At 43.1% G+C, this 239,157-nt stretch overlaps 15 protein-coding genes across 29 annotated transcripts; 6 read left to right on the forward strand and 9 right to left on the reverse strand.

Moving 5' to 3' along the window:
• Positions 1–1,796: 1,796 nt before the first annotated feature.
• Positions 1,797–15,000, reverse strand: fignl2 (fidgetin like 2; the record flags this gene model as incomplete). Its single annotated transcript, XM_083675678.1, has 2 exons — positions 1,797–3,823; positions 14,976–15,000. The coding sequence occupies 2 exons, from the start codon at positions 14,998–15,000 to the stop codon at positions 1,797–1,799; spliced, it is 2,052 nt and encodes a 683-aa protein (XP_083531804.1).
• Positions 15,001–56,071: 41,071 nt separating this feature from the next.
• Positions 56,072–93,160, reverse strand: scn8aa (sodium channel, voltage gated, type VIII, alpha subunit a; the record flags this gene model as incomplete). Of its 5 annotated transcripts, none has more annotated exons than XM_083675700.1 (26): positions 56,072–57,225; positions 57,528–57,798; positions 57,952–58,056; positions 58,242–58,379; positions 58,599–58,652; positions 58,988–59,272; positions 63,863–63,985; positions 68,929–69,102; positions 69,920–70,074; positions 70,231–70,348; positions 71,285–71,755; positions 71,949–72,305; positions 72,597–72,770; positions 74,480–74,718; positions 74,944–75,076; positions 76,781–77,062; positions 78,436–78,723; positions 79,176–79,382; positions 81,441–81,582; positions 81,731–81,794; positions 81,965–82,186; positions 85,328–85,419; positions 86,101–86,229; positions 86,633–86,713; positions 87,808–87,941; positions 92,885–93,160. In XM_083675700.1, 26 exons carry the CDS (start codon positions 93,158–93,160, stop codon positions 56,072–56,074), a joined length of 5,868 nt encoding a protein of 1,955 aa, XP_083531826.1. The 5 variants fall into 5 exon arrangements, with proteins under 5 accessions (XP_083531826.1, XP_083531825.1, XP_083531824.1 ...); XM_083675699.1 differs by having other exon boundaries at positions 74,944–75,079; XM_083675698.1 differs by having other exon boundaries at positions 76,748–77,062.
• A 4,650-nt stretch (positions 93,161–97,810) lies between these two features.
• LOC310808853 (acrosin) lies at positions 97,811–99,369 on the forward strand (the record flags this gene model as incomplete). Its single annotated transcript, XM_083675953.1, is given in 5 exon segments — positions 97,811–97,820; positions 98,042–98,225; positions 98,491–98,767; positions 98,852–98,992; positions 99,133–99,369. Coding segments are annotated over 5 exon segments (849 nt in total).
• A 5,338-nt stretch (positions 99,370–104,707) lies between these two features.
• On the reverse strand, positions 104,708–143,994 carry dip2ba (disco-interacting protein 2 homolog Ba). Of its 2 annotated transcripts, none has more exons than XM_083674606.1 (38): positions 143,789–143,994; positions 124,736–124,807; positions 123,083–123,235; positions 122,675–122,800; positions 122,124–122,369; positions 121,647–121,784; positions 120,770–120,889; positions 120,402–120,599; positions 120,020–120,111; positions 119,168–119,278; positions 118,807–118,930; positions 118,455–118,564; positions 118,249–118,351; positions 117,546–117,610; positions 117,296–117,389; positions 117,072–117,191; positions 116,792–116,906; positions 116,478–116,617; positions 116,131–116,267; positions 115,733–115,813; positions 115,344–115,471; positions 115,146–115,260; positions 114,649–114,850; positions 114,399–114,511; positions 112,716–112,796; positions 112,512–112,632; positions 112,171–112,292; positions 111,395–111,506; positions 111,164–111,273; positions 110,772–110,902; positions 110,107–110,275; positions 109,842–110,012; positions 109,583–109,644; positions 109,431–109,488; positions 109,167–109,241; positions 108,722–108,896; positions 108,307–108,430; positions 104,708–108,007 (listed from the first exon to the last, which is right to left on the reverse strand). In XM_083674606.1, exons 1-38 carry the CDS (start codon positions 143,871–143,873, stop codon positions 107,755–107,757), a joined length of 4,752 nt encoding a protein of 1,583 aa, XP_083530732.1. In that variant the 5' UTR covers positions 143,874–143,994; the 3' UTR covers positions 104,708–107,754. The 2 variants fall into 2 exon arrangements, with proteins under 2 accessions (XP_083530732.1, XP_083530731.1); XM_083674605.1 differs by having other exon boundaries at positions 123,083–123,238.
• A 3,174-nt stretch (positions 143,995–147,168) lies between these two features.
• On the reverse strand, positions 147,169–160,034 carry atf7a (activating transcription factor 7a). Of its 2 annotated transcripts, XM_083674607.1 has the most exons (12): positions 160,002–160,034; positions 153,491–153,562; positions 150,764–150,875; positions 150,408–150,538; positions 150,134–150,286; positions 149,818–149,975; positions 149,604–149,700; positions 148,966–149,085; positions 148,506–148,658; positions 148,090–148,278; positions 147,825–147,930; positions 147,169–147,663 (listed from the first exon to the last, which is right to left on the reverse strand). In XM_083674607.1, exons 2-12 carry the CDS (start codon positions 153,536–153,538, stop codon positions 147,431–147,433), a joined length of 1,500 nt encoding a protein of 499 aa, XP_083530733.1. In that variant the 5' UTR covers positions 153,539–153,562; positions 160,002–160,034; the 3' UTR covers positions 147,169–147,430. The 2 variants fall into 2 exon arrangements, with proteins under 2 accessions (XP_083530733.1, XP_083530734.1); XM_083674608.1 differs by lacking the exon at positions 160,002–160,034 and having other exon boundaries at positions 150,779–150,875.
• A 1,915-nt stretch (positions 160,035–161,949) lies between these two features.
• Positions 161,950–165,150, reverse strand: asb8 (ankyrin repeat and SOCS box containing 8). Of its 2 annotated transcripts, none has more exons than XM_083674610.1 (4): positions 165,086–165,136; positions 164,160–164,336; positions 163,970–164,074; positions 161,950–163,856 (listed from the first exon to the last, which is right to left on the reverse strand). In XM_083674610.1, exons 2-4 carry the CDS (start codon positions 164,286–164,288, stop codon positions 163,221–163,223), a joined length of 870 nt encoding a protein of 289 aa, XP_083530736.1. In that variant the 5' UTR covers positions 164,289–164,336; positions 165,086–165,136; the 3' UTR covers positions 161,950–163,220. The 2 variants fall into 2 exon arrangements, with proteins under 2 accessions (XP_083530736.1, XP_083530735.1); XM_083674609.1 differs by having other exon boundaries at positions 161,951–163,856; positions 164,160–164,368; positions 165,086–165,150.
• Positions 165,151–167,788: 2,638 nt separating this feature from the next.
• Positions 167,789–181,242, reverse strand: larp4aa (La ribonucleoprotein 4Aa). Of its 2 annotated transcripts, XM_083675048.1 has the most exons (17): positions 180,704–181,242; positions 176,799–176,925; positions 176,507–176,662; positions 176,279–176,366; positions 175,698–175,834; positions 175,419–175,522; positions 174,889–174,999; positions 174,616–174,669; positions 174,271–174,480; positions 174,042–174,145; positions 173,716–173,757; positions 170,495–170,698; positions 170,077–170,128; positions 169,831–169,989; positions 169,569–169,699; positions 168,515–168,710; positions 167,789–168,317 (listed from the first exon to the last, which is right to left on the reverse strand). In XM_083675048.1, the coding sequence occupies exons 1-17, from the start codon at positions 180,818–180,820 to the stop codon at positions 167,922–167,924; spliced, it is 2,388 nt and encodes a 795-aa protein (XP_083531174.1). In that variant the 5' UTR covers positions 180,821–181,242; the 3' UTR covers positions 167,789–167,921. The 2 variants fall into 2 exon arrangements, with proteins under 2 accessions (XP_083531174.1, XP_083531175.1); XM_083675049.1 differs by lacking the exon at positions 173,716–173,757.
• A 330-nt stretch (positions 181,243–181,572) lies between these two features.
• Positions 181,573–186,801, reverse strand: LOC310808854 (integrin beta-7-like; the record flags this gene model as incomplete). The annotated part of the gene is made up of 14 exons (XM_083675954.1): positions 181,573–181,736; positions 181,957–182,144; positions 182,294–182,504; positions 183,352–183,578; positions 183,715–183,905; positions 184,045–184,191; positions 184,380–184,469; positions 184,562–184,657; positions 184,814–184,972; positions 185,204–185,448; positions 185,638–185,808; positions 185,931–186,114; positions 186,224–186,303; positions 186,738–186,801. 14 exons carry the CDS (start codon positions 186,799–186,801, stop codon positions 181,573–181,575), a joined length of 2,217 nt encoding a protein of 738 aa, XP_083532080.1.
• Positions 186,802–187,809: 1,008 nt separating this feature from the next.
• On the reverse strand, positions 187,810–197,754 carry pfkma (phosphofructokinase, muscle a). The gene is made up of 22 exons (XM_083674974.1): positions 197,578–197,754; positions 196,029–196,102; positions 195,629–195,706; positions 193,141–193,330; positions 192,725–192,890; positions 192,521–192,565; positions 191,971–192,079; positions 191,654–191,749; positions 191,450–191,542; positions 191,132–191,257; positions 190,959–191,023; positions 190,760–190,823; positions 190,441–190,587; positions 190,165–190,235; positions 189,979–190,066; positions 189,687–189,839; positions 189,413–189,577; positions 189,211–189,272; positions 188,891–189,002; positions 188,675–188,774; positions 188,372–188,477; positions 187,810–188,259 (listed from the first exon to the last, which is right to left on the reverse strand). Exons 1-22 carry the CDS (start codon positions 197,666–197,668, stop codon positions 188,094–188,096), a joined length of 2,367 nt encoding a protein of 788 aa, XP_083531100.1. The 5' UTR covers positions 197,669–197,754; the 3' UTR covers positions 187,810–188,093.
• Positions 197,755–199,016: 1,262 nt separating this feature from the next.
• Positions 199,017–206,688, reverse strand: troap (trophinin associated protein). Of its 3 annotated transcripts, XM_083674858.1 has the most exons (16): positions 206,614–206,657; positions 206,277–206,368; positions 205,887–206,127; positions 203,596–204,265; positions 203,260–203,360; positions 202,892–202,937; positions 202,636–202,781; positions 202,432–202,486; positions 202,102–202,247; positions 201,943–202,012; positions 201,610–201,689; positions 201,426–201,521; positions 201,094–201,198; positions 200,656–200,977; positions 200,258–200,451; positions 199,017–199,870 (listed from the first exon to the last, which is right to left on the reverse strand). In XM_083674858.1, exons 2-16 carry the CDS (start codon positions 206,339–206,341, stop codon positions 199,799–199,801), a joined length of 2,409 nt encoding a protein of 802 aa, XP_083530984.1. In that variant the 5' UTR covers positions 206,342–206,368; positions 206,614–206,657; the 3' UTR covers positions 199,017–199,798. The 3 variants fall into 3 exon arrangements, with proteins under 3 accessions (XP_083530984.1, XP_083530985.1, XP_083530983.1); XM_083674859.1 differs by having other exon boundaries at positions 201,943–201,997; positions 206,277–206,688; XM_083674857.1 differs by having other exon boundaries at positions 206,277–206,688.
• An 895-nt stretch (positions 206,689–207,583) lies between these two features.
• On the forward strand, positions 207,584–215,707 carry LOC310808222 (differentially expressed in FDCP 6 homolog). Of its 2 annotated transcripts, none has more exons than XR_014554349.1 (11): positions 207,584–207,720; positions 209,332–209,472; positions 209,615–209,800; positions 210,564–210,791; positions 210,900–211,046; positions 211,288–211,396; positions 211,608–211,906; positions 212,251–212,417; positions 213,004–213,202; positions 213,508–213,634; positions 214,212–214,270. XR_014554349.1 is itself a non-coding variant. In XM_083675003.1 (11 exons), exons 1-11 carry the CDS (start codon positions 207,625–207,627, stop codon positions 214,400–214,402), a joined length of 1,854 nt encoding a protein of 617 aa, XP_083531129.1. In that variant the 5' UTR covers positions 207,584–207,624; the 3' UTR covers positions 214,403–215,707. The 2 variants fall into 2 exon arrangements, 1 of the variants encoding a protein (XP_083531129.1); XM_083675003.1 differs by having other exon boundaries at positions 213,544–213,634; positions 214,212–215,707.
• A 108-nt stretch (positions 215,708–215,815) lies between these two features.
• ppardb (peroxisome proliferator-activated receptor delta b) lies at positions 215,816–221,661 on the forward strand. Of its 2 annotated transcripts, none has more exons than XM_083674823.1 (8): positions 215,816–216,036; positions 218,098–218,515; positions 218,658–218,809; positions 218,943–219,081; positions 219,236–219,438; positions 219,582–219,788; positions 219,992–220,235; positions 220,386–221,661. In XM_083674823.1, exons 2-8 carry the CDS (start codon positions 218,161–218,163, stop codon positions 220,631–220,633), a joined length of 1,548 nt encoding a protein of 515 aa, XP_083530949.1. In that variant the 5' UTR covers positions 215,816–216,036; positions 218,098–218,160; the 3' UTR covers positions 220,634–221,661. The 2 variants fall into 2 exon arrangements, with proteins under 2 accessions (XP_083530949.1, XP_083530950.1); XM_083674824.1 differs by lacking the exon at positions 215,816–216,036 and adding an exon at positions 217,615–217,685.
• Positions 221,662–223,626: 1,965 nt separating this feature from the next.
• On the forward strand, positions 223,627–227,053 carry mkrn4 (makorin, ring finger protein, 4). Of its 2 annotated transcripts, none has more exons than XM_083674601.1 (8): positions 223,627–223,742; positions 224,400–224,528; positions 224,636–224,913; positions 225,018–225,148; positions 225,336–225,580; positions 225,735–225,842; positions 225,931–226,051; positions 226,217–227,053. In XM_083674601.1, exons 1-8 carry the CDS (start codon positions 223,678–223,680, stop codon positions 226,349–226,351), a joined length of 1,212 nt encoding a protein of 403 aa, XP_083530727.1. In that variant the 5' UTR covers positions 223,627–223,677; the 3' UTR covers positions 226,352–227,053. The 2 variants fall into 2 exon arrangements, with proteins under 2 accessions (XP_083530727.1, XP_083530728.1); XM_083674602.1 differs by lacking the exon at positions 223,627–223,742 and adding an exon at positions 223,871–223,931.
• Positions 227,054–227,427: 374 nt separating this feature from the next.
• On the forward strand, positions 227,428–230,330 carry fance (FA complementation group E). The gene is made up of 10 exons (XM_083674850.1): positions 227,428–227,712; positions 227,901–228,510; positions 228,608–228,652; positions 228,732–228,788; positions 228,921–229,064; positions 229,144–229,267; positions 229,401–229,476; positions 229,644–229,710; positions 229,849–229,974; positions 230,076–230,330. Exons 1-10 carry the CDS (start codon positions 227,507–227,509, stop codon positions 230,178–230,180), a joined length of 1,560 nt encoding a protein of 519 aa, XP_083530976.1. The 5' UTR covers positions 227,428–227,506; the 3' UTR covers positions 230,181–230,330.
• Positions 230,331–230,648: 318 nt separating this feature from the next.
• On the forward strand, positions 230,649–232,801 carry rpl10a (ribosomal protein L10a; the record flags this gene model as incomplete). Of its 2 annotated transcripts, XM_083674709.1 has the most annotated exons (6): positions 230,649–230,688; positions 231,193–231,264; positions 231,451–231,531; positions 231,939–232,087; positions 232,281–232,453; positions 232,594–232,801. In XM_083674709.1, the coding sequence occupies 6 exons, from the start codon at positions 230,684–230,686 to the stop codon at positions 232,762–232,764; spliced, it is 651 nt and encodes a 216-aa protein (XP_083530835.1). In that variant the 3' UTR covers positions 232,765–232,801. The 2 variants fall into 2 exon arrangements, with proteins under 2 accessions (XP_083530835.1, XP_083530834.1); XM_083674708.1 differs by lacking the exon at positions 230,649–230,688 and having other exon boundaries at positions 231,185–231,264.
• Positions 232,802–239,157: the final 6,356 nt, after the last annotated feature.

Below are 239,157 nucleotides of genomic sequence, written 5' to 3' on the forward strand. Positions count from 1 at the left end.
CTCTCTTGTAGAACCAGATACTGAAAATATAATTGTTTTAATGGTCATTTTTTCTGTGTTTGGCTGTAAGATGTACAGTAAGTGCACATAAATGATTGTGCATGTTTTATTTATATATTTTTATGTCCATTTAAAATATATCTATTACATTCATGCATGAATAGGACATGTAAACACACAATGTTTTGGGGTATTTGTAAACAGTTTGTCCAACAAAAAAGGGATATTTTCTGTGTTCTACATAACACTTATTGAAGACCAACCATCACTCCACCAAAATGTACATTGAAAATAAAGGATAAGGATAAGAAAAAAAAGTATTTATATATTCATATATAATCAAAACATGGATTTATGGCATCAAATATCCTTTGAAATACCTGAATTACATTCAATGTTACTCTTTGTAGCATTTTCAAGTTTCTCTCCCGAGGTAAATGCACAGCTGCAGGGGGTATACAGGTCTGTGTCAGGTCTCTCCTCCTCCTCCTCATCCCTGCTCCGCAACACTCTCTACTAAGATCCTAAGATTACATACATTCTTTATTTCTTATTTCTGAGGTAAAGAATTTCTTCCTGAGCATTTCAAACAAGACTACATATACTAAGAAATAAAAGGAGTAAGTGAAGCAGAAAGCAGACATCCAAGGAGCTGTGTGTGTGTGTGTGTGTGTGTGTGTGTGTGTGTGTGTGTGTGTGTGTGTGTGTGTGTGTGTGTGTGTGTGTGTGTGTGTGTGTGTGTGTGTGTGTGTGTGTGTGTGTGTGTGTGTTTTTTCAGGGCTGTAAGCAACGTTCTCAGGAAAACTGCATTGAATGAGGAATGTGTGATGAACCACAGCTACTACAGTATATGTGTGGACTGGAGGCTATGTTTGTGTGTTGTATGTACAGTATCATTCAGGATGTACAGTGGATGTGTTGACCTACTGGTGGACATTAAAGAGGGAGTTTCTTTACTCCAACTGATAAACTACTATACTGTCTTTGTCTCCAGAACAGCTATAGATTTGTCATAAAATAATAATGTATTTCTAGGGAAAGATGAAATACTGATTCAAACAACCGTGCTTTGACAAAGTGCTCTCTATAAGACTAGATCAAATGATGAAGAAATGCTGTTTGTTTGATTATTTCAGCACAATGATAATAGATTGCATTTATAGTGATGTCATGATTTTGGTGAGGAGTCAAAAGATGCTTTTCATAGCCCATAATGATAAGGGAGGATGGGCAGTCAGCATTGGTTATCATTTTTGGTCAAAAACAATAGACGTGTTCACATTGATCCTAAGCCCTTTTCATACCAAATGATCAGTAACAAATTAGAAGAACTAAATTAAAACTATGATACCACGGGAGGTGGACTGGCAATAAATAGGATCCTGAGAGTAGCAGTTCATGGGGGGATTTCCCAAACCCTGATTATCCATAATCTTGGACCACATCACCCCACAACTAATAACTGTTTTTGTCCTGGATCAAGGCTAATCGGGATCTTTGAGAACATCCAACATATACTGCCCTACCCACCAAGGACTACTAATCTTCTTTTCTTTGGGAAAAATAAAGTATAGGTATATCTATAGCAAAAACAGCACACCATGGCATGCTAACCCGGTTAAAACTAATTTATATATCAGCTCGCCAGCTCTCACAAACCTTTGATCTCTTGTCTAAACCTAAAACTCTTTTGGCATAATAAGTAATTACAAAAGAAAAAACATTCCCAAGGCTTGTCATATCAAAGCAAAGACAGGGTCAAATGACAGTCCCCATACAGCGGCTGGCTGCCTTTCTCAGTGGCTGTACACCTTGCTCCACTCCATACAAGTGTCCAGTTCTTTTGGGGTGGCGTGCGGGCGTACCTGGCAGAAGGCATTCTCAAAGTCTTTGAAGGCTGGGGGTGAGGCAGGAGTGGGCAGGCCGTGGTGGGGGCCCGGGGAGGAGGAGGCCGTGGACAGGGCCTGCTGGCACAGCTGCAGCAATTCCCACACGGAGAAGCCCTCGGAGCGCTGCAGCACGGCGCTCAGCTCCCTCTCGCTCAGGCTGCAGCCCTGGGGCACCAGAGCCTGTAGCAGTACCTGTCTGCGCATGCCGGCTTCCGGCAGGCCCACGTGGTAGCGTTTGGCGAAGCTCCGATGGACAGCATCCTGCAGCAGATCTGGCCTGCCGGTGGAACACACCATGATTAGCAGCCCTGCCGCCCCAAGCTGGGCCTTCTCCAGGGTGGACAGCAGCGTCTGCCTCAGCCCCTCCTCCTCCATGGCCTCCACCTCGCTCAGCAGCACCACTGATGGCTGCCGTGCCCCCGCCACCTGCAGCACAGTGCCCAGGATCTGCTCTGCCTCTGCCTTCCACTTGGAGGCCAACATGGCTCCGCTCAGCCTGTAGAAGGAGGCCCCCAGCTGGGAGGCCATGGAGCGGGCCAGTGTTGTCTTCCCCCCACCCCGGGGGCCAAAGAGCAGGACGGTTCTGGGCGGGCGCACAGCAGGGCTGGGCCGTAGCACGGGCCACAGAAGCTCCTCCTCCAGGGCAGCCTTGACGTGAGTCAGGCCAGCCAGCTCACCCCACAGCAGGGCAGGGCTGCAGTCCAGCAGCTCCCCATTCACCAGGTCCAACACGCAGGGGTCCGGGCCCTTCAGAGCCTCCCCAGACTGGGCAGAGAGCGAGGGGCGTTTGTGGGCCTGGGAGCGGTGTTGGGAGAAGCCTTGCTCTGAGCCTACATTCTCCCCTGTCATCCCTGCAGGGGGGCTGTACTCCCCCGCAACGGCATATGAAGGGGATACTAGGGGCTGAGTGGAGGGTTTACTGGACTTGAAGGCCTGAGAATCTGTGGTGCCTGTGCTGAAGCCATTCCCCCGGCACTCCCGTTTGTCAGCCACACCGTAGGGCGAGTCCCCTCCCGACTTCATGTGGTCATAGCTGTACTTCCTGTAGCGAGAGCCTTCCCCATCGTCCTCCTCCAGGCTCATCTCAAACGCCTTCCTCTTTAGCGTCCCTCCAGACTCGCTTCCTCCCAGGTTTGTGTTCTGGTAGCCATAGCTGCCCCCGACCACCGTAGGCCGCGAGGGCAAAGGAGTGGGGGCGGCCAGGCCTGAGGGCAGGTAGGCTGCAGAGGGGTGGCTGTAGCTGGGAGCCAGGCTGGTCTGGTGAGGGTAGCTGCTGGGGGAGTAGTTGTATACAGGGGTGGAGGGGGTGTAGCTGGGCACCATGGTGGGGTTGGGCTGGAGAGTGTGGAGGGAGGCTGGGGGAAGTGCTGAGCTGGGTTGGGGACAGTACCCAGAGGAGAGGTAGGTGCCATTGTAGGTAGGGGGGTAGTCGCTGGAGTGGGAGCCACTGCAAGAGCTGCTGCCACTGTAGCCAGAGTCTGAGAGGTTACTGTTAACCACAGACACACTGCTGGCCCCAGGAGGGCCTGCCGTCGTGGCCACAGCCTTGGGGTCATGGCCTGCAGGGGATACCAGGGGATAGTGCCCCTCAGTGCTGTGTGTCAGGGGCCAGGGCTCCAGCTCACCCTTCTGGCTGTTCAGGCCCCCGAAGGCCCCAGGCTCTGGGTAGGCGCCCATGGTGGGCGGGCGGTCGTAGGGTCCAGAATCCAGCACGCCAGAGTACTTCTCTGCATAGCGCTTCAGCAGGTTGGAGGCGGTCAGGGCGGAGATGTCATCATTGGCCCAGGCGTAGCCATTGGAGCCGCGGCCCCGGTTGGCGTAGAGCTCGGACTTGTGGGCCGGTGAGGAAGTGGTGGACGACACATCCAGGTGCTGCTCAGGCCACTGGCTGAGGGGCTGGGCATGCTCCGGGTTCCAGTGCATCTTCAAAAAGCCTGCGGGAGACACACACACACACACACACACACACACACACACACAAAGAGAGAAAAGCCAGGTTAGATTTGATATTGATAAAGGATGATTAAATGTAAATATAAAGATAAAAGATATTCAGAATCAGAGATTATGCAAGTGCTAATGCCAATCATATATTGCATGGTGGACCTTAAGGTTAGATTTGAGACTGGTTAGAAAGCATCTAACCATTCTCCTTCTCCTCTGCATGGTTTTTCTCTGCCACTACTGCCATGTCTACAGAGAGCCAGTGAGTGGGAATGAGTTTCTCCTGTTTGTAGTGGACTCTGTTTTAGTGTTACCATCATGCATGGAAGCAGTAGGAGCTCATATTACCCAGAGAGAAGAGAAAAGGGGGGCAGGGATTGGATGTGCTGTTTCCCAGCCTCAGTTGGTGTGATGATAAAGCCATACTATTCCCTGCACTAGCATCTGCAGGTCTCCCAGAGGACCCATTGTTATCTCCCTGCGCATGCTGCACTGAATGCCTGCCCCCCAACAACCCCTCTCCCACCCCCCACCACCCACCGCACACCAATGCTCAAAAAAAAAACTGTGGTCGGCTGGACAGAGGGAGGGGGCGAGGAGGGATGGGGGGAGTGAGGGTGGAGGGAGAGGGAGAATGGACAGTGGTGTGAAGAGAGGGGGGTTGGGTTTGGAATCACAGAATGGTGTCCTATTCATCTGCAGCCTCCCATGGAACATTGGGAGGGTGGAATGTGTTCTCCTCTGGCTGACTCTAGTGTTGGCTGGGCTCTGATTAATCAGGTCTGCTCCATACACACAACAAGACCAGAACAGGAGAGAGAGGGGAGCTAATGGAAGAATGCACAAGAAAAAGGAAAGGAAAAAAACAAGTCTTTCCATTACCTTCTTTTCTCCACCTTTTTTCAATCTCGATAATTGCCTATTTAGAACTGCCTATAACTGAGTGAATTATTCATCAGGCCTTGTTGGATGAAATAGCTCCATGTGTCCTGCAGCACAATGTATTCTGACTGCATGAAAATTACATTTAGTAGTTACTGATCAAAACCATTTTTTTTTCATTTCTCCTCCAACACATTTTTATATACACACACTTAGTTTTCATGTTCAAGTGGATCCAGAGTACATATAGACTGGTGTCTTTAAACAAATATTTGAGTGTGCTTTATTGCATGTGTGTTTACAGTTTATGTAAGCCTATGTGGGTGCCATTCCATCAAAACCTCCCTTACATAACACTAGTACTGATGGCTATAGAATCAGCCATTTCATGAAGACTCAGGCTACTTCTTGCTGAGGCATTAGCTTGACATTCCATGCATAGCTTGGCATTATTGAACTGTCACGATTTAGCCTGCGGTGAGGGTTACTCCAGGCAGAAATAGAGAGGTAAAAGGAATCAAGCACAATCCGTCATTACTAGTCTCTTCCAGTCTCCCCTTCAGCAGAGGCCTGATGATTTATTATTCATAGCTCTGTCTATGTGTGTGGAGCCTCTTATTGCTATTTAAATCAAACCTCAATATCCACCCAGTGCTGCTTTCTCACTCTGTGCTTTTCTCCTAAACTTTGGCCTCTTTCTCTTGCCCTCCCTAGAAACCTCCCCATGTGTGTCTTCAGATTACGTCCTCTATTTATTCAGTCAGATCAGACCACCAGACCAGATGGCCATTGGATTATCATGTCCTTCATATTCAAATCCACAGCCTTAAGTTCCCTATGCCCAAACCAGTTAAAGTAGTCCCCTAAGCCACACAACAGCATTCCCAACTCAGGAACAGAACAGTGTGCAGAACACTCTAGGTTGAAATTCTCTTCTCTTCTTTCCAAACATGCTGAAGACATTCACCTTTTCCACACCCAGCTGACCACATATTTTTGTGGTTTGACTCGGAGGTCATTGTCCAGGCTGCAGAAACCGTATATGTCCTGCAGGCCGTTCCCATCTGCAGGGCCAGTTTGTGAGCAGCCCAATAATGGGGCCTGTGTGTGACAGAGATGGATGAGAGCCCAGGGGAGCTCATAAAACCTGCAGTGGGGAGGGAGGGAGAGAGTAAGGGAGAGAAGGGAGGGGAGAGGAGGGGAGAGGAGGGTAGGGGAGGGAGTGGACAGCAGGCGCTCCGTCCTCTGGGTGACAGGGGCGGGGACATTAGGGGGCTCAGGTGGGCTAACTGCTGTCCACTTCATCATCATGGAGAGCACGGCACACTACGGACCCTGGCCCTGCAACCCCCCCCTTGGTCAATGCAGAAACTAACTAGGGGAACCTGGAGGAGAGAGACAAGGCTGGATATGGGTTCTCCTTCTTCCATACTCATATGTGAAAACTGAGGACACCTCAGAAGCTCACTTCAACACTTGATATTAATTCTCTATCTGCAGCAGTAGCACAGTGGTGGGCTGTGGGCACTCACCCATAATGAACCTGGTTAGGGCTGCAGTGCTGCTGAGCCAGTCCCTGTAATTAGATTTTGCCCTCTGTAGGATTGTGTTTTTTAGAGCAGCATCTCCCTCAGTAATCTGAACAAATTCTAATCTACACTTCTGCTTAAACCGGTTCTCACAGATTAATTTACAGTACTCTAGGCACAGGAAGGATACTAAGATTAGAATGAGGAAACCAGGACAATGTGGACGTAGGCCTACTTCCTGGCTTTATTTCAGACCTTTGATTCAACGATAATATTATTCATAATCACAAAGGATTATGGTTAAAAGCCCATATTTAGGAAGGCCAGGCGGCAATAACAACATGTCTTATGAAAGAGATCTTCTCTGTTTATAGCCTACTGGATGCTTTTACTGTAGTCAATTGCAGTGCTATGGGACACTCTAGGTGACTGAGATAATAATGAATGATATTTCATATTTTAACTGTCCTGTTCCACTCTTCCCCATATAAAGTAGTGAGCATGTATTTGTGCAAGGAAAAGGTATTGTGCAGGGTGTGTGTGTGTGTGTGTGTGTGTGTGTGTGTGTGTGTGTGTGTGTGTGTGTGTGTGTGTGTGTGTGTGTGTGTGTGTGTGTGTGTGTGTGTGTGCGTGCATGTGTCTTCTCAGCCCCGAGAGAGACAGATGTTCCCCACTGACCGCCTTACTGTCTCTGCAGCAGACGTGTGCGGCTCGGACAATCCTGTTGGCCCTGAGACAAAGCCTGAAGGATCCTATTGTCAGGAGCCTGCCTAATTATGGAAATCTTATTAATCTATTCAGCAGCAGTCCACTGACAGCTTTTGTGCTGGCCTGGGATTTATCGAGGGACCTGTGTGCTGCATGCTGTGTAGGAGTGTGTGATGAAGACAGTGGCAGGGCTCTCCTCGACAGAAGTTAGTTATATTTGGCGAGGCCAGAATTAAGGTGGGCTTTAACATATCTAGAGTGTTAGTCTGTTCGTTCATTTCATTTCACTGCTATTCCTTACTTCCAGAGTCACAATGGCTTTTCAGGTTGACTAAGAGAAACTGAAGCAGCTTTAGGCCCCTAATGATGGACTGGAGTTGTGTTATGGTTTTTCCTCTGAGTTCCAGCAGGACGGTGTGTTGAAACATGAGCCTGGCAGAAAGCCCAGTGCTGGAGGGCCCCGGTGCTGTTTCACAGCTCCCCTGGGGTTCCTCCTCTCCCCTTCTACAATCCACACACTTTTGTCTCCCAGCTCAGAGGAACAAAACGGATATGGATGCAACAAGCCTTCTGGGACAGTGCAATATTAAACCAGGCAGATTGTAGAGAGGCAGCTTGTAAACAAGAGCTCTCTGGATGAATCCAATCGGGGCTTTATTCAGATAGAGCCTCCACCGCCACCCTCCAACCCCTGAAAAATACCTCCACCTCCTTCTCCACCCCCTCCACCCAGAGCCACAGACAAGGCCATACATTTTACATACTAAAACCTCAGGATTAAGGATATAAAAACATTCTCACTTCTGAGAGAGGCTTGATGTAGTCTGTAGTTAGGGGTTGATAAGCTGTGTCAGTGGACAGTATCTCTCCTTAATGTAGTTACCCATTTCTCCAGATTCCTCAGTACACCATCCAGAGGGCAGTAGTGGTATCGAATCGCCTATGTTCACAGGAATCATTGCATATAGTGTAATATTGCTGAAAAGATAACTTGGATAAAACTGTCCCTCTGAATTTGTTTCAGCGCATTACAAATCCTGCAAGCACTTACATGGTTGACAAATAACTGAAACCAACATAGTCTACATGGTACTCCTCATTAGTAATAACATACATTTCAGGCTACCTAAGGGCTTTGGTCCCATTGACCTCCCATTGCAAAAAGTCAACAAATGACATGTTTGAGATCAGTCACAGCTCAAACAGGTTTGGAGAATGTCTGCTTGTTTCAAAAAGGCTTGAAAGCTACAGTCTGTCTCCTATCACCATAAACAACGCTGCTGAGGGGGGAAGAGTCCAGTTCAAGAATGTTGCTCAGGGTGGGGGTATCACTGGAATTCAAAATCTCATAAAGACTTATGTTGAAAAAGCTTGAAGCATGGGGCTGTAGTCGAGGGCAGATTCAAATCTCTTTGAGAGAGACATATGCAGAGAGAGAGAGAGTAAGAGAGATAGAGAGAGAGTGTGTGACAGAGGCTGTATTTGCAGTGATAAATCACAAACGTGGCGCTCAGATAAAGCAGCATGCGTTGATCAGCTGTTATGTATTCAGTAAAGAGCAGGTAATCAATGTGTTGCAGGATGAAGCTCTTGCATGCTAGAGAGTTATCTGGGCGAGTCCCTCTTTTTATTTTCTCCCTCAGTCCCTTGAATGTTAAACAATGTTCTATTCATTTGGCCTGTACACTAGCATTCTAAATAGTGTCACACTTACACAGTTACTAAATTACTCATGAATTGAGCTTTCTGAGCTTAGTGCATTTCGACTGAAATATAAGTTGGTTAGTGGTTTCTCTTGTTATGGGAATCCTTAAAGTCCTGGTTCTCCTCCCCTCTCCTGTAAATTATTCATGACACTAATATCAAACAGGACATTTTTCACAGGATGATACTTGCTCAGAGAGAAAGATATATATATATATATATATATATATATATATATATATATATATATATATATATATACATAGAGAGAGAGAGAGAGAGAGGGAGAGAGAGAGAGAGAGAGAGGGAGAGAGAGAGAGAGAGAGAGAGATGTTATGTTGCCTGTTTTCAGCTTATCTTGCTCTTCTGTAGTTTTACAGACTGTAGTGGAACTTGTTGGTAACGTGTAGCAAAGCCCTGAAATTGTGCTAATTTGTGAGTGTTTGCAGAAACAAAATGGTGCTGAATCTTATCAGTTATGTTGTGTAATCACAGCGCAATGACACCTTTACAGTAAATCATGCTTGTAGCTGATGTCCTGGGGAGATGTATGTTCTTGGCACACACGTGTACAGAGCCTGTGTTAAGGCTTCGTAATGAGCAGCAGAGGGGCAGTGAAACCTCCTCAGGCAAGTGTGAGGTCATTTCATGGGACCCTCCCAAAACATCCATTAGCTGGAGATAAAGCCCCACATCATAATTTATCTCCCATACATAATTGGGCATTGCTAGGAAAATTATTATAAATCTATGGCATTAGTCACAGGGCTGCTATCAATCAAAGGAAACACAATCTCTCTCTCTCTCTCTCTCTCTCTCTCTCTCTCTCTCTCTCTCTCTCTCTCTCTCTCTCTCTCTCTCTCTCTCTCTCTCTCTCTCTCTCTCTCTCTCTCTCTCTCATCTGCACCCTCTTTCATGGCCCTAAAAAGATGTAATAACAGAGGAGTCCGGGAGCTCTTAGGGAGTTTTCACACCTGCTGCCCAGGGCACTAGCAGACGCTGCAGCTCTTTTCAAACTGGGCTGGCTGGCTCCCTGGAGGAGGGTGCCCATGCAGTGGCAGTGAGGAATGTCCTGCACCCTGCAGTCTCTCATTCTGGACAGACACAGCAGCACTACTCACACGGTTCCTCCACAGATCTGGTGTTATGGGATGGCAGTGCTCTCTGCTCCTCTGTGATTCACACTGACAGTGTGACTCATTCTGTGTTCTGTTTTAGCCCCCTGCGACCAGCTTAGAGTAATAATCTGTATTGCTGTATTTAATCTTAGAACATTATCAATCAAGATGTCAGTGAAGTGTTCATTATTCAGTGCAGCGGAAATGCTGATTGAACATCCAATATATCTGTATGAGTATGAGTAAGCCAATATTTCAAAAAATACAAAACAACATTTAAAACTATGCTCTAATAATTAAATTGAAACATTTCAAACACATTTCTAATTAGAAAATTACTGTGCAGTCATCAGAAACGGAAAAAAAACGAAATATGTTGCTAACTACTCAATATAAAACGAATAAACAGAATAAAAAGATAATCTAAATTAATGTATTGAAACTCTGAGTATTCTACATACTATTTTCTGTGTAATGTTTTCTTTTTTCAACCAGAGTGGTAACTACTTGATGGCATTTGTCTAACATTGATTAATTGACAAACACTCCCAGAATTACTAATGATACTGTGCAGCAAAAGCAAATCCAATTTAAGTGTGCTTACTTTACGGTCTCCTTTAAAGCACTCTCTAAAATTCAAAACCCTCTGGAATAAATGGCTAGATGCGTCACTTCATGCTCGTAATTTTAGCAACAACTAGGCTACCCATCCCCCGTGCCTGCTAACGCACGTCCACAAATGGCTGACACACGGCCGCCCCCTCCCCTTTAAGAAAAACAGGGTCCCTATTTTCTGTGGCTGCAGGCTGGCTTTAGGTCATTGTGTCCACTAATATATCAAAGAACAGCTGTCCTAAGGCTCTGTGATGACCAATCACCCCCTCCATCTGTCTCCCTCGCCCAATCTCTCCTCCATCTCCCCCTCTTCAGCTCCATCTTTTCCCTCCAATCTCTCTCTCTCTCTCTCTCTCTCCCCCTCCCCCCCCCCCTCTCTCTCTCTGCCTCTCTTCCTCCGGTCCCATAGAGTATGTTGCATTCCCCTCTCTGAATCCTCTGTCCCCTCTCTGAATCCTCTGTCCCCTCTCTGAATCCTCTGTCCCCTCTCTGAATCCTCTGTCTCCTCTCAGAATCCTCTGTCCCCTCTCAGAATCCTCTGTCCCCTCTCTGAATCCTCTGTCTCCTCTCTGAATCCTCTGTCCCCTCTCTGAATCCTCTGTCTCCTCTCAGAATCCTCTGTCCCCTCTCAGAATCCTCTGTCCCCTCTCTGAATCCTCTGTCTCCTCTCTGAATCCTCTGTCCCCTCTCTGAATCCTCTGTCCCCTCTCTGAATCCTCTGTCCCCTCTCTGAATCCTCTGTCCCCTCTCTGAATCCTCTGTCTCCTCTCTGAATCCTCTGTCTCCTCTCTGAATCCTCTGTCTCCTCTCTGAATCCTCTGTCTCCTCTCTGAATCCTCTGTCCCCTCTCTGAATCCTCTGTCCCCTCTCTGAATCCTCTGTCTCCTCTCTGAATCCTCTGTCCTCTCTCTGAATCCTCTGTCCCCTCTCTGAATCCTCTGTCCCCTCTCTGAATCCTCTGTCCCCTCCCTGAATCCTCTGTCTCCTCTCTGAATCCTCTGTCCCCTCTCTGAATCCTCTGTCTCCTCTCTGAATCCTCTGTCTCCTCTCTGAATCCTCTGTCTCCTCTCTGAATCCTCTGTCTCCTCTCTGAATCCTCTGTCCCCTCTCTGAATCCTCTGTCCCCTCTCTGAATCCTCTGTCTCCTCTCTGAATCCTCTGTCCTCTCTCTGAATCCTCTGTCCCCTCTCTGAATCCTCTGTCCCCTCTCTGAATCCTCTGTCCCCTCCCTGAATCCTCTGTCTCCTCTCTGAATCCTCTGTCCCCTCTCTGAATCCTCTGTCTCCTCTCTGAATCCTCTGTCCCCTCTCTGAATCCTCTGTCTCCTCTCTGAATCCTCTGTCTCCTCTCTGAATCCTCTGTCTCCTCTCTTGGACCCTCTGTCCCCTCTCTTGGACCCTCTCAGTCTTGGCTGACACTCCAGCCCTCGGACCGCATGGACTGACCTTAGAGATGATGTATTCTGTCACTAACACTACAGTACTTCCAAAAGCCCACAGTAAACCATTTTGTCACGTGATACATTTTATGATGACAAATGTGATATATAGGTAACGGCATAACGATGAAGGTGTGTGTTTGCTCATGAGTTGTAATTTACTAAGCAGCCGACCTTTGTGTGAAAATCAAGGGAGTCTCATTGTTTGTTTTGAATTCTGCTGCCTCAGGACCCTTGTGAAGTCATCCAAATGAGCCTCACCACCCCGCTCTTTAATTGGGCTCTTAATGGGGGCTGAGTTCTCCTTAATGAGCTGATGAACCCTGGGGTGTGTGTCCCAAACCTCCTGCTCTCTGGACACACACACATATTCACACACACACGGGCACGTGTGCACACACATGCGTGCACGCAAACACACACACACACACTCACACTCACACTCACACTCTCATACACACACAGACACGCACACACACCGCACCAGGGGCTAATTAGAGCCCATTCACACCCCTCACTAATGGTTCCCTGCTCTTATTCACACAGACACTTCAGCAGACTCTGTGTTTACTCAAGGGCCTCCCAGCTCCTTCACTGCACCACTCATACCACTCCTCTCACTAGAATAGAGATATATGCTGGAGCAACGCTCAAACCTGCGTTTTTCAAAGGGGCCAGAATGTGCCCCTCTCCTTATTTTATTCAAACAGCCTTATGATTTAGCCCGGCCCTCACTAAGAGAGGAAGAGAGAGGGGTCACAGAAAGGAGAGCTATAAAAGCTGCCGGATCTGGGCTTTGCGTGGAGGAGCTGCTCTGGGCATATGTGTGTCGATTTAAAAGAAAAAGGTATCGCTCCAACAGCGGGGGCCCCAAGCAACAAGAGTTAGGGCACTCCTGGGTTACCGGCCTGGGACTGATTTAGGAGTGTGTTTGAAGTGCAGATTACAGATTCTTTGCACCAAATCCCTCCAGGAGTATCCATGGCCCCTGGAATCTCTCTCAGGTTTCCTTAAGGTCCGGCTCTGGCTGCTCACCCCAGCTTGTGGTCCTCTAGACCTGGGAGAGCCAGGGACCAGGGCCGGACACACAGAGGTAACATGCACAATGAATGTCAATGGAAGATCTAAGACAGCTCTGTGTGTGTGTGTGTGTGTGTGTGTGTGTGTGTGTGTGTGTGTGTGTGTGTGTGTGTGTGTGTGTGTGTGTGTGTGTGTGTGTGTGTGTGTGTGTGCATGTCTGCATGTGAGTGTGTGTTATGCAGACAGAGCTGAAATGCCAGAGCGAGGAGTCAGAAGTAACGTTAGAAAGTAGGAATGCTCTCTCTTCCCACAAAGAAAATTCCAACATGGAGGTGACATTATTCACATGTACGCCTCATACGTTAAGCCTCTCTTCACTTGATTTGTGCCCAGCAGAATCATGAAAAAGCGTAAAAAAAAAATGAATATAACCAGGGGTGTCGCCAGAGAAGAGACTGTTGGGTCTGTGTGTGTTTCAGCGGGCTGAGAGTAAACATAGTAACTAACTAACACTGTTGTGTGTGCGCTCCTACGATCCCACTGTCCATATAGAGACACACTGGCAGCCTGTTCCAGTCAGCTCTTATTGCTCTTAAACAGCATAGAACAGAGCTGCTCTTCAAATTACAACATATAAAGAACTCCAGGATTGATTTCAGAGCCCTGTAAAGAACAGTTCAGACAAAGCCAATTATTTGGCAATATGAATGAATCCAGCAAAGGGAAGCAGTGTCCCGGGGATAAAGGCATTCTAAATATTCCACCAATAGTTTGTGACATTCTTGGATGTGCATGTCCTCTTCAGTAAAGACGAGAAGGGAGAGTGGGCTGTCAGGGTACAAGGAACGGATGGATCTCATCTCACAGTTAGGCTTTGTCATCACAACAACTAGTAAGATAGGCATGGTTTGCATATCCATGACAACAATATCACCAATATACCATTATTTTTTACTCTGTCAATGACATTGTTTTACACAGAGTTATGTAAATCAGTGTTAATCTAGTGTCCAATCAATTAACAAGAACAGGATCTTGACAAACACTAATACTGTTGCAGATGGAACGACCATACATTCACAAAGAATATGTGTTAATAAATAACTCATGAGCCACTTCTGAGAAAACATGTTTCATAACAATACATTTAAGTCAACCCACTGCTCAACCATATATTAGTGAGCTGGCAACATTTCTAAATTCCAGTCTTCTGATGAAGAAATATATAGAATTTCTGGTAACATCTACAGAGCTTGACGCAGAGAGCAACAAACTGTCATGGCTTCAGAATTTCTCAAATCTAGAAACAGTGTTTCTAAATTCTTATCCAAATACTAATACAAGAAATACTACCTCTACAATTCATTTAACTAAAAAAATGATTTATTCCATTCATTATAAAGTAATACTTTTTGAATTGGCCATCCTGTTAGATTTTCCCTCTTTTCTTGGAACTGTCAAGCCAATAAACATCCATTGAGGCAAAAAAGGGGAAAAGGGGGACTTGAGACAGGGGGCAGAAGAAGCAGCCCCATGCTGGCAGCCAAACAATGCTGTTTTGAAGAGGCAGAGCGCTGGACTCAAATGAAGCCTGGTAGGGGGGGCCGAGGGGGGCCTAAAACTGGACACGTCAGTTATTAGGTCAGCGTTGAGGGGAGATCAGGGGGAGGGGGTGGAGAGAGGGGGAGGCAGCAACCACGGTGGTAAAGCCTAAACCAGTTGAGTACTGAGGATGGTTTGTGAAATCACACTGTTAGAACCCTAGAGATTCTACTGCTAAAGCCATCCGACCTCCCCTGTCTCCATCCCTCCCTCCTTGCATCTCTTTCTCCATGTGATGAAATGAAATTTCAAGACAAGGCCAACATCCATGTGTAGGGTTAGCATTTCCACAGAGCTTTAGAAGGTTAAATGCAGGGTCTCTCTGCTAGAGCTAATGGACTCAAATCTTTCACAACTGTGGATTTTTCTTCTGTTTGCAAAAAAAGAGAGTGTACACTTACATCAAGCTTTGGGGAAGCCATTGATTTTTTTTTTTTACCTCTGAATTCAAAGTCCAGTCTGCTCAAGTGGTGCTGTTCTTTAGTCCAGGGAGTATGACATGTACTAGAAAGTGTGGTGTACTTACTATAGGGGACAATGGGACTCAGCATTCTGTGGAGCTGGTCTCAATTAGGAGGAGAGTTTTTCAGTGAAACCCAGGTTAGCGTCTGTCCGGCTGTAGTCCATCACTAGCATGTGCTCGCAGTGACACTCTACAATACCCAGCCCTGACAGAAGAAGAGAAAAAAACTGTTACAGGCTGGCAAATGTCTGCACAGAAACACATGCCAACTAACCCTTTCACACATACTCACACACCAATACAAATCCAAACATAAATAGAAGAATTCATTCCAAGATGGCATGATGGAATTACTGACAAACCCAGGCAGCCTATAGGCTAAGTGTAACAAACAAACAAACACACACACACACACACACACACACACACACACACACACACACACACACAGTATCCCAAATTGACGCACACAGAGGTATTCATTAAAGGCAGGCCAGGCATTAAGCTGATTGTGAGGTTGTGTCCAGGCTCTAAAGAGGGCTTTCTAAATCTGCCTCACAAAAAGACCCATGCCACTGCTCTGTGCGTTAGGGCTATAAAGACTGCATTCTGTCATGAGACCAAACACATTTAGGGCCCTAAAAGCACCATTATGAACTAAGTATTCCATTACAATCATTGAATTATAGAAAATATATTTTTTATTTATCTATAAATTCAAGGGAATTCACGGTACTGTGTTGTTTTACTGGTGAAAATACTCACAAGCTAATCCCACAAATTCATCAAACAAATGAAAAACAAAACAAGGAAATATTTCTCTACTTTACAAGGCAAAATATTTGTAGCAGAAACATTCTGCTGACAGATAAATTGTATTTGAATACTGCAAGTTATACTTTATCTGATATTGTAGCCTTTCCAGTGATCCCAGGGTAATGAGAGCTCATACAATTCTGACAATATATTACATAATCCTGCCATTCATATGATGTAATGACTCAAGCCATGCAAATATTCAAAGATAACATGATTATAAATAAGTATGACTTTCACATGCAGTTAAAATACATTTATTATTTTGACTGTAAAAATCAAATATTGGATTGATAATTGTACTTTAAATATAGACATGCCTCTAATGGCATTAAATGATAAGAGGGTGTTATTATTTTTTAAATAAAAAAACAATGACACTAAAAACTCTAAACTAAAACAATATGAATACATATAAAAACAAATGTGGACAGCGTATTGTAGCATTTTTCATAAAACTTTCTACAGCAATTTACAGTAGTCTATCCATTTCATCCATTCATATGGAACTGAAATTATGCAATGACCACACGGCTATCCCTAGAAACCAACAGGCTGTACAAGACTTCAGACTAGAGAGGGTTGAGCTGGTTCTACTTCTAACTGACACTCACACTCAATATGACACTCAGACTTTCATACCAGTCACTGAAATTACAAAAAAATAGGCAATTGCTTTGCATTGATTAAAAAATTAAAAAGTAAATGTCTTTTTTCAGGTATTGAAAAAGATTTACAGAGAGAGAAAGAGAGAGGTGGTAAAGAGAGGGCACTGCAACAACACAGAGAGCCTAAGAGCGGTGTTGAGAGCGGTGTTGAGAGCGGGGAATGTAGTGGCCAGTGGCCAGAGAGAAGCAGCACTGTGCTGTTCTCCAGTCATTTACAACTTTAGAGAGGAGCCAAGTCAAACAGCAGCCTACCGCCACCTATGATCGAACATAAACATAAACATAAACACAGGGATGCAGAGAAGAGGAACTGCCTTACCTACTCATGCCTGCATGTCCTCAAACAAATCTGAACGCAGTAAGATAATCCCTGGAGCAGACAGGACTGTGTGTGCAGTGCTATGCTTTCTTTCCACATATGGGACAAAACTCAACTCTCTCTCTCTCTCTCTCTCTCTCTCTCTCTCCCTCCCTCTCTCTCTCCCCCTCCCTGCCAGTGACAACAGAGCGCACACATTTCCCCTCCCCCACCGCTCCCATCCCCCTCTCCCTCCCCTCCCTCTCTCTCTTTATGTTAAAAGTATTTAAGGAGGGAGAATGAGACGGCAGTGGGGTGGGGGGAGCTGACCAATCATGTTTTGAGAGAGGCTTGCATTCTATAGCCTGGTCCCATATAGAGAAGGGGAGAGAGGGAAGGTGAGAATAGAGTAGAGGAGGGATAGGGAAGCTGTTGATTGGAGAACTTGGCCCCAGGAGAATTTAAAAAGAGTGGTTAAAGACTGAGGTGATTACACATATTTCGTTACTCCCCACAGTTCATGTCTCTTTTTATTTTAAATTAAATCTCACCTCAAATAATTGTATTATCTCACCTCAAAAAATGTTCTGCTTTATTCCACAGGTATGACGCAGTACATGTAATCAACTCACAAATATCCCATTAGTCATGAAAGCCATCTGACATGAAACATCACAGTTTTAATGGAATGTCAATCTCTTTAAACCAATCTCTTATTGAGTACAGTAGTCCAATTGCTACAGTAAATTCAAAAGATCAATTTAAACGCTGTAATGTTCTCAAGGCATTTCTATTTCTAGTTGGAACATTACAGTAAGAAAGGGGAGGACAAAATGTTAGATGGATGATATGTTCATGACGTGGGTTCTCTGTCAGACAGAAGTTGTTCCAGCACTACATCCCTTGGTCAGGTGCTGGGCCAGTTTCATGGTGGCCTTCTTGGCAGTGGCTCCTCTCCTTCTGGGCAGATTTCTAAGGCTGGTGCAGCCCCTATCCCTGTCCCCTCTCACAGCTGTGACGCTGTTTTTAGCCCCACAACGAGGGCCACATGGCCCGGCCAACTCCTCCTGTTACACGGATACTAAACTCTTCTCACACATCCACACCCGTGTTACCACACAATTTATCTCCCGCTTACACACTAACACACATACCTATACAAACAAGCACGTAGTGTGAGTGGCCCGGCTCAAAATAGACTGCGCTATCGTATGTTTGGTGTCCGGAGCATCTCAGCATTACACACTCGGTCATGTGGTTTCATGTGGAAATGGTTTGTTCTCAGCACAGGGACTCTATGTTCCTGTGAAGTGGCTTTCTTATCATATTCAAATGCAAATTTCTAATCAGAATTTCACACAAATATATATTCTCCAAGTTAAGCACATTTTTTGTTCACTTCACAAGTTATTTTTGGAGATGCACCAGTGGTCGGCAGCTCAAATTGGGATGTAGGACAAAAAATGAATGATGATTCTTTAGCCATTAGAATCTAACTTATCTTCCTCTTCACTAAAGCCCATTACAGTCATTACCAGCCAAACAGGACGCTTGTGTACTGAGAATGTCAAAAAAAAAAAAAAAAGCACTATTTAACTCCTCTCCAGTACGCCGGCTATGTTTTCTCTGCTAGCTGACTCTTAATTGAACGCCTTTCGTGTCTCTACGGGGGGGATAGGTGTGGTTTTGTGAGGATGTTGAAAACAGAGAGCTCTGCCGCTCTATCACTCTATTGCCTTATTAGTGCTGAGGCAGCAGTCTGGACAGGCAGCATGCTGAGCCCAGCACTACTGGAGCACAAAGGAGGCCTAGGCTACTTCACAGCCCAGGGACAAGAGACGGACTAAAGACAGACAGACAGACAGAGAGGGAGAGAGAGAGAGAGAGAGAGAGATTCCTGCAGAGACCAGCCCCACTGTCATGTGAGTGAGTTTGACAGGTGTCAGTCTAAAAAATCACTCCAGAGACCCTGCATGTGCAAGAGTATGTCCAATAGTGAGAGCTGAAACTCACATGAGTCATTCTCAAGACATGAGAGGGACAGGTTATCGCTACCACAACTGGTTTGGATGGTTTCAGTTAATGGAGAGATATGACACGCCAACAAAAGGCTGTGGCCGGCTGACAATTGCCCTTGTATAGATACGGGCTACAGGTCAACACACTATGGTTTGACCTCCTCCTCCAGGGCATGTCAACACCTCTGTTCAGCAGGTTGGCTGGTCCTCCGTGTATAAGCGGGTCAGCTGTTTTAATCACGCTGATTTGATGAATCAGGGAAATATGTAATTTGGTTAAATGAAAACTTGCTTGCACCGTAGTTATGGATCATGAAGGGTGATTAGGTAAGCAAAACAATATGTGTAGTGCGAGGTTATGGTTTTGTCATATCAGATGGAATGGAAAAGCTGTGGTTGGCCAATAATGTACAGGTAGGTCTGGTATGAATGGCCTTTTTGCCTACAGACACAATAGCTGAGCAGAAAAGAGAACAGGAAGGGGGGTGGTAGGTAGCTAGAATAATGCACTGCTTACTTCCACTACTGTCCCTGCATAAGAGACACCTATTATTAAAGTGCGTTCGGTAACTGAGAGAGAATGACACCTAACCAACTACCACAGCTCACAATTAACCATGCTAAAGCCAGAGGCTATCCACTGTGTAATCAGTGTGTAATTATAATATGACAAAACAAACTAAGTATCATACTAATCAGCTCTAATCATGACTTATTACTTACCTGGTTTTACATTAGTATATCTGACAATAAATATACGGTCGAAACAATCATACTAAAACATATTATCTGAACACTTGGAAATCAGCAAGACTTGAAAATCATCTCAGTGATCAGTGATACTTTATTGATATTTAACCATAGAGGTGTCAGGGAGTTAGGGGTATGAAACTAATTTAGCAAAATGTAGTTTTTTCAAATATCAACACCAATATCATTGGTTTGACTGTTTGACTCCCATTTGGCCACATTCCAATCTTCAGGCTATCATTGTATGGAAACAATAGTATCTCGCAAACTGCTCCACCAAAACGGTGTGTGTGTGTCTGTGTGTGTGTGTGTGTGTGTGTGTGTGTGTGTGTGTGTGTGTGTGTGTGTGTGTGTGTGTGTGTGTGTGTGTGTGTGTGTGTGTGTGTGTGCGTGCATGCGCATGGGCGTGCATGTGCATGTGTGTGCATGTGTGTGAATGTGAATGCTTGTGCGCATGAATGTGTGTGTGAGTGTGTATGTGTGTGGTGGGTGGGTGTGTGTGTGTGTGTGAGTGTGTATGTGTGTGGTGGGTGATAATCAGTTCCAGGCTTGTAAGATTGAGTGATATGATTTCATTAGAGTGGTGGGGCGAGTGCTAGTGCTTTGGTAGAGATTAGGGAAGAGAGAAACCCTACCCCAGCCCCAGTTGCCCTGAAGAGGGCTGGGTGGTGGAGGAGGGGACGGGGGACGGGTGGGGGGGGGGCTAGGTGTCAGTGGGATTATTGCTGGGGGGTTCAGCTGTTTATTATTCCAATTCTATCTCTAACAGCTGAAAATTGGAGAATTAAGCGGTAGCCCCAAGCAGGCTGGGGATCAATGTGGAGAGGTTAAACCCTGTGGCGGGGTTCCATACTCACAGTCACTGACGCAGCACTACAGCTCACAACAGCCTCACATCAGGGATCACTCACACAACTTAGATTTACTCATGACACATTAGATTTACTGCTCTAAAGTGGTAAGAGTAATTCTAAGGCGGCTTCACAGGTTGGTCCACAGCTTTACACTTCCAAAATAAAAAGCATGAGAAAGGAGTTGGATAGTTAGTTGCAATTTACATTGGGTTTTGTGAGTTTCTCTCAGGGGGTAAAGGATAAGGGGCAGGGGAACCGTTTTGTTGTGTTTCAATATGATGTTTGTTTTGTATATCTTGTAGTCTTTTTTTATTAATAAAAATAACATTTTGTCCTCCAATGCAGGGATACAAAAAAAATAAAACATTCAGACTCATAATAATATTTCATGATTATTATTTTTTTCATTTAGACAGGGAGAAGGCAAATACTTTCTTTCACAAAATGTCTCTCTATTTTTTGTATTCTCACTTGCAGCCAAAATAATACTTGTAGCTGAGAGGGAAGGAAAACAAGTATCTATTGTCGAGAGGGTTGACCGACATTGCCTTGCTTCATCCACATATTGGGTTGTATAGTCATTTGTTTCTGTGTATGTGGAACTGACACAGGAGCCAATGACACTCCTGCATTTGGAGTGCCTCAGGTCACGTCCATGCATGTTGTTAATCTAGAGAGGGACATGTGACACAGGGGACTAAGAAACCTGAACTTTCCATGTCATGCAGGCATGCAGTTTGGTGGCACGGAAACAGGTCCTCATGCACACAAAAGTCACCAATGTTGAATTTAGATTTGAGTGGCATTCCATTTCAAATATCAACTTACATGAGAATTTTGCCACTACACTAAAGTTAATAACAAATAGTTGATGGGTAGAGTGGTGATTTTTTAAATCACAAATGACTCTATAAATCCTTTAGAGCAGACTAACCTCTGAAATAATGACTAAGATCACTGTAGGATAAAGATGGTAGCAGCTTAAACTTCAATACACACACAGAAGAGCCCAAACATAGCCTAATATTATATTTGAGCACATCATAAAAATACAATTTGCCTTGAGAAGATATTTCTTAATGTTCACATATTAAAACCAGTAAAGTGTGTGTGTGTGTGTGTGTGTGTGTGTGTGTGTGTGTGTGTGTGTGTGTGTGCCTGCCTCCTTAGCTGTAATTAAAGACAGGGGTGGGCTAATCCACTAGCTGCAGGGCCTAACACTGGTCACTGAGAACAAGCCCCTCACTCTGTTTCAACCTTAGAGTGACTCTACTTGGCCTCTACACTCAATTGATTTGTGTGTGTGTGTGTGTGTGTGACAAAAATGTACTAGTATAAGTCATTCACTTATCTAATGACACATTGCGTAAATTGTATCGAATGAACACCTTTCGAAACATTAACTGTGTCCTACAAATTATGAGAAGAACTAATGCAAAATAGGACCTTGCTTACTGAGAGGGTTCATAACTTGACATTCATTTACAAAAATGCTTACTTAATTAACATTATTTCCTTAAATAATAGCATGGATTTATTCACTGGGGAGAGGTCAGCTGCAAATTGCATGAATTTATTCCAGATTTTGACAGACATCTTTCTATGGATTGTCTCTTATAACCAAAGGCTGACCAATGACTTTTGTAGCACAACTCTCCCCTGTATAATTCTAGCCACTTCACCTCATTAAAAACTTCTGCCTGCTATTCCTTGCATTCCTAATATTCCATTGCATTATGATACTGTAGGGAACTATACAAATAGCATACTGGTCTCCTACTCAAATCATGTACTGTACCTATACATGACAGTACGTGCTCCCCATTGCGTGTCCTGGTTGATGCTTTCAGCTGTACTGGCAGGTGAAAAAGGAAGTAAGATGTGCAAGACCGACAGTTATATAGTAGGTTGTATAGTGCAATAGTACCAATAAACTGTGTAATTGATATGATTCTGACAATAGTGTGTTTCATATACATTTTGTACACAGAATGAGGGTTGAATGAGGTTTTGTAGAATAGGTGGCATAACTGTAGGGACTATTTTCAACCATTTTAAGGGGAAATCAATCAAATTGACTACAGCTAATCTTCTCTACCATCCAAAGGTGGTAGCAATTCAGCATTGCAGAATCAAAAACAACTTTAACAGCGGTTCACTCCACCTCATGTTGATTGATGGGTTAGGGCAAAGAGGACTTCTGGGAAATTGATTAGAAATTGATTTAATTCTTAAAGACAATTCATATGCAATCCAACAGTCCTTAGTCCTTGGCAAGGGAAAATCGATGTTGGTCATATGAAGAAATTGTCACGGTGAGGAATATCCAGGGATCTGCCAGAGCATCCTGTGACACTATATGACTCCATTGGGAAGCAATATGAGTTTTCTTATAAACAAGAAGGCAATAATAATTGTGTCTGGCTGTATGAGAGATCAGGAGGGAGCCTGCAGCGGTAATAAAGGGAGGAGGGCAGACCACACATCGCCCAGCGGAGCCATGCTTTGAGAGACAACACGGCGTCAGGCACACATACAGACATCACTCAGAATGATGGAGATACTGTATGTGGAGGGTTATACAATACTTGATGGACTTCACTAGGGAGAGGAGAGTAGGAGAGTGATTCTGCTGGTGCCTACTGTCCCACGCTGGGCTTTTAGCTAATTCTAGCCACTTTAGCTACAGTATGTAACTACTTTAGCTACAGTATGACTAGTATGATTTAATAGTGCATAACCTTCTTAAAGATACTGTATGCAACAGCACACAACCTCCCAGTCTGATGAGTGGTGCCAATAGAGCGTCAAATAGTTTGATATAGCTACCTGATTAAACTTCCTGATTTACCCAATATAAATTTTTTATTGGACGAACAACCGGTTGCCTGGCAACATGGTCCATTGTTATAATGTAAAGGAACTATTTGGCGTTGACGGCCGCTGTGGTGTCTAGTGTTAAAAAAAAAAAAAAAAGATTAAAAAAAATCAAAAGATATCAAAATAAATATTCAGCAAAAACTAAATCTTTAATTTATATCTTATATCTGTAGTTATATCTGTAACAGCCCTAAAATAAGTATTTAGGAACAAATTATATATTTAATTTAAATATATATTAAATCTTAACTCTGAGATTAACACTTTGCCATATGTATTGTACATATGTATATGTACTGTATATGAATAAAATATTATTGTTTGGTTAAATATTTATTTTGGAATCAAAGATTTAAATAATAATTAATAATAGTTAATTTAAATATATATGTTTTTGTTAAATATTTATTTCAAAACACAGATTTACGATTTAAAGTTAATATTTACACAATTAACTCAAGGCTCAGATTTATAAATTATCTACCAGAAAAAGACATTTATTTTGAACAGATTTATAAATCTAGTCATATTTATCTAAACTTGGGGTAAAAAAGGATGAATCAACTTTAAAAACAGCACCCCACACTTAACGGATACAATGGACAAGTGCGGGTGGAGCATTACAGGAGGCAGCAGAGCAGAGCGGCCTTCCAGGGAGTCCAAACCATTCTAGAACCCCTGGACAATGTCGCGATCGCAGTGAAAACTGCCTCTTGTCCAACTAATCAAAGCTATAGTATGTCTCCGCCTCCATTGACAACGCTAGCACAAACAATGGTCTCTTTCAAGAGCTGTTCTCCTCACCCAACAAAACCTTATCCATGATGATATACGTACAGTATATTACCTTTTTTTGTGCATTATGTCCATCAACATGTAAATGTGTAAATGTTAGCAAATTTAGTGGGAAAAAATAGATTGCTGTTTCAGGATAAACCGGCCGTAAAATTTCAGAAAATCCATACCTCATCCATAGTTATGGATAGATACATGTACCAATCGTGTGAAATGGCCATCCAAGACAGAGTAGAAAGGAATTCTGTTCTTCTTGATCAGCCGATTCTCTCTTTTCTTTTTTCTACAGTTAGAGCACATTTGCTGACCAACTGAAAAGGAAGATGAATGCTTCCATTTCGAATGCCGAGCTCCCTCTCTCTCCTCTCCTTAAATCTAAGCCTCACATTAAACTTGTAATAGCTTACTGCCCTGGAAGGCATGATTTCAATTCAGGGCGCCGTGTTATATGAATGAGATTTGGTGAAATGCCAATATTTATGCACATACATTCCCATTCTGTAACTCTCTCATCATCACATCTATTTCAGTTCTGGAGGAAGAGCAGCTGCCTCTGATACATCAAATTACACTGATACTACAGAAGTGAACACACACACATGCACTCACGCACGCACGCACGCACGCACGCACGCACGCACGCACGCACGCACGCACGCACGCAGACAGACAGACAGACAGACAGACTGTTTTTACTGTTTTTGTAAACCAAAAAATAGCCTAAATCTTGCCACATTGTCTAGACACTGTGGAGCATGGTCAAGAACATTTTCAATAAAGCAGCACAGTTCTAGAGAAGGTCATATATATATATATATATATATAAAGGATGAACTAGGCTGTGGCCGGTTGGGATCCCCAGGAGGTCCTGGAGAGGAGTCTCTGAAGGACACTTTCCCTCCTCTGCTCTACTTTAATTCAATCGCTCTGACAGTTTCCCAGTGTCCCAGTGTCTGCAGGCCCAGTAATCTCCCTGTAATTGAGTTCCCAATCAGCCATCCATCAATAATTCATCTAGTTCCACCAGTGCAAAGACAGGACAGGCAGCCATGCTGGACAGCATGGAGGAGCCGACACTGGCGATGGAGGAGGAGATCTATTACTTCCTGGATCTGAAAAGCACTTTCACTGCGGTCGGTTTCAATGTGCTCGCTTTCACTGCGATCTCTCTCTCTCTCTCTCTCTCTCCCTCTCTCTCCCTCTCTCTCTCTCCTGCTGTGGGTCTGATATGAAATGATGCATATTACATGATGATTGTGGAATGCTGTACTCAATTTGCTGTTATTCTATAGAAAGATGACTGCATCTGCCCTCTGGAAGTCAAGATCAAACAGTAGACTTGGTCAGAGGTATCAGTTTACTGATGCTACAGTACAGTAAATGATCAAGGAAATCAAGGAAAATTAAGCATGGAACAGAAAATCAGCAATACTGTATGTTTGTTCTCTGTCTCTCTTCTACTATTGGTATTGCAAAGCTGCCAACAGCCCAGCTCAAAAGAAATCCAGCACACACACACACACACACACACACACACACACACACACACACACACACACACACACACACACACACACACACACACTCACACACACACACACACACACACCTTTTCTTTTCATTCGCCAGTGCATGCCAAGCCATCAATTAGTGACTAAGACCATGGTCCTCCAAGGTTAAAATGTACAGCTGTCTGAATGATTTTCAATTATACACCCAGGAAGCTCCCTGACAGATCGCTGGCTCTCACCTACCTCGCTGGCCGCACAGGGTCATTTATAATACCTAACACCTCCTGAGGATAATTGTATTTCACCTCCTTCATTCCACAGCTCTGCTTTACAAAGTGTTATCTCCATTTTCAATTTCCGATCTCAGTGCACCTGGAATCTCCTTCCTATTGCCTCAGTTTGCCCTTGCTTTTTAGCTGAATTCACTGCATTTCGAGGGAAAACCTAAAAAACTTTCAAATGGTTCAAATGCTTCTGCAATAAGTATTTTGATGACACTGACAAAGATGTATAATGTCTTAGAGTGATCATGTGAAATTTCCTTCCCTATCGCCATGTAGCATATTTTGTGATTTGAATCTTATTATTTGTAGCTGAAGAAGATTTTAATGGCAAGTTTTGGAATTTGTATAGTCTGAGATACAGTACAAAACTCTCACTAAAATCCTCTCCTAAAACCTCTTAGACATGACTTTATTGTCACATTGCCTGTCCCTTTACCCTTGAGCCTGCTTGAATTAATGGCTCATTTAAGTCTCCATTACATTACATTACCAGGCTCATTCACAGCCCATACTGTACATTCCCTAGAACATAAATCCCCTCATGAAAATATCAATCAATCTAAATAAGTGACTTCACCTATTCTGTTCAATATTAAAGAGTGTGACACTGGTTTACATTGAAAGCAGTAAATTACCATCACTCAGAGGAGGGACAATACTAATAGCCCAATTCCACTGTGGCTATTATGTCTTGTAATATGAGGTTACAGTGTCTGAGGAACATGCAACTGAGTATTCTTACCCCACTCCACCCCTGTGTAGAAATACAGCAAGTAAGGCCATTTGAAGTTGTGGTGTGACATTACTAGACATGTGTGTCATGCAGCCAATGTTCTAAGCCACTTCAAGTGGCTGAATCTTGCTTGCTTGCATTGTATTACCCAGCCAAGTGTCACATAATGGGACAAAACAATGCCATGCAATGACAGAACAGCCAGTTGTACCTACAGCTCCTAATGCACTGCATACATTGTACCCCCCCTGCCCCAACACACACAAAACACACAGCAGACAGAAGCAGGTTTCCATCTGGAGGTTAATTAAATCTCAAACCTGCCCATTCTGAGGCTGCTGTCAGCCCTATGGTCTGCTGTGACATTGTGTGGTGGAGATAATTACATTTTGGGCCAGTCTTGCGACTCAGCATCTATTCAATAGATTCTACTACCTACACTGCAGTCACCAGAGGAATGTCCAGCTCTGGACAAACTGGTCTGTGGACAGCTAGGCTCCACTGTGGCCAGCCATACGCTACAAGAGTGATCAGGCCAGTTTCACCTAAATAGTAGCTACAATCAGTGTTCAGACTATGCTGTGAGCCATTCCTACAGTAATCTTAAAATAAACTAAGGTGGTTGTTGATTGATGTTTTACTCATTATCGTTCCCCACGATGAAATCGGGGAGGGGACTGGGAATCTGTCTCCATCTGTTCATATGTCACAGGCGCTATCTCAGACACCACTGGGACAATTTTTATGAAGCTTGAATAATGCATCTTACCATAGAGATCCGTTTCCAAAATGACACTCTTTGGCACAAGTGGAGTGCTATCGTAAACAACTGAAATTCCGAAATTACACTGATTGGCCCAAGGGGGATGCTATAGTAACAACAGAAATTGTTTTTATTCTCTCTCTCATTAATCCACTAAATCGTGACTTTGAACATGGCATGGTTGTTGGTGCCAGACAGGCTGGTCTGAGTATTTCAGAAACTGCTGATCTACTGGGATTTTCACGCACAACCATCTCTAGGGTTTACAGAGAATGGTCCGAAAAAGAGAAAATATCCAGTGAGCGGCAATTCTCTGGGCGAAAATGCCTTGTTGATGCCAGAGGTCAGAGGAGAATGGCCAGACTGGTTCGAGATGATAGAAAGGCAACAGTAACTCACAGTAACTAATCTCTGAGGAATGTTTCCAGCACCTTGTTGAATCTATGCCACAAAGAATTAAGGCAGTTCTGAAGGCAAAAGTGTGTACACACACACAAATTCACACACACACAAGTCACAAGTTGTGTTACGAATCTGTTTCGTGCCAGAGAGTGACTTTGGTAAGGTTGATTTTGTTGGAAGAGAGCCACCATGGAAAGATAATACAATTATGAGGATATCCGCATACTTACACCCATGGGTATTTTACACACAGGAATACACACACACACACACACACACACACACACACACACACACACACACACACACACACACACACACACACACTTATTTTGCACTGCATAGGTTTGAATTACTGTGAAATGGACTATTTAAGTAATTTGAATTCTTGCAAAAGTTAAACATTTCAGTGACACATCTACTGACCCACTCCACAACAGTTTTCACAGTTTCCATGTGTAGGCCATGAGCCTGACCAAACATGACTTTAGGATGAATTTACAGCTTTGCTAATGCCCACAGTTCATGTGTGGTCATGTTTTACTTGTCCATTGTGTACTATTGATCACGCTATGGTGAAACTTGTGACTAAAGCTTAGTCCGTCCCTGCAGAATAAATCACAGTATTGACCCTGCAGTTATCAATAAAGGTAGTGACAAACATCTGGCCTCACCTTTAATGGAATCGACAGAGTCTTACTGGCAGTGCTCCAGCAATGGCCACTCATAGATTGACTTGATCTTTCTGGTGGGAACCCACTCTTACTATGTAAATGAGACAAGAGAAATGCATTCACAACCTGGACTAATATATTTAATATATTCAAGATTCAAAGATTCAAGATTCAAGATTCAAAGTGTTTATTATCATATGCACAGCAGAAAACATGTTTCACTGTACAACGAAATTCTTGCTTTGCTGTCCGCAGAATGCCAACCAATGTAAAATATACAATACTAAAGAATATACAATATATACTAAACAAATGTACAAGACAGCAAAATTTAAGGCATAAAATAAAATAGCAGCAATAATAATAATAAAACAGTGCAAATGTAGCAGTGCAATTATGCAAACTGGAAAGTTCAGTTATTGAGGTAGTACGGTTATATTAATCTCCTATGGGTTGTTTAGGAGTCTGATGGCAGTGGGAAAGAAGGAGTTCTTCAGTCGGGTGGTCCTGCATTTAACACTTCTGTACCTCCGGCCTGAGGGTAGAAGTGTGAACAGTCCGAGCTGGGGGTGGGTGGGGTCCTTGAGGATGGAGGCGGCTCTCCTGTGGACTCTGATATCTAAATATCTAATTGTATAATATATCTAAATATCTAACTAAATATTTAATTGTGTCACAGAAACCCCCCCAAAACATCTATGAAAACCATGAATATCTGTTCACAACAAGCCTGAGAAACATTGTGTATCTGAGTCAATCAAGGAATACGTGACGAGATCAAATCAATGTGGGTCCACAGAGATTCAGAGCCGCTGAGCTGGGTGTTTTAAAACAGCCTGCAGAGGCAGCACTCTGTCCTGTTTGTCCTGGTCTGGGCTCTGTAGCATTGACCAAATGATGATGATGATGATGATGATGATGATGGTGTCATTATAGAGACTCCATAGTAGTGGACCCTAAGAAAGAGACCATCCATCACCTCCTAGTAGACAAGGAGAGGGCTACGCAAAGTGAGACCACAGGGCACCTCTGCTCCTGCCTTAACAGACGTGGCAAAGATTGCCCCTCAAGAATTGGATTACTCAACCACACCAGACACTGCACAACCAGCAGTTGACCTTGAAAAGGCACTCTTCCAAGACACACAGGCCAATGATATGAAAAATAAATTGAATAAACTGTGAAAAAATGGGGCCAGTCCAGTTAGCATTCTTGGTAGATGACAATCAAAAGAACCATGCTCAATGAACTGGCTGTGAATGATGCAAAATTGCATTCTATTGACAGTATTGGATTCCTAAAGTGTACTGTAACTACAAGCAATTACACCTCTCAATTACACTTCTCAATCAGATACAATCTACAATTGCATGATGTTGCTCTAATGGAAATGCAGCCATTCTCTCAAAAACGTTATTAGCGTTATAGAATTATCTGAGATTAGGTGAAATTAGTTAAATTAACGTGCAACGTTAAAAGATCAATAAACCTTATATATGAAGAATGTAGTTTTGCGCTTAGCAGTATTTTAAAGCTCAAATGTACATACTAGGCCTTTAAATTCAAAGGGAAAATAGAGAAACAGTTATTACTTTCCTAGAGAGGTATCCAATAGGACAGGCCCAGTGAAATTTTATCCTTGAGTCATAAAACTCAATCAAGTGTCTCCAGGTTTCCATCATCATTTCTGTTGGATTTCCACTTCATTTTGTGGATGGAGTGGAACACAATGAATGAGTGACTCGTAAAGCAGGGCCTGGCTGCACACACAACCCACTAAAGGAGGAGAAACGTTAAGGTTTAATAGTACAATTTCATTATGAGAGGGTTTAGAGCCCTCTGTGGCTTCACTTGGATCAATCCAGAAGATTGCTGGAATCATTTTTAACACGCAGTAGTTGCACAAGCAAGCCAATAGAGTGTACCACTCACAATCCAGAAATGTCGGCTCTTTAGCCATACTTGTCATGCCTCACACACCCACACCCTGTGTACAACGTCTTATCAGAAAACAGAGTGTAGGCCAAGCACAGAACACACTTGGCAAGCTCAACCTGCTTGTGAACAAATGCTGTGACAGAGTCCAAAGCACCAGCATTGCTGGGCCACAGGATTAGGGTAAGCCTCCAATGGAGATGGTTTACACAGATCAACAGAGCATCAGTCAAGCAGGTATCTAATATATATATATATAGACACACTTTCGTTGGGACCAGTAGTGGTTTCTCTGTACCGTATCTCCCAAGAACATTGCATTACAGTATCTGTCTGCACCAAAAAAAAAAACATTTCCAGTCCAAATGGGTTTGTGAGAGGCATTACTGTAAACAATAAACTGCCTGCATATAAAGACAATGTACTGTGTTTTTTTCCCTCCTAATGCTTACTGGAATCAATAGAGAAGTTGTCTTTCTTTTTATGCTGAAGACAAATTGCGTTGTGGTTTTTGTGGAGAGAGTCACAAACTCCGGTGAACGTTATTTTTCATTTACGGGCAGGCAGGCAGGCAGGCAGGCAATAGGGCCTCCTCCCATCCCAGTTCCCCTCCAATCCTGTTACCAAGGGGATTTGTTCTGCTAGCCCTATAAAAGATTAGTCCTCCAGGAGAGAGAATGGACTTGATTAGCTAGACAGCAATTTAATGGGATTGTCAGAGAGGCTACAATAAATCAGCTTTTGTGATTAAATGGGATCTCCAGTAAAAGTTGTATGTCTCCAAATCAATAATTATTGAATGTTTCTCCCTTTGTTCCTGTGTAGAAAAAAAACGAGGGAAACAAAACCAAAATTTCCGGAAAGCTAATGATCCCGCTGCCGCCAGTGGTGAGAAGCAGCTTACATGTTCTATAGAGAGGAGGGTGAGAGAGGGCAGGGAGGCTGCTCAGACTGGAGACAGGAGAGAGAGGAGCGTGAGAGAAAGAGGAACAGGGCAGGAGGCAAGATTTCTGTTTGGAATAAGGAGCACAGCATAGAGAAAATAGAGGGAACAACTAGAGATAAATGCACTTAAGAATAGCATGTATTTCCATTAGATTGGTCTAATAGGACCTCCTGGTGCCTCTATAATGGATGGTCACAGCATTAATACTGTGTGTGTGTGTGTGTGTGTGTGTGTGTGTGTGTGTGTATGTGTGTGTGTGTGTGTGTGTGTGTGTGTGTGTGTGTGCAAGAGTTAGTGTGTGAGGGGAGGGGCAGAGAAATACGCCATAAGATTGTTACGATGCGTCTCTCTCTCTCATTGTGATTTAACACTGCGAGGCAGTGCTTGTCTTTGTGTATTAGGAGGAAATAAAATGGTATGGAGGTCCGATACTGCCGGCTAGCCCATGACCCCATGTAGTGATGGAGTGCTGCCCTGGTCAATTAAGCAGCACTGTTCTCTGATTCCCCCATACATATTAACAACCAAACACAGACCTTGGTCTGTGTCCAGTGGACACTTCCTGAAAACATACTCTCCAATATTGTTATGTTGTCACAAAATAGATATGGAATTTTCATTTTGCAGGTTATCACAAGGTCAAGTCATTTTTGACATCTAGCATGGAAGCTTGTGATTTCGTAAGACAGCAGTTGACTTGACACAAAAGTTGCTTGCATACAATGATGAACAACTAGGATGTAACATTTTTATCTTATCTTTCTTTTTAGTGACATTTTTGTGAGAAGCTCCACTGTTTACAAAAACAACTAACTTGACTTCCACATGGACCCCTGAGAGTGGACTGTTCCCATCAGTATGGTTGGAGTGTGCTGAAGTCTGGTAGCCAGCTGGGTGGATGAGGGGATTATGGGGTCTGTGGTGGAGCGCTGCAGTGCTGAGCTCTGACTCACTCACCCATCCAACCCACTCCACACATCAGACCAGATGAGAGCACATCCCAGGTTCCAGGTCCCACCAGCCTGCTCTGCTCGACATTCCTGCTGCTGCTTTGATACTGGGGGGTTCCCTCATGTCTGTCCATCATCATCCTACCCTACCCCCCCCACCTCTCGGTCTATCCTCCCCTAGCTCAGAGGAATTCACCAGCTCTGGACAGTGTTCCATTTTTCACAGGCCATGTCCTTGATAGCTTAATGGCCCCCCTTGCAGAGGAGAACATGCACTGGGAGGCAGGGAGTGCAACTTGAAAGTCCTCTTCCATATTAAATTAATTTAGCCTGGGAGAGAGCAGGCAGGCTATCCAGTTATTGTCAGATGATGTTACCCAAAGGCCTCAGTGGTGTGGAGGAATCATGGGTTCTAAGCAACAGGAGACTGAATGTTCTCTTTATGACCTGAGAAAGGCCTACAAAGGTGGGCCTTTCACGTGTTTTAGTTAGCACCACAAGGCCACCAGACAAGGGGCTACAGCCTTGGACATTGTCCTGTGCAGTGACCATTAGAGAAAATGAAAACACTTCACATATCGATGCATGCTACCTAGAGATGTACAGTATAGCGTGGACCCAAGGCAATTTCATCCCTCTATTCAGTTCTGTCCATTTTGCCTGTGCATAAAGGACAGGCGATAAGACAAGGTTTTTGTGACAGCAATGCTTAAGGCCATATAGGTAGGCAGACACACACACACACACACACACACACACACACACACACACACACAAACACACACACACACACACACACAGCGTGGGCAGCTCTGCTCTTTGTCAGTGCTATTTGCGCTACCCTTCATTTTGACAGACTCGTGCATTCTCTGTGGCCCTCAGTACTTTGAAGGTCTGCTCATTTTCTGCAGTGAATGCAGCTAAGCTCAGAGGGCAGCCAGGCACACTGATCTTTTCATCTGCCGGGTGAAGGCTTCTGTCCAGCCAGTCACAGAGAGGAATGGCAGTCTTCAGAGCTAAGATTGCATGGCAGAATGATGGGTTTATAAAACAAGTCAATTTGGTTTGAAAGGCTTTTTACATGTAGTAATGCTATATTGATTTGTTGAGTTTCTTCTTACACTAACTCCACAAGCTCTCGCAGAGCTAAGCATCACAAATAATATGTCCTCTCCCCTTGCCTTGCTCCTGTCCTTTGTCTCACCTTTAGTCTATTACAGTAATAAAACTGTACAGTGCATGCTCATAACTGCCAACGGGGTCAAGGGAATCAAGAGGCCAACCACTACGACAAATGTGGAATATGTTTAAATAAATATAGAAAAAGTCAATACAGAGGGAGAGCGAACATATTAAATAGGTCACCAAAAAACACTGTTGTATTTCAGCGCTCACAACAATTATTACATAATCACCGACGCACGAGAAATCAAGCTACGGGGGAACAAAATTCATTTGGGGCAAAAACAAACAAAAGAAATTGAATTGCTGGGGTTTGGTTTTAGCGAGAGAGGCTGAGTGGGAGGGAGAGGCCCCCGCTGCACCGCTTGCCGCTCACTGACCTTCAGAGCTCTTTGAGGAGCATGTGATGCTTTTACAGCCTGTGCTGCGCTCTCTCTCTCTCTGTAATGGCACGGCTTATAGCCCTGTTCAGCTGTGGTGCTGCTGAGGCTCTTTATGGCACTCATACCTATGATTGGAGTCCAGCAGTGAGGTGAGCTCAGGGCTGTGTGTGGAGCGTTTCCCCAGCAGCAGAGCAGATTGACCCTGAACCAGCCCCATGCTATTGGCCCTGGTGTGTAGCATGGACCTAGGGGCCAGTGGCTGAGGGCTGCGGGGGGAGAGGGGAGGGAGATTATGGCAGCAGAGGTGGAACCTCTGGGTTAATCTCAGGTGTTGTGGGCATTTTTTAATATAGATGTGCAGCATGGATGTGATAGGGGATAATTGCTTTTGAGGTTGTCACAGATGGTGTCGGTTGATCTGTTAACCAAGGCGAGGCCGATACTCTGTCAAGGACATTCTTATTGCACACGCACTCCCTACTGTCTATGCCTCAACGTGAGCCTATCACAGCTGGGGGATTCAACGTTGTTTGCTTACTGATTTGGTACATTACTTACAGCACTAAGACAAGACATAGGCCTACCAGGTAGCCTACAACAAGTGATATGATATGCAAGATACAGTTTATAAATTCACAAACTAACTGTGATCATTTGCAAAAAAACAGCCCCATCAAAACTGCCTCATCTGTCTCACACACACACACACACACACACACACACACACACACACACACACACACACACACACACACACACACACACAGCATGAGGGGTGTCTGAGCTTGCCTCTCATCATCCTAGATATTCCAAACGGCCGCCCTGTCAGAACATGCTGCAGTCCACATGTGTGTTTCCTGTATGCGTGTCTATGTTTATGTGTGCGTGTGTGTGTGTGTGTGTGTGTGTGTGTGTGTGTGTGTGTGTGTGTGTGTGTGTGTTCAAGGTTGCAGATGGAGCCATTTTTTTGCAAATGAGTAGAGCCAAAATACAAAAATTGATCACAGTGTGCGGTCATAACGGAACGCTTGGAGGGCCGCTACATTAGTCAGGGAGCTCTGGGAGGTGTGGGGCAGGTGGTCAAACACACACACACACACACACACACACACACACACACACACACACACACACACACACACACACACACACACACACACACACACATACACACACACATACACATACACATACACATACACACACACACACTAAGTCTCCATGCAAGTGGTCCTCCTCAGAGCAGTGCAGGGCTGACAGACAGCCATCAAGGGCCTCCCCTCTCCCTCTCTCTCTCTCTCCCACCTCAGAGAGAACACAGAGAGGGGCGGCACTGACAGGTTCACTTAAATATTTATGCTGACAGGGAGAAGACAAGAATGTTATCTCCATGAAGGCACGCTTCCATATCACCACATGCTCTGAGTCAGCCACTTACAGGAAACATACGCTCTGCTTCTCTGTCTCTAACCCACCCCTCCCTTTTGTAGTTAAAACAGGAGGGGGTGAAAGTTTTGTGTGGCAGTGAAAAGATTGACTATCCATATCAGTGTGCGTTCGATGTGCACTTTACTATTTTCACTAACCACTGTGTATATTGGTACTGGTATCTGTCATTTTTGAACTGCCCCCATGTTGAAGACCTAAACCTAACCCTAACCCACTCTCCTCCGATCTCTGTCCCTCTTAACCCCTCTCTGTCTCTCTATCCGTTTGACTCACTCTCTCTATCAGTCTACACACGTGTGTACGCATGCACGCAGGCACACACACACACACGTTGTTACAATGTTGCTTTGCCCTCGGACGTGAGAGGTAGTGCTGTACACAGATGCCACCTCTCCTGTGATCCACATCCTATTGGAGGAAGGCGGATGGCGGCTCCAATCAACAGATCCCCTTTTCAAACGGCTCTTTGTTTCCCGACCCCTAGCAGCTGGTAACAATTAGCTGCCAGGACATGGACAATGCAGCGAGGGTTGCCAGTCAGTCCATTATGATGCCCAGCCAAGCACGGGAGCTGACAACTCAAGCGCTGGGGGCTGTAAATGATATCTGCCATGGTGTGGTGTACCCTCTCCCCCTCCTCTCCCCCTCCACTCCCCCTCCACTCCCCCTATCTGGCAACGTTTCAGTGCTGGTCACAGGGCAGGGTAGACAGTAGTCTACCCTGTTTCAGCTACAGTATCAGGTTTTAGATAATATAGATTATACAGTCATGATAACAGTTGGTTGTTACTTTCTCAAGTTGGAAAAGACAACCCTGGTGAGTTTATTCATTGGATCTCCCAAGTTTCCCCTTGAAAAGTCTTGTTGCTGACAGAAATAATAAATTCCAATCTGACTCCAATCAATTGTGGACCGGCTTGAACCCCTTAAGTCCTTAAGAAGGGGAGGCAGAAAAAAAATCAATTTGCAATTTACATCAGCTGCCGAGTCTTGAAAACGGTAAGAAAGAGACAGCTCCAAGGACCGAACCATAATTACATCCTAGCACAACACACACACACACACACACACACACACACACACACACACACCTCACATTACAAACAGATCTGGGTGTGATAATCAATGGGCCTCAGCACAGCTCCAGGTATCTACAGGCCTGCCATCCATATGCACAGGACGGTCAATACGCTGATAGGTATCAACCAGGGGGAAGTGATTTGTGTGTGACGGCATCTTAGTGGCCTTAGTGGCCTGACTTCCTGGACACAGGGGCTGGGGAGAAGAGAGGACAGCTGACACACAATGGCGCCGATGGGAAGAGGACAGAGTGAAGATAACAGAACAGCAGAGATCATTTCTAAATGCCAGAGGCTACGGCCATGTTGTGCTGCTGCTGGATTGATGTAGGAAATAAGATCTGAAGGTGCTGAGTAAGCACTGGAGTGTGAGGCTTTGTCTCATTTCATTCTCATACTTGGACCTCTCCATGCAGGCATCTATTCTATCCTTTACACACACACACACACACACACACACACACACACACACACACACACAGCACAGCTAGAGCCAGAGCCAAAAGTCATAATGAAAAACAGAAGCAGAGGGAGGTGAATAGTCGTTGTTTCAACTTTGTTTTGTTTTCCAATGGAGACAGAAGAGAAGGCAGAAAAGGAGCCGGCTTGAAGGGTTAAACGTTGGCAAAGCGGGGAGGGGACAAAGGGCCCATTGTGAGGGGCAGAAGTGTCCCCGGAAAGGAGGGAGAGAAAAGAAAGCCACCACTGGCTGGTCCCCTGGCCCTATTGTGAGAGGAGGGGAGTGCAGCCACGCATGACAGATGTCTCTGCCTATTGTTCCACCGTCAGCCTCCCTCTTTGCCTCCTGGCCCGGTCTGGAATTCCACCAGACGGCCTCCCTCCCTCCCTCCCTGCGCCTAGGAGAGACCCCGCACAACCTGCTCTCGCTCCCGCCACCCTCCCCACAGCCTTGTGGAGCCTGGTGGGCACTGGGCACTGGACATGCGTTGTGGGTGTGTATGTGGGGACAGAGAGGGTGGGGGACACTTTTCAAGAGGGAAGCTTTGTGTCAGAAGTTTACGCCGAATAGTCAATGTTGTTCCCACCAGCCTGTCATTCAGTCTGGTCGAACACTCAGAGGCACGTATGCATGCACTAACGCATTCATACACACACTCATTATAACAGGCAGCCCAGAGAATCTCCTCATTCATAGTCTTTTTTTACTTGAGAACAAGCCTAAGCTGTATGCAGAACAGTGACGCCTTGCATTCTTCATTCAGTCGCTCACCATGTGACAAACCTACAGAGCCAGTCTTGTCAGGCTGTCAATCACAGCAACAGTGTGCCAGTGGGGATGTGTGTGGAACAATGGCCGTGTCTGGTTAATGGCTGAGAGAACTAGCAGACAATCATTCATCCTCAAGCCTTACCACCACTGTCCACTCTGCTCTATCCATTCTATCACACAACTACACACAACTACACATACTGGCTCACTCCAATCAGTTACTCTAAACTACCCCCCCCCCCCCCCCCCCATGCCTGTTAACATTCATTTCAAACATACACACACCGCACACACAGTCACATTCCAATGCGTAATGCCTTCCTTTTAAAGGAGTGGGTGAGAGAGAGACGGAGAGAAAGCGACAGGAAGAGAGAGCAAGGCCCAATCTGAGTGCTTTTTGAATCCAATGAATGTTTACCACAAGAATCAATGGCTGCTTGTTTAATCATTACGTGAATTAAAGCAGTGCTGAGACACAGCATCTCTAATGTAACACCCAGGAGGAATGCAACACTGTCCAAAGCTCTGTCTCAACGGCCTGAACCACTGCATCAGCAGAAAAGCACCCACATATGTCAATAAAAAATGCCTTTGGGTTATCAAGGACAATGGAAACTTTTTCAGCTAAAAGGAATTGTTAAAAATGTTTGGCCAAATCACCTAAAATTAGCTCGCTGACTTGGGCTGAAGTTACTTTGAGGTGATTTGGCCACAAATGTTGAACTTTTTTTTTGTTCCCAAATCACTCTCATTGTTTTTTTTTAGTGGTGGCTAAATTTAACTGACATTTGTAAAGGCTATTTAAAGGTAAACCTGTTGGAAATCTGCCACCTTTGGCCACTGAGATGAAATTCTGTTACTTTTCCAAACAACTCCAGCATCTTATCTCATTGGTCTGGATAGCCGTGATGGAAGCTAGCTAGTATTAATAGCTAAACATACAGCTAATTGCAATTTCGACTTGTGGCCACACGGGAGCCATATATATATATACGTATGTGTAGTTTTAACAGAATTAACTACTTTGACACTCTTACCGTCCTATTTCTTCTCTCTGGGGTATCTATCATATGTTCTCACTCTCCTGTCCATCTTGATCAGACTTGTCTTCTAAAGAGAAGACATTGGAATTTAAGGTGGCCTATTGGACCATTTCTCCTTCATGGCTGTCGGCTCAATACATCAATAGAGGAACTACATTACCGTCCTACATGTTCATTAGCCAACTCATGTCAAGAACCTTGCCTAAGCATGTACTGTACTTGAATTCAATGTTGAAACTTCAGAATGACTCATCAAATGAAGCAAAGATTCGCCAAAACAGCCTCCTTATTTATTTCCCCTATATCCTCTGTAAGCTGTGTGTGTGTGTGTGTGTGTGTGTGTGTGTGTGTGTGGGGGGGGGGGGGTTAGGGTTAGGGGGGGGGGGGGGGGGGGGGGGGGTAAAGGGGTTGACTTAGGCCTTGCTCTGTCCACTGGCCTTGTAGCTCAGTCGTACTAGGCCTTCAGGCCCCTGGGTGAAGTCAAATTAATACATGTAAACGTTTAGCCCCCTGCGCACCACTCCGTGATACCCTGCATGGACTTAGGTGACCTCCAGTCAACATCAATCAGATGGGACACAATGGGAAGAGGCGCACAGGAGAAAAGCCCGGGTCAACAGCGCTTTGATTAGGCAGGTCTGGATGGCATTGTTGGAGCAGATCGGCCCTATTCTCCAAGCAGGGTATAAGCCAGGCACTCCTGTCCCCTCAACCACAAACAGCAATTATGAGGAGGCCCTCAATGCATGAGCTTTAGAGATGAGTGGATAATCTACTTGGGAGGATTTAAGACTTATCTGCCATTTCTGCTCTCCAAATCAAATCACAATGGGATACAGATAGGGCTTATGCGCTGATATGATGATTGTAAAGCATAGCCAGAAGGATGGGGATTCAGAGAATGGCCAAATGGATTTTAGTAAGGATTTGGCATGGACAAAATATACATAAAAACAACAAAAAATACATGTTTTTTCTAAGAACTCCAAATGACAGGACAACCTGCTGGGTTTAAGGCCCCTGTACACGCTGTATTTTGCTGTATATGCCAATCTATATCCATTTTAGGGGCAGGCTAAGCTCTGCTATAGCAGGGACTTTACAAACAGAAAGAAAAGTGTTGTTTTTGACTGTGAGGGAAGCACTGATGAGGGTTACCAAGAGTAACTGTTGTGATACTCTGTTGCAGTCTCTGACAGTTTAGGTCCAAGGAGCAGCAGTTTTCTGACAGCAGTGCTTCTGCATAAAAACACACACACACACACACACACACACACACACACACACACACACACACACACACACACACACACACACACACACACACACACACACACACACACACACACACACACACAGACAGACCAGGGAAAGGGGTTAATGTTAGACCCCCCCCCCTCACCCGACAGCCTTGGCCCTTCATTTCATTACCACTCTTTTCCCAGACACTTACAATCCCATTACCTCCGGCAGCTCCAGCCTCGGCCACAGCTCCACCGCGCAGACACAAACACATTGATCCATCATCTGAGCAGCAGCAACAGCAGAGGACGCAGCAAAGACACGAGAACTCAGAGATTCACAGCACAGGATCAATAAGGAAGGAGGCATGAAAGTCTTCAAAGGAGATGTGGGGGAAGAGTTAATGCTGTCGATAATGTCATCAATGGACTACTAGGGAACTTTGCTAATGAATGACCAGCCTAAATGTTAAGATAAGGCAGTTCACAGTGGCAGTGTTTTGCTCTGCAGAAGGGCAGATAAAGGACAAGCTATTTCCAAAACTGGATCCAATCCAAAGTATTAACAAGCACAACCTTTTGACCAAAGATTTCTTGTTTTTATGTAATGTTATGTTAGTTTTATGTAAAGCAATTACATTTTCCTTTTATCAGCCAATATTACAGGGTAGGCCTAGATATTTGTCTATGCAGTCTGCCGACCCAGAACCAGATGTAAAAACGACACAATGTGCTCTGCCCTGTCAGTACACCTAACTGACCCAGAGCTGCAGAGGAAACAGTACTGTACTTCAAGCCTCAGCAAGGCAACGTCACTGTGCGCAACATTGGCCATCAGCTACTCATGACAAGATGGGGTTGTTTCATTAAAGCATAATATGATTGTGGACATAACATCTCATCAACAGGTCTTATACTCTTATTTGTGTGTTAGTTGGGAGAGGAAATGCTGAGATTATGCTGAGGCTAAATCTCTCACTCTTAGGGCAAGGGTGTGATGGGGGGGGACCGCAAGGCCATTGGAGGGGGCTGGTTGGGCTCTCAAGACTCCAGTTGTCCCAAGTCTCCTTCAAACCTCTGAAAATAGAACACTACAGCTGCTCTCTTACCACATCCCCAACTTGACCGCCATAGAGCGGCCCCCTCAGTGGGTCTCCTGTGGAGGAAAGGTCTTTTTCCATGCTGCGGAGCTTTCTTCAGCATTTATGATGTTGTTACGAGACAGGCCGGCCATTTTTATTTATCTAACTTCCCCAGCAGCCCCAGCACTGACTGGACCACCAGGCCTCCCCCATTCCCTATAAATCTTTCTTCCCAATCCAAGCACTTCTTCTCCATTTCATTTATACAACCTGACCTGTCCCCAAGGTTTTCTCTAACACAGAGAGAGAGGAGGGGAAGAAGAAAGAGGGGAAAGGCGAAAACAGGACAAGATGGCAGTAGGTACTGCGTAGTATGAGGCTCTGAACGGTAGTGCCCCCCCCCCCCCCCCCCCCCCCCTCTGTGGGCCTGTGGTGCGCCCATGCCTGGAGTGCGCTCGCTGGAGCGCAGGCCTAGTAATAATGGAGCCCATTCAACAGCCTGCCTCCAGATGCTGGCCACAACACTCCTCCAGGCTAAAGCAGAGAGAGAGAGGGAGCAAGAGAGGAGAGAGAGCAGGAAAGAGAGATAGGAATCTGATAGCCTATCATTAACAGGCTAAATAAATTGATGAAAATGACAGGTTGAACTGCTGACCTCAATGGGGATGTTAATAGGCATGATTATTGTTTTGTGTCAGACAGAATTTCAAAGTGCTGTTTTGCCATTGAAAAACAAGTATTTGTTGTTAGAGATACATTCTGTAATGTGTAATGTCCACCATGATTCACAGATATGGCATAACAACCACAACAGGGAAATTATCAGATATGCTCTCTGCAAGGGAAGTTATTTTCTTTCTTTTTTTTCTCTTTCATGCAAGCTACTCTTACCTCAATCGATCAATACCCTGGCTGGCTCTTCCCTCTACTCCACTGTACTGCTATTCAGGAACCTGTAGTAATAACAGTGGAATAAAATACAAATCCATGGTCTACATTGAGTGATAAAAAAACCAACCCAGCACTGTTTGTACAATATTGTGCGTATACTGCTTGTACTTCACATGTGAAACCATCCAGGTTGATGACAGGCTCTGTGGAACTATACTGAGACTCAATGGAGCATTGCACCAGCCATGAGGAAAATGAAAATAGCAACGTATAAATAGCCAAATAAATATCAAAAACAGTACAAAACACCAACACAGGAAACCCAAACAGAAGTACAGTAAGATGTTGACTGGTGCCTGACTGGTATGTTGTTCTGGCATGAGGAGTGAACAGGTGATAGTGTGTGTGTGTGTGTGTGTGTGTGTGTGTGTGTGTGTGTGTGTGTGTGTGTGTGTGTGTGTGTGTGTGTGTGTGTGTGTGTGCGTGTGTGTGGTACAAATGTCCAAATGGCCTGAATAATACATGCAGTGTGTTTATTAACACTTCTCCAAGGACATAGCGACACCCCAGCTAATGTTACAGCACACGTGTGTGCATTATGCTCACAGAGGCACCAACTGTACACACAAAAACAAATAGAAAAAGAGAGTAAACATAAACAGACTGAAAACATCCTGTTTGTGATTGATAATAGTAGATATCCTATACTGAATCCCCCTAAACCAGCATTAGAACCAAGATAAATATCTGTCAACATACTGTGATGTGCTTCATCTAGCCTACTGTATGCCTAGGCTGAGAAACAAGTACAGTATAAAATTGACCAAACATTGCGAGAAAGAAAAGTGGGACTAAATAAGCAATCAAATAGGAAACACAAAAATTCATATCATGGTACATCTATGTCCAACTCTCAAGCCACAGCTACTGACCACAGTGACCAGCCCTATTGAGGGCTTGAGCATGAGGGCCAGTTCAGATAACTGTGAACACCATGCACACAGGAAAGGGAGACCAGAGGCTGGCGGAGGCGAAGAGAGGGCTGAGAGAGCACGGCTGACATCTGGTGGTCGATTACAAGAACAACATGTACAACAATACAAATAAAGATGAGAAGGACGCTATGGAGCATTGGCTACATTGTGGTAGAAGTATTGTTGTTTAAATCATGCCTTTTTTTTGTCCCCCCTCCTGTCTAGTCTATCCGTAGGTATAGATCTGACTGCTACATCTGACTACTATATTTTTTCCATGACTCGTAATGAGTTTTTCCCGCTAGTTAGTATGATGTTGGAGCGCGATTTGGAGTTTCAGCTAGTGCTAATGGTCTACGACTACAGGATTTTTGGAGTAGACCCCGACTGCTTTTCGAGTTTCTCAACTCCCAACTCCAAAATAGCAAACTGTCCCAAAATGACTAATACCTGGTTCTCTGCTAATACTGCAATATGGGTATTGGGTGTGTCGACTCCAATTTTGAGAGGGAGAAGAATCGACTAAAACTCCAAAGAGTCGAGAGTCATCTCCTATTTTCAACTCGCTGGGCTACTGCTTGTGTGTAGGCCTACGATAGTTGTGTGTAGGCATAAGATAAAATACTTTTTTACATATTAGGGTGCTACAGTAGGTAACGTTTTTAAAAATGTTTATAGGTCCCCGGGATATTCTTTTCTCCAATGGCAGAAAGTGTTGTCAAATTATATCAAAACAGATAAAGACTACACACCATGTGACACTCATGACAGCCAATCACCCAGCCTGCAATGGTACACACACACACACACACACACACATACACACATACACACACACACATACACGTTGTGCAGACTCAGGTGTTGCTCGAGTGTGGGGTACCCAGGGGGCAGGAGGAATGGGGGGGAGAATGTAGAGCAATGTTACCTGAGCACTGACAGCATCTCTTCATCTCGCTGTTTGTGGTCCTCACCCTGTACGTACGCACAGCAGACTGAGGTGGGTAAACCACAGGCATCTGGGTTGACTCAGATCCCAATTACTGCTGTGGGGTTTGTGGCCTGCTGCAGTGGTGCGTCATGTGATGGGCACCAGGCCTGACCCCATCTGACCTCTGACATCACAGGCCCAACCCAGGGGTCATAGCCAGGAGTCTAATGAGTGACAGACAACGGAGAGTCACAGGCGCAACACAGCTGAGAGACCACAGGGAGACATCATACACTTTTTCAATATGCAATGAGCACAGATTATTTCAAAGGAACACTGAATACAGCATGTACTTAACGTTCACATGTAAAATGTAAATGTCAATTGTGCCAAAAAAAAGCATCATTTGAGAATACCAGGGTATATTTCCTTGCCCCTACATCTCAAAGACTCAATAACAGTTTTAATTTAAATGTTAAGCATTTACAGGTACAGTAGCAGCTGTGCATAGAGCAAATTACAATAAATGCACTCATTTACAGAGGCTAAAACAAACCGACAGTGCCTTCGGAATGTAATCAGACCCCTTCACTTTTTCCACATTTTGTTGTGTTATAGACTCAATTTAAAATGTCTTAAATTAAAATAATTTGCCATCAATTCAAGATTCAAAGATTCAAAGTGTTTATTATCATATGCACAGCAGAAAACATGTTTCACTGTACAACGAAATTCTTGCTTTGCTGTCCGCAGAATGCCAACCAATGTAAAATATACAATACTAAAGAATATACAATATATACTAAACAAATGTACAAGACAGCAAAATTTAAGGCATAAAATAAAATCCACACACAATACCCCAGAATAACAAAGCGAAAATAGGTTTTTAGAAATTCCAGTAAATCTATTAAAATTAAAATACAGAAATATCTCATGTACGTAAGTATTCAGACCATTTTAGCATTTTAGCTCATTTTAAGAGTGTCATAGCAAAGGGTCTGAATACTTATGTACATGAGGTATTTCTGTATTTCAATTTTAATACATTTACTGAAATTTCAAAAAATGTGCTTTCGCTTTGTCATTCTGGGGTATTGTGTGTGGGTTGATGGCAAATTCTTTTAATTTAATCCATTTTAAATTGAGTCTATAACACAACAAAATGTGGAAAAAGTGAAGGGGTCTGAATACTTTCTGAAGGTACTGTATCTCTTTACAAAAAAAATATTTAAAGGGACAATCTTGGGTTTTTATATCCATTTTTGGATTTACAGTAAATTAATTATCTACAGCCCTTGATTCTTGAATAATATAACTTATAAATGCTTTACAAGCTTAGTTCAACTGTCTTTACCCCATCAGAACCTAACAAGCAATCCCAGATTGCCCCTTTAAACATAAATTACACTATTTTCATTTCTCCATTGCCAACTAACCTTTGACTTTATTTCGTTCCAGATATATAAAGGAGTGAACATACAGAAAGTAGGATAAAAGGAGTCAGTAAATCTTTCACATGACTCCTCTACACCTCTGTGCTACATGCTGTCTTATGCTCCATCATGCTCTCTGGTCCTGTTTGTATAAGCCAGACATCTTCAGATTCAGATGATGCCTGTGCACACCTGCTACAGCCTGAGAGACATTGTCACTGACGCAACTCTCTGACCCCCCCGCCTCTGCCCTGTGTGGAGAGTTCACCACAATCTGGCCTAAATAACTTCAGTTATGGCCCAGACCACCATAATGAGAGATAGTCAGTCATCAGAGCAGCATGTGGACCAAACAGTGTGGGAGGTGACCCGCCTGTCACAGAAGGACACCTTCTGTCTTTATAAAATGCCAGGGACCATCAGAGCCCAAGCAGTCTGCTGAGAAGCCCATCTTCTCTCAAAGCGTCGTCAAGGTAGGGTACAGTACTCTTCATCTGTCTGTGCTCCATCCTGCATGAGCCCTAAAGAGGCTAGGAGAACACCTCTGAATACAAGCGTCGAAACTTTTGCTGAACATTTCAGTCAAGGTCTTCAGTCAAGGTCAGTCTTCTCATCTATTTATCAATACTTATTCATGAAGACTGCATGATCAGCCATATATTGAACTATAGGCTTACCAAAAATGCTTGTCTCCGTCCAAGATGTCTCTTGGTTTTAAATGGGAGCCATGGCCATGGTCTGTGCTCCTGTGGTGACTGTTTTTTTTGGTCTCTGTGTACTATAGCTGTGGATCTCCAGTGAGTGATGTGTGGAGCTGTGTGGTGTCTGCTGTTCCTGCTGCTCTGTCGTGGCAGTCTGGAGATGGTCGTAGAGGACCAAGCCAGTCAGTCCCGGTAAGAAGAACTGAACTCTCAATGCTTCTGTACGTTGTCAATCTGTAGGGTTGAGATGTTCTCAATGATAAAGGCTATACTGTAGGTTTATGTTTTCATAAGGTTCTGACTGGCCGATTTGGAGGTAGTAACAATGGGCCTCATGCAGGAAGCGATATACAAACAAATTTCCTCTTATTTTTGTTTGTATGCACTTATTTTGTTAGTACCCATTGATTTCTGGCATTCACCAATGTTTTTTTATTTTTCATCTTTTCTTAGGTAAGAGGACATTTTACGAGTGGCCGAGAGCACTCTTATCAAGATAATAAAAAAACATCTCGTTTCCACAGTCCACAAATTGTTTGTCCAACGTAAGGAAACATACATTTAAAATTTGAGGAACATAAAGAAACGCATGAATATCATATAATCAAATGTAGATTATCATATGTTTTAGAGTAATTATAATGATTGGATTGTTAAATTCGTGGGCTAAATAAATACTATTGGTCCCTTGATCACAATTAAGACTATAAAATCCCTTGGATGATATTGCGTGAGTTCAGCTTCTGAATGGCTTACACACTGCTCTTAGATGCTTTGGCCATCCAGGCCTTACGCAGAGAACGCGTTTTTAGAGATCTATTTGATGAGACGGATAAATGGCCGCTGAGCCGTTTCAGATTGCCAAGAGCACTGCTTTTAGATTTGTGCAATACTCTGGAGCCTCAATTTAGGCTAAACACACGCCAGTCAAATCCCGTGCCTCCACATCTGCCCTTATTAGTGTTTAGGGAGCGTGTTTAGGGGGCGTTACCTACGCTAATAACAAAACGCCTCCAATGTACCATCAAGTGGGATTCATCATTCAGCACACCTGGGCAAGAGCAGATTTGCATGGTTAAGAACGTTTGGTGCATCTGGAGTTGACTTCTCTTATTTCTTCTCTTAACAGAGAATTAAGAGAAAATATAAGTGACATTTAAGAGAATGTTGCTGCATGAGGCCCATTTTCTTATTACTTACTATCATAACACTTTGTATATTCAGCCTCTTTGCTTCAGTTTGAAGTCTAAAACTGTTTAAAGTGTCTAGAAAGTGACTTTTCATTTCATCTAACACCAACATTGACAACACATTTTCTTACCATTTGTCTAAGCATAGCATACCAACAAGGCTGCTCCTGTGGCCAATCATAATCCCCCTTTCTCTCAGGTGGCATACATATGAGCTGGAAAAAGGACAGAACATCCTCAAAAACTTTAAAAGACACTCTGATGGGACATTCACTAGCGACTTCACTCGCTACCTGGACAAGATCAAGGCTAAAGACTTTGTACAGTGGCTGGCCAGAACCAAACATGAGGGGTAAGTTTGTGCTTTAAACAACTTCTATGACTATCGTCATACCATACAGGCTGAGGTGAGGTCATACTGCTGTGACTAAAGGTAACAGAGAACCTTTAATGCCATAGCACTTGGTACAATTTCTACTAAATGACCAGAAGGGTTATCGCATCTCAGGTTCAAGTATCTGGAAAATGTGTTCAATTGATAGCTAAGCCAGAACTGATAGGAACTATGTGTAGGTTACATACTATATTAAATATGGAAGTGTGGGGGTGCTTAGTGGCGTAGCACACTAATGCGTTTACCACGTAATCGCAAGGTTCCTGGTTCGATTCCGACCCTCGACCTGTCTTGCATGTCATCCCTCCTCTCTCTCCCATCCTTCCTGTCGGTCTCTGCTGTCTCTATCCCGATAAAGCAGAAATGCCCTAAAAACATATTAATGTAAATGTTGTCACTTACACAAGCTTTTGTAAATGTGTAAAACAAAAACAAAAATATGGAAGTGTACCCCATGGAAAAGGAGAACGGATCTTGATTCTAACAAAAAGAAATTGGTCAAAAATTAGTTCATCACATAAAGTTGCTCTTTGGGCAGTTGTTCACATGTGAGTAAAGTCAAATTTTTTAAAAAGTATTTTTAAGAAGGAAAAATATTAGTTCTGTCTGCGCAGACCCATTTGAACTACTGTCTAATCATATGCCTGGACACTTCTGGGTTGCCAATCAAAAAGTAGTATTTTATTTAACTAATGAAAGAAAAACATAAAACCACGCTGATATTTGGGTTATGAAAAACATGGTAAAACTCTGCAGATAGAACTTTAGTTCCATAGGAATTAATGGGAGTAATCGAGGCCTTAGAACTAATCACAGTAGGTACAGTACCTGTACACCTTAGGTAATTAACATAAATCTATATATTTAACAATGCTATTAGATTATCTGTACAAAATAAGACAATTCTCTTCCTTCATCAACATAAGTGTCAATCCTTTTCTATCAAAATTTGCTCATGTAGTGTCAGAGAGCCTGATAGAACTGAACCGAAATGTACTTTTCAGAACTATAATCTTCCATCTGCATTTGCGCCCCCATATAAAATCCAAATTTCAACTGTCTCTGGATTTTTGATATTCTGCATGTAGAGTACCCTTAGGTTGATGTGCTTATTGAGCTATAAGACAGGAATACACTATTTAACCATTCTAAGTTCTGAGATATGAGCCCACTATCTCAAGGGCCCCGCCCTTATTTGCAATGAACCACACCTGGTGCTGACTGATCATAAGCGCACAATTAACACCACTCAACCAAGTTACACGTGCATATTTCCTATATTTTCTAGTGGGCAGATGAATAATGCTTGAATAAGGTTTTTATTTTAGGAGTTTATTTTTCCTTAGATGCCACAAAAGGTGGACATTAGTTGATTTCAAGTGAATTCCATGTTGATTTATGAATTATTACATGACATTGAATAGGTGTGTACATGTTGTATGTTTTTGACATCCCTTGGTTCTATTTGACCTGCAGATGCAGTGATCCTCCCCAAATAGAAGTGGTGCGAGTGGAGCCAGAAGCCACACAGTATCATAAAACAGGACTTGTTACCAATTAACAATAAAAAGTAATCCTATCATTGGTTTATGATTTGTATGAAACATCAATACTGCACCTGGACATAATTTCTGAGCTGTATGGGTCTGTTCTGGCTTTCTACAGGTTTGTCTTAGGTTATCATCATCTGTATCAGAGCCTTTGTAATCACGCAAACAAGTTCAAGTGAAATGTCATTTAAACCTAACAATAAACGGAATGTTAACATTCAGCAATACAAGGTATTTTTTTTCACAATGTCAAAAAGACATCTTTGTTTTCTGACGGAACCCTCTACCAGAATCAGTATCAATCTACTAAAAGTCTATTGAAAGATGTTTATATAAAGGGTTTATGTCTACAGCATGTTTGATGATACAAGTAATACATGTAATACAGTATATGCACAATGAAACCATTGCAGTGTTTTATTTGAACACAAAATAAATCTGTATGGTTTCAGCCAAGCCTGAGTGTACACTCTATTTTTGGTATTGTACATAGAGTTGTTGACTACTCTAGTTGTTGAATACATGAGCAGCATTATAGGGAATGCATTGAGGTTCTGGTGGGGGAACAGGTAGTTTATTGACAGCCAACACAGCATACTTGCATCTGACCAGTAGTGGGCACCCTTGTTCTGTTTTGTACAGTACAAGACACCAAAAACTCAGCTCATCACATGTTGGGTGGGGGAACTAAAACAGTGTGTGGGCATAAACGCATATGTTTTGCAGGCACACATAAATGTAAACTGCTTATTTGCACAGCCAAACATAATATCGATGTGAATTACACACTGGATACACTAGTTGCTAGCCACAGTACACTAAATATGACTCCATTATGTCATTTGTAGAAAAGGAAATTACTCATATTCATCTACTCAGAATTTCTTGACTATATTAGCCACGGAGGGAGGGGCTATATAGGGGGCTGTGTGGAGGGGGGTGGGGTAACAGCTCAGTTATGTGTCTGTCTCTCATTGAGAAATATGAGCAGTGAGAGCATGTTGCTCTGGAAAGAGGGAGGGAAGGGCCCCTGGCTGCTGGCCACTGCTGTAAGGGTGAACCCCCTCCCTCCCAAGATGGGTCCCCCTACATGGGCAGGTTCCCTGGGGAGAGACACCAGAGGAGGAGATAGGTGATTACATGTGGTCTTAATAGGGGCAGCTTGTGGCAACTGATTACACAAAGTTCTTATATTTGATAGATCAATTATGTCATTAGAGAGCACACCCGTCCTTGCATGATAATTTAACATATTTAACCAAGCACAATCTATTTTTAGCCTAAATTAATTAGAGATTAATTAATAAGAGATTCCTCTAAATGGTTGATTATTGTGAAGGAAATGTTATGCTATTGTTAACCAGAACAATTGCCCCAATTCAGAGAGATTCGGAGAGGAAGCACATGTTATGTAGCTAAAGACATTTGAGTGAGAGGGGATGGGGTGGGGGATGAGAAAGAGAGACAGAGAAAGAGGGGGTGGTGTAGGTAGGTGTGGCTGTCTATCGGGCTGTAAGCCTCCCTGCTCACACTAAACACATTTCCATGGCTGGGCTCAGCCTCTACTGACAAGCCCAGTTCCTCTCCCACCAACCCCAGAGAGAACAGAACCCTGAAGCCGTCCGTCCACACTCTTAATATCAGCACCACGGACAGCTCCACAAAACACCAAACATCAATGCTATACCCTAAAATACACATCCGTCTTGAACCAAAAGTAGGAGGTTATGTGGATATAAATCTAAAATGAATATTGGGGGTTTTTGTTTGATTTTGTGTGTGAGCCTTCACAACGCATTTCCCAGTGCTGTGGTTGGGCGCGGGCTGATGCAGGCACTGGGCCAAACTGGGAGTGTGCTGCTGACTCAGCCTCGACTGCTGCATTAATTTATCTGCACTGCAGTGCTCCACCGCTCCCTCCTTCCTTCCTTCCCTCCCCCTCCCTCTCTCTTTCCCTCTCCCTTCTCCACCTCACTGCACTCACACAGCCATCCCGACCCGAGCCATGCCGGGGAGAGGCGAGGAGGAGACAGTCAATAGAAGATAAGGACCAGGTCCCACGCGCATAATTGTCTGGATGAATGGATAAGATAGAGGGAAAAACATTCCATATAAAAAAAAAAAACCTGGGAGACTGAGGAGAAAGGAGCGGGGGAAGAGAAGAGAGATGCTGGGAGAGCAGAGAGCAGTCCATGTGACTTTAAGAGATAGCCAGGGAGAGAAAATTCTGTGATGGTGAAAAAAAGGGAGAGGGAGAGGGAGAGGAGAGTACAATCTACACATATAATGAGAGTGTGTATGTTTGTGTGGACATTGGGAAGACAACTAATTTTCACTTATAATTTTCATACAATTCTATCCCCTCCTCTATAAGTACCCTCTCTCTATTTCTCCTCATTTTTTCATGTAATGTGAGAAACACCCTGATCAATATCATTCAGCACTGCTAGCTCAGACCTATTCACGTTGGGTCATAAGGTTATGAGGGGTGATAGTGATATCATACCCTTGGGCTATCTGCTTTGTAGGGAACCACATTACTTTACAGATGGACTCCGGAATACAATGGTCTATGGTCAGCTCTATTTCGTGGCTGAGGGGGATGTTAACATGGTGCTTTTAACAAATTCAATACAGCCATTACATTTGAAAGTCTTGCTTTCAGCAGGACGATGCTACCATAGGACGCTCTGCTCCATTTCATGTGATGTACTCTGCAATACAATTCCATCCACAGCAGGCACTAGAAATATAAGCAAATACACACAAAATGGTGACAGGGTGCTAGCCAGCACTTAAAATGACATAACAATGGTTGATGATGTGAAAGTGTCAGTCTAAAGGAATTCATATCCAAATATGCATCATATGTGTTCTTCAGATGTTGCCTAACTAATTAAAATAACTCCTGTTCGCTGTATATGTCCTCCATAATCCCAATCAATTCTTAAATAAACTCACACAAAAACATGTAACTGGAAGGCTGCTTTATTGGTAATAAAAAGGTTCGTGCTCAAATGAAGACAATCTTTCGTAAGTTCTTACTAAGAGTCCAAGTGGTTGTGCAACACACCATCATACTGTACTGTATATCCTCTCCTATCACGGTGTCAAATGATAACAACAGTTTGAAAAGCACTTTTTAATTTTTCAGCAAAAAGAAAAAGCCTATAATAAACCATGCTAAAAAAATGAGTCCCATAATTAAATATTGATACAAAAATAAATTTCAGATGGAAAGAACAGAAATATAGAAGGCAAGCTGCTTTTTCACAAGCCAAGTGGGTGACACACATACAGTAGCACAAGAACAGAACATTTGAGTTAGCTGTTTAGTAACATCACATCGTTGAATATCTAGATGAAGTGGGGTGTTTGGAATGATCCTCAGGCAGTATTTTTGACTCCTTGTGTAGACTCAAGTCCCTGATTTACATTGTGCTCCATTTCAACCCCCCCACCCCCCACCCCACAGTTTTGAACATTTAGTGTGGCATCTTCCAAATTTCACAGAAAAAGCAGAAAAAGGCACATGCCATTGAGTGGAATAATATTACAAACAAACCATTCAAAGTAAATGTGAAGATGAGAAGCACAAACTATCAGATGAGTGTTGAACTGTAACGGCACTGATGTGTATGGGTAGGCCTTGGGATAGGTGCAATCTTCAGTGGAAGAGGCAGCCACACCAACTGACTTAACTTGGGACAAATAACTGGTTAGGTTGGTGAGTAGGGAGAGTTGTTTTCTGTGTAAGAGTGTGCACATGTATGTATGTATGTATGTATGTATGTATGAGTGTGTTTGTGTCTGTGTGTGTATGTTTTGTGCAGGTGAAAGGTATGACAACTTTGCAGAAAGTGAGAAATGTGCTGGTAGCATAATCCTCTTATCATATCAGGCTACAATCCATGGTAAGCAGTAAAATCGCACATGAGCTATTCCCCAACACATACGGTGCTGGACCAACCAGTTTTAAACATCCACTGAACGTGTTGCACATAAATCAAATGTGACAAACAGTGTTCTTTTGTATATGTACTGTATATACATATAGACATATATATGTATACATGTATATATCTTTTGTATTATATAATATCTATATTTCATTCAATTTCCGTCAACAAAGTGAAAAGTGTCTCAAAAAATCCAAAAGGTAACAAATGTGACAAAGGGCATAGCTGGAAGCCATTCTATATTATTGTTATTATTCATTTTAGATTATTAGTAGTAACTTTTTAAAATTCCGTATTTACAAAAAACACAACAAAGCATGCCGATAAAATAAAATAATATAATACATTATTTATAGTTTCTCTCAAAAAGTTCATTCTTTTTCAGCGATTGTGCCATTTACATCATAGCCTGCACTGTACATATATTTATTTTTTGTTTTCTCCAAGAAGTGTGAATGCATCATTCTAAACATTACATCCAAGATGAGCATGGGGAAAATTGGATGGCATTATTTGCTCCTGTGGTTCTCATTGGGAATGTATTTGGTTTAAGTGTGCAGCAGCCAAACTGATATGGAGACTTCATATTGTAAACAGACCTCAGGTATTATTAGAGACAGGGGGTTCAGGTACAGGCAGTGTTAAACACACCAAATGGCTTCAGTGGTGTGTCCGTAGATGCAAGATGTGTCCAGGCATCAGTTTGTAAATAGGACCATCACTCCTGTGTAGAAAAAACAGCAGATACCTAAAGAGGAAGTTATGTCTCACCTACCACTCACAGAGAGACCTGACTCTGGCCTGCGATCTCACCTGAGCCATAGAGTATCTTCAGGGATACATTTAATAGCCCCACAGATGATTCTATTCTACTTTGAATCCAAGTTGATGTGAGGCCTACTAATATATTTTTTCTGAAGAGGCAATCTACGAGATCTATGTTGACGAACATGTCACTTTTACCTCCGTCCCAGGCAGATTCTTCTCAAACAGGTGACAAAATAATAGCCTGCTAGCACATGACATGATGGTGCAAGCTTGGGTCCAACACCACAGTGTTAAAGAGGTCCCACAAAGCGCAATGATACACTGACAGACATGGGACTTTCAGCACTCGAATGAAGACAAAAGCACTATTCTCTCCATGCTGCTCTGGCTCACCGTCTTTCTCTGATTCTCATGGCAGTCAGTCTAGAACTTTGGAGGGAGTGGCTCTACTCTCTCTCTATTGGTCCACACACAATCCTTCCACCTCCCTGAATTAGCAAACAAGATCCCTTTTTTTCCACACTCAAAACCTCAAGCTTCATGGCCATCCTATTGTACTATATGCCCGGAATGACAAAACATGTTCTGATGACTCTTTTCTATGTCTGCTGCTTTAGATGATCAATGCCACACTCTCACTAGTCAAACCCTTTTCTGAGAATGATTGCATTGCAAGGACATCAGAGAAGTCTTTTTATTTTATTTTAGAGCAACTAAAAGTGTCTGAAAAAGGCTATCTACCACAAGACTCTGTGAGAAATATTCTAATAGGGAACTGACAGAGGAAAAAAATGTATATATGAAAGGAATTGATGAAAGCGATACATCTTTAGTAAATTTCAAAGAGCTGTTTCAAATCTCACATCTTCCCCTACTACTGTTGTCCCTTCTCTGTCCAAAGACAAACCATTTGAGATTTCAAATGACACTTAAGCTTGCTACACACTCAATGGTGAAAGATATGGATTCCATGGCATCAGATATCACCTACTCTCACTGCCACAACAACAGGGAGTTAGGGACCACAGGTAAGGGAAGAAACTGTTGGATGCAAAAGGTAAACAAAGGTAAGCCCCAGATTTGGTTTTAGGATGACTGGAATGTTTCTCCAAATCTGTGCATCCTCATTCGGAAAATATTCTCTTCAAATAACTCTGTGCCCCTATCCCTTCCCCACTCACAAAATTCAGAGCAGCAAAAAAACCTTTTAGTTTGTGTTTTTTTTTTAAATGTGCCACAATTGAACATTGCCTCTGAGTGCTTACATCCTCCGTTCACATCTAATCCCAATGGGCTTGATAAAAAGATCTGTCAGTTGAAAAGCAACGTTAGTGAGGGGTATGATCATACCACTTTTATTCCCCAATATTGTATATATATGTCATATTATCAATCATAATTTCCAGTTATATTTCTCATAATTTTTCCAGTGGACAGCCTCAAACTTATGGTCAAGCCACTGTAGTGATTTGAGAATTTGTGTCTTGTGGACTATGATTACTCATGCATGATTCCTGATCAAAACATGCCTTCATGCAAGTCATTTCTATGCATTGAACAATAATTATTCATTATCTGGAACTCGGTCTGACAAAGTCCCCTTCAGCCAAGTCAAAACAATGACTAAGGCCCCCTACCCGATCAGTGTGAAAGCCCATGTAGAAAATGTCTTTTTCAATGTCAGTATAACAAAGAGAAGATGAAAAGACTAGTGACATGGGCTAAATGTTATTTTTTTTAATTTTTTTTGCTGCTCAAATAATGGAAAGATGCAAGTTTATTTAGCACAAACATATAAAAAAAAAACCTTGCCTACTGTTCTGGGTTTTTCCTTTCTCTAGTGTTCTTTCCTATTTAAACTTGCTTTGTTGATTATTGTTTTTCCTTGATAAGGACAGTAAACTCAACATGACAGAGTCCCCTCAGACTGCTAAAACAGTTCTAATGGGACCTGTAGGCTCCATTCCTGTAGGGGAAATCCCTAGTGGTGGAGCTTTGCTGCGAGGGGGTCCACACATGGTGGTGGCAGGAATTTTTCCGTTTTCCATCTTTTTGCAGATATTTCTGTCACTTGGCAGTTGGTCCCCAAGAAATATGTGTGCCACTGGCCTGCACACATTTTAGTCATTATTTCTTGGGGTTTCTTCTCATTCTATTTCCAAGAAATTGGTCACTATGCAGCAAAGTCCCATGGTAAACTGATTGTGTTTGGTTTGGATGTCTTTAAAGACGTAAGAAACCACGTTGCCTCATTATGTGTTTAAGTCTGTAAACATTTTTTTGTGTGTTTTTTTTGTTTTGTGTTTTTACTTGCAAATGATCTTTTTGTACACTTGTCAGGGTTGTGCTCAGAGTCTCTTCTCACTGTGTCTTATTGGATTATGACAGTCACTGAACCCTAACACTTCGATTCCCTTTCGTCTTTTTGGTTTCTGTCCTTCTCTCTCCTTCCTCCCTCGTTCTCCTCCAGTTTCTCCTTGTCAGGTTTGGTCACACTGTCATAGGAGGGGAGCGAGGCAGTGGAGGGTGTGCTCTCTTTCTTCTCTTGGTTGGTCCCTCCGTTCTCCAGCTTGTTATTTGTCCGACTTCGGCGCTTGTGTTTGAAGCCACGTCTGAGGAGGTGGCCGCGGTAGGCGTTCTGGATGATCTTGGCTGAGACGTCCTCCTGCTTGCGGCGAAGCGTGGTGGTGATGGGCTCATAGGAGACCTTCGAGGGGTTAGCTGCCACAAAGCGCTCCTCCATCTGCGTCCTCAGCATGTCCAGCTCCCCGCTGTCACCCAGCACACGCTTGGTGAAGGCAAACAGGATGTCCAGGCAGTGGATGCGGTCACCGCTCACCATGGGCATGTCCATGGCGATCAGCTCGATGGTGTTGGGCTTGGGCAAACGGAGCGGGTGCTCCAACGTATCAGCAAAGTCAGACAGCTTGGCGAAGGTGATGAACTGAGAGGCGGTGGGGTCGAACTTCTCCCAGATCTCATAGAAGGTCTCAAAGTCGTCCTCGCTGAGTGGGTCAGCACTCTCCTCTGTGGCCACACTGAAGTTCTCCAGGATGATGGCGATGTACATGTTGACCACAATGAGGAAGGAGATGATGATGTACATGACGAAGAAGAAGATGCCCACTGAGGGGTTGCCACAGTCACCCTTCACATTGGTGCCAGGGTTCTCATAGAGGGGGTTGCAGTCCGGCGGGTAGTTGAGGATGGGCAGAAGTAGACCATCCCAGCCAGCAGACGTGGTGATCATAAACAGGCAGATCATACTGTTCCCAAAGGTCTCAAAGTTGTACATGTCGTCTATCCCAGCCCCGTGTTTGACGTAGCCAAAGTTAGACATGCCGAAGATGGAGAAGATGAACATGACCAAGAAGAGCAGTAACCCGATGTTGAACAGGGCTGGCAGTGACATCATCAGGGCGAAGAGTAAAGTTCGTATGCCCTTGGCTCCTTTGATCAAACGCAGGATACGACCGATTCGAGCCAGTCTAATGACCCTGAACAGAGTAGGTGACACAAAGTACTTCTCAATTATGTCAGCCAGGAACATACCTGGATAACGGGGTAGAAAAGACAAGGAGAAAAAGATGAGTTGACAAGTTGAACCACATAATTAATTTATGAGTGAGCATTTCAAACTAAAGGGGGCAGACTAGATTTCAGACTAAAGCACTTCAGACTAAATGGGGCAGATTGAAGTCAATTGCATACAGTACAAGATGCTGCTTTCTGAGGTATATATAGTATTACAAAATCTGAAATCCAAAATAAATGAGAATAAATGAGAAAACGGCACTCATCTCCCATGACGGCCAAGTCGCTCCATAATGCAACCTTTGTTCCCCCTCACTTACCCACTATAGAAAGGATGACCACCACCACGTCAAAGATGTTCCAGCCATTGGTGAAGTAGTAGTGGCGCAGGGCGAAGAGCTTCAGCACAAACTCAGTGGTGAAGGCTACGATGAAGATAAAGTTGACCCAGTAGAGGATACCCTCGGTCTCAGGTGACTGGTCATCCGTCTCCACCATCATGGTGACCATGTTGAGGCAGATGAGAATCATGATGGAGATGTCGAAGACCTGCTGCGTCACAAAGTCAAACACCATCCCCTGGATCTTGTTCTGCAGAGGAAACAAACACAACAACACACACCACTGAGTTGGAGATTCATCCAAAGATGACACTGTGACAGGACTGAAATCAGTGTTATTGACTCGCCCGTATAGGGACACTGTACCATGAGGTTACAATAAAGAGAGAGAGAGAGAGCAAACCTGCGGTCGAGGAATAGGTTTCTGAGGTTTCTTTGAACCTAGTTTCTTCATAGCATTGTAGTACTTCTTCTGCTCCTCTGTCATGAAGATATCCTGACCCCCAAAGTAAAGAGATAGACAAAGATTCGGTTACAACCAACCCAAGCCTCATCTTACGTATCCTCTGGCCAGAAACATATGAAATCAACATATTTCCCAAAGTACTAATGGATCACAAGACCATTATCCATATTTTAATAAAAATAAACATTCAGTGTATGACGAGGCATAAGAGACAGAAAAGGCCTTATCTTTTTCTTCTGCTGGTTGAAGTTGTCAATGATGACACCAATGAAGAGGTTTAGGGTGAAGAAGGAGCCAAAAATGATGAAGATGACAAAGTAGATGTACATGTAGATGTTGTCTTCATAGATGGGCTGGTCTCCCACCTGAGGAGAAGTACAGTGTACAGGAGACAGTCAGACAGGGTTTCAATGGACTGATGACATGAGTACTGTTACAGTCCAGCTACAGTATATGCCCATAGCCTTCATTGCATATAAAATGCAGTTCACTTTGCTTCATATACTGTACCTCTAGACAAATATACAACATTTGTTTGTGGAAAAATATTGCTTACAGAAAATTGTTTTAAAACCTTATAGTACCTTTCTTGAGTCTACAGCTGCATACATAATGTCCATCCATCCTTTAAATGTAGCCTTTCGAGACAAAGAGATATAATTAAGTATGATGATCATAACCCCAAAACAAATACTATATCAAATCATTAATGGAAAAAAAACACAAAAAAACTCAAACTCAAACCCAAATGTGATGTGTGTCCTTTAGAAGAGCTTGTTGTACATGGAAAGAAATTAAGAAATGAGAAAAATGTACAGAAAAGTAATTGTGACGAAATATGTAATAAGGAGAGCCTATGGAAGAGGATGGAAGGACAGATGAGAGAGTTAGAGTAATAGCATAAGAAAATGGGATACAAATAGCAAACGAGAGAAGTAAGAGAGCAAGAGGGGAAGAAGAGGGACACTCTCACCACTTGCAGCAGAGCCAGGTAGCCGGCGCCAACATTGTCAAAGTTGATCTTGACGTTCTTCCACCTGACCTCAGAAAAGTTTTGTTGCATAAGGTACAGGCATTGTGTTTTGTTGTTGACCACATCTGCTTCGAAGGACTCCTCCGCTGTCTCGTTAAAACAGTAGTAGTACTTGCCGGCAAACAAGTTAACCCCCATGATACTGAAAATCAGCCAAAAGATGAGGCAAACCAGCAACACATTCATAATGGAAGGTATGGCACCCACCAAGGCGTTGACTACCACCTAGACCAGACGAGGGAAGACAGGATATGACAGTGTAAGAGCCTTTAAAGCATACTCTATTGCACCAACCCCCATAAGAGCAGCTGCATACTGCTATGGCTTCATACTTGCTATATGTTACACTGTATTCGAATAAAGGGCAGGTGATATTCCGTTGAGTGATATCACAAATATCTGCTTTTATAATTATTTGAATGTTTGTGACCTAGTGAGCAGAAATCTTGCAATGAACGTGTATTATAATATCTAATAGAGAAAGAGCAGTGCCAGACCTTTTTTAATTACCAAAGCACTTATGTGACTGCACCACTCTGCTCTGATCAAACACATGGCTAAGATAGCCTTAGGGGTGGGAGCTGCACATATGCACGCATGCACACACACACACACACACGCACACACACACACACGCACACGCACACACACACGCACACACACACACACACACACACACACACACACACACACACACACACACACACTCCACTTCCCCTCCCCTAGATTACAGGATAAATGTCAGAAATTAATTGAACTACTTGTGACTGCCATATCAGTATGCAGCATCAACTCTATAGCACCCCACTCCTCTAAATACAATCAACACCCTTTGTCCCTTTTTCTAAAACAGACCCCCTCCCAGACTAATTCAATTGTTTTGTACATACAATATTAATAAAGCTGGAGCCGATATAACCATTCTGACCCATACTTCCCAACACCCCCAAATCTAGTCCCATTTCTACCCAGCATTCAGACCTCCCATACACTCATTGGCAATAAGCTCAGCGCATAGTGGACCGCTCACTAACAGTGTTAGGCAGGCCGACCAGCAGCTCTCAGGCAGACAGCTGAGCATGCATGTCTTTTGCAGACTCGTTTGTGGAGCCATATTCCCTCCTCATACGGACAGACAGGGGCGAGCTCTGGAGCAGGATTCTCTCAGCATGTGCAAGACCTTATGTGTTGTTTAAGGGAGGTGTAACTTACATACATATTCCTCTTTCTATCTCAATGGGTACACTTGGAATGGTTGCTATAAAAAGTATTTGGATAATGCTATTTCTATTGACTGCCATTGTGGTGTTGGATGAACACCAAATGGCTATTATGGTGCTACAGTGTAATATCAATATACAGTACTACACTTACAAAATAAAAAGGGCTTCAGCACTTGTGCTCAGACCACGCATAACAAGAGGTGTAAAGGCTACCCTTTTGAAAACGACAATGCTAAAAGAGTTCACAGCATACTGCATCTACATAATATCACCTCCAACTTCTCCCATCTCTGCACTTGCTGAGAGAATGACTGCTTGCTCTAGATGAGGTAGAATTGATCTTGTTTCAAAAGATTCAAGGTGTTTCAAATAGATTGGGCTATATCAAAAATATTCTCAAAAAGAGGGAAAATGGCTTTCAAAAGTGCATAATGTGCATCGGCAATTAGATAGTACATGCGTGTTACATAGCATTGTTGTGAAATCTCAAAAACCGTTCAAATCAATAAATAAATAGACAGAGAAATGTGTGGATAGAGAGATAAAGATACAATATAACGGCCAAAACATTGCTTGTGTATCTTATCAGTGTATCTGACACTGGTGTATGGACTACTGGTGTATAAGACACACAGCTACAGCATTATGGATGGTGTACAGTAGTTTTTAGACCCTCTGTTTAAAGGTTATAAGAGTTGGGTCTGTCTGGGTGTCATTGGTATGTAACTCAGATGTGTCTGCTACTGATCTTTAACATTGTGCAGCAAGAAAGGTCATTTGCATTGACAATGACTAGGGCTCAGAGTTGTTATTCAATGGCCCAGTGCTGATGTTAAAATGGCAATATCCTGTCTAGTTTGGCAGTCTGTTGAAGGTAATGAAACAAATACTGGAATATTGTCATTACTAAAACATTAAAATGCAACCAAAAACTAGAGCAAGCCAATCAGAATAATCAGGAAAAAAGAGTAGTGATACCAGCATAAAAATGACTAGTGACTGTGTCATTCCTGTACATTGCATTGCTCAAAAAAGTAAGAATGCGATTACAAAGCAGCATAAGAGAGAGCATTTAACAAAGAGTACGTCGTCAGAACAGCCCATGATCATTGCATGTTAAGCAGTGCAATGGGTTGAATTTAAGCTGCACTTCTCGGCGCTTGAGTTGCATTGGCCTTCATGTTCCATAGTGCCAGAAAACTCAAGTCAGCGAATTGTAAAGGTTCTCAACATTCTAACTTTCCAGAATCTCTTTCTTACGGTGTCATCCTATGGTGTCATCATCTCTCCATTCGCGTACTTCCCTATCCATTTATTTATCACTTTGACCTCAATTTTAATTTCAGTTCAAACAAAACGGCAAATAAATTGATGAACATACGACATTGTAGTAAATTGATACGGCAGGATCAAATTCTTCTGTGTCTTTCACTTCTACATGTATTACTGGGCCACCCTCACTTCAAACCACATGCACCCAATGAATGTGGTTATTCATAGGGGCATGGCGGATTAACTAATACATTCTTTAGAAATGTACCATGATTATTTTCACCCCAAAAATGACTTCATCATTTGGACCAGTAGTAGTCTAATCCCTGAGCAATGTAAACAAACGTAAATCTACCATTATACATTTTTGTGGACATATTCATAAGAACATCCATAAAGCCTATCCAGGGCCTAAAACCTTTGATGTCTGGTCATATCTGCAACTTCATCATATTTTAGCCGCTGGATATCTAGTATGAATGGGGACTTCAAGTATGAATGGAATTTCAAATTGATGATTAAAGCTTTGTGAATGTGTTCAACTGGTCTGTCATTTTTGGGACATTATGTAGAGGGGAGACACATGCTCTGTCTGGGGGTTTAGAGAGGTGTCCTACTGCTGTCATGATAGAAAATGCCCCCCAGAACCCGCCCCGCCCCAACCCACTCCTCTAAGACATAGCTCCACTGTGCCCAATGTTGCCTCCCAGTTTCACTTCCTGTGGGAGTGGAAGGCAACAGGAAGCTCAGACCTGCAGTAAGCGTTGTGCTGTGCCATGACATGAGAAGAATAATGCTTTGTGTGAGATGGCAGCCTGGTATATTTCCTAAGCTTCTGCTTAAGGTCAAGACAAATAACAAAACAGAGATAATGGATCTGGTCTGTGTGCATGGATGGACAAACATCCAATTATTTACTGCACAGTTCTGTTCTAAACGTTATTTCCAGATAGTCAAGTTTGAAATACATGACTTAGCAGATCTCTGAAATCAACCATTAACAATTCATTGACACTGGCAGAAGCTTAACAAATATTTTCCTCCCAAACCCACAACAATGCGAGTGTGTGGTTTCTTTCTCAGTCCCTGATGCAGATCCTAGACAAGCAGGAAAAGAGTGCAGTGACCCTCCAGTGGGCAGGCCCAGCAGAACTGAGCCAAAATGGAGTGAGCAGTGGAGGAAGAGGGGTAGAGGTGGAGAGGGAGGGGGGGGTGCTGCACAGTGCTGCACACTTGGGGCTGGGTAGAGGGGAGGGGGGTGGACTAGGGACTGAAGTGAAGAGGGGAAGCTCAAACTAGAAGACAAGGCAACCAGTCCAAGGATAGAGAGGATAGAGGAACTACAGGTGACAACAACCAGGCGCAACCTTTTACTACCACCAGTCACAAAGAGGACCAATTAGATAATTCCATCCAGAGATAGCTGAAACAACCTGAGATACAGCGAGGGGCCAAAGGCTGGCCACTTCTGAATAAACCATTTAAAGAGCATAGGGCAGCAAAATGACACCTTATGCTATAAATGGTTTAGACTACATTCAGAATAACTGATTTCTGTTATTTTAAAAGTCGCAGTTTCCTCTGAATGGTTGTTTTGCAGCCATCCTCTGTGGGCAGGTTTGGTGTGACTGGAGGGCAGGGGGGTTAGGCGTGCTGGTTCCTGCTGGTTGTTCTCAGTGCCAGATGCAGTAGGGGATGGGGTGAGTCGGGGGGGGGGGGGTTAGGGGAGCAGGGAACAGGTGGAGGGAAGGGGGTTCTCGATTAAAAGCAGTGGTTGAGAATCAGGCCAAATGAACAGCCAATTGTTGGTTCAAATGTTCTATGAAATGGCATGTAGTTGGATTTTTTTTTTTATTTAGACTAATTTATCATTAACATCTCTCGAGGGCAATCAAAACAAAACAAAAGAAGATGAAATCATTAATGTTTCTAGTTGCTATGTGATGAGGCAGCTTTGTGACATATCCCTCTATTTCACAGTTTCTTTTTTTGTTCTATATAGATAATTCTGAAAATATCAATTAGAGATTTTGAAAAAGATTCAATTGAAACCAGGGAAATAATTCTGCTGGTAATATTAGTTTGTAGCATTACGTAATCTCCCAGCTGCATCATGACTTATTCTTTTGCAGATAAAGTATGGTACAGGATTTGTGTGCATGGAAAGGTGACGTCTTGTCTTTAGTTTTCCTGTTTTTAAAAATCCCCCAATATGATATTGGATTTTTTTTCTTGGTTTGGTACTTTTGGATCAGTTCTAGCATGCTTAAACTGTTGAATGGGCATGCGGAAGGATCAGCTGCTTAGCTTTGGATCTTACCCTCATCCCTTCAAAACGTGACAAGGCTCTGAGGGGTCTCAAGGCCCTTAGTGTCCTGAGTGATTTAATGGGCCCTAGATCGGAGTAGCCCAGCGCATTAGCTACAAGGCTGACTATAGACACCTACACAAAAACAGAGAAGCAAAAGAGGTTCCAAACTGTTAGAAGTGAGAATATTCACTAGGGAAGAGACGGCCCTGGCATAGGAGAGTTGCTTGACATACACACATAAATCTATGCATGTATATACATGTATAATATTGCATTTATATATGTATATACATTGAGAGAGAAGGTCATGTTTAGTATAGGTTTTATGTGCGTAGTATTTTAGTAGCAGTAGTAGGCCGCAGGGTTTTTTTCTGTTATTTTAGGGCAGTTGGCAAGATGCGAAAACTCCTTTGTACCTGCAAAGAAACTTGTGATTGAGAGAGAGAGAGAAAGAGAGGAGAGAGAGAGAGGCATAAGACTCAAACAAAGGGAAAGTTAGGCAGAAAAGTGTGCCACATGACTGATTTAGTACAGATACAGACGGAGGGGTTGGATTTGGGGAGGAAGGGGGGTTGGGGAGGGAGGGAAGGAGAGAGGTTACCCTGTAGAAGTTAATAAAAACCCAACAGACTTGAGAGCCTTACCCTTGCCCCTCTAACATTGTCTCTCCATGTCGCTCTTGGCTGAGGTATAAAATCCCATATAATTTAAGACAGACAAACTAACGGAACCTAAGAGAAAGAATACAGGTAAATATGTACAAGTATGTCATTTTTGCCATTCTCGACATTGATAAATAGCAATTTCAGCATTCAGCAATTTCAGCATTAGAATTAAATAGGAGAGCCACATTCACATAAACCACACACAGAAGAGGGGGGGATGGATTCAGCTAGTTATTTGCACTGGACGGCACTGAAAGGACGGAATGACACTGAGTACAGTGGAATTACACACAGAACAGCACACAACCTCAAAGAAACTGGTGCATCCCCCACTCTCAAAGCGTCCGCCAAGCCAAGGCATCACTGCCACCTACCATGGCCACTCACAATCGACTATGCATGACTTGGAACGTTCCATGACCATCAAGCAACAAGGATTTCTATGGTCTGTGAATGAAGCTTCATTGAAATCTTTTTTTGGGGTCCTCTATTTAATATACAATATATTCAAATGTTAGATGATCATGGCCACAAAGAAGGAATCAATGGGTCTAAGTGGAGTAAATTATGGTTTGGTAATTGTGAAGCCCCTATGGTCCAGTGCCAATACTGTATAGTTGACCTAAGCTAAACACACATATCGCATCGTTAACGGAGGAGGAAATGGAGTTAAGGGAGTGTGGTCAATAAGCTGCACTTATGAGCCGCATGGAGGGAAAGGGTGTGAGTGAGCAAAGGAACTGTTGAGGAAAGATGAGGTCACCTCAACCAAGCAAAGTCAGCCATTAGAGGAGGACGACAGATAGAGGGTAGTAGACCTACAGAAATACTGACAACAGGGGAGACCGGGTGTGTGTATACTAGACTCAATCTCCTACTGACTACTGTTGCATGGGTGGTGAAACTGAGAGAGAGAGCACCAGTTCCTTAAGAAAGGGATATAAACAGTAAGACATCTGAAAGCACCTCCAACCAGCCATCGACAAGTACTGGTCAAACTCACCGCAAAAGTACACAACATTCAAAGCTGACCAGAGTCACAGAGGGGGGATTCTAATAAAGGCAACATCTTTATTTTGATTGGGGCCGTTATGTTCTTTATGATGGGAGATATGCAAAGTCAAAATGTAGCAATCGTGGTTCTAGCGGATTTGACAAAAGGCCAAGGATACAGTAGTTGTGAGCGTTGTGATATGTACATTTTTTCACGTGTCCCGGATCTCAAGGACTTATACATATGTCCTATACATAGAATGTATAGTACCTACGATTCCTTCTGCCAGGTTTTAATCATGGAGTATGTTAACTCCTTAAGAAGCTGTCTGATAATGATAGGACTTCCCTACAGGCTTTTACGACGTGGTGGGGAAGCAAAAAATAAAGATTTTGCCTTCATCTACTGTTACAGTATTTGGGGTAGTTGTCACCTTCAGCCTGAGCCTGACCCCTTGGAGTGCCCCCCCTTAGGGGGCGCGACCCCCCCCGGGCCTGCTGTGTGGGTGCCCTCAGCGCCTCGTCCCTCTCTCAGAGCTCTGCAAGGCAAGGCCAATGACATCTGGGGCTGTGATCCCATGAGGACAGCAAAACAGAACAGAAACAGAAACAAAAAACAGAACACAACTAAAACCAAAGAAAACCACAACAAAATGTAATGAAAAAAATCTAATTCTAAATAAAAGGATGGAGGATGAATCCAGCAATCCTCAGAAATTGAACTATACTGTAAATCTGTACTAGGATGATTTTCAATTTCCTTTCTAGATTCTATTTTGTAACAATATAATGTGTACTATACTATGTTAAATAAGAAAATATGAAGCTTTGTACTGTACAAAAACAAGAGTGAGTGTGCTGTAACTCAATATTTAATTCAATTACGTTTGGACCAAAGACTGGCATACTATACGTATGTCGAAACAAAGAACAGACCCAATGCGTTCTCTCTTCTCCTAAAATTATGAATTTCACATACACTGTACAGTAAACTGGCATTTCCTACCATTTTAATGCATTGTATTAATTCTACTGTGTCACATTTGCTACATTCTAGCAACATTTCTAAAATGAAAACTTAATTAAAAGACAACTAAACAGAAAGATATCAAAACACAAAAGGGATGTAAACACAAACACACACACACACACACACACTCAGAGAAACGCATGCTGGTCTAATAATGATGGTGTCCCCCTTCAGAGCCCACAGACATGGTTAAGAGCACAGTACAGGACGGCAGAGGCACAGGCCACAGGCCAACACACAACCCAGACCAGAGCCACTGAGCACAGCATTAAAGGGAGGGACCACTTGTCAGGACCAAACTTACCGCTGGCTGGCCTGTCTGTCCCCACCATCATTACATCTCAGAACAATGTCAAACATTCCTGGGGTAAGAGGAGGTTGAACACTTCAAGGAGGAAGGGGGTTGGGGAGGGCCGAGGGGGGTGGTGGGTATAACAGTTTTTGTCACACACAAGCGGCTTGGGAAATGTAGGCCCTTGTATTGTCCCAAGTGTTGCTTTAACACGCTTCAGCTCATCACAACCCTTGCTCTGGCTGAAGCAGAGGGGTTGGAGGAAAGTGTGGTGGGGAGGGAGGGCATGGTTTGGGATACATTACAGTCAGTCCAGAGGGGACAGTATGAGTGAGGGGAATATTGTTTAGGATCTAAATGTAGATGTAATGTACAGGTAAATGTTGATATAATTTGTTGTAGTAGAATCAACCCATAATATCATAGTATCAATGTCTTAGGTGTAACCTAATTCCCCATTATTTAAAAGTTTAAATAAAAAAAATAAAAAAAATAAAAAAATTCATACTTTATTTCTTATCAACGGTTAACAGTATGGTTAATAGGAACAGGAACAATAGCTGGAACCAGCTGTATATTTGTGCAGTCTATAATCATGTAATTAAAATGGATAATGTATTAGTAAATGTAATTCAGATAAGTAAAATGGCAACGAGTGAATGGTTGCTGTATATTTATCAGTATTTGATTACCAGTTCTCATCCTGTATCATACCTAGTACTTCCATGAGTGGCTCTCCTGTCAGAGCTACTGTATTTTGTCTGTATCAGCACATGTGTAGGATACTGTTGAGAGTTGGTTAGTTCAAGGATAAGGTCAGAACAGAGATTCTTCAAATCTGCCTATCAAAGCAGGCGTCACACGTCACATAATCACAGGGGGATCATATCTATATGCAACATTACTCTAAGCCTCTCACTGTGGTTTCAACTTCCAAGTCTGAAAATTCTCCTCCCAACTTAACTTAAACGTAATAATCATAATAATTAATTAATAATTAATCGTAATAATCGTCCAAGTAACCAACCCCCCCAAACAACTAACCCTAATCCTAATTTAAATATTGAAAGATCCTGTATTCATTCATTACATGTAAAGAATGGAATACATCATTTCCCCAATTCGAAGACTTTCAAAGTTGTCTCACACAGCGGGGGCAGAGAATGAGAAACACTAAGAGATAGAAGGACAGAGACACAGATTAAACTTTGAACAAGTCAGAGACACAGTAGAGGACATTTTACACAAACACAAGATTTTACACATAATATCCTGTTGGGGTGAGCATGGCTTGAATATGCTGATCAATAATCTTTGTTATTGATGGACTGATTCTAATTTGTAACGTCATTCACATTCCGATATCAATGTTATCAAATTTGAATAATTTGTCTTACTTATGTTGTAAAACGATAGAATTGGTGTCTATTTGCACATAATGGGAAACAGAGAACACCATTCCTTGCCTGTCCCACACTTAAGACACAATATCCAAAATCACAAGCAGAGAATTGCCTTTGATATTCAAGCATCTCACATCCAAGAACATACAGAGAGATATTGCTTCATGGAGATGTAAAAGGTGATAGGCATCGGCTCACTTCACATGGATGGAAGCCATACTGTAGTATATAAACAGTATAATCTTACTGTTTGTGCTAGTGTGAACATGTCTTCTCACCCATTGCATACCATGAAGTTGCAGTTCATTCTTCTATCCTATCTTTGCCCTCACAGTCCCCACCTAACCACATGCTGTTAAGCAACAATAGGTGCAACACTACAGTAGGTAGGTAGAATGTATAAACGTCAGTATCCAAAGACAGGGTACTTCCATACCGATATGCAAGGTGTGTTTATATATCAAAATGTGCGTTTTCACAGTGCAGGATCAATACTCATATTCATTACATCATTAACTTTTTTCTGGAATTTACTGTTCCTATCCCTCCACATTACAGGAAGGGCTATGGGGACAACTGTAGCTGTATCCAGTAAGTTGCTGCTTTAACAGCATGTGATTAAGGGTCAATAACACTCCTAGCTGCTACTAACTCTACCAGATCTAGGATAAAGACACAGGAAATGTACTTACATCCACAATGAAGAAGTCTAGCCAGCACCACGCGTTAGTGAAGTACTTCTTGAAGCCATAGGCCACCCACTTGAGCAACATCTCCAGGATGAAGATGTAGGTGAACACCCTGTCTGCGTACTCCAGAACGATCCGGATGGTCTTCCTCTGTTCAATATACACATCCTCAAAGGCCTGGGAGGAGGCAATCAATCAATCAATAAATCAATCAGACTGTATTTGTTTTGCCCATTTCATACACAACCCCCTTTAAAGGAAAGATAAATTAAAATAAATATGCAAGGTAAACTGACCTGAGTTTGAGAATAAATACATACTTGGCGATTCACATTTAAACTAATGAAAATGTATCTATAACAGTACTGCTCAATCATGACTGATAGCTAACATTATTTATAATACAAAAAAGCACTTTGAATATTTCAATATACATGTCCATTAACGTAACGTCGACCTCTGCTCTTATTTTAGTACTATTTGACATGGCTGAGAACATGGCCCTCCTGACACCAGAAATAGATCCCCTATCTGATAAATGGTACAGTCTATTAATCACACAGTCCCGCTCTGACACTCCAGGCCCCTCCCCCCACCATCTACAGCACAGAGCACAGGGGATGGGCCCAACTGCACCACTCCATGTCTACTTCTATTTCCTCACTGCCAGACAGCTCCTCAAACAGCCAGGCTTCTCCTCTGTACTGCTTCTCATCCGTGTACTCTGTACTCATTATCAAATACACCACAAAGCTTTGCCATGAAGAGAGTTTGTATCTCAATTTAAACAGCATCATTGTTCCATATATACGTATTCATATAACATATTGACTAACATAAATAGAAATGTTTCTGATCTGCAGTTGAGGTTTTTTTCCCCATTGATAATCATCTGAGCAAACATTTGTTTTTCATTTAGCAGGTACATAGTGCACTGTACTGTGTGTTTGTGTCTATGTTTGTGTGAGGTGCTGGTTGCTGCATGCATCCTTACCAAGGCCCCACTACTTAGCAGAATCATGAAGATGATGAGAGTCTCAAACCAGTTGTGTTCCACAATTAGATAGCAGGTCTTCCTCAGGAACCACCATGGTTTCCCCCAGCCATGAGTGATGGGCACGTCACAGAACTTATACTTGGCAATACAACCTGACAGACAAGAGGACAGGCGTCACATCAATGAGATTTCACTCTCAAATAGAAATAATAAAATAAATCAATCGGAACATCAATCAATCGGGTTACAAAGGCTAGCAGATGAGGGTAACTGTTTGACTCTATCAAAGCCAGGCAGTCCTGTCCTACCATCTGTCCAGCAGGCGTCTGGGTCCAGGTACTCCTCCACTGTCTCCACCACCACCTCCTCCACCACGTCAGGCTTGATGTCTATGGTGCTGCCCTCAGATGAGCTGGTGTCATCCAGCTACACACAAAGAGAAACAGAGGGACATGGTGATTCAGTCATAGTCATTCTACTGCTGCATTGGCCCTCACTGACATCAAAAGCCTTCATATTGTACTGTAGGTGGACAGATGATACAGACGATGATGTTCACCAGGGTATTAAGTCAATAAATATACAGTACATATACCTCTAGAAGATAGCCATAAATGAGTTTCAATTGTAATTCAGACTAACATAGTATGAATCAAATAATGCACAAAATTGCCCAACCCAGAACTGTAACATTTGTGACCTACTATCAATAGTAAATGTAGAACACTGATAAATAATATTATTAATAGAGAACCACTGACCTGGGTGTAATTATCCATGACTTAAATCAATTCAAAAACTTAGAACTACTGCCTACCTAGAGCAATTATAAGGTTTAACTGACATTGAAGCAGCAACAGCCACTACAATGAAAACATCATACATCAGATTTATACAGATAGAATATCAAATAGCAAACCATTTACTCTAACAGTCCTAAATGTATTTGCACAGTTTGAAAAAAAAAAACACAGGTCGGCAGATATCTGTTTCATGCCCAGCTACATAAATTATAAATGAGTGTATTGAGTAATAGAGTTCCTTCAGTGACTTGGCAGTGAAAATACAGCAAAGAAACAATAACAATGGAGTAAAGCATTACAAGAAAAAACAACAAATCAACTATCTCTTGATACTGACCAGTACATGCAGGTATGCATATGACACACTCTAACATCTACTATATATTGATTGAAATTTCAACATTGCCCATTTGAAAACCTCATTAATTTCCGAGGCAAATAGGTCATCCTCATTCTAGCCTTTACACTGATTTGAAAACGGAACATGCTTTTAAACATGCCACTGTACCCCATTGTGGTCAGGGGTGGCTAGTTCCATGGCACCCCTTCCGTCCCTCACCTCTTTGCTGTTCTCGTTTTCCGACTCGCTGCTGAAGTCCTCTGTGTTGAGGTTCTCAAAGTCAGACTCGCCCACGGCGATGGGAACGCACACGGTCAGGTTGGGGTTGTGGATGAAAGACATGTGGTCCTCGTCGATCATGTACTTGCCTACGCTGCTGCCGATGCCGCTGGTGGTGCCGTTACCGTTCTTGTAGTCCAGGTCGCGGTTGATGTCTACGCCAGTGTGGTTGGCGATGCAGTTTAGCTTCTTGTCGTACATGTCGTCCAGAGGCTTCTGCTCGTCCTCTATCAGCGGCTTCTTCAGAACGTTAGCCATCAAAATGCGCATTTTGAGCTTGAACCAGGCGATGCCCTTCTTGATGCGGATAACCGAGATCTGCAGGTTGTTCATCTCACCGTCTTCATCAGTGGCTGCCAGGTTGTCCGCACTGAACGAGCTCAGCAGCAAGGCAAGGAACAGGTTCAACACCTAATAGAGAGACATACACACAGAAGACAGGCTTCAGCTTCTCTCACCAGCCACAAGACTACTGTATTTACCAGCAGCAGCAACTAAAGCCTCTCCCTCTGGTAAACTAGTACTAGTAGGCCTGCTTACAACAGCCTGTTGTAGCAGGCCGCAGAGCCTACCGGGAGCTCACACACCTCTGTCTGATACTCACCACCAAGTTGCCAATGACCATGACCATCATGAAGACGATGAGGCACATGCCCTGTCCGGCCACCTCCATGCAGTCCCACATGGTCTCAATCCACTCTCCACACAGCACCCGAAAGACGATCAGGAAGGAGTGGAAAAAGTCATTCATGTGCCAGCGGGGCAGCTCACAGTCCTTGGCGATCTTACACACACAGTCCTTGTAGCTCTTGCCGAACAGCTGCATGCCCACCACGGCGAAGATGAAGACGATGATGGCCAGCACCAGGGTCAGGTTTCCCAGAGCGCCCACAGAGTTACCGATGATCTTGATCAGCATGTTGAGGGTGGGCCACGACTTGGCCAGCTTGAACACTCTCAGCTGAGATCGGGGAGGGAGAGAGTGTGACAGGACAGGGATCAGAGGAATACATACAAACATCATTAGCATGGCATCTTGTGAGCAGCAGCAATGGTTAGAGAAATGGCTGTTGATGACATAGCAACTGCTATAGTGGCAATAGTAGAAATAGCAGTTGTAGTAATAATATGTAAAGAATGCTGGAGTAGTAGTACACAGAGTAATAGTGGCAGTATAAATTGTATACTGTGATATACTGTATATGCGTATATATGTGACGTGTGTACACATAGGGGTTGGAAAAGTGTTTACCAATCGGAATGATCTGAGCACTGACAACCCCTCCACGTCAGCCAACGCCAGCTCCACTAAGCTCAGGGTGACGATGAAACCGTCAAAGCAGTTCCAGCCCTCCTGGAAGTAGTAGTAGGGGTCCATGGCCACCAGCTTGGCAAACATCTCCACTGCAAAGATCCCCGTGAACACCTGTCAGAGACAAACACGGGTCTGAGCTGTCTGTTGCAAAAATTAACCTGAGGGAAATATCATCATTCAATAACACACTTTGTTTAGGTGATATTTGGTGTGACGCCTCTATTTTGTTTAAGTACAGTTCAGTTGAGCTAATTAGGAGGTGACAGTCCATTCTAGTCATTCAAGCTACTTCTGAAAAAAGATGAATCATTTCATACAAACAATAGTAACAGTTTCTTTTTTCTTTTTTTCTTCTTTTTTTTTTTACAGTAACTGTATGTTGTTGTATTGGCCAGGAAATAAGACAATTATTCAAAAAGTGGGTGCTACCTTGCAATGACTGTATGTGCAGCTGTAGGTGCGGGTCATTGAGGACAGCGTGACACCTGTTATACTTTAATAGGTCTCATTAATGACTGAAGGTTATCTTTAATCACTGTGGGTGTCCATAGATCGAGGCGTGGCAGGAGGAGTCAGTGTGTGCAGTCCTCTGTTCAGGGAAGATGACTCATAATGCATCAAGGTTACCCAGAAACTCCCTCGAACGGAGTGTGCACTGCACAACGCGTATCATCAATTCTCACAATTCAAGTGACACTTTCAACAGCCTGGCAAGATTATTGGCCAGTACGGAATTGTTCAGTCTCACAAACATACAGTGTCTTTATCACAGTGACACCCTTCAAGGTCCCAGCATGGGCAGGATCAAACTGCTGATGGCAATATCCCTGTCAACGCAGAGAGAGACTGTACTTAGTTTCTCTAATGGTGAAAATGTACAGGTTGGGTTTTCTGAGCCGTAATTCAGGCACCATTTTAGAGCTGCTCATCGATCAGCCTGCATGAAATATTAATGCAGGCCTCCCACCAGCCAGCACCCAGTGCCTGGGCCCAGGAAACAGCAGGGTACAGGAGGGAGAGAGAGTGAGAGACAGAGAGAGAGAGAAGAACAACCACATGAGGAAGGCATGGAAAAAAACCATAGGGGGGCTGGGAATGTTTTCATTTAGCTTTGAATTGGCAATGAAAGAACTGCCAAATATGAGTACAAAAATAACACAGCTATTAAGAGATATTAAGATATTAATAAGAGTATAAACTCACCAAACACTTTATTAGGAACACTATACTAATACTGGGTAGGGCCTCCCTTTGCTCTCAAAACAGCCTCATTTCTTCGTGGCAATGATTCCACAAGATGTTGGAAACATTCATTTGAGATTCTGGTCCATGATGACATGGTTGCATCACGCAATTCCTGCAGATTTTTCAGGTGCACTTTCAAGCTGTGAATCTGCCGTTCTACCACATCCCAAAGGTGTTCTATTGGATTCAGATCCGGTGACTGGGAAGTCCACTGAAGAACACTGAACTCATTATCATGTTCATGAAACCAGTTTGAGATGACTTTTGCTTTGTGACATGGTGCATTATCATGCTGGAAGTAGCCATTAGAAGATGGGTAAATTGTGGCCATGAAGGGATGCACATGGTCAGCAAATTTCAAGTGATGACTGATTGGTATTAACGGGCCCAAAGTGTGCCAAGAAAACATTCCCCACACCATTGCACCACCTCCACCATGAGAAGGTGTACAGGTGTTCCCAATAAAGTGCTCAGTGAGTGTATGTCAACCCTGCAATCCATGACATGATATTGTACCATCACGATATGTAAATGTAGGGAACAGAGATTGTGAACAGAGATTGTGTGATCCTCACCAGGTTGCCAACTGACAGCACTCCCTCAAACTGAGGGGTCATGGGGTAGTGCTCCATGGCCATGAAGAGGGTGTTGAGAACGATACAGATGGTGATGGCCAGGTCCACAAAGGGGTCCATAACGATCAGGTTGACAATCTCTTTGATCTTCAGCCATATGGGACAGCACTCCCAGATCAGGAATGTGTTTGAGAACTTATACCAGCATGGCGGGCAACTGCGCTGAGACTCCTCCAGCTCTGAGGACACGGGGAAGCAAGGAAGAGGCATCAAAATCCTAATGTGTTGCCAACTGTCACACTATAAACTAATATAGTGTGACAGAGCTGCCACATGCTGTTATGTAGACAATAATACTAGCATTTCAACATCTGACATTGTGTGATATACAAGGCTGATCAGCAGGAGTTATAGGTAAAACTATGCAGCATGACATTAGCTGGGGCAAATGAGAGAGGCAGTACCCTCCACTAGCGTGTTGGTAATGACGCTCATGACACTGTTGGCCCGCTCTTTCCGCCCAAAGGAGGTATTGAGCTGGTCCACAGACACCATCAGGGAGCCCGACAGCTTCTTCTTCACCTCAACCTCAGTAGTGGGCTGTCAGGAGGAGAGGAAGAATCAAGCACTGATGGAACAGACATGAACACCATCCCACAGCACCACCGGTGGCCGGGGGAGGGAAGTGCACTGCAGAGTGAGATTGGTGGGATAGAGGGATTTGGTGGGAGAGATAGCGGTTGGTTTTCTTTGGCACGCTTCATTCTTTACAGTATGTCATGGTAATGCTGGCTTTGAGTTCAACCCAGGAACATGCAGTCTCAGCCATAGTGGGAGCCTTGGCATAGGGATAGTTGACCTCATTGTGACAAATAATATGTAATTATCTCATTGCACATTATTTTAATAATATTTAAATATCCAGATATTGTGCGGAGAAATTATTTTTGGCATGACATGTATGCAATTACAGTGTTGTGGTGCAATAGTTAAGAGAATTATGCTCAACTTGCAAAATAGATCCCAACCATTAAGTGTAGGCTATACCCATTTTAAATGTGACATATTTTGAGTTAGGGTTAGACTTTATTTTACCTATAATATGCAACCATTCTTCTATTCTTAACCCCATACCTTATCTGACCCTATTCCCATATCAACCATGAAGTCATCATAGCACTAGGAGAAAGAAGGGGGAACAGCAGTTGGGTTCAGATTGTTGAAGTTGTCATGCATGAGCATGCACCAAGTCAAGGAGGAGGAGAGGAAATTATAGACACCATAGCCATTAGTCGTTGTTATCATGCTGAGTCAGAAATACAGGCCCTGTGTTCAGATTGAGGGTCTCAAACTACCTAACTTGCATTAGAAATATCATTTTATATCAAATTTTGTTCAGTGGGATTTGTTTGAAAAGGAATGTGGTTAGCATTAGCCCTTCTTTTTGTTTAAAATCTAGACAAATCTAGACAAAAGAAGATTATGTTGGTGACACTGGTGTAAGTGAAGACATGAGACAATGTCGGAAAGCAGTGAGGGGCATATGATTCTACAGTGGTTAATGCTCTCTGTTTCATACTCCCACAGACACAGCCATAGCCATAGCCATAGCCTAGCACAAGCCGTGCCTGTCTGTCTGGAGGAGAAATATCTGATCACTCCCAAACTGAAGGCTCTCTTCCACCAGCGGTATACCATACAGCTAGGGATTGTTTTGGACATCATCATTAGCAGTGAGAAAGGAAAAATATGATTATAAAGATTGGTGATGGTGTGTTATTATATATATAAACTTAACAGTATAATGATTGTATTTGGTGTTACTTTATACAGTCTGGTGTGTCATAGCAGCCTCGGCTATTTGAAAAATAAGAATACTGTATCCATGGACAATGGAAAACATACAAATGCCTATATTGTTGTATAATTTGTGAATGTAAAGTTTGAGTGTGCTACGATGTGGATGGACAATGCATTATGACAACAACAAATTCCAAATATTTGACCGATAGTCAAGGAAGTCACTGAACAACCCAGGAAGTCAATGTGAAGTTTCTCTGTTAGATTCTTTGGCTAGTGTTGGAGGGCAGCATACACTACAGGAGCAGGAGGGGAACGAGCGCTTAGCATAGATACGTACGGACTTGCAGAAGAAGGTCGAGAAAAGAGAGAGAGAATCAGGAAGAAAGAAAGAAAGAAAGAAAGAAAGAAAGAAAGAAAGAAAGAGAGGGGCCATGCCTAGACGGGCCTACTTATTAACTTCCTTACACTGTCGTCAGTAGCTGCCTTATCTATTTTCACCTCAGGCAGTAGGCGTCCACCAGACCCGGGGCCGATCAGAGACACCACGCCGTTGCAGTCCACCGTGCTGTTCCTCTTGCCGTGGTAGCCGCTGTAGCTGCTCCGCCGGTACGGGCTGAAGAGGGAGCCCCGCCGCTCCTCGCACTCCTCCACCGTGCTATGCTCGTCGTCGGCAAACTCGTTCTCCGAGCCCACGTCCTTGGAGCGGCCCTTGAAGCTGAAGATGCTGCTCTTGCTGTTGTGGCGCGAGAGGAAAGGGGACCCTGGGATACTCAGAAGGGACTGGAGGACAAGGACAGGGCAGGAGGGGAGAGACAGGTCAGGTGAATAAGTGAGATTGATGGAGGAATGAGGGTGTTTCTGAGTTTACATTGATTGTGCTATCATTTAGGTCCTCTTTGTCATCAATTCTGGGGTCATAATGAAAGACAACATCTGTGGGCTACTGGATGAAATTAGAGCAGCATGTGTGGATTTCCCTTAGGTAGCATATTCTGATGGAGTGATCATGTGACTTATTAAACAGAGGGAAATACAAAATTAGGTCATTGATATTCTACACCAGCAAGGTCAAACACAGGACAGGAACACAGCTGAGTCCTCACTGAGGGAAAGATGAGCTGGACCTGCATGAATCTGGACTTCTACTGTATTGATCCTGTTACCACAAAAGGATATATGTTTACAAAGCATATTTGATAAACCTTTGGACACTAGCCTGTTTTTTACTGGTAAAAGCATATTCACTGTAATGGTCACCATCTCTAACAACATAGCCTAGCGCTAATGCCACTGGCATTCATATGAATGCACTATTGCTGTTCAAGCTATTTCTTGACAGTTTATCATTGTCAAAGGTTTAAATACTCAATGTATCAATACAGTCAATCAATACATGTTATTTGTGTAGCATCTTTACTTATGCTATAAGCCCCTTGACTTGTCTTGTTGAACAGATACAGTACAATATGAAGGACACCATAACAAGAGTGAGGAGGAAACAAAGCTGTATGACTGCTCTCACTGAAACATTCATGTAATCACAGTTAATAATTCAAACCTTGAACACATGCTACTGTATCTTTAGCTACAACAAATACACCCTGTGGTATGAGCTCCAGCCAGATGCTGTTGTAGCCAGATGCTGTTGTAGCCAGATGCTGTTGTAAAGCTCAAAGCTTAAAAAGTGTATCAATCAAGGCAGAACCATTGACATCTACAGTACACTAGGAGGTATTTTTTACTTACTGTGTTTCATTCACAAAACTCTATGTTCTGCTGTTTCAATTTTGTTTTGTCAGACATGTTAGCAGGTCCAGTTTGATATTATACATGCTGACGCTTTTATCCAAAACGACTTACAGTACACTGAGTGCATGCATTTATTGTATATATGGTCCCAACAGGAATCTAACCCAAAACCGTAGCGTTGCTAGCACCATGCTTCACCAACTTAGGACTTACCTGTATTCACATATGACCCGTACTTCTACGTTATTTCCCAAAAATACTCAACCAAGCCCCAAATTACCATTTGACTTTGAAAGCAATTTACTTATGTAAAAAATAGAAAACGTCTTCTCAGCTGCCCAGCAGCAGAATGCATTACGTGGTTGGCAAACTGCGGGCCAAGGCCATGACCCTCGTCTTCTCACCTGGTTCATGATGGACGACTTTCGGCCGAGACGGTTGTCCGGGAAACGGAAGCGGCTCCTCTTGCTGCCGTCGTCTGATTCCGACTTGACAAACTTCTCGCTGTCTCCCTTCTCCTCGCCCCTGGACTGCTCTTTCTGTCTCCACTTCTTCTTGCGGTTGCGTCGCTCCTTGGCGCTCTTGGAGCTGAGCTTGGACATCTCTGACGAGCTGCAAGACAGGTGCCCCCCCCCATCGTCCTCCACCGCGTCCTCGGACACTGTACCCGCCGAGGTCGCCATGGCAGCAGCCTGAGACACACACACACACACACACACACACACACACACACACACACACACACACACACACACACACACACCAAGGAGGTGATGCAGGTGGTGTTCAATGGTAGGCTATACTATAGGCTCATGGTCTATGTGAGTGGATATGGTTCCCAGGTATGGTGCGTGACTTTGCTATTCTCAGAGTGCTGTAGTTAGCTACTGTATTGCCTGCTTTAAGTCCATCTGGCAGACAGCATCCAACTAATGTGATGGGACAGAAGTGACTCTCTATCATACTACACATTAAAGGTAATTGACTGAGGTTGATATATGATATACTGTATAACATGATATGATAATAATATATACACGCACGCACGCATGCACACACACACACACACACACACACACACACACACACACACGTATAACATCACACCTGGGTCAGACCCAACATCTTTGTGCCTGTGGCTGACCTGAGCATCTTCCTGCTGTCTCTTCAGCTGCTCCAGCATGGCTTTAAACTCGGCCTCCTTCTGCTCAGCCTCCTCCATGGTGGCCTGGTTCTGCTCCTCATAGGCCATGGCCACCACAGCCAGGATCAGGTTCACCAGGTAAAAGGAGCCCACGAAGATCACTAGTACAAAGAAGATCATGTAGGTCTTCCCTGCTGCCCTCAGGGTCTGTAACAGAAAGGAGCAGAGCAGAGGGTCAGACGCTGACACATGGCCTCTGACCCCAACCCAGCTCAAAGATGATGTCACAGCTCACAGGATCCAGTTATCAGGGTGAATGGAAAGCTACTAAAGGTATATGATCTGTGCAAAATGAGTAAAGAAGAGGAGGAACAGATTGGTTTATGCCCAACTTCTGTATGCTTATAAACATAAAGAACTGGATGAGGAAAGAATGCCAAGAATGCTAAGTAGGAATCTAGAAAGAATTGTGGGCTCCTTTCATACCTCAAATACAGTACGATAAAAATAAACCATTTCTTATACTTTTCTTTTCTGCTTCGGAGTAGATGAAAGATTTCACATGATTTGAATTTGCTGTCATATGCATTACTGTATGTGAAATGGTAATAGTGGTTTGGTATTGATATTGACACAAACAATTTTGGTATGCACAACAAACATTTCATACACTGCATTTCCTTGGATTCCCAGCGTGGCCACAAGTCAGTGTCATTCATCAAACGAAGCCTCCAGATCTGCATTTTGACCTACTTTTACATGTACACCACACCAGAGAGCACACAGCCAACCATTTACTGTAGATTGGGGAACTATCCCCTGTGGAGACAACATGTAAGGAGCCTTGTATTGAAAAAAATGTACTACATTTTTGTACTACTGTTCATAACATCATCAACACAAAGTATGTGCTAAAATGTTTTCTCTTTCTGTCAGCTATATTTCAGAGGCGATTTAGGGATTTGAAGTGTAACAAAACCAGTGCAGGCAAAGCTCCAAATGAAGACTTTTCCCATCAGGAACATCCCTTGGTCCCTCCTTCAAAAACAGGGTGTATTGTCTGCAGGGAGCAGATTTGAGCAGGGAGGACTTCCTGGGATATGGCACAGCAATTCCCTCACACATCAATTATGAATGTGGTTTACATGCAGTGCTGGAAAGAATATCCAACACAACACACTGCGACACTCCAAGCAAAAAGCAAAAAATTATCAGCAAAAAACTGGAAGTACCCCCCTCCCATACACACACACACACACACACACACACACGCACACACACACGCACACACACACACACACACACACACACACACACACACACACACACACACACACACACACACACGCAAGCACTGTTCACAATGCTGGGTTAAACTAGATAATAAAAGAGTGTCTGATCAGATAACCCTCTTCTACACACACTTGCAGGAAATTATTTCAGACTCCTTCGACAACATTTCTAACCAATGCTGTATTTTGATTTTAAAAAGGTAGCAAAGATGTCATTAAGCAGGAGAGGAGTTTGGAGGGAGTGCCCATAATATGAAGACAGGCTAACACGGAAACATAGATTTTGAGATATGACCAAAAATAGGGTACAGCTCTGAAGCTCCCATCTGAGAGTCCTGTCTCATCTCCTTAATTGCCCATACTGTAATCCTGAGGTAAATATTTAATGCCTCCCTCCATCCGCCCCTGTACAAAGAGGAAGCCTTAGTGCTTCCACCATTACAGAGGCTGAGGATTTTCTGCTGAGCTGCAAGACAACAGTATTGAGTCAAGCCACAGTATGCAGATGAGGCTTGAGGATGGGGAGTTATTATTGATGGTGGGAGGGCAGTCTTATGTCATCTGTGGGGATATCGCCGTATTTCAGGTACATGAAATCTCATGGTCCCGCACTGTGCTATATTTCTAACAGGGTGGGAGAAGTCTGCAAAGGTGGCATGTATTGTGCTGATCTCAATAAAATAACACACAAACTGAATGATAACACAAACTCAAATGACCTTGTGTGGAGCAGCAGCATTTTTAAGGCTTGGGGCTTGACTGTCCAGCCAATCATATTCCTGATCAGCAAACAAGCATACACTTCACTCAATGAATGTCTGAGAAGGAACTGTAATGTGATAGGACGGGCGTAGCATGATAAGTGTTTGCCTCTGACGGCAGCAAAGTTATATTTCGCATTTGACACAAACTAAATAAAAACAGATGCTGGTATAATTTTGTAGAGGTTCAACATTTGAAACAACAGCCTTACCAGCATGTACAGGTTTTCCCAAAAGTCCTGCGTCATGAGTCGGAAGAGAGCCAGGAAGGCCCAACCGAAGCTGTCGAAGCTGGTGTAGCCATAGTTTGGATTCCTCCCAGCTTTCATGCATGTGTAGCCCTCGGGGCAACGACTGAGGGGAGAAGAAGCGCACGGCCCATAAATGACTCAGCATTATCTACACACAAACAAATCTGGCTCCAGTCATCTGTGTTAATAATATGACAATGACACTGGGCCTTTAACAGCAGCAGCAGGAGGAGGAGGAGGAGGACACTCACCCAGAATCGGAGCTGTTACCACATAAAAGGGCATCCAGTTGTCCGGGAAAGAAGTAGAAATTTGCTGGTGAAAAAAAAAAAAAAAATAGAGCATTTTAGAAAAGAATATTGTTCATTTAGTGTCAAAAGTGGATCTTTTATCTGGCTTTTACACATGGGCTGAATCCAATTCCCATTTGAGTCACTGCCAGCTCATCAGGGGTAGTAGCATGTTGGCGTGTTGTGACTACTCACTGTCATTCATGATGTACTCGTCCCAGTCGAAGCCCTTGCTGCCATTGGCCAGGTAGTTCTCTGTGGTGTTGATTGGCCAGACAACACACTTCTGGCGCAGGTTACCCATGAAGAGCTGGAGGCCGATAAGGGCAAAGACACTCAGGCAGAAGACAGTGAGGATCATCACATCGGACAGCTTCTTCACTGACTGGATCAAGGCGCCCACAATGGTCTTCAGGCCTGACGGACGGTGAGACACGCGCACGCACGCACAAATGTACGCGCACACACACACACACACACACACACACACACACACACACACACACACACACACACCAAGGAGGTGATGCAGGAGGTGTTCAATAGTAGGCTATACTATAGGCTCATGGTCTATGTGAGAGGATTGGTTCCCAGGTATGATGCGTGACTCAGAGTGCTGTAGTTAGCTACTGTATTGCCTGTTTTAAGTCCATCTGTCACCAGGCAGCATCCAACTAATATGATGACCATCTATCATACTACAAATTAAAGGTAAATGACTGACGTTGATATATGATATACTGTATGACATCATATTATAATAATTCAACTGTAACAGTATACTGTATATCAGGCATGATAATTAGCCATTTTGCGCAATAGAATCATGTCAATAAGATTAACACAGATATCCCAGTCAAGATTTTCATTATTTGAAAGTAGTTAAACATCTTTATACACAATTGAAAAAACAGACATACAAAACATTAATTTGAGATACACAAACAAGAAATATTCAAGAGCCATTCCCCTCTTTACAGCTCTATTGAGACACTGGCTATATGACACAGAGAAAAGATTACATGAAAGTAACATATGACTATTGGACCAGGAGGAGGGAGACATTGTCTTACTGATTTGTGCTGCATTGGCAGTGATGGATTACTGAACAAGAGGGGGAGGGCTCAGAACAACAGTGAGAGGAAATCCATAAGAAACAAACCACAGCAGCACAAAGAGGGGCAATGAGAAAGGGACAGAGGCACAGGCAGGGGGATAGAAACCACATGCAGGTCATTTAAACGCCAAGGCTGACCATCGCCAACTCAGGCGTTCTCTTGAAATGTCTTGTATTTTTGGTGTCATTAGAAAAGCACAGACTCCCCTTACCCCAACCCTACAGCCTCACCCACATCTTTAATGAAGACAAAATCATTTACCTTCAGGCATCCTCTCAGCACTCACTTTGTATGGGTCCATTGAATGCAGGAAGAACTCAAACAAGGAACTGGAAAGTCCCTCACACGCAAGGGGCCATATGTTTTCGTCTACATGTACAGCAGGCATATACCTACAGTACAGTACATCTCTCCTTGTCAAACATCCTCTAAATATAGACGTAATAGGGCATTAACTTGTGGCTTAAAACAAGGATACCTTTACTCCAAATCATGAACTCTATTGTCCTGATTCACCATAATCATAACAAAGTTTACTTGAAATAGGAGTTGGTGAGAAGCACACACTTCCAATCATTAACAAAGTCAAGACTGCTAAATCTTTGAGATACTGATAAAACATCTTATACACTGAATATCATTAGAGGACCAATAAATGTTGGACATGTAAGGACCCTCTAATTCTACCAGGTATAACGAAGAGGCTGGGTCTTTTGAAAACCACCGTTCCGACACTCCCCTCTCCAAATGCTGACTAAAATGTGGCCAACAGCTCAATACAAAAACAACTGAATATACCGTTATCATGTGGTATTGACTATATTGTGAACTCAAATCATCACCTTTTTGTAAACATGTATATGTTAAAGAGCCACATTTTACAAAAATTAAACAAATCTAATCAGCGAGAAATCCCTTTTTGTGTGCATTTTACTGCTTTCACTGTCTGCAGATTCCCGAAGGAATTTCTCCATCACAATTACGCAGAATTGTTGTTTTTCAGTGAGATTGATAGTTGAACATCCTCTATCATGAGATATGATATGTGAAGGGGCACTCAAAAAGGCCAATGGGTCATTTGTTCATCCCATCGGCGTCTAAAACCTCAAGAATGTCAGCAGAAATGCTCTTTCTTTTTCTGTGACGCATCATTCAAGTAGGTCATATAAAGAAATATCAAATAATCAAAAATAAACAAAACAAAACGGGCAAAATAAACTTTTCAATGCCATTTGTCAGCCAAGCTCTTAATAGGCTAAAATTGTAAAGCAAGTGACTCAAAAGCATCATGCAGCATAAAGTATGTTCACAAACTAGGCTTGGCAGTCTTCATAAATAGATAATGGGTAGGTTCTGTGGGATCTTACTAAGACCTAAGCCATTTTTCATCTGGACATCAGCATTCTGTACAGTACGTTTCTTTGAGTCTGGTAGAATACAATTCACAAATTTCATTCTTTCACCTGAAATAAGGTATTTTTAAAAACATCATGAGGAATGCACTTAATCTATTATGATCAAATCACCTAGTTACCCATATACAATATCATATGATTATTTATATAGCGTACAATTACTACAGTATCAGGCTAAAGAAACCTGGCCAGGGCCTGGAGGCTTTTTCCAATGGTTAGGTATTACCATTATCTCAACTGTCTTTGCCAAAGAGTACAGTACAGTGAATCATGAAAGGTTGTTTAATAATAGCTACTCGATATGTTCAGCTAAAGAAAGATGAATCCCATATTCAATCCACTTATGTTTATACTGCAGAGAATATTCTAGCGCCCTGGTAATGTCAGTTTCCTGTCTTTTAGAGGTGGACTTTTGCCTATTCCAAATCCTAGTCATACTGAAGGGAGTGGGTTAAAGCTATTTCTGAGGAGGAAAACAGCTGCCTTGGAAACTAGTCTCATTTATAATGAGAGTTCTACTGGGGCAGAAGAGAGTGCAGACACTTTGGAGTGGACCCTAGAGTAGACTGCAAAGCCTATCAAAAATGTATTAGTACCATTTTTGATAATTTTGGAGGAAAAATAAATCAAAAAATGGTTATCTCCAATTATTTGTTGTTGCTTAAATAATAAGAATAGTGAGTAGAAAAGAAAGGGTGAGAAGATCAGCCTTAGTGTTTAAACTGAGTCTCACCTGGAATGACAGAGATAGTTTTCAATGCTCGGAGAACTCTGAATGTTCTCAGCGCAGATACATTGCCCAGGTCCACAAACTCTGTTATATATCTGAAATAAGGGAGGATCACACACAAAACAAACACCAATGACAAAACCACACACGGAAGAGCACAACACCACCGACCAACCAGGAAGAACGCCACTCACAGAGCCTGTCCACTGAGGAGGGGGAAAGGAAAAGGAAAGAAAAACACGCACACCTAACATCGACCCCGCCCCCATCCCCCCATCCCCCCATCCTGTCTTACCTGGAATTACAGATATAGTTTTCAATGCCCTCAACACTCTGAACGTGCGCAGAGCTGAGACATTGCCTAGGTTTACAAACTCTGTTACATACCTGCAGAATCAAACCAAAGTTACAAAGTCTTGTTATTTACATGCTGAAATGAAGCGAAACATTTTCAGAAATGAAGGACCCACTTAGGATGCTAAGCTAGTTCAACATATCATCACAAATATAGTATGTGGTATTGTTAATTGTTTTATTAGATTACATTTATAGAACATTTATAATACTAGTATTTACATCTATGCATGCAATATCTAAAAAGCAACATGGTGAAAAGGAGCCTAAACAGAATCCTGATGTCTCCAACAAATTGGAAAAGAACAAGTAAATGAGAGAGTGAGTAGGAAAGAGAAATAGAGAGAGAGAGAAGGAGGGAGAGAAAGACAAGGCAGCAACATAACTATGTTTGAGGCAACTGTGTGGGTAAACAAGACCAGTCAGAGGCCTCAAAATGCCTGATGGAGCCCTTCATTGCCAAAGTGAGGAGGCAAGTAGCGTCTCAGATCAATAGAAGGAAAAAGAGAGAAATAAAGAATAAAAGAAAGAAAATTCATCTAAATATCATCTCATACTGTATACTTTGATGTTCTGCTGTCATCTGATAACATCTCCATTCTGGACAGTCAAAATAACTTAAGGCTGGCTCATGTGCGAATCTTCAGTGGTGTCAGACAGTAATGGTAGGGTTCTTATAAAGAGGGACAGGTATTCATATAGTCTGATACTTACGCCATAGAAATGACCATGAAATCCAGCCAGTTCCATGGGTCCCTAAGGAATGTAAACCCGTCTATACAGAATCCTCGAGCGACGATTTTTACAAGAGATTCAAATGTATAAATTCCTGTGAAAGTGTACCTAAAAGATGAAAAGCATGGTTAGAGTTAGTGTGCTGTTCATTAACACATGCCATAAATATGTATATATGAAATGTATACAGATAACGGCAATACGCTTTTCAGAAAACCATGCTTGTGTACAAATCACCATGCTCTTTCAACAATACCTATGGATCAAGGCTGGGCCCTGATTTCTAATTGGCTGCATTCTCGGACAATGTGGAGATAATACTCTGGGAATAGATGAGGTCTAATAAATAGTTTCAAATTCCACAAAAAGGGAACCCAGGGACAATGTTGCTGTTACTCTACATCAATGTTCCTGAGGTTTTATCTGTTGAAATAAGGGACTGGTAGTGGCAATACACAAATGATAAAACTGATCACTGTATGTTATGTATGTCAAATAAAGGTGTACTTACTCTACTTGTTTCGACCACTCAGGAGGATCACTAAAAGTCATGAATATACAGTTGGTCAAAATAGTACACATGATGATCATGCTGAAAAGAGTGGGAATAAGTCAAGGAAAATGACCATACCGAGAGGAAAGTAACCCAAAACAGTTTACACATCCTAATTCATCTTTCCAATGTAAGTCTATGTTGATACATTTTCATGAACTCTCATTTAAATATTACTACTGCTGCATAAGAGAAATAAGACAACTAGCCATATCATAATGACATTTCCATAACAAATTAACTTAACAGCACTTAATCCGTGCAATTGGCACTTATAATTATTACAGTTTGCTAAGTGTGTCCACTGGTAACATCGGTCCCCTCTCAAATGCCTTTATGTTTCCCATAAAATATTGATCAACTTTGAGGTGTGGGTGGATGGCTCATTTTCAATATCAACATGACCAACACTCAGCTTTCCAAGACTACAAGGCTTTACCACAGAAAACGCAGATATACTTTATGTTTAGCAAACCTCAACATCAGCATTACAGCCAAGGTCAGGAGCCCCAGACTGCCCTGAGAGCTTGGGAGTGGTACTACTGAGAGGAAAAGTCCAGAGGTGATTGACAGGATGAAACTACTCAAAACAGGATTAACTTTGAGCATTGCACACATGCATCAGAGGATTGCAATGCTAAGAATCATCGGGAATTGTGTGACTGTTGAAATAGCCTCCTTTGGGTGAATGGGTTGTGTGTGTGTGTGTGTGTGTGTGTGTGTGTGTGTGTGTGTGTGTGGATTCACTAGACTAAGGAGGTCTATGCAAAGTCTTGAGAAAAGTCATCATTGTTTTCTTGTAGTAATAAAATGGACATTGTGTAGATCTCTACTCTTTCCACAGATTTAAGATCATCCACTATGGCAATCAGCCATTCATATTGGCATTTACAAGTCATTACAGATTAATGTAATGTCAAATTACAGAGTACATCCATTTGTTCTTCCCACTGTAGTCGACTGTCTTGCTGATCCTTGCAGCTTCTTAATGATCATATGGTCTCTCCCTAACCATATGACATACAATATATCCTACACTGTGGCAGATGAACATCAATAACAGTGGCAACATCAGCAACATCATAAATAATAAAAATGAACAGGAAAGACTTTTGTCTCTCCAGTTAAGTCACCATTTGAAAGGATATGCATGTATCAAAATTTTAATAGCTATTCGCCTGAAAATATTAAAAGGACTTATGAAGTACAAGGCAGGGTTGGCACTAAAGCGGAAGATTGTCTTCCCGCTATTTAGCACTATAAATGTCTGTGGAGAGAAGAAAGAGAGAGAGAGAGAGAGAGAGAGAAAAGGAAGTTAAATATGGACATACAGTAATATGTTATGCACACTCAAAAATAGCTGTAGGTACTGCATGTCCTGCACTCATACAATACATTGTCTATTACAATAACAAGCCTTTATGATATCATTATAGATATATCATTTGCAGAGAAAATGTAAAAACATTTAATTTCAAGCAAAATAAAGCTATTTTCTGCAAACATATTAGTGTGTACTGTGTAGGGCCTACGTCAATTCAGAATACACTGAATGATTTATATCTCAACATCTATAATAGGTAACATAAGAATATTACACATTATAATCACAATATAACATTCAGAAAATGGCCGCCAAACTATCTTGAGGCAGGCAGTCTCTAATGTCGGGTTTTTCCCATCAGTCCCTCTTAACCAATCATTGTGGTGTTTCCTTATCCACAGGAAATGTGCAGTGTGTAGGAATGTCCTGTGCTAATGTTCAGCTAGCTGCCTCAAATTGTGCCTGCGATGGCTATGGTGGTTTTGAAAGGATGGAAGCGAGACCGAGAGGGGTTCGCAAGCCTCTTTCAGCGGATAACCTCATAATTGTTTAAATAAAACATGGCGATTTGCATGAAACTTTAATGAGACTGTGTGTGCATTTGCAAAAGTGATATGTACCCTTGTGCTTTTAACAAGGCATCCCTGCATTAAGCCCTGCAGAGCCTGTGCCCCATTGCTAGGGCCCACAGACAGCCGGGTCAGGAGAGAGAGGGGAAAGGGGGAGATGGGAGTGTTAAGAGTGCCTTAGCCCCATGGGGAGGCCTTAAACTGGGCTCCTCATCTAGCACTTCACTGGGGAAAGGCACCATTTACAGTATTGTCAGGGAACACATCATCCTTAACTGACATGCTTTTATCTGCGGTTGTGTTTTTCCTACACATACTGTACAGTTTATCTATAGGCGATATGTAGTGTCATGAAAAGTAAAGTGGGATTTCTTGTTAACTTGACATTAAAATGTCTCAATATGGAGAAAAATGCTGTGTAAGATAATGATACAGTACATGCTCCTCTCTGTCACATGGCCATTTGACGGACATTCGCAGACAACTTCAAATAAGGGAATGAGTAATGTTGAGTATGCTTAATCTAGTTAAGCTATTTAGGTCAGAATAGCTGGGCCTAGTTCATTAATGCTATGATATATGAACATTCCAAGCCAGCAGTACCAGATGACCATTTATAGTGTGATACACTTGGACATACTACCAATTGCCATTTAGATTGGCCAAGAATGCCAGTATGACATTTCAGCTGAAAGGAGCTTGCACACACACACATGCTGTGTGTCCATATGTGCAACCCTACCACATACAGAACAAGAACTGCCAAATTTCTAAAGATATGTACACACGCCTGCTCTCTCTCTCTCTCTCTCTCTCTCACACACACACACACACACACACGCACACGCACCCGCACACACACCCGCACACACACACACACACACACACACACACACACACACACACAAACACACATGCACACACACACACGCCTGCATGCAGGAGTCCTTTCTGTAATGCCTGACAACACTGCTGCAAAGCTACTGAAATTTTTATAATCCAGAGCAGAGAGACAGAGAGAGGCAAGGAGAGGCAGGGAGGCAGGCAGGCAGGGAGGCAGGCTAGGAGCAACTGCAGCAGCACTAGACTGGAGAGAGGCAGGGCGGAGGGAGAGAGAGGAGGAGGAGGGGGATGGGTGGGAGACAGAGAAAGCAGCTCAAACACTGAAGCTCAAGTCATCAGGCAGGGTTGTAGCAGCATCTGCATCCTAAGGGCTGGAGTGGCTATTTCAACTAAGTGCTTTACTGTACATCCTCAAATCTCTTCTCTAATCAATCCCCATATACTGCCCACTGTCTTTGTCATTGTCTCTTTTTTTATATCTCAATTATAGTTATTTTGAAATCCACCTGATTCCATTGTGGTCATCTCTATATCAACTATAGCATTGTGTAGCACACAGCATCAATAGTTTGTTATTAGTAAATAAATAGTATGTAATAATATATATTAATAATTATTAGTACCATTACATTGAGTGACAAATTAGGCCTAGTATATTTTGGACCTACTGCAATTGTTCTGTAGCCTACTAATAATCAGGATCAGAAAAGGACCCCAATAATATTTGCCATGTTTCTGCAATTTTTCACTGATCTTGAGTGTACCTTTAAGGTTCTTTACAGCGAAACACATTTCAATAACATGGGCTTGGATGCATCTAAGAGGAGAGCGATGCCGCTCACGCATCCTTGCACACGTCTCCCATTTTGCCCCTGTCCTCACCTCATCCCCACGCCCCCCCCCCCCCCCCCCCCACACCCCACCCCCACTCACTCTCTGCCATTCTATTCACTCTGCCTGAGAAAGACCCATTTCACTGGGCTTGTATACAAAGCCACACCTAGCACCTAGCCCAACCTAGCCTAGCCCTGCCCCCCAATAAGGCTGGGGGAGAGAGTGCTGCGTCATCAACCAGCCAGCCGGCAGGCCTCATTCTCAGCCTTGGCACATTCAAAGAGGAGAGCCACTACTGAAATGTATCACGCGGTGCTGTCAGGGGAGAGACCAATGGGGAAGCAGCATCCTCCACACCGCCCCCCCTACCACAATACCCTGACATAACCACAGTACAGTATCACCTGCAGTGTCTGAGCTCAGAGAAGCCTTCCGAAAGCTGAGAATGTTTCATTCCCTTTTTTTGTCGCTGTCAAGATGCAAGAACTTGAGGCCAGCATGTCTTCCATTTGGTAGTTGCATTGGCTAAGACCTACTCAAGGACCATAATCAAATTTCCCTGGCACTTTTGTTGAAAGGGGTGTTGCTGAAGACGGGGTTGGAGAGACTGTCAAGACACAGGGATGAAAAACAGAGAGCACCTCCCTGCATAGTAGTACACATGCATTCATGTGAGAGAATATGAACAGAGTGGTGGGGTGTGTGAAATATGCATTAGTAGGTAATGTAATAAACTGCCCCACCTTTGTTAGCAATGTTTTTCAAATTTCATCAAGATAATGTCATTTCTTTCTTGTGCACTGAACTAGTTTGTTACATAACTGGCATGCACTACATGGAGAGAGGGAGGTAAGAGAACACGGACGCACACACACCCACACGCACATACACCCACACACACACACCCACACACACATACACCCACACACACACACCCACACGCACACACACCCACACACACACACACACCCACACACACACGTACACACGCACACACACTCACACAAAAACTATAACAGAAACAGACCTAATATTGTTAACAAGATAGGAATTTAAGACGTTATGGTTTCACAAATGAAGGCAACATTTTCGATACAATTCTATGAGTCCAAGGTTCAGAGAGGTTACTGTAACATTCCCCCTGACCAGGCCAAGAGAGACAGGTGTCATTTTTTATTTAGACTTCATAAGATATACTGTACCCTGACAGTACAGTTTGATCTCACCTACGGTGGGTAGCTATATTGTTCTAGATTATCATTCAGGTATAGGGTAGCCATCTTGAGAAAGGGGGCACCCGTGCCTCTGTAAATGTTATCATTATAGATCTGTCAGGTCAAGGAAAATACCGACATGTGGATAAGTATTACGGTGTGTTTTTTCCCATATGAGATGTCCATTTGGAGCCTTGCACTCTACGACTGGTAGAGGTTCAGAGTGAGAACAGAACTACAGCATCAACCACACAATAAAGCATGGCACTGAGATATTATCTTTCTCTCCAATGACTCCCTCCCACTGAACAGAAAGGCTCATCTCTCTTATGATGCATCACACGCAGTAAAACCACATGATGCAAGATGAAGTCACCCTTTCCATATTCTTCATCGCAAATGTGTTGTTTGACATGCAAGGGATTGCTTCCCACACAAACCTGCCCAAAAGTTGGGCTAGTTTCACACTCCTTCCTTCAGTAATTGTAACATATACCAGAAGCAGGCCTAACATCTTTTGGGGCTGGACTAAGCTCGAGCCTATTCAATGACAAAAATGTTACTTCGATGGAGAGTTTCCATTGAAAGTATGATTTAGTCCAGACTCAATCTGTGTCCTGGAATCTACCCTATGAAGCCATCTCGAGAAGACTAATTAATGAATTTAGAGATCATCTTCAAGATCACTCACATTCACAATGCATCAAACACCGTTAACTTAATCAAATCCCTCAAAGAATCCTTTACGATTGTGCACACTGCTCCTTTAAGACAGTGAGTGGCATCTCTGCCTGCTGCTTTTTTTTCTACAAGATTAATTTTTGAACAATTAGAAAAGTCTGTCATCTGGAACAACAGTGTTTCAACAGTTTCTGATTCTGACCTTTTCCCTAAAGCCCTCTGAGCCATCAGACGCATGGAACAATCCTCTCAACAACTACTATTCTGCCCTCAAGCACACTGAAGCAGTGAGGCAGGAAGAAAAAAAAATGCACTGCATTTTGCTAACCCAACAAGACAACATATACTAGCAACTGTGCATGGCACAATCGTAGGCCAAAGAACTACCGCAAAACACATAGTGTCATGGTAATTACTGATGTGCACTTATTCAAACAGGAATTGGGGCATCACACATGAAAAATGGGGGCCTACATGTCAGCTGCTGTATCCTATGATAGACCCCTAATGTAGCTTGATTACCGATGTCATGGCTGTAATGGTAATAAACACCAACACCAACAATCATGTAGTATAGTATGCCCCTAACACTATTTCATGACTAGGTTATTAGTGCATTTCCATGAAAATGTGTGTGTGTGTGTGTGTGTGTGTGTGTGTGTGCGTGTGTGTGTGCGTGTGTGTGTGTGTGTGTGTGTGTCTGTGTGTGTGTCTGTGTCTGTGTTTGTGTGTGGAGGGCACTTACTTTCTGATTCATGTAGAAAGGGTCCAAGTCCTCCAGTGGTACCGCACACATCCCCTTAGGGATGTCCCCGTAGATGTAGGGCAGGCTCTTCCCAGCCTCCAGGTCACTGTTGGGCCGGGGCTTGTTCTCATCATCATCATCACGGTGACTGCTGTCCTGCTTAGGTGGCTTCCTGTTCTTCTCCTCATTGATACGATGCTCAATGTTAGCAATAGATTCAGCGCAAAAATACTTGAAGCTGCCAGGTCCTGGTGGTGCCATAAGGGGTGCAGCCATGTTTTCATCCTGCAACTACGCGGTCTTTAGTTTTGTACCATCCACAGCTGCCAGCTCTGAGGGACAGCAAGGGTGGAGAGAGCAAAATAAATGGTCAATGGACAAGATAAGTTAATGCTCTCCTATGGTTGTAGGTATTGTAAGGCTTTTCATTTCATTTTAAGTGATCGAATATGCATATGGTATTCAGATATCATTTGAAATACATTAATATCAAATCATATCATAATAGGGATATATTCAGTATCTTTATGAACTGGATTTAAAAAAATTTAAAATCTTACTCAGCAATAGGCATGCTCTAGATCTTTCTATCTCTGTTACAACAGAGGTGTCATAGAATGGACTAGTACAGGCCAGACTTGACTAGAAACCATAGACTCACAGAGAGATACTCTAAGGGTTTAAATGTGAGATCATCAAACTAAAAATACCATCTCAAACATCAAATAATGAAGCTGCTATATTGAGAGCAATATAACGCGACAGACTAAATATGAGTCAATGGCTTTCATGTATGATAGATGACAAGTAGGTGAGTCCATTAAGTGTTGGAGGGTGACATTTGGTATAAAAAATGGCTTCATGAATATTGCATCAGAACAAATTACTCATTTGCATCTTACATAGATATCTTTTGCTTCCTATCAGTTGCAAATATTGATTGTGTAACTTTCTAAAATATTGTTTATGGATGCTGAAATTAGTTTAGTTTTTTTTAACTGTTATCAAAACCATAATGAATGTTTCAACTGAGGCTAAACCATCCTTGCCATAAAGGGGCTTGGTGGACTGATGCTAGGAAGAACTAACCCTAACCCTAACCCTAATAAGCACCCCAATAGTACTACTGTAACACTGTAATAGTATAGATTGTTGCTGACACAAAGGTCATATCACATAGCTCACCTCAAAGACAAGAGAGGGGATAAGAGAACCAGCTGACAATAGACTACTGAGCAGTAACCCACCATCTTAATTGGACTGAAGGATGCATTTCTTGCTGATTCAGAGAATGTACAGATGAAATCTATACACAGTATGTATTGTTACTGGTTTAAGTAAACAAAATGTCTACATTTCTGTTTACCTGAACATAGCACATTGCATATCATCCAGTGTCATGTTTACTAGCATATTACTCAACAATGGGGGTGCCTGGAACTTCAACCAGATATTATTATCTAATAATAAACAGATAATCAGATTTATATCAGACCAGGGACAAAAAGTTACAGCTATAGTGAGTGAAATGTAACCAAGTAAACATGAGTGTTGTATAAGTAAACTCAGTTCAAGCAACTTGTCTATATAACAATGTCTATTTGCACCTTTGATTCGGAGGCCATGATTAATTGTAAAGTACCCTATTACTCCCCCACACAATGTTTAGGCACCACTTTGGCTTTCCTGTCTAGAAAATCTCTGACTACCTCAATTGCAAGGTGAAAAATAAGGCAAAACAAATGTTCTAATTTCCACATCATTCCAACTAAATTATCAACTGACTTTTCTATCGACTGTCTTTTTATGGCATATTGTCTGTTGTTCCACTCTAACAGTTCTACAGACCCAGGCTCCTTCCCAAAACCAGCTAGCTCCAATCAGGAGTCTCTGAGCCTAGGATGTCTTCCCCCAACTGAGCTGACATTAGAGATCCATAGACCCTAATACACTACTGGAATGCTCACTTACAGTACATTCCTGATTACATTTGCATTGTCTCACAGTAGGTAGTCAATGATTCCCAATTAAGTATTACCTTTGTATAACCTTTGTCAAAGGATCCTTATTGAGAAAACACACATATCTACATAGTACAAACTACACATACTGTACAGTTGTAGTAATTTCCATATCTCTCATAATGTTTATGAGTGCAAAGAATAGGTAAGTTATACTGCTGTACATTAGCACAGTAACACATACCAATGAAAGCATATCTACTGTTAACTTCTGATAAAGTTCAATTTCACTTTAAAAACATATTTGCAGTCAATAAATCAACTCTAAAGCAGGCTCATGTCTCTGGATATATCACATTGTCAAGCGTACAGGTCTGCCATATCTACACTACTACACATTCTGCATGTTTACTATATACAGCTCCAACAAAATCCATCATGGGGATGGATGGTTGAGGCCCACATCCAAAATAATTTAGGCCTCTCATTTAACATTGCCTGTAAACATCAAACCATTCCAAACACGGGCCTACGTATATCAACATTTGATGATTTCAAATTCCTGATTCAATATCATACAATTAAAAACATGCATGTCAAGGGCGCAGTATGCTAGGACTACCTTTCATTCGCTAATGCTCATTAAAAATATAGTCCCCGTATAGATATTCAGGTTTGCATTGGCAATATAAACATGTACTTAACTAATGTTACCGAAATCAAAGTACATTTTCAACGCTTATATAGCCAATAATCGCCAAAATATATGAAACCAGAGCCTTGGCCGATATCGGCATCTCTCCTGTTCACGAGAGCTGTCCATTTCAGCACCACGGTCGAGGCAGTAGGGGATATATCCGGTAAATACAAAATAGGCTTACTGACTATCGCGCAAGTGTCACCATACACATTGTTTTTGATAAGCCAACTGTACTCGAGAAATTTGGCCGTGATTGATAGCAGAACTTATATCCTTACTGTCACTGTATTTAATTATAAGCCTCCGTGGTTGCACCTTCCATATTTCTTGTAGGCAGCAGGCTAGCCTGGCCTCATCTAGACACCACACACATATCTCACTTTCCTTATCTAATTTCAATGGCGAAATAATCACTATGAACCGGCGGATTTGGCTTGTTTGATTTGATATGTTAATAGCTTATATGTTTTATATTGAGAATTCCAGACCATTGTCAATCATTTTGTTAAGTAGTCTATGTCTATGGACCACACACAAGCCAAATACCGTGCAAAAAATTGCACACGTTTACCCAAAATTGCGGCCCACAATCTCGGAAATACTGCAAATGCTGCAGAGGGTGGTTCCCCGTTAAGGTTTTCAACCGTGCAAAAAGCCCATATCGAGCATACGCTGTCACCATACACATCACGGACTCAGGAACACCAAAATTGTTCTGTGCTGTCGTCCAATAATTCATTCTCAGACATTCGGTGCATTTTACGCGTTGCCTCGAAGGATAGGCTACCACACCCGTGAAGCCATGTCGAACACCAGATCAATAAAAGCTATGTGTATTCAAATAACATTGGTAATAGCGTCACTGCTTTGATTGTCAATTGTGAGGTGAAAAAGAGATAAGAATAATAGCAGTATCATAAATCCACTGCCACAAGCAAAATAACCCCTGCGTAAAGAGAGATTTTTGGAGTGGTGAAAAAAATAATGGTCTGGTCCTCATCTTCATAGATTCGTTTATCCTTGGCTATATCTGGTGCGTGCCATAACATAATCCAATGAAATATAGTATAAAGAACGAGATTCATTTTTTTTAGATTACCATTAAGAATTGGCGAATGTATCATTAAATACACTAGATTGTCATTTCAAGCGGTCAGAATGGAGCCACCACCCTCCATATTATTTGTTTGCAAAGGTCGAATCAAGGTATCGGTATCTCAGTGAACTGAAATGGTATTATAGGCTATTGATAAATCTTAAATATAACTGGCATCATGTTGTGGCTCTGGCACGCAGCCTATTCAAGCGAGAGAAAAAAAAGATGCTGGGCAGTGAGCGGCTCTGCGACATTTTTATAAGGATATTGACAGGGTGAAAAAACACATATTCGTCCAAACATGCAACCGTCTTAGAATAAACAAATAATTTACCTACTTTTTAAGCGTTACAAGAAACCCAGAAATGCGTAGCTGGACTGCAGATGTCGAAAAGATTCGGGAGAAACTGCGGTTGTCGCCATATTGTTGCTGCTATCTTCCCTCTCAGTGCGTGCAGTTACCCTGCATAATTGATGACTCTCAGCAAAATGTAAGGGAGTGTCGGCAAGTGCATTTCGTAAGATCATCAAGGGACTACTTATTTGTACGCTAAAAATATTTGTTAACAAAATAAAGAGCTAAATAATGCCACCTAACATTTGTTAAAATAGCCTACCAACACGAGATGCCTTTGCAAACCGCAAGACGACAATCAGCACTACAGCCTTACCAGTCAGTATCAGCTGACCATGGTGAAATCACTTTTTAAGTAGGCCTTTATACTCTGAAGTGAAGGATATACATGGTTGGTAGACAGGAAGGCAATGTGATCATAGAAACATTTTTCATGAAACATGATTTGAAGCGATACATAATGTGCTTACAAAGTCATGACAACAAAAACATAATGGGGTGATGGGTCCTCATTGCTTTGGTTATTAAGATAGTTGTTAGTCATATTCTTAATAAGAAAGGGCTATGCTATAAAATACTGTAAATATCACTCACAGTAGCTCTCTCGATGTTAGGCAGTAACTGTTAACGATTACATATTACGTCACAGAAGGGACAACTTGCTTTTAGCTATAAATGAAGAAATGCACACGTTTGGCGCAGACCAAATTAAGTACCTATATTTACTATCAGCACTAGATGGACTTAAAGCCACTAGCAATATTTCTTCAATGTACTTTGTGTGTGAATGTATCGTTCTTTGAGGTTTCAGCGCATGGGAGTAAGTATGGTGGTCACCCTATGTTGTTACAAATCTTTGTGATGATATCGTACCGGCAGGTGAGGCGCCAGGTGAATGTTTCTCACCGAATGATAGCTTAAACGACTGCCAGGCGAAAGTGATGTTTCTTAGCACTTGGCTACTGACATTTGGATGTTACTCCCCAGTTTGACCCATATAACTTACAAATGTAAGTAAAATCAACATTTTGTTTGTGGTGAACAGCATGCGGGCAACGACCGTTGGTAGACTCTCCTGGTGGGTCACGTGTTGTTGGAGGGCGCGATGCACCTGTGGGGGCGTGGCCTTGGCATGTTAGTGTCCAGGTGAGATCCTGGCATGTATGCGGCGGGTCCATTCTCAGCAGCCTCTGGGTGCTCACAGCAGCACACTGCTTCCTCACCAATCCGTGAGTCGTTTGCAAAAGTTCTTGAAAGTGCCATCAACATTGATAAATGATTGCCAACTGACAATAAAGGTTTTCAAGCTTCTTACCGTATATGACGAAGGCTTTTACTTTGGAATGAGTACACAATAAGCATAGTAAGATAGTATAGTAAGATAAGATTCAGCTATAGTTGACAATCATAAGGCATATACATTTACATCAATTTACTGCTTATTGAAAATCTGTATTTGTATAATTTATCTCTAACCCTCTGTTTTGCACCTAGTAAGACATCCCATCTTCGTGTGGTGGCAGGACTGAATGCGCTTTCAGCACCGGGGGAACATTCCCAGTACCAATCTGTCCGCCAGCTAAGAAAGCATGAGAAGTTTGACAAATCCAGCTACAACAACGACATCGCACTTCTGCGTCTTAGCTCTCCACTGCACTTCAATGACTTTGTCCAGCCTGTCTGTACAATTGATAATGAGACAGAGGAGTTCAACCTAATCCTCAACCTATGTTTCATCAGTGGTTGGGGCAGCACCTCTCACAATGGTTTGTGTAGGATCTTCACAACTAACATCTTAATAGCCATTCTGAAATATAATCTGTGCTTGATTACAGTTTTTGTGGTGTCTATAGGAATGGCGGCTGACACACTGCAGGAAACTGAGGTGGAGCTCATTGACATAAACACATGCAACCTGATAGACTGGTACAATGGTCTCATTAAGGATAGCATGATCTGTGCTGGTTCTGAGACTGGGGCTGTTGACGCATGTCAGGTGACCAATTCCTAACCAGTTGAAACTTATACATTCTTATATTCTTATGCATATACATGTGTTATCACTAATTCCTTCTCCGACTGTAAGCCTTTTCTCCATAATAATGCCATACTCACTTTGTTATTCACTGACTTTAGGGTGACAGCGGAGGCCCACTCCAGTGCTTCAGTGAGGATCAGGAGAAATTCTACATTGTTGGGGTGACAAGTTTTGGGGATGCCTGTGGATTGGCTAAAAGACCTGGGGTATATGCTCGTGCCAGCAAGTACACAGCCTGGCTCAAGACAACTCAATCAAGATCACTGTCTGCTGCTTGTCAACTGGACAACAGTTTGATTTTAGTCCTGTCCACTGCAGTTTTGATACAGATCTGAACGGAGCAAACCACAGGACCTGGTTAAATGCCCAACATCATTCTCTCTTATCATTAAATCTTGGTTTGTGGCTGACAATTATCAGTCTTTAGGTTGTCAATCCATAACACTGTTTTTATGATGGTCATGGGGTGTAGGCCTAAGTCGCACATTTAGACTGTTTCTACATCTTAGCAGTTGTTGGGTCATCATGAACCAACATTTATAACACTGTTCAACATTGCCCATCAGCTGTTAGGCCATACACTATGTTACTTACCAAAATGTATTATTAATCTAAATCTCCCAAATGATAAAACATCATGGTCTTACATAATAAGTATCTTTATTCATTCATAACAATCCTGTCTGGCTCAGTTGTTAGAGAGCATGGAGTTGGCACCTGTAGGTTGTGGGTTTGATTCCTGCTTGGACCATATACAATTGTTCATACTCTTAGTCGCTTTGGATAAAGGCGTCTGCTAAATGCCATAAATAACAAGCATCTTTATTCATTGTGTGTGTATGGTGATGCTTTATTAGCCTACAGAACACCACATGCACGGTGGTGACCTTATGTAAAGTGTACAAACATTGAAAATGATGTTTTCACTTTCCAACTTTGTCAAACTTATTTTTCTCTAAAAAGTACACTGGCCAAATAAACAATTTGGGCATACAAATTATGAATGATGTTTCTAAATTTGTAAGTTGTAAATATATGCAGTTTGAATTGTATGTTTGAATTACTCGAAACAAGCCAGCTGCTGTCTTCTTTGTCATGCTGAGTGAGTGGTGCTTTACGAGTCTGATAGCACCACTCTGATCCACTGTCTGGGCTAATTCCCTTGGACCAAAACTAGGCCTATATGACACAGTGACAGCAATGACTATACTTATATAGGCCAAATTATTCAGTCACAGCATACCAACACATTTTTTTATTATTTTCGTTTTTGAATTTATCACGGGCGCGCCAAAAAAAGTAGATTGTCGCGCACTAAAACAATGTTGCGTGATGGAATTGAACGTTACTATTTTTTTTTTACGACTCGAATTGTCTCGCGCCAACACCGCTTTGAAAACTAAAATGAGTTTGTCGTTGGATCGAACGCCTGGTAGCAAGAGCGTTAGCTAGGTAGCTAATCAACAAATATGAACATATCTGCAAATACCAGTGCAAATACGAAGTCCTGTAGCAAGTTTTTTAGCTTGATATCCATAGTGGGGGTCAGTGTTGTCTTATATTTGGCCACTTTGGAGGAGGAATTCACAGCTGACCGTGAGTGCTATTATTTCACAGAGCAAACATTCAACGATAACGCCGGATCTGCTCGTTAGCCCAACGGAATTGAACGTCACTGTCAGTTTTGACAAGAGCAGTGCCAGCAGCGACTACTAGCTCTACGTTTATCATTATCTTTCTAACTTGGCACTTACTTTCCTTACTAGACGACTGTGGTAAGCGACCAAAGAGACAACTAGTACTGAAGCCATCCGAAGAATTGAATGACCAATTCATTGGTGGCTCTGACGTTGACCCAAGTGTTTGGCCATGGCAAGTCTCCATCATGCACCGCCTGAACAAATCAACCCCTTATCGTCATCACTGTGTAGGGACCATCATTGACAAGGATTGGATACTGACAGCTGCCGCTTGTGTCTATAAACCGCAGCATCGGTCAGTATGACAGTATTTTTTTTTAGTTGACCACACCATCAATATCATGTACAGTAATTGCCTTTCGAATGGATAACATTTCTTTCTGCATTTTTGTTACAGCGTTTCGAGTAACCTGGTTGTCAAGGCTGGAGCCAAGGATGTTAACAACGATGATGCAAACACACAGCAATTAGAAATAGAAACAATAGTCAGGCACAACGATTATAATCCCATCACACTGCGACACAATGTTGCAATTCTGAAGCTAAACACCTCCTTTGTGTTCAATAACTTTGTGGATCGCATTTGTATTCCCAATAAAATCAATGAGGAACATCCATATGATGTATGCCATATCACAGGGTATGGAGGGCCACCTGGTAAGTCAACAAATGAACTGCATTACATTATTATTTCAAGTTAATGTAGAACTAAGATCATAGGACAAGGAGGACTACCTTATGCTCTAAGGGGCTTTAACCCAGACACACATTAAGTCTAGTCCTAGACTAAATCACATGCACTTTCAATGGGGATTAATCAAGGTCCAAGAAACCAGTCCTAAATTACCTCAATAGTACATTTGACTATGTACTGGAAAGCATGTCGCTCTTATATGAGGTATATTAAAGATATACTCTGTATAGAAAGATATGGAAGTGTTACCAAATTTGTATTGCACAAAGTGCAGATCATAGGGGCACCACCCATAATCTAAGTTACTCAATGAAGGGACTCAGTTTAATCAATTAAGTGCAATTCCACGGTAACAGAATGACTGTTGAGACTACGTTTTTCACTTTCAAAGGTATGGCAAACAAAAACTCTTGATAGCAAAGTTTAACAAACCACAAACCATACAACTCTGCACAAGGACTACTTCCAACAATTCCCACTGAATTGAAATATAATAAATAAATAAAAACATTTATTTTAAGAACTGTGCAGATTAAAGGTTTGGTAACACCCATAAAATCTCCCTGGGTTTTTTATGTAACCACGTTTCTCCAAAACTGTTAAATATCTGCTCCAAATTAAGATTCAAATATGTCTACAGAAAGAGTGGGGTATGAGCTCTCAGCTCATTTGAAAACGTTTGAAAAAATATCTTTTGGTTGTTGAGCTACAGTAAGTGAAGTGGATTTACATCCTGTAACAGATTGACGGTAACAGAATGACTAAATGGGTCCCCCATAGAAATGCATGATTTATGGATTTGTTTTTCTGTATGTAGCCAAAAAATCACTTATTAATTCATAAACTAAATCGATGTCAGTAAAAACACTACATGTATTTTGTTGGTCTACCTATACTTCTTACTTTTGTTAACTTTCATTATCCTCGCTCCTCACGAGGCAGAGAAATTAGAAAATATGTAATATACACTTATGTGGGTTTTTTGGTAACAGAATGACCCGGAGATTGGTTGATTCTTAAACTTACAGAAGCCCAAACTATTTCCTCAAAACAAAATATAAGTGTTTATTAGTTGACCAGGGTCTGTACAGTATCGGAACATTAATGAGGTTTGATGTTTTTCTAAACACCTTTAAAGACCTTTTCTGGTTTTCTTAGACGCTTTTCCATATGTTTGACCAGAATGCACCATGCAAGTCTTTGCTTATCCCTATACTTATGATGGAAGATGGTTGAGAAATGTATTTCTGACCTCATTTCCACAAAATATACTCATAGCTTTTATTTGGAACCAAATTTGATATGCTCTGATGAATTTCGCTCATTTTGATCTTCATGGGTTTACATGGAACTGCCCTTAACTTGGTTAAGTGTTAAGGTAACACTTATGCCTATGTCAGTCTTAAGAGTATTTGATGACTCAATTATATTGTATATATTATATTGGTATATTGTGTGTATGCAAAGTCTTTGTCTCATATTTTAGAAGAGAATGATATCAAACATGTTGTACGTAATAACAAAATCAAGTATTGTGTTATAACATTGTATTTGCACAAGTAAAAGGCAAAAAAACACAGACTTTCAACAATACATTCACAAGTAATATGTTGGCATTTCTAATGTGTGAAAGAAATGATCAAGAGTCAAATAACTTGCACAGATCGTGTCTGTGTGTTTGTGCATGTGTAAAATGTGTCTCTCTGGGAGAGAGTTGAATATCTCCAAGCTTCACTACCTTCAGGAAGCATGGAGTTTTGTGGCTGCATCTCAAGATGTTTAGCAAAGTAATCCTTTTGTTTTAGAGCCTTTTGTCCCATAGTCACTGGGTATATTGATTACATCTGGTGACACTGAATCAGATAAGGCCAAATGGTAGTCTGGCCTGGCTGTTAAATCTTCATCAGTGGGCTGGTTATATGGCAGGACGATGAAGGAATGTTTGAGCCCTCACCTTACCAACAGTATACCAATACTTGGTTTATATATTTGCCCTCTGACAGGTAGCCGCATTTTACAAGAAGCAGAAGTGAGTGCCATGTCAAGACACACATGTAATTTGCCCACTTGGCGTAACTTTAAAGTGGCGCGGGGCATGTTTTGTGTTGGTGGTAGCTCTGATGGGTGTGAGGTAAGCTAAGACTGCATAGAACCTGTCACATTTTTGTAAAACCAGCTTGTCTTTTGTTCAGTCATGCACTAACATAATTACATCATTAACTTACAATCTTGATTGGATCCTGCAGTATATTATATTATGTTGTAAAAATCTATTTTAAAGCCCTTTCAGTGGTATACAGGAGGTACTGAAATAAAGGAATACATCTGTGGTTTTGTTATGAAACCAATTGGTCTGGGCTATTTTACATGAGCAGAAACCACTGTCAAACGCTGTTTGCTTTTGTCTTCTTGTTTTTTTTCAGGAGAATCTCGGGGGCCCTGTGAACTGCTTCCTCCCTGAAGTTGACCAATACTACATCTCTGGGATCCGTGTGTACACAAAGGACTGTGGTGTCCATCAGCGACCCAATATTTATCTGGAAGTGAGTGAGCATTTCTACTGGATTGAGAGACACATTGAGGACAACACACCCCACAGCCTTGCTCCGATTCACCATCTCTCTCTGGCTATTTTTGCTTTATCTGCTTTCTTACTTACTGTAGCTAAGATGGTACATTTACCCTAATATAACACCTACATACATATTATTTTCATGAGAGCAGTAAGAAATTGAGAGGGGATTGATTGAAAATAAATTGTGAAGTTAAAATGTATTTTGTAATTAAGCCTGTTTATGAAAATAAAACATGGGGAAAATGCTAGTCTTGTTTTACCCTAGTCAACAAAATATCTTACATATGGTTTCTTCAACAGCTCAAGCAACACAAGGTTCAGTTTGCCTGGTGCATAGACTAAAAGCATATTGCTAGTAACTATGCAAATAACTTGTGAGCAAATGTGAAGTTGTGATGGGTAGAGGTGGGCTACACTCGATGCGTTTGCTTTTGCTCGCCAGGCACCTCACCGGGTAGGTGTTGTTTTCAGTTACAAACCAATGGAGTGGTTGAAAGGGTGCAAATCCCACCCAACCGGGGCACCAGGGAAGCTAAAACAAATGCGACTACTGTCTCTGGGTGGAGAGAGGTCCAGCACCTCAGTAAATTCACTAGAGAAGGTTGGTTTGCTGCCCCCTGGTGGTATATTCTCTATGGATGTGGCAAGATGTAACTTTACAGAACACAGTCAGAGGAGAGAAATGCTGACAAAAGCCTGTTTTTATTGTTTACATGGAACATTATCCCCATTGACAACATGACAGTGTGTTTGTCTAACAAGACCTGTATGCCTCTTTTCTGAGTTGGTTATTGCACCATAGACTTTTGTTAATCTGAAAACATCTTAGATGTGGCGTTGCTATGCATAGTGTACAGACTGTTGAGGTATATATTTTTGGCCCTTGAGGTTTACAAAGAGAAATATTCTAATTTCATTAAGTCACGCATATTGTGCTTAAAGGGGCAATCTGGGATTTATAAATGCCTCATGAGCTTAGTTCAACTGTCTTGGCCTGTCAGAACATAAGCTTGTTTTACTCCATTATTAACAAAACACTGTATACACTTCAAAACATGGTTACAACTATCACTTTGATCTCATGGACAGTCAGTCCTTGCATCCATAGCTCCGTCTATGAAATTGAGTGTGGTTACATTTCTGCATCTGCATCCCCATCCCGCAGCTGTTTACCAAAAAAGAGACCGCTTTGTTGTTGTTTGAATCCCAGATTGCCACTTTAAATTCTCAAGGTTTATAACATCTGTAATATTATACTTAGCACTATAATTTGCACAGTGTAAAAAAAAAAAAAGACATCAATGGGAATGTAGGTAAGGTCAATTATGATCATACCTTTAAGATAATTAAAACATGCGAAGGTGGAGTGATAGTCACAGGAAGCCAAATACCACAGAATAGTCCAAAAAGTTCAATACATTTATTTATGAATCATTAAATTCAGCTTCACTCAAAAGATGTTTTGTAGAAATTACAGTTTGTCAATCAAGTAGTCTAACTACTTTCAAATCAAATCTTTTGCAACAGAGTTGTGCTGTTATGTGAAAGATAGTTGAAAGTCCATGAGAAAGAGAACATTAGATCTTCGATGAAACCATGAAAAATACACTTAAATCAATTATTTCCAATTTGTATGGAGGGAATAAAAATTGCAGTACAGTGGAGTCGACATAAAATAGGCCAATCAACAAAAAGAGGTTGGCTTTGGGAACTAAAACATTATTCAATTTCTTGATACTTGTTTAGTTTAAAAGAACAATGAAATGTTTTAGTAAAGGCAAACAATGTCACCAATTTAACTATACAAAAACACACAGGTACGCGCACACATACATTCTTAGACACACACGCATACGCACACGCACACACACACACACATGATATGGGAAAGTGCAAATTGTTACCACCTGCTTAAACCATATGATACACTTCCTTTAATTTTGCAATGTGTTACTTTTAAGTCAGTGATTCAGAAATTTGCTGTCAAGTATGAAATATCAGTCAAGGTTTATCAACATAAAGAATAAGTTCATTTTGATGTACACATATACACCAGTTATACAGTATTTGACCTCTAAAACACAACCTACACAGATCAACATATCAACCTTACCCTCCAAAATCCCTTTTCTATCATTTAAACCGGTACAGCATTTAAATGAACGTTTTGACAAAAAAATTATTTAAGTTCCACAGGTTTTATAAGGCAAGAATTTGTCCTCATCTTATACCCACTGCAAACTATTTGGTAATACACAGAGTCCTTGATTTATGAACACGACACACTTCATGATCAAAGGCACAAGGCTGCCTTCTGACGATAACCTACGACTGTAAATGTAGCAAAAGTTACTCAAGTTAAAGATGTCCTTTGTTGCTCAATGGGGCACTACAAAATTAAACAAGGTTAGAAGTTGACACTTATTTCAGCCAAGACATAGCAACTCAGCTTAGAAACCTCAGTCAGTCACAGTATGTCATCCAAGAAGTTAAATCATTTCGTTCAAATAATTATTAAGAGTGTGATTTCTAAATTGTAGTTATTTACAATTAATTATTGTATGGTGTAGTAAAGTAAATGTGTAGAAAACTACACCAAAGCCTCTTTAGAACACCTCTGACTACACCAATTAACTCTATTTAGTGTTTACATACCTACAGCCAAACATTTAGTCTGACCGTGAGCCTGGTACATTTAGTCAGGAATTCATTTTCATTACATGATTTACAAGATTGCCTCATGGAACGATAGCTGCTCATACATCAAGGACTTAGCATATATTGTTCCCAAAAAGAACACTGCTTATCTCTTTGCTGGTATGTTTTTGACACAAACCTTTTAATTTCCATACCAACAAATTCAAGTGTGTGATTTCTGGTAGGTCTGAATGCCAATAACATAACTGTAAATTGCTGTTAAAACCTGGACGCATCAGACAGAAAAGTAAGAGGACCGCAGCTCTGAAGTACTGCTACTGAGGTGCAGGCTTTTACCCGAGTGCGCTGTACTTGCTGGTGGTATTGTAATACTGTTGCTGATTTGCACTTGAAGAGAAATGAAGGTGGTTCAGAGGTCTGCCCTCACCGAGGCAGGAGACAGACCCAGGATGGAAGGACATGGGTTAAAGTGCATGGAGAAGCTTCCAGGGTTTCATCCTGCCTTTATGACGAACAACTCTGTGAACAACCTAGAAGAGAGGGTGCAGTGTACAGGCGAGTCTCTACTCTGGTTTTTATAAAACAAGATCGACGTTAACCATAATGTCTGGTAAAAGTATTGAACAGAGCAGTCCGGGAGACAGTGGGTAAAAGTTAACTCCCCCCTTTTGGCGGTGGGACCCAAATGTTATTCAGAGGGGAGTGAACAATCCTCCTCCATTGACAGCTCTCCTACAGAGGCAGGTGGGGAGTGGTGAAGCAACAGTAAAAAGCTCAGCTCCATGCAGACAAGCTGAAGCTTCATCCCCACTGTATCAGTGTACATGTACAGGTGGCCAGTAGTGGGCTCAGGGCACTGAGGCAGGAACAGCAGGGTGGCTAAGATAAGTCCAAGCCCATCTACCATCTCTACTTCTGCCACTTTGTTTCACTGCCGGATATGTTTGTGTGAGTGAGTGAGTGCGCGTGTGCGTGTGTGTGTGCGTGTGTGTGTGTGTGGCCCCTAACGGGGATGTAGCAGTACGTCCCCACACCCCGGGCCTCTCTCTATCCAAGTTTGACCAGCCGCCGTGTGAATGGCAGGGTGGGCCTCTCACATGTTGTAGGCCACATAGATGGGGTCCAGTTGGTCGGCCAGGAAGGAGTCCCGCAGGTGCATCCTTTGCTTCTCTCCCCGGGAGTTGATGGGGATGACCCCGGGGTCCACGATGACCACCACGCCCACGATGAGGTGGTGCTCCTCCAGGACCACGTTGGTGACCAGAGGCACCAGGTCCAGAGCTTCCTGCTCTGAGCCACTCAGCTCCGCCACCACCACCAGCAGGTTGGTCCAGGTAAACACAGCACTATGGTGAGAGACGGGTTTCATTTTACTTCATTTTATTTGACAAACTAAAAACAACACAAGGACAACACAAAGTCATAAAGACTTGCACTTTTGTGTATGGCCCCATGCATGGATATCAGAGGGAGATTTAGGTGAGAATTTGAGCCGTATCTGCCCAGGTCTAAAGTTAAGAGACTGCAGTCATATAAGGGTCTTTATTCATATACTCTGTGCACAAGTATGTAACCTTAGTGTAGGACAGTAGCACAGTATGTGTGTGCATCTGATATCCAAACAGACTGGTGTGTTAAGTCTTACCTCTCTGCGATGCTGCGGTGAGCGCGGGACACAGAGATCTCAATGTCGATGGGATGGTAGCGCAGCCCCCTCAGCTCCAACGTCTCATCCAGGGAGCCAACCACAAACAGGGCATCATGGCGATCTGAGGGAACAAAGAGAAAAACAAGGGAAGATTGATCATTCTAATCAGTAATCAACACTGACCTGAAAAAACAGACCTCACCAAAATCCACCCCTATTCTCAACCAAGTCAACATCTTTGCAATCAAAGTAAAGCTGGTTTGAAAACTAAATCCACCACCGTACCAACTTATCAACTGAAAGCACCATCTTCACACAGAGATACTGAGGTGTGACTATCCCAAAACAAACTTGACTACAGTATGCCTGACCATCCTGGTCGGCCATTTTGAGAAGTGCTTTGAATGCTCACCTCCACTGGCGTCCAGTAGCTCAGTCCTCTTGACGAAGCCCAGGTATCCAGTCCTGGCCCAGAGGGTGTGGGGCTCCCCGAAACTAAGCCGCGTGTTGAAGTGGTCCGCCTGCAGGCTTTCTTCTCCATAGATGGTGTAGTAGCCACTGGCACTGTGAGGGCTGTTCACCCAGATCTCGACAAATACACAGACAGGAGGGTATGAGATAACAAGCAAAACAACTAATATCATAGAGCGAGGTGGAAGAAAGGAGAATGGGTGTTGAATGGACCGGCATGAGTTCACAAAAGGAGAGGTTAGTGTGGAAAGGAGTTCTCTGTACGACATATCTACGTGTCTCTGTGTGCAATACTCTCCCAGTTGACATATTTCAGCTTGGTCATGCATTCCTCACACCTGCCGCCATGCCTCATAACCACTCTGGTCTCACACTCGCACACTCACCTCGCCAAGATGAGAATCTCCCAGCGGACCTCTGGTCTCAGGGTTGACGATGATCACCCGCACTCCCGGAAGAATCTGGAGAGAGATGGGGATACAGAACTGCGATTCATAGACAGCTTTATAAGGGCACAAATCTACTGTTTCATTGGATCAGTAACTACCGTAGATGACCACACATGAGGCTAGCTAGTTAGTGGTGCAGCTTGTCCCCCATGTAGTCTGATCAGTTGTGACAGATTGTGTTAGAAGCCCCAGGATACTTACAGTGCCTGACTCCATGAGTGGGACACTCTGGGGTGCTCCTCGCTCCACCAGCCTCACCCTGAAAGAGGCCCAGGCAGACAACACCTAGTCAGACTGACGGTCTTTAGTTTATGCCAGATTCAGGTTCTGGCTTCTACTGGCCAATCTCTTACCTGTCATGGCGGAGGGACTTCATATCTACAAAGACGGTAGAAGGGTCTGGTCCAGCAGTGCCCTGGCAGAGACAAATCGACGGAGGTTAAAGTCCTGACTGCGTACCTGCAGTTAACCCCCAATACCTGTCTAGTTCTAACAGTAATCCCAATGACCAGGCAAGTGAAGAAATTATCCAGTGAGTTTGTATTGAATGTAGCATTTCAAGATTGTATGTGTGAGTATGTAGCAGCGAGTGTGTCTGAGACCAAGGCTAACCTGCAGGCAGAGAGCCAGGTTGACCCTGGAGCCGAAGGCAGTGCTGACAGCTCGAGGGGAGAGTCCCAGGTCTTTGAAGAGTTTGGAGAAAGACTGAGTGAGGGCCAGGCGGGGGCGCTCTTCTGCTATCACCACACAGCTCCGCACACAAGACAGGTTCAGCCCCCGCATCTGCAAACACACAGACACACACACATTTAGTAAGTGAGAGTGTGTGTGTGTGTGTGTGTGTGTGTGTAAGAGTACAGTGTTGGAAAGTAACCACCTTGAGTGAGTCTGTCTGTGTGCCTAGGCCCTTGGTACAGAGCTCCATGACAGAGTAGGAGCAGAAGGTGTCTCTGATCTTGTATTGACTCAGCGTGCTCAACCACAGGGCCAGAGAGCTCTCCAACTCCAGAGGAGGAATCAGGATGGACTGGTGACCCGAGTACACACTATAGACACAAACAGAGACGGACATAGAAGTTACAATATGAGCCTAATAGAGTGCCTTGACTTGTGTTTTTCTTTGCCCTTAAAAGGTGCGACCTAAACAACGGAAGCCTTCGTGTGCAAATAAGTTTGTCATGTTTGACATTACAGCCTTGTCTGAGCTTTGCTTGGGGAATGAGGGGATTTGTTTGAAACCTCGGGTTTAGCGAATGCAAGCGTCTCTGCTGGCTGGCTAATTTCCGTGTTCATGTTTCCGGGAACAACATGACTGCATTTAAACTACACAGGTCCTTTGCTAGTTTCAAGGTTATGTAACTAAGACATTTGTTGGATAAAAACGTGAAAATGACTGACAGATTCATTGTGTCAGGTAGAAGTAGTAGGAGACACTAATTCTGAATTGTCTTTGCAATTCCCATTGCAGTGAAAAGATGGTGCAATCCTGCATAGGGTGTCTTTATAACAAGACTACCCTACGTGTGTGTACGTATGTCTTACCTGGAGAGGCACCACAGTACGAAGCCCAAACCACAGTAGGGGTCCAGACAGATGGCTATTTGACGGGAGGAATAGAGCTCACACTGCAACTTGATGGAGCGACACAGAGTGCTGACTGCTGCATGGGACATCTGATACAAACACACAAGAATCAATGTCATCATATCACCCTCTCTGATGTTTGAATCATCTAATAACACTAGACATCATAAATATATCACTATTATATTGCTCAGAAATATTGCTATATATCTCCACTATCTCTTTGATTGTTACTTCTCATAACTGATTAATGTCAAGCCTAAACGTTATGATTTGTCCATCCACAATCAAAAGAGGCCCTTCCTTCATAGAGTATATGTTTGGATTTCTACTATGACCAGAGGCTCTACCTTAACCCCAGTGAGCATGCCTGTGGTGGACACACTGAAGTCCAGGTAGGCCAGCATCTCTGCTGTAGGGGGCTTGTAGATCTGAGGGGGCCGTCTTCTGGGGAGGTCATCTAGAGATATGGGGGGGGGGGGGGTTAAAGAAAAATGTTTCTAGTGTAGAGCCCACCCCATCATATAGTCCCGTCAAAAGATCCATGATGACATGTTTTGTGTCAAAATGCAGTACGGTACCTGTATCTATTATTGTAGGCCAGGTTTTCACATTTACACTGGCTGCCGCCTCTCTGGACCTGAGGATCCTCATGAGTGGCTGAGTGGTGAGGATGCAGGCTGCTTTACTCACCTGCAGACAGAGACGGGGTTATAGATAACATCTCTTTTCACGCCTCTCCCCAAACAATGGAAGAGTGGCGCTGCGCCACGCTGTGAACTTTTGCTCCACTATGTAAACATTTGCAAATTAAACTATATATTTAGTCATGATAGAGTAATTATCTTTGATCACCAACGACATCACAAAACAAAAGCGGAAGCGTTATAAATGTTCCTCGGTGAATTCAGTGTATTTTTTCGCACATTTTGACATGAATCAATATCATTACGATTTTCACGGGTAGGGGGAGTTGTTAGACACGACGCGCAGTGGAGAGCCGGCAAACCCCTACCGAGTGACAATATTGACGATAAATCACAGCCTTGAGGGCATTATTGCTTATATACAACGATTACACAACAAATCTGAAAATTGTGACAAGAAAATAATGCTTTTTATTTATGTGATTGTGGTGGTTTCTGCCCTGCACTGAGAAATACAGTTCCCCAAAAAACTACAGACCATGTCAAGTGAACGTGATATACCTACGCCGCAGTAGATTTGTGTATCATAACAGGTAATTTAACCATGACATTATCGTTAAATCACAGCTTCCAACGATTGTTTTCATCAACCCATTGTATGATGTTCTATAACAAGGTGGGATGATCCTCTGGCGGTGTTGTTGACTTACGTCGATGATCATGCGGACAGTGGGGAGGGTGGCAGCCAAGTTCTGTGGGTGAGGAGGCCGTACAGTGACAGGGATGACCCCGGCGTAGAGACAACCGTAGAAGGCCGCAATCAGATCAATACCTGGGAGGGAGAGAGAGAGAGAGAGAGAGAGAGATTGATCATAGAACAGTCAGACATAACCAGCAACTGAACAGTCACACACAGAAGATCAACTAATTCAAGGAGGGAATTTGATGTGAGGAATGGCAGTCACAGCAGCTCCAATTGTGATACATGTGAAAGTGTGCTCCTGCTGTGTGTGTGTGTGTGCGCACACGTGCGTGCGTAAAGTCAGCTCACCAGGGGGATAGAGCAGCACCACGTTGTCTCCAGTGTTGAGACCTCTCTCCATCAGGGCAGACGTGATCTTCTCTGCTCTCTTATGCAGCTGGACACATGTGGCTGTGCACACCGCCACCCCCTGAGGGAGAGAAAGGGTACTAGATTAAACAGTCGCCGCTGAAATCCATATAGGAATCAAGAATGTGAGTAAAACAGTCTTACCTTAGCATTTAGCAGCACATACAGGACATGGTCTGGGTCGGTCTGAGCTCTCCACTGCAGGGCTTCAGACAGGAACTGGTGCTGGAGAGGGACACAGAAATGTGTCAGGAATGTGGTGATTCGTATACTACTGTGCGTATCCACTGACCAAGTGCATGGCCCTCAACAATGACACTGAAATTAGAATTCTGGGCTGTTCAAAACGTATTGACCCACCATTTGTCCGGAATAGGAAAGATATATATGTTTTCAATCAAATCAAAAGACATTTTTGTCCGCTTCACCCTTTAAACCGACTTCTTAATTTCTTAATTTCACTTGGCCTGGATAGTGACATAATCATCCCAAAACACAACAGCTTTTAGGGAGGTTAGGGAACAATTAGTCATGTTCCCAGCCGCGTACGCCTGGGCAAGCGAGGCTAGGGAACCAACCAATAAGGGGACAAAATGAGGGGGGACGAAAAACAGGACGGTGGAGGTAGACTTGTGAGGCTAGGGGAGAAAAGCGCTAGCAGCACAGAGAATACACACACACACACACACACACAGACACTAGTACAGAGACGTTCTCCGTGGACACACACAGAGTGCTTGGTGTTGTGACTATGCCCTTTAACACACGATGCCATCCTCTCAGTGCCACCCATTCTCATTCAGGGTGGTCATACTGCGGCGTTGCCAGCGCCCCCTGGTAGAGAGTGGGTCTGAGGCCACAGGAGGGACATGCACACTGCTAGACTGCTGGGTGCTGCACTGCACATCCAACCATGCTGAGCCAAGGGAGCATCACATTCACAAGGCTTCTCAACCACTGGGAGCGGGGGTGCACACACAAATGGACAAATCTACAGGTTCTAGTGGAGTTTTAAAGTTTCTAGCTTGATTGAATGACTAGAAATGGAGATCCATTTAACATGTCCAGTTCTGCAGCAGGTCCACATCCCTCACATTTGGGTCACATTCATAGGTTTAAGTGTAGCGGCCTTCATATACAGGATATGAGGCTACGCACTATCTACATTTCTTTCCTCATTTTCCTCGAACAATCCTCCCTTTACTTACTACGAATCAAGTATGACTTAGTATGGTGCTACTGATCATAACACTGGCGTGGTAATGTTTGTGTGAACCCCTCGGGAGGATGAAACCAGCACAGGGAGAGTGATGCTCATAGACGTAGACAGACAGGCTCGGCTGGTGGCGACGGACCGTCACTGCGAAGCACATCTGACAGAAGCAGCAGCCCCCACCACCAACCCTGCAGTTGGGGGACGAGGCTCTAGAACTCTTACCATCATGGTGGGCCACATACAGAGCTACAGCCCTCAGCGACCACCGAGAGTAGAGACAGAACACAACACAACACAACCTTAGGATGGGAAATCGGCAGAGTCACCCCCTCCCTGGTAGCCTAACGCTTCCTGAACTACACAAGGTAGCTACATCCGTCGAAATGTTATTTCTAACATTCTCATTCTATGGCTACATCAATGACTCCAGATATCGTTGTAACTGTGAGGGTTTCTCACTTGGTCGAGTTCTACTTTATAATGACACATTGTTCCTTAGTTACTGGCAGTGGATGTGTTAAATCACAATGGTAAATCTGTTTTAATGGAGTGGTCGTCAACTCCATTCCAGGCAGTGGCAACAGTGTCTTGGTTGTTGTGTATGTTCCTACCTTCCTGACCAGGTCCTGGTCTTCCACCATTGTCAACTCTCTCCCTGTTGCCTGGGCGATCCTCTTCCCCGCCACCAGGTTCCCCACCATGATGGAGGCCGGACCTACACCAACTACACACAGGAGAGAGCAGTGTCACACACACACACACACACACACACACACACACACACACACACACAAACCACACACAGGAGAGAGAGAGCAGTGTCCCACGCACGCCCATGGCCCATTCCCTAGACTACAGTACCTGGTTGTTTCTGCCGAGGCTTGGGCAAGTTGGTAACACAGGTGTGGGGGCACAGGAGGATGTTGCAGGGGTGCAGGTTGCCCTCTAGGAAGTTCTGCTTGGTCTCACAGATGTGGATGCCCCCCAGGGGGGTCTTGGGTAAAGTGTTAGCAGGCACCAACGCCAGGCAATACAGCCCCACTTGGTGAATACTGTCTATTGCCTACGGAAGAAAACACACACTTCAGGGATCTGGATATCTTCTACTGAGAAATATAACAGTGTTGGACATACACTCACCAAGCACTAACACTATTAGGAACACCTGTACACCTTCTCATGAGGCTGTTTTGAGAGCAAAGGGAGGCCCTACCCAGTATTAATATAGTGTTCCTAATAAAGTGTTCAGTGTATATGAAAGCTGCCTGCAAGATATGAATAGACAAGCAGATATTTGATGGGTACAGATAGATAGATAGATAGATAGATAGATAGACAGATAGATAGAAAAGGTGTACCTGTAGAACTCTGCTCATCCACTGGAAGCTGTCCTCCTCACTGGCGTCAGGCCTCTGCTCTGCCACGATCACTATCCTCTCATCATAGAACACGGTCACAGAGAACACAGCGATCCTGCCCAGTGGAGGAGAGAGGGTCAGCACTGCACAACACAAACCCTCACCCACTGCCACTGCCACAGCCACAGCCACACACACCTCCCTCTGTAGACAGTCTTCACAGGCTCCACGGCCAGCGCGGTGGCTACCAGGTCATCAGCATTGTGCCGCCGGCTGCTCACCGTCAGCAACCCCTCATTCTTCCCCACCACGAATACCAGGCTGCCCTGTGGGGGGAGGGAGGGAGGGAGGACGAAACAGGGAAGGAGGGAGGGGTCTTAACTTATTGGCCACCAACTCAGAAGGCTGATATTTCAACCCCAGATTGACACGTCGTACTACTGTCAGCAGATATCAAACAGGCGAAGTACGACCCATACGATGAACAAAAACAATGCTTCTAGCCTCTGACCTAGTATTTAGCCGCCATTTTGTCCAACAAATTAGGACAGGGGAAGGACACTGAAATGGCATTGTCTGTGTCTTACCGGCCCTACGAACCCCAGCAGGCCTGTACGAGTAAAGGGGATCTCTCCTATCGGGGCTCCAGCTTGGTTGACAGGAATCACCTGTAGGGAGATGGAGGGTAATACAGAGAATGATGGCTACATCAGGACCTGTGCTACATCACAAATGATGATATACAGACATAGCAACACTCTGGACAGAACTTTATTTAGAGAGGACAAGTAGACCTGCTCAATAATAAAGGTGGGGTGGCAGCGTCTTTAGGAGTAGGGAGAGGAAAGGAAAAGGAATAGTTTGTTTTTTATCCGATAAACAAAAGTCATACATGTGACGGTTTTGAAAGGAAAATGCTTTTTGGTTGACGACAGACTGTCACTGTGACGAGTGATGAAGAGAGATGTCATGAGAGAGGTCACACCTCGAATGTGTTCTTGGTGACGCCGGGCAGGCCGTAGTACATGGTGCCACCAGCGCGGGAGTTGAGGACGATCTCTCCTATCTCATCTGTCTTACACAGCTGTGGAGGCCCGTCCGGCTTCACGATACACATCAGAGCTGAAACACACACACACACACACACACACAATGACATTAGGGTTAAAACACAATGAGAAGTGTCATTTACGGCCAAAAAAACAAGTAGTAAAGAGTGACATTCGCTGTGAAACCACCTGTGGTTCTCTCTCTCTACAGAGAGTCAAAGAGGAACAGAAAGTGTGTGTGTGTGTGTGTGTGTGTGTGTGTGTGTGGAGTCAGGGGACTGACCTCCAGGCATGACATGACCCACGTCCTGTACAGTGAGGGCGGAGTTCTTGTCCTCCGTGTTGACCCGGATCACCCCGTGACTCAGACCGCCCATAGACAGGATGGCTCTGGCAGGCAGAGGAGCCCCACGGGCACCAGGCCTGAACAGAGACAGAGAAAGACAGACGGAGAGAGCGAGAGAGTGCCAGAAAGAGACCGAGTGAATGAAAGTCTAAAATTGGCTGTGTGTGTGTGTGTGTGTGTCTGTATGTTTACGCTCTCTTAAATGTTGCGTGTGTGTGCTGTACACCATTCTTCGGTGGCTAGCGCAGTACCTGCGGATGGCCACAGTGAGGGCCTCGGGAGAGGAAGCACAGGGACAGATGACTTCAGGCTTCAACCCATGGGACTGGAACACATTCAGGAAGGCGTCGCACGACGACACCGACCCTGACACACGCACAAACAACACAAATACACAACACAGGTCAGTGTGTGGTGGGGCAACAATTATTCAAACATAGTACACTCCAATTTATCATGCGTGTGTCTCTCTGTGTGTGTGTGTGTGTGTGTGTGTGTGTGTGTGTGTGTGTGTGTGTGTGTGTAACTCACAGGGGTTGGCACCGTCGGCCACTATCAGCATGCGTATTGAGGACAGGTTGGTGTCTCTCTGGTCCCTGTGGGCCATCATGGCCCAGTGGAGGTCTCGACACTTCACCAAGGATACGCGAGCTACAGGGGGGCGAGGAGGAGGAGGAGGAGGATGTTTACACATCTGGTCCTTCACCTTCACACTGTACACTTTAGTACACAGACGTGACGGGACATAATCTCACCTTTGTGAATGTGGACCCTCTGCACCCAGGACATGGGGCAGGCCTTCATGACAGCATATGGCACAGCGATGGTGTGGATCCTGTTCATGACGCTCTGTGACCACACACACACACACACACACACACACACACACACACACACACACACACACACACACACATCATCATCATTACTTGACTGAGGAACACATCCAGTCCTTTAAGTCTGCCCTAGAAAAGTAGGCCTGCACATCTCCCTAAAGGGACTCACCGTTAAGACCCCGTGCCACAAGCCCATGTCCTTCTTGCAATCCAGCACGTTGACTAATGTTTCTCCTGAGAGAACGAACACACACACACACACACACACACACACAATTACTTCCCATAATAACCTCAGTGTGTACAAGTGATTTAATCTATGTACTAGAAAAACATTGTGTTCTTTCCCGACCTAGAACATTGTCTTTGTGTGTTTTCCTGGTGCAGTCTGCTGCCCCTATGGATTTCCCTCATGGGATCTAATGTTCTCGGAGACAGGGGCTAAAGTGCCCATTGTTTATCTGCTGATGTGAGTGCTGGGACCAGGTAGACATGATGAATAAATGATTGGACAAAGCCACAGTGAAAGGGCTCCTACGAGAGCTCAAGAGGTGAGGCCTGCTGAATTATTTACCATGACGGGAGTATCTGTGGTTTAGACAAGAGTAAAAACACGCATGTCCTCCTCTGCCTCCCTCAGCTTCCCATTGCTGCCTGCTTGCCTAGGCTAATATCTCATCTCCATGTACGGTAGCTACCCTGTTCCTATTCTAGTTGCTAATAGAAATGTAGTGCAAAAACATGTAGCACCTTCTATCTCAGTGATAACTCATACCATTCTCTCTCTAATGAAACCTGTGTCAATTGTCAGTGGGTGGAGATACAGGAGAGACGTGTCCTGTCCTGTACTCACCCTCCTGTCCTGTACTCACCCTCGCAGTAGTTACAGGCCTGAGTCAGGGCCTGACAGTGGGTCAGCATGGAAATCTTAGACACAGCCACTCCCATCACTGTCCCCTCCTTACTGGCCTTGTACTGGGGGAGGGGGGGGGGGGAGACAGAGACACAGACGTCACACACATAAAACGCGCGCGCACACGTACTCTTTTGTTTCTCTCTGTCTCTCCCACCGTCTCACCTCGATGTAAGCTGTGTCCGTGTTAGCAGTGGGGATGTGGGGCTGCCAGTCTTTAGAGGGCTTGGTCAGGTACTTGGTGTCCGTCACCACCCACTTCATCCTCGGCCATCCTGGGACACAGAACAGAACCATTGGATCACTCTGCGTTTAGTATACCCACAGACCATTTAGGACCATCTACCAATGGATATCTACATCTGCCTGTACATTCACTCAGTATACCGGACATCATTCTGTACGGGTCTGCTAATAAGACAAGGTAATGAGTCCCAGAGAGAGTAGGGTGATGAATGAAGTGAGAGTCAGCAGTGGTGCAGGGGGAGGGGGGGGGGGGGGGGGGGCAGCAGCTGACCTTTGAACTGCACGATCTCTCCGTTGGGCGTCTTGGGCAGTCCTTTGAGACATACCTCGCTGGTCAGGGCCAGTCCCACCCCACAGCTGCCCAATAGGAAGCCGATCTGCTGACTCCCTGCATCCTGGGGGGAGAAGGGGAGAAAAAAAACAAAAAAGATGCTTACTCTGCATCATACACAGAGACAAAAACAAATCTATAACCACCATAATCTAATCTGTCAAAACCTCTCATATTTATCATACCACCTCCAAGCCATGTTGCTCACTAGCCTAATGTAAGTGTTGATACTACTTAGATATCACTATACAATAGTTCACCATCCTCTCTCAGCTGAAGGTGGTGGCATTGCCAGCCTTACCTGTCGAGACAGAGGCACCTCTATGGGCACAGGGATGACCTCTGCCAGCAGACAGCCATAGAAGGCCACCCAGAACATCGCTGGGTCACTGTTGGGGTACACCAGCGCCACCTAGAGGACAGGCACACACATGATGTTGTACACACACACACACACACACACACACACACACACACACACACACACACACACACACACACACACACACACACACACACACACACACACACACACACACACACACACACACACACACGTTTACCCATATTATTTACTAGAGCTGGGCAATAAACTGAACATTTACAGACATCGACATTTCAGGCCTCATACCAATGTAATTTGGCTTATCACAGTAATTTCGTGATTAGACTTGCTGCAATTATCCAAAACGTTTCATCCTCCAAACTACACTATCCCCCTGTATGAGGGTGACCCTCTCCTCCGAAACACATTTCACAAAGGCCACTCTTGAAGAGAGGATAATTTCAGTGTTTTATCAATACCAATGAGCCTGTGGCGCTCATTTTAAACAGAGACAGATATTATACCAGAGGGATATTAAGAAAAACAGGTTTCTGCATCTGCACCCGCAAGGCGTGAACTCTCACCAACCGCAGAAAGTAAAAGCTTGTCTGGTAAATTTACAGTAGCTTGACAAACTAGCTTGTTTGTTTAATTCGAACGCAGGTGAAATCTATCAAAGTGCAGATTTTTTGAGGGTCTGCGTTTTGAAAATGCTCAATTCGATTTATCGTTGCATTCATCATTAGAGGTAAATTATTAAATTAAGTGTTTTTGTCCATATCGCCCAGCTCTATTATTTCCCCATATTGAGCTGTGAGAGACTCTTACCCTGTCTCCAGGCCTCAGCACGGGCTCGTTCTTGGTCCCCAGTTTGTTCAGGAGTGTGTAAGCCAGCTTCAGACTGCGGCTCCACAGTTTACCTGTGAGATACATGTTGTTCACCATGGTGTTCATTTACTTTAACCTTCATTTGTCCAGGTTAGTCTCATTGACATAAACTCTATTTTACAAGAGAGACCTGGTCACAAGAGAGTAAAGACAAGAGTAATCGTGCCTCAGAGAAACTGCATTCCCTGATTGCAAGACATTTATCAAAGGAGGCTAATCTACTGAATCTAGGAATTTGTGCAGGTGAACCGCATAAGAAGAAGATGAGAGGTAAGCAAACCCTTAGACGAGGTCTGAGGTGAGCTCTAGCTCGGTGACTGACCGTAGGTGAGAGTGTAAAGGGGTTTTCCAGTGATGTCCAAGGCAGTGAGGGCGGGGCTCTTGGCCTGTGTGGCCCCCCAGCGGGCGAGGGCTGCCTGTAGGGCTGGCGGCCAGTTACTGACCACCCCCAGAGGCTCTCCCTTCACCGGGATGATCTGACGGCCCTCTGGCCTCGGGGTGTTGGGGTCCGGCTGGGGCACTGGGGGGAGGAGAGAGGGATGAGGAGGGGAAAAGGATGAAGGGCATCAGAGAGGAAGAGGTAGAGTGACAAGGGGAGTATATCAAATGGATAAGGTGAGATACAGTCAGTTGTGGGATGTCAAACCATGACAACAACCTGGCTTAAAGATGTGTGTGTTTGTGTCTTACCCTCAACAATCTCCTCAGTGTCATCCAGGAAGAACTCACTCAGTGGGGGTCTCTTGGGCCGCTTCAGGGTGTTCAGCAGCTGCTGGATCTTAGTGGACACCCTGCTGTTGACTGGCACACCTGGACACACAATACAGGTATATACAGTCACACACAAATACGGTATAAACACACACACAAACACAAACCGCACACACTAAGCTAGGCACAGTCAAACAAAACCCTGTACATACCGCCACCCTCCTACAGCACAAGCATACCTTCATATGTACGTATGCACATACGCACTCACAGCTTTGGCAATCACAGGAAGTATATGTAACTTAATTGAGGGTAAAATACAGAGGGCTTTCTCTCAGTGTGGACCCATAAACAGGGACAAATAGACAGCACGGACACAAGGTGGAACAGCAAGCTGATTGGGCCCTCTCCAGCATCCCGCCCCCCACCCACCCATTATGATTCATATTACCTTTTCCTTTTCCTTTTTTTTTAAATGAAAGGCAAGACACGGCGGAATTACGGACCCAAAAGAGAACAAAACATAGCTGTTAGCAGCATTCTCGACAACAGTGCCTGGAATGGGGATGATAGTGAGATTTATATGAACATGGGCAAAAACAAAACAACCCAATGGATTAAACACTGCAATGTTATTAACACTCCAGAATCACTGAAACACAAAAAGCAATGAGTAAACAAACTGCCATGGGCATGATTGATGCATGCAGAATTCATCAGTTAGCAAAAAGATGGGTTAAAGGGTATGGTTAAAACCTCACTGTTAAGTATGTAATCACATTGAGAGTGTGTGTGTGTGTGTGTGTGTGTGTGTGTGTGTGTGTGTGGAGCGCGGTCTTCCTGCGGTGGTCTGTACCGTGGTCTGTGGTGTCCAGCATGCTGGAGCGGCTCTGACCGCGGCTCATGCCCCTGACCATGGCGTTGGGGGGCAGGTCCACCCTGGAGCCCCTCTCCTGGGGGGTGGACGACGTCACATCGGGGGGCACACTGTTCTCTGGAGGAGGAGTTGAGGAAACAGACAGTTACCAGCTGGGTCGATAATGTTCATGTTTATGAGGCTGGCTATGAGAGTGGGACCAGTGGGGTGTGTGTGTGTGTGTGTGTGTGTGTGTGTGTGTGTGTGTGTGTGTGTGTGTGTGTGTGTGTGTGTGTGTGTGTGTGTGTGTGTGTGTGTGTGTGTGTGTGTGTGTGTGTGTGTGTGTGTGTGTGTGTGTGTGTGTGTGTGTGTGTGTGTGACCTAGATGTTTTTCTCCTACATCTTGATTGTGAGAACCCTTGATTGTTCCTGGCTAGTTAGAGGATGCCTTCAGCCTCGCATGTGTGTGAGGCTTACCTATGCGTGTGTAGGCCAGTACGTCGGCCAGAGCAGAGGTGGGTTGAGGCTGGGGCTGGGGCTGGGTCTGGGTCTGGGGCTTGGGCTCTCCGTGGGAGAGGGTGGAGGAAGCGGAGGAGGAGGTGGAGGAACTCTGGACAGAGCGGTTGATCCAGTAGTCGGGGCTCTGCAGGCTCTGGGCCAGCGCTGCGCTCAGAGCTGCCTGCCGGCGCAGGGAGCCCTCGTCCTCCGACGCTGACGACGTATCTGACAACAGGGTCACAGTTACTGTACATCTATCAAAGTGAAAGCCCATTTCTTTGTGTGTGTGTGTGTGTGACTGAGTGACCAATTTAAAGAAAACTAAATACCAACATGGTAGATTTTCACAAAAAAAGAAGGTGGAAATCGTAGCTCAGCCCAGCATGGGGTCAGTTTCTTGGAATGTGTGCATCATTTACAAGGCCTAAATAGCCAATGACTAGACAGGGACGTTCAGAGATATTAGAGTCTTCTGTGTTCTGTCAAGCAGCCAATCACACTGCTCTCATTGGGCTGTGGGGGACATTTACCTGGTGGGGTGCAAGTGTCGACAGGGGACTGGACGAAGGCAGAGCGCCGCTTGGTGGGCATGGGCAGCGCCATCTTCTCCTCTTTATGTTTGGCCAGCGCTGCCTGCACTGCCTCTGTGTGGATGTCTGAGAGAGAACACACACACACACAGACAGACAGAGACACACACAGACACACACAGACACACACAGACACACACAGACACACACACACACACACAGACACACACAGACACACACAGACACACACAGACACACACACACACACACACACATTAGAGAAGGCACAGTCGGGGCTGTGACCACACCAGCTTCATCTCCAGTCTTCTCCTCCTCTTACCCATAGCAGAGCAGTGCAGGAGGGAGTGTGTGTGTGTGTGTGTGTGTGTGTGTGTGTGTGATCCTCACCTGATCTGTAGCGGTCATCTCTAGCCCCTCCGCTGCGGTGGGAACGGTGGTGTCGACTGGCGGAAGAGGAGGGTCCCGGGGCCTCAGGACTGGGGCTGGGGTCAGCACTGTGGCCAGGGGACAACTGGACATCAGGCAGAGCCAGCTCCACACCTGCTGGGGAGAGGAACACATACCGGTACTCAATAAACTGTTAAATACACACACACAAACCTTCACTATACATTAAAATACACAAAAACACAGTGATGTGTCCCAGTGGATGTCAGTGACTGTTCTGCTGACAGTACGGAGGGAGGCACTGGGACCATGGGGAGATGAAGGATGTGAATGAGGACACCCCAAGGGGAGGTGGCAGGAGGTGAACTTTTAGGTTCAAAGCACTCAAATGCCAGCTTTGAGGACAAGGGCACTTGCATTTCCAACACCAAAAATGAAAGCAATATATAGACATATGAGTTAGTGCCCACCACAACACAGAGATCAAATCTCAAAGAATCAAATCTACCTAATGACATAGGCCCACCTCTTTACTTTGATAGAATTCCAAAACGGTTGTCTGACATTAATGCATGTGATTAAGATGTGCGTAGTCATTTTGGTAATTCCCCAGTAGTTGAGCAAGCATGAGTCAAATGGTTGCCCTCAGTTCCTGTTATTCATCATGACGCATTGTATATGCACTTAACTACAGACATTACTCAGTATCTCTGCAACCTTTCTGTAAGAAAGGTTTGAATGACGGTGAAACAACATTTCCTTTGGTATCCAACTAAAGAGAGTTGATTATAACCACCCTGTTCAAATCAAGTCAAATTTGTCCTCAGAAAAAAAAAAACACCATTGTGTGAGATTGCTGCTGTAACCTGAGGAGTACAGTTTGAGGTAACTCTGGGGGACTGGTTACAGACAGAACTGAAATTGTTGGGACTTCCTTCTACTTGGTTTACGGGTAGACACATGCTTTTTCGAGCAGGATGAGTGCAGGTTTAGACTGCAAACAGACACAGATATGACATGTAGGTTAAGAAGCCGTGTTACACTGAATCTGACTACCTGTGAGTTCTAGATGTTTCAACCTTGATATAACTCCTCTATGCTATTGTGTATCACTGTTGAACAATAATTGAACAAGGGTTAGAGTGCTTTCAAGAGTAAGAGCACAAGGCTGCATCTGTTCTTGAGCAACATTGACACAATTCTGCCGTCCACCACTAGAGTGCAGCAGAAAGCCAAAAATCTTTCCAAGACAAAAGGTCAACAGCAGATGTTATGGAAAACCAATGGAATGAAATACTAATTCAGTGTACTAAACCACAGTGGTTTGGGTTTCTCAGTGTGTGTCTTTTGTCCATAAAGCATTTACTGGTGCAAAACCAAAGGTAATTTGGAGCCGATTAAAAAATCAAGTCGTGTCTCAGTTGGGGTCGGCTAAAAATAACGTTCAGGTCGTCATACACCATGCTGCTGCGAAGGAACTTACCACACAAAAGGAGTGGCAATTACTTTCACAAGGCAGAGGAGGGAAGAGGAGAGAGTGTAGGAAAGAGAAGTTGGAGCGGAGAGAAAGAGAGGACGAGGAAGAAGCAGAAGAAGGGAGGACAAGAGAGAGAAGTCAGAGGAGGAAGAGAGAGGAGAAGAGAGGCTCCTTACTGGGGGTCTGTGATACGTAAGGGGCCAGCAGCTTGGCTCGTTTCTTCTCATAGCCCTTCTGTGTGATGTCACCTAGGAGAGAAGAGAACACGACACAGCTCCGTTAGTCACCACACAAACACCACAGCCAATCAAGAGGTGCATATAGACCTACCCAAAGCCCAGACAATTCTATTTGCTTATATATTTGTTTTTTATGTCCCATGCACCAACCGCACCAAGTCAATTTCCTGTATGTGCAAATATACTTGGCCAAATAAGAGAGTTCTGATTCTGATTCCACTCTGGGCCATTAGGTTCCACGTGTGCACATGCAGTAGTAAACCCGAGAAGAACGTTTTTGGGGTGTGATACTGATGTCTCGGTACTGAGTCTGGGTGTGCTCGATTTATGATGCCTTGTGTGGCACAAAGATTACAGACAGATTGATAGAAAAAAGCAATGAAAATTATTTGTGTCCCAGTTCAACAGCATGAGCCTATGTTTCACGTTTTGTTCATCAATATTTTCTTATTCAGTTGTTTGCAAATGTTGCAGTGAATTTTAGTAGTAAATTATTCACTTGTAGCAGCTCTATCTGTTCGTCGAAAAGCACAAAAAATAGAGGCACTTCCATTGAAATAATACACATAATAGAATTATTAAAAGACGACAAAAATTGCTATTTGTAAATGTGAGCTGAGTTTGAAAGCTGAAGAAAATGAATAAATAAGGCAGATTTTATAGGGACCTACACAGTAGTGGGAAATAAAAAGTCCAGTGCTCCAACATGAGCCTGTATGAGTCACACAAGCCAACAGGCCTGCTAATACAATAGAGAGCGTTTTGGTTTTTACCGCTTTTTTTCTGTTGACCCGAGATATAAACCGAACCGTGGGCTTGGTGAATCATTACACCCCGACTGGGGACGATGTATATGTGTGTGCAAGTGGCGATGGGGAAACCCACACTCCACCGTTCAATGCCACATTCCACTTCCCAAAACTGTTGTCGACACAGCTCCCCATTTTCATGGCTCACAGCATAAAAACTCACGATGATAAGATATCACCATTATTTCCCCTACATTAGCTGCAGGAGACAAACATGACAAGTGCACAGAGACCTCAGGCTAAGGAACCAAAATACCACTACGGCATAATACTCATACCCTCCAAAAGAACAACACCAGATCACAACAATGAAGCAGAATAGCGGGCCAAACAAAGAGGAAGCCCTGGGAGCGAGTTTCACATGGAAACCAACTCCCCAGCATCGCCCCCACTCTTCCTCCCCTCTTCCTGATTCTCTAGGAGGGGAATTAGTAGTATGGCCTTAGCCAACACTCCCACTACTGCACAGAGCAAAGTCCATTCCCATGGCTTCCTCAAACACTCAAACACACACACACACACACACACACCAGTGATGGCGTAGCGCCACAGGGGTAAATGCAGTAGGAGAGAGAGAGGAGACCGCCCTAGGGGCTGTTCAGCCTCAATCCCCCGGCACCTCCTCGTCACTGACTTGTGACAACAAGTAGGCCCTCACAGCCCTATTGACATACAGAGGGAGAGGGGAGGCGAGAGAGGCAGCTCAGAGGAAGATAAACATGTGATGAGAGGAACTAGGGAAGTGAGAGGGAACATAACTCAGCCTGTGTGAAATAACAATGGAAAGAAAAAGAGGAGAGGAGGAGGAGACCCAAAGTTCAACAGCCTGTTTGATAAGCTGGGAGGGGACGTGTGTTTTGTCTTCCAGCTCTGTCTGACAGATGTCAGTGTTGGGAGGACAGCAACTGGTCGGTTGTCATATTATTGAGAATGAGACACTTGGGGCCGTAGTTATAAAGCCTCTCAAAGGTACTCGTAGGAATCATGCTGAAAGCACAGTTGTGACAAAAAAAACCCTCGTAGCTCAGAGTGGGCAGTGGGAGTGTATTATCAACCTTCTTACTCACGCTGAGCGAGGAGTAGGACCAATTCTTATTACTACATTTCTTCTTGATTTTACGACATATTTGGAACCGTAAGAGACATTTTAATGATGTTCCTTTGTTTTCTCCCATATATTGTGTTCCAAACATTGAATATCCAACGCAGTCGTAGTGACACTCGTAGTGTTGTTACAACACAAGTAAATTAACATAATCCATGATTCATAACTCCAGGTGTTCAACTTGAGGATAAGTAATTGTTATGGTTTATTTTGATATAGGCCTAATCATGGTATCACAGTAAAATAGCAGTAGTATCACAATACCCTATTATGTTTTTTCATTATGGTTAAGGGGTTACATAACATCCAATATGCATAGGCAGATTGTTTGCGGATAATTGGGTGGGGAATGGGTGGGGAAATCAATAAAATCTTTTGATTATGTTTTAATTAATGTTGTAATTATTGCACTGGTAATGGTCTGTGATACACTCCTCTATTACACTGGTGCATTTTGCCTGTTGCCAAAAAGCTTTAGCTTTATTTTTAATTTCTCTGGAGAGCAGAAAAACCTTCCTGTAGATGGGGAAGTGAAAACAATTATGCCATCTCTATCCAACCGGTATCTTTTAAGGAGCTCTGCGTTGTAAAATTTTTGTAAAACATCTCCCTATCAAGAAATGTGCACGCATTGTACTTGTAATTGTAACTCATAGCATACTCGTAACGAGTAAGGACACCTCTTGAGGACTCCAAAACGCTTGCAGGGTTATGAGAACGTTTTTGCGTAATGAATCTTGATATCTTGTTTTTATTCATTCATTTGTGCATCTCACTCTGAATTTGAGCACTTATTCCTACTCTGAGAGGCTTGCGGCCTGTTATGCTTTTTTGTGATGAGATTTGCAGAGCTCATTATTTGAGCTGTGAACCTTTAATAGGGAAAACAAAAGAGGAAGAGGGAGGGGCACAAGTCAAAGGCAAAACAACAGTGGACTCGGTGAGAGAGGGAGTGAAAGAAAGAAAGAAAGAAAGAAAGAAAGAGTGCTGCGTGCTCTCTCATCCTCTGTGTAAAAGCACTGCCGAGACACCCAGCATTCAGCAGTGAGTTCATGCCTGGCTACACACTGCCTGAGAATCTGCCCTGGCCTGGAAACACAACAGCAACTGCCTGTCAGAGCCTCTCTATGCCACACACACACAAATACAGTAAACATACACACAAACAGGCCTACACACACACACACACACACACACACACACACACACACACAGGCCTACACACAAACAAACAAATACAGTAAACACACACAGGCCTACACACACACAAACAAATACAGTAAAAACACACACACACACAGCGTTGGGCTCCCACAGCTACAGTGAGTAGTAAATTGAGGGTTGTAGGGAGTAGTGACGTATTGGAGCTCCATTGTGAGAGAGAGGGTGCTGCCCGGCCTGTCCAAGCTTGGCCCTGGCCCTGGCCTATGAGTGATGCTGGTCATTACCACAGACAGAGGAGAGTCTGTCCTGGCGTGGGACACAACAGAGCACAGCCTGGCACTGCCACACAGAACCACCCACACTCACTGCCCTCCCTGGGGCTAAAGACTGGCACTGGGCAGACAGAATGGGCACAGTCACCTGGGCGAGCCTTCAGCACCAGTTGATGTGAATCATGTTGTAGGTCTTAAAACGAGAAAGAAATAATGCTTTTGTGAAATCATGATGTAAACTGTGTGTTTTGAGAAACGTGCTTTTCAAAAAGTGACGTGTGTGCGTGTTTGTGTGTGTGAGTGTGCACAAGTGTGTGTGCGTAAGTATGTATGTCTGTTTGGGGTCAGAAGACAGGATATGAGCGTTACCCCACCTTGTCGATGCTGCCAAAAACAGCTCCCAGTGTATTGAGGAGGAAGAATGTGCTGATTGGAGAACAGTCTTCTAACAGAGTGGGCCAACTGGCCAGGAAAGTGAACTCACCGGCCAATTTCCCTCGGGGCACAAGAAGTGTGTGCGTGTGTGTGTGTGTGTGTGTGTGTGTGTGTGTATACAGCTGGAGCAGGTTAGGGGCAGTGTTACAGTGCTTAGAGGAATGAGTGCTGACTGAGCTACCAGTGCAGTGGCACGACTGGCCTCCCAGCATGATGTGTCAGTATGTTAGCTCCAGCTCGTGTATTTACACTGCCCATCTGTTTCTGTGTCAGTTTGGGTGATTGTGTGCATGTGGGTGGGTGTGTGTGTCAGTTTGGGTGATTGTGTGCATGTGGGTGGGTGTGTGTGTAGGTGTGTGTGTCTGTGTGTCTGTGTGTGGGTAGGTGTGTGTGTCTGTGTGTGTGTGGGTAGGTGTGTGTGTCTGTGTAGGTGTGTGTGTGTGTAGGTGTGTGTGTCTGTGTGTTACTGTCGGCTGTCTTCTGAGTATTTTATCAAGCATCTAACGCCGGATATGAGACTTGTGTGGCTTCCTGAACTATCAGGCCTCTGAGGGAGGGGAGGAGGCACAAAGCATAGACAGGAAGAGTGTGTGTGTGTGTGTGTGTGTGTGTAAAGAGTCCATGCCAACATTAGTGTCAGTGGCTACCGTTACACACTCAATGCATTATTGTAAGATTAACATGTCTTCCCAGATGCCAAATTGCTGTCCCGCTTATTGAGAGACAATAACCCCACCAAGATGACTGTCAACATCCTCATTAATACAGAAGATGACTCTGACCCTGTGACTCTTCCTTCAGAATGGTGCTGTTGCCCTTTGACCTGCTGGGGGGAGAGAGTGAGAGTCTGAGAGCTGATCTCTGACAGCTGGTGTCCCAGGGTCAGCTGGAGGTCATTCATCCCCTTCCTCTGGCAGCCCCACTACACCATTGGTCCCAGATCAGTATACACCAGTCACAGTAGTCATCTTAGCTCAGCCAGTTTGACTTAAAGAAGCTTTACTGTGAAAGCCTTTCAGCCATTATTGACCCTCCATGTTGAACTGCCTCCAGTCAGTCACCCAGGGACTAGGTTATGTCTCTTCATCAGGTCATTGACCTGATCACTGATTAATAGCAAATTCCCATGTTACAGGAATTCAACATGTCACAAACAACCTAGTCCTCTAGACCAGACACAATTAACAATTTAGGCAATCGTAAAAAAATAAATAATACATAGCACAACATTGCAGGATCTCTGGGGATACTGTCAGTGGTAAAGTTAGAGTAGTGGGTCCTAGATGCTATTCTTAAAGACTGGGATGAGCTCATCGTTGAGGCCAACAGACAGAAGAGTGACTGGGTTAGACGTGTGTAATGAGGTCTAATGCCCATCCATCCCCAACACACACAATCAGATTAAAGTCACTGTCTAGGAGAGGAGGGGGCTTTGAGAATGGCACTGGGGCACCTTGACTTCTAAGACCATGGAGAATTCTACCTAAAATAGCAAATGAAACTCATTCAAGATATTCTATATCCTCTTATTGTGGTTGTGGTGACGGTCGATGTCATCCATTATATGTTGTTGTTGTCGTCGTCATCCTGTCTTGACCCCCCCACAAACACACATCCACCACAGAACCCACACACCACAGAACCCACACCACCGCAAACCCACCTGCGCGCACGTACACACGTCCCTGTGTGACCCACCCACTGGGATCAGCACCCCACAGAGCGAGTGCAGTAATTACTGTGGACGGATCGGGCTGGCCACATCCTGCATTGGGAGAAATTGACATCGCCTTTCTCCTGGAGCTTCCTCTTTCCACACATACCACACCATGAGTTCCCCTCCCTGTGCAAGGATCACAATAGGACATGACACTCCTTAACCAGGGGAACAATTAATAAATAAATAGGCAATAGCGACTGAGTTTATCACTTTCTCCCATTGGAAGAACCATATTCAGTTTAGTGGGCCACTCCCACTGAGAAATGTTTCCTATTACGTTACATAGCGGCTTGATTCCAAAATCGCTCCCATCTCATGCCATGCCATAATCCACAACTCTTTCTGGAATCTCAGATTACACAAAATCGGACAGAGGGATAGGGGTGACTTTCCAATAATAATTTCTCCCCATCTGGTCAAGACAGCATCGTGTGGGCTTTGAGAACAGTCAAGGTCAAGGGTCATGAGACCAAATCTGCGTCGTGGTTCTCATGCAGTGGTCTCATGCAGTGGTTCTCATCAATGGAAGATGGCGATACGACCCTCGGCAACATCGTGCTGGCTAGCGTCGCAACTAGACAGAATAGGATCCAGGCATATTTTTTTTAGAAATCGTGGTGATAGGCGATAACCAAACTGAGGACGGAGAAAGGCACACCTAACGTTTCCTGAATGACATACAACCATGCTTTAGTTGCTACTGTTTTGGATGGAAAGGTGGCAGGATGTTAGCTGGCTAATGTAAATTAGCTGAGAAGTCACGACACAGCGTAAATGCAACCCATAATGATTGGGAATGAACACATCTCGTCTAAGGGCCTGTTAAAATAAAAACCTTTTTTGAACATGCTAATATGTACCGTCAAATTTACTGCACGCTATGTGTAGTGGAGTAGAAACGCCCACCAGCGATCTACCCGTGCCAACCTCGGCAGAATCGCGAGTTAAAATCGCTGTGTGTGTACGCCGCTTTAGAGTTGCTTTAAGTCAGTCCCGTATTTGACAGTTCTGCAACATTCGTTAAGCTTCCCTCAGCACAATCTAATGTAAAGCAGTCGCTGCAATTGGGTCTTGCGAATGCCTTTTTCCAAAATTGATCTTTCTCACTGGAAGGGGATTACGGTTTCCTGGTCCCACTAACACGAGTAGATGTGTAGGGACGGAGAAAACCGCCTACAGACACAAATACACACATAAACACAGCGGCTGAGAGGAGAGGAACTGGCGTCACCCACAGCCTCTTATTTATAGATGCACTGAGAGAGCAGAACCAAATAGAAACAGCATAGAGACAACATGGACAACAACACACAGCAGGAAATGCAAATAGTGCAACAGTATGTGGCCATGCAGAGTGAAACCATAGACTGTCATGGGTTCATTGGTTGGGAGTGTATAGTGTTATCTGGTTTAACTACAGAGGTTTAACCTATTTTTCAGTGAGGGTACCACGGTTTGGGTTCGGTCTAGTTAATAAGCTAAATGGAGCTAGAACAATGGTTGGGGGAGTGTATATATTAATCTTACTTGGAGGCATTTCCTTCAACTTTTCAATCCATTCATCAGTCTGGTGTTGTCAGATTGGCTACACACTGTTAAAAATGTCAACAGATCTGAAAGAATGTGCTCTGTTTCCCGACCCTCCCACCAGTCTCTCTCTGCCCAAGTCCTGCTGGTCCAGTGGGCCTCATTCACACTCTGTGTGGGGTCAGTAAGTCAGTCAGACAGTCTGGCGGTCTCTGGAGGGCTATATAAAGCTGCAGGGCTTTGAGAGAGACTTGGTGAGTCGAACTCTCCCAGCCCAGCCCAGTCCAGTCCTACCAGTAGGCCCCAGACCCAGCCTCAACACAAAGACACAAGCAATGCCTAATCCTGCTCGCCAGTCCACTACTGCCAGGTGTATTTGTTAGAGCCACCAGGGTAGTCACACACATACTGTACAAGCACACGCACAGTAACTTTTAACTTTAAAATATTTGTTTCTATTCGAGCATATTGAGCATATTGTCCCGACCAAATCTTGGGACAGTACATAGTAATAGGCAGACATTTAAACTTGGAGGACCTTAAACTGGTTTAATACAGAGTAGACTGGGCTTGCATGTTAACACAATCAAGAGGTATGAAATGCTAACCAAACCCAGCATTGGGAACATTCTCTGGAAGGCTGTGGTGTTGTTAGGCAATTATGGTTTAAAAACCAAAATCATGTAAGTCCTGTGTGAGCATATCAACATGTTGATCGCAGTGACTAGTAGCTGAGTGTGTGAACAACGAAACCTGGAAGTGAAACTGGTGGTATTTGTCTTTGGCTTGTAGACGAGGGGAAGTTGGAGGTACCATAAGACAAATTGTAGAGTAGGACATAGACACACGTCACACGTACACGTACAGTCTCGCACACACACCCATCACTGCAAATGATATCCTCACCACTGTTAATGCACAGTCAGGAGGCCATTTGGGTGATAAAGGACCCTCTTCACCTCCACAGCCTCTCTCTTCACCTCTGGCTGTTCATGCCCTCCCCAGCCTAAGAACCACACCCAGTAACAAGCTCTAGAGCCCTCAAGAATGCAGGCTATTAGAGCCCTGCCTGAATTAAGCTTGGAATCCTTTCATCAAATCAGGCCTTCCTGCACCGGACTAAAACAATGCAACTCGATTGTGTGGGACCTAGGCCTAATCACATTACAATAAAGATATAGCCTAATAAAAACAGTGACCATATCTTAGAGCGTTGGTATATGACAGATATCCTGAAAGGATTCCAGACCATTACACAACAAACAACTTCATGTTTATCATAGGTTCTTAGAGCTGGACTTGGATATGATTCTGTATGAAAGTCACTACAAAGAATGTTGGCTTCTAGCATAACTTTTACATTACATTCTACCCTAGGCCTGTATATTGTTTCAAACAATACTTCATGGCCAGCTGTGAGTGTGCTGACCTCAGTGAGGTTGATGTAGCGTTCAGTGTAGGAGAGTTACAGAATCCCAGGGCTCCCGTCTCTCCTGTCGCAGAGGACCTCAGGGTGTCCATAGCTGTGAGCGTGGGAGAGATGTCCTGCTCTGTGCCTGTCTGACAGACTCTAGTGAGCCATGCTCCAGGGAGGATCCCCCTTATTACCTGCCCCCCACAGAGGCACAGCAGCATCTCACTTTAGCAAATTCCACCGCAAATTCATCTCCAGCTCAAAATGTAGCAAAATGTACTCCCCTCTGCACCCTTAATAAAAAAAAAACTCCTAAATACCTCCTGAAGTGCTACAGTTCTCCTCCCCACTTTCCCAAATTGATCTGAGCCAACACGTTCTGGCTATTATCTGTATTTTCACACATTCTCTTACAACACAGCTATAAGCCTTCTTATGGATAATCCATGGCACATTACTTAGTCAAAATGAAAGAGTTCCAAACTTGTGGCTGGTAAATTGTTGAGTCGGTAAAGCTTGGGAAGATTAACTTGCTTCACGGCTATGTCGTTGTTGTCTGTAACTAGAGCTGGGTAAATAGAAATTAGGCCTAGGCCTTCTGTCTGGCATGACATTGGCGTCAGCTCTCAGCTCTGTAGTCATGTGAGAGACTTCCTGGAGGCAAGAGAGGAGATCCGACGTCAGTAGACTAATGCCTAGCACTCTCACATCCACTCATGAGTACATGTTGGTTCAACGTCATGGCCCTGTCCTACTGACACCAAGTGGCAGACATCATGTCAGCCTGTCAATAACCCAGCTCAGTTCTGAACCCTTTACCCCAAGAGGGGGAGGGAACAGCTGTCAAAAGCCTTAACCCTTAACCCACACACACCAACTTGACTGAAAACAGAGTGGGTAAACCTGGGTGCGCAGACAAAAAGCAGAAAAAAGGCCCAGCCAATGTTTCAGCATTCCTTGAAGAAAGCCTAGTCGCAACATTGGTAGAGGCTGGCCTAACATATTGATATCTATAAATGACTACTTAAAAAAAACAAAAGAGGCTGCTTATTGATGTGCAAGAAAAATGCTTCACTCACTCACTTCAGACACGAGTGTCTCATAGCAGATCTTTTGGGGTAAGCCACCGCAGCCCATGACATACATTTTTGGGTTAGTGCGTGGACCCTGACTTACTTCTCAGACTATTAACGGCACAGGTCTGGTGATTCTTTCTCTCTTTGAAGAGAAAAAAAAAAAATAGGAGAGTAAAATGGGGAGTTAGAGAGAGGGCTGACTGACTGACTGACAGACTGCCTGACAGACGAGTGTTGTTCGGCGTTGCTCAGTTAAGAGAGTGTTACACCAGTGAGAGTGAAGCATCAGGTTTCAGAGCAGTCATGTTGTAGTAGAGTAAAGTGATACAGGGTCACTCAGCAGTATGGAACCGATCTGACAGCTACAGAACCAACTCATTTATACAGCACAGTTCCCTTTCTCTTTAGCTGACCATATTATTAGCTCGACATAGACTCAATGATCACAGCCCACATGCCTATCAAAACTACCTCACAGTGCTGGTCTCCAATAATGGTTCTCTATCTGCATCGATGATCAATTTCCTTATGGCTGGCAGATTCATGACAAAGCTCAATGACCGTTGATAATGTAGTTGTCTATACAGAATGACTGCATAAATAAGAGACTAAATAAGAGGGTGAAAGCTGTTGGCCAAACATCTGAGTCATTAAATCAATAGCCTAATAAAAGCTCTAACAAAGATTCAAAGGCCTGTGAAGAACGTCAGCATCCAGGATGCTGAGAGCATCACATCATTCTGGCTCTTTCTACCAGTTCCACCAGAGCTTTCAAACAAAACCCAACAAGCTACATCTCACTTTCTGGATGGCTCATGTTCCATAACTCCATATTCACCTCCTGCTACATCACACTCGGCCATAACAGGCAAGTCCCCGGGATTGGAAATCAATCTGCTTCCTGAAACACATAGTGCAGTCCTGGAGGTGCTCACAAGCAGAGTCAGTTATGTTAACAGAATGCTTTATTCCACATGAGACTGGCAGTTTGAGGATTTCTGGAGTTTCGTAAGGGATTGAGTAACACACCTGATACTTTAGAAGTTGAGTATTCTATGTGACTAAGGCGTACATTCTGAGTCCTGCATGAAAGAAGGGGTAAAGAGTCAAGCATGGAAGAGATGGCTAAGCTGTATTGAAACTAAAGCACAGTGATTACTACCTGGCCTCTGAGTAAACCAGCACTTCAATGTCTCTGTGTGTTTCCTAAATGGTGACATCGGATTTTTTTTCCAGACCACACTCATCAGTGCGTCATCAGTGCATGTGTGGGAGAAGATATTAATATGAGGATACACGTGTGATGACTGTGAGAGACTGCTAGCTGTGCTTCCTCACACATCCTCTCATTAGTGACACACAGCTCCTCCATAAGCCTACCTCCTCTGCTTCTCTGTCATCGGAACTACCATTCACCAACGTACAGTCACTTAGCCCACTCCAACACTGATAACGGAGCACAAGCTGACCATAAAATGACCCATCTTAGCCCACCTTCAGAAAGTCGTGAGTCCATAGGGATTAGGAGAGATAAAACATTGTTGGAATCAATCTAAGGATTCCCAAAAAATCCCCCCATGGACATAGACATACTATACAAAACTTGACCCCTTCAAAACGGTCGTAAAACCAATGACGTTCGCCTCTGCTTTATAATTAGAAACTGACCAACTGCTTAAAAATGGTCCGTGCTCTCCACACCCTTATCCAAACAGTCAAGTCTCTCATGATCAGCTCAAAGGAGCCAGACCCACTGTTACAGAGAGAGAGAGGGACAGCATAGAGAGAGGAAAATGAGAATTTAGCCTACCAGCAGAGTTTCCTAAGGGGCACTACCATCACTATGCCATCTACCTATCAATAATCAATGTCCTATCAATATTTAGCCATAACTCCTCATGTTCTCAAGCCTAAAGAGAATCTGTTATTTTTCATCAAAACGTTAAAGGTAAAAGCTTTGAAAAACAGCGTTCAAATCAAGTTGTTTTACTTCCTGCATTTCTCTTCGACATGATTGTGTGGGTCAAAGACTATGAACATGGAGCTATCAGGGAGAGATGGAGACATCCCTGTAGGTCTCAGTATTTCACAGGCCAAATGTAACACCATGTGGGAGCCAACCCGTTAGACTGACAGTGTGAAACAGTGTAAACAAACCCTGCTACTTCGGCCTCGACTGGGTAGGGCAGAGCTAAGGCACGAGACTGGTTGAGAGAGTGCACAAATAGGACTGATTCCTCTAGCGTGTCTGAGGGGGGCCTATTTCAATAATGCGGTTTGTCGAGTGTCAAAGAGATGCTTGTTTCTTACTCCTCGACCATGAAACTGAATTTGTCTTGCCAGGTTTATTTATATTCCTGAGAGCATTCTTGAACATTACCAAAGTCACATGGTCACCGTGGATAACATGAGCCAAGAGGGGCCAAGTGATCAGTTCCCACATTCTGAAACAACAGCCAGAGACAACAAGGCTATAGTTCCATTGTTACTTTATGCATCCTCCATTCTATCTGTCAGACATCAATCGGAGAAAGTGACCGTGCCCCTCTCTGCTCCTGAACTGTGGTGATTGAATTGTAGAATCGGTGAGTGGCATGTGGTGGTTCTACTGGTAGGTGTCAGCACATGTCTGTTGCTGGTGGGACCCTGGCCGGCCGGCTGACACCAGGGCACTTTGGTACTGGTGGGGTTGTGCAACTTAACATCATAGGTGCTGTGAACTTTGAGTGCCTTGTGTTCAGAAGGTCTAACTTCTCAAGGCTCTCATTCATCTCCTGCCATCCCTCTTGATTTGAGTGACATTTGGTTGTCATATGATACAGCTTATTCCAATGAGGCCTGAACTGGAGCTGGATATATACTGACCCGCAAGACAAGTCTTTTGTCAGTTTTTGAATCTTGTATCAGTTTTGCCATGAAATAAGTACATCCCACTGCACAACACAAAGTAAACATCCCACAGAACAGGTTCTCTCACTTTGTGGTGACTGGATTTGCCCTGGGGGAGGGGCGCACCTGATTACAGTGAGTAATGCTTACCTTGTCTGTAAACATGCAGTCAATTCCGATCCAGATACTTAGGATCCAACAACTGGAACCTGGTGTCCTCTGTTGTGTCGGTTTCAACTCCACATTTTCAAACAGAATATTTTAGATTTGACAATATGAGTCAAATCTAAAATAGATCTGAGTGATAAAATATCTTGTTTACTAGCCTCCATCCTAGTGTGAGAGTAAAATAAAAACATCTAGAGTTCAAGTAGAATATCATTGAGGGGTTGGAGGGTCGAGGGGAAACGTCAATACATCTTATGGGTTTGATGCAAAGAGAGCAAGTTGTTGCCACATAACTCCCACATGTAGAGTAGGATACCACCAACACACACCTCCCAGCAGCCCAGTGAGGGTGGGTGACGAGTGGTGACAGCCTAGTCTCTTGGTATTTAATGAGAGCATGTGAATTATTCAGCCCACAGCCCTAAAGGGGCGAGGAGATGGGAGGCATCATTAACTATTCACACCCCACAAGTAGCCTGGTTTAGAACAAACTCACTGACATACACACATACAGTGCCTATAGAAAGTCATCGTACCCTGTGAAATCTTTACCTTTTGGTCACATTACACTGTGGAAATTAAAATAAATCAAATCTAACTTTTTTTTAGCTGTATGTACACATAATAACCCTCATCATCAAAATGAAAAAAAACATTTTAAAAATTCTGGACAATTATTAAAAATTAATTAGTGAAATACCTGGTTTGGTTAAGTGATCAGCCCCTTAGAGTATAACATTATAAACTTGCTCAGGTGCAACCAATCAACTTCCAGATCAAACACCAGGCTAATTGCCCCCCACCTGACATCAATTGTAGTGGTTTCGATTACTTCAGAATAAAACCAGCTGTTTCTTGAGGATTCCACTACTAGAAGTGCATGGTTCTGCAAAGAATTCACCATGGTTGGAAAAGTACTTTCAAAAGGCCTCCGGGATAAAGTTGTAGGAAGGCACAAGTTAGGTGAAGGCTACAAAAAGATTTCGAAGGCTTTAGCTATCCCTCTGAGTACCGTTCAGAGCATCATTAAGAAGTGGAACGCGTATGGCACCACCAACACCTTGCTTAGATCAGGCCGTCCATCCAAACTGGATGACCGAGCCAGGAGGACATTGATCAGAGAAGCTACCAAGAGTCCAAAGGCAACTTTGAAGGACTTACAAGTCTTTATGGCTGGGACTGGTTTGTCTGTGCATGTGACAACAATCTCACAAGCTTTACACAAAGCTGGCCTGTATGGCAGGGTAGCAAGAAAGAAGCCTTTTCTGAAAAAGTGCCACAGTCAGTCTTGTTTGTGCTATGCAAAAACACACCTGGAAGATTCTGTTGCCATGTGGAAAAAGGTTTTATGGTCAGACGAGACTAAGATTGAACTTTTTGGACTGAACTCCAAGCGCTATGTTTGGTGAAAACCAAACACAGCACACCACCCGTGAAGCATGGTGGTGGCAACATTATGTTGTGGGGATGTTTCTCTTCAGCGGGGACTGGGCAATTGGTCAGGATTGAAGGGAAAATGGATGCTGCCAAGTACACCCAAATTCTTGAGGACAACCTGCGTCCCTCTGCTAGACAGCTGAAGATGGGCAGGTCATTCACCTTCTAACACGACAACGATCCTAAACATACCGCCAAAAGAACAACGCAGTGGCTTAAGGATAGAAAGGTGCATGTCCTTGAGTGGCCAAGTCAGAGCCCTGACTTAAATCTGATAGAAAATCTGTGGATGGACTTGAAGAGAGCAGTCCATCGCCACTCACCACGGAATCTGACTGAACTCGAACAATTCTGCAAGGAAGAATGGGCAAATATTCTCCAATCTAGGTGTGCACAAAAAAGGTGGCTCTACAAAGTATTAAATCAGGGGACTGGTGACTTTTCCAACCCTGTTATTCTTGTTTTTCATTTTTTATACATTTTCAGAACTGTCGCCTTTGATGTTGTATGGCTAAATTTGTACATAAAGCTGGAAAAAGTAGTTTTTTTTAATGGATTTTGATTTCAGGCTGTACGACAAATATAGTAACTATTTCAAAGGGGCATGATAACTTTCTATAGGCACTGTACACACACACAGGTTGGATATCCCATCACTTCCCATCTGTTTAGGCCTTAAGCTTAGACTCTGAGGCCAAGTGAAAGATTCTGCCCTCTCTTAGTCTTGGCACGAAACAATCATAAGTCCCCAGAACATAAGACATGGTTGTCATATGATACAGCCTATTCCAATGAGGCCTGAACTGGAGCTGGCTCTAAACTGACCCACACGACAAGTGCTTGTTTCAAACATCTGGTGTAAGAGTTAACAAAGCTTTCAGTATCATGGCCATTCAAAAGCCCTAGAGTGATTCTTGGCCGAACTTCAAGTTGGATAATGTGCTAACTGCATACAGTGCCCTGCGTAAGAAATGGGACAGTGAAACATTTTTCTTCTTTTGGCTCTATACTGATTTGGATTTGAAATAAAACAATACTATGAGGTTAATGTAGAGATTCTCAGCTTTTATTTGAGGGTATTTGTGTACATATTGGTTTCCCCATTAAGAAATGACAGCTCTTTTTATACATAGTCTCCCTATTTCAGGGCACCAAAAGTAATGGGACAATTGGCTCGACAGTTGTTTCTGGTAAGTCAGACATGTTTTCCACATAATTTGTGCGTGCATAAGAGAGCTGTGAATGCCTAGTATTGGTTCTAGGCTTTGCGTTAACCTTTGGCATCTGCTATTGGACCAAAACAAAAACAAAAACCTTAGGCTTGCCAAAATCAACACAGGCATGTAGACCAAGGAAGACTTCTACAGTGGATGACCGAAGAATGCTCACCATAATTAAGAAAAACCCCAAAACAACTGTCCCACAGATCAGGAACACTCTCCAGGAGGTAGCCTTGAATGTGCCAGAGACTAACATCTGCAGAATACGTCACCAGCCGAATTGCAGAGGCAAACCGAATTGCAGAGGTTTGCTAAAAAGCCTGCAGAGGTCTGGAAAAGGGTCTTGTGGACAGATAAGACAAATATTACCAGAGTGATTGCAAGGGGAAAGTTTTGGGAAAAAAGGATCAGCCCAAGATTTACAGCATACCACTTAACCTGTGAAACATGGTGGAGGGGTGTTATGGTTTGGGCATGTATAACTGTCTTGATTTATGATATAACTGCTGACGACAGCAGCAGAATGTACTTTGAAGTGTACAGAAACATCTTGCCTGCTCAAATACATGCAGGGCACCGTATCTCAGCTCTTAAACCCTTTCCCTTTCCTGCCAGTGTCAGACTGAAAAGCTCCCTCAGAAACAGGCCACACTAGGCACATAACATCAGCGGGTCCAAGGATCTGTCAAAAGCCAAAATGTTATCTGTCTCATGCCCTTGGCATCCAAACAATAACAGCTTACTACTGTTAATCTTATTCAGTTCAGGCAACTTGACCGAGGGAAGGATCTTCCTTATTCTTATGCCTTTCGGTCATGCCTTATCTTCAGTGCTGTCACTAATGGCTGATGGTAGAGGATGATAGCACTGTGCTGAAGATGCCCTTGTCTCTCAGACAGGGCCCCTCTTAATGTTGTCCTTCTCTGTCTTCCTCTGCTGACCCACTGAGTTAACTCAGAGCACAAATGAGCCCGGCTGCTTCTGCATCCGGACACTGGCTGGCCTAGATAGGAAGCAACTGGCAGTAATCTGGACTTTCAATCACACTGGCCACAGAAGCAGTAGTAAGTCAGGAAGTAAAGGAACCTCTCCACACACACACACACACACACACACACACACACACACACACACACACACACACACACTCACACACTCAGTAGTGTCTCAATGTGTCTCAAGGCAATTAAGGCTATTCATATTTCCTCTGGCAATACCAACCCAAAAACATCTTGTGGTGGAATTGCTTTCCATTTACCCTACTGTATCATGAATACAATTCAGTGAACTCTTGCTGACTGAAGTATTTGCCTATACTAATAGAAGACCATACCTCTGTTTAAGCAATTTAGAGAGAGGAAAAGGAGACGTTTTCTCCTCCAGACCTGAACTACTATCAAGGACAAACAGCAATATGTCAGTAGCTATGTTGGATCCAGTTAAGCCCAGTCACTCACTAAAAATATAGGGAGGGGGTGGGGTGGGGGGGCATTGAGTGCACACCAACTGTACACGTCATCTTACTAACTATGACCAACCCCTCCCTTCCTAAGAGCAGCTCATTCCAGAACACAAAGAGTTTAGTTGAATGGCCTAAATGCCAGCAGCGCTCCTGGCCACCATGGCTCTGACCAGCTGAATGGTGCTCATTGTGTCTCTATGGTCACTGGGGGCTTGCAGAATTGGGTTGTTATTTAAGAGGCCATTTGGCATGGCTCCGTACTCCTCCAAGCAACCCAACAAGAGGCATTTCCGCTTGGTACTGTGGTGGGTTTGTTATGAACCAGGGGCAAAATATGATTGTCACACACATTTTGAACTAGGGTAACATTTAAGGTGTTTAATATGATTCAACCCTTTTTAATGATGCAACATCTACCACTTTGGCAATTGTATTTAATTAAAACTTCAAAGGTTTAAGAATGATCCAAGAATAAAGTTGTGTCCTGACGAGAATGTGTTGATCAGCCCTCAATAATGAACTATAGTAACCTTCTACATATTGAACCCTCTACACAGTTTACACTTCACTTCCCTGTCCTGAGTTCTGGTACTGAGTTCTGGTATGTTCTGGTTAGATGAGACAACCGAACACATTGTTTGGTCTTTGCTGCACACAGACAGTCTGCATCATTGAGCCACTTCCTCAGCTGATGTGCAAAAGAGCGAATTAAGTGGTGGAGCAGGCATAGATTGATCTTATTGGTCGGCAGCGGATGAAGTGAGTTTCCCCAGCTGTAAGAATGCAGCCCAGGTGACAGGAGGGGAGGGGGGAGAACTGGGTCTTGCAATGATGTGAGTGCAAGGGCCAGCAGCTGTTCCAGTGGGAGGGGTAAGGGGCTGGGTAAGGGGGCTGTGCCATGAGCTGTAGAAGTGGGCACATGTGCACACACAAACACACCCCCAATTAACACATATGCACACACAGTCATCCATCTGCTATTTATATTGCTTACTTATATGCTTACCGGTTATACTGTTCATATTGTTTATACTGTTTATACTGTCCATACTGTATATTTTTTAGTACTTCTATTTTTATTTTATTGTATTTTAAAACTTATTGTATTGTTGCACTACTCTGTGGCACTGTCACTTTTGCATTTCACTGTATACTTGTATGCACGTGACAAATAAAGAATCTTGAATCTTGAATCTTGAATCACATAGCACATACAGTGTATTTCAGCAAGGTAAAGCTGTCACAGTGTCTTAAGATCAGGTCAAGCCTAGTAGAGAATACACTACTACATGATGTCAATGATGAGAATGCTTAATTTACACACATATGCTGCAGGTAGTTGATTGAGGCAACATATTGCAGTTACGGAGTGTGTTTCTGATAGGTAATGATGAATAGGCCGATGGATTTTCAGCTCAGTTCAGCTGGAGTGGCCAGTTACTCTTCATCTCAGTCACAAACCCACACAGTGAGTTGCAGCAATTGTGTAACAGCATTACTTAGCCAAAACCCCCTACATCCACTGGCATTAGCCAAATGTCATTCATACTGTAAAAGAGTGAAGCGAAACAAACAAGAACTGCACTAAAAGGCGCTTTGTTAAGAGTGAAATATTATAGTCATGACAAAGGGCACGAGATCTACTAGGCCGACTGTATGATAGGCTATTACCAAATCAGTTGCAACTGCAATTCATACTGAAGGTTGTAAATTCATATCAATAAATCGTAAAGCAAGAATGGAAAATACTTGATTACGGTCAAAAAATGATTGCTCAAACCAAGGCTCTCGCTAAAACCAAGGTGTCCAGCTGACAGAGACAGACTGACAGCTTGGCTTTGACATTCATAGACCCGCAATGTATGCATTGGCATATTTCACCTGCCATTTCAAGAATTGTCCAAGAGTTTCAATATCATCAAACATATTAAATGATTGATGTAATGCATTCATCATTCATTGATGAATGATACTGAGACCCAGACAGTCAGAGAAACCACGGCCACGTTCCCTTTGCCTTTCTCCTGTGTGCGGTGTCTGATGATGCTAGCTAGCGTACATGACGAGCAAAAGAAAGGGCTGGCAGACAAGCTAAAGACAGTTAGCAAGACATTTACTGAAAATGATTGTGTATCAATTAGCTACAAATGTTGTCATTTGCCTTGTACACTCACAGGATTGCAGAAATGATTGAAGACATTTTAGATCAACCAATAGGTACATGTGGTGAAATTCACTCCCTACCGGGTAGCAGGCTAGCTAACTAGCACATCCCTAGTCACCCCCCCTTACCTTCGGATAGCTCCAAATCCAACTCCGCCAATTGGTCTCTAACCTCTTTTGGTAGACCAGACAAATCCACGCCACGATCTGCCATGACTTAAGAAACAAAAACGAAGTGTGCTTCAAGTAAAATGTAATTTCTTCAGATGGAAAGAGCTTCTCTTAAGACACACAACATGCATTTGAGTGGGAGAGACAATCCATTCGCACGACTGGTCCCTCCGCCATCACGGGAGGAAGCTCACCAATGGCAATGAACAGTCACGTGATCTCGTTTACATCGGGTGAATGAATGAGTACTGTATGTATGAGGCTCCCTCCTGTGTTGATCAGGTCTTCCACCTTTACACTTAAATGAGGCTCAGATCATCTTGGAACCCAGGGTCTCATCTCTCGAATGGAGAGGCTAATTTAGTGAGACTAGACTCAAGGCTACAATAGGAAAAAGACAAGATTTTTAACATAAAGTTGGATATTTTAACATAATGATTGAAAAAAAAGTGTGTGAAAAAATTATTCAAAGACTGCTGATATCCATTAAGTATCATATTCTTTTATTAAAACTGCAGCACTGTAAGTGTTCATTGTATTCCACTTGGACATGCATGGAAAAGTAAATATATTCATATAGTACAGATATGTACAGTACAAGGACAATTTCAGAAATTATAAGTCCAACAATTGGGAGTGCGAATGAACAATTAAAGCAACTTTTGCATCGTTGCCTTCTCATAAATTGTTATTTTCTTATACAATTCTGTTACTTGTTCACAACTGTTAATATTTCCAGAAATAATAACCATAATGTCGATTCCCATGAAACCAATTCAATAATAACTTAATTGCTCTGTAGGAGTTCTGAACAGTCCAGCCCAAACACAGATCCTGCATACTCTGGCTAATACAAACAGCTGGGATACAGTCTTTTTTGACAGGATATCTGTAGATATTCAGTTGAAAAATTAAGAAATGGATGTCCAAAATAGATTCATTTCTATATTTCATCATTACAACACAAAATATATAATAGAAGTGTTTTATTAAGACAGGGATTTGTATAGTCCTGACATGCACACAATGCAGAAAACAAACATTTTAGGAAAAAAGTGCCAATGACAATAACTAACATGAAAGCTGAGTAAAGTCTTGTTTTTTTTCATTCCATATGAACAATCGTCTATAAGGGACTGCTAGCCGAAATATAGTGCCAGCGCAAAGTACAACACAATGCTAGGGTCACCATTGGGACTGTAGGACAAGAAGTTCAGTTGTTTGTGAGATGTGTCAAGTAGTTATTGAGCAATCCTTATTATGTATGCATATACAAGACAAAGAAAGAGCAATCTTGTGATGTCACTGAAATCCTGTGTCAGGACAAAGAGAAGCTTGCACATAACAAACAAAAGAAACACATATCAACAATGAACCTGCATATTTTAGTGCATTTAGACATGCCCTTATATGTTTGGACTGATACCTTATATGTGCAGTATTACACACTGCAAATACACACAATGTTAGATAGATGGGGGGAAGAGTTACATCAAAAAAAGGAACAAGAAAAGATTACCCCTTGGTTATGCCTTTTTCTAAAAATGGTTAAAATCTTGTTAAAATGGGAGGGATCCCTGAAGAATTGAAACTCTTCCAAGACTGCCACAGGAGTTCTGAAAAATGTCCCTCAAGGCTCCGACCCATCCCAATGAGACAACGTGTACTTCACATGTTTCTCCATTAGATGGCAGCAAACGTATCACTAAACACAAATACTGTTGTCACTTGCACGGGACACACTCCTGATTTTTAAAAGGCAGCTTCAATAAAATAAATTCTCTGCATAAAAAATAAAGTTTATCGGTTCTGTATGATGGCTATTCATTTGGCAAATTAACCAAATTAAGACAATTCATTTTTCTAAGGCTGAGCCATTGTTTTTCATGCAACCAAATAATCATGGAGGGGGAAGTCGGAGGCACTAATGTGATTCTTAAGGCAAAATTGTTCGAGAACATAGTGTGTGTGTCTGTGTGTGTGTGTGTGTGTGTGTGTGTGTGTGTGTGTGTGTGTGTGTGTGTGTGAGAGACAGAGCAGGAGCAGTGATAGATATAGTGTCACTGAGTTCTAATCCAGAGTATAACAGTCATATTTACAACTAGGAGTCGGACCATGGAGGTCTTTGGGTCATTCAGAGTTGTGATTTGTCTGTTTTGTCATTTGGAGGCCCACAGATAAAGGTTAACATGGCTTTGTTTGGATATAGAGAAATTAATTGAGAGTAGGAGACCAAAGAGCTCATCACACTCCAGCAAGCAGCAAGGATGAACAACCACCTATGAAGGATCAAAACATACAAGTAAGGCCAGAAACTACTTAGGAGAGCCATTAGCTGTTGCCAGAACACTATTCATAAAATATGGTAATAACATACATTTAGAGACAAATAAATATCAAAATTGCATGGGAAAGAGGAAATGGTGAAACAGGGGAGGGGTTGCGTTCGCTTCAAGGCAGATGCAGTACAAAAAAAGTTTATAAACCGAAAAATTCAAATGCTTTCTCTGAAAAACACCATCTTAAATGCCGCTTACAGTGAGTCTATTTACTTTAGGTTTCTGCTTTGTGAAACAGAAGCTCAGTGAAAAACCAAACTGGTTCTCTATGGCCCAAGCTAAAAATAATGTGCCAATTAACTTTAAAAGAGCTGCACATGAACACAGCAAAAAGCATATATAAAAGTCACATGCTAACAAACCAGATCTTAGTGTATCAGACCTTGAATCTATATAACTGCTATGTTCTGATGTACATATATATACACGCACACCCACACACAAAGTTTATAAAAGGTATCATAAAGGGGTATAAATGAGGTAAGCTTTGGGTGAATGGTGTGAGTTCCTAAAAGACATATTTCCCTCAACTTACAAAAGTTGAGGGAAATATTATTGACCTGACCATCTCAATGACTGAAGTACAAAAACAACAACTGCATCTTTTGAGCCAATCATGAAATCCATATTCTGTGTGTCAGTGTATGTGTGTCCATGTGTGTGTTTGCATGTGACAATCAAGTGTGTAAAAATGTGCATGAGAGCGAGGCACGAATCCCTGGTGTATCAGCATGGCCCCTAGTGCTCTGAGTTTGGTATCTCACTTGTTTAAGAACAAACATGAACATTTACATTGTGTATGTGCACTAGCATGTGTGTAACCGTGTAAGTTAAGTGTTAAAGTTATGTCCAAGTGCAGGGTTCAGGTTGACAGACAGTGCAGAGCTCAGAACAAGCTATGCAGTCCTACAGTCCAGTGAAGTTCAGGCTTGATTGAGGGTGAGACAAGAGGGTTATGGGGGGGGGGGGGGGGGGGGGGGGGGGGGGGGTTAGGAAGGAGGGAGGGGGGTTGGAGTCCAGCCCCTGTAGTTTATGGCATAGTGAACAGGAAGCTCTCTCAATTGTCCCAGTCCATTCCCAGAAGGCTGCTGCTGAGCTCCAGGCCAAAGCAAAATGGCACCACATTGGAGGCAGAGAAAAGAGAGGAGGGTGTGGGGTTTTTTTTTTTGCAAGGGGTGACTTTTTGGGTCCTCCTCCTCCTCCTTCTCCACTACCCCTATGGGTGGTGTGTGTGCCGTGTCGCGGGGCCATGGCACACTCATCATCTGGCGGCTGACTGGGACTGTGTGGCCATGATGACGTGAGAGTGCCCGCTCTCGCCCCTCTGCTGGTGCTGGCCCATCCCTGCCAGCACGGACATGGCCACAGCTTCGGCAGCGGCCCGTGCGCTCATGCCATTGGGCCCCACCGAGGGGCTGGGGGCCAGAGAGCTGTGCTGGATCACTGGGGCTGGAGAGCCCATGGGCTCCATTGAGTCTTTCATACTCTCCTCTCCTGTAGCACGGGGAGACAAGAGAGCGTTGCAGGGATATGCTAGCCGCACGCTACCTGCTTAGAAAGAGTGCTACACTTTCAAACCACAATAATTATTGCAACCATCACCCCGAACCATAACCCTAACTCTACATCCAAGAGAAAAACGTGTATGTGCTCACCAAGGTAGGCAGTCTTCTTCTGTAGATTGGTGACAGGGCAGTCCTTGTGTGCCAACAGCAGCTGTTTGAGATGGGCCACCTCATTTCGCAACAGAGACACCTCATTCTGACAGGACAGAAGAACAGGGGTTGACATTACAGTTGATTCACACTAATACAGACAAGACTAACAGTGATATTAATACTGAAAAAAGGATACAAAGCTGCAAAACTGCCTGCTGAGTGAGTGTTCGAGAGTGTCATTGCCTGGGCGTAGAGCACTCACCGAGAGAGAGACGTTCATGGAGTTGAGCTCCTCAGCCTTCTTTTCCAGGGAGTTGACCCAGACCTTGCGCTTTTGTCTGCAGCGTGAGGCCGCTGCCCGGTTCCTCTCCAGGAAGCGCTGCCTCCGCTCGTCTGGGTCATCCTCTGCCGACCGCCGCCGCCTCCCACCCGTGGGCTGGGCCGGAGACACCTGGGGGGGGGGGGGAGAGCGGAAGGGGGAGATAGAGAGAGAAAGGGAGAAATAGTTTTGAGTCATCAAAGCCAGACTTCAAACTTACACAGGAGAATTGAGTTAGATAAGAAGTGAACTCAACATTGCAAGTAAGGAAGGTTGCCGCAGAGTTAGAATACCCCCCCCCCCCCCCCACGCACACATTCTCTTTGAGGGTATTCTCTTCCATCATGTGTTCTGCCTACCTGTGGCTGTGCGGGGGATGGGGCGTCTGGGTGCTGCACTAGTATTTGGCTATGCTCCATCCTCTGAGGCACCATAGGGCTGGAGCCCATGCCCATGCCTCCCAGGCTCTGGCCTGCAGGGCTGTGCTGCTGGGAGAGGGCTGCCTTCAGCCTCTACAAAAGGAGGAGACAACAACCAGGACCCCGTTGACAACATATACACACCAACAGTAGCACATCAGCGTGAACACACACACACACACACACACACACACACAATACAACATACAGAAAACTCTGTACATGAGGAAAGTACTAGAAATATAAAATGGACTTTCTGTGGTATATCATAATATCTGTCATATGATGAACAAGCAGAGATAGAGGGAGGGAATGAATGCTAGAAGGCAAATGGGGGGGAAAGAGAAGGGCAGAGAGAGGAGGGAGTGGGGGGGGGGGGGGGGGGGGTCCTTGACCTTACCATCTTGGCCTCTAAGTGGATATTGTAGCCAGAAGGGGAGTTGGACCCACTGCTGCTGCCTCCCAGAGGAGGGCCAGGGATCCCAGGAATGTTGGGCACCATACACATGGGCCGGACCAGCTAGAGACGAGGCAGAACACACACATACACACACACACACACACACACACACACACACACACACACACACACACACACACACACACACACACACACACGCTAGGGCTCATACTGGTAAAATGAGACACAACACATTTAAATGTCAGTGTTCACAGCTCATCTCATAAGCGCTTTATGGCTGTTACTTTTTGAATAGATGGTGAGCTCCTTAGACCAACAGAACAAGCAGCAGGATCCAATGGTGTTACAATTGAATTATCAAGAATATATAAATATGCTACATGATTAAACTGAAATTAAGGTGTTGAATGGCTTGTTTTTCCACAACTTTGACAATAACAAATATGACTACTGTTCCCAAACCAGAGATTATGTGGCTCCTCATCCCATATCCTAGTCCCGTATCACATGATAAATGTGGATTATCTTCGTTTTAAGGATGCAGAAGCTGATGGTACAAAACGTTTCATTGTAATGCCCAGGTGGGGTATGAGCTAAAGAATTGGGCGGACACTCACATTTATGACAGAGGGTATTTGCATTGGGCCTGGGAGGATGGGCATTGCCTGCCCATTGGGAAGGTGCATCATCATTGGGTAGTGGCTGGTGGGTGAGCTAGAGGGAGAGAAAGAGGGAGGAGGGTTACTGAGGAAGAAAGCTCCATTGAGAAAGAAGACATTTAAAACCACGTGTAATGGGAGGTCCAGGCTCTGAGGAGGACTCCCTACTCACCCTAGTGTGCGGTTGGAGGGAGGCGTAGGTGTGATGACTGAGGTGGGGGAGGGCATGGTGGGGTGCAGGGCGTCAAAGCCCAGGTGAAGGGGGAGGGAGCCGGGCCTCACAATGGTGGGGGTGGGGGCCGTTCTCATAGCCGGCCTTGGGGGTGTGTCCTATTAGAGCAAAGGAGACACCATTCTGTCGTTCAATAACAACTCTCATACTGCTGTCTCTTTTCACCACTGTGACCACCCTTTGAGTTTCCAACTATGGTCCTCAGGCCTCCCTCTTACCTTGACCCCCTCCCCTGTCCCCCTACCGTTCCTCTCACCATAGGCTCTCTGCTGCTGTCAGACATGCTGGAAATGGAGTCTGGGCTGCCTGGGGGGGAGGAGTCCACCTCCACAGGCTCCTCCTCCTTCACCTTCACATCTGACGGCGTCTGCAGGCTCATGTCCAGGGCCACTGAGTTGGGAGCAGGGAGCTAGGGACAAGACGGAGCGGACAGAATGGTAAGACACTGAGAACAGAAGCACAGGAAAGATATCAGGACTCTCATAGAACCCCCCCCCCCCCCCCCCCCCCCCCATCATCTCAGTGCTCACAGGGTTCTTGGCTCTCTTGTCGTCATCCTCCTGGGCCTTGCGGAACTCCTGCTCAAAGGAGCTGGCCAGCTCGTTGAAGAGACCAACCTCCTCACAGTTCTTAAGGAAACGGGTAGGAGTAGGTGTCTGGTCTGGCAGCGGAAAGACAAGAGAGATTCATCTATTAAAAGACGTGTCCTCACCTCTTTTTCACACTTAGTATATCTGAAGCTGTCCGTGAACATTTTATTCAGAAACACTTTGGCTGACATTCAAACGTCGAACCTTACAAATGGCAAGAGTTTATTTTAACTTGACAAAATGATCAGTAAGAAAGAGGTGACAAGAAAGCGTAAAGTTGAATATTCCAAACTCACTAGGAGAACCAGTACCTTGGATAATAACAGAGTCAGTCCTGGGAGGTCCAAATTTGAGTGTCATCTCATGCTTGTGCTTGTGTACAGCCAGGTGGTCCACATTTGTAAACCTCTGGAGAGACAGAGGAGGCAGGGGGAGGGAGAAAGAGAGAGAGAGAGAGAGAGATGGGGGAGGGAGAGACAAGGGAGGGAAAGAAAGGGAGAGGAAGAGAAAAGGTATACAGTATGAATCAGATTAAGGTGATAATCTATAAAAGGGCTAATAAATTCAAGGGGCAGAAAGCATTAAGGTCAATATCAAATTGCACAGAATCTGATACATGGGCAGCCTATCTAGTTAACACATATATACTGCATAATTATGCACAACAAAGAACATATTTGCGGTACACACAATACCCTCCGCATACATGAGTGTTACCTTTGTGGCCATAAACCATGCGTCAATGTTTAGCTGAATTTTACAGCTAAACATTTCTAATATTACATTTCTAATATTCATTGAATTGAATATTAGAAATTGCTGAAGATATACAGAATGGTAAAAGTGCAGATGCCAAAATATTGCATTGTCGAATTGAGGATCTTCCTCAAATTGAAGCGAAGGGCTACATGTCGGCTTTCATTGGCTCATCTCAGCTCATTTTACTGCAGTGCTGATAATCCACTTCTAATGTTGAGACTTTGTATTATATTTGTGGTCAACAAACAGGCAAGTGTGTTAATCATAGGGATTTGTCAAAGTCAATATCTGTCTGTGCCGCACACATCTGTTACCACTTTTGTTGGCTACTCCAGAAGACAGGGCGAGTCTATGCCTCAGGCCCACTGAGGTGCTACAATAGTCTTCCTCTCCGTCTGTGTTTGTCCTTCCCTTAAGGAAACGCTTTGGAGAACTGGAGGTGAATCAGGCAGAGATGTAGGAGGAATAATCATGGCTGCAGCCTTCGCCGTCTTCTGCAGCCTATTTCTGGCAGTGTGTCACAGTTACAAGTTCAGCCGTGAGAGAGCGAAGTGGAAACACAGTCAAGTGTCAGGTACTTATTTTTAGACGGGCCAGCAGCATCACCAATACAACTACATGTCTCACAGTCTCTTTCCTACAGTATGACCAAGACGGCCGGGTAGGAAACTATCTAAAACTAATCTCTCTGTATGAGATACTGGAAGCAAGGATTATCTTGACCACACAGCAGATCGCCAACAGCTAAGAATGGGAAGTTGGGAACCATGTTGCCATTTTTAGCATGGTACAAAAACGTGTCAGGCATGTACAGTGACAGGAATCAATTCTGCTCGTTCTTAGAAAGGCATAACTCAAAAGTTTCCTGGTATGCCATGGCATGAGGACAGCTCTAGACCAAAGACAGTCGTAGACATCAGATAGCTATGACTTGAAGAATAGCACACTTGCAACATAAATTGTAAGAAACACACACAGACAGAAAGGGAAAGTGAGACATTTTCCAGGGGATGCAATGATTGGTAACTTATTTTCTTATTGAGCTATTAACAGTGCCTCTGCAAACAATATGATTGAATGTGAGGGTACCACACCCAAACTGCCAGCACGATCACACTGTGCTATGATCCCAAACATGTTTACACACACCAACAATTTAACACCCAGACCAAACTGGCAAGCCTGCTACAGACATCAGTGTTGACTTAGGCCTAACCATCATTTGTCTCGACAAGCCTCCACTTCAGTAATCTTTTCATTAACTTCACTCATTGCTCAATTAACCATGCAGCTGTCAATAATTGAAATATGTACCACATTTATTTACAGAAACGAGTCAAGGGGAAGCTAAAATGTGTGACATGGAACTTTGGGTCCTTCGATGTCCATAAGGATCAGAGAGGAACATGAGCAAACAAAAAACTCATACATTATTCATTCCAGACGCATGTTGCTGTACTGTACATGGTGTTTCCTAACCACAACCGCTGCCTGAAGACAACAGTGAAGAGGGTTTACATCACAAATTGCTTGCAATTAAATGCAATCTTTCTATCACTTTCTAAACACAGTTCTCTAGTCTCTCTCCACCTGTCCTCAGCAAACAGGTCCAACATTCCCAGCAATCACAAGCCCAGAGGGATGAAGAAATCAAATCTCATCCACACAATTTTGGGCTGAGTGCATTTTCTGTCTTTAATTGTTGTTATTAGTCTTATTCACCCTATTTGCTGGTCAGGACCCATAAGACATGTTTCTGGCATGTGCAATTCACGCCACTGTTTGCGCCAAGCTGAGTCAATTGTGTGGCTCATACCCATGTCTGCAGGCAATATAAGTCAACCGAGACAAGTTTAAACAATAACGGTGGCCTGATTACTCATCTACACTGCCTGTGAGTCACTGGTGGAGAAGACATTACCATTGTTTCACAAGAGTGCTATCGCTATCAGTGTGATCAGTGTAGCCTCAACTGCAGTGTTGTCCATACGGGCACTCAGAGAGAAGCAGAAGTGGCAGAGCTAGCCTCTTGACGGGTAACACATGTATAACCACGTTCTACTCCAGAGCAACATGAAATGTCATTTCAGTGAGTACTAGTGCTACTTCACAATGAACTGAAAACGACACACACACACACTTGAGTAATTTCAGTCAACTGCCACAGACAGCAACACACACACACAAAGACAAGCATAACCACATACACAACTAATAAACACACGACAGACAGACAGACACAAAACCCAAGAGAGCAGGCTTACCTGTCCACAGCCAGGAGCGTTGCACACAAAAGGTCGGTCGTCCCCCATTTTTGCAAAGAACTTGCAATGTAACTGCGGAAGAGGAGAAGAGGAGAACATTGCTGTGGTTGGCTTTTCTTTATTTCTGAATCGGTCCTCCAGAAAACAAAAGAGCAGGGATGCTTCTGGTTGTAGCCTTAGTCAGTGCAGGAAGCAGAATGTATTTAAAAATAACCCAGGCAAGGAGCAAAACACACAGAAGCAGCAAGATGAAGTTTCCCTGGTGATACTTCCTTCACACAGGGGGCTTCAGGCTGGCCAATAAGGAGCTGCTTACAGAGAAGGAAGCTACCGTTTGCACGAAGACATCTCTTCACCCACTCTCCCTCCCTCTCTCTACCTCTCCACCACTCCTACCTCTAGTCCCCATGTACCCCTGACTTCATCTTTCTCTCAAATGTTGCCTCCCTTCCCTCTTTCACATTCACCTGCCACTCTACAGACACACAGTCCCTCCCTCCCTCCCTCTTCACCTACTTTCTGAGGACTCTCATCTGGTTCCACAGCTCAAATATCTGCAGCAGCACACTCTCAGTGACCCTCTCATCTCTCACCATCTCTCATCTCATGTAAACCAGCTCTGTTGCCGTCACCCACACTTTCTCACACTCCTTCCGTGCAAAAGCAGAAAAGCTGCACTGACAATCAAATACTCAACTTTTGCAATGTTGAAATATTTTTTCTAAATGGGGGTGTGGGAGGCCTAGCCATAAATCCTGCACCCTGATTAAGCCTATACTGAAGGCAAAACTGAATTCCATCCTCTCTCCCAACCAAATCTGTTGGCAATGATCCCACCCCCACCCCCTCAAACCCACCCTTTCTTATATCCTACTATTAATGATACGCACATATGCACACAACACAGTTTAGTTTCTCCTCTCCTTTATGAACTGACAAACTACAGTTTGTAGTTTGTAGTACAAGCCTGGATTCTTCTTCTATCTTTTATGGAGTGGCCTATTCCTCTATTCTCTCTCCCACACATCTGAACAACACTCCACATGAAGACAGGTCGGGAAGTTTAGAAACTGACTTGGGTCATTAAATTTAAATCAGGGGATGTGGGGGGCTTGGGGGGGGACATTCATGTTTCAGGACTCCCAACCGGCTCAGGATGACGTCTGGCAACTATTACACAACTCAGTCCCACAACAAACATGACACTACACAGCGACATCCTTACTACTGTCAACGAGAACTAATCACTTACAATGCCACCTGAAGAGATTAGATTATTCAGCCTCATTTAACATACAGAGCCCTGTAATGGGACAGTGAAACACTTTTTCTTCTTTTGGCTCTATACTCGAAATCAAACTTTACTATTAAATAGAGATTGTCAGCATTTATTTCATGGTATTTCTGTACATATTGGTTTCACCATTTAGAAATGACAACACCTTTTATACATAGTCCCCCTATTTCAGGGCACCAAATGTAATGGGACAATTGGATTGACAGGGGTTTATGGTTTGTCATGTTCCGTCACATAATTTGTACAGGCATAGGTGAGCTGTCAATGTCTAGTATTGTTTCTAGGCTTTGCGTTTGCCTTTGGAGTCAACATGAGGACCAAAGAGGTGTCAATGACAGTCAAGGAAGCCATTACTAGCCTGAACAAAATGTGCCTGCCAAAATCAACAGTTTGGAACATCAAGAAAATACCGGTGAGCTCATCAATTGCAAAAGGGCTAATAGGCCATGGAAGACTTCTACAGTGGATGGCCGAAGAACGCTCACCATAATTAAGAAATCCCCAAAACAACTGTCCCACAGATCAGGAACACTCTCCAGGAGGAGGGCGTAAATGTGTCTTCACTCTTTCACTGAAAGGTGCAAACCACTAGTTTTCCTCAAGGATGGTCAGGTTACAGTTTGCTAGAAAGTACCTAAAAAGCTTGTAGAGGTCTGGATAAAGGTATTGTGGACAGATGTTATCATGGTGTTATGGTTTGGGCATGTATAGCTTCTACTAAAGCTGGCTAACGTGTCTTAATTGATGATGTGTCTGCTAGCAGCAGTAGAATGTATTCTGAAGTGTACAGAAACATGTGTGCTTGAGTACAAGCAAATGCCTCCTAATTCGTTGGATGGCACTTCATCATACAGTAAGACAATGACCCAAAACATACTGCCATAGCAAATAGGGAGTTTTTCAGGGTTGAAAAGTGGAAAGGCCAAGTCAATCTTCAGATTTAAATCCAATTGAACAAGCATTTAATTTCCTCATAATAAGACTTTAGGCTCCAAGACCTAAAAACAGCGCTCAACTGAAGAGTGCATCACTAGAGAAGATACCCAGTGTCTGGTGGGGTCAATGGGGAGCGGACCAGTTATTGCAAAGAATTGTCAACCAAATACTAAACATGAGTGCTTAATTTGGACATTATATGAATCTGTCCCATTACTTTTGGTGCCCTGAAATAGGCGGACTATGTATAAAAAGTGTTGGTATTTTTGAATGGTGAAACTAACAATGTACAAATATACCCTGAAATAAAAGCTGACAATCTATACTTTAACCTCATAATAATTTTGATTTCAAATGCAAACTTTTAGAGTATAGAACCAAAAGAAGAATAAATGCTTCACTGTGGCATTACTTACACAGGGCACCGTAAATGATCATTACAATGGCTGATACAGCGTAGCATAACTGCAGTGTACTGTAGCTATGCATAGTTACATAGTAAAACTGTGAGAGGCCTATTCCTGTTATAGATGGTTTAGAACAACGTATGAAACAAATTATGTTCTGTGAGCCTAGCCATTATGTTTCCCAGTGTTAAAGTCAGTGCATTTTCTTCCTTCTTCTCTTTTCTCCCAACACCAGCAATAGTCGCCCTGAGCCAACACATGACGATTTCTGGTGCCTTCCACTGTAGCAGCTCAAGGCAGGCTATCATGCGGTTGTAATGTTGTAATAACCATTGTTTCTGTGCTCCGTTTCTTTATGAAGAGAATGGCTGCATCTTGTTTCACTCCCTACTGAGATCAAAGGACGGTACAAGCAGAGTGGCTTGATTCTTTGCAGACCTCACAGGCTCTATAGCAAGCCAAAAGTCTGGTGCCAGGCCTCTCACATTGCTTACAATCCACACAGTCAATTTGGGCAAAGATGTGTGATTAGTCCATCAACACACAAGATACACCGCCACCTCGTTATACTGAGGGTGTGGACTGCCTGGGTAAATGGACACATCTGGGATGAGGGGATTAATACCCTTCAGAGTTTACATCTAACCAAGGCCCTACACACATCAATTGGCCTAGCCCACACTTACTTAAAATGTGAACTTACAGTAGGTTAGGTCTGACAATAACTCCTGATGAGGACTGTAAAATATATTTGTTTGTACGTTCTGTTTTCTTATATCTATTATATATTTCTGATAGAAATGTCATCTGGTAGCTAGCGATAGTCTTGCCTTACCAGCAACTGTTCCACAGTAAGAATAGACAATGTTATCTTACATAATGGGCTTGGGCTACTTGCCACTCTCCTCTTGTGGGTTCGGCCTAAAACATTGATGGTCAATTCTCAGCTTGTGATGTCTCTACCTTGCCCAGCTACAGCAGATCTAGAGCTTTGAGCCTCACCTTTTATGCCTACAATGGTTTCTTTTGTAATAACTGCAGACTGCTAAGTTAACTGTTAGGATACATGTACAAATATCCCTGTGGTGGGTGAGGCAGTAGCCTGCGTGCATAGACCTAATGCTCATGATTTTCAATTTCAGACATGGATACAGAGACCAGCTATTTTAGCTTCCATTCATCCAAGGTGACAGAACTGTCAAAGTGGCCCAATTCCAGTCCCTCCAATTGAGCTGCCGGCAATGTTCTGCTGTTAACTTGGATTTCTCCTACTCAGCAGGTGTAGGGGAGCAAGTCCCTGCTATAATCAGCCACTGGCCTGGAGTGTTTGATGCAGCCTGCTAGGAAACTGACTAAACAAACTGTATTAATAGCTCCCGCTGCAGCCAGGACTCAGGAATCCAAGGCTTGAGTTGCCAGAGGGTAGGGGAGACCCCACAAAAGAGCAAGGGAGAAAGGGAGGGAGGTGGAGGGTAGAGGGAGAGAGAAAGAGAGAATGGGGTGGCTATGGATTGGTTCACTGAGGGATCAAAGGTATTTTGTAGCTTGCAGGTGAGGTGCTGTGGGTCTTGAGCTTCAGTGACAAGAGATCTAGGCTGCTGGGTGTGTACTACAGCCAGTGTGTATTTTTGTAACCAGAGTGAATTTGAGATTTGGTAAATGGAACAAATGAAACCCTATATGCACGTCTGCATAACTGCTGAGGTCTTAAAGCTAAATCCATGCAGAGCTGACAGACAATGCAGGACAATAGAGGACCCAGTGGTGTTTTCTAAAATGAAATTGGAAGCACTCTTGTCCTCTAGGCCTACATCTACCTATATCTATATATACACACACACACACACAGTGTAACTACAACTTTAGACAATACAGCCTATAACTGTGACATTTAATCCCCATGTTATGAGGGACTGGTACATCTGGTCATGTGTGATGATTCTCATGGTTACTTCAACACTCTTGTGTGTGCTATAATTACATCTAATGTGGAGAATACACTAAAACTACATAAAACCAAGAGCCAAAACTTACACCAGCCCATTAATTCACATCCACAAAAATGTAATGTTTGTATCTTGATAGCAGTCTTGGGGAGTAGCTCCACTACAAGTAGCTCAACTATTAGTTTAACTACATTTTGCAGTAGCTTGGTGGTAGTTAAACTAAATTAAAAATTAAATTAAATTAAAATCTTAGTTTCCAGTAGTTAATTACTTTTTTGCCACGTAATGGTGTAATGTGCTTCTGTCACTACTCACAAAATGTTTCCCAAAAACAAAAAAATAAATAAAAAGGAATTCCAGCCCTTGAACTTCAAATTTCCTTACTAGTTCTTCCCATCTCCCCAATTTGCTACACCTCACTTGTTGTTCTCTCTCTCTCTGTGTGTGATTTCAGAGCATTTCAGTCGTGCCCTCTGTCATATGGACTGGTCATCTGGAACTGTAACCGACTGTCATGTGTTTGACTATGTAGTTTAGATTTTTTCAAAGTAGCTTTAGTTTGGCAAACTATATTTCTCTCAAGGCTAGCTTTAATGTAGTTCAGCTTCTTAATTTGTAAAGTAATTGGAAATTTAGTTAAATACTTTTTCAGAGTATCTTCCCCAACACTGCTTGATACTTAGACAAATAAACCATGATCAATCAGTGGTCAGATCAACTTATAGGCTAGGCATGTTAGTTTATTGTGCCCACATTGGAACTTGACTACAAACGCAGCCAAAAGCATGACCTACATTTTCATTTAAAGATTACATTGTCATACATATTAAAGGTGTTGACAGGAATGGGGATGCATAGAGAGATGTTCACAAGATCAAATGACAATATTATAAATATCCATCAACTTACGAATGTAAGCGTCACAGAATCACACCAACTTATCAGAAAATGATAGACAACAGTGAAATCGCTTTCTGGCAAACATAAGACAGCTTGACAGATTCACATTTCTGATCATAATAAGGGGTCTGACTGGCATATGGCTCATGTAAAGGTTACAACTGTGGCAACAAGACCCATGGGACCCTAAATATTGCAAGCAACCATAAAGCAAAACATGGTGATTAAGAAAAAGACTGTGCCATGATCATGCAAAAAATAATCGTAGTTTATGACTTCTAGTTTGTTAAATGTCGCTGGAAAAAGTTAGCATGCTAACTTTGAAACATTGCGCTAAGTTTGCTTTCATTTTGAGCACCGAGATGCTATTCCTTTAGCTAGCTGGCTGCTGAGTAACTTGCACAGAACCTGCCTTTTCCCGTACGAGACCGCCCTTTCTTTCCAACTATTGGCCACGGCCGTGTCAGTCAGCGAGACTCCGATCTCGTATCGCTTTAGTAAGCTGTCAGTAAATTCTGACAGCAGAATATTATTGGTTCACGACGTTAACTCTCAAAAGATGGAATTTTTAGCATTTAGCTAGCTACTAGCTAGTCTACAACTTTCCCCATCACAGACTAACAACAGGCCGCCTAGACAGCATATGCGAGGACAGCAATGGGAGAAGCATCTTACAGCAGTAACACCCCGTTCAACAATAATGTCAATTAGTCCAATGCATGGAAACAGGAGCGTGAGAGTTTTTCTTAAGAAAAAAAATTATTGTTGACGCTTTAATTAGTTCGCTTTTTTTATATCCTAGCTAGCTAGCCAGGCAGGCAGGAGCACTCGAGTGCGAGGGAGAGATACATAGACCACATAGACCAACAGTTTTGTCAAGTAACTGGCCACTCAACATTTAAGGTGAACAAAGCTAACATTTCACAAACTCACTCTACCAACTTCCAGTACTTCTCTGTCATGTTTTCGCCCGAATTAAACCTGGATTGTATATTTTGACAGTAATAGAGTGTTTACAAACTTACCTTTGCGCCCCACTCTCTCTCTCACTCTCTCTCCTCTTCTCTCTTGGAATTTGACACTCCCCTCCTCCTCGAATCATCGCGAGGTTATACGTCATGTTCATCATAAACTCAGATCAGGGTGTGGAATTTACACACAAAAAAAATTACAGTATTTAAAAGCCTTATTATGTTCAATGTCTTGAGTTATTACAGGGTTCTTTTAAATCTTCCAAGGTTCAGATAGGGCTCATATTCAAGAGTCACGCCATAATGTTATTCGAATCTCGTGCTTTATGTCCTTAATGGCAGAGATTTTAGAACAACCCACAATTTAGAAATAGACCTAGAGAACATGGTTAGAATGAGGTCAAATTCTCAGATGGAGTGCATTTGATTTCTGTGTCCTCTTTATGATGTTATGCCATTATTAGGACCAAGTAAAATGAGTTTTCAGGACCAAGTGGCTCAATAATCATTGCTCAAATCCAAAAGTTCTGACAGCTCCAGGCACATTTGATTTTATTTATTGTGTTGTCTGTCTCCTTCTAATATTAGCTCTTGAGAAATGCTGTCCCCAGAAGAAGAAGGTATTGGCACTATTTTGGGGGGGTTAGAGGATTCCATTATATTGTCTCCCTAAAGCAAAATGTTATCTCTGTTTTAACCAAGCAATGTTGCTCATCATTATTGCTGACGTCAGATTCTCAGCTCCTTTGCTTTGTTTGCGTATGTTGTTCCCATTTCTGTATCCTGAGAAGGAGGAAACTATGTCTTTAATTATGTATCCAGTCCCTAAGATCATGTCTTGCATAAGCACTGGCCCAGCTCCAATCACAAGCATTTGGAGCACTGTTGTGAGGGAGAATGTTACAATACCAATTCTAAAATGTCACTTCTCATTTTGCCTCCCCTGGTTAGTCTCATGAAATAATTCCCAATTCATATATTTAATCCTAATATACTATAATCATTTCTGATATAAAATGTTACAATAAGAAAAGCAAGACATTAAAAGGTGGAGTAAATGAGAATGACTAAACTGTTTTAATGTTTTAAAGAAGGGTAGTGGAAGAAGTGGCATAGCCCTGTATAAAGGTTATTTGGGGGGGCTTTTTCAGTGTGGCTTTAGTTTCCTTCCTGAAACTCTCAACCTTTTTTTCTCTCACTGGAAATGAGCGTCCTGTGCTGGGACAAGGGCTAATATAAAGCATTATAAATGTCTAGAAACAATACATGTAACTCAAAGGAGTCAAAGGTAAGCAGTTGACTACAATGCTTTTGAACCTGGTGATATGATATCAAAGAGGAAGCAGTCAATAAAAACAAAAGGAAATTATTTGAAGAGTTTCAAAATTGCACTGGGAAAAATCAGTGCAGGCACTGTAAATACATTCACATAAAAGATTATGTTCACTATTCTCAACAACTGTAATAATCTCTCATTGTTGTATTAGTACCTCAACAGCAAACAGATCAACAATTATTTCCTTTCCTGATATTTTCCCCATGTAAGACTAACAAAATCATTCAAAAAGTTTGATTTGTAAATCTGTTTTCTCCTCATTCTTGAGTAACGACACTTAACAGTATCAGCACCCAGTATACATCATAGGCATTGATGTGATTCCCTGAAATCAGGGAATCAAGACACATCTTTTGTGATAGACTAGAGTCCCCTTCTGGACAATTTAGGAATTGAATGTGATCAAACTACAGGTGGATATGGTTCCATCCTCTTTGATATGGACCATTAACCTCATCCCCAGTCCCAGGCTATTGCGCAAAGAGCAAACTGGGCGGAAGTGTCTGGAGATTAATGAACCATAGACATTTATTTCATATGGACAGTTTCATATGAACAATTATGATTGGGAAACTTATTTTTTAGGGCTGTCAGTCAATAAAAAAATGTGTTGATAAATGACAAGACGACAAAAGGTGCTAATTGCTTGAACCAACCTCCCTTTACTTTGTTACATGTCACTCACTCTAGCTTTAACTTCTTGTCCTTGGTCTGATATAGAGGAATCCGATCCATTTTTTCCCAGAAATGAGTTGTCAATAACGCATTAGTTGATCTGTTCAGCCCTAGTATTTATCCTATTTTCCAATCCCCCCAAAAAATAATAACACAGATATGGTAGGCGATATAAGGAAGGAAAGGCGTTTACTTTTTCTTTAAGTATGTATTTAGACAGAAAAATGCACTTAGCGGGTGGGTGTACATTGGTCTTCAGGACATAAATCAATAAGCTATTATATGTACACACCTGCTAAACAAGCAACTAAAAACAAGCACAGAGAATAATTGTCAAATGATCATGCCACCCCACAATTTCTTAAACCTTTATGCCTCAAAGTAACTATTACAAAACAAATGTTTCATGATTGCTGGTTACACCTTGTATGTTTACTTTAAATATGAGGTGCAAAGTTTTGGACCAATGAGCACCATTGAAAATCCTGATGGAATAAAATAAAGTTGAGTTAAAAGAACACTTATCTATGAAAATCAAAACAACCATTTATTCTTCATTCGTGGCCTATACATTAGCATACTGAACCAACTTAAACAAGTCAGTGTAAACTATACCTTTTCCATTCAATAACATATATAGCTCAAATAAATACCAAATCAACACATATGAACCACAGGCATATCTAAATATTTAGCCCAGGAAGAGCAAGATGGTTGTTTACAACAACAGACACATATCTGTTGATCGACATTGTATTTTTTGGGAGGGCAGAATGTAAACACCATTACCCGGCACACTGATCTCTGTAATACATTAAAGACAACAAAGGTTGGTTCATTACATTTTTGAAAACCAAATGAATTGAGTGATCATTACTGGTATGAAATGCAACATGAATCAAATACAAATATTTGACACGTTTCCATTCCAACCTACTCTGTCCTTTGGGATTGCAAGGGTGATTCTGCAAACCCACTGAAAACACTTGAGAAAAAGACAATCACTCAAATATCACACATACCTATGCCACTGAAAGTCACATCAATCCCAATCATTTTTTAAACGCACACAGAGCCATTTCCTCTGTTTCCTGTGATATCAGGGCACAAATTATTGGACAGCTTGTATCATCAGACACAGTCTGAATTCAACATCAATCCTCCATTACATAGAACTTTGTTGTCAGGATATATGCAATAACATAAGCTGTCCAATAATTAGATAGTGATGCCACATCCTGTCACCTCTAGTCCTACCCCTCTCAGTCTCTCAGCAGTATGTATTCTTTAATAGACTCTGGTAAAGGAAGCTCTTTGACTGCAGTGGGGAGAAACTGCACTCCAAGGCTCTGTCTGATAGCACAGCGTGCCAGAGCACGTAGTGAGGGGGCTTGGGCCACCATGCTGGTCAGCCGCGCCAGCAGCTGGGGATCCTTACTGAGCTCCTGGGGCAGGGAGCCATCGGCCCGTCGGATTTCAAACCTCCCAGCAGCCCGACTCAGCAGATCTAGACACTCCTCCTCCTGCTCTGTGCCCAGGCCCCGGGCCAGCAGGGCCACCAGCCGGGAGATGGGCGTCTGGCCCTTCAGGTTGGTGACGTGGACCTGGGCCCCATACTCCAGCAGGACCCTGACGCTCTCCAGGTTGCCCTTCATGGCAGCCCAGCTCAGGGGCGTGTCATTGTTGTAGTCCCGTGCATTGGGACAGGCTCCGCTCTCAAGCAAGGCCCTCACACACTCAGGGTTGTCCTTAAAGGCAGCCCAGTGCAGTGGGGTGTCCTTGTTGCCATCCAGGGCATTGGCCTGGGCTCCATACTCCAGCAGGAGCTCCACACAGCCCTCGTCCTTCTCTGCAGCGTAGTGCAGTGCAGTGCGGTTGTAGCCATCCAGGGCATTCACCTGAGAATGAGATTCACATTAGGCAATTAGGAATCAAGTTGAAGGCATCAAAAACAATAGCAATGTTGAAACTAGAGACTTTATTCAAACAAAGAGAATCAATCATGTTATACTTCAGCTCCTTTCTCCAACAACAGCTCCACACAGTCTGCATCAGCTACCATACAGGCACAGTGCAAGGGCTTCAGAGTGCCATGCATTCGGTTCACATCGGCTCCCTGCAGCATGGGAAGAAATCATGTCATTACTACAATGAACAAATTACATTCAATAGAGGCCTTGCTTAAAGATAAGCCAACCTACCCTGCGAATGAGGTCCTCTACATTGTCATGTGGAAAAGAGCGGATGGCTGCGATTGTGCGGATGAGCCGCTCGGACAAGGAGTATTTACTTTGAATGCTTTGCATGATGTACCACATAGTAGAGCTCATGTGGAACAGAGGAACATGGCACCCGGGCAGGGGTGTCGCCACACCACACTGAAACACCAAGCAAAGTTGGAATTTCAGAGCTGAAATAAAAACAAGACGATGTAAATAAAAGGTGTTAGCTCAAAGATATAGCTTTTGCATTTACGTAGCATCTAAAATCCTCTAGTGTCATCCTGCATCTTCGAGGTTGACATTGATGTTACAATAACAACATTTGCAAGCACTCTCTGTTATTATGATAGGACTGACAGTCTTTATTGCCATTATTAGCTGACCTGCCTTCACTGCATGGCAAGTGGTCTGTCATCTTCTAGTTAGCTGGCTTTCAGTGTAGTTTCTGGTTTGCAGACCCCCCACCAAGTCGATTTTTAACTTAGCTAACGCGTAACAGACCATGCAAACAAGCAAGCAGCTATTATTTACTGGTTAGCTGACTGCATCGGCCCTTTTCTTTTTACAGCGAACTAGTAGCTGGTTTTGGGGTAAACTCAAAACACCATCAAATCAATATAGTGCCTGGAAGCAAAGTAGCTATACTTAACAGTTGTCTCGAACAAGGCTAACATAATGTTGTAACTCGTCGTCGACTAGCTAATGTCGCGAACTCGGCAGCTTTGCGTTAGCTAATGTGGCTAGCCGTTAGCTAGCCAGCTAAACTCAGCTGTTTTTCCCACTCTCTCCAGCTGACATCTAGCTAGCGAGCAGAAATGACAGATTTGTATCATTGGCTATTAATCATGATGACTGTATTTAGTCCAATGAATTTGCATATACATTTGAAGTTGCATCGTTGTTACCTTGATATTTGGATCCACGACTTCAAGGAATGAGACAACAGGCTGTGTGCTTGTTTTGTCTGCCTTCACAAAAACACGGAAACGTTAAACGTCATTGCTGCCTACACTGTGAACGCCCACAAAATATCTTGCTAGATACTCAAGAATCCCACTCGGTTACAACTTTGAACTCGGTTACTCCAGAGTGGTATATTAGAACACTCTGGGTTACTGTAATCATGTTGAGCATCTACAATCTATAAATAAGTGTTATAACCTAAATGTAGTTCTGGAATGTTTCACATACCATATGCCTCTTCTCCAAATATAGTCATCCCTCTGACTCCGATCATAGCTCAATGGGATGCAGCTGCATGTCAAGAAAAAATACCTTCAGTAACGACAGTCAATGGTTGCAATCTCTTACTCTATGCCCCTTATTAATAGCATTTCTCAGTGGTGTTTTCCATGCACACCACGAACAAAATGTTTAGTTACTGTCTGATCTGCCTGTCACACACACACACACACACTAGAGATATTTGTTTGTTCAGCTAAGTCTGTAAATATTTAGCATTCTAACTGACAGTGTATACATAAATTGAAATGCGCATACACACACAAAACACTCCAATGAACTCAAACGCCAAATCAAAATAATTTATTTTTTTTGGTGACATTTCAAACAGAGATCTAGCATTTAGTGTGTCAAACACTTATAATCGATCCATTGCTATTTTCCTCTTTTGCCACCCCAACCCAAAATTAACAGAAAATAACCCAAACATTATGGAGAAAAATGCTATTCCTGTAGATTTTCGCAAGCCTGTCAACATCAATATCATCACCATATGCTTCTAGAATGATTTCACATTACTTAACAGTAAGATTATTATTATTTTTTTTAAAACAAGTTAGTGCATTTATTTCATTACACTAGATCACTAGCTGCTCATACTCATTAATGGAAGAAAAAAAAACAGCCCCAGTGATTGGTTACTCATTTTACTGCATTACTAAATCCAAAGTCAATGCATCAAGTATTCTCTCAGCTGAAATCTCGAACAATATACAAATGTCATATGCGTGATTCTTTGCCAATGCGATTTCACACACAACTTTGGGGAAACCAGCCTACCAAGATTGGAAAAAGCGTTGCACAGTAGGATTAAAATAAATACAAATTAAAAAGCAATACATACAGCGAGTCAAACTGCAATACTAAATCAATCTCTGTCTTGTTTTTCAAATTAAACAGCAAACTCACCCTAAAAGCACAAAACAATCTGTGGTGGATACCTGTTTTTGACAAATGCCTATCTCTGAAAGTTCAGCACTATAACAATTACATTCTCCCACACACATCTCTAGTGAACGGTTAATACGATATAGCATAGGCAACTAAACCTCTACAGTTTTCAAGTCCAGTTTAACTGGGCCAAAGTTCCCCCAAGGACTACATTACTTAGCTGACCTTGCTGATTTAACTCAATGCTTTACCCTATCAAGTCAACTAGGATCATAGGCACCTGGCACATAGCACATGGAAATGGTCTCATATTGTTAACTCCTTACTTGGCTGCCAAATATATGTAGCCATCAATCTCTCAGCTAACAGCACTCTTCAGCCTACTTCTGATACTATACCCTCATAACATTACACACAAAAAATGTTATTAAAACCTGGATATCCTGCATTGATGTGGAGAGAAACCAGATCTTGTGGAGACCATCAAGCTCATCAATAGATTTCCTATTTTCTGGGAGAACAACAACAATCCCACTGTGAACAGCAATGTTGTAAACAGAGAGCCTGACTGATTATCAGCATCAGAGTATGTTCTGAATCCATAAGGAGGGGGAAATCCAGACATATCAGGAAAGAAGATATCAGAGATAACTTAAAAATGAACAGCTTTGGACCAGGCTGTGATCTTGGCTAACAGGCCAGTAACACCCCCCCCCCCCCCCCCCCAGAGTGGATCTCAGCTTGAAACAAAACCACCATTCTGCAAACCACAGGAATAACTGTGGCTTAATCACCAATATTTTGGACTTCTTATTGATACATATAAGAGTCAACCATTAACCAGGCTCAAATTATCATCATAAATGTATTTCATGAATTTAAATAATGTATAAAGGAACAGCCCAATTCAGGACATTGATTCTGAATGCACGTAGAATCAGAATTAGCCATTTCATGAAATTCAGTGCAACAGCAAACTGTAGCACTCCAACCTGTTTGCTTCACAATCAATGCATAAACAGACATTTTAATTAACCCTTCAGTCATTCTTGCAAACGTAAGCACACAAGAAAAAAAAAACAGATGTCTCATTGAGTGTTAGTGATATTTGTATATGTACATGACATATATGCATGTTCTTTTCTTCTTAGTGCATATGTTCCTTGCAGACCAACATATATTCTTTAAAATCAAAAGGTAGAGGGCCTTTACAGGGCCCAGTGTCCCACCTCTCCCCAGCAGAGATGAAAGGAAATAGCCTCCATATAAATCACAATGACTTAAATTCTGCAAGGAATTTGCTAGAGGCCTAAATGAGATTTTCCTTTTCAATCACTCTGAAAGTTCACACTTCTTAAGATGTTTTTTTTTTTTTGCCCATTTTCCTGTATGTCCCCAGTCTCCATTTCATTATTGTCATTTCAAACGCCTTTCTTTGGACATGTCCCAGGCAGGAGAGGTGGCTACCATTAAGGTTGTTGCTTTTATATGTAATTCTTTTCTTTTTTCGTTTTTTAAAATGTTTTTATATATATATACACACACATATATATATATATAAAATCATGTATATATATTCATACACATTTTTTTCATTCATATCAAGTTTTACTTTGGCGATACTGGGGGAATATTCTGCTCTTTGCCAGTGTGTCTGGGGCCTCCTTGGGGGGAGCTGCGTCGAGCTGGAGCAGGGCCACGCCTCTGTTCACGGAACTTGAGGCCCCCAGTCCCTTGCCTGGAGGGTCCGTTGTTGCGGTAGTACCCCTGGGAGTCACGTGGTGGTCGGCTCTCTTTGCACTCCCAGCCCCCCGCTTTCTCCTGGGCCTTCTCCTGCCTGTCACCGGGGCTGCTGCTGGAGCCCGGCTCTTCCACCTTGTTGACGCGCAGCTCACGCAGCGGTTGTGTTGCCGCGCTGCTAGAGGAGGCCGGGGCAGGGGCCGGAGGAGGGGGGTCCTTGGGTGGTCGCTGGCACACCTCTGCATAACTAAGCTTGCGGGGCTCCTGGGGAGCAATGACAAGACAACATTGAAAGAAGAGTAATAATGGATAAGGAATGATGCGGGTATAATAGATGGAGGATAGACACCAAGTTACAAAATAGAAATTCTTAAAGTTAGAGGTAAATCAAGAATGTGTCACTGTATGAAAACAGTCATCTGTAAACAACTAGATTAGATCAAGGATCCATGGTGTCTTACCAGCACAGGTGTGGGGGTGGTGGGCACTGGTGTGCTCGGGGTGGCTGGTGTGGACACTGTGCTGGGTTGAGGCTTGGGACCAGGCACAGGCTGTGTGGGTGGCGGTGGGTTGGCCGCAGTAGGAGCAGGGGTTGTTGGTGTCACTTTGGGAACAGGGGGCTCTGCCCTCTCCACCTTCTTCTCCTGATGGGTTACACTGTGTAAAAAGAAAACAATGTGTTTTGCAGAAGACGACAATGTGTTTTGCAAGGGTTCAAAATTACTGAGACACCTAATTTATCATTGAATTGTACTCGTCCATGGCTTCACACTAAGCTTTTCCCCTGATGGCACTAGTGCCACCAACTTCTTCATTTTGTGGCACCAGCACAATTCGGTCGCACCAAAATGTTGTCACGCAATAGAAAAAATGTGTAGGCAAATCATCTTAGAAATTAACTTGCCATAGCATTCAGAGACAACTTATGCTGTGTGTGTGTGCTAAATATTCCTATTCTCATTACAATGGTCTTACTATTTACAAACACATACAGAAATGCATTACATGCTACATCGCCTATTCTTTGATATATATACATACAGTAGATCAGCAGTTTCTGAAATACTCAGACCTGCCCGTCTGGCACCAACAACCATGCCACGTTCAAAATCACTTAAATCACCTTTCTTCCCCATTCTGATGCTCGGTTTGAACTTCAGCAGGTCATCTTGACCATGTCTACATGCCTAAATGCATTGAGTTGCTGCCATGTGATTGGCTGATTAGATATTTGCATTAACAAGCAGTTGGACAGGTGTACCTAATTAAGTGGCCGGTGAGTGTATGTGTGTGTATATATTATATATATATAAATAATCATGACATCACAATTGCATGCGGGTGAAGGGACTTCCAGTCAGCATGCATAAATAACAGTATAGGCCAAGACAAGTCATATAGATATCAATTGGACAGAACATTTTAAATTAGGCTTTTAAACAACTATCCATACAGTTTAGGATTGTCTACAAATTAATTAATTAATTATATTTTAGTAGTCCATAGGTTCATTACCTGGGGGCAGGGGGTACGAGGGGGTGTGCAGCAGGTCTGCCTGCAGAATGAGCAGGACTAGAGACAGCCACTGCCTCCTCTGGGACTGGGCCTGCACTCACAGTGGTTTCCTTGTTGGCTTGTTCCGTTGTCTGCAGAGTGGGTGGGTGGGTAGGAGGACACAAGTGTTTAAAGAATGAGAAGGGGCTGAAAAAGGGTCAATCTACAAAAATGAGGTGATCAGTTTTGTGTTGACGTGCAACAATGGGACGATCGGCCTTACCTTGTCCCTGTTCAAACCGCGCACCACGTCTGACATCCGGTTCTCCAGCACCGGCTCTCCCTGCGTACTGACCACACAGCCGGGCAGTGGGGGGAAGTTGGTGGCGGCTAGGTCAAACTTGGGGGGTGGCACCTTGACCTCTGCAAGAGGTACAGGCCTCTGTTGAAGAACCAACGAGACAAGTCAAGACAAGGTCGATGGTCTGATCCAAAAAGGCTACAGTATGTAGTAGAGTGGAATATGTACCGAAATCCGTTCATCCTCTCGCCTCCTACGTGTGCCTCTGTATGTACTCCTCCTGTAACAAGACAGGGGAGATATTTTGGGACAATGCAGACAAGCACTCGGCGCTGCCTACCCTGTACATCCCTTCTCAGAACCCTCAGATCTCATAATCATAACGCTCATTGGGACAGAAGTGGAGGGTCATAGTTTAGGGGAGAGGAAAAGAGGTAGGAGGGGAAGAAGAGGTATAGAAAGAGAAAGGGTGGGGGAGAGGAGAAGACCCAGAGCCATTCACTCCACAGACTGTATTCCCTCTATGCGCATCAAGATCTCATCATCGGGTCTGACATGACCGAGAAGAATTCCCACATGCACATATAATTGTACCCAAGTCTCATTTCTTTTCAGAGATAATTCTGTTAACATCAGCAGCTCTTACCTTCCGCGTCCGGCCATGCTTCCATCATCATTTGGGTCTGAGGAGAGGTGGGGGAAGGCCGAGTTCAGGTCAGTGGGGGCCTGCACAGGGCCAGTGGTGCTGGGGGGCTGGGGGCTGCACAGGCCAGTCAGACTCTCCAAGGGGACAGGGGCCACAGATGCAGGGGCGCCTTCACTTGCCCTCACCTGAGGCTTCACGTGGTTCCTGTTGGAGGAGAGAGGACATGAGGACCAGATATCCAGAATGTAGCCGTTTCAGGGCTTCTGGGTTAGAGTGGCAACACTTGACACCACTAGAACTTTGCTGAACAAATAAAAGAAAGAAATAGCATGCAGTGCCTTCATCAAATAAAAGGGCCTGCATGCAAAAAAGATGTACAAAGGACACTTCTTTCTTTATTCCTGTGTAATGGTTTGTCAAAGCAGCAGACATTAGACTTAAATGAAAGTATCATCTGCCCCTGTACATGGTTATGAGGTCCAAGAATGTTGCGTAGCCGTCTTGTTGATGCTGGTAGATAAATCCACTGGAGCTAATTGCTCATTAAATCATTAAGAAGAATGGTCATAATGCCCTGTCTGTAACTATTAGTGCTAGTCTCATAACAAGCCTAGCTTTAAATAACATCTTAATGAATAATGGATTGAATCTTAATGGAAAATGTTATTGGGTTACTTTTCCATACACAACAGTGATATATATTTCAGCTGCTCTTCATTACTCCTTCAATTAATTTGCCTGGTTTGCCCACCCATGCCTCAGACCTTCAGATCTCATAATCTTAGCGCTCATTGGGACAGGTGTGGAGGTTCATGTCTTTAGTGGGAAATTATAGGGTGAGCAAAAGGAGGAGGAACAGAAATCAGAGAGAGAGCGAGAGAGCACAAAACCCATTCACTCTACAGCCTGCATTCCCTCTATGTGCATCAATGATCTCATCATTAGAAATGTGCTTATAGAACACCACATTTTCCTGGGAGAGGACTCCCAGACCCTCCTTCCAAATTATGATAATGAACATTTGGCCCAATGATTATAGATTTAGCTGAAACAAGTCGATATTGGGGGCATGCATAACAAAATGCATTTGGGGAGGAGCGCATAACCAGCCCACTGATGAACATTTCTTTCAGGTTTCAAAAGCCAGGACAATCTACCATTTAGCCTTATCTGATTCATCATCACCAAATGTAAATCAGCATACCCAGGGAACAGTGGAGGAAAATAAAATCTGATGACTGGCTCATCGTAATGGATGGAATGAGGAATGGTATGAAACACGTGTTTGATTCCATTCCTCATTCCATGTATTACAATGAGCCCATTCTCCAATTTCTACCTCCACCAGCCTCCCCTTCCAGGAAATATGGGACAAAAGGCTCTAAAACAAAGGATTACTTGGCTAAAGATCTTGAGATGCAGCCACTTCCCGGAAGTGGTGAAGCCTCAACTCTCCGTCCAAGAGAGCGACACATTTTACACACAAACAAACAATCTTGTGCAAGTTATTTGACTCTAAATCATTTCTCTAAGAAATGACAACATATTACTGATGATTGCATTTTTGATAGTGTATTTCTTGCGTTTTACTTCAATGTTTAATATCATTACTGTTTGATATCATTCTCTTCTAAAATAAATATGCATAGATAGATAAATATTTTTTAAATATGAGACAAAGACTTCGGTAATAATTGCAAACACACAATATGCCTGTGAGAACATTTTTCGAATCATATCTTCAGACCACTGATTTCACATACAGAGGAATTAATGCAGCAACTCTTCCAGGGAAGACTTTCACACTTGCATCTGGAAAACAGTGCATAGTTCAAGCACACCCCTCTCCTGCTGGCAGGGGAACGGTATAAATGCATTTGCTCAACTTGGTTCTGAATGTCACGACACCGAGTGGTAAAAACAGACCCGCTTGGTTCTCAAAGACTCCTGAACAGGGAGCCGAAACTCTGAAAACGACATACCCGGTGGTGTAAAAGATCACCACTGCCCCAAGACTCTGAAGCTCGCCTATGTCAGGCTGAGCTAAGACGGACAACAAAGACCACCACGAGTGGGGCAAAACTGACTTTATGCTGCTCCATCACTACAGCCTGCTCTCTATCCCAGAGACACATCCCAAAGAGGGGTGCCTTGGACTCCTGGTATCTGATCCTCCCACGTTGTCCAAGTCTTACCACTCCAAATGCGTAAATATATCGACAACAATCTCTTCCTTCCTTGCTTGACATTGCATATGTTCTTTCAGATCATTACAATTAAGATTGCTGATTCCTTCATGTTTGACATCATGCTTATTAATCGTGCATTTCATTGCATACATGTATCTTGTGTTTCTTAGCAGAGTTAATAACCAGGTGTTGTGTTTCTCTTGTCTTGACAAATGATGGCTCTAAGAACAATTAAAGAACTTACTAAGATATTTCATAGTCATCAAACACCCTTCAGACAGCCAGGCATAAGTGTTAACTCCTTTATATCTATTTTATTAAACTAGGTTCTCTTTTTCCCATAACTTAGATAATGGGTGGTACACCTAAGCAATATGATCTGTACTTACAATACATATGCAATACATATTCCTTTCACTTCCTTTCTCAATTTAAACCACCTTGCAAACTTGAAGTAATTCTCAGTTCCATTCTCCAAGTCAACAGATTTAACCAAATAAACCTTTATCACTTAAATGTTTTGCTGCCCAAATTTAAACCCCTGTAGCAGTCTTTTCCATGCATTGATCACATGAAACAGATGTCACAGGAACTCCCCCTCGTTTCGTAGATGAGGCATATTTCTTTGGTAATATGGGTACATTATCAAAGAAATCTGTGATGAAACATTGGATAAATGTGAACAGAAATGGGATAAATGATTAGGCGGGACGAGGGGAAGCGGTTAAATGTCAACTTAAAGGAGGGATGGGTCACTGTATGGAAGCCATGTTAGATGTTTACAGTGCTTCCGAGACAATAGCTCACATAACAGCCTCTTAAACTGTGCATGTAAGCAGACCTTTATGTTTGCCAAATGACTTTAAATCCTGGATCCATATCAAAAATATACCTTGACGTTGACAAAATAGTACATGAACAACAAATCTGGCTTTCCAGTTATGGATTTAGTCATTTGGCGTTGGTAAGTATGTAGTATGGTAAGTGTGTAGTATGGGTAGCGATGAAGCTGATTGTATATAATGGTTGTACCTGAAGGCATTTATTACATTCTTTCTTGAATAGAGGGGGACACTGTGGGGACAGTAAGAAAACATGGGGTGAGGAAATTTAACACCTGGGAGTGGTCAAAATGGTTAACATATTTTGATACAAAATTCATAGGGGAATGCATAATGTGTGTGTGTGTGTGTGTGTGTAACAATATGCCATTAACCCAGCAAAACACAGAACAATGGTACAAAGTCAACAACATCACTATGGCTTAACCATTTACCCCACTCACAAACTGGCAATCATAAATCCAAAACATATTCACTGCATAGAAACAAAAAAAAAGAGCATTCAGCATGACATACCGGTTCCTGTTGAAGGGGCGACTGATATTGAGGGAGTTGGAGCTAGTTTTGTAGTGTCCAGGAGAGCTAAATCCGTTGACAAAGCCACTGTTGGGAAATGGTGCCTGTAGAGGTGGGGGCAAGAGTGCACAGTCAAGACGTTTGTATACCTTTTCTGCAAAGGCCTGGTGTCATTTGTCATATGATATCTGATCAGTGCCCCCACTGGATAGAGTGTGTTGTGCCTCACCAGAGGAGTTTCGAAGTAAGGTGTTGGAGAGGGTGTCCAGGTAGGGGGAACGATGCCATAGACAGGGTACTGCTGCTGGGGGTAAACGTGCTGCATGTAGAGTGGAGAGTTGTACTGGGACTGTGTCTGGGACTGCTGGGCATACATGCTGTTGTCCATGCTACGGTAGCCATTCTTAGCAAAGAACGTGTTGATGGCTTTTATCCTTGCCTGGAAACCAGAAAGATAAAACATTTAAAAAGATAACATTTTGGCAGGTGATAATTTAACAAACTTTCATGGAGTCTGAAGCGCTTTTTCAAAGAGAAAAAAAATAATAATTCGACCAGAGGATATGCCACTCACCATGATTGGTTTTCCCTGAAATGTTTTCACTTCCTCTCTCAAGTATCGGTACGCCTGAAAGTAGAGAAATCACGGATATAAGACATGCCGTAGCTACATTGGACTAAATGGCCTGTGAGATTCCAAGCAGTGCCCCTCGTCAATATAATTAGGGTTGAGAAACTCATAGCTATCATTTTCTGCAAACATAACAATGAGTATGACGATTTGAACACATTGTAATCTTTGGTCTGAGTACTGTATCAGCCCATCACAGAGGGCCTTCAACCTCACCTGTTGAGCATCTGTGTCTGATTGGAATGTGATGTACCAGTTGTTGTTGTGCGCAAACTCAACACTTATCACTTTTGGACAGTTGTCATTTTTAAAGAGGGCCTCCACTTCCTGAAGAAAAAAGAAAAAATCGGAGTCATCTGTGGTGAAGAATTCTTCTTTTTTTTTTTGTCATCGCCCTTTGAGTGACTATAATCATGACAGTATGACAAATGTGTAGTACAACAGTGAGGTATGGGGTCAAACATTACATTGGGTTTCCCCTATTCCTGTGTAGTTACTCAACATACTGTCACACAATACTTTGTATTAGTATAGTAATTTGAGCAGGTTGTGTTACTACCCAAGTGGAATAAAAATTGTTCCTCATTCCTAACTTGTATAATAACACAACACATAGTCCATGTAATTAACATGTGACATAAAATGTTGCATTAGAGTAATTAATAGCAATTCTTATACAATAAGAGGTATTTCAGGTAAGCGTTACAGCGGCATTGGTTTTAACAGGAGAGCCATGTTTGTCCTACCTCCACAGGTGTTGTTTCAGGAACCTCCCTCAAGATGATGATGCAACGCTTGTGATTAGGACGCACTTTCTCCCCCTTCTCATCCACTTGTACCATTGGAGAGGCTGAAGGCAAACAAGAATAAATGTCAGCGGGACCACAAAATAGTATAATTCATCCAAGCTAGAAATTCTATGTAAAATAAAATTAGGCAATATCTCTGCAGACATCTTTGATCAAAGGCTTAGTGCTTATGGTGCATTCAGCTTGAAGTCTAAAAGGGGGAAAAAAGCTTTTTACATCTCAACACATCCAGGATGAGGTCCATGTCAGTAGTAAGGACCTTGATGCCCTCCATGCTAGCGATGGTCCAGACGGGGACAAACTGGTCACTGTCCATCTGAGACATCAGGTACAGGTCCTTGGACAGGTTCTCCCTACAGTGCACACACAATCATAGGAAGTCAGAGAGGAAACCATCAAACTCCCATAGCCATCAGCCGTTCATTTTCATCCTAAAAAAGGGGTTCAACATTTGCCTGGTGACCCATGCTTGAAACACTCCGCCAACTATCGTTATTCTCTGCAAATTCAACTCGCGATTTGGTTTCATTCCTGAGGTTTTCCCGAATGGAAATCCATTCGTGCCAATCAGTATCCTTTCAGAGATGTTAACCCACATGTGGATCTACCATGCAACAGTGAAGTGTGATGTAATCACAATCAACCTCCAAGACGGCAGATACAGACTGAATTATATGGAGCGAACAAAAATTGGTCGCCAGGCAACTTCAACCTTACACTGAGAAGAGTTTGAAAGCTTGGGAAATAAGCGGTCCATTAGCACACTACTAATCTTGAATCGTTTGGCTGACACTTACCTAGAGAAGTAGAACTCCAGCTCTTTCTTGAGGGACTCGCGGAGGTTCTCGGAAGAGATGGGTTGCTCCTCTGTCAGCTTTGACTCCACTGCAAACCAATACATTCTACAGTCAGTCATTGAACTGCATGACGAGATCAGACAGCAAGAATGTATATCGTATCAGGCTGTAATTTGCCTGTTATTTTGGTGTCAAAAACAATGTGGTTGTGTCATGTGACCGACTAACCAGAGGTCCCTGTTGAGGACTCAGCAGGGGGAAAGCTCAGGTCTGGGGGATCCAAGCCATTCACAGCAATCTCAGCTGTCGCTGAGGAGCTGCTGTCCTCCAGGGTTGTGAACCCAACAGTATATGGTTTGCACCCAGAGGAGGGATCCGTATAACCTGAGAGTGCGCCATTTAGTGTTAATGAATCACTTAATATAATGACTGTATGATAACGCAGCACTTTGGTATCAAATCTGATAACGAATTTGATTTCAGAATGTGTGGCACTGATGTTAAATCTGCTCTCCCTTACCCTCAGTGATGTCAGATTGAGACCACTGGGAGCCTTCAGTGCTGTCAGCAGGACCCTCACTGGGAGCCACCGGGATCTCCTGCCACACCTTGGCATTAGGGTTCAGACCGGCCCCCTTGGAGGTGACCTTCAACAACAGAGGTGGAAAATACACTTTACAGGTGATCTGAAAAAGTAACATTTCTCCTCTTGGTATCAAATACAGTGTCTACTGCCTGCCCATCTCAAAAAGGGAATCACTCTCAACATAACACCAATATGGTGCTAGAGAATGGTAGAGCTGCCATCCCATGTCTAGGCTAGGCCTAGCCACTCTCCCTTCCTTATCTCCCATCCATTTCCGAATGAAAACTAAAAGGAATAATACCAGCCTCCTTGATTTCCTTTTTTTGCAGGATTTCACGAACAGAAACATTTTACTGAAATAAATCGATCTTTGATACAAACGTACCAATCGTGTATGTAAAGTGTTACATTTGTTTGAACAATGGCGACAGCATGAACATTTCATCGCTAGTCCAACATATCAGTATACATCGAAAGTATGCAATTTGAAAGCAATTAGAAATTCTGGGTCAATTCACGCATTGTATGCTAGCTATAGACTTGTTCTGGTCTGTGTCAGGTAAAAACAAGCCTGCCAACACATGGGCAGTGTTCCAAAATGCATTCTTGCACTCTATCTAGAGCATATCTGTATCTGGTATACGCTCTAGATAGCGCGTAAGAACACAGCCATAGCCTTTCGTCGCATGCCGCACATTGGTGTGTTCACCGATCTGTAATCAGACAAAGATGCGCTTACCTCAAGAAACAAAAGCATTTCAATGACGCTTTTTGTTGTCAAATGTATGACACCAATTGTCTTTAACGAGCAAATGAAAAGTAGATTTTAAGTTCCTTGTTGTTGAAACTGCCGTCAACTAAATAGTTAGTCGAAAGTTAAACACACGCTTCTTCTCTCCGCCTACATCCTTGGAAGTCGGGCACGTGCCTTAACTTTGAGAGAGCGCTCTTCCGCACGCTTACCGCCAACCCAAACCTGGTATCGCTGTTGGAGGAGCGCATTGTCAATCTACCACGCAACAGGGTCTGCCCACAGGGCTCGTATTCTGCCCTCAGTCAGAGCCCCATTTCTGAGGATACTTGAGGCTACTGTCTATCGCTGTTCCTTTCTACGTTTTCGATTGAGAATTCGGAGCAACAGATTCCACGCGTTTTGAGGTTTGGCAGTAATCCAACTACCTACCATAAAGTAAGCAACACCATAAATAGATTATATTCTAGCTGACAATAATGGAATGCGGATATGATCAACTAATTTATCAGGCATACCGACGATTATACTTATAGTTTATGTACTGCCATCTATTTGTACCATTACTAGGCTTACAAGTTGGGCCTGGTATAGATGTGAAATGATTGTATGTGTGTGAGCCAACATGCTAAAGGTGGAGTTCTAAAAGGCACATACTGGTAATCAAACATGAAATGTGTATGAAATATCTGCAGTGTTCAGGGAACACATTTCCATTAGAGAAAAAATATACCCACTTTAAAAAATAATAACTTTAAAAAATATACATACTAACTTTACTGTCAAACGAACAAAGAATCAATAAATGTTCAGGTGTACTTCTTTTGAATTGCACTTTCATACAACACTTGATATGCAGTATCTAAAAGAATGACAGAAGACAAACATAACTTTTTAGAATCATTTGAAGCTATTCGCTAGTTTTTGTTAAAGTCTGACTCTGAACAATGGAGCAGAATTTAGGAGTTATGATAAGGTGAAGCAGTTGTGCTCATTGAAGCATATACAGTGCATTCGGAAAGTATTCAGACCCCTTCACTTTTTCCACATTTTGTTATATTACAGACTTATTCCAAAATGGATTCAATTCATTTTTCCCCTCATCAATCTACACACAATACCCCATAACAACAAAATCAAAATAAGTTTAGAAATATTTGCTAATTTATTAAAAATAAAAAAAGTGAAATCACATTTACATAAGTATTCAGACCCTTTACTCAGCCTCAAGTCTTCTTGAGTATGACACTACAAGCTTGGCACACCTGTATTTGGGGAGTTTCTCCCATTCTTCTCTGCAGGTCCTCTCAAGCTCTGTCAGGTTGGATGGGGAGCGTCGCTGCACAAGCCATTTTCAGGTCTCTCCAGAGATGTTTGATTGGGTTCAAGTCCGGGCTCTGGCTGGGCCACTCAAGGACATTCTGAGACTTGTCCCGAAGCCACTCCTGTGTTGTCTTGGCTGCGTGGTTAGGGTCGTTGTCCTGTTGGAAGGTGAACCTTCGCCCCAGTCTGAGGTCCCGAGCACTCTGGAGCAGGTTTTCATCAAGGATCTCTCTGTACTTTGTTCTGTTCATCTTTCCCTCGATCCTGACTCGTCTCCCAGTCCCTGCCGCTGAAAAACATCCCCACAGCATGATGCCGCCACCACCATGCTTCACCGTAGGGATGGTAATGGTTGTCTCTGCAGTTGATGGTGGAGTGCTGCAGAGATGCACCTGAGCTCAAGTTCAAGTGTCAAAGGGTCTAAATACTTATGTAAATGTGATTTCAGTTTTTTATTTTTAATAAATTAGCAAACATTTCTAAAAACCTGTTTTCGCTTTGTCATTATGGGGTATTGTGTGTAGATTGATGAGGAAACAAATTAATTGAATCCATTAGAGAATAAGGCTGTAACATAACACAATGTGGAAAAAGTGAAGGGGTCTGAATACTTTCCAGATGCACTGTACACTACTACAAGAACAAATCTACATTTTATAAATTAAAACTATAGATGAGCTGCACAATTAGTGCACCTTGCAAAACAACTAGAGCAATGGGAATCGTTTTGACCACAATCCCAAAAACAACGCACCATCGCATAACTGCCACCCACACCATGTTTGGGGGTCGTTTACAGACCACCTGGTACAGAAAGATCCACCCTATTCTCAAAACGCAGAACAGCCGTCAAATACATCGTCAACACAGTGGTTTCCAAACCATTGAATTATCGTGGGTAAACATCAAACTATCAGTCAAAGTGAAGGACAGGTAGTTTATATGGTCTCTCTGGCCTGAGTAACGTTCGCTGTGCAAATCGAATGAGGCTGCTACCTGGCTGTACAGTGCAGTAGCTCAGCGCTACAGTCAGCTGATATTGACTTCGCTGCATAGGCCGGGTACTTTTTGCAACGCATGTTACCTACTTAGCAGTGCCTGGCGATTACGCTAATGCTAACGTTGATTTGGTGAATAGTCGAAGCATGATTTGCCTGATGGCTGCAAACTTTGCCATCGTCCATGATCCCCATGTCCCATCAACAGTCGACTAAATGATCTGCAATTCGTGTCATTACTTATAGCAAATGATTACTCAGCAAACTGCTAAATTACCTAGCTAGCTAATTAAATGGCTGCCGCTGCCGAAGTAGCTGGCTGGACTGACGTTTGTTAGCTAAGCTTGTGTGAATATAATGTCGTTAGCTGTGCACCACCATTCAGACCTAATCCTCGGTAACATAAGACAACTAAATGATAAGACAAAAACATCTCAGGAATTGCTTTTCTATGAGCTATACACAAATATAAATGTCATTCAATCGGCCAACGAAACATATGTTCGCTATAAATAACCTCAAGCAAGTTTGACGTGAATCGGTTTGGTTACAAGTAGAAAACAGGGTAACTCACTACACTGGTACTACTGACAGTTATTTGGAAAATATATTAGTCTCTCAACAAGTAAAAAGACATGATGACCCTATTAGGGAAGGGCATAGGCCATTGCAGGCGACGAGTCATGGTGAGTAGGATAGGAATGGGACTAGGAACGAGGTGGGGATGGGGTGTTTTGTAGCTAGCTAGCAATGAGGCCGCAACTCACCATGCCGCCTGACCCTCCCCCGATCCCAAGTGGTGTCTCGTCCTCCCCACGGGTCTTCGATCCCGGATCAGCCTCCTCCTGCAGCAGCGGCGGCTCTCCGCCCTGGTCCGAACTCATCGGCCGCTCCTGGCTCAAGTCTCCCCCGTCGTTTTCACCCGGCCCCCACTTCCCACCTCTCCTCACCAAATACCGGCTGGGTTCAACAATCTCTCCGGTTATCTCCTGCTAGACTTATTTAGCCAACACCACACTGCTAGCTAGCTATAGCCAGGGCTAGCTTATGCTAGCTATCCACTCAGCTAGCTAGCTAACCTGCTAGCTAGGAATCAACGTAGCTATGATGAATCAAACGCGGATGTCAATATATTAGATACGAAAACAATGCCAACGCATGACCCTTGCTATATGACCTTTCACTCTATTGATCTCTTCCCAAATGTTTCAACAAGCGACAAAGCCGTGAGGCGCATTCCGAGCCGGGCGACCGAAGCGGACACTGGGGACACGCACCTTTCCTAAGCAGGCAGACATTAATACGAGCCGCCACCGTACCGACTTACAGTGCGAGTTCTGGATGCCCTTTGAGACTTTCATGACATTTCCGTATCCGGTTTAGGCAATGTTGGGGTGTTCATAGAGATAGACTAAGGGCTCGTTTTGCCCTGTTGTAGTACCCTGTGCTCTCTTTGATAATACAGTCATAGGCATGATTACAGTTGTGTGTACATGTTTAATCAAAAAGGTACAATTCTGTTTTATGATGAAGTAAACTCAATCTTTAAAAAAATAAAAAATAATAATAATAATAATTCCTCTGATTTTTGGACTTTCAGAGGTTTTTTTTTAGCAGTTCTTCTCTCTTTTCTAACTCACTTTCTCAACCTTATATTCTCTCTTTCCTTCAGGAACTTCCGATGCTCCCACTGGTAAAACACCTCCAACTTCAGCCGATACATTATTATCATGATGAAGCCAAGTAAGAGGACTCCTCCTACTGCAAAACCAGCATTTATAATGGATGAGTCAATCCCCCCTGTTAGGAACATAAGGAACAACAAGAAATGGAGATCAAGCATTACCTTGTGTCACATGATTATGTCACATGTCAAAATCTTCTGTTATTCAGATTTTACATATATGTAAATTATTATTGCAAAATTACTAGATTATACATCTTAATGGAGAGACTCTGATAGGATATGTCAGACAATGTTTTACTCAGATAATTTAGAGAAAAATCATGTAAAACTTACTTGGATTATGAGTGTAATAGACAATGATTTGGCCATTGCTCATGTCTAATTCCACATTGAAAAATACAGTATCATCCTGACAGAGGAATGATTGTGTTCCATTGATGTGGATGGGCTTTGCAGAGCCACAGGCATCATAACACATGTTAATGTCAGACTCATGTAACAACATGCATGTAACACAGGCCCTAAAAACACATGCCACAAGAGAAAAGGTTAGTTTAGTTAATCATACTAAATTAGATATTAGCATGTGATCAAAATAGCAGGCGATAACAGAAATTCTCCTGCTGAAACAGCCGTGGGCTGATGTTGAAAGATTTGAGATTTGTCTCACCGGTATGTGTGGCAAGGTGCTAGAGGCTTTGAACAGTGTTTGCCAAAGAAACCAGGGTGACATTGGCATTGATTACATTCACAGTGTCCACGGTGAGAGCAGATTCCTTCATTGCTTGTTTGGCACTGATCCATGAGGGTAGAGCATTCACATGCAGGGCCTGTGTAGTTATGGTAACACTCACATGTTCCACAGTTACACCTCCCATTACCTGCAAAGACAGAACACAGGATTTATTTTTTACATTTTTATTTACATTTCCTCAATGTAGAGACAAATCAAAATCTTATGCAATGATTATAGGGCCTAATAAGATATACAATACGTATACAATACGGCGGTTTGGCAAGGAAATTTGGCTATATATTGTTAATAGCAAAGCATCTTAACATTAATAATTTTACTCCAAGTAATTTAAGTCACACTTTGTGCAAAGAATTGTTGAGTTTGTGCTGATTAGTGCAAGAATGGTCAAATAGAATTAATCAAATGAGGCTTTAATAATGCTGTATACTTTATTTAATTATTACAAGGCATAGAAGTACCTTCAGTTGTAAATGGTAGAGAGGGAGGGAGGGAGAGAAAGAAATGACCACATGGCCACTCTTACAGTACTCACAGGTTCAGTTGAGACCACACATCAAGGCAAAGAGAGAAGAGAATGAATCTGTGCTCTACTTTTGTTTTATACTCAACTTTCAACAATAGTATTTAAATTAAGAGCTGTTTGCAAGGAGGACCAATGAGACCTCAACCTATCAATTCTATACTGATGACACCCACACCTTTGACACCTTCCAGAGGGCTTGTAAAACATCACAGAGAGATCGCAATCATTTGGCCGATCAGGGGAAGGGTCATTTGAAGAAAAGGGGCAGAATTGATGTCTCCCCTTTCATGGTCACTTATTTCAGCATGGCTGTCATATAGAAAAAATATGTATGATTTTGTTTACAGATTTAAAGTGGTTGAAAAATAAGGTTTGAAAGTAGGTGATACCACTGAGTGCTAGACCCTACAAGATCCCCCTGAGCCCCACATTCTTCACTTTTCCTTACCGCCACAGATCACATTCTTGTAATGATTGCAGCTGGTGTCATCACACTGGCAGTACTGGCCCCTGTTATGGCCCTGACACATGCAGCGGCCACACACACAGCTCCCATGCCCACTGCACAGCTGTGTGCTGTTCGCCAGTGTGCATAGGGCCTCGAGGGCCAGACTGGTGTCCATGTCCTGGTGCTTCTCACACTCACATCTCTGCCCAGTGTGCCCTGCATCACAGCTGCAAAACAATGGATATGTTTCAACCTACATACAGTTGCTGTCAGGTCTACACAATGCTACTGTATATACACTCTGTATTATAAGAATAGACCTGTTCCAGGACCTTGATTTTCAAGCAGGTGAAAAGGACCTACCTACAGATGCCACAGTGGAATGTTCCATTGGTATTACACTGGGAGGACTGTGCCTCAGTGTCCAGACAGTTGCAGTCACAGAGCGTCTCTACCGTAACTTTCAGCTCCTCATTGATACCCTGCACTTTAATGATGAATGATTCTGTCTTTACTAAACAGGTTGAGCTGGTCAAAGTCACTGTAAAGTTTACCTGAGAATGACAAATGAGGGTCACTGGAGATATTTTCTTTATAAGGCTATCGGCCTGATTCACTACAAAACTTCTGGTTCAGAACTGAAATCAAAACATACTGTAGCATACTGTAGCTTGCCACTGCACCTTGCTTTACCTGCTGATGTATCCTCACATTGCTGCACTCTCCCCTGTTCTGGCCCTGGTTTAGGGTGACATCATCATCATCACATTGGGAGCTGTAGGAGATATCCAGGCCTAGTGGGGCTCCATGGTGCTCCAGTAGGATGGAGGAGGAAAGGTTCTGTGGAGTTCAATGGTGGTTATGAGGTTTACATGACAACTTTGATTTTTTACATATTCATGCACCAAGTTATTCCAAGGCTAGCTCTTCAATTTGAGATTGAAAAAAAAAAACTACACATCCCAATGGAAATGCCGTGTTCGGGTTTGTGCAATAGAGGTATACAGAGGCCTACTGTAAACACTCACGCTGTAGGCTTCTGATATGAGTTGGACCACATTACTGGAGTCGTCCTCCAGGAGCCCCACCACTGACTGAGGGATGAGCTCACTCAGAGCCTGGGCGGTTGAGAGGAGGAGGTTGTGAGATGCACTACATAGCAGACACTCTTGTATTAAACATAAAACAGACATGAAGAAGAGCCAATTACCTCATAATTTTGAATGTTTACGTCTGTCACTGCAAATATTAGCTTAATGTTATTCGCTGAAAGGACCTGGGAAAGGTGTCCAACCGAGGGGTAGTCCTAGAAGATGAAAAAAATACATAGGGACAAAGAGAGTGATAGTTTTACTTTATATGTTTGTGAACTCCTTAGATTGTGAAATTACTTAGTATTTGAGCAAATCTGTGAAAATACAATGCTGAGATAGAGAGATGCACTCAATTAATTAATACTCACAAAAACGGTATCCATATCATAAAGGCCATTGCTGTTAAGATGGCATTTTCCATCATTAGGTTGGTAGATACCAGCAAGCTTGCCATCACCAGCCAGGTGAAAGGTATCATCAGAGGTGTAGATCAAAATGCGAGTTACATTACCCCAGCCAATATCGTCCTACAGATTGGGTTGGTTAGAGGTTTAAAACCAAGGATCAATATGACCATCTATTCTGATAATGTATTGAGTCTGTGCTCAGATATGGTTAGATCAGTGTATTGGTCAGTTCAGGAGCCAATTAAAGTTCTGAAATGTATCTCCTTTCTAACAGTTTTGTTTTCTTCCACTCTATGAAAACACTTTCTGAATTTAAACACAAAATAAACCCTCAGAGAAGCGACATCTTACCAGACAGACTGCGACCTGCATGATGGCGTCGAAGCCTGACTCAGGGCCGTCTAGGTTGCTGGAAATATTCTGCTGGCTCACCCTCCTCTCAAACTCCTCCACATCCTCTGTGAGCTGCAGCACATTCTTAAAGCTGAAGGTGGGTTGGCAGCCACCCTTGTAGCTATCAATGCACGGATTGGCCAGTTTGGCCTCCACTGTGCTGACATAGGGGTCAACCACCTTGTCCACAAAGGAACCAAAGCCTGTGGATTGAGAGTATATAAGTGCATTATCTTCTTCTGCATTAGTTAGTTGTGTGGAGCAGGTGGAGGAACCTTTTAAACCTGGCAGGCCCAGAATGTTCAGCATAAGTTTTTATTTTGATGACCATGTTTTAGCTGTAGCGTTGAGGTAGACAGACTGACCCACTGACACTGTGGCTGAGCACTCACCTATCCTGACTGCACTGGTGATGTTCTTCATTGCATTGACAATTTCTCGCCCCAAGTTCCGGACATTCTCCAGGTCATCTTTCATTGAGAAGGACAAGTCCATTAGGTAGTACAGGTCAATGGGGTAGCCCTCTGCACGTTTGAATTTCACCTCAAAGGTTTCAGGCACACCTGAGATGCAAACATTGGGATAATAACAGGCAAAGGATGTTTCAGTGGAATTTGAAATCTGCTTTATCAACCGTCATCAACCATCAAATGTGCGAGAGAATGAGTAAATGTCACATCCTCACCAACTTTGAGCTTTAGATGGAGGTGCTGTGGCTGCAGCTGCACCATATTGTCCAGTTCCTCATCCCTCCGGATCTCTACAGCAGGCTGAGGGTTCAGGACCTCTCCATCAGAGCACTGTCTCCTACTCAGAGCCTCCTCCGAGTCACAACGCCGCTCATTAGGTTCCACGGATCCAAGAAAGCCCTGTGTTCAATTTAAAATTGCCCTCTCAGTGCCAAACTATCAAAATAGAATATTACCGTTGGTTTCTGTACCCGTCAGTGTATAAAAAGATATGGAGAGATTGAGATACCTTCTGCTTACACCAGGCACAGCCAGGGCTCCTCAGACACTCAGTACAGGTAGGCTTAGACTGGCATTTTCCACCTACGCCTATAGAGAGAGGGGTGTAATGAAGGTGGTTCAGTGACCACACGTAATAAGTAGCCTTGCCTGAGACCGGAAGACATGTGTTTGCTCCCTGGGCTAATGCCTAGGCTTTCAAATCCCTCCTCGGTATGACCGAGGTTCAGTCTCATTCAGTCTGATGGCCAGAGTGGATGTTCTACTATAGAATCTGGGACCTTGGTGTCATTGTGCCTCTGTTACCAAATAACCAGTACAATAACCACCGTTGGTTTGTTATAAGGTTGATAAGTCAACTAATCAAGCAAAAAACAAAACCCCAAAAACAAACCCAAAAAACAAAAAACAAATCCTAAATCCCTAACCACTGCCACCATCATCATCATCATAAAACAAACATCTTTAGCAAGACCATTTAGAAGCTATCTATGTATCTATAATTATCTATGAAGTGCACCTACCCATAGTTCCCCTCAGCTCCATGCAGTGTATCAGCAGGGCCACAGTCAACCACACCCTTCTCATGGTCTGCTCAGAGAGAGAGAATATCAAATACTCTAGTAATGAAACGCTAGTAATGGATAGCCAGGGCTAATATGGTCAATCACTTCTGCAAAGAGCAAGAAGATCTAAAATATATTTACACCAGTTCGAGGGGAAGCCCTCCTTATATCTCAGCATCAATATTTTTGATAGATGATGAGCACCTTCATTGAGTTGTGTCTTGTTAATGTCTATATCTTTGTTTTCAGTTCCTCTTGCTGGGAAGGAGGAGCACCAAACGGTTCCAGATGGGTGATCAGGACTCAAGGTTTGTCAGCATATAATGTCTATTTAACAACAGCATCAATTGACTAAATACTTGTTAGTAGTTTGGCTTTATCTCATATTTACATTTCAGCAAAATATGCTCAAAGATGGTTCAGATCTAGTAAGTAATCCATAGATTTACAAAGCATTCAATCATAATGTTTCCTATAGTAATAGTCCTAGCTAGGTAAAAAAACCGATAGCCCAAAGAATGCAATCCCAATATATTCTAAACTCTAAACAAGCTAAACCTTTTTTTGCAATCATAACTGTATCTCAAACTCTTACCCTGATAATAATCAATAGTGTATTCACACAAAAACTTGCATGCTGTGTTAAAGTAGGAATGGATCATATTTTCTTCTAAAAGTGTTACTTAGATAACTGTAAATGTTTGACCCATACCAGAAAGCTGCAGAGTAGGCTCAGGTAGTACAGTAGGTGTAGTATGTTGTGTTGTGATGGAGCAGCTGTCTTGAGATTGTCTGTGTATCAGAGGAGGTCATGCTTTAAGATGTACCAGGGTGTGGCTGTTTCCCTTCACCGCTTTTGTGATATTCAAAGCTTCTCATTGCACACAAGGCTGCCAGAGCTCCACTTTAATAACCACACTTGTTTTGAAAAGATTCATGATACTGTAATAGATTAATGGTATTCTAATACAAAGTATATGAAAGATGAAAGTAAATTATGCAAATATTCTGCAGAAATTAGAAAGTAATACACTTTTAATTTGTTTATTGAGGTGCATCGCAAATGTGATTCACTGTCACTCAGAATTAACCCATTGAGAGGTGAAAAGGAGTGTGTGAAAGAAAAAACGACTCAGAAAAGAAATGAGAATGAGAAAAGAGAGAAAATAACTTATATACTATAACAAGCATACAGTATGACTATGAATCAGTTTACTCATTCCTAAACCAGATACAGGTACATACATACAGAACAATTGTGTAACAGAAAAATTATGCAGTCTCCTCCACCTTTTATGCAGTCTCCTCCACCTTTTATGCAGGCTTCTTCTCCTCCACAGGCTTCACCCCTGGTGTCCTTTTATTGATCACATGCTCCATGTGAGCGCTCTCAGATGTGTCCAGGTTGATATCGTACTTGGCCAGGATCTTCATGACAGATCTCAGCTTCAGCCACCACTGTGTCTTGGGGATGCGATGCCTGGAAGAGACAGGGGAGGATGGGGGAAAGAGTAAAAACAAAGGCCACTGATATGTTTGTAATTTCATGGATTCTATCTTAGAACAAATATTGCAGGACTGTGAGATCTTACTCGAAGTCTGTATGTTCCTTCAGCTCAGTAAGAGGCTGGAACATCAGCGCCCTCTTCTTCATGCCCAACACACAGGCAGAGTCTGGTGTGTTAGCAAAGATACGGCCTGAGGGACAGAGTCATGCCAGTCAGTAATAATCAGCAATAATTGATCATAACTAATAATACAGTAATGTGATAACTGCTACAACAGCAATAGAACAAAGCATACAGTACAGCAATTTAACATTGTATCAAAATTGCCATTGGCTAATGGGCAATGGGTAATTATTCGTTTGAATCATATGCCACAGCTGCTCATACCATGTCTGTAGCAATCCTTCAGTTTCTCAGTCAGCCACAGGACAGACTTGGCCCCCATCTTTGTGCCAAAGTTCCTGTCGAAAGGTGTTGGGGTCCCACCCTGGAGGGAGTGATTATTGTATTACTTATCTAAAGTGCACAGTAAGTACTGTATGGCATGGCAAAAAGGTAAGACATCTGAGAACTCTTATACCTCTAATTCAAACTGTAACAGACCTGCTGCATGTGTCCCAGGACATTCTTGCGGCAGTCAAAGACGCCCTTACCCTCCTCTGAGTACAGGTTGAAGAGGAAGTCTGTGCTGTAGTTGGCGTTGCTTCTCTCATTTCTGTCCAACGGACACAATGGCAGAGAGGTTTGTGAAGCAAGAGGCATTCAAGATGAAATCTAAACATGTTGAGGTAGCTTGCAGTCTGTTCGACTCAACCAAATTTCTTGGTGAAGCAATTGTTCAAAAAATGAAATTAAATGTGAAGGATTTGTGTTTGATTTAAGATTATTACGCTGGACTAAATTACATCTGAATGAAACCCCACCTGAGAATCAAGCCTCTCTTCACCGTAGTCTTCATCTTTTCAATAAGATGTTCCACGTTAATCTGTAAACCAAAGGCCCATTGAGGTCACATGGAAGCAGTACTTTTGTACAGTTCTAGTCATTGAGTACTGTAGTATCTTCGGGTGTAGTGGATAACGCTCTGTGTATCACAGAGAGCATGTACAGTAGCCATCGGCTCACCTCCAGGTCCCTAATGTTGAATTTCTCCTCAAAGATGTAGGCAGCATCCGCCCCCGCAGCCAGGCCAGCCATGGTTGCCAGGTAGCCACAGTATCCACCCATGGTCTCGATGATGAATACACGACGCTTGGTGCCTGCTGCAGACTGCTTGATCCTATCACAGGTCTATAGGGGAACATGGAATGAAAGAAGCACAGTGTTACGGTAGAGAACGTGGAGGTTACAGTATTGACTGTGGCATTGGAGCTGGGGTTGGTGGTGCTATGGTACTGACTGAGGTGATGGTGTTGAGAGCAGTGTCAGCACCGATACTGAAGTCAGAACCGGGCACGTTGTTGGAGACGGTGGCGGGGATGACCACCATGGGAATGCACAGCTCCTCAAACTTTTCCCTGGCCTGCACCAGCTCCAGACCACCCACATATGCCTGTGTAGGGGAAAGGGAGAGGGGTAGGGGGAGGCAGGGTTAGGCCACTGACATCATATGAATTGTGCCTATTGTTATTGCCATGTGGTTAGAAGACATGAATCATAGTAGAGTGATGAGGTCTATTGTAATGTCTTACCTCAAAACCTCCAATGATCACCAGAGCGTGGATATTGAACTTGGCAATATTCAGGCTGATGTCTTCAAGCATTTTAGCTGGGAGGGATCTTCGAATAAAAATAAGAACGATCCACAGCTTATTCATCATCATCATCATCATCATCATCATCATCATCATCATCATTCAGAGTGAGTGCTATCTCACCTCTTCGTACCCAACAAGGAACCCCCCTTTCCCGTCCAGCCTCCAACTGTAGTCCAGACCATGGGTTCAATCTGAGGAGGACAACAAAGACAGGGTGTGAGGTTTCTAGATTTGCTTCATCTACAAAAAAGTCATATGTAGCACTAATCTGACATTCAGTGGTATTCAATTAGGTAGCATTGTTTTGAGATACAATGTTGCATTTGTACAGTCTGAGAGTATTGGGCTAATGAAAGAGGTTTGAAGTTTGAAGTGAGAAGAGGGGGCTGTACTCACCTGACCCTGAGCGAGACCATCGAACCCGTCATGGACAGCCAGCATGTTGTGCCCTTGGATGATGCCTACCCTCACTGCGGAACGAACCGCAGCGTTCATTCCAGCGCAGGGGGCGCCAACATTCACAATGGCTACGTTGATGTTGCTCTGTAGGGTAGAGAGAGGATACTTGGTGCAACAGCCATGTTCTATGTCTAATCATCAGTGTTGTAATTTGATAGTTTGTTCATTTACTCATACTTTTGAGGACAAATCACTTTCCGCTTATTAGTGAGTGCAGATAGAGAACATTAAATTATAGCTTGTTGCTTTTCCTCACCTTGGTGTCTGGGGGGTTGATGTGGGCCAGCATTTTATATGTATTCCAGTTATTCTCAAAGCTCCTGCACAATGCCAACAAAACAGTGCCATGTTAGAAGATGGTGATAACCTTTCTTTAAGACCATGTGAGTGATTTCCTAACTGCTCATGGTATAATGGCTATTTGTCAAGTACTTATCAAAGGATAATGTTCTTACTTTCCCCTGAGCTTGATAGCATCTTCAAATCTGCCCTCAGCCATGGCCACAGTAACATCCTTCGTCTATAGAGGAGAGAGAGGTTGTTGTTTTTTATGAAAACATTTATTATTAAGAGTGCTCTGATGTATTTTAAGTGGGATGGCGCACTTTAAGACACAGGGCTAACTCACCACTTGCACACACTCCATGAGAGGCAGTCTGATGGCCTGGTTCCCAGACAGGCTGACCACACAGGCTGGGGTTTCTGGAGTGGCCTCCAGCAGAGCCATCACAGCCTCCACACCCATCCTGCTGCCCTGAGGGAGACACACACTCAGCGGGGATACAGTTGAGACAAACACACTCTGACTGGGGAGGGAACAGCTCAACAGGATCAGAGACGGTGAGTGTGTGTGTGTGTGTGTGTGTGTGTGTGTGTGTGTGTGTGTGTGTGTGCGCCCGTGTGCATGCGTGTGTGTGTGTGAGAGAGGTAGAGAAGGAGAAAGTACCAGGATTCTGTCGAAGGCGGAGGGAGTGCCGCCCCTTTGTACATGTCCAAGGACAGTGGTGCGAGTGTCAAAGCCCAGCTTCTGGGACACCATCTAGAGACAGAAGGAGCAGACAAGGAGAGCTGTCAGCATCTGACTGTGATGCACTAAAAGTCAACAATGAAGCCTATTAGCACATAAACTCTGAGATGAGGGAGAGCTTGCCTGCTTGATTTGCTCAGAGGTGATGGGCTTTCCATTCCTGTCCATGGCTCCCTCAGCAACGATAATCACATTCAGACGGGAGCCTCTACTCCTTTGCTATGAGAGCAGAAAGAACTAGAATGTCACCTTCATATAAGGGTTAGGGTTAGGTATCAAGAATGGAAATACTTAAGACAATAGCTAGAAATGGATGCCTGGAATAACATATGGTGGTGTAATGCTGAAAGATGGTGGTGTAACAACGTATGTTGTATTGGTTGTGAAAAATATTGCTGAAACATGTACGCTAGTGTCTGTGAGTGTGGATAGACACATACATCCAGCAGTCTCCTGCTCAAGTGTTCCTCCCAGCCCTCATCTGGGGGCATCTCTGGAATAAACACCCAGTCAGCACCGCATGCTAGAGCGGTCACCAGGGCCAGGTAGCTGCAGGGGACAAACACACACAGTCACACACACATATATATAAAGTGACTACATTCTAGAATACTTATAGTACAGTGAAACCAACTATATCAAAGAGACCTATGCATAAATACCCTCCCCCTACACACTTGTAAATACACATGTACACAGGTCAAACTACATGCAACATACTGTACAGTACATTCTCACGTAACAGTGCCACATGTTCACAGTGTCACAGTTCACAGTATAAATGTAGCAACTAGACACACACACACACATGCACACACACATGCACACACACACACACGCACACACACACACACACACACTACACACTACACACACACGCACACACACACACACACACACACACACACACCACACACACACACATGCACACACACGCACACACACACCACACACACACACACACATACACACACACACACACACACTGACCCGCAGTGTCTGCCCATCACTTCCAGAATGAAGGTCCTCTGGTGGCTGTGGGTAAAAAGCTTTTGCTAAAAATCATGTACAGCATATCTCCAGTCCTGGTTCTGTAAGTTGAACAGTGAGTCAAGCAACTGATGAAACATAAAGAGCCAATAACTTTTCTAGGGGTATGAGCCTTCAGTAGTGTGTATGACAGCAGTGACTCACCTCTGTGCGGTTGTGGTGATGGCGTCCACCACCTCTATGATGCGGTGCAGGGCTGAGTCAGTGCCAATGGTCATGTCAGTGCCACAGAAATCATTATCGATGGAGCCCACCATGCCCACGATGTTCAGGTGTGAGGATGCCTTGGCCTCATCATTAGTAATCTTACCTGGAGAAGAATCATGGTGAGGAGTCCATTACCTACTGTCAGTCATAAAAAACATTCTAACCAATGTACTGTAGCCAGCAGCCACTTAGGATCCATTCAAAATGCCAAAAATGCAGAACTTTGTAAACAAACCCAATGTTGATATTAGTCACTCCTGGCATGTAAAAAACGTTCAAGGTATCAGTAAGCAACCAACAAGAATTAGAGATTTCATAGAAGTGGAACCCAATTTTTTTCCATCTGTGCTCACCGGCTCTGACCAGGTCGGCCAGAAGCTCTCTCCACTCAGTCCTGAACTCGTTGGCACCAGTTAAGCTGCCGTCACCCCCGATCACACACAGGTTGGTGATGCCCAGCTTCACTAGGTTATGAGCGGATTTCATGCGGCCCTCCCTGGTTTGGAAGTCCTTGCAACGGGCACTGCCAATGACGGTGCCACCCTGGGATACAGAGGGGGGCATGGTGAGACCACTCACTCACACACTCATTCCTTGACTTAAAACAATTTGAGAAAAAAAAACATTGAAATTGGAAAGTGAACGTAGTGTGCCTCAGATAACTGAATACATGTACAAAACAGTGCATTCGGAAAGTATTCAGACCCCTTCACTTTTTCCACATTTTGTTATGTTACAGCCTTTTCTAAAATGGATTCAATAAAAATGTTTCCTCATCAATCTACACACAATACCCCATAATGACAAAGCGAAAACAGGTTTTTAGAAATGTTTGCTAATTTATTAAAAATAAAAAACTGAAATCACATTTACATAAGTATTCAGACCCTTTGACTTGATTGGAGTCCACCTGTGGTAAATTCAATTGATTGGACATGATTTGGAACGGCACACACCTGTCTATATAAGGTCCCACAGTTGACAGTGCAAGTCAGAGCAAAAACCAGGCCATGAGGTCAAAGGAATTGCCCGTAGACCTCCGAGACAGGATTGTGTCGAGGCACAGATCTGGGGAAGGGTAGAAACAAATTTCTGCAGTATTGAAGGTCCCCAAGAACACAGTAGCCTCCATCATTCTTAAATGGAAGAAGTTTGGAACTACCAAGACTCTTCCTAGAGCTTGCCGCCCATCCAAACTGAGCAATTGGGGGAGAAGGGCCATCGTTAGGGAGGTGACCAAGAATCCAATGGTCACTCTGACAGAGCTCCAGAGTTCCTCTGTGGAGATGGGAGAACCTTCAGAAGGACAACCATCTCTGCAGCACTCCACCAATCGGGCCTTTATGGTAGAGTGGCCAGACGGAAGCCACTTCTCAGTAAAAAGCACATGACAGCCCGCTTGGAGTTTGTCAAAGGGCACCTAAAGGACTCTCAGACCATGAGAAACAAGATTCTCTGGTCTGATGAAACCAAGATTGAACTTTGAATGCCAAGCATCACGTCTGGAGGAAACCAGGCACCGCTCATCACCTGACCAATACCATCCCTACGGTGAAGCATGGTGGTGGCGGCATCATGCTGTGGGGATGTTTTTCAGTAGCAGGGACTGGGAGACGAGTCAGGATTGAGAGAAAGATGAACGGAGCAAAGTACAGAGAGATCCTTGATGAAAACCTGCTCCAAAGTGCTCAGGACCTCAGACTGGGGCGAAGGTTCACTTTCCAACAGGACAACGACCTGCACACAGTCAAGACAACACAGGAGTGGCTTCGGGACAAGTCTCTGTCCTTGAGTGGCCCAGCCAGAGCCCGAACTTGAACCCGATCAAACATCTCTGGAGAGACCTGAAAATAGCTGTGCACCGACGCTCCCCATCCAACCTGACAGAGCTTGAGAGGATCTGCAGAGAACAATGGGAGAAACTCCCCAAATATAGGTGTGCCAAGCTTGTAGCGTCATACCCAAGAAGACTTGAGACTGTAATAGCTGCCAAAGGTGCTTCAACAAAGTACTGAGTAAAGTGTCTGAATACTTATGTAAATGTGATTTTTTTTATTTTTAATAAATTAGCAAACATTTCTAAAAACCTGTTTTGGCTTTGTAATTATGGGGTATTGTGTGTAGATTGATGAGGGAAAAAAAATAATTTAATCCATTTTAGAATAAGACTGTAACATAACAAAATGTGGAAAAAGTGAAGGGGTTTGAATACTTTCCAAATGCACTGTATGTCAATGTCAGGGTGTCAGTAGTGAGGGGGCAAGTTGGTAATGACACCCTGGCATCCTCCCTTTCTTCCATGGCACCTGTCCAGCTCCCTGCCCATCTTAAACACCTCCTGAAGGTCAGCTTGTATTACCCTGTCCCCTGCCCTAGCATTTAGGCTACATCTATGATAGCAGATTAGTACCCCTGGCGGCCTGTCATAAACTCTGCATATTTATGCTCTCCTGCCACTCATAGCCCTCCAGCTCCTGCTTTCAGTTACATGTTCAACTGCTAAAAATAGGATTCATCGCACAATATCAACTTCTCATATGAATAAATCTTTTGAAAACTGTCCGCAACACAAACATTACTCTTTATGGTTGCTACTTATGTTGCTTCAGAAGTAATTTGATTAGATAGAAATTGATACAATACTGCAAAGGATAATTGATTATGTATACTGAAGTATGGGTCCAATCTTTCATCCAATATCTCCGGTTAAAGATGTCTTAGACATTAAGTGCGGCTCAGTGGTTGCAGCATCATGTACATAGGGTCTCTATAGGATGGCTGGATGATTTAGTCTTAGTGAACATATGTCTGTGTTTGTTGAAGTGAAGTTGGTGAACTCACCAGCTGCAGCATCATGGACACACTCTCCCATGTAGCGGGGCGAATGTTGTCTCCTCCATCCACCAGACCCTGATAGCCCTGCAGACAGCATCACAAACAACACTCTTCTTCATGTGCTTCCACTCAATTAGAGATGGGAAAAGTTGTTTGCTACTGCAGTGACATTATATTCTCTATATGGTTTGATATAGCATCAATATTCATGAGGGATTGAACCTTGCAGGCATAATCCTGCTTTACTCAGGAATTTAGGCATTTAAGATGCATATGGGAAATGTGAGGTTTTCACTCAGCTTTCTGGAGGTAGTCTCTGTGAGGGCAATTGGAAATGATAGACCACACATGACCAAGTGAATTAGGTTGAACCACTGAATTGTGATGTCCTAGTGCATCATTTTACCTCATAAACGAAGAAGACTTTGGCTCCGGTGTAGAGACCAACTCTGACTGTGGCCCTCACAGCTGCATTCATACCTAAGACACACAAACATGGGTTTACAGTACATGACTGTACAGTATGTTCATGCTAACTGAGTTTAAATATACACTACAATAATAGTTCCTCATCAAAGCCTAGCTAGACAGAATCATAGCTAGGCTAACACATAATCACAGTTACATAAATTAAATGGTTACATTCATACTATATCAGATAAACACTAGAATGTCAGGGTTTTCAGATCATCACTCGCACAGAGGGACAGGACTTTTACAACCCTTGATAATCTGTGTGACATAATCATTCTAGAACAGTTTTCAGAGAGAATAGAATGGGAGTCATGGTCAACATATTTGTGTACTGCACTGTATCTCTCCTCAATGTTCAGAACAGTGTAAAGGCCAAAGTGTGTGTGTGTGTGTGTGTGTGTGTGTGTGTGTGTGTGTGTGTGTGTAGGGGGGGTTCTAGTTTCAACAGAGAGCAGCTGTGGAAGGGGGCAGTCATCTCCTCCATACCATGTCATTCCAGAAAAAGGTCACCACACTCTAAAATTAGCCCCAAATAACAGAAAGAGGGGGACAGGACAGGACAAGGGGGACATACTGTAATGGCTCGGAGCAAAAGGTTAGGGGCACGTTTGGAATGATCTTGTGATGACAAGCTACATAAACAAAAGTTATAACATAGAACACATACAAGGTGGTTAGAGCCATTTATCAACAACTAGCCCTTGCGAAATGACCAGTTAAACACAAGTAAATACACAGATTATAGGCAACTACGGATACATTGTCTTTTTCCAGTCAATTATAGAGGTTCAAGTTAAAATTCAAGTTAATTTTACTTCATTCACATCGCAAAGGTATTTACCTCTGAATTGTGTGATGAATACACACATTAAAATGCTTTTTCCATACAAAAATAAAAACAATAGGCCTATAGTATAATTTGAGTTTGCATTCTAGAGCTTTGTCATATAGGGGATAGCAGATCCAGTTCTTGTTCTGACAGGCCTTAGTTTGTGTGAGTGTGTGGTAGTAGGTGTCTATTTTCAAACTGTAAACAAGGTTGGGCACTGTCAGGGATGTGAGAAGCCTATTACACTCTACAGTACTATATATCCAGCAGAAATTATAGTCTGAAAGGGTTGATATCTGTTGATCTAACTTGTATTAGAGTCCCATGGCTCTAATGGGACAATTACAGTATCACGCCCTACTCATCACAGTCTCACTACTCAGTGAGTTAAAAGTCAAACACATCCATCAACCCCCTGACACCTGGCCTCCTGTGATAGCAGGAGCATAATTTTAGCATCTGGGATAACTGGCCCCACTGTAATTTGGCTCTTTGCGCTTACTTTGGACTCCCACCAGACACGACATCCACCCCTCAGGGTGTTGAGTCCCTCTTCAAAGTGTGCAATTAATATTTCACTTTACAGTCAAACTACTAAACTAATATAAGTACTGATACGACCCCTCTGATGACTCCAGAATCCTCTACTTACCTTGGGCATCACCTCCTGACGTTAGCACGGCAATGGACCGTCCAACCCCCATCTTCGTTGGGTCCATGTCTGGGTGGTACGCCTTGGACATGTTTCCAGAGGATCCAGTCAGACAAACTGGCGCAAAGGAAGGAAAAGAAAAGGGGAAGGAATAGAGTGCTGCTACTCTTCCTTCACTCTCTCTGCTTCTCAGAGGAGAATCTGGTGAGGGCACTGGTTTTATAGGACACTGTTCCCAACTCTGCTCCCACCCACCCATGCCCCCCCCCCTCACACACACACACACACACACTCACACTCCACCCATGACTCTGAACTAAATATACAACAGCCTGCGTAGCCACCTACAGTGCACACTGACAGATCATATCACACAAACAATATTCATTAAACAAATTGGATGTGTTATTAAAAATGTAAAAACATCAAAAGTACGAATAGAAACAATGAAATGACTCTGGATAAACAAACAAAAAAGGCAGAGGTTCACAAGAGATTAGCACGCCCACATGAATATGGCAATCAAAAGACAGTGAGAACAGGCATGGAGAAGCAAAACTGTACAGTGTACACCTTTAAAAACTGTGTTCCTTTAAAGGGGCAATCTGGGATTCAAACAATAACAAAGCCGTCTCCCCGTCACTGAGGGATGGGGCTGGAGAAATGTTACCACTCAAATTCATAGATGGAGCTATGGATGCAAAGACTAACCAACCATAAGATGTATATTATGTGTTTTTCAAGCTATAAAGTGTGTGTGTTTACAATTACAGTGTTTACAAACAATGGAGTAAAACAAGGTTATATTGTGGGTTCTGACAGTTGAACTGATTTATAAGTTATATTCTTCAAGAATCAATAGCTATGTATCATTCATTTAGAAGTCCAAAATTGGATGTACCAGTCCCAGAATGCCCTTTGAAGAGCCTTGCTGATTCAGCACCAGTGTGCATTTCAAATATGGGGAACAGCTGAAGTGCCGCTACACCGCCACCTATACAGGATATGGTGTCACGTGTGGCAATATGATGTTCATGTGTTCCTTGTTACATATACTGTACACTTGCCTCCAGAAAAAGTGTGACGCTCTAATTTATGGAATTAAGCTGAGCTACATTTTAAGGAATGCAAGATATTATTTGTGAGTCACTCAAATATGTTCATCTGCTCCGGATGACATTGTGGGGCAGAACAGTCCAGATGGAGACAAGGAGTCATGTAGGTTCAAGAGGTAGCCAATGGTGTGGTGTGTGAGTGAGTTATGGCTGTGGTCTTTAGAGTTAGGTGCAGGGCATTCATCTCTGGTGTTCCACAAGCATGCTTTGAGAAACAACATCCACATTTAGTAAATAATACATTGTCTTAAAAGTTCAGTTGCTACCTCGGTTAATAAATCTTTCCAGCTCTGACAGAAAGTCTAAGCCATATCATGAGAGAAAGTAACATACATTTTATTATGAACACTGTACATTAAGAGCAATTACAACAAAATCTACAGATTTTAGCCTCACTTGTTTTGTGTTAAGGTATGTAGAATGTTATTAAACACAACATCATACCATTCCAACTATATAAACACCAATACTGACTCACCTTTATTAAAAACAAACAAAATTACAAAAAGAATTCTGAATATTCCCCTCATCATTTTGGCCATATCATCTCATTTCACATTTTTAAACATTGATCAAGAGGTTTATCTTATAGGCATTAAGAGCAAATGTAGTCTATGGTAGTCTAAAAATATTGGTATCAACACATTGTCTACTGACAAGGGGCATCACTCCTATGCCACGTTAGGTGAGACAATGGAAATCAAGATTCTTGTGACAATTAATTAGTTTAGTTTTTGATTTCTGTCAGAAACATCAATGTATAATTTCTGAATATGCAAATGTACATAATGCTGGGAAACAAATATTTTCAACTTGTTTCATTAATGAGCCAACGCATGCCTATGTGGTAGAATAAGTTTAGCTTGATACATTATTCAACAGAACAGGCTTTTATGATGTGTGATACACATTGGCAAGGCATACAGAGTGTATATTTGTAAGACTGATACCAGTATCATGTCTACAGACCTCTCAAAGCTGGCTGCTGCAACAGTGTTTGACAAACACAAACACCTTCCTGTCTTAATCAGTAATATGAGTCTTAATCAGTAAACTAGAATCCGAAAGAAACAAAATAAAGAAGGAAAACTTCCACAGTGCAAAAGTCACCGCTCCCGAAGAGGAGAGGGGCAGGTAGGACCAGAGGTGGTGGGATGGTTGACGATCGGCACAAAACTCTGTAGGAAGAGGGAACAAGACAACAGCGTCAATGCCCTAAACTATGACCATCCTCTTTCAGTCATGATCTAAAAGGGTAGTGTAAATTGGAAGCACTGCTATGACAAGGTCACGGCATAAAAACATGACAAATGGGCTCACCCTGGTAATTGTCCATTGGAACCGAGATCAGTATCAGAGTAAAGTCTTATAAACAAACAAATAAAAGCAATAAGACAGCCTCTATTTAAAAAAATATATATTTAACCAATATTTTAGCAGGGAGTCTCTCTAAACAAAATGATTTTCCAGCTTCAGTTGGACAATAAAGTTATATTCTATGTTTGTCTAAACTATAGCAAAAGCCCAGAGCATAGACAAAGCTTTACTGGTTTTGCCAAACTCACAGTGGAATCCTGGAGGGTTGCGGCTACAGGGTTTCCACAGCGAGGCCGCAGGGGGTAGGAGGAGGAGGGAGGGGCTGGGTCGGTGGTGTAGGTGGCAACCTCCTCATCCAGACGCAGCTCCTCCAGAGGGGGAAGTCGCCGGCGGAGCAAGGTCACAGCAGAGCCCAGATAAGCACTCTTCTGGACAATAACACCTGCAACAGGTTACAAATGCAGGTGTTAATATTGCAATAGAGGGAAAAAAATTACACTGGTGACACTACTTTGTTATTGTGAAAGCTGAGTTAATTGAATATCAGATCACAACAATGGGAATAACAGGACTGTTGACTGGAGTATAACTATTGACTGGAGACAATTTCTGTGCTGTGTGTTAGAAGGAACGGTTTCAGTTGTACCTGTAGGCTTACTAAGAACAGAGGGGATGATCTGGCTGGTCATGTCTGAGACGTTGGTAGAGACAGGGAGGGTCTCTGATCCAAAGGGTCTGTCTGTCTGAACTGGGACTATTCCCTTTGCTGCTGAACTGACTCCATGCTGCCCCAGTGGCTCAGGGCCTTCTTGTTCCCACGCACCTGCAGGTCTGAGGTGCTTTTTGCCAGTGGAGAAGAAAATGACAGATTCTCTGTGGAAGAAGGGTTGTCCTACTGTGTTCCTCAGCTCCTCCTTGTTGTCTTCATAGTTTCCGGGACCTCCTTTCTGGTCGGAATGACATTCAGTCTGTGAGGGAAGAGACCAAAATACATTTTTATGATGAAACATCCAGAGGTAGGGTGTCAATGTTAATGACATTTTTTCCAGTGATGGAGGGAGTGAATGTAGATTAGATTTCTTACAGTTGATGGTTGGTCAAGGAGTTTGTCTGATCGTGTTTCAGGGTCTCGATTTTGTTTCTGCTCCTCCTCCTCGTCTGTCTCCTTGAACAATCTCTGGACAACCTCCTGCCACAAATGCAACTCAGTTTAAAAGATGGGCTTAATTAATCTACCATGGTATCCTTATTAGAAATCAACCCAATTTGATCATATGACATACTGTATATTTCAATCCAGTGAAACATAGAAACAGAACTCTTACGCTTTTAAAAAGATACAGTGTAAGAGCACCTTGACTTGGAACTCGGATCTGTATGATGACAGCTACACTATTTTGTTGCCCTCCTCCTCACCTCCTTGTGCGTCTCCGGCTCTGTGCTGTGACCCTGGAGGCCCTTGAGCCTGGGAGAGCCGGCGTAGGGTGTTCGGTGGGAAGAGAGGAACTTCCTCTGAAAAAAACACTTTCAAATGTTAGATGAAACAGGAAAATACAGACATTCTGAGTGAGGTGAGTGAAGTTAGACCTGACATACTGACCATAGACATGGGCTGGTGTCTAGTGTTGGGGACCCGCTGGGGTGTCTGATTCATTCCTGGGCTTTGGTCAAGAGTCACCACTGAGCATAGAAACAAATGGACAATCAGAGCTGAATTCAGAATCCATAGCCACAGAGCGAGGATAGTGTGTCAGCCCATTATGACATTTACAAGCATCATTTAGGCTTATCTAATCGGTTTTCATCAAGACATAGACGTATGTCACAATGTGGCTATCGGGATTTGGGACACAGACAGGACAAAGAAGGTATAATAGGTTGGCTTAAGGAGTGGACTCACTCTCAATTTTGCAAGAGAGAAGCCATAACTTACCCATAGGTCCTGCAGTTGCTTCACTGCGACTCTTTGTGACAGGTACTCTCTGAGCCTGGAAAGTCAAGGACTTTAATTCGACTAGTTATCTGCCAGAAGTCGCTATTTTGTGGCTACATCATATCACTGAGTTTACCTTTAAATCAAAACCCCACTCACTGTGTAGATAGAAGTGCCCCTGCCTGATGGACAGACTGAGTTCCGGGGTGTGACCCCCAGGGTCCTGCCAGCCTTCACCCCTTCATTCTGCAGGATGCTGCCAAGGGCAGCAGGGTCAGGGGAGAACTGCACAGCCTTTGCTGAACCTTAAAGAGATACAAGCACATACAATCAACCTTAATAAACAGCACAGTGTTATTTCCCATCCAAGGCTATGAATTCTGTGGGAAGCTTTCGACCAAACCAACAGACAGGACAAAGAGGCTATATCCGGTTGGCTTATGGAGATCTCATGGCAATCAATTTTGTAAGAGAGAGGACATAACTTACCCATAGGTCCTGCAATTGCTTCATTGCAACTCTTTGTGACAGGTACTCTCTGAGCCTGGAAAGTAAAGCACCACAGTGAATACACCCTTAAACCCCTAGATTCCTCAACTATTACATGCAGCACTGAGGTAAGAATGAAGACACTTACAGGTATGGGGTAGTTGTTTAAAAGGATGGAGAAGTTAAATTAAAAAATACACTCACTGTGTAGATAGAAGTGCCCCTGCCTGGTGGGCAGACCGAGTTCCGGGGTGTGGCCCCCAGAATCCCTCCAGCCTTCAGCCCTTCATTCTTCAGGATGCTGCAGAGGGCAGCAGGGTCAGGGGAGAACTGCACAGCCTTTGCTGGACCTTACAAAGATACAAGCACATAAAAACTAATTTATTAAAGTCAATTCCATTCCAACAAACACATTTATGTTACCAAATGCACAAAGGCAGCTGGGATGGACTGCACTCACCTGCAGGAGGCTTTTGTCGACTCTTCATGACAGACACTCTCTGGGGCTAGAAAGGAAAGATTCTCTCAAGTAGTGTACACAAACTGATGATGGAAGCAAGATCAACGTTGTTATCAGTGCCATCACAATTGTATCACCATTAAAAGACAAGTACCATGTGAAAGTGCAGTCTGTAACCTCTGTGGCCACTTGCAAAAATGTTTTTGTTTGAACACTTGCTATCTAAAACAAAAACATTTAATATTTAAAAATATACAAAATTCCACATCAGCAAATCAGTGCACAGAACACTTGTGAAGACCCTACCCCTCCTTCCTAGTGAAGACTTTCTTATCAGAACTAGACAGATTGTATTCAAGACAACTCACCAGGTAGTTATAGGCTTGGGTGGAGGACTTAACATCGATTCCTGCATTCTGGAGGATACTATGCAAGGCTGTAGGGTCATGGCAGAAGGCCTCCCCACTCCCTGCAACACAAACATTCATCAGCCTCAACAGATAGTGATAAAAGCATAAGTTGAAGAGCAGCCAAATCCACATTATGCATGGTTTTATCGATCATTAACCACTGCTGGAAAAAGACAAAGTTTTACCAAATCTAAACATCAAAAGGACGCAGCTCCATTTGGAGGAGATCGTTTGTTGGAGAGGGTGAGACCATGACAGTCAAGCTGCATGAGTAAAACTAAACCTTTTACTCACCAGTACTGCTGCTTGATAGATGAGTGTTGAGAGCAGATTGTGCAGGCTGGACAGTGTGTGGGGTCTTGGATAGGTCTTTAAGGCTAAGCAAGTCCAAATGACTTAAGCAGGCTTCTGTACTGGAGGCAGACTGTGCTGAGGCAATAGAGGCACTATTCTGATGCGTGCGGGTATTATTTTGACAAGATAAGAAAGTACGGGACAAACCTACTGAGCTGACGGTAAATCTATTGGGAGGTTTGGAGAGGCTGAGCTGTCCAGTTCCATGCAATGAAAAGTCTGAAGAGTGAGCCTTCTGTTTTGGAGGTTGAGACATGGAGGTAGCAACACTGGAAATCTGTGCTCTGTGAGGCTTCTCGACTCCATGGGTTGACACTCCATTGTCCTTGATGGCTGGGCATGCTTTTTTCTCTGTCAACTGTTGGGCAACGTACTCTACTGTTGACTTTGAGTGGACCTTGTGAGTTGCTGGGGCTGTCTTGGTTGGTTTGACAGTTGTGGGTCTTGTTTTTGGATGTCCAGTCTTTCCAGGTTGGGTAGGTGGAGCACCAGTCCTTGAGGTGGCAGTCACCGGCCTCCTCTGGTTCTGTGTCACCATTCTGTCTGCCTTTGGTTGAGTCAGGTTGAAAGGCACAGGCTTGGTGCATGGCTTCTTCCTCTTAGCTTTACCCTACAGGAAATAGATACAGACAGAGGCATAATAACACTTACAATGCATTCGGAAAGACCCCTTCACTTTTTCCACATTTTATGTTGTTACAGCCTTATTCTAAAATGGATTCAATTATTTTTTTTTCGCTCATCAATCTACACACAATACCCCATAATGATAAAGCCAAAACAGGTTTAGAAATGTTTGCGAATTTATTAAGAATAAAAAACTGAAATCACATTTACATAAGTATTCAGACCCTTTACTCAGTACTTTGTTGAAGCACCTTTGGCAGCGATTACAGCCTCAAGTCTTCTTGGGTATGACGCTACAAGCTTGGCACACCTGTATTTGGGGAGTTTCTCCAATTCTTCTCTGCAGATCCTCTCAAGCTCCGTCAGGTTGGATGGGGAGCATTGGTGCACAGCTATTTTCAGGTCTCTCCAGAGATGTTCGATCGGGTTCAAGTCCGGACTCTGGCTGGGCCACTCAAGGACAGAGACTTGTCCCGAAGCCACTCCTGTGTTGTCTTGACTGCGTGCTTAGGGTCGTTGTCCTGTTGGAAGGTGAACCTTCGCCCCAGTCTGAGGTCCGGAGGAGATTTTCATCAAGGATCTCTGTACTTTGCTCCGTTCATCTTTCTCTCAATCCTGACTCGTCTCCCAGTCCCTGCTACTGAAAAACATCCCCACAGCATGATGCCACCACCACCATGCTTCACCGTAGGGATGGTTTTGGCCAGGTGATGAGCGGTGCCTGGTTTCCTCCAGACGTGACGCTTGGCATTCAGGCCAAAGAGCTCAATCTTGGTTTCATCAGATCACAGAATCTTGTTTCTCATGGTCTGAGAGTCCTTTAGGTGCCTTTTGGCAAACTCCAAGCGGGCTGTCATGTGCTTTTTACTGAGAAGTGGTTTCCGTCTGGCCACTCTACCATAAAGCCTGATTGGTGGAGTGCTGCAGAGATGGTTGTCCTTCTGGAAGGTTCTCCCATCTCCACAGAGGAACTGTGGATCTCTGTCAGAGAGACCATTGGGTTCTTGGTCACCTCCCTGATGATGGCCCTTCTCCCCCTATTGCTCAGTTTGGCTGGGCGGCAAGCTCTAGGAAGAGTCTTGGTGGTTCCAAACTTCAATACTGCAGAAATTTGTTTCTACCCGTCCCCAGATCTGTGCCTCGACACAATCCTGTCTCGGCGGTCTACGGGCAATTCCTTTGACATCATGACCTGGTTTTTGCTCTGACATGTGGGACTGTGGGACCTTATATAGACAGGTGTGTGCCGTTCCAAATCATGTCCAATCAATTGAATTTACCACAGGTGGACTCCAATCAAGTTGTAGAAACATCTCAAGGATGATCAATGGAAACAGGATGCACCTGAGCTCAATTTTGAGTGTCATAGCAAAGGGTCTGAATACTTACAGAAATGTGATATCAGTTTTTTATTTGTAATAAATTAGCAAACATTTCTAAAAACCTATTTTCACTGTCATTATGGGGTATTGTGTGTAGATTGATGAGGGAAAAAATGAATTGAATCCATTTTAGAATAAGGCTGTAACATAACAAAATGTAGAAAAAGCTAGCTTGAGAGATACATATCCAGTGATAAAGTTCCCTGGAAAAGATCCACTTACCGCTAGAGAGTTCTCCTCCCACCTCTTGTGGGACTGAGTGAAGTCAGAGGGAGTTTGAAGGTGCAAAGATTTAGCAAGCACTGGGAGCCTGCTTATGCCTAATCTTCGAAGGGCTTTTTGAACATTATGTGGGCTTGTTGGGTCCTGGTTCTCAACTCCCCGTTTGGAAGTATGAGGCACAGACAGGTAATTAGAGGCCTTTGGGTCTGCAGTCATTTTGTTGAGTTCGTGGAGTTTCATTCTGTGGACAGGGACAATCAATGTTGAGTTATTGTACAATGTGCATAGTGTGCTTTCAAGTGACTGGCCTGTCCTGCAGTTACAGCTTTTAAGTAAAATAATACTAATAGGCAGTGGTATCATCATTGGGCCATAAAATATTGTTGATACCTTGAATGGTCATTTTGGATTTTGTTCGGACTCTGCTGACGAAGAACTGGAGATGAATCCATCATTGGCCAAAGAGTCTGTAAATATTAAACCTAAACCAAATATTAATTAACTAATTCAGTATTCTATTACAACCATATTTTAAACTAGGAGCAGACTGCATACAAGTTAATTAGACCATATAATTAGTATAATTATTTCTATGAGTTTAGACAATCAATCGCAGTATCTAAGCTATCACGTTGAAATCAAATTCAATGTAAAACACCACAAAAGTAGCTAGCAGCGCACACATGCCATGTATGTTTAGAAGAAGACACAAAACGCTGATTCGTACATCCAAACCTCAAAGCAAATCAATGCTGACGTGCCTCCCAAAACGTTTTCTGTTAATTTTGAAGAAAGACAATCAAAAGAGTGCTATGTTTATATCCTTGGCTTTGTTTGCTGCACAGAGGCATGAGGAGAGCACTGAGCAATCCTTCCTGGACAGCAGTTTGTAAAAAGCACGTTTGTTCATTGGTTAAACTACAAACCGTAGTAGCCAGTCGCTAAACTACTTCCTTTGGTCGTATTTTGTGTGACCAATCAGACACAGGCGTGCGTAAACAACTCCATGGAAACGACGCTTCCCCACGTGATTCAGTGACTTTGCTGCCTCTACTGGCCCACAGAGCCTGAAGACACAACACAGAAGAAAGGTTCCTCCAAAAATAAGGAATGGTTTTGCACTGTGAAGTATTAGCTATAAAGGCTATAAAAAAACGGCAAACAACTATATTTAATCAAATGGGGTTTCATGGGGATAAACCCATATCTGATTGAATATGTATTGTCATTTTCTTACCGTTGTAATGGCAACAGGTGGTGTGAATAAGGTCTGATACTATAATTATTGTTATATTATTTATAGTTATTATATATTTGTGGCTCTACCTTTCATATTGAGTGAATAACACTCAACATGAACGCTAACATTTTTAATTTTTTTCTTGTCAGACATGGATTGGCAGGAAGGTACATTTTGCATAAAAAATCCCATAATCAATGCATGTAAAACAGAAATGGAACTGATCTGGGCAGAAATTAGTCATACTTTCAGTATTATATTTCTCTCCTGACAGATGAGTCACAGATACAGTGAGTAGGAGAAGTGAGGAGTCCCTATCTCAATATGTGGTCCTCTAGTGCCCCGCCAGAAGGTGGCGCTGAGAACTGAGCTAGAGCAGCACAGGTCTTCACATCACTGGGTGTGGGTGGTTGTCACAGAAGGGAAACGTATCTAGGGGAGAGAAGAGAAAGAAAAAACTGTGAAAGGAGAAAAACAGAAAGTTATGCTGCTGCAGACATGGACCTGCGCTCAGAATTACTCAAGTCCATTTGGTATGGCTTCACAGCCCTGGATTTAGAGAAGAGTGGGAAAGTGTCAAAGTCTCAACTCAAGGTGAGTGGAGGATACTTTTAAGCCAGAGTAGATGGGATTTGATGGGGGGTTTTGGACTAATGCCCCCGGGCTCTTTCTTCTAACCAGACATGCTGTCTCATTTCCGACCTCAAAAGCATCATGTGCTATAGCCCTATTAGGGGAGTTGGAGTCAGAAAAACAATATAAATACTAATTTCACATTGAATGATGAGTAAGGCGGGTCCCTTATTACCTGATGAAATTCTTCTGGAGTTTGGAATTTATATTTGGTAGATTTTTTGCTTGTCTTTTATCTGATGTGCATTTCCTGTTTGAGAGAAACCTTTTATGGCACATGCTCTGTAATAAGTTATTTGCTGATTGCTGTAGTATTGGCTTAAGGCTCAGACAGTGATGAAGCTATTTCCAATGAGGAGTATAACACAGATGATATTGAAATGGGGAGAGCACAATGTGCACTTGTGTTAAGCAGTAGTATGAGTTAGAGTGTAACAGTTTGCTCTCAGTCTTTGTATGAATGGAAGCCCTCATCACAAAGTTTCGCTCAGACTGGACCATGATGTAACAACATGCAGTGCAATGGGTACTCTGGCACTAAACTTGACAAGGAAGCTGTTGACTAAAACACCCCCCATTGTCTGAAGTATTTAGGTCATGTAAATTCTTATTGTTATTGACATAGTAATTCATTAATTGGCTTTCTGTGTGTTTCTATGTGCACTTTATGTACGTTTATGGTGTACCTTTTATGTGAATTTAAGCTGCTGTGTTTTGTCATTATTACATCATGGCTCACAGCAGAACCCCATGACCAGGCTTATCCCCATTATGTGGCTAGACCATGCAGTCACAGAGGCTTAGACGCTATGTGGGTTTCATACTTTTGGTTGAGTTGTGAAAAGTAAGAGAAGGAGAGAAGGAGGATGTGGTGATGTTTCAGAAGATGGAGGCTGGCAGCTCTAGTTTTCTCTCAGAAAATGTCAACTCGGTTCACGTTTTCTATTTCAGCAAGTGTTCAGTTATTTATAGAGGAAGCTTTCAGCAAATACAACATTATTTAGAATAATGTAACTACACTGTATCTCCCCTCATTAACAGTTGAAATTACTTTTGAAATGCATGCATTATAATTAGGCTCTCTTGAAGTGCTCTTAGGGACATTTGTCTGGCTAAATTAGAGGATTTGTGCAGATATTGTCAGCAGTTTTTGATGAGCAAATGCCCTTAATGGCATTGACTCTTTCTTTTCTCTCTCTCTATCTCTCACTCTTTCTTTCACTTTGGTGTTCTTTCTCTCTTGATGATGGTTCCTATCCATGTTGAAAATCATACTGATTTACTCCTGTCTTGTATTGGGAAATGACGCACAATAATGCATAAATTATGTGTTTCCGAGAGGACCAAAAAAATTCAGTGACTCAGATTTTGTGTCAGTTTCTTCATGAAGTTGGTTAAAGTATTACTTGATTTGCTTTACGCCACATGTTGGTCTGAGACACAATGTCTGTACAAGGTGTAGAAAATTGAGACCAGGTTAATCTTGATGGTAAATTGTTTCATGTTTTTTTTTCATATTAGTGCCATCCCATCATATCTCATACGTGTTTATCTTTTGTTCATTTGTTTTAGGTTCTGTCCCACAACCTCTGTACAGTCCTGTGTATCCCACATGACCCAGTGGCTCTTGAGGAGCACTTTAGAGATGATGATGATGGACCAGTGTCCAGCCAGGGTTATATGCCCTACCTTAACAAATATATCCTTGACAAGGTAATGCACGAAACACATCCTTACACACTTTGTTTGTTTGATCTATGTAGATACAGTATACAGTACATGCTGTACCATCATAACTGTAGCTGAGTAATGTATATGTGTGTCTTAATCAGTCTGGTATTCTTTTTCATGCTAGGTAGAAGAAGGCTGTTATGTGAAGGAACATGTCGATGAGCTTTGCTGGACTCTCACCGCCAAGAAAAACTACCGGCCAGAGAAGAACAGTGAGAGTGTGCTGCCTGAAAAAGATGCCTTTCGTCTCTGGTGCCTTTTTAACTTTCTTTCTGAGGACAAGTACCCTCTGGTTATGGTCCCTAATGAAGTGAGTCCACCTAGAATATACAATAGAATGTTTGATTCTTGCAAAATGTGAACATTTCAGAGTTACTGGGCAGATAATAAGCTCGCTCATAAACTGGAGATGTTAGCTTCTGTTTTTGGATTTGAAGGTTACATGGTTAGCAGGCCTCTCTAGTTCTAGTGTTTACCAGGTAAACCATTACAATTAGCAAACTTCTGAGGAGTGTTTCACCCTTACTGATTGCTCTGTCTCTCTGTGCAGCAAAGTGGGCTTGTTTCTCACTTTATACGCAATATGTCTTACGGTTTCCTGTAGTCTGTTTTCACAACTGCTGTTGACATTGTTGTTTTAAGCCAGGTATTGTTATAAGCCACAGAGCAGGGTGTAATGCCACAGTGTGAGAACCAGTAGCCACTAAAGGGTCACTAGCAAACAGGGATGGGTAAATTGCTTTTAAATAACATAAATTACAGATGTGAATGAAATTCCAGTTCGGTAATTGGAAAAAGTGCATTCATTTTCAAAGTCAGAGTTCCTGGGTATACTGTATGTTCCAATAGTCAGCAACACAACTGTGTGTGTTCTTTACATTTGGTAAAAAAAAAAAAAAAAGCTTTGTAATTTGAATTTGAATTGGAGTTTCAAAACACTTCCTGAATTGATATAATTGAAAAGGAATTCCCTGGTGTGTGTAAATAAGAACTTGAAAGCAATCATAACCTTTGCCCTATACCTATACCTGTTCATGCATTGAGTGCACAATATTTACATTCCCTTTTTTCAGGTGGAATATCTGCTCAAGAAAATGTGCATGGCCATGAGTGTTGAGCTCAACTGTGTGGAGCTTGAGGACTACATCTCCCAGGATGCTGTGCAGCAGAATGGCTTCACTGTATGGGCATTTTTGGGGATGATGAACTCTGGGATGATAACCAGAGGGATAGATAAGGAAATTATCAGTATGGCAGTTGAGGAGGTGTACAGGGAAATCGTTGGTGAAGTCCTCAAAGAGGTAGAGTCCTTTAAAACAATAGAACAACAAGACATTGTGTGTCTTGAATGATCTGTGTCTGTCTCTTTGGTTTCCTGTTCTATATAGTGATATGTATGTTGATTTTAGGGGTATCTGTGGAAGAAGGGTCAGCTGCGGAGGAAATGGAAGGAGCGGTGGTTCACATTGAGGCCCAGCAACCTGGCCTACTATACCGGGGAGGACCGTAAGGACTGTCAGGGAAACATAGATCTGGATGAGAAGTGCTTTGTGGAGGTGAGCATCTGAAATGGGATGGCTGGGGCTAGGTTATATGTAGATGTAAATCACATGAGAGCTACAGGGTTAACACATTCTCTCAAATAATCTAATTCAGATAACAGTAAATACAGAAATATAGAAAAATATGATTTCATTTGATTAATATATCTATGCCTCAAACGTTGCTGGTGTGAAATGATAAGCACAGTAATCTGTGTGGTGCAGTACCACTGATCGTGGTTCCTCTGTTTGTCAGGTGCTGCCGGACCGAGATGGGAAAAGGTGCATGTTCTGTCTGAAAACCCTCAACAAGACCTACGAGATGAGTGCCTCAGACACCAAGCAGAAACAGGAATGGACTGCAGGTCTGTAGGGCCTGTACTCTCCTAAAATCTATCATTGATATCAAGATATATCAAATAATCATTCAATGATATCGCCATCAAAGCCTTGTGCCCATTTAGCATGTAGTGGTCATTGCTATCGCATATTCATCATGAGTTATTTTCCCCAGTCAGTCATTGTTACCAGCTATACAGATTATTTCAAGTGAAGCACCCCTCTCCCTTTCCATAGCCATTCAGACAGCCATCCGGCTGCACATAGAGGGGAAGACTTCCCTCCACAAGGACCTGAAGCTGAAGCGGCGGGAACAGCGAGAGCAGCGGGAGAGGAGGAGGCTGGCCAAAGAGGAGGAGTTGCAGCGCCTGCGGTCCCTGCAGGAGGAGCGGGAGCGCAAGCTGGCAGAGCTGGAGCTGCTGAAGGAGGCGCAGAGGCAGGCCCAGACCCTCCTGCAGCAGGACGAGCAGAGGAGACGCCAGCAACACGAGCAGCTCCAGCAGGCCCTGGAAGTGCAGCTACGCGAAGCTGAGGAAGTATGGACAAAGAGAGAGGGAGAGAAGGGTGTAGCAGGAGAGGTGATGAGGGTGAGAGGGAGGGAGCAGGATAAGGGAGGAGTGGAGGAAGAAGGAGAGGGGGGTAAGGGTTGAAGGAGGGATGGTGGAGTGGAATGCAGGGTGTGTGTTTGTATTGATGGGGTAAGGTGGAGGAGTGCAGGTGAAAAGAATTAGAGAATTAGAAGAGAAGAGAGATGTCACCAAGCTTGCGTTGAAGGAGAAGGGTGGTGATTGTACTGTGTGTTTTGGGGATGGTGTGTGGAGAATTGGAGTGGGTTAGTGAATACTACATGTAGATGTTCCGTGCTCGTGTGTCTCTCCAGGCACGTGCTAGCATGCAGGCAGAGATGGTTTTAAAAGAGGCGGAGGCAGAGAGGCAGAAGAAGAGGATCCAGGAGCTGGAGGAGTTGCAGAAGCATCTGGAGGAGGCTCTACAACTGGAGATCAAAGCCAGGCTAGATGAGGAGGCCTTTCGCTATGCCCAGGCTGGGTAGGGTGTTACCCCCCCGTCCCCCTGCACAAGACACCGATACACACACACAAACACACCCTAATAGCTACACACACCCTAATTTACATACACATATGCACACATGCACACACATACACACTCAATGAGTGCAAGTTTGCATGTACAACTTGCATGTCTTTTTACTGTGCAAAGAGAATAGATTGCAAATAGATTTGTGCATACTGCAGAAAAAAACTAAAAAAAACTAACTGTAGAAGGGAGGTTGCATTAGGTTCCTGAGGAAGTTGAGTTTTTTTAACAGAGGAAGTACTCCTGCTACAATCTCTAGGATCTGTCTCAGTCTTGCACGTAAAAAAAAGCTGACAACTAAGTAAAGTCACTCAGTAGATGGATCTACTGGATATGTGCACTGCAAAAGGTCAAGAACTCCTTGTCAAAGCTCACCAAACCATACTCAACATAGAGGGCTATTACACTAACTTAGATATGGTCATACTGTATGAAACTGATACATGTTTTTATTTCAGTTTCAAGTTACACATAACATATAAATATCTCTTAACGTTTGACAAATCATGCTTTACCTGTGCCCTGATCTATCCAGCTTACTGGCTGAGGAGGAAGACAAGATGAAGGCCCTGATGGCACTGCAGGAGGAGCAGGAGGAGTACATATTGAAGACTCAGAGGGAGAAGCAGGAGCTCAGGCAGGAGATGGAGATGAAGTCCCGGTCTCTGGACGAGGCCCAGAAACAGCTGGAGGAGGTCCGTGCCAACCGCCACCGAGTGGACCAGGATGTGGTGGTGAGCATCAACATACAACAACTGGTTATAACATATAGACTGTTATAAATCAAGGGCTGCAACAAATTAGTTTTTTTAATATTAGTATGTAATAGACATGTGACTATACTATTTTAGAACATACAATTGGTGATGAATGATGATGTATTCAGTAAGGAGCACTGCTCTGGTGTGATGTACAGAGTCAGAGCTTTATTCTGTTCCACACTTGAATTGGTGTAATCAGCTTTCCATCCTCAATTGTGTGAATAACAATAGTTGTGTGAATAACAATAGTTAACTTAATAAATGCACATGTTTTGCAGCGTGTGTTTGTTTCAGTTTCCCTTGTGTCCTGATAGGCTGCCCAGAGGAAACTCCGTCAAGCCAGCACCAATGTCAAACACTGGAATGTTCAGATGAACAGGTTGATGCGCCCTATTGGACCAGGAGGTATGTGACACAGCAACCTAAAACCCAATGCAATGCTATATTTATGGATGATAGGTTACACATTTTTCACATCACAATATACATTTGTAAAATCTTGTAACTACAGTATTCGTTTTCAAATAGTGATTTATCAATTAGATTTTGAACAAAAAAACCCTGTTAGAAGTCATTATCTCTCTGACAATACTCCAATGTGAGCAAATAATAATTGGCAACAGGCAATTTGCAGCAGTGACACTGTTTTGTCAAGTGTCTCACCCAATATCCTATGTAATTAGGTCACATTCAATTATGGTTGGGTTGCCATGTACATAATTATACACAAAGTTATAAAGCACAAGTAACGAACAAGACTAGTATGCAACTTAAAGAAGTACAGTAGATGTATGCTAAAGGTCTTTACAAGGCTGTCTTTTATCTGTGGTTTGTTTGCTAACCCCATTGGAGAAGACTTACTTCCTCAAATACACATCTGGCTACAAGATGGCGTACACCCATTGTAAAATGTACTTTATTTTCTTAGGCTCCGTATACATTGTGTTGGTGTTTTGCCATCTCTTACTCTTACTGTTTCCAGAAAAGAGACCTCCAGTAGGGGGCTCCTTCTCCAGTTTCCACCTTCCCTCACAAAGAGACCCTGGACTGCGTTTGAGACAGAGGTCAGAAGAGCAAGATGAGGAGAGCAAGGAAAACGTTGACAGCAGTGCCAGATGTGAAGGAGAGAAACGTCTCTCTCAGTCATCAAACGGAGACATGGACATCCCTTGAGAATATTGCTCTTGTGTCAATGAGGAAGACAGCCTTTCTTTTGTGGTTTTCTGGTGAAAAAAGTGTTGGTGGTAGAGACTTTGAGAGAGTATGAATTCAACTTTGAGGTGGTGTCAATTTAAACAATCTCAGGGACCACTGAAAGACTTGAAAAGGATAAAGGGATGGGAAAACATGACATCCACTGTTAGAATTGTGTTTTACCATTGCTTTTGTAGGAAATGTAGTAGATTGTAATTTACTCACCTCATCTCACAGCATGCTATAACAGATCTCCATGTTTTAATGAAGAACAAAAGAACTAATCTAGCAGTGAGTATTCTCTGACATTTGTATTAAAAAAAAATTACAACATGAGGATAGCTCTCCTAACACAAAATACCATTCTGTAAATATAGTGAGTATGTTTGCACAGTGTTTTGGTATCAAGTTTTTGATCACCTCTGGTCTTGTAGATAGACAGTGCCCAATTTGAGGTGTCAACATGAGGAAAGTCTCACAGAGCAAGATCATGTGAAATTAAAGATCCAGCATTGGGGGAAGCTCTTGGTCTAGTTGTTTTATGATAAATTAGTACTTTTTCATGATCTTAACAACATTCTGAATTAAACAATTTGAGTCTGTCCCCTTTACCAAATGATAAAGGGTATGAGAGAGAATGTGGAAAAATGCAAACAGTTTCTGTGGTCTTTGCACTTCCTGTTTCCGTTGTCAGTTAACACACGTGTAACACACAGCATACAAGGGTGCGTGCCTGCCCACATCATGCAACATCCATGTACTGTAAAGTGAATAGTAGACATTGTAAATTGATTGTGTGTGTCTTGTGAAGGAATTAAGAACTCATTCTGTGTATTACCTTTCTTTTTACTGTGAATTCCATACTGTGTATTATTTGTATGCTTTTCTGTCTAATGTCCAGCGTTTCTGAAACGAGTCATTACTGAATAGTTACATGCACTTCGTGGTTGTTCGTCAGTGAAATCATATCAAGTGGATATGCCCACAAAACAAACATGTATCAACAGAGACACCCTTTGGCCAAAAAGGCAAATTGCAGGAGAGGGACTCAGATAGATGACAGTGGCACCAAAGAACCTCTACAAAAGGAGGGCTATGGTAGCATCAGTGGCACATCATCATCATCATCATCATCATCATCATCATCATCATCATCATCATCATCATCATCATCATCATCATCATCATCATCACCACCACCACCACCATCACCATCATCATCATCATCACCATCATCAATTTAGGCCGGGTATAAAAAAAGCCCAAGATGACAGGAGTATGCTCAGCCATATTGACTATCTCGTTTATTTTGTATTTATTTATATGCAAGTAACAAAAGTAGGTCTACCTCTGAATAAAAAAAAGAATAGAAGATAAGACTAGAGTTAGACTTCTCATGAAGATGTTTGATGTCATGGAACACGGGGTACGACCTACTTCTCGTGGCTGAAGACAGGGGGCCCTCTGTCCTAGACTCTAGAGAGCAAAACTAGCCTAGCACTACTAGCTAGCTAGCATCTGGCACTGCCTGCTTGATTCAGTGGAAGACATTAGTGTTCTTCGCTTGCACGTCCACAAATTGTTTCGTAAAGCAAGTTACACCGTTGAGAAAGGTAAGATAATAATGGACTTACAAGTGAAGTGTTAGGTAGTTTGTCATGTGTATAACTGTCTCGTTATCGGATAGATAGGTAGTTAAGTTAGTTAGTAGCTACATAGCACGTTTCCCAAGTAAACAACTAAATGTCTGGATAGCTAACAAAGTCAAACCAAATTTCTGGTTAGACTCAGACTCAGAGGAACTTGATTTAGCTAACTCGCCAGGATAATTGTTTTGGTTGGTCGCTAACCAAGTCTAGCTAGCTAGCTGTCATGGGCGATTTGTTGTCATGGCATTTTTGGATGTGTTGCTGTTCGGATGCATGTCTGGGATATTTAATTTTGTGTAAATACAATGGCAATTCAACCATTTTAAATGTGTCCTACATCCACTTCCATTTGCAAATATCTGTACATTTCCAGTGTCCCAACCCAGAATTACTCATGAAAGGTAGTACAGATAATCGGAGAACCAGCATGACAGGTTACTAGATGACAAGTCTGAACAGATCTAACTAGTTACTGGTATTTTATGGAGACTTTCTTTTGAGTAGATTAGATAATGGTCTTGTCCTAACTGTTAAATTTTATTTGCTGAGTTTTGGCTATACCTTAGGCAATCTTTTTATATAGGTTATTTTAGGCCTACTACTGCTTTGCTTTGGGAGGGTGGTCATATTCTGTCAATATCAATAGTAGAAAATGAAAATATTGAACAGGTGGGCCTATCTCTGTTTTTGTTACTGGTTTAATACTTTAGTCAAATGGCCAGTGAATCCAAGGATTAGGCTACATGTTTAGCTACTCCAACCTGATACTCTACTCTATGAACACATTTTCTATGGACACAGACACATAGGCCTAGTTATTGATGCTGCACTGCAAGTGTGCTATCAAGGACATGTTCACAGTCACTTAATGCTCCCAAGAGCCTCCCGGTTCCCCTAATGGATGCAAACAGGGCTAGTGGACCTAAATCCACAGATTACCAGGGATTTTTGACCACTCTCATTCCCACCATTATGCCCTGCGTAAACTCTGTCTATATAGCCTCTGTATTTGCCACTTTTCACATTTTAGTAATCTTATCCAGAGCGACTTACAATGAGTAAATTCGTCTAAAGTGAATCAACTATACTATGTGACTATACTAATGTGAATCAACTATACATTATTATTATTATTTTTATTACTACGACACTGCAATTGGCATTCAACGCCCATTGACATTTTCTTTGGTCTACAGACTAGTCAAAGGGGCATGTTTTGACAAGTATGGCACTCTGGTTGGCTTTTCACTATTCAGTGAGACTGGTTGATTAGTCCATTAGCAGATTACACAGTGGAGGTAATTTTCTCTAATCCCCCTAAAAAACCCCATCATGATCAGGAGAATTAACAGGTTTGTTTTTTAGCCCATTCCCCATTGATCCATATGGTCCAGTTCTATTCTGTACAATTAGAGAATAATCCATGTGAGGTCATGTTCTCTTACACCATTGTGCACACTTCAGAAACTTGAGCGCCCATAATTTGTTGTCACCATGTAGACCCCTATGTGGCTTTTATTTTGTGATTCTTCCCTGGATTTATGATCTTGCATCCTTCTGTCACATTGAAATATCCACTGGTATTTGGAGCATCATGATATTCTTCTCGACAGGTAATTGTCTGTAAAAGTGCATGCATCCCCAGATATTTGTGCATAACTGTGTTTACATCTAACTGGGAAAACCTGTCTCTTTGTTTCACACCAGACTATTTACAACACCAACCATACACTCTATGCACTGCAGTTCAGTCAGTTATGCTCAAGCTGGCATGTCTCCACCATACAGTACTTCAGCAATTAACAATATTATTGGAATATTTTCTAAAGCAACATTTGGATATCGCCCAACCCTAATGTACACACCTTCTGTTGCTGCATTATTGTTTTCATGCTATGCTAACCAGGATTTACTTACTTCTGGAAGATGCTTAGTTGATATACTGTACAGTATCAGGAATAAACTTCTGACCTTAGACCTCTGCTCTTAGTGAAGCCTGCTCTGATAATTCTCCTCCCACTTTAGCAGGGGCAGCCATGTCAGCAACATGACATAAGGGGACAAGCTTTGATAGCCTGACCAAAAGCCATGGATGGGTTTCAGAAGCCTGCCCCTAAGCACCATGATGGGGTGAATGGGGAGACAAGACCCAGGGATAACGGTGTGTTGCCCCCGGATGGTCCAAACTCTCCCAGGGACACAGCTGACGTCAGGTGGACCGCACAGGAGGTGGAGACAGTGGCCACGGACTATGGTGGAGGGACTGACCTACAGGAACTAAGGGCTGGGCAAGAGGAGGGTGGGAGTAGTGGTGCGGAGGGGTCCCCAGCCTCCAGGGGATGGAATGGGAGCCAACAGAATGGTGAGGGAAGGGAAGAGGAGATTTTGGAGCGGGACAGTCACAGAAGAAAGGACAGTCCTGTAGCATCCACCAACTACACAGGTAATTGAGAGTACAGACTTGTGCATTGATTAGACCTATACTTTGAGAATACTCAAAGTTAAGAGTAAGATAATTTCCTATGCTTTGTTATTGTAGCCAATTGTGATCATCAGACAGGTGTCTTGTCCCTGTCTCTATGCAGACCTGTCTCAGACCTCATCTCCTTCACTGTCGGAGCAGCTGCGTCTGGGATGGGAGGATGCCACAGGTGCTGGGATCAATGTAGAATGCAAAATATGTGGGGATAAAGCCTCTGGGTTCCATTACGGTGTGCATGCCTGTGAGGGCTGCAAGGTAAAAGAGCATGCAACTTCATCATTAGGCCCCCATGATCAGAAAACATAATCTTGGTCAAATGCTTATTCTGGTCTGTGTTGTATGTGCCATATCGACTCTGTCTGCCTGTGTTTGTATCTATCTGACACAGGGCTTTTTCCGGCGGACTATCCGAATGAAGTTGGAGTATGAGCGCTGTGAGCGCACCTGCAAGATTCTGAAGAAGAATCGCAATAAGTGCCAATACTGCCGCTTCCAGAAGTGCCTGGCTTTGGGCATGTCCCACGATGGTGAGGAATAGGGTGTAGAAAACTGTTTGAATATGGTAATCATTTGAGATGATTCTGCTGCTATTCCATATACACAATATTATGAAAAGTCATTATATTGTCTGTTGTTGGTGTAGTGACACATCATTGAGCGCTAACCCGTCTGTTTGCCCAGCGATCAGATATGGCCGTATGCCTGAGGCAGAAAAGAAGAAGCTGGTGGCTGGCCTACTAGCTGAGGAACTGGACCCACAGAACCCCGGAGGCTCTGACCTCAAGACTCTGGCCAAACAAGTCTACACTGCCTACCTGAAGAACCTCAACATGACCAAGAAGAAGGCCCGCAGCATCCTGACGGGAAAGAACAGCTGCACCTCGGTACGAACTGTGTCAGAGCACCTGCCTCTAGGCTTCTATGTGATTTGACTACATATTGACTTGTCCAAGACAGAGATCAGTGAGTTTTTTGGGGGGGAAAAGGCATGCCGCCCATAATGACTGCATTCTCCCTCCCCATGCAGCCATTTGTCATCCATGATGTGGACACGCTATGGCAGGCAGAGAGTGGTCTGGTGTGGAACCAGTTACTTCTGGGTGCTCCCCTGACCAAGGAGATAGGGGTTCACGTGTTCTACCGTTGTCAGTGCACTACAGTGGAGACCGTGCGAGAACTCACTGAATTTGCCAAGAGCATCCCAGGGTTTGCGGACCTCTTCCTCAATGACCAGGTATGGCATGGTGTGCATCTATCAGAGATTTCCAATCTCCATCTGAATAACAGGAATAAGCTTTTCAATTATGAAGCATTTCATGCAGGTCATGTGCGGTGGACAGTGTTCTAGATTTTTTTTATCTCCCTGATGGCACATCTTGCTTTTGGATACTTTGAATGATATATAATATCATATGAATTACTTTTTGCTTTCCTCAGGTGACTTTGCTTAAGTATGGTGTCCACGAGGCCATTTTCGCCATGCTCCCTTCCCTCATGAACAAAGATGGACTGCTGGTGGCCAACGGAAAGGGCTTTGTGACCCGGGAGTTCTTGCGGAGTTTACGGAAGCCTTTCAGCGAGATCATGGAGCCCAAATTTGAGCTTGCTGTCAAGTTCAACGCTCTAGAGCTGGACGACAGCGACCTGGCCCTCTTTGTGGCAGCCATCATCCTGTGTGGAGGTGAGGGGGAGGTGCCACAGGTGTACTGAAAAACACATAAGACTACCACACCTAGTTTTGCTCAGTCATAGGATACTGTTCTGTTATGCAGGAAGGTTGTTCTGAGATGGTAACACTGTAGACTCCTCTCCTCTGTTCCTGTCACTGCAGACCGTCCGGGGCTGATAAATGTGAAGCAAGTGGAGCAGAGCCAGGATGGCATCCTGCAGGCCTTGGACCAGCATCTGCAGGCCAACCACACAGACTCCCTGTACCTCTTCCCCAAGCTGCTGCAGAAGATGGCTGACCTGAGACAACTGGTCACTGAAAATGCCCTGCTGGTACAGAAAATCAAAAAGACTGAGTCTGAGACCTCGCTGCATCCACTACTGCAGGAGATCTACAAAGACATGTATTAGGCTTCCCAGTACAGACTGTTGCATATAGCAATATTAAGCTTACATGAAATGAAATTATGTGTATGTTCATGTCCAGTATACTTGTATATATTTATACAGTACTTTAGTACATGCTCTTTATGCATGGGTATAGAAAGTGGGCCATTGGCCTAGAACATTTAAATACTGTAGTGACGTGGTAGGGCTAACACTTTTGGTGATGGGTGGATATTGATAAATAACTATTTCTCCAGACAGAGCAATGCTAAAAATGTGCAATGTCTTGAATGTATCTATTACCAAGTCCTGTCAAGCAATTTAATGAGTTTCCCCACACAGCAACACTCAAATAGTATAGTGGGTATGCCATGAGTTTTGCTATTATGGAAAGGAAGCTCATTCATGGTCATACAAAGTACAAAGCTCATACAGAATCTACAGAAACGAAACACCGATTGTGTAGGTCAATTAAACAAGTGGTGTTTTGGGTAGTGCATTAGAGTTTTGGGAATAATAATTCCAGCATTCTTGAAAGAGACATTTCACCATTATTCTATTCAAACCTCTATCTCAATCATATCACAACTAACTTGGGTAGTTGACTACAAAATGATTTGTAGTCAAGGTATATTATAGGCAGCCTCCCAAGGTGAGTTGTATTGATTACATCAGCATCTTGAACTGCACATTTATAGATCTTGAAATCTAATAACACTAAAAATGCATTGCTCATTTTGAGGGGACTGTAAATGAAATTATGATCCAGCAATTTTGGTTGTCATTGGTTATGGTTAGGTACCATTGTTACTGCCCCAGAGTGCATTGCCAAATGTTACTGAATTACAGTAGTAAAAAAGAAACAATTCTAAAGACATGGGCATTTAAGCAGTGTGATTCTGTATGAAGTGATGATAAATCACCAGCACCAGCAACCAAGGACCAGTCCTTTACTTACACCTTTGTGTATTACTCACAATACATGGGTTCTGCATGTCATACCAAGAATTGTGTGGATAAGAGTAATAAACAGTATCATGCCATTCTGACAATACCTTTAATACTGAAAATTGTGAAACTGTAGCAACATTACAAGCCTTGGAATGTTTCTGCATCCACTCAGGACATTGATATGAAACACTGAACCCTTGCTATCATAAAAGACCTGTTTTAGTATGGACGTGTACTGAGTAGTGTCAGTTTTTCCTCTTGTCTCTGCACTATCAATATCTGGTAATGTCCTGCTTCCATTGTAGCCTTGGGACTCAAGTATTGAGTTTGGGACTAAAATATTCCAAAGAATATTTGTTTCCAAGTCCAAGTTATGGGACTACACTGCCTTTCCCTAAGCTTTGGCTTAATATTTTAAATTGATCCATCTCTATATTTTCCTTGTCTCTCTTCATCCCGATCTACCTCTAGATTCTGGCAGTGTCTAAATTGCTTTGCTGTTGGTACACAATGAAAATTTAATTCAAGGGGTTGATGTGCAATGTGCCATAGGAAAGATGTGCAGAAAACATATAAACTTCATATTGCTAACTGTAACTACCTCTTTCTTTCGTAACAAACCATAACTGAATGTACATTTGGAAACTTTAAGTGAGATTAAAATGTTTGTTTAAATTGCAGAGTATGCACATTTATGAAACCCAAATTGATATTTGTTTGTGTTTTAAATGTCAAGAGAGGGGTGTTCCCTAAAATATTCTATTGTTCCCAATTAATCCAATGTCCTCATGTGCCAAACACTGTCTGCACAACCATTTTTGTAATCTTTGATATGATTGGGGACAATGAGTTCATGAGAATAAGAATCTCGATTGTTTTTAAAGGACAATTGGATATTCCCTTTTTTCAGCTCTGGACTACACAACTGGGCCCTGTTATTGTGCTCAGTAACTGGTTATAAAACAGGGTACTGCACTGTTTCTCATTGAATAACTGCAATGTGTTCTCTAGGTGTACCAAACCCAATTATGATTTGGTTGTCATTAGCCTGTCATAGACAGCGGTATGAGTCAACAGTGGAGCTACCAAGACTGTTATATTTGTGTCCATTTTTTCATTCATTTTGTCCTCCAGACTTGCTGATTGATGGAATCTACTTTAAGTACCCGTATGTTGTTTTGAATATCATTGTTATTCATTACCTCTGTTTTAGTGGTTTTCAGCATCATTACTAAGAAAATTAAATACCCCTAACAAATGACAATATTCTGGTGATTTTATAACTTAGTGCTGATTTTGTTGTCAACATAAGATTGTTTTATCCATTGATACAATCTACAATCTTTTCAGTAGTGTACAGAGTAGATCCCTTAATTGTGTAGGACATTTTCTACAAGTTTACAACAATTTAGGCATATAGCTGAACGAATGAAATAGACCATACATCATACGTAAGCCTAATTAGATTTGATAGTAATATGCCAGTCTTGTCAGACATTAAGGGCTGGTTTCCCGGACAACCGGCCCAAAATGTCAGTGGTTTCTGTTAGTCCCATGTTTTCTATTGACTTTCTATTGGCTGCTTTCTTAATGAATGAGTGGTAGTGCCACGCCTTCTTGCTATTTAGGTAAAGTTGTTTCACACATGCAGGATTGATGACATGTCCAAGACAGGTCTAAAAATGGACGCAGGAATAGGTCAAAATGTGTCTGTTCGTAGTGGTGCACTTTGTAGGTAGGCATCTCGTAACATTGGTGGCCCTGAAAGCACGTTGTGTTCGGTCTCTGAAGTTCTGCTTTTACGCCTCACAATGTTGTCAAGATTTGCTTACTACATTTTAACAACAATGTTGAAAAATAAGAGAAAAGGCAAAGACGTGTCGCTGGTAGCTAGATTAATGCAAGGCTTCTCTATGAGAAATATGTATATAAATACAAAATATATTTTTAGGGAGTAACTAATCAGTTTGTTGGGGTTTGAAGCACGAGCCCTGCTGGTTTGATTCTCTTGAGGTAGGCCTACTGTATGACGTAGTCAGTTTACTGTTGTTGGTCAAGTCTTTGCTTGTCGAATTTGTTTTGACTTTCTGAAGACTGGTCTAGCTGGGGATTTAAAGATGGAACAGTATGGGTTTCCGCACAGATACCCACATAAACGCAGTTTTATTAGAGGGATTTGCAGGTGGGTTTTTTTTTAATTATGAAGAAGTTGGAGACAGGCTGGTTTATCGCTCATTATGATCTGACTGCGAAACTTCGTTTTCAGTCCCAGATCTGCTTCAATGTTTACATCCGGTTGTACAGCACATCCTCATGTTGGTTTTGGTTCAAATGATGCGACTAAAGTAGCTAGGCACAGCTTTTTTGATGAGTAAGGACACACCTTTTATAACAAGTTTTAAAAACCGGTCAACCAACGTTGTTCTATCTTTGAGATGTCGTTGCTATGCCATCTATGAACTTCAGAGCGTCGTTACCTGGCAAGCAAGTGGATGACGTTTGGTTAGAAAGATCCAGCCATACTAGTAGGAATCGGATCCAGTACAGTCATTGTCTGTTGAGGGCTGTTAAGTAATTCATCATGGGCCAAAATAGTAAACTGGCAGAGGGCCTTTTTGGGCATGTTTACTTGCGGATTTTAAACTTCCACTCACTTTGCGTCAAATGCAGGCAACTGACACTAGATGGCTCACACAGCTCCACTTTGACTGTACCAGCTGGTGGTGGTGTGGTGCCACTTTGTTATTCATCCCTTTGCTTTGCCCATCTGAGATGTGGCCATCATGCCCAATCAGTTTGCTGAGATGCCTGGCTGCATCATGTGTCCATTTTATTACAGGCAATTCATGAATGGATCATGCCGATTTGGTTCTAGCTGTCATTTTCTACACCAGTCGCCAGTGTTGCCATCAGCCCAAATATGCAGGTACTTCCAGAAAGGTGGATGCTGGTTTGGAGAGAGCTGCAGGTGAAACTTTTAAAATGCATTATTGTCTTTCTTACCATCTAATTGATTATCATGGAATATTTGAGCCAGCTATGTGCACATATCATTCCCTTTGGCATACTTTTCAGATATCTCCACATCCTTCAGCCTGATGGTGAGGCAACCACTACAAGTAGAAGGGGTTCAGCTCCAGTCGTCCATACACCTTGGGTTGCCTATGTGCTGCCTGACCGCAGAGGCTCAGAGCCCACTCTACTTCAGGCTCAGGGGTTCTCTAGCCAACACCGCAGGGGGTCAGAGTCTGTGCTAACACATGTAGCCAACCTGCAGAACAACTTTGGGCATCAGACCACTAATATTACTGAGGAAGATTTAGCAGAGGGTTCATCCTCACCCCAACAGCAAGGTATACTTTAACTGGTCACCTTAGCCTTATCTTTTCTATTAGTGTGTACTGTACAGAGGAAACTCTGACTATATTCAAATAGTGTCTTTTTTTGTTTGTTGCAGAGGTGATGTCACAGTTTAATTTCACTGTTCCCCAAGTATCAGTTCAGCAGAGTCCCAAGACATCAGCTCAAATTCTTCCATACAGTAATCTGTTAGCTCAAGCTGGCACATCGTTAGAAGGCCAAAAACAGGTATAGTTCTAAAAACATTTATTTTGAACTTAATATCTGCTGTATTTGTTACCCCTATTACATTTCAATGCTACTGTCAAAAAAGGTATGGAGTATGCATCAACATGTGATGGGGCAAAATGTTGAATTTCAAGAATGTGGACCAATTAGTCTTAGAAATGTTTTTAGTGTTTTCTTTTGTTGTCAGGATGAGGGCTCATCCCAGGAGGCAGCAGAGCTTGGTGGTGCTGCTGCCCCTAGTGACCAGGTCCAAACAGACACTTTCAACAAGAGCAAAGATGTGACTTGTGGCATCTGCATGGACAAGGTGTATGAGAAGACCAGTAGTGAGGAGCGGCGTTTTGGCATCCTACCAAACTGCAGTCATTCCTTCTGTCTGGGATGCATTGTTACCTGGAGGAAAACCAAAAACTTTCAGGAGGAGGTTATCAAGTAAGGGGGGGGGGGCAACAGGTCTTTTGTGTAGGTTTCATTTTAAACCAACTGCAATTGTACTAAAACATTAACTATTACATGCTATTGGTGTAAATACTTGTTTTCTGCCCCTTTTTAATAAAGTAATATCTTATCTTAATGTCCACCTTAGGGGTTGTCCACAGTGCAGAGTGAAATCATCCTTTTACATCCCCAGTAAGTACTGGGTGGAAGGACGGCCAAAGGAAACTCTTATTACTACCTTTAGAGAGAAATGCAGGTAAGCTTTTCGTTCAGTCTGGCATTAGGTCAAATTGAGCTGTTGTGTCCTGATTTGTTTGGGCCAGCATTTTGTTCTGTCATTCCAGTAAAAGAAAATGTAGTTTCTTCTTGCGCCATGGATGCTGTCCCTTCAAGGCAGAGTGCCTCTATGCGCATGACCTACCACATGGCTACCGTCCTCACCGCCGCCGCCACTCAACACATTCTGTAAGTAATCTCAGATTTTGTTTTGACTTTCTGTTGGCTACTTCACTATCGATTTGTAAATGCCAACTGGAAGACAATGGTAGAGGTTTAATTGTGGACTTACTAAATGTATTTCTGGATTGTAAAACAGTTTTCACTCACTTCCCCTTTTCTCTCTTCCAATAGCATCATGCAGTGAATCTGGATGATTTTCTTGATCAGGTCATGGCAATGACCCTACTGTATGACATGCTGGATCACAATGACGACGATGACGAAGAGTTTCCAATGTACCATAGTGACGAGTATGACCTTTTCTAAGCTTTATCGATCCTGCTCTGTGCTTTCAAGGACTGACTGGGGCCTCAACTCTGGCTCAACTAGACATTGTTGCTGTGTTAACTGCCTCTGATAGTTTCTTTAAATTTCCATTATGCTGCTAATGCATCTGCTTTCCTGGTGGAAAAACTGTGGCTGTAAATGGTCTAACACAGGACCTGTTGGTACAAGAACATCTAGACCAAAGTCTGTCAGCAACTGCTTCATTTCTAGTCTTGTCAAGCCTCCCAGGCTGAAATTGATTGTTGTGGTAAAATCCTTATGCGTCTTGTAACCTTTTAAGGTTTTATCAACAGCTCAGGTTCTTGGTTGGACCCCTTTGTTTGACAGGGAGATTGGGGCTTGACAATGGGGTTCCATGCAAGTTGTAGTTTATTTTGGTTGTCTCCTTAAGGTTTACCCTCTTCCATTGATTGGTCCTGTTAAATACTTGTCTATACTTGTCTACTATGCTGTCACCATTTCGTTAAGATTTTAAAATGTTGTACATTGTGTACTAGATACTTTTTATGAATGCTAATTTCTACTTGTCAATGACATACTTGAGACCAAGACTTACTGTTGACAGGCATGACTTGTTGCAGTGTTGACATGTTGAATGAAGACCTGATGTGAGATTTTATTACTTTTAAAACCAGTTTGAATTCAGTCACAGAAAAGAGAATAAAACATTGTTTCACAGTTTCCCGCATTTTAATGTACTGCTCATTTTGACACCTTGCAGAGAATAAATACAACTGTTATGGAGTTCTGTTGGTTATTGGTGTCTAATCTGTCAGAACCAGACAGTGCCCCTCCTAAATAGGTGGGGACTTAAGACATTTTGATTGACTGAATTTGGCAATAACTCCATTTGGATTTTTAGCGGTATCTGTGTATGGTTTACTCATACCTAACCATTTTCAAATAAACATTTGGATTGCAGTGACGGCTGCATCTACCAGTTCGCTAGCTCTACTCCAGCTCAGCAGATGGCGCTAGCTACTCATCAGTGCTTCATCTCGCCTCATTTGATCCGCCAAGGGAAAATGTCTAACGTTTGATAGGGTGAGGTCCGAACATGAGATGAAAAGAGACCACAGTGTGCTGGTTTAGGTTTGTACTACCGCTAGACATTGCTGCAAGTGTCTTAAAGCAATGGACACAAATACGTTGTTGCTCCGGTTTGATGGACGCTCCAGGTTACTGGTCAGGTCACTTTTTTCAGGCGCCACTGGCGTTCGCAGAGCTCTGTGGGTGTTCGAACATCAGCAACGCTTGGATCCTGACTTCTCCCTGCACACTTGTCTAGAGACACTTTGCCAAGAGGAAATATACCCGGACGCTGATGCACAACTAACATCGTAAGTTAGAGAAAAGCCAAAAGTTCATGAATTCATCATTTCAAATGGGTTTTGTGTGTCAGTTTGCCAGATGTGACTTAGAAGTCAGCAGCAGCTCCCTCACCAGTGGCCATATTCTCAGTGTCTGCACAAAACAAAATTGTCTATAGTTTAGAATTCTCATTCACACCATTTGCTTTACTCCACAGTAAGCCCCTTGTCTGGCTGTTCCCAATGGCCTTCAAGCGAAGCCTATTATCCCTCATCCATCTTGTCCACCCTTTGCTTCTCAAAACCAATGTGCTTCAGCTGCTGGACTGCCTCAGCCAGGAGCACTCTCCAAACCCCTGGGTCTCTGCCATGATTGGACAGCTTCGAAGGGACCTGGGGAATTCTGGAAAGGAGCCCCTGCTTACTCTCCAGTGTAGGGAGAGAATGAGAGGACTGTATGAGCGTTTGGGTGGCGCTGGTAAAGCAGGAGCATGGGATCCATGCTTAGCTGGACCAAAAGAGCCACTACCCTCTCGGAGTGGATTACAGCTGCCAGATTTGGTGTCTCAGAGGAAGAGGAAAAGCAGCTGCGTGGATCTACACTCAGACACGGAGGAAATTGGGCAGCAGAGTAAAAGGATAAAGATGGACCCCTCTCCCGTTGAGACTGTGAGGAACTGTAGCAGTGAGGGACCTACAATAGAGACTGATGGTTTGAAAGGTCACATATCAGACCGAGGGTGTGGTGTCCCCACAAAAGCCAGGTGTGAGCCACAGCAGCCAACAGCAACCGAGAGCCCAATTGATTCACTGCCTGAACATATTAAAGTAAGAAAAAAACAATGGATTCCTATAACCTGACTTCAGTCATTATTGTTCTATTTGTTAGACTGGGCCTAACTGTTAATGTTTTTTCTTGTTTCAGGCTTCTATCCCTCAAATTAAGGAGTTACTGGAAAGCGAGATGGAGGTAAGATTCCTACAGTTTTTCAATGGAGTGACAGTGTCAGCTCATGTGAAAGAGCCCTGACTATATCGTCTTTGCTTAGTGGGACCAGAGCTCCGTCGATGTCCTCAGAGTGCTGAATGACTGTGACCCCTCCCAGGTTAGAGTTTCTACCTCATAAATGTATTAGTTGTTTAGTTGTTGTCTTAATAAGCCATAAGCAAAATCAAATGCCCATTGACTACATTATTTGCCTCATCCAATAACAACCCTTCACTCGATCTACCTTCAGGTGGATGAGTTATGTGGAATGTTAAGTTTGTCGGAGTTGCCAGAACAGACCCTACCTCAGCTCTGCAGCTGCCTACTGGCACTCTCTCCTGACCTGAGTTACAGCACAGCAGCCATACTAATCAAGAGCCTCCTACTGGGAAAGGTACCTTATCATTGTTTATTTAAATCAAGTTCTCCACCTTGCTGTACTTAACCCCTCTCCCATACTGCCCTCCTCGTAGGTCCTCTCCCTCTCAGAACCTGCCTCACGGTGTCTAGTTACAGCAGCGACATCACTGTGCAGTCGCTACCCCAGGCCAACCTGCCATGTCCTGATTGGGCCAATCCTAGAGGAGAGACAGACCGGTGAGGGGGGTCATATTGATTAATTGGACCTGCAATAGACAAGCAATAACTGTCCATCAGTTATTCTTACTATCTGTATCTATTATTCAAAGCACCACTGATCTCACATCTCAAACTGTGATGTTCTACTCAGGCAGTGCACAGGCTGAGCTGCTTAACAGACTGATAGAAGACTGCCTCGAGCCCCACTACAGACTACTGGTGTTTCAGTAAGATAATCCACACAAGTCTCCTGGTTTCATAATCATATGCATTTAATCTGCCATTCACTACTTACAAAAGTATATCAATAGAAGGTCAGAATTATATTTCAATGTCAAAAGTGTTACATAAGACAGATAACACTGCAAGGCAATCATTCAGATTTTTTCTTCAGAATGACACTGAAAAGGGAGTGGTGTGAGGGTGTGCTGTCAGTCATTCATGCCCTGCTAGACTCTAAGGTGAGCCATGCATCTACCCCCATACTAATCCAAAGCAGACTCATCCTTTTCCATCTGAACTAATGTAAATATGTTGGAAGAGAAAAATGTGTAGGTCTCATTGGTTTGTTTCTAACTTTTTTTGAATCTGCTTTTCAGCTTGAGCTGAATGAAGAACTGTTCACACTTTTCATTGACCAGCTTGGCAGTCAGACACCACAGTTCTCCAAATCTATGAAGTTTGCCAAGATGATGTTGACTGTCCTCACAAAGTATAACACTCATGTATGTTTTTGATGTATATAAAGTTTAATGGCTGAACTGTCATTGGCAGATTCTATTTTTTTGACTTACATGGTCTGCTCCTGTTGTGTTTATTTGTCCAGGTGACTGTAGCACACAAGCACTCTATCTCCTGCTGCTTGTCTTCAAATGAGACCTTCCTGAAGAAGTCCCTCCAAGCTGCCCTGAAAAGAACCACACTCGCATGAAATACTGACTCACAATAGTTTTAATAAACTATTAAATTGATATGAATGACTAAATGGTTTTGGATATTTAATATACAGTACACTGATAGTGAAGTTGATTCAACATGATTTTCATTGTATTTCATTACATACAATTCAATTAAACGTATATTGCCCAAAGTACTTTGTGACTTCCTTAATTATGGTAACGGATATAAGCGATATTAGGCTTTGGCTTCTGCAGTATGTGACATAGGCAGGCCTACATCCATCCATGTATCCATAAATATGTTGTGCGTTGTTTTGAGGGGCGTTTGTTTCAAAGAGGCTAAAACGAGAAATTGTAGAAGATTGTTTCTTAACATCTGACATTGTTGAAGAGACTATAGGTATCTGGCTGTCATATTTGGCCACAACCAATATGGCCGACTTTTTGGTACATCAGACGTTCGTCGTCTTTCAGCGTAATTTCCAACGTAGAATTCCTTTACAGCGTAGCGTGACGAGAGAGGCACCCGCACAAAATGAGGTGAAGGTTAAATCATAAATATTATTGAAACATTGCTTCTTGGATAATGCATAACTAGCGTAATTTATATAGTCATGGTTTAGGCAATATTGTCCTTTATATTAGACTATTGCTATTGAATAGCTTCTAATATAGAATATTATTGTCAAATTCTGTATTCAATCTGCTCGAACATGATGTGTTCGATTAGATAACAGTATTAACAGATAATAGGATAATTATTATTATGTATACATAGATATATTAATTAATAATTTTATGAAACAAACATGAATGATCTATTGATAATTTATTGTTGCGTTAAAATGAATTGAATGCATTAGTACTGCCCACAGCTCATAATGCTACCATAGACTTGGCCAAAGTGGCCAGGGTATATGCAATAGAGACATTATTTGCTGGCGTTATTGATTTTGAAACCAAAAATATGTGTAAAGGGATGCTCTGCTCTGTCCAATTGTTGTCGTCTGTAAATCATCTGTGTTTTCTCTTCTTTATGTGCAGCAAGGTTTCCAGGGACACATTATATGAGGCGGTGAAGGAGGTCCAGCAGGGCTCCCTTGCCAAGCCCAGGAAGTAAGACCCACACCAGTTACCATCCACACATTTGATCATTTGTGATTGATATTGAAATGAATGGTGGAATAAACATGGCAAAGTATTTAATCTATCTGAAAAAAGCCTTTACATCATTTTCCAAAACAACTTGCACATTTAAATGAAGGGAGAGCAATTGCATAATTCAATGTCTCCTCTGTGCAGGTTTGTTGAGACTGTGGAACTTCAGATCAGCTTGAAGAACTATGATCCCCAGAAGGACAAGCGTTTCTCTGGCACTGTCAGGTTCGGTCCTTTCCTGTCTCACCCAACCTTCTCTCTGTTTGCTCCTAGCCCTGCCTGAGGACTGTGAATCTTTATGTCAACAGATTGGCCACATAGGCATACACACAAAACCTAGACAGGGCAGGAACATGCAGTTGAGAAGTACTCTGGGTAGTCTGACTGGCCCTATCCCGTGAGGAAGGTAAAGCAGACGGACCCTTACCCTGGGTCTTAAAACATGAGGGGAGGCTAAGGGTGATTAGGCTATGCCCATGACCCAAAGCCAAGCATTTTGCTATGAAATACCGGGAGGTTGGACTGGAAGCCAGCCAAGGTGGTGGTTTGGGTAAGGCCTCTCTATTTTACCGAAGTCGGGGTAGTTCAGACATTTTGCCAGTGAGACTCAACAGTCCTTTTGTCCACCGCAGGCTAAAGACCACCCCCAGGCCCAAGTTTTCTGTGTGCATCTTGGGAGATCAGCAACATTGTGACGAGGCCAAGGCTGCAGACCTGCCTCACATGGACATAGAGGCCCTCAAAAAGCTCAACAAGAACAAGAAGCTGGTCAAGAAACTAGGTAGGGAGATGAATAGCTAGTCAACTTCTATTTCAACAGCACTTACAACTTACTTATTTTGAAGGGATTTGCATTTATTGCCACAGAAAGGTTTATCACACAAACTGTGTGAATATTAGTGATGCTTGGTGTTGCTTGAATTTAGAGGGTTGAGGCTGGATTAATAACCCCTACTTGCATTTCTGTCTCATAGCCAAAAAATATGATGCCTTCCTGGCCTCTGAGTCTCTGATCAAGCAGATCCCTCGTATCCTGGGCCCTGGACTGAACAAGGCCGGCAAGTTCCCCTCCCTGCTCACCCACAACGAGAACCTCAACACCAAGGTCGATGAGGTGAAATCCACCATAAAGTTCCAGATGAAGAAGGTATGTCATTCCTGTCTCAATGCACCTAAAATCATGTCAGTGATCCATTCGAACTATGACTGTATTTTTAAGGTCACAAATGAATGCTTATACAGTAGCACACAGGCTTTATTCTAAACCTCCATTCCTGTGTGTGCTAGGTGTTGTGTCTGGCTGTGGCTGTAGGTCATGTGAAGATGACTGAGGAGGAGCTTGTCTACAACATCCACCTGGCGGTGAACTTCCTGGTCTCTCTGCTGAAGAAGAATTGGCAGAACGTGCGTGCTCTCTACATCAAGAGCACCATGGGCAAGCCCCAGCGCCTCTACTAGAGAATCAAACGGCCTCTCATTTCAATAAACCTGTGGAAACCTATCTTGTCTTTGATTTGGTTTTGAATGACTACCTGCTTTTAAAGGCCTCTGTCCTTGTGAGTGCTTTTTGTCCAACATACAGTATCTTCACTAAGGTAGACAGGTGGGTGTCATTGTAAAGACATTACATTTCACTTTTACGTGGTCACGTTTGAATATACATTCATGTTCTTATTATCGAAGACGTACACAAACTCTTAAGGTTTTGGATGTTTCATAGAACATGTTAGATCGAATGCATTCTGAAATATCATGATTCTATTAGAAATTATATCATTAAGAAGGGTCACTTTGCCTTTGCAATAGTTGACTTGTTTGGGAATTAGAATTGTGGCCTCTCCTCCTTTTTGTAAAGCCTCTGACCATCAACAATGTCACTATGGGTGACTAAGAGGTCAAGCTACGTCCCACATACGGTATGTTTATCATAAGGTATAGGGTAAACCCGATGTGTTTCATAAGATCTGGAGAAAGGAATTCTAACAGTATATTTTGGTCACCTCTCCCAGTGTAGAATTCTGTCATAATGATACCTATCAAAGTTTTTGTAATGTGTTTACATTGTTATGCTGTGATCCCTCTAATAGTAATGGGAAGTGTTGGTAATATAAATAGTGTGGAAAGGGGGAATGGATTATACATTTATTAGTTTATATTTTGTAAAAAATATGCTCATACCCTCTAAATAGAATTCACATTATTGGGAAGAAGTGTAATAAGCTATTTATCCTTCTCAAATTAAATACAGGTATATAATACAAAAAACAGTTTGTCTTTGATACAACTTATTTTAACATTGTTTGTGATTTGTACTTTGCAAACTGTGGGATGAAGTTCTGCAAAGTGGGATGTTGTTCTAGTGGATGCGTGTGGAGAAATCTCCTCAACAAAACAATAGGTAATAGTGTAGGTCAGTCATGATGGGCCTCATTATAATATCAATTGTGAACAAGCACATCCTGGCTTCTCATTGCCTTACATGTAAGAAGATTAGTGTAAGGAGGAGGAAGAAAGTTCCTTGACTAATTCTCTAGGGTCAACCCTGCTGTCTGTGGTTATGTAACTCAAATACACCACATCAATCTCTGAGCTGCTTTAGGAACCTATCCTGGTCCTGTATCCTTGACTGTGAATCTCATAATGAGATTAGCTACGTCCTGAATGCAGTTCTGGAGAGAGGCAAAGAGAGAAATCAATACACGACTGACGGTAAGATATTACTACTGTTTTCTCTGACACATATTGCAGATATGTGACACATATCAACAGATTCATTCTCAAATTTGAACTGTTCTGAGCTGACAGTATAGAATATGTGTCACATGCTGTGTCTCTGCCATTAACCTGTAGGATCATTCTGCTTGTCTGCTGCCAGCCTACTATGAACACTCGGATGAGTCAGACTGTCTGTCGTCATCTGACTCCAAATCAGAGTCTTGGTTTTGATCTATTCCTCAAGCCTGAAGGGACACTTAGACCAAGTAACTATCAGACCAAGATGCCTGCCAGTGAAGACAGCGAGGAAGGTAGGCTATAGTAGCCTTTCTCTAGCACATCCTCATTCTCTTATGGATGTTGTTGAATGTATAGTATTTAGCACCACTATTGCATCATTGTGAACCACATGGGTCTGACATGTAATCTGGATTTTTGTTCTCTTTCATAGAGTACAGTCAGGATGACCAACCAGTGACATCTTGGAATGACATGTCTATTATAGATCGCGTTGGCCTCAACAGGTGATGCAATTTAATGATTTATTGTCCACGTTGTCAGAATGATTGTACCATAAGTCACATAACAAAATGTGATTTACAGTGCCCACCATAAGTATTGGAAAGAGGAAGCATTTTGTCTTCTTTTAGCTCTATACTCCCAACAATTTGGATGAAATCAAACAATTACTATGAGGTTAAAGTAGAGATTTTCAGCTTTACTTCAGTGTTACTTCAACCCTTTTTATACATAGTCCCCCTTATCCAGGGCAACAAAAGTATTGGAAAATTGGCTTGACAGATGTTCCTGGTTAGTCAGGTGTGTTAAATCATTTGTGCAGGCATAAGAGAGCTGTAAATATCTATTATTGATTCTAGGCTTTGCATTTGCTTTTGGAGTCTACTATTGGTGTCTGTCAACATGAGGACCAAAGAGACGTCAATAAAAGTCAAGGAAGCCATTATGAGGCTGAAATATCAGAAAAATCTATCAGAAACATAGCAAATCCTTAGACTTACCAAAATCAACCGTTTGTAACATCATTAAAAAAGAAAGAAAGTACTGGTGAGCTCAGCAATCTCAAACAGGCTGGTAGGCCAAGGAAGACTTCTACAGTGGATGACCGAAGAATGCTCACAATAATTAAGAAAAAAACAAAACAACTCTCCTACAGACCAGGAACACTCTCCAGGAGGTAGGCGTGAATGTGTCAGGGACTACTATTCACAGCTGAACTACAGTCACCAGCCAAACTACAGAGGCTTCACTGCAAGGTGCAAACGACTAGTTATCCTCAAAAATGATGGTCAGGTTTGCTAAAAAGTACCTAAAAAGCCTGCAGAGGTCAGGAAAATGATCTTGTGGACAGATAAGACAAATATGATCATGTATGAGAGTGATTGCAAGAGGAAAGTTTGGAGAAAAAAGGATCTGCCCAAGACTTACAGCATACCAACTCATCTGTGAGACATGGTGGAGTCGGGAGCTATGGTTTGGGCATGTATAGCTGCCACAAGAACTGGCTAACTTAATTAAATTAATTAATTTATGATATTACTGCTGACAGCAGCAGCAGAAGGATGTATTCTGAAGTATACAGAAACATCTTGCATGCTCGAGTACAAGCAAATGCCATCATTCATTCAAATGAATCATAAATTCAGTTGAACATGCATTTAATTTCCTGATGATAAGATTTTAGGCAAAAAGACTTCAAAACAAACAACAACCGAAAATGGCTTCAGCAAAGACCTGGCAGAGCATCACCAGAGACTATACCCAGTGTCTGGTGGGGTCAATGGGTCGCAGACTTCAGGCAGTTATTTCATGCAAAGGATAGTTGACCAAATACAAAATATGAGTACATTGTATGTAACATTATATGATTTTTTCCAATACTTTTGGAGCCCTGAAATAGTTTACAAAATGTTGTACTTTCTAAATGGTGAACCCAATCTGAAAAAAAAAACCATTGAATTAAAGCTGAGAATCTCTACTTTGACCCAACAGTAATTGTTTGATTTCAAATCCAAACTGTTAGAGTATAGAGCTAAAAGAAGATGACATGCTTCCTTTTTCCATTACATATGGAGGGCACTGTATAAGAACCCCCATTGAGTACAACACTGCTCAAATAGTTTATTGTAATTTTAGTTACTTTCATTGGTCACTATGATATGAAAGCTTCTCTTATATTTTTCTCTCTTTTCTAATCTACCTCTCCTGTTTATCACAGCATTAAGATGACAGAGGAAGAAGTGGAGGTGAGGCCATTCATCTGATTAACTCATTTATATGATATCATTATGAATGCATAATGCATTTTGTGATCATAGATCATACACTTCCAAAGTGCTTTTCCAATATTTGCTCCCCACCCCCTTCCCCCATTAGACTTCTTTCTCCAAGATAGCCCTGGCCTTCCGCTGTGACCAGTACACCCTGAAACAGAGGCTGCAGGCAGAGGAGCATGCCCGCAACCTGGCTGAGGAAAACATCCAACTAGAGCTGATGAGAGGCCGGGAGACTCTGGAGGTAGGCCAGGGGAGGCTAGTGGAGGTAGAGATCGGAGAACGGGCTCATTGTAATGCATGGAATGGAATGAGGAATGGGGAATGGTATCCTCAATACCATTCCTCATTCCATTCCATGCATTACAATGAGACCTCTGATTTCTACCTCCACCAGGCTCCCCTGTGGTAGGCTGCTACAGGGCCAGCTGTAGTGGGGATTGTTCTTGGATTTGCCTAACTCAACACTTTCTCCTGCAACCCACAAGTCTCTGTGAATTTTATGAATAGTGACGTAACAATGGATGGCATGCTGTGTTCAGAAGGATATATGGTGGCCAGGACGATGATGATTGATCTACAGCACCACTTAAAATGTTCTTTTTTCAGAGTTGGGTTTGACCATTTTTTGTATTGCCTACAGTATTACACTGCGCCAAAAGTTTACAAGCTGTAACGGAGTTTTAACCTGTTCCTGTGTGTGTTTTCAGACTCTAAAGGTTCTCTGTCTGGACAGTAAGCGCCATCAGATCCTCCAGAGACTGGAGCTCTGCCTGGACATCCTTGAGGGTACTGTGGAACGGATCTTCAACACAGCAGAGGTGCTAGGAGCTGTGCATCAGGTATACATCACAGGACCCCCTTGCCGGCAACATCTATGGCCAAAGTCAAAGAATAAACTATGAGAATAGAGTAGAACAAATTCCTTGCTATTCCTTGATGCTGTTTATTAAATTGACTGCCTGAATGTATACTCTACCATGAGAGCACAGCACACATACTCAGCTAAACTGTGGATGAATTGTTTGTTATAGGAGGCACGAGTGAGCCGAGCAGTGGAGCTGATGGTGGAACATGTTGAGAACCTGCAGAGGCGTCATGACAGGGACAACGCTGAGCTGGAAGAGACGAGGGACCGGATCCAGAAGAGCACCCGCCGTGTCTTCATTGACCCCAGAGGCAAGTCTACTGTACATGAACATGCTCTGGTTGGCGTGTGTAATGCTGATGCTTTTATTTGACTGATGGGTCTCTAGTTGCAGATGAAAGCGAGATTCGGCAGAAGGTCCATAAAACCCCTCAGCAGGTAAAAACACGCCTCTGCTTTGATTTAGATGAAATTGAATATATACACAATATAGGGGCTGTTTCCTGAACAAAGACTAAGGCTAGTCCTGGACTAAATCACACTTCCAATGGAGAATCTCCATTGAAGATGCCTTTTAGTCTAGGATTAGTCTTAACCTATGTCTGGGAAACCGGCCCATATGTTATTGTCTTAATATATTTTTGCCTTCAATCTTCCTCCTGACACTCATCTGTCTTTAATTGTCTTTATACATTTAAAACAAATATTTGACTCTTTTCTAGCATCATGGTCGTCGTAGGGTCAGCATATCAGTTATCTCCAAACAATCCCAGGTCTGTTAAGTTCTATGCTTTCTCTCATAAGTTACACACCACATTCTATAGTAGGATGCAGTAATGTCTCTTTTGCGTTAGGAAAAGAGAAAAAAGGAAAGAGACTCAAAGAAACAGACAACCCTAGAAGAGGGGCCAAGCAAGAAGACAGCACTCTCAACCCCGTCCCCATTACAGACTCAGAGCTCAAAGTCCAATAGTTCAATCATGATCAAGACGAGACATTTCACCTCACAGGATGGCAGGTAATTTTACAGCCATATAAACCATCCATTACTGTCCTGTGTGTTCCTAAGGGGCTTACCACTGCTGAGCAAGGCACTTGACCGTCATGGACAATAAAGTAATCTAACTCTTCTTCTTTCTTCTTCTTTTTTTCTGACTCAAGACCAACTGTAGCTGCAGGTGGCATCAAGCCAGGAGCTGCTGTTATCCAGTTGTCACAGGACCCCTCTCTCATCTCCACCTCTGGCCGTCCCACACATGAGCCATATGAGAAGGTCATCAAAAAGATACAGAGCAACAGGTATTACATGCTATGGAGTAATGACCTTGGAATCATACCCTCAGCTTTACACCATGTTCAGGGGTACAATATCAGGCTTGTTCGGTATGTTTTCATACTGTGCATTATAAGCCTATGGTTTTGCTTCTTAGTTTTGGTCTCTTGTTTGTCCTAATGTATCTTGATGATATGTGTGTATTTGCAGTTCCCCTCTGGTCACTCTCAGCAAATTAGTACTGGAGAAGAAAAAAGAGAACAGAGAGAAAAATATCACATACTGGAACCAATTTGCAATGGGACCGTAAGCCACTTACAGTGAATCTTCATTCTTTACAGTTCAGTAGTCAATTATATTGTGATATGACATGTTTTCATTTAAGAAAGATTTGAACGTGATTTTCTCCACCTCCTCTCTCTAGTTGTGGCCCGATGTGTAGACATCACCCTCTGGCACATTGGCTGTACCACCGTCGCTGGCTTCTTCTCTGCATGTACCTCCTCCTGCTTGGCTGTTTAATAGTGTTTTCTGTCTTCCTATGGAATCTGTATGGCTTTTTGACAAGAACTCAACCACAAGAACATTCTGAAGACGACAGACACAGCAGTTCCTGGTTCTAAACATAGCATTTAGTCATTGAACAGCTTCATCCAACAATCATTCTTTGTCTCCTAAAGGATAAGTTATATCTGTTTTCTGTG

The sequence above is a fragment of the Argentina silus genome (genome assembly GCF_951799395.1).
Source record: "Argentina silus genome assembly, chromosome: 8".
In the NCBI taxonomy this organism is placed as follows: Eukaryota; Metazoa; Chordata; class Actinopteri; order Argentiniformes; family Argentinidae; genus Argentina; species Argentina silus.

Excerpts from the sequence above, each read along its gene's own strand:
- atf7a (XM_083674607.1), bottom strand. The coding sequence starts at position 153,538 with ATGGGGGACGACCGACCTTTTGTGTGCAACGCTCCTGGCTGTGGACAG. Across the intron at positions 149,976-150,133 it reads ACAGCAGCAGAGAGCCTATG|GACACACCCCCAAGGCCGGC; the intron begins GTGAGAGGAACG and ends TTGCTCTAATAG. Across the intron at positions 147,931-148,089 it reads CCATGAACGTCTCTCTCTCG|AATGAGGTGTCTCTGTTGCG; the intron begins GTGAGTGCTCTA and ends CTGTCCTGTCAG.
- larp4aa (XM_083675048.1), bottom strand. The coding sequence starts at position 180,820 with ATGAGTTCGGACCAGGGCGGAGAGCCGCCGCTGCTGCAGGAGGAGGCT. Across the intron at positions 175,523-175,697 it reads CATCCTGGATGTGTTGAGAT|CCTCTCCAATGGTACAAGTG; the intron begins GTAAAAAGCTTT and ends GTTTGCCTTCAG. Across the intron at positions 170,129-170,494 it reads AGCATGGCCGGACGCGGAAG|GAGGAGTACATACAGAGGCA; the intron begins GTAAGAGCTGCT and ends GTCTTGTTACAG.
- fance (XM_083674850.1), top strand. The coding sequence starts at position 227,507 with ATGGACACAAATACGTTGTTGCTCCGGTTTGATGGACGCTCCAGGTTA. Across the intron at positions 229,065-229,143 it reads AGAGCCTCCTACTGGGAAAG|GTCCTCTCCCTCTCAGAACC; the intron begins GTACCTTATCAT and ends CCCTCCTCGTAG. Across the intron at positions 229,477-229,643 it reads TACAGACTACTGGTGTTTCA|AATGACACTGAAAAGGGAGT; the intron begins GTAAGATAATCC and ends TTTTTTCTTCAG.
- LOC310808222 (XM_083675003.1), top strand. The coding sequence starts at position 207,625 with ATGGACCTGCGCTCAGAATTACTCAAGTCCATTTGGTATGGCTTCACA. Across the intron at positions 207,721-209,331 it reads TGTCAAAGTCTCAACTCAAG|GTTCTGTCCCACAACCTCTG; the intron begins GTGAGTGGAGGA and ends CATTTGTTTTAG. Across the intron at positions 213,635-214,211 it reads GCGCCCTATTGGACCAGGAG|AAAAGAGACCTCCAGTAGGG; the intron begins GTATGTGACACA and ends TACTGTTTCCAG.
- mkrn4 (XM_083674601.1), top strand. The coding sequence starts at position 223,678 with ATGGAACAGTATGGGTTTCCGCACAGATACCCACATAAACGCAGTTTT. Across the intron at positions 225,149-225,335 it reads CGTTAGAAGGCCAAAAACAG|GATGAGGGCTCATCCCAGGA; the intron begins GTATAGTTCTAA and ends TTTTGTTGTCAG. Across the intron at positions 225,581-225,734 it reads TTTCAGGAGGAGGTTATCAA|GGGTTGTCCACAGTGCAGAG; the intron begins GTAAGGGGGGGG and ends TGTCCACCTTAG.
- dip2ba (XM_083674605.1), bottom strand. The coding sequence starts at position 143,873 with ATGGCAGATCGTGGCGTGGATTTGTCTGGTCTACCAAAAGAGGTTAGA. Across the intron at positions 120,890-121,646 it reads GCTGGACACCACAGACCACG|GTGTGCCAGTCAACAGCAGG; the intron begins GTACAGACCACC and ends TTGTGTGTCCAG. Across the intron at positions 118,565-118,806 it reads AGAGATCGTGCAGTTCAAAG|GATGGCCGAGGATGAAGTGG; the intron begins GTCAGCTGCTGC and ends TCTGTGTCCCAG.
- asb8 (XM_083674610.1), bottom strand. The coding sequence starts at position 164,288 with ATGAGCTCTACTATGTGGTACATCATGCAAAGCATTCAAAGTAAATAC. Across the intron at positions 164,075-164,159 it reads TAGAGGACCTCATTCGCAGG|GGAGCCGATGTGAACCGAAT; the intron begins GTAGGTTGGCTT and ends CCCATGCTGCAG. Across the intron at positions 163,857-163,969 it reads TGTTGGAGAAAGGAGCTGAA|GTGAATGCCCTGGATGGCTA; the intron begins GTATAACATGAT and ends TCTCATTCTCAG.
- pfkma (XM_083674974.1), bottom strand. The coding sequence starts at position 197,668 with ATGTCCAAGGCGTACCACCCAGACATGGACCCAACGAAGATGGGGGTT. Across the intron at positions 189,273-189,412 it reads TCAACATTAGGGACCTGGAG|ATTAACGTGGAACATCTTAT; the intron begins GTGAGCCGATGG and ends TTTGGTTTACAG. Across the intron at positions 188,260-188,371 it reads AAGGAACATACAGACTTCGA|GCATCGCATCCCCAAGACAC; the intron begins GTAAGATCTCAC and ends TGTCTCTTCCAG.
- troap (XM_083674857.1), bottom strand. The coding sequence starts at position 206,341 with ATGATGGATTCATCTCCAGTTCTTCGTCAGCAGAGTCCGAACAAAATC. Across the intron at positions 206,128-206,276 it reads ATCCAAAATGACCATTCAAG|AATGAAACTCCACGAACTCA; the intron begins GTATCAACAATA and ends CCCTGTCCACAG. Across the intron at positions 202,013-202,101 it reads GGGGCACTTCTATCTACACA|TCCTTGACTTTCCAGGCTCA; the intron begins GTGAGTGGGGTT and ends GTCGAATTAAAG.
- ppardb (XM_083674823.1), top strand. The coding sequence starts at position 218,161 with ATGGATGGGTTTCAGAAGCCTGCCCCTAAGCACCATGATGGGGTGAAT. Across the intron at positions 218,516-218,657 it reads AGCATCCACCAACTACACAG|ACCTGTCTCAGACCTCATCT; the intron begins GTAATTGAGAGT and ends GTCTCTATGCAG. Across the intron at positions 218,810-218,942 it reads ATGCCTGTGAGGGCTGCAAG|GGCTTTTTCCGGCGGACTAT; the intron begins GTAAAAGAGCAT and ends TATCTGACACAG.